The following is a 288,358-nucleotide window of genomic DNA, read 5'->3' as shown; positions in this document are numbered from 1 at the left end:
TTTTTTAAGATCCAAGCTGATTTAGGAATCCCTGGAGAAGTTAAACAAGCTGAGTAAGAAGAATAAAATCACCTTCCAATGAGTTCCTGGACTCACTGGAATGGTGGTAAAAGTGGTAGACAGATTTGATAAAGTAGAAACGGTTAAACCCTTTTGAGGAATCAGCTACAGGATAATAGAAAAAAAATTAGGTAGAAAAAAAACCAGTTACTGGAATAATAATAACAGTCATTCGTCTCAATAAACTATATAGTAGAGAATTAATAATGAATTACATAGAAGGAAGTTAGCGCCATTATAGATGAAGTTAATATCCAAAAACTGCCACCCGCATATATAGACTTCACATATTGTTTAAGATTCCAATGATTTCTTTTTACTACAAACCTACTGTCCTTCACAGTTCATTATGTTAGCGCCAACAGATGAATTTGGTTCAATTTTTTGTTCATCATTTTTTTGACAATTTTCTTCGTATTCTTCTGTGCAGATATGTTGCCTAGGTAGACTATAGGTTAAGTCTATAGTGAATGGTCTCTATTGGCAATATATTTGTATTATCGAGGTTTGGAATTCATGTGATAGGATATAAGTTTATGATATGGTGTTTTATTGCTTATAATCATTGCAGTAAAGTTGAATTGTATGATATACATTGCAATAAGGTATTATTATTGTGCGTTTCTGAAACAAGCATTAAATCAATCTTATTTAGTTATAAAAATGTTTTATGATTTGTTAGCCTGTTGGCGTTCCATAGAGCAATACGTAAAAATACTATGTTCATTTTGCAGCTATTGTGTTCATAACAGTAGAGAGCACGTACAAAATCATGCTGTTTTTGTTTATTAATTGATTAAACATTGATTTAAATTATGTTAGAAATGTATTTGAATGATCTTTGAAGTTTTTCCTGCTTCAAAATGAGATAAAATATGTTATGTTATATATAGTTCTCATTAAAGATAATTGAGCCTTTTAAAAAGTTGTCTACATAACCACTATTAGTTAGCCATCAAACGTCAACCGATACACATCTCTGTCAACAACAAACCAGAATTCTATTTGAAAATGGACACAATAAGTGTAAAGGCCAGGGTCAGCGAGAAGTAACCAGTGCGCTGGACTCAGTTGTTGTCTGTTGTTCCCAGAGTTACCGTCGTTACCATGAGACTAGTAACTTTCATCGAAGAAGCGGTTCCAGGAGAAAAAAATGCACGTTCAAGAGAGATGACCGATTAATTGTCAAAACATCGCCGAGAAATCGGGCTCTCACTGGCGTTAAGCCCAGCAATAGAAGAACGACGTCAACCCCTAAAGTGTTTCTATTATAAATTGAATAAACTTTATAGCGTTATATCAAAACAGCGCTAGAATGTAGGTTAATTAGGTTTGATGGACATAAAATCATTAATTCTATCTGCAGTTTCCGTTTACAATTAGAGTTTCTAGACACCTTGTATAATTATATTCTTTCCGATGTGGTATGATAGTTTGAAAATTTGAACTCATAAATCATCTGTCAAGTTGAGAATTATACAATATTTAGTCCTTTAAGAAAATTTCTATTAGACTTTTTTGAAACGAAAAGTTGACATTTTTCGACCACTTTAGAATTATATTTCCAAGCTATGATTCTATTTTTCGCAAAATAAAACTGTTGGGACCCTCCCGATACGCCTGTATTGGGGACGGTTGAATCAATGGTAGTGTAGGATGAGTCCGTAGGGGGTTGAGGGAGGCGGCACATCTACATTTCACGGCCTCCGCCATAAAAACCTCCCGATTCCGGGTGACTTTATCTTTGCCATAAATTTGCCAGAAGCGCTACTGATTTATAGGTTCACATAAACGCCGCTGCTGTTGCTGTTACTGTTGGTCGTCGGAAACATAGAATAGAAGTTCATTCCTGTAAAAAAAAAGGATAAATTATAAATGAAAATTGATTACGTAAAATCGTTTAATTGGATAACGCTAGTATATAAACAAACATTTAGATAAATAGTTTCCTATTGTATTCTACGGAATTCTACCTGTTCATGAGGTGAACTATATACAGGGTGTCTCATAAATAATCGAAGTATACCCCTTTTTATACTATGGTTTTAACCCAACGCTAAGTACGTTCAGGCTTTGGTAAAACCATTCTTTCGGCTTAGATGCAGAAAATTATCACTCTGTCTTCTCAACGTATTCTTTGGATTCGAGAATTTCGGCATGTATCTGTATAAATATCAATCTGACAGTACAAGATCCGGTCTAAGTACTGGAAGTAGTGGGTATTCAATACCGCCCTCTTATCAAGCGTAATTTTTTCATGATGTGGTTTAACATTATATTGTTGTGAGAGAATAGGGTTTTGGTTAACTACACCTGAATATTTATCCGATACAATCTCATACACCTCATCATCTGTCCACTAGTTACCTCAGTAAATATACGTTTCGATTTATTCGTCTGTCACTATTTGACAACTTTATAGATCTTACCTAATGGCGATGTATGGTATCTTTAAAAGGTCCAAGGAAGTGCTTGTACTACTGCTTCCATTGTAACCTCAATATCCCACGAAAGCGAACGACTTAAACACGAACGATCTTCAAGCGTCAAATCTCCACTCCTAACTGTATCTTCTCCTTCAATTTCACATATTCTCTTTATTATCCCTGCGGCTTTAAATTTTTGTCTCAACAATAAACTAGTACGTCATCAATAAACAAAGAGAGAGAATAATTGAAATCCAGTAAAGCAACTGTACTCTTCATAGAATTAGAGACTAGTTCACATTACATCGCTTATAGTGTTAGTATTTTGTGCCACGAACCTAGCTAACCGCAAGAGAACAGTGGGATAGAGAGTATTTGTTTTCACAAGAAACAAAACAGTTTTCTGGTCTTCCAACAATTACAAAGGTGTGGTTGATGCACTGGACCAACAAAATTCAAATTACTCATTTAACAAAACAATAAAAGATGGCCAATACCTACATTTTCCTACTTATTAGACATCAGTACTATAAATAGCTTTGCGACTTACAAATGTTTCAAAAATGTGTAGAAAATTTCTCGTTTCAACATTATTCGTTCGTTTTCACATATTCTCATAAAACTAAACTATACATTCTTTTTAACTTTTTTGATCTTGTATTGTTGTAAGTGGTCAGCCCACATTTCATCACAACTTAATAAGAACTCAACACATGTTTTTGAAGCATCGACTATTGTTTTCCATTTCTTTCTGTCCTGCATCTGTTTGTTCCAGTTAGGTACTCCTATACTTTGTATATCTTGAACAATATGATCTTCCCATCTATTTTTTGGTCTTTCTGACAATCTTTTCTCGTTCGCTCTCCACTCTGTAATTTTCCTTGTACCCTGCCGTTTTTTTTTTAATATATTCGTGCCATTATTATATTCTTTTTGCTCTAAATGTGTTTACTCTATCCTCATTTAATAATATATTCTTAATTTCATTATTTTCATAGTTTATAAGTCCTCTATATTCATAATTTCCAACTTTTACTGGTTCATGAATTTTCCTAATTATTCTCCTCTCATATATACTTAATTTTTCTTTGTCCATATTTGGTAGTCTCATAGTTTCAGTGGTGTGTGTAACTACTGGCTCTATCGCAGTCTTGTAGACTCTTAATTTAGTTACTCGGCTCAATCCCTTGCTTTGCTTTATAATTTTTTAATCATTATATGCCCTATACCCTGCATGTATTCTTTGTTATGTCTCATTCTTTTTGTCATTTTTGTTCCTTATCATTGTTCGCAAGTACTTAAAGGTGTCGACTACTTTGAAGATGAGGTCATTTATTTCTACTGTTTTTCACTTATTTCCAATCCTCTTTTACCTGACTCTCTTACAATTTTTTCTATTGTGTCTTCAAGACTTTTTCGGTCCATTGCTATCAGATTTAAATCATCAACATATGCTATTATTCGTTTTGATTTATTAATGATACTTTCAAAAATATTACATTCCCTTATTACTTATTAATCCTTCCACCGCAATATATCGCAACCATACCGCTGATAGTCTATCACCGTGCAGTCTCGTATATCCTTCATAATAAACCCAGGGAATTAGTTTCAATAATACAAAACCAACTTGGTGTTACTTTACTGATGTCCTAAAAACAAAGATAACATGACATATAATCAGTGATTTTCATGTAAAATTCCCATCTGTGTCAGTTTGTAGCAAATGATTGACATTTTATTCAAAAGTTCACATGACATATTCTATCATATTTGATATTTTAGCATTTTTTACCGTGGTTTTTCAACAAAATGTCAAAAAGCACCGATTATTTTTGACATTCTGTATATAAGTTAAATAAATTAGGCCAACAAACTGTTTTGTTTGGATGCTTTCAGTAAATAATAAATGAATAACAAAACAACAAAAAATTCCTTCCAAAAAATGCCTGTATAAAAATCGTATTAAACCCACCTCCCAATACATGTGTATAAAAAATAACCTCCTTAGTCAAGTGTTTTGAATTTGAAAATAAATTGTGTCTCGAGATTGCAGGTACACATATATTATGACACAACGAGCAATGTAGAAAGACTTAACTTTTCAATAAAATTAATACTTTTCATAAACCTTGTATATTTTAAAGAAAGATATATGATTGTTCAATTCCGATTTTTGTTTCAAAAAATAGTAATAATAAAGCTTACATACTGATACTGATATAATAGTAGAAACAGACACACTCTATGCATAATTTGGACTATTCAAAGTAACACACTGTTTTTTACATAAAAAATGTAAATAATTAAGTCTCCAACAATTGAAATTATATTACTGTCGTACAAGACTAAGTACAAGCTAATAAGAACGATTTTCCTTATGCATACTACAGCAGTATCATCGCTTTACAATTTGTGGATCATTCTTCGGCTCCATTGTTGCATCAAACTGATATCGAGTTACAAACAACGGAGACAGGCAACAGAAGCACGCGGCCAAACATATCCTCTACCTCATATATCCTCTTCGGATCATGTATCAGCGTTGCCGGAACTAGTGGTGCCACGTTCGCTAACAATAACAACTAATTGGGGCAATGTAGATACATTTGACGTGCGTACGGGGAGGTCTGAAAAGTCAATTGTAACATTTCAATTGTTAGAAAGTGTCTTCGGAAGTTTTCTAAAGTTTTATGTTATTCTTCGTTATAATAAACCGCGTTTTAAAATGTGAGAGAATAATATTCAATTGTTCCATAATTTTTCTAATTACTATTTAATTTTTAATTCCTGTGAATTGTCTTTAGACTATGTTGTGTTGGATTTATTGTAGTGACCAGGGGAAACACCAATGAAACCAGTGGCATAAATTGTTATGTTAATAAATAAAAAAGTTGATTTACCTATCATACTTGATAGTTTATATAGATTTATGTAAACATTGTGGATATGACGGAAGATTTTCCTGACTTAACATAAACTTTCTTAGTAATCCACTTTCTTTATTCATATGGGGTGATATCACAACTTTTTAGTTGAAAAAGAGATGTTTCTCAAGTGGATGTTTATTAAAAATTTACAAAATGAGCTCGAAATGATTATGATTAAGTATGTGGAAATGGAGAGGAAAAAAAGAGAAAATACTTTATATTCAATCAAAATGACAATAAACCTGCATCAAGATCTGCATCTACAAACATTTAGAATCCTCCGAGAAAACACTCAAAGATGTAGAACAATTGTAAATATCAAACTGTTCGATCAATCGAAGAAAACAAAAGGATCTCCACTATGAAAGTTTTTCTAAGCTTCCCAAAATTGAATATTAACTACTAGGAAACGATAACACTAATTATGAAGACGTTTTTGATATGTTTGCCAATCATATATATTGAAATCCCACTCAGATAGATGTCTCTTTGTTAGACAATAATCTGTCAAGAATATTTAATATTAATAAGACAGAAGAGATACCAGTCGATACAGTTTCTAGTTTAATATAGCTCGAGCACCATCGCGCTCACACTCTCAGAGCATTCCCTCACCAGCACTCTCCCTTGCGCAGCTATCCTTTGCCAATTAATGTTCCACTCTTTTAACTTTGTCTCCATCATATTTGGAGTTATTTTTTTGCATTCTTTCGAAAGAACTCTCTCCAAATAGTCTTTGTGTATAAACATGCTGTTGCAATATCCTAATAATACCTGTGAATATGAATGGTAGAAATGATTGATGCACTCTCTATGGAACAAGAGAGCTTCTTAAATAGACTCAAATTAAAATAGCGTTGATGTATCAGAGGACCAATGACATAAACACTGGCTCTTGTATTGAATTTTACATAAAAGTGAAAACATAATTATTCTTGGTTTCTAATAAATACATTTTTAGACGTACCGATGATTAAAAAAAGGTACAACAATCTGCTAGGAAGTAAAAATAGAAAGTATTAAAGAGACAACAGAAATTGTAGCTTCTAGTTGGTCTATTCTTCTTAAATACATTAGTTCTATTACTATCAAGCCCACAATCCCAGAGCCAGAGCTCTAGTGTTCTTACATGCTTAGCATTATTCATATTGATCGACAGCAACAAGGAGAAAAATAATACTCGCCATCGGTTTAGTTAGGTTAGGTTAGGCTTCACATGATATATATTCCTAGGATTCTAATATAACTTTTGAAGCCATGAAAGTTTTTGTTATTTGTTAACTTGAGACATAGATACAAAACTTTCTTAAACAAAATCTTATGAAACTTCTTATATTGCTATATGAAATCTACATTGAAAATGTGATTTTGTACTTGGTATAAAGAAGGAAGGTTCCTGCGCATGACGATGTTTGATTGTAATTTTCCTTCTGATTGTGTACTTTAAAGTCGTGTCAAACATATTTGGAGTTTATCTCTTTTCAATTATTAAACCTTATAGTTGTTTTGCAATTTGGGATGAAATGGCCATCCAAATACCAATTGAATTTTGAAGTTTTCGCGAAGTATAGTAACACAAGATTTTCAACAAAAAACATTCGCGTTCTTGACCTCATATAGTAAATAGAGTGCGTTGATAATAATTGCAAATGTCAGTAACAAGTCTCATTAAGCTTTACAAAAAGTTTCGGCTTGCTACCTCAACCTTTTTTTATAGTGAAACTCGAACAACTCAGTCGAGTTATTTTGAAGAATGTCTCAATTTGAGTTTCGACTAACACCATGTAACATGCCATTCGACATGTTACGTTTTTCTTCAAAAATTTTGAATATTCCTTTGTTCACGTATTATAGCATATTACTCACTTCAGATTTATTTATTCTAATATTGGAGTTTTTGACCTCCCACTTCATTCGAGAAATTCAAAGACACCTCGGAATATATTCGAATTCTTCCACTTCCTATTTCATTTCAAATCGAAGTAAATTTTAGTAAATTTGTTTAATTCTTTATATTCGCTGATATGTTTTTTTGTTTTTTTTTTTGGTGCTCACAAAAATTTTTTTTATCTTTATGGATCCCTTTTTGTTTTAAGCAAACTTTTGTATGATAGTTTTCATGTAAATTCGTATTTTCTGTTAGTTTGGAGAGCCGAACGAATAGAATAGAACATATTCCTGTAAAAAATATAAATTCAGTTTTTTTATATTTTAGAGCATAAGATCTTTTTATTTGAATCTGTTTTTTCTACTCGTTCCTTCTTCCGTAATTTTCATATGTGTTTCCTTTCCTTCCTCGCTTTATTTTTTTCCCTCAATTCTACAGCTGCCAGGTTGGGAGTTTCAAGCACAAAGGATCCAACCACCAGACTACAAATTTAACTCTGGGAATCTAATTGAGGGTTGCAACCATCCCGGATTTCCAAATCCCAAAAGAGTGGAAACTGCTCACGGTGACTTGTCTCCATTGTTCTCAACAATTGAAAATTGGTCCAGCTTGTTTCGCTTTAGAAGATAACCTACGTGCGGGAGGTCTTGTGCTAGTGATTACTCCAGAAACCATTAAATTAGTAGAAGAAATTGTTAAGAATAGTCGGCGCCTTAAGACAAATGAAATTGCAGAAAAGATCTGCATTTCCAAAACAAATGTTCTAAGAATATTACGCGAGCTTTTAAATATGACAAAAATTAGTTCAATGTGGATTACCTCGAACTCTCAACGCAGCGTTAAAGCAATGTCAAATTTAATTATTTGTAAAGCTTTGCCGAGAGAACCAAGAAAGAGTAATTCGATCAATTGTGATGGGTTATGAAACTATGGTCCTCTACTATAATCATGCCAAAAAAAGCTAAGGTAATGAAAAGCACCAAAGAAGTGATGACTGCAATATTTTGATACTGGGTATCTTTTCTATTGACTTTAACGAATCAAATACAACCATGAAAGCGGCGGGAAAAAATATGGCGAAATCAGGCGAGTTATGGGCCACTGTACACGAATATGGTTTCACAGAGATTGAACATCCACCATACGTTCCTAATCTGGTCCCGTCCAACTATTTGTTGTTTGTATCACTTTAGTGAGACGTTCTGAAAAATATGGGAAAATGAAGGGAGAATATTGAAAAATAATCACGGCTTTTTATGACCTTTTTTTCTGTTAAGCTAAGAACTCATGTATCGCACTACGTATCTGTTAATTTTCGTAACATTTGAATATCTTTCCTTTTTTATACTTAATGCTTAGCAAATGTATCTAGTTTAATATCAACCCTATGAGTAATTGTAACCAATTTTTTTTATTACTTTATGGTTTTATAGCCGTAAAGTAAAAGAAAAAATCGTACACAAATCCCTCAAACGAGATCACCAGACGAAATAATACAAATTCATTTTATTCTCGACAGATTTATCTACGTTTAACGGGTAATAAAATTAGGTAATTTGGAGTTCGAATTACATTGTCTCTGTTGTCGCTTCTACAATCGCTATTGCGGCAAAAGCAATAACCACATCTGTTGATAAAGTTAAACATAAACCCACCACGACATCGCATACGATGGATCTTCAATCTCCCCTTAACGCGTCAGTCTATGGCCCTCTTCCCTTTTTGTTTTACTTTATTGTGTCATTTTGTCAATGTAATATGTTCATGTGTCACTACTCCCATGTAATGGTGGCTAAAATAACTTTAAGTAAATATTAAAACATAAATTTTTAAAGTTTATGGAATGATAGAACTGAAATTTTGTCCAATCCGATATACAAATTTATAAAATATATGTAATTTCTTTTCAGATTGTTTCTCTTTCATTATTCATACATTTCTCATTTTAATATCAGTATATGAATAATTTAAAAAAAAATTTTCTTGTATTTGATTCAATTCCAAGTATATCCGGATTTTTATAACTAAATACTAAACTAAATAGGGTGTTTCATTTTTAATGGTAAAAAATAAAATTCTTGCTGACTTTGCTTTTGCCCTAGGTGATGTATAAGTTATCTGTGTGAAATTTGGAGATGATTGGATAATATTTGGAGGTTGCACACTTTAAACTTTTTTGGTGAGTATTTACAAAATACAAATTTTCGACTTAAATTGATTTTATTGCTGAAATTATAAATCACAAGCTTAAGATAATGATGGATATAAACAATAAGATAGTCCTTTAGTAAAAAATTACACATTGTATCAATTATTCAACTATGTACGATGCAATAGCCTTTTTAGTTCGTTTAGTGATGGCTTTTCTGTGATGTTCGACGATCCTCAATAAGAATTGTTTTTGTTGTTCGTCTCTTGCTGATTCATTGAACTGTTTTTTTAATGCAATACCTCTCTCTGCAGTATCATTAACAACATTAAGGGCATCAACATGACTTCGTAGAGGTTTCATAGAGGATTCTGTGATATCGGTAATTCCAAACATTTCAAAGAAAAGTTTTGTTTTTTTAGTAACAAAGTCACTGATCTCCTTCCCTTCAAAAACAAAGATTTTTCTTTCTAATATTTTTGTTTTTTTTTACAGATTTTTGGTCTAAATTGAAGAACATTTTTTCCTTTAAATTCCTTTTTTTTGTTACTGGAGCCAAAAACTCACTGTCTTTTTCATCTTCGGATGATGACGCAGATGAGAATTCGACTGCTACTGTCTTATTAATCTTAGCTATAGATTGGAAGTGTTTGCTTTTGTATAAGTCTTGTTTTTCTTTTTTTAAAGTTTTCGTTTTAGCTTTAGCGGCAAAAACCTTATCAACACCACTCATTGATGAACTCATGCGATCTTTGAGACATGAGAAAGTCTTTATCTTCTTGTGATACGTCAGACATATGCATTACATTTTGGTGGGAAATGTCAAATATTTCGACCAGATTACCTTTCAACATCTCGCGTTTTAACTTAGCTTTATCCGTGTTTCTTGATTTTTCTTTGCCTAGATTTTGATATTCTTTGTACCGTTTCTGTATGCTAATACGAATGTTTTCTTCAGTTTTAACAGGTATATTTGCTTTCTTCCAAACTACTTGAAATTAAGTACTGGTGGATTTAGCTGCTTCAGAAAGTGTTTCGTTCAATTCCTTATGATGGTGAATGAATACTAAGAGTACTTGTTCCTTTGAAGACAGCCGAGCTCCTAAAAACTCACTACTAGGCACTTTTTCTAACAGCCAAATTCCTCTTTTAGGTGCCATTTTATATATTAATTACCTGAAACACAAGAAAACAAAGTCCATTAGAACTTAGTGTTTCCGATATAACTCAAAATTAGAAATACGCAAACCAGGTTAAAAACTGTTCATGTTCAAAGAGTGCAACCTCTAAATATTGTCCGATCGTCCTGAAACTCCAGATAGTTAACGTTTGCATTACTTGGACGCAGAACAAGAGCAAAGTCATTTGAAATTCAAACTTTTGGGAATTTGAAACACCCTAATATATATATAATATAATTATAATATAATTAGCATAATTTTTGATATTTTCGAAATAGATTTTAATGTATTACGTCCTTTATAACTTAAAGTAACGCCACAGCTGCTTTGAACTTCTGTTTCCAACAATACCTTAACTGTACATGAATATTATATTTGTGGCACTCCATACTATTTATTATGGAAACATACTACGCCGTCAATAAACAAATACTTTTATGGAATTAGTGACTAATATAAACAAGTTACAATATGTTTAAATTGAGGCATAGGAATTTTCACTTATGAAAAGCGACATAATGTATTAGACACTCTCCGTATATTCGGTTTGGCACATATTCAAAAACAGATTAACAAAAAGATTGAATAGAGAGTCGTATTTGATCAACTCTTCTAGAATCATGTAAATGTAATGGCGATCCTGCAATCTGGAGGGATGACTAGAAGACATCGGGACGACATTATATTATATTACAGTAGAGCAAAAAATAGTAAAAGTCGTAGATGAAAAGGGTAGTAAAAAATCGCAAGATTACAAAACACACAAGTAAATACAAGATATATTTCAGCTCGAATTACAAAAATTACTATTATAAAAGATTTTAAACACGCATATAATAATGTTGATAAAAATTTCTGGAAAATGATTCTGAAAGTTTTTGAAAAAGAAGTTAAAAAATCTTTGCAACAATGTTTAGGTCTGATAAAGATCTCAAAAATATATAAAAGGAAAGCAATGAAGAGAAATAATCATAATATTTCTGAACTGAAACAGAACTGAAACACTAACAATGATCTTGATAGTTAGTGCAAATGAAAATAATAATTTAAGAGGCTAGGTTATTGACAAAAAAACAAGATTTGATGCAAAAGAAACGTTACAATTTTAGCAAATACACGTGTTCAAGATTTTAATATTGTTCAATTTTAGAAAAGATTTTAAATGATTTGGAGAAAAATACGAATACCAATATATCTTAGGTTCGGTTTCTTCATGATCTAATAAAGTGTTGAATACGACGATGGTCCTAGAAGCATCAGGTCTGACCTAGATGCGCCGGTAGTTACTTGAAAAATACCACTAGACTAGAAAGTATAGAATCTACACAGCATTGGTTTCAAATTTTAAGACGCCACTTTGTTTAGTATTTTTTTGGCAGCTATCATTATTGAACGTTTCAGTGAATTCAAAGAATAAATGTGAGCTTAAAAAGTAATCTAATACTACCCCAAACGTCTCTCAACGGTCTTGCAAGGCGGGCTCAGCAGAGATGGATAGAGTTACCTGGCACCTCGTTCTTCCCACAACAATCTTGAGAAACGAATAACTATCAACGGCGAGTATTATGCCACTTTATTGCAAGGCTTGAGCTCAGAAATCAAGCAAAAGCAGCCGCATTTGGCTAAGAAGGAAATGTTGTTTCATCAAGACAATGCACCGGCTAACACGTTTCTTATTGTAATGGTCAAAATTAATGAATGAAAGTTTGAATTGCTACTTCATGCACCCTTTTCGCCAGATTTAGCCCCTTCGAATTATTTTCTGTTCACAGACAGAAAAACATGGCTCGGTTGTTAAAGATTTTCCAATAAAGAAGAGGTGATGTCGGCAGTTAATGGCTATTTTGAGGATCTTGACGATTCTTATTATAAAAAGGGTATCGAACTTATTGACCATCGGTGGGAAAAGTGTATGAAGCTAAAAGAAGATTATGTTAAAAAATCAATATATTTTTTCCAAAATGTGTGTATTTTCGTTGTTGTGCCAAGTACTTCTAGGACCATCCTCGTAATTGTTAACTACATAACTTTCAATTGTCGAATAAATGTGCACAGCTCCTTCACCCTACTTGGTTTGAATCTGAAACTAATCTAATCAATATGTATTTGTCATTATTTTACGTAGTTAACAAATAGTCTACCATTGGTAACTCTATAAAAGATGCCTCAAGTTGAAAACTGAACGTTAAATGTCTTTCTACAAGATGTGATCTATACGAACACTTGATCAAGACTAATACGCTTTGTTATATCCTACCAGAAGTTAACCATACTTCAGGCTTCTCTTTACATTGCAAGTGATTGTTCCCTGTTTTCATACTTCCGTGGTCGAAACACTCGAACACCCGGTATAATCACTATCGGAATGGAAAGACCGCTTTGTTATTTTCACCGCAGGAAATATCAAAGATTAAACCATTAAGCGTAATGAAACAGTCCCCTAATTACACCAGCCCAGTTTTTTACGGAAAGAATTCACTTGAAACAAAACATAACAATACTTTTCAAGTACCTACTCGAAGTGAATCATTAAGGGGTAGTATATTGGCGCTCTCGCGTGCCGTATCTCTATCCCTAAACAATAATTTGAAAGATCAGGATCCCAGCTGTCGCGGTGGTCCTCGCAATCCTTCGAACTTTTCTCGAAACAAACGCCACTCGAGAAACAGTTAAAACAATGTGTCTCCATTGTGCACAACAATTCGCGGCGTGTGCTCTGGAATTGTCTCTACTCTTTTGTTTTAATTGAAGTATCGACCTACCACCGCTCTAGGCAGGTACGAGTATATTACTTCTCTCTACATTCAGGATTATTGCCACCCGGAAATGCAAATTTTCTAGGTTATATGTATTAATATACTTTCTAAATTTTCTAAAACTTGACTGATTTTGACTAAAAATCTGTTATTTCGAAGACGAGAGATGTGATCAAAGAATACGATGCGTTATTTCATTAGAAACCACATAATAAGGTTATAAAAATTTTAAATCAATCTTCTCCACGGTACCTCCCTTGATTAGCAATTTACTCATCGCAATGCACATTTGAGAACATTAAAGGAAAGCTTCTTTGGGCAGGTAGGGAGACAAAGCAAAAAATTCAACTTGAAATACAGCGTGTTGCCATAACTGATAAAAAACTATTAGTCCATTCTATGGATATATAAAAAAAATATTCAATTTTACATTAACTTCTGTGGATTTATGAATGTTTGTCCATCCTTCATCGACTAATTGCCTTGTAAACAGTCCTCAAAATTACTGCAATATCAGCAGAAATAGATTCGAACATTTTATAAGTATCTCTAACACTTGAAACAAAAAGCTTATGTTAATGTGTTGTTCAAGACACATACAAGACACATGAGCACTAACCTCATTTCGCCGGTTTGTTTCAAATTAAAGCTTGTATATTAATTAATGTAGCAAAAGACTTATTGAATTTTGCAAATCATTAACATTTGTGCTTTTATTTCTGTTTGCTTTCCCATTTTTTGCACAGTCGAAGGACGTCTGTAGCGCTTCCCATCTTTCACTGACTCATTGCCTTTTCTTAATACTTATCTCACTTTAAAAAGTCTTAAAAATTACTACAATATCATTATAGATGAGTTTAAACATTTTTTGGGCTTCAATAGTACTTGAAACAAAACTTATGATAATGTGTTCTGCATGATCTATGTTTAAAGACAAACGCTGCAAGCACGAACTCACTAACCTCACTTAGCCAGTTAGTTTTTATTTAAACCCCTTATGTTCATGGATAAAGTAAAAGATATATTCAATTTTGCAAATCATTGACTTTTGAGGATTTATTCCGTATATGAATGGTGAAGAAGTGGCCCAATTGTTCTTTAATAAGCTCTCAAATAGTCAGTTGCATTTTTAGCAAATAAGTTTGTTCATTTTTTCAATAGTTGAGAAATATCCCGATCGCTCTTCATTTTTAATTAACTCATCACCTTTCTTAGTCGCTCATTCCTTTAGTCAATACTACTGAATCGGTACCAGAGACGTATTTGAAAACTGCAGACGGAAACTGCAAGCATCTCTCTAAGTTCACTTCGCCTGTTTCTTTTATTCAAACTGAATATATATATATATATATATAGATGTATCAAAGGATAATATTTAATTTTGCAAATTATCAACTTCATTAGATTTGGTCGCAATTTGTTTGTATCCATCCAATGAAGCATAATACGCATAAGTTATTATAAACAATCTACACAAAGAAGTTGTAAACCTTTTTACTCATTCAATAAAACTTAACATTTCCAAACCTATTATTTGTATACCATTAACTACCACCAAACTAACCATTATATTACATAATAAAAATATAGGAAACATCTAACCCTCTCATAATAAAAGAAAAACACCCGTTTTAACATGAACGTTTCATTTGATTGAATCAGATAGTTCAAATGAAACGTAATCTATAATCAAGTGGTTGCTAGTCCCATCGAAAGAGAGAAAATAAATTACCCGAATAAAATTGAAGTGGTATCGCAGGAAATGTATCCCTAGGGCCTGTGGGGTTTCATCCATCCCCTAAATATCTCTCAAATAAGGGTAAATATTCTATAATATCAGCTCCAGCTTTACTTATTTGATTTTCGCAGCAGGACATCGGAATTATTAGCAAGATAAAAATTATGGTTATTAAAAAAAATTATTTTCATAGCTTACGCTCCACATACATATTCGACAATTTATTTAGTAGTTACATGTTAAAAATATGAATTTGACCACTAGAGTGGCCACTAAAAACACAAAATTACTGTCTTCGGCATCGGGTTATAATTCGTTCTATTTTGTAGCGAAATTGGTAATGCCACTAATTGAACAAACTTAACTAAACTATCTATAGCAGATAAGGAACATTATGGTGATGTTGGGTATCATTTATTACCTATTGCTTTGTCCCATATCGCTTTAAGTCCTTCCTCTTTTTTTGTTTTCGCGTACTTTTGCTTCCCACACTCTCTTCACTGGTCTTGACTCCTCCATTCTTTGTAGATGACCCCACCAACTCCACTGACTTTGTTCAATCAATTCCATAAGTGACTAAACTTCCAGATATTTTCGAAATTTGTTCATTTGCTAGCCTATCATTTTTGTTACACCTCTCACTCGGCTTAAAAATTTTATGTCTGCTGCTTGTAATACACTTTTTTTTCTACTAGTGAGAGTCCATGTTTCGCAGTCATAGGTTAATATTGGTCGGTAAATTGCTTTATAAACTTTTAGTTTTGTACTTCTTGAGACTTTTATTTTATTTATTAGGCAATTATTTACGCTGTAATATGTGTTTATGGCGTTTCTAATTCTCTTAGCAATTTCTGCGTCTTCATGACTTGTATTATCTATTTCTGTTCCAAGGTATATATTCTCATATCAAATTGCTTCAGAGTATTTGACCCGGTGTGAGTGAAAGTGGCATAAGTCAGTTTATGGCCAATTTGAGTAACATGCTGGTTTCATGCAATTGCTATGAAAAATTAAATTAAAAACATATTGCGATTGCGATACTAAAACTGCAAAAAGGTCTAACTGTAAGTGGTTAATGTAATATACAAATATTAATTCTGCATCTTTTATTATACAGAAAAAAAAATAAGTTAAATTGACTCGGCGAGTTTCACTCTAAACAAGTGTAAGACAATCAAAATTTATTGTATTGTAAATTTGAATGTTGAATATACCATATTCATTGTTGATCTTTTAAAATTGTTATGTTACTGGCTTGCTCTTCATTATTTTCCTCTTCAGCATAAGGTTCATAAATTTCTTCTTCATGATATGACAAGGGTCTAATATCTTCAACATCTAGCAAGATCTAGCATATTTTGTGTTTTAACTGCAATTTTTCTTCACACATTATTTCCCGAGAATTGTTCTTTTGTTTAGTCTCAGCCACTGAATTTTTAACCAATTTACAGGATTCTTATTAGTGTTTATCTTTCTCTTGTTCATATTTTTTTCTTAACTAGCAGTATTAAAAAATGTTTAATTTTAATATCATTTACAAAGAACTTTTTCTTATTTCTACACTTTGCCATTATGTCATGGCAACTTTCTGGAACATAAATTACCTTTGCTGCCAAAATATGCATCATTTGGCAAGAATGAATAGCTTGAAACCAAAAAATGTTCTGAATAAATCTCTCCAATGCCAAATACATATTCATGTTTCGGTTTTGCTTTACGTATGTATCTCTATAAATAATTACATATTTTTTATTAAGTTTTAAATGCTTTAGTAAGCAAGAAGAAATGTCTTATGAGCTTCTACCAGTTGTTGTTTTCATTCCATACATAAAAACATCTTTGACAAAATCATGTACTCCGAAATTGTAGCGGTAAAGGTTTTTTTGCAGTAAACATCTGAAAATCTTAATATGTACTGAAATGGGTAAAGCTTTTTACAAATCCATGCTGCAAGCGTGAATCCTTTGATTGTTGCTGAAAATTTTGGTGGCTTTTATCATGCAATTCTTAGGTAAAGTTCATGATCTCTCTCAAGAATTTCCTTATCTTATTGGCCCAAATCGGGTTTTTTTTAATTTTGTAATTATTGTATTTTTCCTAGGAATGTAGAAATGCAAGTTGAACTTTGTTTTGAATATTTATCTATAAAATATTTCCTTAACTGGACTTCTCTGAAGTGAACATTTTTCAACATTAAGGACATACATATTTCGTATGTTCAATGATTCCTATAAATATTTCCGGTTTGGGCTATGATACTGACATAATCTCAACTTTTTGTAAGATAGTTCTGATTCCACCTTTACTGTTTCCAATAATAATAATCACAGTATTCAACAGTACACAGTATTTAAATTCACTTAAAATACAACTTCCTGGAATGAATACAACAATATTAAGTTTGTAGGGATTAATACTTAAAACTGCACTTCACTGGTGTGTAAATAAAGAGTGACTTACTTTAATTTAATTGTCAACAAAACTAATTATTTATGAAGAGAGGAAACCAGTTCTACATAGTGGTTAATTTATGTACTAAATGACTGAAGCCACTTTTATTCTATGTAATAGAAATCTGAGGATTTTAGAAATGTACTTAACTCATTTATTCAAATTTTAAGACTTGTCACTTCCATTCTCACCGGCTCATTTGTTGAAGAACTAAATGAGATAAAACGTCGAAGTAAAATTTTTCGAACCACACTATTCAAAGTGCACTAAAAAAATATTTAGCCTAAATCTTGGTATAATTGGACTTATTTGAATACGGGATACTAATGATGACAAAGTCGAAAAAGTATACTGTAAACATATAGATACAGAAACATAAAGGAAAGTTTAACATATGGAGACTATAATTTTATAATAAAGTAACGTTTTTAGTATTTATTTACTCTTTTTATTTTTGGGGATAATTAATAAACACTGTGTCTTACTTCTTAATTTATTTAAGCACTATACACTATACACTATTTATTTATATATATACACTAAATAAAATTTTACAAAGTTCTAGAATAAAAAGAATCAAAAGAAATAAATAAATAGACTTTCCTTGAAATTATATATGAATGAACATCAAATGATTTCCGCCATTTATAAAAAATATGAAAGACGCCGCTCGAGAAGCGCCGCGCGAAATCACCGAATTTTTAAAATTCCATAGTAGCTGGTATTCCAGCCTAGGAAACCAATTTGCGAAGTTGTTCGTAACAATAATTAGCTGCGGATACCATGGATACTAATCTATCAATATGATATAGTTGAAATAGTTAGAGTAAATGAACATGATAATATCATAAAGCATGAACTTCTGATGTATGCAATTAGTTTTGGGAACACAGGCACAACTTTTAAACATACTCATACTTTATTGTATTATTATGTTCATATACTCTAGAATCTATATGACTAACTTTCCTTTTATATTTCTGTACCTACATGTTCGTAAAATAAATTTTTATTATTAATATTAAACTAAAGTATTATACTGTTTTTCACTAAATTCTACTTTTCATATTTGAACAAAATAAATTACACAAAATACTGTTTTCAGTACCAAAATGAAAACGTATACGTATTAGACTCTCACACAAATTTGTTTTCATTTAGACAGTGGGCGCTGTCTGCTCAACGCAACGCAGTCATAAGCAAATCACACTGAATTTGTGGACAAATCTGTCAATGTCAAATATTTAAGACTCGCCCACTGATTGCCATGCGAGTGGATGCGTACTCACCTAAGCTTTTTTCGCGTGGACCTTATTTTTGTTCTACAACAATAAAATTAAAGTAATAAGGTATAACATAAAACGACACAGTAATCCGTTGGCTATCTCTTCTATCAGCAATTGATACAATTTTACTTAATTGGACACCAATTTGTAACTACTTTGTTAGTTTGAATGTTGACTGTTCAATTGTTATACAAAAGTTATTAATGTTGGATAATAATGTAGAAAATAATAAAGTTTATAGTTACCTTCGTTATACTAGTCATTCGGATGTTAATAACATTATGGATGGTTTAAAGACTGAGCTAATTCAATGGAAAAATCATAAATATTTTGGCCATGTACCAAAAAAATGATTAAATATTAGTACAAAAAATGATTAAATATTAGTACAGAGTCTTCCCAAGTTACATGCAGAAAAATTCTTGAAGGACATTTTATAAAACGCAATTGTATTAAATATCGTGAACACTTCATCAGAATTTATTTTATTATAAATATGAATTATTGTAAACAACTTGGCAATGAATATATGTATCAATCTTGAATATATAGTTCATTCAATGTTTATAGTTAGTTCGCTCTTAAGATTAATTGTATTCATTTAATTTTGTATAAAATAAAGTCTTTAAAAATAATTTTCGAAAACCGAAAATTATAATTCCCAAGACTTGTTGAATAGTACTATTAACTCCATACTTTTTATTTATAAGAATAATTTGTATTTAGAGAAATGGTTCGATTTCAATCAGACTAACTGGTTTTCTTTAATGACCTGTTTGTCATTAAAGTATTCGGTCATATTTAATCATTTTGAAAAAATTATAGATAATCTAAATTTGTATAGACTCAATATTGGTATGGATAATTTATATTCAGAATTAACAAATTTCAAATTAATTTAAGTAAAAATATTATAAGGCAAAGACTTTCTTGAAGTGAGTATTGGCCATTTATTAGTAAACACAGAATTTAAAAACATAACTAAAATTGTCTCATATCTACTTTATTTTCCCGCCACCTCAGCATTTACTGAAATGGTTTTTTTAGTAATTAATGCTTAGTGGCGGGAGGATGGAAGAGCATCTATTAATAAAAAATTATGCCCTCATTTATTTCAATTTCAGTTATAATTATGGTGAGACCTATGAAGTTTTTAAAAAAGATTTGTATTCAAAACATTAAATAAATAAATTACTGTGAATTTTTCTAAAATACTGTTTAATATTCTTCATAGACCTGAATATACTTCATTTCTTGTAAAAAAAACTTGACAACCCTATTATCAGCATCCATTATTTAAATCGTTCTTGAAGACCAATTGTATACTAAAAATTGACTAAAAATTTTCTTTTTTTCTGGTGCATTTTAAACAAAATGTGAATATTTAAAAACATGTCAATAATTTGTTTTCAATTTTCAATGCATTCAAAATAAAGTGTGGTTTCAAAAAAATGTTTCACCCAATTTTATTCACTTCTCATTTATATTATTGATTCTTTTACTCTTTTAACTTGTTTATCATCATCCAATCTTTGAATATTTTCCCACAAATCGTCCACATAATATTTTTTTCTATGTTCATATTTCTGTTTTATCTTTTCGATTTATTTCTTTCTATGTCTTTCTAAAGATGTATACATTTTTTGTCCATGGTATAACACAGCTTTTTTATTATTTCTTTCTATCTTTTTTTTAATATTAATGTCCAATATTCATATATTTTATTTGTATTCTGTCTAATTTTGTTTCTGGCTGGGATTTATTTGTATTAATTTTCATACCTCCTTTTCCATTGCAGCATTCCATAAATTTATATTTTTTTGTGATAGCTTCTTACACCCTTCTACTAGTACTACATCTCTTCAACTATTTCGACTCTTTATGTATTTTTATTCCCAACAAATAGTTTTTTTATTTTCTGTTAACATCTCTTTATGATATATATAATTACACTATAGGGATTAGTCCTCTTCCTTCTTTTACTTCTTTAGTGGTCTTAAATGTATCTGATGTGATCTCATTTTGTATCATTCTATTTTTCTTTTTATATAAATTTTTTTGTAATTTTATTGGTTTCATTTTTTATTCCTTTTCATTCTATCTTTCTTGGTGTTGGGTTATATAAAACAAGATTCATTAATTCTAAATATCCAGTTTTAATTTCCGTGTGTCTCTTTTCTTCTAGTTCTTTTATTTTGTGGGCTTCTCACTATATAAATTAACTTTATATCTCAGATATTGATTTCCTAAAGATGTATTGATTCGATAGATTATAATTGCAAAAATTCATATATGCTGTTTACGGGTGTCTTTCCTTTTTTATGTTTTGAATTTCCAATTCTTTATGTTCTATTCAATTTTTAATCTTATTTTTATGTCTTTTTTTCTTTCGTTAATATTTTCAGTTTGTTTCTTTCATGTATTGTTCCTTTATCTAGTGAAATAATTTGATTTCCAAAATATATCTTTGAATTTTCTTTTACACCTATCTTTAAAGGTTTATTCTTATGTACAGATTTTTAGATATTTTCCCATTTCTCTTTTTCTTCATTTACTTTTTTAAGTTCCTAAAACCTAATATACAAATTTTTAATAGAAAGTTAATTTGTTTATGGGATATGTTGAGGAATTGAAAGTCAACTATTTAAAATTATTCCAAACGATAATTTAGCAATTATATGTTAATAATACATAATTAGGTGAAGTATATACCGTAAGTACGTCCTCTTCGATGTGTAATTACAGAAAACCAGACACTCATAATGAAAGTATTGAAGGAATAACATTCAATTATATCGATAGTGAAGCAAAAAATAAATTATACAAATTTACAATATAATAATAAACCTTGTGATTATTTTGTTTCTCTTTTAGCTCGAGGCAAATAAGGGGAGGTTCCGCGATTACAACAGAGCCGTACATGTATGGTGTGATTATATGAAACCCGATTAATTTGAGCTTGTCACAATTAAAGTCTGAATATTCTACAAGATCATGTCGTTTACCCTAAAAGAGTTTTTTTTTTTGGGAAAAGTCTTTGAGCACAAAAACATCGATTTGAGTACCAGAACGAAACTATGACGAATCAAGAAATTTAAAAATTTAGCCAACATTTTTCTTCTTCATGAAAACAATGCGCATTAGCAGAAGTTGCTTTTAATTCGCAAGCTTTAGCCACTAAAAGTTACTAATGTTTCACCAGATTTAGCACAATGTGACTTCCAATTTTTCCATATAGTAAAGAAAAATTAAGAAGACAAGAACAAAGCAGATAAAAACCCTTTCAAAATAAGATTTGTTCAAGAATCCTCTTAATCATGACTTCAAAGTTGGGATCAGTGCATTGCTAGCTAAGGGTGGTATTTTGAAGAAGATTAATTCAAATTTTATATCACCTGTTTAGTTTGTTTCAAATAAAGGAAGGTAGACTTTTTCCCTTTCCCAGTTTACCTTCAATATCTGAAGTCGATAACATGGTTACCGAAACTTGGTATGGTGGTAGATCATAATAGTGTGTTTGGTATATAATTGATCAATTTGTTAGAAAGCAACTGACTTAAATAGAACGAAAAACCATGGTGAACTTAAGAAGAATATAATAACGGTAATATATTTCAAATAGTATACATGACATGATAGAAAAGAGTGTAAATTGGTGACTAAAGACTTTAAAAACCTTTGTTTATTCACACCATGAACAATTTTTTCCAAATTCATTTACAATCTGTGGAATCTGTTGAGCAATACTTATCTGCCGGTATCACAACACTTGAAATATAGGTTAACAGCATAGATATATCAAAATTGTTGAAGTTAGTGAAAAGACAACTGTTAACAAAGAAGGCATTATGCAATTACCTCTCCTAGTTAATTTCAAATTAAATATGATAAAATATAATACTAAACATTTATTAACTAAAACTTCTAAACCATATAAAATATATTAAAATCTGCTAGCGATGTCATACGGGGAGAATCTTTTGAGTCTACGTCGAATAATAGGTTCTAACACTAGGTTTTTGGACAATTGATTGGGGTAAGTAACTGAAGTTTTTCATTGTACTTTTCACTGATCACCTCACTTTCTTCTCTAACCAAGAGCACTTGCAGATCCCTAGCAATGGTGTTATTGGGCCCATACCAAGGATCATTTGTTATCAACCTCAGAACTTCTCACTTAGTCTCCTATAATATTTATGTTTGATATAGGAGCTGATCCCCACAACTGGATCCCAAATAGTTTTAAATTTTATAGTATACCAATAACTTTTTATCGATAGATAGTTATTATTTTTTGCCAATTATCCAATATAGTTGTCCAAGTTTAATCGCAAGCTGTTTTCTTATAGTGAAGAAGTGCATCTTCCAACGAAGTTTCTTATCAAAATTGATTTCAAGATATTTGACTTCCTGTCTTTATGGAAGTTCATTCACGTTTCTGTAACGGTTTTCTCGTCTGTTTGTGAAGGTCACTTGGATGGATTTAGAGTCGTTAACATGAATTCGCCATATTCTTAAACATTGCTGTTGCCTATAAAGATTTGCTTGAAAAATTTGTGATGTAGTTTAACTATCTCGGTGTGAAGCTAGTAAAGCAGTATAATCGGTATATGTTGCACTAAGTGTGTTCTCTGATGTGGGGAAATCGGCTGTATATAGAAGATATAGTAGTGGACCTAAAACACCACCTTAAGGAACACCTGCGTTGATTACATAAATGGTTGAATAATGTTTCGGTACTTAACCATAAAATACCGATCTTCAAGGTAGGATTTGAGAATAAAGAAGTAAATTAGAGGAAGGAATTTTCAGATTTTATTAAGTAGTGTTCAATTAATAACCAATATTTTTATTGCACCTTGTATTGGATCTCCTAATTCAACCGCGTATATCTATTGTCACGTATATCTGTTATCCTTCCCATTCTTACTATTTCTAATACGTTGCACTTCTCTTTTAATCCTGATTAAATTAATTATCTATAATGATCACTTGTAGTGAAACGCTACTGATTTAAGACACTTCGAGAGGGAGATAATTGAACTGCTCGGTTAGTTACTGGCTCTTCTTGCATATATTAAACCACATTGGTTGGTATTCTTAGAAAAAGGAGTGTCCGATACCCGGCACATTCTTTTCTTTCAATTATATTATACTGTCTTTTTTGTCACCAGATGTGTAAGAGAAATTCGTATCATATCCCTAGGGGATAACCCATTTCAATTTGGTATGCATAAACATAAACAACATTTTCTTAAAACTCAAATTCATTCATTCGACCGTAATAAATAATTTATTATGATCTACACAGACGATTTGTTGTGAAGATGTCATTTAGACATCCTTGTACCAAAACTTTAGTATTATCCTGTTAGTTTAAGAAACAGGAAATGTAAACATTTCTAGATAAAATATATTTATGACAAAGATTGCTAGATACAGAAATATGAGTGACAAGGATATTATAATTATTGTAGGTTTGTATTAGCAAATAAAAAGAACATACTTTGAGCTAAGGAAGTCGAAAAATGTGCGATACACAACTAGATCTTATGATAATGTAGATACAATTTGAGAGCTAGCGATGGGTACATAAACTATCATATGGTAGTAAACTCTATATTGTTACTAGGTACACTATTTCGCCTGCCCTCTATGTAGAATAGGGAATCAATATCCCCGTGAAAGGTTATTTTTCATTTCAATATCCTAAAGTGTACATTTTTTATTAAAAAACGCAGAGACAGACGGTTCACAGAATTTATTTCAATGTCTAGCCTAGTTGACTTGATTAAAATATTGATCATTAATTTCCATCCAGTTAAAAAACACTTTTTCATACTGTACTGTAAAGTCGATGTTACAGTACTAATTCGAATCCGGAAAATGGCACTTTACGGTACAATACAGTACTCTACTTTATTTTTTTTTTTTTAAATAATAAGAGAATAATCAAAGGAGCTATTTTTCAGTAAAATTGTCAAATATGACATTTCATATGTTAATATTATTTTGCTTTTTATTTAAAACCGAAAACAGTATGAAAAAAAATATATCACGGACGATATACGTCCGTGATGTTTTTACGGTACTTTTGTCGCCTCGTCCATAAATCGTACCGTACTAAATCTAAGATTTCTCAAATTATAATGATTTTGGGCGTCAAATCTAAAATAAATGAGACGGTTTTCAAAGAACACAATCTCGAATCGAGGGTGAACTTAATCTGTTTCTGGTCGCTTAGATAAGGTAATCGTAACTAAATCGCATTGCCCCCTTTTATTTATACCCTCAGGACTTCATTCGCCCCTCCTATATACAGGAACCTGCAACAAACAGTGGTAAAAATCCTTCAATTTTCAATTGATGACATGATTATGATACAGAAATTGTTAATGACCGTTTGTAATTTATCAACAACAAAATGTTTCTGATTCACGATTAATAATTGAATATTGATAAAATGAAATTTTGAAAGCGATCATTGAAATTTTATATTGTGGCCTTAGCTTTCATAACTAAATAATTATTATAAATTAACTACCTAAGTTGGGATACGTTGAGATACGAGATAAGTTGATAAATAAATACAATTATTAAAGTAAAATACCATCATCATCAAAAGTTAATTGAAGTGTGTGTTAAAAGATATTGTTTCAATTAAGAAAATTATTATCTGTGAATGTGAATGATACTAATTTTGAGTCTTTTTCAAAATATTTTGAAGTAGACTCATAATGTAGCTGGCAAAGACTTCGATATACATATATTTATATATATATATATATATATATATATATATATATATTTAAGCGGTTTCTTATTGGGAACGTGGCAAGGAAACACCAAAGTGGACTAACTTTAATATATTTTCCGAGCTTTCGAATACTTATGTATTCATCGTCTGGGAAATAATTAATTAATATTGTCGATGATTTTGAATCGTATTAATTCTTGTGAAAATTTTAAATTCAATATTCAAATTGACGTTGACAGAAAGAAGTCATTTTCGTGAGCTTTATTAGTTTTATTGGTATTTTCAGGTCTCATTATTTTATAAAAATGTTTTCTTCCAAATATGCACCGGTATTCTTCCTGCGGGGTTTTTACATGATCTTTTATTTTTCGATCTAGAAACTTTGCAATTATTATGAATAGGCATATAGATATATTTTATATAGTTTGAATTTCCCAATACACATAGTTGAAATATATAATCGCAGCATTTAAGTCTATTGTGTTCATCGATTAAAGCTGTTTTCATTATCTACAAACCTTCTTCCAGTTCCAGACCTCCATTTGTTTGGAGCTTCATTTCCACAGATTTCTTGTTCAAAGTATTTGCAGACTGCACTTAATTTCTAAAAGACTCAATCTGATTAGTTGCTTTTTTTAGCGTAATAATCTGTAATTAAACCTTGAAACAATTTCACTTGTTTTTGCTGAGATTTATATACTTCTTAGATCTAGCAATATTACAAGACCATTTTTCTACAACACAGAACAATCTCTTTTCTGATGAGTATATTTGCCTGTTTATTTTCTTCTTCGATCTCTTTGTGACCAACATCTATTATTTTTCCCATTTTATCGACTGTTCTTCAGACGTTCATGTTTCCATAGGTATTGGACAAGCAGCATGAATCGCTATGTCACAATAGTGTTGGTATCATATTCAATAATCGTACAAAATATGCTTTGGTCAATTTTTGGTGCAGCTAAAGGAATTAGAATAATTAATTCGATCACAGCATATTTGGAATTTTCTATAGTCAGGTTCATCAAGAAAAAACTTGTATTTGGTTGTTAAATTTTATTCAGCAACAGTAAAAATATCTTAGTAAATGCTACTTGACAAGAAATACTATATATTCAAGAATGTGTTGTAAGTATATTGTAGATGATAAGAAGTTATTTTCGGTTAATAACATGCAATAGCTCAACAGAGATAGCTAAATACAATTATAATTTTCAAATACACTATCTATATAACCGCGTTTTCCTATAAAAGCCTACGTAAACTAGCTGTGAACGACAGCCCCATCCACCAGTGTATGCAATGTATAAACTTAATAGAGATAAAAGAAGAATATCTATATAACCATATGTCAGTAAAGAAATCTATCCAATGAAAAAACTTTAAATAAATCAGTAGTACAATAAAATATTGAGGTTGCTATTTAATTTAATTCATATAATCAAAATATTTACAATAAGTAAATGAATAATTATTATAGAGTGGTAGTAAATTCATTTGGGCATAATAATCCCGTATTTATAAAAGTAACCGAAATATTTTCAAAAGATGTGTTTCAATTTTAAATTTTAGAAAGAGGGAAAATAATCCCATTACAAACAGCTACCAGCGCCCTGTACAAGCTATGTATCGACTGAATCACACTGGTTTATCCAAGGCTGACACCATCAATTAGACCGTTATCTAAAAACTGTTATAGAATAATAACAGTCCCAAATGAGAGGGGAATGGAATTATTTAAAATGATTTACTGATTATTGAGGTATGATTTGGGGTAGAATCAACGATGACAAATTAAAATGCAAATTGGGAAAAATGTAAACTGTTGTATGAATATTTATCATAGAAATTGAATGTTTATTTCACAAATTGAAATTATTACGCAGCAAACTCAATTTATTTTTACTCAAAAAAGGCGAATCGTTGCAAATAAAAAATTCATATTTACCTAAATGTGATTTAATTTCTCAACGAAGCAAACATATATCATGGATTAATAAAGTGAATTTTTTATCTTAATTCCCCTTTACATAGAATTTTTCTTTATTCCTAAGATAGACGACATAAAAACAGAATTACGTCTGTAGCATGTCGTCTACACGTGGATCGATTGAACAGAGCCGCACTTTACAATAATATACAAAAGACGACCAGAAAGTACAAGATCAAGTTCTATGTGTACTTCATCAAACACAAAGAAGTGCCATATTGAGATGTATACTTGGCTTCGCAATACTTGATAATTTATTTCGATAGAGCCACCACCTTTAGATATTCGGATTATCATAAAATACACATTTTTCGTCTTCAATGATCAAAGAACAATTCTGTAATGTGACGTTGAAACAATACATGGCTTTGTATTCTTTGAACAAATGACTCAAACACCTGCTCTGATTATTTTTTCAATCTGCTGCAATCGTTCTTGGATGGTCGAGCAGGATTCGTGAAAAGTGTTTAAGAGTTCCAAGATGTCTCACATGGATTTGTTCCCACTTTTACTGCCCTTAACATGTTGTTGTCTAATGTTGTTGGGCATCCAGATCGATAGGAAACAGAGAGCTCGAAACTATAATTCAATAGGTAATTGTGTTTTGTTTTGGGTTAAAATAAAACGTGGCCAATAACAACAGTCCTTGTCTGTCCGATCGCCTTGACGGCTCGAGTTGAAATTTTTAACAATACAATTTTGTTGGTATCTACTGATATGATATATTTTTTCAGATTAGAATTATTACGTTTGTTGCGGTTACTTGGTAATAATACAGATTCCGCGTTTTACGGTATTCCAGAAATCTCTTTTGGCACAAAAATTGATTGTTTTTTGTAAATGTTTGATAAATCTCGCGGCCCACAAAATTTTCCAAGGTGGTCATGGGCCCGCTGTTATCCCTGCCTTATATCCTTCCTTTGATATTTCTCGGGTGCATAGCTTATAGTTTTTTGGGTAATTTTGACATTGTCATGATCTAGAAACAATATTGTTTCAGTCAATTAAAAAAAATATCGATCAGTTCATTACGTAATGACAATCAAGTATATATCATTTCGCAATCAATAAAATTAACAATGTCTCCCCTCGTATAGTTCACATCGTTAAATATAAAATTGAATATCACTACTTGTTTCCAATACACTACCGATTCGTATTTAATATCAAATACTATTTTTCAAAAAAAAATGTTACTGTTATCGTTCTCAATATCAGCTCTAATCTGCAACGCCGTTGCATTCGCTGGTTTCTCATTCGAGTCACGTGACCGCCGTTCGTCGGTCACTTAATCCACTATTTATATGACTTTGGGGTGGAGACGCACGTTCGAACGTAATGCCAGGTCCTTTTCAGGATATTCAGCCCTCCTGACTTTGCGTTCCGCAACGAAAAGGCTAATGTCAGGATTAAATTTACACTTCCGATAATCCTAACCTAAGTGTGGGACACTAGTAGGATATATAAACGGAACAAAGGAGCGTTTGATTTATAGTTATAGAGCTGGATGTAAGGATTACCTGTAAATACGCACTGCGGTTTCAGTTTGCTAGAAGTTAATGGTGCGTTATAGACTTGAAAAAACAGAACAAACATCAACTTGAGATTATTCAATTACATTTTAAAAATTTAGGTCATATGAGATTATTTCTACAACAAACAATCACAAAATTATTTGAGTTAGGAACTAGAAAGTAATAGATAAAAGAAATATAAATATTTATCATTGATTTTCAAATTATTTTATGCTTAGAGACACCGTTAAGGACGTACCCAAGAGTAAACTTAGGTTTGTTATAACCTGCTAATCTGGACCGTTCTTGGAAGCGTTTGAATGATATTTTCGTGCAATCGCCGGCAATGCACTGATCTTGTAAATGTACTTGCTATAAGCCAAGAATCGAGAGGACCGTTCCGGAAACAGTTCGCAAACGATGCCTAAGTCAGTTGGGACACAAAAAAGAATCTTTCGGATAAGTTACTGCCCTGTTGGAACACCTAATCTCTATTGCGCGGAACCGTCACCGTTCCAAAAACGGTTATCTGATAGGTCGGAATCAAAATATTAAATACGTATTTCAGTTCTAGAAACGATAACTATAATGCCAAATACTTATGCCAAATATAAACAGTACAAATGAACATATAACATAGTAATGTTCATCAAACATAAATTAATGGTTAAATTAAGAAAATTTGACTGTTATGTCTTTCAAAGAATATATACAAGGGCTAATCACTTCCTATTATCCCTAACTCACTTACGAAGGTGGTCTAAAAAGATTCCAGCACAACAGGAAAACAACACATTTTTTCTATAATCATTTTTATTTTTAAAGATAGTATATTTTTAAGTCACACTTGATCTTTTACCCATTTAACCCTTCCAAATCTAGTTGGGGTTTTCCTTATCAAAACAGGCGTTCACGTATGTGATAAAGCCTTCATCTGATAAAAATCTCTCGCCTGCAAGGGAAACCTTAGAGGTTAGGAAACAGTAACCAGTGGTTAGAGCGGGTGGATAGAGGTACAATCCGTGAATTTTAACCATCGCAATCACCGAAATAATAAGAAGTGCTTTGCCCTAATGGAGAAGCAATTTCTTCTTCTTCAAATGTAGTCATTTTTTTGCAATTTTTTCATTACCTCATAAAACAATGAGGCGGAATACTCTCCGCTTGTTTCATCTTTTTAAAGATATTGAATGAACACAATCCCTAGACTATCTCAAAAAATTGTCGCTATCACTTTTCCGGCCGATGAGCAACCGCGGCACCCAACGCGCGGATAACATACGCATACATATTTCTTCAGTCAGTATATGCAAAATGCGTTCTTGATATACCGATAGCCTCTTCTAACCTCAATCTCTCGTTCGTCTAGTATCATTTGCTGAACTCTTTCGATGATATCGCTGGTTGTCTCAATTTTAAGCCTTCCTGAAAGTTCGTCGTCACTCAAGCTCAGACTTCACGTTTGCATTCAGCTGCCCAAAATTTTATAGTCATTAGTGATGGTGCAGAGTCTTCGTATTTATTTTCTAACCCATCTTTAAACTACGTAGGCGTATTATTAAAGCTCGATACTAAATTTTTTATTTTTAGCGTCCAAAATGGTTGAAATTTTAGTGAGAATACGCAAATATATTTTCCAATTGATAATGATAAGTGCTAACACATTTAGATTGTGGCCGGAAACATTTCCAAACACTTTGGTAGATATTTTTATTTATTTTAATAATAAAGTCTCTATTAAGGTTAGCACATGAAATGCTTCTCGAAAGATTATTCAAGCTCTGTAAAATACTGACTCACATTATCAGAAGAAAATCTGGTAATCGCAAGTGTTCTTTAAGTTTTGAAAACACCAGGTAATCTCTGGGGGCCAAATCTGGAAATATAGTAGATGCCCAATTAATTCGAAGCATACCTGAGATTTTACAGCTGTTACAGATGAGTGCGTTATTTTGATGCATGAGAATACCTGTGCGCAATTTTTCCTTAATCAGCCCTCGTATATTTCGTATGTTTGCTCTTATTAAATATTAATTAATAAGCATCTATTTATTCGAAAAATCTGACTATTAACCCAGGAAAATTATTGGAAACAAACAAAAGTAACAAACTTATTAATCATCAAACGAAAAAAAATTTTTCAATGATTTCTATTTTTTTAATACAATTGTATGAAAATTGCTTCTGTTTTCTAACGAAAAGGTCACTTTAATGCTTAATAATATAATTAACCTGTTAAATATACAATATTTTCAAAATTTAGTGTCGTAAAATATGAAAAAAATAATTTTTCCATTTAGGAAACTCTTCGAATTGCATTGAAATTTTCTAAAATATTCCGTTGTAAATTAATTTCCTACGAGGTAAATTTGGACAAAACATTATATAAAAATAAATCCACTGATATATGTCATACGATGCACATTTTTTTCCAAATTTGAAACAATTTGGTTTATTTGTAGTGTATTATAATCTCTACTGTTCAACTTAACAGCGTTGCCAAAATGTAATTATAACTATTCCTTTAAAATGATTATAATCATATTTTTTCAAATTTAATCTTCTGGATCCCTTAGTAAATACCAAATTCAAATTAACCAGAATTAAACTAGAATTACGTAAAAATAAGATTGAATAAAGTAAGTTTATTAGAAGTTGTAATTTGCTACAGACTTTTTATCGTGTCAGTGTAAATTGATAATTTCACCAAGTCCAAATACTAATACTTCATAGGTATAAGAGGTATTATTAATTCTAGAATATCTTCAGGAGATAAGAATTGAGTTATGAGAAAAATTCAAAATTCTCAATAACAAACCAGTAACTCACTTCATTCTGTCAATCAAATATCAGGACCATGAACGATGTTTTCTTGAAATATAAAAGCATACTGCGATTAGAGTTCGTTTCAAGAGGAATAACTGTAAACTCCCAAAAGGATACTGATATATTGTTCTTCATTATGACAACCCGTTATGGCAAAAGCCTTTACCCCAGAGTAAGCATCAAGAGTTGTATTGCTCTTTAAGAGCGAAATAAAAAATGTACTAAAAAGAAAACGTTTCGACACCATTCCTTTCGATTAAACGTTGTTTATAAATGTTTACTAGCTACCTTAACATTGCCTGTTATTGAATAAAACGTATTTAGTGCTATTTGTACCATCATGGGACTTTCATTGCATTTTTACATCATACAGATAGTTCTAAAGTTAAGTTGAAATTTACATATTGCAAATTGCTTCTATACGCCAAAAATTTATTGGAATCTGGGAAAAATTTGAATATGCATAAGTTGGAGGATACTCACAACATCTAAAGCAGGCCGATATTTCGGTTCAATTGATTTAATATGAAGCACAAAATAAAATTAACATTACGTATATATCTACACATTAAAGCCTGTATTTCAATTTGTCTTCATAGAACGAATATGTTGAAATTATAATATCATACTATCATTGAACTCTTGATAATTCACATAAGTATTCACTACGAGTATTTTGATCTAAACAAGTAATTTATAGTAGCAATCCTAAATTAGATGAAATATTAATAAGGACAAAAAACTATCAAAAATCCCATCGTTGCGTAATGAACTGAATAAAAAACATAAACTTTGGATACTATATTGAATTGTTTACAGTTTAGAGTCCAAACACCCCAATCTCAGTCTAATGAAAGCCTTAAAAAAGTTTTGTTCAAAGTATAAACCAGAAATCACTTCATGATATCATTAAATTATCAGATTATTCTTATGCCTCTCATTATGAAGTTTTATTTAGGTTTTTACTAAAGTAAATACTCCAAAAATAGATTATAATGCCTTATATGAGGATAATCTTATCTTTACTTCGATAATATACATTCATATTTAGTTTTCAGTTAATAAAATAGCAGTAATATCTTAGGATTAGCATATATCCTGAATTGAAACTACGTCGATAAATTAAGTCAAGATGAAACAAATCCTTATCCTTGTATCATCGTGTATATCCCGAATCATGCCAACAATTCTGGCGTCTTGCGAGTCCTGTACGAGCTTTGTCTGCCTTCTTTGATCAATACTGGGAGGAGGCAGTGACGTCATATCTCGGCCATCTTGTCATATCGGCCTCCATTTCGCCGAGAGATGCGATCTCCTGAAAGCATCCTCGTTGATTTCCCTCCCGCTCCTGTTCGGGGGTTGTTGCTCCCCGACGTAGTTTTCAGAACTCGAGATTCCGAAAGTCCTGAGCGCTGGTCCGCCACAAATTGCAAATCGCTCGTCCCGTTCTGCTTTTGGAATTATCTTTGAGATAAGAATTTGGAGTTTGGAGTAATTGAAATTAAGACATTCGGGTAGATATGTTTGATCGAGAGTTAAAAATAATATTATTAAATCAAGTAAATGTCAGAAAAGCTTTTTATCGAAGGGGATCCGGTAGAAATTTTTAGTTTGCGAAAAACCCTATAGTATGTACTTGAAACACAAGTGGAATCTGTCTGGATCATTGGTGATCCAATGTGTTAAATCGGATATTTTCTTTCTAAAGAATAATTTTCCGAACTGAAATATATCCTGACAAATTTCTACAAAACTCTTCATACAGGAACTAAATTGATTAACAGATCAACCAGACAATACATAGTTAATTGTAAATGTAAAAAAGTCAACGATAAACATCCTCCTACTTCGTTTGTTATAAAGAGTCACAGAGACATCTCCCAGCATACGGCGACTGTCACTGTGATTGATCGACAACGTAGGAGCGTGGCGCTCACTTATTTTAGCTCTGTGTGAAAATGCTTGCGTCGAAACGCCCTAACTAACAGTGTAGTAGATAGTTTTTAAAGGGGTGGATAGCATTCACAAAATTATAAGAAGTATATAATAATAATAGTAAGGTCTTTGCCAGAATTCAATTTATTCCAAATTACTTATTATTTTCTATGTGAATCAAAATAAGAATTCAAATTAATTTCAGGAACATGAGATAAGTTTGAAAATGAATATTTACAAATCAGAAAACGTTGCAGTGATCGGTCCCTCTGCCAATAAAATCAATCTCTTTTGACTGGCAAATGTAGAAAGATATTTTAATTTCTAGTTTCTGATCTTCTTAAGCCTCTTCACCACATATTAAAATTATATATTCTCGTTATTAAAATGAGCACAATTCAAATTAAAATCCAAGTTTTATTGATCTTTGTCATCTATCAAAAACAAGTATAATGCTGGTTTCCAGTTTTTACTCTATTTTTTAAATAATCATACAAAAAGAAGGCAACTCGTTCAGCAAGTTACCATCAAATTCTTTTCACATAAGTCTTTCCGCTCGAATCGACCTCCCTTTGCGACGGGTTCTAATAATTATCTTTTGTCTAACCACTGATTTTTCATGTTAGAGTTGTTCATATAAATCCATTTTTTATTGCTAGTAACAATCCATCTACTACTTCACATGATTCCCGTGTTGCACTTTTCAACAATTTTTATAGATCTTATTTTTTTATTTTAAATGGCAAATAATCTTATCTTTAGAAGGTCAAAGGAAGTCCGATAATCAGCGGATGCTGGTACTAGGTTGGTTTCCTACAGCTTTGCGTATAACCTCAATATCCCATACAGGTGGACGATCTGAGTGCGAACGATCGAACAGTCAAACGCGGGATTAAACCAACGCGGTGCGGTCGCTCATTAATTGTGTTAATGCACTAATTTCATATTTATAGCACTCATACATACGACATATTTATTATGAAAACGTACTGCCTCGTCAATTGTAATGTAAAGCAATGGTACTCTTTATAGAATTAGAGAATCGTAGATTTAGAGAAATTACAACATGTTAAAACTGGGGCATAGGAAATTTCATATATGAAAACCAACATTACTTATGAAACTCCTTGAATATTGAACATGATGAATTCAAAAAAATAAGAGTCAATTTGTTCCCCAAAATATTAGCTCATATATTGTTTTCTTATTGTCTTCGCGCATAGCATTCTTGCAATAATTCATTCATTCATCAATTCATTCATTCATTCATCAATTAATTAAGAATTGCGGTATGATAAATTTAGTAATATTTAAAAAAACATCAGATTCATCAACCTCAAAATTCAATATTCAAATGAACGCTTGATTATTTCATTGGTTAGATTATGCATGATGTTGAATTTTTTTAGGTTAGATAAGGTTAGGCTCTTGTGAATGATTGGTTGGTTTATAAAACGATCATAATTTAGCTTGCAAAAACTTCATACTCCTTTATATTACTTTAAAGCAATTTTCCATTTTACAGCAACTCTTTGGTCATTGCTATATATTGGATGTACGACTGATTCAAGACATTATTTGACTTTTTAATAGTAAGTATATCTTACATATATTTCTTGGTATATACTTGTAAGAAGAGATCCAGTAGGTATTCGACAATAGTAAATATTTAAATATTCCTCCTATTTCTTTATTAGTAAATAATTCTAAGGTAATAAATAAGTAATAATTTATATATCTCTTCTTAATAGTCCTGCCGGCTTTCAGTGTATGATTTATAGTAATTTATCCGTTCGTTTCACTTGTATGAAAAATCTCTTGATTCTAGAGCAGGTTCTCATTTTTGAGTAATATTTTTTGAACTTTTGCATGGACTGGTTTGACTTTTGGTGACATTTATATCTATAAATTTTGAGCAATATTTGTATTACATCAAATTTATCAATTTCTTCTAATTCGGCTGCAGCGTTCAAACATTTCTTTAAGAATTTATTTTATGTTCACTGATTCCCGAATATCGATGTCAATAGCACAATATTTTTACACCCTTTACAAAGTCATTATTTGCAACGCCCTAGATACAAGTAACCCTTCGGACGTTAATCTGAATAGATTCGCGACTAGAGCCTACGATACTTTTGTGTTCAGGCTACTGGGAATAATGTAAAGTGGGTTCATTTAACATCTATCATCGCATTAAAGAGCGGGCATTGTAGAGTTTTTTATTCAGCAGGGTGTTTTGTTTTCGAAATGCAAATAAACTGATACATTCACACATTGATCTTGATGTAGCATTTTATCATTTAAAATGACACAATAGATTATTTTTAATTTCTTATTTATTAGACTTTTTGATATGTTTATGCTTCTAAATATTCTTTATTTTAGATCTCATCTGTTTTAAAAATAGTTTCTCTTATAATTTTTAAAAATAGATAAAAATTCGACGTTTCGACTACTTTCAGTTTTTATCAAAATATGATATTGACATTGATAAATTGCATATTTATATTAATTAATAGATCCCCTACATGATGAATATCAAAATGAAAATATAATCAAAATAGAAATTTGTTTTAACAAGAAAGATTAATTTTTCCTTAGTTTTTACACCTCAAATATATAGCACTAATCAATTAAATTATTTGTAGTTGTATTAGAATACAAAATAAAGCTATAAATTTTACATAAATTATTTAGATCTTTTTTATAATTTATAACTTTACGTTCTTTTCAATGTGAACCATTTCTAAAACTTCTCTTTTTCGTGTATTAGTTAGATTCCGTTCCAAGACTTTTTTTAATCTTTATAATTGAATTTATGTTTTTTCTGATATTTCATGGTTCGTTGATGCGTTCGTTATTTTTTTTATCGTATTGATGACCTTTTAGTCTATTAGCTAAATACTGAGATGTCTGCCCTATGTAGACAGCGCTTCACAATTAGCACAAGGTACTAATTTTAAAACAGAAGACACCTAAAATCAAGAACCTTTAGAAGCATAGATTATTCTGAAATTTTTGTGGTTTTATTTTCAGTATCGAAGTTACTTTATCAAATTGAGTATTACAATGATTTCGTTAGATTTAGTAATATTTATTCCCCACTTGCAGAATATTTGCTTAGCATACTAAGTGATATAAATGCAAGTACCAATTAGTTATCGAGATATTTCGGTGTGAAAGAAAAGCATTTGATTTCAGAAAGCGAATTGAATAATTTTATTCTCAATTTGAATTTATCTAAACAAAACGTCAAATTTCATCACGGATGCAGGAATAAAAACATCTTCATCCTTAACAAACTATCTATACAAAGAAATAAAAACCACGCGATTGTACTGTTCTTCGAAATATATATGTGATTCTGCAATGGCATCAAATCAAGTTATATAAACAAACAACAGTATCGGCAGTTAAAAAATCATGAGTTGGAGGTCAATAATATTATTCCAAAATCAACTCAAAAGTAGTAAGAAAAATTATCAACAACGAATTTAGGACATTATGGAATAGTGGAAACACATCTTACAACTTACAAGGTAAGTTATTTTCTTTCTTGTTTTTGTGTCTTTTAAATTAATATTTTTTTGGCAAAAGTAATGTCCTAGCTAACAATAATTTAGAATAAAAATTTAGACAAAAGAACACAAATTATGGTCTCCTAACCAATATAACTCTTTTATTTGGAGTGATGATGAAGCCAGTAGAGTAGAAATTGGTAGTAATTTGTCATAAGAACATTCAAACTAAAATTGAATAAATCAATCAGATATTTCTTTTTGCAAGCAAACTTTATAGTTGGGCTAACTTCACTGAGACTAGGCTCTTATATGAAATTAACCTTATCATCTCTAAAGAACCAATGAGATGCAAACTCGCCCTAGAAAATAAAACCATAGAACATGTAACGTCATTTGACTACCTAGGCACACAAATCAGCGCAGACCAGAACAGAACAAATGAAGTAAAAGGACAAACAAACAAAGACAGCCGAATATCAGGCGCACTTCGGGACATTATCTGGAATAATACCAGTATTAACAAAAGGGCAAAAGTTAAACCCGTATTGACATATACTATAGAAACAAGAGCGGACAACAAAAGAGCTGAAAACATCATTCGAACAACAGAAATGAAAATACTCAGAAACTTATGCGGATATACACTAAGAGACAGAAAGAAAACGCAGACATGTGAGGTGGAAATTTTACAATAGCTACCAGATCTCGGGTGGAATAGGAAAAAGCCTATAGTAGACTGGAAAAAGATTTGACCTCAGGTTGAAAAGCGAAAAATCTAATAGAAATGCAATGGCAGAAAACGAGGAATATCATTTTTAAAAAGTTTAGTCCTTCGACTATCTAGGTATGTTGAATACGAATACGAATGATGAGACGAATGAGCTAGAAAATCGGGTAGTAAAGGGTAGTAGAATAATGGGGTCTTTGAATAATATTCTTAAAGCAAAAGTAATCTCCGAAGCAACATAGATAAAATTTACAAAACAATAATCAGGCCGACTGTATCTACTCTATGGATGTCCTTCCTGCTAACCAAGAAGAGTGCTGAAAAATTACAAGTGTGGTAGAGGAAAGTACTCCGAAAAATATTGGGTGGTGTGAAAATGAACAATGAGTCATGGAGAAGAAGAACAAATGTTGAGCTGAAACAAATATATAACGCGTCTGCAAAAAGTCAAAGTCCAAAGAGTCAGGTAGTTGGGAGATGCGTGCAGAATTAATGATTTGCAAATTTGTCAAGAAAGCACAAATAGAGGAAGATGGAATTAGAAAAAGAATAGGCAGGCCGAAAAAGAAATGTATAGGAAAGGTAACATAGAATGAAAATTGATGGAGTAAAACAGTAAAGAAAGAAGAACAAAACACAGCTTAAAGATTTTGAAATATATATTTTGGAAATTTATAGCACTCCAAGCCCTGGAGTGCTATAATATAATGTATTTCTATTTCTTTATCGAACAAAAACAGCAGTTCTCAAAAATAAAATATTAAATTATCACAAGTAAATTTATTAGCGATCTCCGGATATAATTGACTCTCTAAATCTGGTTTAATAAATACGATTAAAAAGTTAGTTCACACGACGTAGGGGCTAAATGATAGGAGGATCAAAAGAAACAGAGGCGTAGAAACTTCAGTTACATCAATCTTAATGTACAATTTTATTTGGAAACTGTATTATAAACTTCGATATTTGCAACATAATTAAAAAAAACAGATTTTGATGAACATTTAAGATACTATCATGTTAATATGTGACAATGGTATTATTGACATGGACTGATTCACCATCTTTTCTTCTTTTCCCCTTCTACCTTTTGAAGTATCGGTGCAGACTTTTCATCTTTTCTTTTCAGTTTTTCTTTACTACATAGCCCATAACTATTATTTCGATTCTCATTTGTAATAAAAATTTTACTACTTTCTTATCATCATCAAGATTTATTACACTTTTGTTTAAAACGAGATCTACTATTTCCAATACACCTATATCTAGTAGTATTATTACTAAATATTTCTTCCTTATCGTCTCTTGTCAATTTCATTTTTTTTTGTCTTTTACTCCCAATTTCCATTTCCAAAGCTCTCTATATCTGTCTTTCCATAGCCCGTTTGTATTAGTACTCATTTTATTCGGTCTTCCTGTGCCTTTTTTCTTATAATATTCTTCATTTCTATTTTATTTTTATTAGATCATGATTGATGGTATACCCTTCGGTTCTTCATTTTTTTCACCTGCTTTTGCATCAACTTCAAACGTTCGTTATAATTTTTATCAGTTTGTGCTCTGATTTTATTTCCACTTTTGTGTTCCTTAATTAGGGTTTCTATCGTCTCTCTGATTATTTTTCCGTCATTTATTTCCATACATATACCTACTATTATATTAAATCTTCTATCTTTATCTAGCACTTCTAGTTTAATCATTACTTTAGAAAGATTTTATTCAATTTCTTTCTATTCTAATATTTCTTTCTGTTTCTGTCGCATTTTCTTTTTATTCCTTCTTGGTGTTCTAAATGATAATTATTGTAAGATTGACAATCCTCTATGCATTTCATTTTCTTGATTTTTATATTTGATTGGTATTCTGTTTATTTCTTGCCTTTATTGAGAATATCTTCACTCCTTTCTTCCTTCTCATTTTTTCTTCTTTTTCTAAACAAAATGAAGACGAAACCGATTATCATTAAAATTATCATATTAGATTTCATTCGCAATAAGACATTACTATTGTACGTCTCTGATTTTGCTATCAAGGGTAACCTATACATATAAGAGTCAACGAAGCGAAAGAACTGGAGAGGAAAAAGAGATTAGGGCAGTCACCGCTTCGCGTATTGTCGTGGTTACTGGTGTAAAAGTGAAACTGCCGATTTTCGCACCCCCGCCTTATGAAATTCAAACGCTCCCTAGCATGCAAAAGTCGTGTGTTACAGCTTAAATAGTTTGCTCTTCACTAAACTCAGCGGATTAACTATATAACTGCATTGAACGGGCGGTAGCATATGTTTTATTTCTTTTCGAATTAAATTACTTCTTTTCATGGTGAGGGAATAAAGTAACTTACTTTGTGGTTTTTAATCATATATTTTAATGTTTTTTTAAGGGAAAATATAGAAAATAACGAAGATTGGTAAACCAACAAAAAAACGAAAAAAAAAATAATAAAACAATGAATTGGCTAGATACAGGAAATATGACTAAGTAAAGGAAAAACTCTATGCAAGAAAGTACTTAACAAAAACAGAAAAACATGGAAAAATTGGTTAAAGAAGACAAGGAGCTCAAGTCGTCGAACGTCTGAAAAGGTATAAACATAATGCATTCAAAAAGGAGGTTAGCAAATTTATTGTTAAATAATTCAGATGAATTGGTGACCTCAATTCAGGAAAATTGTTCGTTTTGCAGTTTTTGATAGGTATGCTTGTTTATTCTAATCTATTATAGAAACCAAACAGTTTGAACAAATCACTCTACAAAGATCATATGAGAGAAATTTGGACGATTCTCTAGAAGATATCGCTAAATACAGTATCCAATATGAAGTTGACACTATCGTTATATCGGCAATTTAGAAGGAAACAAAAATATTGAGGTTAATTGAGTTGAAGCATATACACAGTAATAACGAAGAAGAAGACGACGATGAAGACAACTTGCCAATGTTAAAAAAGATGAGTTCATAAAAATAAAAAAAATAAAGATGGGCTCAAGAAGACGAAAGACCATTTGCTAATATGATCGACATGTCTTGTCAATGATTGTACTAATCAGAAAAAAATCTTTTTATTGAAATTTGAAAGAATAAATCAATCAAAACTAACTGATAGCAGTGATGAAGGATTTTTCGAAGTAATTAGATCAACGATGACAATATAACCATTATCACAAAAAGCTGAGTTACTCAAAATTTGCAGTGATCCTTTGTATTAAACAAAAGTGTGATTAGTTTTATTATGTTAACTGATTGTTGTTTTATATTTTCGTACTTTTCTTGGTACATCAATATTTATTTATTTTTTCTGTCACACATCTACTTTTTCACTAGTGATAGTTTTCCAATAACACACATTTCAGAATAATTATCTTTTTCATTCAGATATCTAGAATTTTAATGAGTTAAGTAAGATATTGTATTCAGGGAGTGTTAGAGTCAGAAGTACCAATGCGATATTACCTTCCCAACTCCACCCATCCCTGAAGGTCTATTTTATCTCTTCCACCCAGTATTTAGTTCGAAACAAAACTATGACGAATGAATAATCAGAGTCGGATTCAGCTAATTGCATCTGTATTTTTGCGCATTAAAGATCGGTTCAATTCTCATAATAGTCCTTTAAAATGGATCGTAACCAATAAGATAGTCACAAGTCATTATTTGATTGATTTGATTAGGAATATGGTCTGATTTACAGCAACAGTCCAGCTTTGCTTAGAAATTGGATGATTTGCATGAGTTGTTAGTTGTTTACAAAATTATTCATTTCTACTAAATTCCATCCAATCACGACAAATCAAATCAAATTAAAATATTAAATTTTAACAACCAATTGTGCAAATTTACAAACGTTGCCGATATGTTTAGACAAGATGTACTTATCTTACTACAAATTTCGGTTTGTTTCAAAAGATATCTAAAATGCTATGAAGTAAAATAATCTATATCTTTAAGGTTCGTATTTTGAAATTACCTTTCTTCTTTCAAATGGAACACTCTATTTTTCATTACACAAATGGAACCTTCGGTCTTATAATTTCAATTTTTGTAAAGCATTAGCTTTATCCAAAGATAATCAAAACATAGTTGATATATTTGAAATTTTCTGCTCAAAAAATAGTGGACATGATATGATTGGTAGATGAATGTAATTAAAATATTACGTGCTTGTATCTAAAGCAAAGATTTCCAGACTGTAAGACTTCCAACTAATGGTTGGTTTTAATTGCGTTGGTGAAGTAAAATAAAAAAAGTAACAAAAACAGCCTTAACGAAATGAAAGTACTGTTAAGTATCACAAAGAATCCGCAAAGTGTGGGAAATACTTCAAAAAGAAATTAATTGTGGTAGCGTTTCAACAATTATTAGAAAACAAAATCCTTTCCTAACATACCAACTTCATCATGATTTACTCGAAGGAAAATAACATTTTGTGAAAGTTTAAAATAAATCACCAGAGGATTTTTTTTTGGAGGTTTTTCCAGTTGAGTCCAATTTTTATAAAAATTGATGTGTGAATCGACATAATTTTCATTAATATCCAACTTCTAATCCAAATATCATCTAGATCCGTAATAGCCATTAAATGTTTAGGGCGAAATAGTAGGTGATCATGTGTTAGGACCATACTTGTTTTCGGCTGAATCATCTGACTGTTTTAAGTTTTATTAGAAGTTCCACATATTATTCACCAACAAATGTGGTATTTGAATGATGGGGCACTTGTTCATAATTCATAATACTACACCTATATGAGATCGTCTCAATACCGTATTCGAAACAGATATATCGGAAGATTGGCTAGCTCGGACTCCCAATTTATCAAAAGTGGATTTCTTTATACTTCTTCTTCTTCCTGCTGTGTATAGGCATCATTGTCTGTTTTTCTTCACGTCATTGCCTCTGCTCAGTCACCTGGAAGGTTGTCACTCCATCTTTTCCTAGGTCTTCCAAGTACCCAGTACCCAGTCATTGATATTATCTATCCCGCATGTTCGTCTTATGTTTTCACTCCTTTCTTCATCTATTAGTGTTCTTCCCGCTATTCTTCGAACTATTTTCATTTCTGTAGTCTCCAATATCCGTTTCGTTTTAGAGGTCTCAGGTGGGGTCTCTGCTGCATAGGATAATATAGGTCTGATTGCGGACTTGTATATGCGGGCTTTTGCTTCAGTTCGAATGTATTTATTTCGCCAGATTGTGTCATTTAGGTATGCTGCTGCTCTTAAGGCTCTTGTAGCTTGGTTTCTTACTTCCGTCTCCACGTCCCCGTGTCCAGATATTTCGATTCCCAGATATTTAAATTTCATTTCCTGGTCTATTATTATGTTATCCACCACAGGCTTACATCTGATCGGTGTCTTGGAAGTAACCATTGATTTTGTCTTTGCCGCTGATATTATCAAATTGAACTTTTTTGCTGTTTTGTTAAATTGGTACAGTAGCCTTTGCAGATTTCTTTATATGGGGCTTCATAAAAAATATACTTTCTCGGATACTAAAGAGAATGTGATAAAGAGAATCAGAAAGGCAATTCGATCCATGAATATGCTGAGAAATATAAGCCAATCATTTGAACTCATACTTCAGTGTATTCATTAGAATTATACTGTTGGTAGCTTTTTTGTTTAGAATAAATTGTTTGTTAACATTTATTCTTATCACTAGGAAATACTAAGACAATATTAAGATTAATTTTAATTATGGTTTACAACAGATATTACAATATTACCTTATAAACAAAAGAGAAAATAATTAAAATTAAATCGTATACGAAGATATTGCATCATGTTTCGAAGCTCTGTTAGGTAAAATAAAATTATTTCTTCAACGTAGAGTAAGCTACACATTGTTTATTTACATTCTATTTTCACATAAACGTGTCTATACCTCTTAAATGACCCTGTATAGCGTAACAAACAATTTTATGAGAAGCATCAAAAAAATATAAGCAATCGGAAACCGGATACACGGGTATTCGTTTAAAGAATCATATATAGTTTATTCTTATTTACCAGGGAGTAATAAAACTTAATTTCTATTGCAAAACTTAGTAAAGTCATTTTGTATATTAGAATGTTCATGAACGTACCTGAACTAATTGAAGTTTTCTATCTTTTATAACCATAAGCTGTACAGAACAATAGAAAAAGTTTGGAGTGGACAAAAGCCCTGTGTAGTAAAGATTAAATATCCGTATAATTCTCAATAAGTCTAATATCCAATAGAGAAATTTTGTTTTATTGCAGGACAATATTACAGACAAAATTATCAATCAATCAATAACAATCTTCTGATTTCGATTCTGATTTGGTTTTTCAATAACTAGAACTACTTATGGTGGTGAGTTTTTATATTAAAATTATCATTATGAACAGAATCAAGATCTGAAGAAATATTTATGGTTAATCACTTTGTAAGAATGGTAATAGTCATAATGAATACACTGTTTACACCACTACTACACCAACACTCAAAATTACGAGTACACTATCTGACGCGCGTTTCGATAACCAAGTTATCGTCTTCAGAGGCTGAAGGTAAATTGTTAGTGTTGGTGTAGTGATGGTGTAAAAATGGTATTCAATATGAATATCACCAATGGTTCTAGAAATTCCAACCTAACCAAATAGCCAGACAAACATTTTACGATATCTAACGGCGTGTTGAGACAAATATTTCTATTGAAATAAATTAAGGATCAGATACAAAAGCAAAAAAATGCCAAAAAAGAAGAGAGACGCTTCGATAAGAAATGTGTAAGCAACAGTCTATAGGAATTCAAATATCAAGATAATCAGCATCCAAATATTCTAAGAAACAACAAATGGAACCAAAATCAAAACTCAGTAAAAAGTCTCAGTAATAAAGAGATATCGCCCGTTAAAGGTTCGGAAATCATTAAGACGATGAGTCATATTTTACTTTTGACGGAAGTGAAACAGCGATTAATAAGACTTATTATTGTCAAAAAGGCGAGGGAGTAAATTCAGACGTATATTTCATAAGACAAAAAGTTCAGCTCGAAAAGATTGGTACGGCTACCGATATATTCTCAAGGGCGTTCTTCAGCATAGTGTTATCTTTCTGGAAATTCTGCAACCTCCAAAATATATGAAAAAGAATGTGTTAGATCCAACTTAATGCAGTTCACAAAGAAAAAGCATCCTGAAAGAAATATTGGGTTTTGGCCAGATATACCAACTGCTCATTATGCTGGAGTCATTATTTCATAATTTAATGCAATATTAAAAAGCAAAAATTAGGAAAACCAGTCAACTGGGTGCTGTTATAAAATATGTGTGTAATTTTAGGAGCTGTCTCCTAAAGAAGTGATAAACCTATGGATAACCAATGCTTCATTATTTTTATACTCTGCCATTCATAAATATGGTTTCAAATTATAGACCTTATAATAACCCAAATAGTATCGAACTTTATGGCAACCTTAAATAAAGGTTTACAGCATAAGCTCAAATAAGATTCTTTTAAGTAGTTTAAATAGTGTAATAATTAAAGCCAGCCCTGTTACCCGCGAATAGAAAAAAGAAATAAATTAAAGCTCGACTTTAATGGCTCGTGGCTGCTTTTTTTATACGCGAATGAAAGTTTAAAAATTCTAATACGTCATTGAGATACCATCTAAGCCCCGTGTGCATGTATTTAGTGGCGGTCAGAAATATCTGAGAAAATGGTGCTTGACTACACGAAAAGCTAATAATTCATTACCAACATGGAACAGCCGTCAACTCTTGAGAATATTTAATCGGTGATTCGGTAAGCGTGATGGCAAACAGCAAATTTAGCATAGAGTTTCAACGAAGAAATTACTGATTTGACTAAAATGTTTTCTCACAAATAAAATAAACGCAAATGGAACTAATGGCCTTCTGAATAAACGAAATGAAATAAATAATTATAGAAAATTAAACATGAATTTCACATGTTTGTGAACAATAGTCGATGAGCAGATTTTTTAAATTTCATTCCAGGTCAGTTGTAAATAAGAATTAAGAAATTTCGTCTTAAAAGATCATCAGGACGTCTTGAAGAAATTTTCTTGACTTCGTGGTTTGTAGACGATAGGTTATACATATTATTTGTATATATCTGTAGATTTTATGATTATTGTTATTATTAATATTATTATAAATAATTGAGGAACCAAACCATGGTTTATAACACCACGAAGGGACAACACAGAAAATACCCGAAGAATTGACAGTCGCTTTAGCTTATTGGATGATCTCTGATCAAGCTATGATGGTGATTGCGACAGTAATTCAGTTATTTTGTCGAGCCGGAACGCTCCGGAACGTCGTTCCGGTACTTCCTTTTTGGACAGGATCGCGTTCCGGAACTAAAGATGATTTCTGATAACGAGAATTGGCTGACGTATTGAAAAAAAAATTAAAAAGAATTGCTGATTTTTTTTTCAAATTTTTGACGAATTTTTATATGTATTATTATAAACAAGGGTTTGAACCGAACCCGAACCGGAACAAAAAACCGGAATGAACCGGCTTGTTTCTCCGAACCGTGAACCGGAGTCCGGAACGTTTTTTTATCTGCTGAACCGGAACTCGAATAGAGCCGAAACAACGGGAATTAAACTTTATTTATAATAAACATTAGAAAAAGAAATATATAGTTTTAAAACAGTAAAGATTTCATACATAAATTTTAATGCAGAAGGCTCACCGTACGTTACTCATCCCTTGTATAGTTTATTGCCATACCCAAATAATGCTAAGAATTTTTATTATACATTTGTTGTGAACTAGAATTTCCAGATGTTGGTTTCCAGTATTGGTAAATGTTTTGAACTTTATTAGCTTATTACAGTGATTCTAAGAAATATGCCGACAAACGTACCGATTTTCATCTGAAATGCTGGGAAATTCCCATCTTTGTAGTTTTTACATTTCCCACCCTTAGTGTAAGAAATTGAGTATTTAAAACCATTTTTTTAATCAGTGTCAAACCATCTTTGGGACAGCACATTTATAGAAAGTGGAAGTTTTAGTTAGTGAATAAGTGCCACACAAAACTATTGTAGCAAAATATTCTATGCCCGCTACCTACGCTAGTCAAAGAGTCGATTAAAAAGTGTTAGTGTTAATTTCGCATATTTCTAAGAACCTCTCGCTACAAGATTACGTGCGCGCTACATATATGTATGTAGTAGTTGCATTTTTCTATAATCTTTAATCTAATAAACTTGAAGTGTAAGTATATTTCATTTTCATTATTAATAAAAAAATGTCCGTTTATTAAATAATAGTATTTATTTATTAGGAAAATGCAACATTGAGCCAAGTATCCAACACCAACTTCAACGCTGATTAACTGGAATCTGTTGAGCTTGCAGCCATAGCATCAACGTCAATGTCAACAACTTAAAATGATAACGATTCTGACGAAGTCTCGTGGCCTAATATGGAGTGCGGAAATATGGTTAAAAAAGAAAATACAGTTTCCTTGGTTACGTTCCGAATCCGGAAAATTATAATATAAATACACATAGCAAAACTTTAGCTTCGATAATATTTTGTAACAGGACCGGCTTCTAAAACAGTGACGAGTTGTTTTTGCTACAAGTACTGCACTAATAATTAATAATGATAAATTATTCAATTGTTGGCAAAATCATTTTGAATGAAAAAATAAGCAACACTCAGTGATGGTGCGAAACAATCGCCAATACAAATTTGTGATTATCATTATTATAACACATACAATGCTATGACATGTTTCAACTTATTTTTAATCGCTTCCAATACTAGTTACATCCCCTGGTTGAACAAGTATTCTTCTCAGGCTCTCAGATTGTGTGTATTTTGCCTCCGACATCATTTGTAGTGAAATGGAAAACTAATTGTTCGATTATACGTTATAAGTTATATGTTGACATTTTTAATTTCGTGAACCAATTATGTAGCAAATGGAAACAAAACATTAGCTTTGCGTGTATACCAAGTTTTCTATTCCACGAGCATGAATAATATTAAAGTATTTTATCTTGCTACCTATAAATCTAATTCGTTATATTCAAAAATAGGTTTTTGGCCCTTTATTCTCAATTTCTCTTGAAATCCCACCATCTTGTATCCAAATTCTGTAAAAACGTATGAAATCTATCCCTTTATTTCACCGTTCACCATATGAACTCTATCATCACTGGATTTTGCTAGTGATTAAATTTGGTCGATGTGATTCAAGTCGACTATTCAAGTATACACCACGTTTAATAAAACAATATACCTTGGATTAAGAGATGATTTCAATTCTTAAAATGTAATCAAGAAAAGTAGTTTTTAGTCTTTTTAAACTTCTTAGTTAGTCCTAGTTTGTTCTAAAACTTTCCCTATACACGAGGTTACTCAGAGAAAAAAAACGTTCTATAATGATAAATGAGTATCTATATGAAAAAATATATTATCTACAACTACACTAATCATACCTATCAACAAACATTGAAACTCTTTCGTTATAGAATAGTCTCTATAGCAGTTTTAGCTACTCAGTGATTATTGGCAAAATCACAAAGTGCAAGATCGGGTCATCAACTGGGATACCGCGCACACAAAAGCCAAAATAGACGTAATCAACCCTCGTATTTCTACACAATTATATAGACACTACTGAGTGAATGAAAATGCAGAATTATATTAGCATCATCAACTATATCCAACATCCGTATCTGGTAAAAAGTCATGCATGAGCACTGATAAGAGCACCCAGTAATATGAATAGCATTTGTTTAGCGGGGCTCACTGATAAGAATTAAACGGCCGCCCGGTGACGTCATATAGGTCGTGACTCCCTCATCCCCGATAGCCTAACACATATCGTAATTGATTTAGTGCTTTGTAACCGACATTCATCCGTGCACTGATAAAAAAATTAATAGCTCTCCCGGTTTTTGGTGGATAACCTCGCAACGATGAAATTTTGAAATATTAACTCGAAGAGCAACGTTCGGACTTCAGAAGTGATATATATGAGAAAAATCCCACTCGTTATTGATATGAAGTATCCCAAAAAATAGTAATATTTAACTATAGAATTATGACAAGCTCGTTTCTTAGAATTAAATACAAAAGTATTATACGAGTAGAAGAGAAAAAATATTCGGCTAGTAATTTATTTTAATTTAGATAAAATACTTCCTTCTGTTTCAAGAATGGTTCACACTACGGTCGAATACAATAAACAAATATATGATGGATTTAAAAAAAAAACAAACAAAATTCCAAGTCAAAAACTTGGTGTCAAGTGTAAAGTGCGGAGCTGTAAGTTGTTTAAAGAAGAAGCCAAAATAAAGTGAATAGTTGATAGCGAAACTTAAAATGAATAGGAGGAGAGATTGGATGATCTAAGGTAACAATGAAGATAGGAAAATGGTTGCCGTATTGATAATAGCTGTATTCAATGTGCAGGATGTCGATATGAAATACTTATATATTGCTAATTTGCTAATTTGGCTTGATTTGAAGATGATTCGGTGTTTGTGCTTCAGTAGCAGTCCTTTATATCAAAGATGCCAAGAAAGGGCAACAGTGACGACGGTCTGAGAAAAAGTAAAGAATAAATAAGTACTGTTATAAAGGTATAAAGGAAGATACGTATGTATGAGAAGGACATTATGGACACTAAAGGCGACGATCGAGTATGGGGAAATGTACAGAAGAAAACCGCAATCAGTGACAAAATTACAGGTAATAGTAATAGGTAATAATTAGTATATAAGTCCATAGCAAAATTAAACCAGTATGCAGCATGTTTACAGAGTAGAAGGCACTTTCCAGTAAATATTCCTTCAAATTTCAATTGGGAAGTAATTGTGCATTTTTTGCGTGGTAAAATATTGAGCCTTTAACTAATTCCGAACGCGGAGTAGGTAGGTAAAGGTCGTGCTGCGCGTTACTCAGTGGATAGCCGTGCAATGATCTTTCTGAAATTGGAGAAGCGTACTTACCGTTTAGGCAAACGGATTCAAAGATGGATAAGGAAGGAAGAGTCAGAATTTTCAATTTTTGCCCTACAGTGAGCCCTGCTGTTTAGTCCGAGTAAATATCTAACAGCTCTCTTTTGTAGTTTGAAGATTCGCTCAAATTGAGTCGCACTCAATAAGGTGTGGATAAGTTCAGTTCTTTGGAAACTGAGTTCAGCGCAAAAAAGGAGGAACTTAATTTTTTAGATGAAGCGGAAATATATAACTCCCATTTCAAGGAATTGACAACAACAGATTCGACAACGTCAATGGTGGTGCTATTCAATAAAATAGGCAGCGCATCATGATTTAAATATGATTAGGTAACTACATATTTCACAACTGATGTCTAGATAGGCGATGTCGTTTATAAACAGAAGAAACAAAATAGGGTTTAATACTGAGCCTTGTGGCACTTCACATTCTATTGGCTTTCAAGATGACATCGCTGTTTCAACCCTTACAAGCTGACTTCTGTTGGTAAGGTATGACTTAAACGAGAGGTGTTCCCCAGAAATCGTAGTACTGCAATTTGTTAATTAAAATATTATGATTAATACAATCGAAAGCCTTAGAAAAATCACAAAAAGTTTTTGCAGTAGAGTGATGGCTGCTAAAGCAAGAGTAAACATTATTTAGGAGGAAGAATATAGCATCATATGTGTATTTGTTACTTAAAAACCCAAATTGATGGGTAGTAAGTATTTTATATTTAAGCAGAAAGCCTCTTTTAGACATTTTTAAAATCCACTGATGTGACAGAAAACATCGATGCTGTGACTGATATTGTAAGATATTGTAAGCATTAATTAAACTCGTATATATTCAATATTGCATGAACATTGGTGCAAAGAAATGATTAAAAAATTAAATCGTGGTACTTCAAAAGACGTCTGTTATATCGTGATAGGCGACGATCATGGATCTATACATATGAACCCGAAACTAGGCAACAATCGACTTTATGGGTCTTTTAAGACGAGTCAAATGCAACAAAAGCTGTTCGCGTACTAAGCCCTTCGAAGCAAATGGTCACCTGTTTTTTCGAAATAACTGAACATGTCTCCACCGTTCCATTAGAGCAACACTGAACGATAACTTCTGAATGGTACACCAGCATTTTTTCGGAAAAATCAGGGAAACCATTTGCAAAAGACGGATCATTCTCCACCACGACAATGCGAAATCTCACACATCAATACAAACAAAAACGTTTTTGAACAGTCAAAACATCGAATTGGTGGATCTTCCGCCGTACTGTCTTCGTTTGGCACCTAATGATTTCTTCTTATTTTCGCAGATCAAAGTTAAATTGCGAGGTCAACGTTTTTCTACACTTGAAACTATACCTAAAGAAGCGGTTGATGCGTTGAAATAATATGTTTTGGAGCTACCTCAATCATAAGTAGCAATCCTCGTACAATAAAATATAAACAATTGTTATCTTGATACGAAATTCTTGGCGTATATTTACATGTCGACCTTGCAAGATATTCTTATTGAGAAATGATTGGTAATCATAGATTAGATTATTATATTGATTGTCTCATAATCCGTATCACACTTATTTCGACTGAAACCTGGACTTCACCTATAATGTATTATTCGAAAGGAATGCACCATGGCATCGGATTGTCAATGAAAGCAAAGTACGACGAAAGTTGGCAGATGTATTTGACATGCATATAGAAAAATGTTAACAAGTGCGATTAAGAAAATAAATAATTCGATATCTATAAATCTTTGAGTTCTAAAATAGACTCACACTATGAAATTCAGAGTTTTTTCTGACCTGTCTTACTTCAAGTTCATTGTTAAATATTTCAGTTCCATTTTTCAAACGACTCCTCTAGAAAATAACATGATCAACGCTATGTCTAATTCTCACGATACCGTATATTAATTATTCAAAATACCCAAATTGACATCAATCTCAACATTATTCACATACCAAACACAATCAAGCCATTCACATACAACCCCAATGTACCTTCATTTAACCATCTACGAATAGAGAGCAGATCAAAGATGCAAATGCTTCCCATAATATGCCATCTATCGTCCAAAACGACCCGTCTAATCCAAATATGAATAGCAAATGACCGATAATCTGAAAATCAAAATGCAATTAATCAAGGAGAGATCGCAGCAGGCGCTTATTACCATACGCCATAGTATACAACCCCATAACTAGATTGCATAAGCCATAAGTCCATGCATTATTCAAAGCTACATACACATCAAATGACTGATGTATAATGAAATGACTTACTCTCTAGTCTTTCGGCTTGTTTATGGAGTACTATTACCTTATCGTATTTATCATATCCAATTTGTATTATTTGTTTGTTCCACTAATTGTTTTGGATAGGACGTCGCTTTGTATTTCACATTAACGTGACTCACTGTAATGAAATTGAAGAGATACCTTTGTGATTATTATAATCAAGTCATTACAACAATAATATGAAGTTATAGTCCGTTCATTCACTATCAATTATTTCTGATGTTTCCTTACAGAAATCGAAGTTTACGTAATTGAAATTAGACTATGTATTGAATGGAAAACCATTAAAAAGGGTAATAGAATATAAACGGGTGGTCAATAAGTTCTGTGGCTTAATGGCGCATCTAAAATTTCAAATTTCTTCAAAGAATGGATAATAATTGGAGATTTTCCATTTATTACAGAAAGTACTTGAATACACTTGCTTTTATATAAAGTACTTCAAATGTCGAGATTATCATTTGGTAACAAACAACTTTCACTTTGTTAACCTGGTGCGTTATCAATGAACAGAAGCGCGTTGAGAAACTATCCTTCTCTAGTTAATATCTTTTGACATATTATTATGAGACAAAAAAGTGGAACGAATCATTGAAGACCACAATTTTATGTTCCTCCTCCGTTAAATGAACGATAGTTTTGTTAATTACTAATTGTTTCATCATATAGTTGCTCGAAGCATTGAAATAAAAAAGAGCTGATATGTTTTTCACTCTTTTATATTCACTAGCTAATTTGTATGCTCTAGAGAAAAAGCTTTTTCCATTCATTTTTTCCAGACTTAATTAGAAGTGTACGAGTTCGAGTTTATTTCAGCAAAATGTGCGGAGTATTATTATGTTGCCTTTTCATCTTTAAATCACGTTAAATATTTCTATTCAAATCTATAAAAAAACAAACAAGACTATAGTTTTTCCAATTTTTCTTCTTATCGTTAATTTATTCATAGAAAAAATTTAGTCGTTACATCACGTTATCAGTAAAGTATTGTAATTATAATAATACAGGGTGTTTCTGTATTCAACCGACAATGCTCTATCACAGAGAGATCTCAATAGATGATTCATTTTGATATAGAAATACGAACCCTTACGGGGCCTACTTTGGAAAAATTTAACTATTGGCGCGCTGTCAGGGTTAATTGTCACTTTCCCCCCTATTTTTTACGCAACTGGAGCAAATTCTTTTTTTAATTTTGTTTTAAATTACCTAATTATTTTTAGTTAGAAAACTAATAACCTTTTATGGAGCTAAAATGAACGGTGTTGTAGAAATTTGCCTCTAAACAAAAGTCTGCAGATAATTAAATATTACTCAATATTTGTGTCATATTTTTGATAGTTCGTGATACTTTGTGTATTTGACACGATTTTCCAGAATGTGTTGTATACCGACGAGGCTAGATTTACTAGGGAAGGAATTTTCAACTCTAGATTTCAGGATAAATATTCGGTTAATGTATGGGTGGGTATAGTTGGAGATTGCTTAATCGGGCCTTACATTTTACCAAATAAATTAAATGGAGCAATTTACACGCGCTTTCTGAAAGAAATGTTGGATGAATTTCTAGAGAATGTACCATTAAATATTACACGACACATGTGGATGCAACACGGTTTTAGAGAAAAATGGATTGGTCGTGGTGCACCCAATTGTTGACATTCAAGATCCCCTGACTTAAATTCTATCGTTTTTTTTTATATGGAGCTATATGAAGTCCTTAGTGTTCGAAACAATCATAGAATCTGAACAAGTTTTAATAGCTAGAATTCAAGCTGCAGCAGAAAACATTCAATCCCATCCAGATTTATTCTCAAAGACACGTTTTTCAATGACAAAACGGTATAATAAGTGTATTGAAGTAAGGGGCCAACAGTTTGAACAACTACTTTTACTTTGTCAATTTTGTTATTGTTGTAGTACAGTGTTGTTTAAATTTAATTTTTGCTATTATTAATTTCATTGCCATTTTTGTTATTATTGTAATACATTTTTGTTTGAAATTAAACTTATAAATAATTTTTATTTGTTTCGAATTACTTACGCTTAATCATTATTCGAAATTAAATGAATAATTAATTAAATTGTAAATTCTTGCAGACTTTTGTTTAGAGGCAAATTCCTACAACACCGTTCATTTTAGCTCCATAAAAGGTTATAACTTTTTTAACTAAAGATGATCAGGCAATATAAAATAAAATCAAAAATGCGTAGTGTAGCGTAGTTTTGCTCCACTGGCGTAAAAAATAGGGGGATAAAAGTGACAACTAACCCTGACACGCGCCACTGGTTAAATTTTTCCAAAGTTTTTTTATGTCAGAATATTACTTATTTAAAGAGTATATTGGTCACCAAATTTGAAAAAAAAATTTAAATGGGATTCTTGATTTATGGCAAATTTTTCATTTTATTTTAAAATTTGGAATATCATTTATTGAAATCTTTCTGTGGTACAGCGTTGTCGGTCGAATATAGAAACGCCCGGTATATTATAATTGTCGTTTTACTCAATGTTTTGCATGAAGAGAGCTTGAAAAAGTATAAAAAAGCATAAAAATCTATTTCTATAATAAGTAATAGTGATGAAGCATGAATGTGAATCTTTTTTAATCACTTGATTGTGGACATTTTTTCTTATATAGTTATGAGGAAGAAGATATATCATTTGAACAAACCATTCTTTAAAAATATCAGCATTCATGTCCTCATGGTAGTTACCGAAAAGTGTAGATTCAACAGTCAATAAACCACCTTTAACAAAAGCTTTTGAACTGCCGATGTGTGCTATTATCAGTCTTCGTCCCTTTTCTGTTAGTGAATTTATTAAACCAGTAGAAAAATTATTTGAAAAAGCCTGTCTTCGATTTTTAATAGTTTCATCTTACCCAACTTTATTTAGTTTAGTCCCTTATTGGTTCCTTATTTCTTTTATAGTCGTTAGGTAATTTCTTCTCGATACCAAAATATGATGTTTCTTTATATCAAAATAAATTTTCAGAAATTTTTTTACCAGCGAAAAGCTATATCTCACTAAAGTTTTTACTCACTTCAGGGTAATCGTTATTATCTCCAATCGTGGCAATAACTTTGTCTACTTCTTTTCTAAAGAAGAAAGCATCTACTTTTTCTTCCAACTTATTTTCTATTCAAAATTTTGGTTTTCCTGCAGCTTTAGTTCGCAATGGTGGTGATCTAAGCACCGTCATTCCACAATTTTCTACAATTTCATATTTTTTTAATTTCTCTTTATAAAGAGAACACAAAGAATATAGTTTCTCACAGTAATGAGTAGAAATTAATATTTTTTGATTTTATCTAATTCCGTGAATCTTTATTAACCACTTGGTTGTGGCAATTTTTCCGAAAGTTTTGAGTGATAAACTATATCTTGCAAAAGTTTTCATATTGTATTTTGACTTATTTCATGGTAGTCCTCAACATTTTAACCCGTGGCAAGCACTTTGTATACTGTCGGAAATTCTTTTCTTACGAAGAACGAATAAACTTTCCTTCGAAGTCTCTCTTTCACATGATTTTCTATTTGAAATGTTGATTTTCCTGGACCTTTATGTGCTGTTTGAAACTCACCACATTTCTCTTCTTTAATAATTCGACAAAAACAAGCGTAAATCTAACTAATTCAACTGTGTCATCAACACTTTTACAATAAATGTTTTTCTGTAGATGATTGCTAGCTGCATTGAAACTGAATTGTTGAAAATGCACAGCTTGGATCTTCTTATTATGTGGAAAAACCTAAAGTCGTATTTTCGGCACAGGTACATTTATGAAAATGTCAAGAAAAATTCAGATTATTCTATAACAATATTTAAAATGACCGTTCGTAAGCTTTGGATTAGTAAGCAGGTTTTATTACCCTCCCGTACATAAAAATAGACAATAATATGTAGCGACAACAGAAAGCTATGAAAATGTGGACTTGACAGCTCTTATAGACTCGTAGTTAAAAATAAGGGTTTTCCCTAGCTTGCTTCTACATTATTTTTAAAATATTAGTTTAAAAATTGCATAAACGCGGAATCACATAAAACAGGTACTATATAAGCATTTAAATTGTAAAAGATAAACATCGAAATAAAGAGTTTTTCACCACACTGTATAAAATTTCATAACTCAATTAAAAATTATTATAATATTTGAAACTCTTAAAATATGTGAAAAATCACATTAAATTCGTCTTTTCCATTTTGTAACCACTCTTATTTTAAACTTTCAAGCGATAAAAGTGTTGATAAACCTTCCTCCGACATTATTTCTTCGATTTTCCTGTCCAGCTTTTACAAAGAATCAGAGTGGGTTGCGGCTGAAATCAGGCATTTGTTCACGAATGTAGCACGATGGTAGCGCCTCTAGCGGGTATTCCCTACGAACATTTCGAGGCGTCGACAGGAAATGACGCCGCAGTTTCATCTCCGGTCCATTTCCGGTTCAGAGGCGCTAATGTGCGCTTAGCCGCTAGCTGGTAGCTAGTATGATATAGCTCTCTGTCTTGCTTCTTTAATTTGAGAGGGTAGAACGAGGCCTTTATATTTCACCAACCTTTTTATACGTTTTGAAAAATGTTTTTAATCAGATGTTTTAAAACATAAATGAAAATCCTCATGCAGAGTTGGTAATTATTAAATTTAATAACATATAAACTTGATTTAAATACAAGTTAATATTTAAATATAATTTTCCATACTTTTATTTTTACAAGCTTCAGTACATCAAACAAGATAGTGGGAGAGGAAATCAAATAACACGTGAATGAGTTAAAAGAACACGAAAATAATAAATATGATAAAAAAACTGATCATTTTGTATTACTCGATTTTTTTCACTTTTGTTTACTGTTTTTCATATTTGCACATCAAAAAACTATAAAAGCCATTTAGAAAACTCTTAATGTCTGTTTTCGCTGTTAAAATCCAACACTAAAGCTCATTTTTACTACTTTGTTGACTAAAAACGATTTATTAGCTCCAGCTTCTTTTGTCCGATTATTTAAAATCTATTAATAAAAAAAATACAATGGCATTTCCAGCAGTTTATTTACATCATTGAAACTGAATTATATTCCCATCAACCTTTTTGAGCCACCTCAATAAAAACCACAAAGGATGAAAAAATAAAAAATAATAGATACATTTTCTCAAGACTCTGTCTTCGATTCTTACAAAGACCTTTGTTACACCATGGGTGGAGTGGTACTATATATATATATATATATATATATATATATATATATATATATATATATATATATATATATATATATATAAATTTCTCAATTATATTAATGCATCTAAATGTCTAAATGTACTTGATTTTAGGTCTCTTTTGTTTCAAAATTAGTTTTTTTTATAGTTTTTAAAAGAAAGATAAATTTTGACGTTTTGAATTTTTGACTTTTTTTTGACGGAATCTAATACACGAAAAAGAGAATTTTTAGAAATGGTTTACATTCTGATCTGGCCTGAATAATTTAAGTAAAATTTATAGCTCTATTTTGTAAATGCTAATAAAACTACAAACAATTTGATATATATATATATATATATATATATATATATATATATATATATATATATATATATATATATACATCAAATTTCAGAAAGCAACTACCAGATATCAATATTTCTAATTCTGTGTAGTTTTTTGGAAAATTACAGAGCAATTCACATTTCAAATTGTTATGAATGTTAATAAATGATTTCTAAATATTTAAAATAACTAAATAATCGTCTGGTACATTCTAGAACATCAAAGACCCTTTATAAATATTTTACGCGACTACGGCAGATTATAAAATATTATTGACACTTTTGTATTATTTTAAAACATTTAAAACGACTACAGAAGACACTCTGGAACATTACAGAACTTTCTACTGTATTTTAGGAATAGTTTATGTAACTATGAAAAATCACAGAATATTCTTGAGAATTTTAAGCTACGTTCTGGAACGTTTTAGTAATTCCTCTACTACGTTCTGACATAATACAGAACTTTATACGTGGTTAAAATGACTAGAGGTACGATCGATAACATTACCGAACTTTGTACAACCTTTGAGGAATATATGGAATTATAATGGTTTAAATAAGTAGAGAATCCTCTAAGTTGGAATTTTGGGAATCGTTGATTGTATTCATACTCTCACAATTACACTATCTGACGCGCGTTTCGATAACCAAGTTATCATCTTCAGAGACTGGAAGTAGACTCTTGTGGTGTATGGTCTTGTATCAATTGAACTATCAACCTTCTCAAAATCAGTTTACCTTCAGTCTCTGAAGACGACTGAGCCAATTTCGACATCTCTTATTGACATACGTATATTGTTTCTCAAAAGTTTTATTCTTGAGCTCAACAGTGTTGTTGAGTATTTTGAAAAGAAGCGAATGGCAAACAGGCTTATAGACTGATATATTTAATTATTAAAAAAGCATCAATGCTTAGTATTTGCGAATTATTTAATCATCTTAATACCTTCCAAATTAATGGAGAATAAAGCTTTTACAGAGTCAGACAATGAATTTAATCAAGTAGGCGTATCTAGAGGAACAAAAAAATGTGAAACAAAGCACTTAGAAATTCAATAGTCTAATGGAAGACAACTAAGTAACACAATGGTTTCTCCTATGCCCAAGAAGTAGAGGCACGCCGAGAAAAGCCTGTAAAAACGATGTACAGAAGGACATGGAAGTACAGGGAATTGTATACCGGATCATGCTATAAAAAATAAAGGAAAGTTATAACAAAAACAGCCAGAACTAACGAGAAACAAGCAAAAAAAAAGTTAAAATGAAAGAAATTGAATAATAATAAAAACCGTTCAAGATTGGTGATGAAGGATAATTGCAGCGAAATGTAACTAAAAAATTGGAAATATCACTGTTTTCTTTTCTGGGTCAATACTTCTTAACATTATTTTTATGTAACTACGCCTATGGTATAAATACCTCATAAACACCAATACGTTTTAGGCCGAATTGATACGTTTTGTACAGATACAAAGCTTAATGTGTATAAATAAATATAAATAATAGAATTTTGAGGGACTGCATCAGGTGACAGTGTGGCTCGACCCACGCAGGAGGGGGCCTTTGTGTGTTTATAGAGTTCATTTCATTGCTAGACAAAAAGTGGGTGGTTTATTCAATGTGACAACTTTTTTTATTCTGCAACTCATTTTTTCTATGAAATATGAAGTCACACGTTTTTGATAGATGTGATCTTTATAACAATGAAAACACTTATTTCAAATAAATTGACCGTTATCAGGAATATGATAAACAAAGTTTTGGAAAATGTATTGGGAGAAAGTTTCAATAATTCCTGTCAATAATTAGATTGAAAAGGCAACTTTGGAAATTGATGAACAGTACTTTAAAGATATGATTTTTTAAGTTGCTATATTTACTCTGTCAAATCAAGATCGTGGTCAAAACCAAGGACTTTCCACGAAGCATAGGAGGGTCTACTTAACCAAATCTGTAAGGCTGTCTTCTGACGATAATAATTACATGACATTACCTCACTTTATAGTAAAATGTAAACAAACAACGTAATAATAAATAATGAAGTTGATATCGTGTAAACATCGCTTTATAAGGTGAATAAAATGTGAGTAGCTCTAAATTTGAAGAAAATTATAAGCACAAAATAATAAACGGACCCAAAAAATTTAAGCGAAGCAATTGAAGTTTGAAGACATATCTATTAAAACTTAATATGACCATTGTTCAAAATTGGATTGTGTGGGGTTAATGAAAGTAGACGGGAATTTGAAATTAACTAATAATCATTTTGTTTTTAGCGTCAATTTGTTTTTTATCTGACATTTATCTAATTTATCAGATAAATATTATTTAGTTAAGGATTATCCTACGCCTATGGGTTAAGATTATGAACTATACTATTTCACTCCACAGGCTATTGAAAAAATAGCTACTAAAATAAATCACTTTCAGGAGAATCCAAGGACTAAAAAAAATCATCAGGTAGCATAATAGTATTTTGGATCCTAGGGTGAGTTGGCGTGAGACAATTTCTCGAAGTTGACAAAACAGGACCTTTATTTAAAAAAGGCATAGATACTATATCTATACAAATTCTTCAAAGTAATCTATATAAATATTTCAGGGTTGGGTAGAAGGAAATGAAAACAAGTTTTTGACGATTTTTACATCTTCAAATCTCAATTAAATCCCAAATATAAGTATAAGAGGCTATGAATTTAAAATAAGAAGCAGGAAGTAGTAAAATTAAAACAACTTATCTGAATGAATGCGAGTCCAGTAAGAAGCGTGGGGAAAATCTAGTACAAAATCTATCAATGTCGAAATTGTTGATGGATACATATGGAATCAGCGTTTGATCTCCTATTGTGAGACAAAGGTTTTCATTAAAATGAGCCCTATCAAGAGGTTTGATCACGATTGTCTTATTACGGAAAAACATATAGTGAAACTATGAATATGATACTCTGCAATTTAAAAAAAATCGAACATACTAATAACTGGTACTAAATCCTTCTAGCATATGTATAGTTATCAAGAATGGCACATGCCGCCAGGATTTTTAACTTAAAATTACAGACATTTGTGGATTTTTTCATACAGTAAGGAGGTACAATTTGTGTATTCTTAACAGTTTAGTTACTTGTAACTTGCAAGGTGCAATGTGTAATCTATTATGAATTTTAGTGTGATTATAGAAATTTTAGAAAGGCTGCGGGAACGCTAAAAAATCGGTCCTTTAGCAGTTTATTCAAAAAAACATATTCAATTGTTTTGAATCATTTACAGACGAAAATTTATATAAATATGTCGAGAACACAATGGCCTCAGTTAATTACACCCTCGGTTATTGTCGAGTTATTGAAGAAGAGCAATGTGGCGAGCTACAAACAGCACATAAAGTTCCAGGAAAATCAAAATTTCAAATAGAAAATCATATTAAAGAAAGACTTTGAATGAATTCGTTCTTCCTTATAAAAGAATTTCGGACAGTATACAATGTTCTTGCCATGGGTCGATATGTTGAGGCTTACCATGATAAGAGCACGAAGCACACTAAGAAATAGGTTAAAACTTGAATCTTTCAAAAAAAATGCTCACAAGTGGTTAATAAACATTTACGGAATTAGCTAAATTCAAAGAATATTGAGTTTCATCCCGGTTCTGTAGGAAAAGAATTGTATTCTTTTCAAAAAAAAATTATCCATATCATTGCAAACTAAACCCGTTTGAAAAAAGAACAAATAAATCCTTCAAAATGAATTATGTTGAACAATTGTTTTATGAGACTGTAAATAATTGAAAAACTGGGAAAGGTAGTAAATCATACGATTACAGAAGAAAAACTTATAGTAGCTCTACTTATATTGGTTTTTATTTTAAAATTACTATCTCTTAGCGTAAAGTTATAATGTTGTTTGTGATACTCACATGGATTACGAGTACATTATTATTTTAAAACTCTTTCAAATATAAAAATAGACTGTAATGATGCCATTTTATATGAAATGCGTTATTTTATTTTTCCATGTATATATATATATATATATATATATATATATATATATATATATATATATTTATATATATATATATATATATATTTATATATATATATATATATATATATTTATATATATATATATATATATATATATATATATATATATTAATTGTACATTACACTAGAGGCATAACATTACATTACAACGTCTAAGCTTCTTGTTCAAGGCATTTTCTATTCGCTTGTGATTACAGGGCATTATATAAATGGATGATCAACGGTTTCTTCGTCCTCCTACTGAACTTGCAAATGAAATTTTCTACTAGACCTCTAGTGAGGCGCTTCTTGAAGCAGCGGTCTCTCTAAGAAGTTGTAAAGTATAGCTTATTTTTACCAGATATTTCCAAGATGTCGCGGTAATAAAATTCCAAATGAATTTTTTTGGAGTGATTATTTTTGGTCTCGAAACTGAAAGTTCCGCACTAGTTAAAGGCATTTGGTCATTTCAATTCCCTTGATTACTAAATATTTAGGCATCCAAATCAAAAGGATCTAATAATTCATGCCTAGGTCATTAAGTTTTCTACAACTAGATCAAACCTGAGAGTTCAATCCTTTGATAGCAGCATAACTGTCAAAAGGAATCGCATTTCTTTCCAGATTCATTTCCATACAACAATAGATATTTCTGCCTTAAAGGCACTAGCGGTAGTGATTATTTGACTATAGCATGAAATATTTCAGTGTCAGATGTCATCGTAGCTTTTGAATAGTCTGTGTATCACTCAATAAGTCGTGTGACTGACACACAGAAGGCGCTGCCATTGTCAAATCCATATGACATTTATGAAGTACCAACTTTAAAAAGACTATGTGTGAAATTTCGTGATAATTCAATTAGTCAGAAAAAAGTGACGTCCATTTAAGTGAAAATATTGGATTCAAAATAATTTCTGGTGTTAATTTATTATTGCTTCTTGATGAGAAAAAAAATACTGTACAAGCTCAGCAATGGCCTCAAAAGTGTTACCCGAACTCTGCTCCAATGAAAAAAACGATTTGTTATTGGTTTGCTGAATTTAAACCTGGTCGAGCAGACACCGATGATGGGGAATGTTCTTATAGTCAAATTGAGATTTTTACTAGAGAAAACATCAAAAAAGTCCAAAAGGTATTTATATCAAATTGAAATTGCGTAAGATAGCTGAGGCCGTAAAGATATTAGAAGGCTGTGTGTTTACAATTATGCATGAACATTTGACCATAAGAAAGCTTTTTTCAAAGTGGGTGTCGCATTCAATTACAGTCGATCAAAAACAACAAGTGTTGATGATTCAAAGCAATATTTGGACATGTTCACACGTAATAAATGATTTTTTGCGTCGATATATGACAATGTATGAAACATGGATCCATCACTTCACTCCGGAATCAAAACGATCATCATCTGAGTGGACAGGAGCCGGTGAACCACGTTCGAAGCGTCCAAAGGCACAACAGTCAGCTGGGAATGTGGGTCACAAGTCAATGACAACGATGGTTGAATTGAACAAATTACACTTCGAATTGCTTTCTGATCCACCGTACAGTCTAAATCTGGTCCCCAGTGACTATTGGCTATTCGCTACTCTCAAGAAAATGTTCGTACATTGATTAATAAAATCGAATTTTGGGAAAAAAATGTTTTTTTCTTAGTTAATCACACGACTTATTGAGTGTTGTGTTAAAACCCTATATTTCTTTGTCATGTGCAAAGTAGTTAGGGCGAGTGATGGCCTGCTTAAAAATAAATCTGATTACATATTCTACATCCCCGTTATTCATTATTGCATTATACAAAATTAGCAAAAGTCATCGATCATCTTAATGTTTCTTGATCAAATCTGACATATATATTGACAATTTTTACATTAACGATAGAATATTCAAACTCCCTTGGATACGTTGTAAATATCTAATTTTTCCATGGATTGTTTGATATTAGATCTTAGAATACGGATTGACGACACCATCCATTCTCCTCCGTTATCACTGAGAGGCAGAGATTGTCGCTACTCTCGTCATATCGGCAGGGATACTTTTACAGGGGGTGGAGTGGTAACGGTTATTTAGGGATGTCGCATTCATATAAAGTGAGAGTTGGGAAACTTTCACATGAAAGGCTTGATTTAAAATATTAAAAAGTTGCGAGTTATCATGTCAAATTAGATAAATCTTTCACAATAAAAAATACTATTTGGTGTATAAATTCAGAGTGCGGGACTATGTTGGAACAATTTTTGTTTGTAATTCACTTTACGTTGTTTTTTTTTTGAATTTTTTATCCAAAATTTTGTCTGGTTCCATGTTTTATGTATTCTTGGTATTCGTCTACATCTTCCTTATCAAGATTCTTGTTTCCCAGCATTTACTTCGACTAACTCCACTTCAAGCTATTATATTTCTATATCTACAAATAAAAGCAACGTTAAATTGTTTACCATGTATGTTTATTTTCTTTGGAGTTAGTTTTTTATGTATTTCCAGTTCTTTGGTTTTCATTTATTCATTTTTAGAACACCTCGATATCAAGTAATAGTATATTTTTCATTATTTGTGATGAATATATATATATATATATGTGATAAATTTTATCACAACCTCAAGATACAAATAGAAATATTTATGTCCAGTTATCCGAAACACAACTGACTAGATAAACGTAACTAAAAAATAACTAGACAACGCCCACCTCTGAGTTAAAGGCGGGGGCGGGAGTGGTAATCGCTTATCGGATTAGCGTTATCTTAACGATATAGACGGTGTCAAGACGCGTGTCTATGCCGCCCCCTGTTTAAACGATGCCACTAATGCTGATGGGTTTGTGTACGGGGTAGTAGGTATGAACGTAAAATTTGCAATAGACGCTGAAGTATTTTTTATCGGCAAATTTATGAGTCATTTTTAATCGGATCCTATCGATCTATGCAAATGTTTTATTAATCGAAAAACGACATTCAATTTTACGGATTTGCATATATAAACTTCTTAGTGAAAATCAATAGGTTTAGGTTTCATGTAACTCTATCAAACTATCCTGTATATACAAACTGTATATATTCATTCTCGATGAACTTTAAGTCATCCAGGTTAAACAATTCGATTGTTGTGATATAGCCCATTGTCTTTCTTTTTTCCTTTGATTATTAACTTTAGTCTGCTTTCTCTTTATTATTATCTATTGTGATTCTAATACTTCTTTCTACTTTTATTTCGGTTGTCCCTTCGGTCTTATATCAAGTGGTATCCATCAAATATTCTTCTCAAGTTCCCTTTCCGTATATAAATGTCGAAACCGTTTAGTTATTAGCGTTTCATCAAATATTACTATTTTTGAGATTCGTCAACTTTTGATTAGTCAGTGATCTAATTTTGTGCTTTTGTCATATCTTAAAACCCATAATTATCCTGTCAAAGTGTTTTACAAAAACGCTCAATTGTTCCTCATCTTTTTATACTGAATTTGTAAATTCTACTGCATACGAGGGTTGTCTAAAAAGTTTCTAACCTGAACCTGAGCACTTATCAATATAAATTGAGAAATTTCTTTTATATCTTATTTTTTAGACATTTTGATATATTAATGCATTAAATTGAGAAATATAGTTGCACATGCGTTAAGTAAATCTTTTTGGACATTTTGGACACTCAATTTCTGTTTGACAATCGGATGAATGATTCAATGTGAAGATTCTTTTGAAATCGGAAAAAATGATACATTGTCATTAAATATTTATTTTTGAAAGGCAACACGCCTAATCAAACAAAACAAGAGTTAGGCACTGTGTACGCAGACCCTGCCTCATCGTTAACGACCGTAAAATTTTGGGCAGCAGAATTCAAACCGGCGGCGGCGTACGCCAACTCTTGATTTTAATACTCGCCACAAAATTTTAACTTCTGTTAAAATATGCCAACTCGTTGATCATGGTTGTCATGAAGATTAGGCAACCCGTGACGGAAGATTATACAGCTCGGGACTTTAATTATGAAATGAAAAATAAAAATAAAATATATATTTTCAGTACATTCCAGTGAAAATATTTTACATTCTAAACACATAACAAAACACATAAAAAACAAGAAAAAATATTATATTTTGCATCTATTAGAGACCTGTTTCACAAATTTATATTCTGCAGTTTTGTTTGACAAACCTAATCAGTGTGTATTATTAAGTTATATGGAATTTTAGAAATTACGGCTTCCGTAATTTTTAAAAATTAATTTCTCTATTGTATATTATTTAGTATCTACCTAATGTTAAAATGCAATTTAAAAGATTTAGAAATTCTATTTTAATTTTTGGATTTTCCAACTTTACAGTGGATAAGGTACTAAATTTCAGCTAATACTCTTAATGAATCCGTCACGAGTTGTATTATGTACACAGACCACCTTTTCGTTTACCTGAAATATTCCTGTCCCGAGTTGGCGCATTCTTTTATTAACGGATTAAAAATCGTCAAGAGTTGCAGTGCGACCATTCAAACGTATCAGCTGTATCATCTGGACTATCGGATTAAAGTTAGATATAGAAGAAGCTTGAACCTGAGCATCCCACATGTGAGCCTTGTATTTTAGCCACTACGCTACGGAGACCTTTTGATATAAAAGGCTATTAGCATATTAAAATAACGCATTTGCAATGACGAAAAAGGCAAAGACGTTTTCATTGACCTAGAAAATGATGGTGACCGTTTTTTGAGATAGTCATGGCATTATCTTCAAAAAGGTGATTATTAATATAAAGTGAAAAATTGCAAAAAGCCTACCACATTTGAAGAGCAAGAAATGCTTTTCCTAAAGGATAACGCACTTTCTGACACTTCGGTAACTGCCATTGCTAAAATTTACTAATTGAACTTCGAATTGGTTGACCATCGACCATATTGACCAGCTTTGACCATCAGCAACCTTTTTCTGTTTCCTAACCTTAAAGTTTCACTTACATAAAATAGATTTTCATTGAATGACGACGTTATTATATAGGTGAACGCTTATTTTGAGGAGAAAGTCGGCAACTATAATTGTTTTACGAGTATATACCTTAGTTGTGTTTTTTTGTAGTATTTTCTAATATTCCTTATTATATTTCGCGTTTTGTGTGTATTCTTTCTATATCTGCACATTACCAAATACCAAATAGTTGTATTTGCACCATCCTTGAATCTATAATCATAAATATTTAATCATAATTTTATGTTTTTTGTTACAATGCCCGCATTTTGTATTGGCTTCGTACATTTCTAGCCTTTTTCTTTCAATTTTGATTATTTTATATTTAAATCATCCCATCTTTCTACTATTATTGCCATATGGTCTGCGTATGCTATTCTTTTAAGTAAATAGTTGTGGTTCAATAGGAAAGTACGTACAGTCATAAATCATCATCGCACATATCGTACATATTAGGATAGACCTTTTTAAACCAATTTGAAATCCAAAAAAATATTCCAAAAACTTAGTACTGGTTAACCATAAGCGTAGACAGATATAAGGAGAATAATAATAATACTTTATACTAGTTAATATTCTTTGTAGCACCATTTTGATTGAGCAGGTAAGAAGGATTGCGCAAGTAGTTCCTAGTTTAGATTCCCTTCGGTGCTTTCTTGAAAAAATTAACAACTCATTGTGGGACTGGATATTTAACCCAAATAAAATAAGTTGTGATTTATTTTTAGGAACATTTATGTATATACATTAAAATAATTGATTCATCAGATTGTCCTTGATCTCAAATAATGCCCTTATTTGCTCTTTTTTACATGCTTATCTTGAATGAAGTATCATTTCTTACTACCTCGCCCTTAATTTGAGCCCCATTGAGTAACATTCACAATAGTAAGATGGCAAACGTCATAATTTGCGATGTGTAAGTATAGCTATTTCATGTACAAATGTGTTTCTCCAATGCCTTATTAAATTAAATGAAAATTAATAGTTCTACTAGCGACATTAAATGGAAATTTTCCAAATCAAATCTATATTATTCATAGTGAGAGCTATTCTTGAACTGCAGCCGTCACTGGACATTTATTGAATTGCCTGATAATGATTCTGGAAGATATAGGTCTTATTTCAGATCTTTTAAAAGACTGAAAAATGTAGTTGACATTATATAGATAATAAAGTGGTTCAATCCTAAATCATGAAAGATTTGGGCTGGAGTGGCGAAAACGGGAACCCACCGATTGGTTTAAAATTTTTATCAGATACTCTATCATACACTAGATGATTATACCTAAAAAGATTTTTAGCGTTTTACAAGGAGAAAGGATGAAAAAAAAATTATAATCCAACCTAACCTAATTGCCTATATTTTCATATTCTTTCCATACTTTTTGCAATATCTTTCTTTAGGTAAAAATCCGATTTCCTTTCACGGAGTTTTTTTATGCCATAAACAATCTAAATATAGACACAAAATATCAGAAAATACGTGGTTAGATTAGTTCAGGAAAAATTTTTTATCCCCTTTCCTTGACGCCAAAAATTGATAGATGACATAAGTGTAAAACCATGTTAACACTTTAAAAAAAATGTAAACAACTGATATTTTCTATTACATATAAATATTGAACTAAAAAATGTCAAGATGATTGAAATAATAAATAAGTGGTTTTTGTTTTTTGGCTACCTTCATGTCTGCCTTTGTCAAAAATCAATGATTTTTTTATCCTGGTTAAGTTGTAGCTATTACGAATAACTATTTTTTTATGCTGAAAAGGATACTAGTAGGGGTAGAACAAAGAGAGAAGTGAGAGGGAATAGATATCATCAATTTCAATATTAATCCACATATATATATATATATATATATATATATATATATATATATATATATATATATATACAGTGCTTTTCAGATAAAAGTATCCACCTTTAATAACTTTTGTAATACTGGTATTTAGAAAAAATCCAAAAACACGTCAATTTATATTTGAAGGGTATACTTACTGGAAAAGCTAAAAATCTTTTTAACTGTGCTATTTATTCTACTTAAAAAATCCAAACAACAAAAAACTCTACTTTTTATTAAAGTTTGACATTGTCAACTAGAATTTGTAGTCACTATTGATAGTGTAATTTGATACATTATTTATTTTGTTTCTCTGAAATGGTTTACTCTTTGCAAGAAAGAATTGAAATTGTAGGTTTATACTACCAAAATAATAATTGTGCAAGAGCTGCTGCTAGAATATTTAACGAATTACATGACGGAAGACATGCAACTCATAAGTATGTAATTCAACTGATGGAAAAATTTACCACAACAGGGTCTGTTTGCAATAAAGTGCATAAGCAAGAGGGACTCGTAAATAACGAAGCAATCCAAGTGGCAATTTTAGGGCAAGTCAGCTTAGAGGCTCAACAACCCCAATCGTTGTCAACAATAAGTAGAGCGATCGGTGTTTCATCTTCTACAGTTTTCCGAGTTCTACATAAATTCAAGTACCACCCATACAAAGTTAAGTTGGTGCACGAGTTGAATGAAGATGATTTTGATCGTCGTCTAGAGTTTTGCGAATCAATGACGCAAATTATCAATAACAATCCACAATTGTTAAACAATATTTGCTTTTCTGATGAATGCTCATGGTCATTAAATGGCTTAGTAAGTAGGCATAATTGTAGATAACAAACGTTTGGTGTGGTATCCTAGGTGACCACATTGTCGGACCTTTCTTCATCAACGGAAATTTAAATGGTGAATCATATCTTGAGTTACTCAGGGAAGGGGTTGACCCACGTATTACAACAATAATAGAAAATGATGATAACAACTTTTAAACGAAACATTCCCCGCTCGTTGGATAGGTAGAAGGGGGCCGATGATGGAGTGGCCACCTAGGTCACCGGATATAACACCCCTAGACTTCTTTTTATGGGGGTATTTAAAAACAAAAGTTTATGCTACCCAACCAGAATCTCTGGATGATTTACGAGAGAGTATAGAAAATGAATGTCGACAATTAAATCCAGCCGTATTAAGCAATGTCAGAGAGGCATTTCAAAATAGATTATACCATTGTATGGAAGTGAATGGTACTCATTTTGAACACTTATTGTAACTTCATAATAAATAGCACAGTTAAAAAGATTAAAGAGTTTGAACTGTTGTACAACCCATTTTAGTACAGGCAAATAAAGTAAATAATAATAAGAAAGTAAATAATAAGTAAAATTTGTGCTCTTAAAAGAAAAATTGTTTATCTCATAAACTAACCACTTTAACCTACAAGTATTATACATTTTTGAAATCAGCTCAAAGAGGAGTATCCAAATTTTACATAAAAAATATGAAAAGTAATTTAAAAAAATAAAGGGGATGCTGCTAGGGGTGAGGGGGTGGCTTTTCCAGTAAGTTTAAATGTTTAAATAAGCCATAATGCTTGCCCCTTCCAACATAAATTGACGTGTTTTTGGATTTTTTCTAAATACCAGTATTACAAAAGTTATTAAAGGTGGATACTTTTATCTAAAAAGCACTGTATATATATATATATATATATATATATATATATATATATATATATATATATATATATATATTTCATAGGGTGTAAAACTATAAAAAAAATGATTATAAATTTTTAACCTCCTTCCTTTGCGAAAATCCTATCTAGTGAAAATTTAAATCCAATCGGAGGGTTCCTGTTCTCGGAACTCTATCTAAGATTTGTTGTATAACAATTGTTTATTAATATTTCTATCAATAAATCTGCGCAAAATAGGACACAGTCTTCCCAATTCAAATTAAGAAAAGACAGATCTTGAGACACTCTGTATAGAAAACGAATGTAAACAATGTTTACAAACGGAAAGCCATGCCTAACCTTTTACTTATTGACATATTTGTGATGTTTCAAAATATTTTTCTAATGATATTCACATCTTATCTCGATAAATTAATGATTATATGTATAAATCAGTAATAATTTGCGATAACCCAATTACCTTACCCTACGATACAGCATATTTTCATTCGTAGAACATACATTTTCATTAGGACCGGATAAAGACCACCCACGCCGTTCAAATGTGCGCGGCGGCTGCGCATATTAATTATGTTATTTAGATTGCTCTTCCAGATTAAATATCATAATTATTATAATTAACAATCCACAAATAGAAATCTACGTAATATAAAGGATGTATCTATGTGCAATTCACAGTAAGCTTTTATGAAGAAATGTGTATATTGTAACTAAAATCCAAATAAAGTACTCAATATTTCTACTTATTACATTTCTAATAGGTTATTTACGCGAAATACAATTTTAACGTCAACGACCTAAGCCAACGAAGCAAAAGACAGTGAAAAAATTACCATAGACGTATAGTCAATTTATTAGATGCGGAACTAAATGTAAACTATTTGTATTTAAAACCAAAAATCACTAAATGAAGAATCAACATTGAAAAAAATTATATTAACTTATCTAAAAAAGAAATATCAACACAAATATAGGAAAACAATACACATTTATAATTTTTAAAATCTAATAATTATAAAATTAAAATCAGACCGAGAAAATGACTGTAAACAACCTTAATATCATTCATAAGATACAGTAATTGCCATTTACATATGTAACTTCAAAATACAAAAGCACATTTCTATAAAAAAGACGTTTTCATTAAATTATCTTTGAGATAACTTATTTCTTAATAAAATTCTCATTTCAAATTGCTAGTGACATCTACTAACTTCTAATTGAATCTTATTCAAAAATTACAAAAATCTTTATTATTTAAAGATTGAAGTACGTTTTGTTGAGTGTGTGATTTATATCTCAAATTCTCTATGAAACAATGATTTATAAACACTGGCACCAAAAGCACCCTCAAATACTCAATATAAATTATTTATACAAAAGTAAAACGAAAAAATTTATTTTATAAATACAAAAATCTGTTGGCCTTTCTTGCAATTGACGTTTGACTTCGCATGTCAATGTTTTGACATTGATGTTTACTGTTGCTTATGTCAAAAATGACGCAATAAATAAGAAAATATGTGTTTATGTGCCAAAAAGGTTTCTTGAAAACCGGACGAAATAGAAATTTTACTACTTACATTGACAAAATATCAGTATGAGCGACAAAACAAGAGCCCTTAGCAATGAGGCAATGGAACAAATTATTGAGAATATGACAGCAGAGAGGCAAAATATTGATGGGCAATATGTTCCTTTGGGCTTCACTCCATCGTCTTCAGCATCTGAGCCCTTGAATTGGAATCAACAAACTAACTATATTAACAGATTCACTCCGGATGTACAACAGTACCCTCAACATAGATACAATTTCTTGCCTCAAGCTCAACACATGTTTGAAGCTAATGGCTACAAGAAAGGTAATATGATGTAAATCAATTAATGTTGGTTTCAACATAAAATAATAATTCACAATATATTGTTGGTTTCTACAAAACTTTTCATTATCTATGTTATATATTGATACATTGAACTAGTTACAAAGATTACCAATATCCCTATTATGTGCTCATCTAATAGATTATATTTCTAATTGATCACATTTAGATTGGCAGAACAAAACTAAGAATTAGTGATTGTAGAATACATTATTCTTCTACAGTCTGATGTTGATTTGTTGTTTAATAAAAAAGAAATACATGTAAAAGTGTTCTTCTATTCTCAAAGAGAATATCATTTTTTCTTATAAATGTCTCATTTTTGTTCTATTTAGACAACTTTTGCTCTACACATTCAAATTCTTATGTAGGAATAGTACCAAAGAAGTCATAGAAAAGAATCTATTATATTTTTCTTTAGAGAACTGTATGACTTCATTATATTATAAAAAGATCTTAATCTTCATGATATTTTAAAATACTTATCTGTTTTAATTGAATAATTATGAAAAATGTTGAAAAATACCTAGGAAACAACAAATATTTCGGATTTAAATATTTGAAGTTTTTACTGCAGCCTATTCTCCAACCTACCCCATCTCTTATATTTTTTCATTGTTTTATATTATGTTTGAGTGTCACCAATTATGTTCCATATTCTATTTAAAGAATTAATAATTTTATTATTAATAAGTTCATGTAATGGATTTATTAATTACCTTTGAACTGTCTTATGTGCTAATTATCAAAAAAGTAAGATGGAGTGAATAAATGCTTTCAATATTGAGTGAGTTCTCAAAAAAGAAGCTAGACTCGCAGATTCTTCTGTGAGACAGATGTTCCTCATAATGCAAAAATCATGTTCTGCCTGAAGGGTTAAACAAACAATTTTTATCAACTAATGATCATTTGTTTCAGATTTTGATGTTTATAAATCCATGCAAAATGGAAATGCTGACATAGGGTTATTTGATACCGAATATCCCTATGTGCCCCAAATGATGAACAATATTCCAGAGCACCCTCTGCTCCATTCTCACATTGATAATATGCCTCATGTATCAAATCCTTCACAATTGATAGATTTAGTGGGTAACTGGATGGTACCTAATAATAGTGGTACATATTCTCCATTTGGTACATCTGAAAGTTACAAGCCAAATGTGTTTGATTTACCAACAGATCTCAGTAATAGTGTTCATTTGAAAGATGAACCAAGGTATAAGACTTTGGACCCAATGGATGATATACAGTTTCAGGTAATTACCACATTGAAAGAGAGTAAATTTATTAAAATTAAATTATTTACATTTAAAATCTCAGTTTACCAGAGATGCCAGAAAACCTAGAATGGTTGCTGAAGTTAAACCAATGAGACCAAGCTACTCAGATGTTCTAACTAAACCTGTACCTCAAACAGTGACAAAACCCTTGAAGAATGAAAGAAAAGATAGTAAACCAAAAAAAGACAGCAAGAAGAATAACAAGAATGAAAAGAACCAGAAAGTTTATACTGCAATAGGGAGAAACAATGTTAATAATGATTTCAAGGTAACATTTTCGTTCATTTATTTCATTTCAATATATGCTATCATATCTTGTTTCAGGTCAATGCAGATGTAAAAGACATTTCAGGTGAAAAAAACTCTACACAAACAAAAAGTGACAAAAAGACTGTTAAAGGAAATAGTTTCAATAGAAAATGGGCGTCCTTGGATAACATCTCAGATCCTCAGATGAAAGTTGAAGAAAATAAGAAAAAGAAAAATGATGATGATAAAAACACCATCCAAAAGTCTTCTAAAAAATTCAACAAGACATTGAATGATGTTAATATAGAATGTAATAGTTCAAAGTCTGAAAACTCAAATACAACTAAAAATGGATTAAAAAAAATTTGCAAACCTTCTGTTAGGCCAAAGCAGAACGATTCCTTTGGAAGTAATGATAGACCTCCAGGAAAACGAATTCAGAGGTCTAGAAAAAAAGAAAATCACATCATTTTTGGTAAGTTGGAATAACACTACAATTTTTTTTATACACCAGTGTACTGATTCTAATCCAATATTTTTTATTTCAATGTCACTTTTGTTCTAAAACTTTTTTCTGTCCAATTGCAATAGAACTATGATATGTTATGGGTGTTCGAAAAAAATAAGCGTTTTTTATTTTCTATGTTACCCTTATGTCTGAAATAGTGCAAAATAAGCCATTAATTTTTTTATCGTTAGGAGATTGTTGAACAAATTTTTCTTCTAATTAAAAGATAAGACTTGTATTCAGGTCTTAGCTCGTTACAAAAAATGAAACTAGCCAAAACTCCCCACGAGGAGGTGGCTGCACGTCTAGTTTCACCCACTCCTTACCCATCCAACCATCCAATTGTAGGGAGGGTTTTGTGGTATATTTACAATATACAAAACACATTTATATTTACAGTTTGAAGTAGTATCTCAGTTAGTAATTAAACAGCCTATAAATTTGAACATGAATTTTCAAGTTTACTTATGATCCTGAGACATTGGTTTAAATTCCCTTTTGAAGTTAAACTATTGCATATCTAATCTTGTAAGCAATGTTGATCTTATGAAATCATCTCTATTTTCTTCTCCGCAAACCTTTGTACAAGACTTTGTTACCAGTTTTACTATTCTTTCTACACTTTGTGTATGACAAGGAAATTTCATCAGCTCTTAGGCAAAACTTTGTTACAAATTAGTTCTCTAAGCTCTCATTTGGCACATTGTTCTTTGCTGTGAAAGTTTGCACTGAGACCTGTCAATAAGTTCAATATAATCTGAAGCAGCAAAATTGATGGTCAGTGGTTGAAAAGTATGCACTGAATCTCACTTTCTAGCTTTCAGCAATCTTGAAAAGCTAACTACCGAACATGGATCTGTCATCTAACGCTATTGCTATCGACAAATTTTAGGGATGACAAAAAAAGGATTCCTCTGAATCCCAGGAACAATGATCAAACTTGACGCATGTCTCTCTGCTTTGTTGAATGGTTTGATTCTTTTTACTTATGTACAGCAATAAAATCATTTTAAATGTCTTAAAACATACATTTGCATGTCGAACATTTAGGTTTAGTTACATTATAAACAAAAATTACAGTACAAAAAACCTTTCTAAAACACATTTAGGAATTCTGCGCATACTAAAGAAGCTTATAAAAATTAGAACAATAATATTTTGAAGAAAATATGTTATGGAATGTTATTTTATTACCATTGGACAAAAAAAAGTTTTAGAAATAAATTTTAAGCAATTTAAATTGTTTTTAATTTAATTTTTAATTTCAAACTCAGAGCTACATAAGCAAACTAAAGGTTATAATTTAGATCTTTTCTATTATTTTTACCAAATTCTACGTAAAAAAAACTGCAGCTTTTGAATGGTAATGGAATTTTGAAATCGCAAAAACGTTTTTTTCCAACCAATCTAATATTTAGTACTGGAATGATATAAAATACTCGTTGATAGGTGTATGTTTTGGTACTATCATTGTATAAAGAATAGGTTAGTAGGTTAACCTTATGAGGATATCATTTGACGAGGTGGACGCCACCAATAGATGGCAGTGGAGAGTTGGCATCCACAGCACGTCTTTTCTTATTGTACATCGTAGCTTGAATTACGTGGTTTCTTAGCTTCGGTTGCTGAATTACCCCAATAACAGATGGCGCAAAAATTATTTAAAATATTATATTCAACCGTTAAGCTATGTTGTAAAATTTCTTATTTTGGGTGCCTATAGCAAAGTTGCAATTTGAGTTCATTATTGTATTGTGTTCGTTGTGTTATTGTTGAGTTTCGTTTGGTTGTGCATTTGGATTATTTTTTTATTTGAGAATCGTTGAACTTGGATATATATTTCATTTTTAAGGTAAGTGGATATTATTACAATTAATATACATCACTACTCCCTTAGTTAATATATTCAAATTATAAGGGGCGCTAGATGTATAAATGCTACAGCTTACAATTTCAAAATAAAAATGTATGTTTATTTATATAAGAAATATTCACTTCTTCTTTTCAATTTTTTAGAGATGGCTGGAAATAAGTGTGTTTATTTCAAGTGTGGACTAAGTAAGAGATCACATCCTACAATTAAAATGTACCGATTTCCTGTGAATGATCCTACCAGATGTCAAAAATGGATCATACATTCGGGTGAGTTATTCTTAAGACAATTATTTATCATAAAGGAATTCAAAATATAATATATATAAATATAATCACTAATGATTATTACTTTAAACATTACCTCATGTTTTCTATATAAAAAAGAACTTTTTTAACCAATGTAATGTCCCTCCATAATATAATCACCATTTTTGTCCTCATATCTGTTAAGGGTAAGAATATAGTAATGCTGTATATCATCTTACCATTGTTGAATACTTTCACTAAATGTGAATTTTAGTTTCAATTTTATTATATACATCCAAAAAACACATTTAACAAGAGATAATTTTATTAGCTAATAAGTAACTGCAGATAAGTAGACCTTTTGCCTACTTTTATTATACCATTAAACAAACAGATGGTTTTGTAAGCATTTATGGCCTCATTCTAAAATATAATTTCTGAAAGTGGAAGGTAGCAACAAGCTCCTCAAGTACATTTTTCCAGTCGCAGATAGATAATAGAAACAGCCTATTTAAAACTATAGAACAAATTGATTATTTTTAAAAAATGCTATGTATAAAAAATCCTGGAGAAGAGCAATTTATATTTTCAACTTTTGTAGTTGGTGTCTTTTTTGTAACGTTATAACTATATTAAATATGACGACTTGGAAATATTTTTTAATGGTATGTAATTTTTGTATTGCACTTTAATAGGTTAAAATTTCAAAATTATATGACTCATGCTTGATAGGACAATTTTTTTTTCTTTATTAGAAAGAGTTTTTTTATTTATTGGTCTTTCCAAATTTTCGCATTGATCTGTAACTTTCAATACAAAGCAAAGAATATAATATTTATATTAAAATCAGATTATTTAAATAATTTTGGTACATATATACTTTTTTGTATATTTTTTATTTCTGGTTTTGTTACAATTCTTTTGAATGGTCTTTTTTGTTTGATTTTAAAAACCCTTATTAAAGATAAGTATAAGGGTGTTTTTACCATTGTTGTGAGCATACCAAGAAATTTCAATGATGTGTAGTTGTTTTTGAGAATGATACACAGGTATGGAATTATCTTAAGACAATTCGGGAAAATTCTGTCATCCCGACGATGATATAAGATACAATTAGGGAAATTCCAAATAAGTAGGGTTCACACCAGCAATGAAAATTTAGTGGTCCAAAAGGACCACCTAAGTTATGATTTAGTGGTCCAAAAATATAACGTGGTAGACAAAAGTAAAAAAATTAACATATGCATGCTACACACACTTTTATACATATTTTTACGGCATATGTAAATTCTTTTATGCAAAAACAGCACAGTAAATATAAAACATAGGTTTTTTTAAAAATATTTTGGGCGACAAATTTGTCGTCGATATGTATGATTTTGGTGACATTTCTTGATGATTTGGCGACAATTGTCGCTATGTCGCCATGCTGGCGTGAACTCTACAAATAAGGGTACTACTAGTCGTTATTCCATTTATGCCCGTTATTGAAATGAAATAAATTCAAGTTTTTGACATAAAAAAATACTTTACCATAACCATTATAATAAATATGTATGTTAACATTGATGTTCCTTATTTCAGGTAATGCTGTTTTGGCAAACCTAAGCCAGAAATACTGCTGTACCATTCTGCTACAAAAATGATGAAGGTTCAGAAAGTGAATGGATAGAGAAAATTTGGATGAACAAATAATCCAATTGAATGTTTCCTCATATCCACAAACATAATCTAAATAGTGATTTTATTGCCCCGATTCATTCCAGAAACATTGACATGACAGATAGTTCTATCAGTAACTATGAAGATGAAGAGTGGTTGAAAGAAGGTTGCAGAACCTTTCATCTTGTTCTATGGGAATTGGAGGTAAGAAGCAGTCATTGCAAGAAGAAAATGAACGTTTGAGAAAGGAACTAACCAATGCTAGGAAAAAAGTCAATAACCTGAATACTCAATTGAGAGCTACAAAAAAAAGGATCATGAAAACGCAACTCTCTGCGAACGTTATGTATGGAGAAGGAACTCTAACCAATTTTACAAAATCTCTTATGAATATGCAATTACGACATAAGATGAAATCCCCATGGGGATATAGTATAGGGAAGATGTGCTAATGCAGGCAGTCAACAGAATGATGATGATGATATACTGCTTTTACCAACAGATGACAATGAAGCACTCGCTTCATTGAATGTTGAAGAAGAATCATCATCCGAACAAACAGATTCATCCACCAATTCAATTTCTTCCGAGATACATTCATATGATATTGGGACATTAGAAAATTGTTCTGTAGTATATTTTGGGGGTTATTTAATTAAAAAATGCTTAGATCGCTTCAATTGCAAAGACTGTAAAGTCAGTTTAGAAGCTTCTGATGACATAAACTAGAGCTTCTTATATTCTATAAGAATTATTATTTAAATGATAAGTGTGCATTGAAAACTCCAACAACATTATTGAAAAATTTCACCACTTAATAGCTTCGACAAAAATATAGGGAAAATTTCAGATAATAAAATAATATTAAATTTGAAAAAGAAAATTGTTGGAAAAAATTCTTCCCGAGTGGTATGCAACAAATGCAATCTGTTGTCATAGGCAATACATTTTCAATTTATTATTGCGAATTTAGATTTTCAAATATTGTAAAACTTTTTCAAGTTCATTAAAACCTAGACAAACTAAAAAAAGATGATAAATTATCAATAATTCAGCATAACTGAACAACCAATATATTTTGTATGTTTCTTATGGTATATTCTTTCTATTTTTTTTTTTTTGGTAAATCAATACACAATCTATTTTATGTCAACGTTTCAGTAGCGTTGATCTAGCTACCGTTATGAAGAATAATGTTTTATGAAATTGTTGGTCCCTAGCTGACATTAATGAAAAAATTCGAAAACTAAAACATCAATAATATTATATATTATTATACATAATAGGATGGTTTAAAACTGATGCAAAAAATTGTCGTACATTTTTCAAGGTCCATTCACAGTAGATTATATTTTCGATAAAAGGTGAATATTGAAATATTTTGTGTGGATTGTGGTTTGATTTCCAATATTCAACAACAAAAAGAATAATGAATAACCAATAATAATCAACGTTTTTATTTATAGTAGGTGTTTCAATAGTAAATGTGATCACTTGACCCAAGAATATCTAGAGGTCATTGCGAGTAGATTCTACATGTACTACATTTTTGGGGTTTTACAGACTTCTTAACGGAGATTCAGGTTGTTTAGTAGATTTTGTCCATTTCTTTCTGTGGAGCTACTTAAGAGCTACTCTGTATATATTTTCTTGATAACACATAGTCCAAATGGATCGGGTACTGGTTATAAAAAAAATAATTTCCAGAAAACAAAAATATTAGAATGTGAATAATGTTTCGAAGCAACACTATCATACTTTTTAAGAAACATTTTGAGAATTTGAAAAAGTTTTAAAATTACAACAAATTTACTCAATTTGTTGGCCTTTCGAATTTTTTACTAATAATGTTGTAGCTGTAAACTGCACAAGGAATATATACAGGACCGTACTACTTGTAGTTTTTGATAATTTTTTCAAACGCTCAGTCTGTAATTATTATAATTTTATATCAACAATTTCTTAAAAAATGTAGTTATTATTGTTACTTTATTTAATATTTCTGTTCGATATTTTCTAATTAATTAATTTACTAAAACTTTGAGTGTTTTATTTAGTTATCTAATATGAAGGATGCAATTACCTCAGAGCAAAAATCCGTGATTCCTGACGTTTATGCCAAAATCTAACATTTTTATTATTTACATTCATTTATTTCAATTTATACATAATGTACTTCATAACTTCACATTGTATTGAACATACAAAATTTTAACTCATCCTACTCTATTTATATTGAAATCCGTCTGTTTACAATTTAACTGAAAGTCCAAGCATTAAGTAATGCCATTAGATGTTTATTGTCCAACCGACCTCTGACCTGTTAGAACCTTCATGCTAAAAAATTATCATCTAGGTATCTTTGAAATTATAAGCAACAAATAGATGTAGTAAGTTCCGAATATCGACGACGGCATTTCTTCAAGAAAGGACATATTGCACAATTGAAGAATTCTACAATATCATTAATTGAATTATTAGTACGATATTGTATTATGATACATTTAGTATATTTCATCTCGTTACGTTTAAAATATTAATATAGTTAAAACTTTTTACCAGTTATTGTTTTTGATTTTATCAAATACATTAATACCGCACGAAAGCGGAACAAAATCAAAAATATTTTTCCCAGGAAGAAAGGGGAAAATGGATAAACTTATTTTTACTTATTTTTTCGCCTCTTCATAATATCATCAAAATATGAATGTTTCAAAAATACATTCATGACCGAGGTTCTGAAATCGGAAATTCATATTATTTCAGTCACCAAAGGAAAGTATATATATTTTAGTTGTTTAGTTGTTGAAAATAGTGCTGTTTATTTCAGACGGCACTAAGCTATGTGTCATTTTTATGAAGAACGAGTGTAAAAGTAACTAGATGACGTGCAAAATTGCCTCAAATGGTTTTAACATTGTCACTGTTCTACTATCCTATTCTTTATACAATGGTACTATAGTTATATTCAACTAATGGAAAATCAAAATACATATCACTTTAGTATCAATATTGTTTTAACAAACCTAGAAATTAATTGCCGCAACAAAATATGATCCATCTTTCCTCTATTCACTTACATTATTTTTTTTATTTGGAAATTACTGGATGTATTCTGTTCATTATTCTAGGAGTGGTTGGTCAAAAACTGAAACAATATACCAAAGGATGGTGGAAAATTTTTACTGTGTTCATATTATGGCTGTTTCACTTGATCTCGGACATATGCCAGTTAAGTCTTCACATTAGCCGTGACATGTAAGTTTACGTGACTGTCATAACAGTCCAACTTATTAATATTTTTTAATAAAAATGTTTAGAACAAACAACAAGAAGTATATTTACAAATACCAGAGTATTTGACGGATTTTTTAAAAGTCATTTTCATTGTATTATTTTCTTGCATTGTATACAATATCTGTATTAGGATGAGCAACAAATAGTGTCACTGTATTTTGTGTTAAAAAATTGTTAATTGCAAGCAATTATAGAGGTAGTAGTTTGCTTATACAAAATACTAACAACAATAATAAATGGAAGACTGAAAAGGATAGTAGAACCAGAAATAAGGAATATGAAAAAGTTTTAGACAAAGAAAATCAACATACATATAAAACAAGTAACCAAAAAATGCTATGAGCACATTAGTATGCAAATGCTATACATCGACTTCAAATAAGCATTCAATAATCTGAAAAACTGCAAGTACCCCAAAAATTGATGCGATTAGTGAAATGGGTTTTGTTAAACATTGCAGTGAAAGGCGTAATAAGGGAATGTTATATCAATGAAGGTATCATTAATAAATTAAAACAAATAATAGCATATAAGCTGATGATTTAACTCTAATATCAAGGGACTGAAAAAGATTTGAAGACCCAATAGAAAAAATTGAAAGAGGCGCAGGTAAAAGACGATTGAAAATAAATCAGAAAAAGACAAAATATAAAGGAGTTGAAAGAAAGAAGGAAGTTTATAAACAAAAACAGTAAAGATAAATTTCCTCATCTTCGAGGTACTTGACACTTTTAAGAACTTAGAAACAATGATAAGCAACAAAAATGATACAAAGAATGAGACAAGATAAAGAATTTGTGCAGGATATAGGGCATATGATAAGTACAAAATCATAATGCTAGCAAGAGATTAAGCCGAGCAACCAAATTTTACAAGACTGCAATAAAACCAATAGTTACGTACGCTACAGAAACTACGAGACTAACAAATATGGACCAAGAACAACTGAGGATACTTGAAATGAGAATAAATTATGAACGTTGGGAATAATGAGTATCGAGGATTTATGAATTATGAAATAAAGAATATATTAGAAAGTGAGGAAAATATTGAACACAATTAGAGCAAAAAGAATACAATTGTACGGACACAATAAAAGAATGCAATGGCAGAAAAATTACAAAATGGGGACAGAATAAGAAAAGATTGCCAGGAAGACCAAAAAATAGAGTGGAATATCAAATTGTACAACATATGCAAAGACTAGGAGTACATAATAAACAAACAGATGCACACAAAAAGAAATGAAAAAACATAGTCACCCACAAAAATACAGGTTCAAAAGAGCTCAATCTGAACAGCTAAAATTCTAATTAGAATGTTAGCCTTGTATGTATAATCATCCGGACTGATATCAATTAGCATTAGCGTTACAAGCATTGAAATATATGGATACCCAAGGTAATAATGTCAATTTTTTTAAACCGTAGACAATCTCATTGAAAAATAATCATCCGCATACTTAAGTAATAAATCTCAATAAACCTTAATTAATAAATCATTACTAAGTTGTTGGAGAAATCTTAATTAAAATATGTTGAAAATGTGGTTCCAACCAGAAATTTTGACTTTCTAGTAGAGAAAATCTGTTAAATTCAATTTGAAGCTAATTAATAATTAAAATTGTGCTTTATTACTAAATAAGATAGCAACGAATTTATTCAGTTTCAATGTAAGATAATGCATGATGGAAATAGTAAGTTGTTGGCAGGATCTTGACAATGTGTTAGAAATCAAGTTTAATAGAGACATATTTGACTATAATCTCGTTGATGATTATTTTTGTTTATTAGCAATTTAAATTTTAAAAAATGGGAGATCCAAATTGATCATTTTTGAAAGAGAAATGACGAGAGATGAGAGAAAACGATTTTTTAAAACTTCTTGTGCAAAAAATTTAAGTGTTTCATTCCAGTATCTGTCAAAATGGAATCTCGTACAATTTATGCAATTTGAATGTAACATAACAGCTAAACAATGCTTTTCTACAAAAAAATTTATTCCACTGTCAAAAAATTCATTAATTACGAGTACTTCTTTAGTTGCACTTTATGAGAATATTTTTTATTTAGATAACTTGTAAACAAAACATCATTTTTGTCACTTAAAAATCAGAAATTCGGAAATCATATCGTCTGTAGATAGTTTAGGATTTGTACTAATTGTTTAAATTGTATTTTAGGGCTTACAATACTTGGACGTGGATCTGTCTTCATTGGTTCATGTTTCTAAACTCTACTAATAGTTTTCTTCAAACGATAAGATTTTTCAAATGGTTATGTGATAAATTTAAAGGAAGGAAAAAAGTCGATACATCGGATGATAGTTCTCGTTTTACACATAGTGGCCTTCAAAACAACATTAATATGCCCACAACTGGGGATGAAGCAATGAAAAGGTTATTAGCGTGTAAAGGGAAAGATCCTTATAGTATATTAGGTGTAGCACCAACATGTACTGATGACGATATTAAAAGGTAAATATCAAGTCTATGTATTTGATTCAATATTTTCTATTTAAACTTTTTCTCTACATATAATTGTAGGTATTATAAAAGACAAGCTTTTTTGGTACATCCTGACAAAAATAACCAACCAGGAGCTGAAGAAGCATTTAAAATTTTAGTTCATGCTTTCGATATGATTGGAGAGCCAGAACGAAGAGCATCTTATGACAGAGGTAAATACTTTATATCTTATCAAAAATGCATTTATACACAAATATTTTCAAAAGGCTTTTACAAATTTGTTAATAATAGTTCTTCATTAGTAACTCACTATAGTCGTCAGTGATATTTGAAATCTAGTTAAATTGGTAAATGGATAGATATTACCAGAAATGAGTGCTATGATAGTATCAATTAAAAATCAAATTTTGCTCTAGTAATGTTTTAATTAGGTATTGCTAAGGTTCATACATTTTTATCATCTGATAATAATTTTCCAAGGCTATCCAAATTATTTTAGACCAAGGTCGATAATTTTTGAAACAAAAAAAAAAATAATATCAGTATGAAACCTATTGAAAAACGAGGAAAATGAAAGAAAAAATAATTTTGGGCGTTTTAAGAGTAAAAATAGTTGCGGCAAAATTACAAGTCTTTGGAAAAAAAGTCAAATAGCAAAGTTGTAGGTAATAAAAGGATCTGCAACTTTTATATTCACACTTTTTTCACATAACCTCAAAATTTATGTAAAATTTAAAAAATCCAGTTTTTGGTTTTTTATTTTTATCTTCTACAAAAAAATTTTTCACAAATATGGTGAAAATATTTCGAAATATTTATTTTTTATTCTTATTTTGACGTAATATCGAAAAAACTTCCTAATTTTCAATCCAAAACTCTTCTGTCAAAATATATGTTTTTTTTAAAAAAATCGGTGAAATTTTTGTTCGTTGAAATCTCTACTTTCTAAATGGTGTAAAAAAATAATAAAATTACTATGGTCAATGTTTTCACAAACGACAAAAAAACTGAAAATAGTCACATCCGAATTTTTTTTTAATTAATTGTACAATTTTTAATTATTTATTAAAATGTACACTCCTATTACACGAAGATCTTGAGAATCTATGTTACATTGTAAAACATAAACAATTACATCAAATTTTAATAAATATTTAAAAATTGTCCATAATGTTTAAAGAAAATTTCTGAAAAATTTACCTAATACTTGGTTTTTTAAATTTTTCACAATGTTGAGGTTATGTGAAAAAAGTGTGAATACAAGTGTTATAGATCTTTTTATTACCTACAACTTTGCAATTTACCTTTTTTCCATACGAGTTGTAGTTTTACCGGAAATCGAGATAAACCATTCTTTACCCTTAAAAACTCATCTTCTTCCCGACTTCAGATCGCTTCAAAATTATTTGTTCTTTCAATTTTATCATATTCTCTTCCTTTTCCAATGGGTTTCATTCTACTACTATTTTTTATCATTTTTAAAGGTTTGTACCCTGGTCTATACAGATATTACTTATTGTACACATTAATTTTCAATTTCAGGTGTTGTTGAATCTGCACAGGTGGTCCAAGCTTGGAGTGAATTGACAGAATTACTCCAGCAATTACAGCAGAAAGTGGAAGCGGCAGCTAATACGATAAGATGTAGTTCGTGTGGTCTTAGACATAAGCGTGTAAAAATCGAAAGACCAAGTTATGCTGCACGAAATTGCAATACTTGCAAGGTGAGTACCAAAAATATTTATTTTGTATAGAATGCAACCTTGTTAAATATTATAGTCCCCTTTGCGTAGAAGAAGAATCAAATGCATTTTACAGTTTTGTACTAAGCTGATGATGAGTCAGTGGTTATTTGTTCAATAGACTATAAACTATTTAACAAAAAGTTTTCGAAACTCAGTAAAATCATCTGAACATGCACTGGCCAGTCAGTAACCCTCTTGTGGGATTACATTTAACAGAAACTAATATACATTCTGTAAATAGGAGAAACTTCACTTCATCTCATTATAGAATGCTTCCACAATATAAGCTTAAACAAAAATGCTTCACGTAAGAGGTCTATATCATCTCTGGAACTGGAAGGCAACACTTTATAACTAATACACATACAAACGGGCAGTTTAATTAAGTTTTTATATTATAAACTGAATTTAACTAATCCAGAAACTTTCCAATGAGCATTTTCTGACTCAAAATTCCTATTAGATTCTCTTTCTTTCTCAATTAATCAATATTCATTATTATTAAATTATAAAAATGTTCTGCAATATTTTCAATAATGAGTAAACACATTAGCAAATAGTGCCATTTGGTCGATTGACGCCACGTGGTTTCATTCGACATGTGGGACTATAATGTTATGTCCCTACACAGTGCAGTCAATATATGCACTACTGAGCCTACTCCAATCCTTGTCAATTACACCAGAAAGTTACAGAGTAGCATGCAACTCCCTCAGCTAGAATTATTCATTTCTGTTTTTATTCAATATTTTCCTGTGTTTAATTAAAGTATATTTTTCATGAAGACATTTTGAATTATGAAAATAATTATTTTCCATGCCTTAATAGCTAATAGATTTCTTGTAATTTCAGTTTTTTTATTGTTTATTTGTTTAAGATCCATCACTCAGCACGTGAAGGTGATATTTGGGCCGAAGCTAAAGTAATGGGCTTCTTGTGGCATTACTACGCTTGTATGGAAGGAGCCGTATATGACATAACTGAATGGGCAGGTTGTCAAAGAGACAATCTTAAGCATCTACGGCCCGATTCTCATCACGTGCAATATAGGCAAGTACTCAAGTAGTACAAGTAGGCAAGTAATTAATTAGAAATATTACTATATATAGAAAAATATATAAGATAATATATATCTAAGGTTGTTAGATTTTTCCATCAATTTTCAGTTACTATTTAGGATATTCAAGTGGCTGAACTTTTCAGTTTAGTTGAAAAAAAGATATAAGTGTATCCTTTGAACTCTGCAGCCGCATTCTGGACTGGATCACTCAAAACACCTCTGGCTAGCTTCCGTATTGGCCATTGCCGACTGGTTGGAGATTCCCTTATTTCAAGCTTTTGAGTGAAGAAACAGAATAACATATTCAATAATAACTCACAATTTGACCCAAAATGATACTTAAATTGTAATATTTCAAATGGATCTTCACACAGAGAAACCCTCTAATATTATATTTGTTTGTAATTTTTGAGAAACATCCAACAGCTACTTATTATAAGAAACTTATCTTGAAACTTTAATTTCAATAAATATTTATATCTCACTGAAGCCAACAAACTGAAGTTTAAATGTCAATAATAATTATTATTGCTTTTGAAGTTTCAACATTGTATCAAAATAATATAGGAAACAATTATTTTCTTGAATATGCACTTGTATCAAAATGATAACTGCAAAGTTTTGTATACTTGGTTATAGAACTTAGTCCAGCAAAAGGCATCCATTCCTGTCTTAAACCATGATCATCTGGAAATCTACAATAGACAAAACATATCTTAATGATAAAACATTATATAGATAGTACTCATTTTTATAACACTTCTTTTTTAATATTGTGAATACAATCAAAACAACGTTTTTGCTAACTACTTCTTGAATTACTTATACGGACTTACTTATGAAAACTGCAACTTTTATCTCCAGGTATTGGCTCTTTTTTGCAGAGAACTCAGTAGTAAGGCATATTCGAAAACAAATGTTTAATAATCTTTATCAAATTATTTATATTGGGCAAATATAATATTTATATACAGACGTACAGGTTACGTTCACACTTTACCGTTGCCCGTTGAATCAGAGACACGCATGTGCAGTACGCAACATAAGAAAGAGATAGAAATACATAAATAACTCTTTCTCTTTTCATTCGCAAGACGGTCTCACTTGTAGGCATGCCTACTCTATTGGTAATATCTCTATGAATTGGTCAATCCAGTTATATTTTTGACAATACTTGTTAGAAATGTCCGTCAAATGGATCAGACGCAGAAGTGCTCTATGAGTGTACCTTTTGGGGTATCTCAACGCACCGAAACTTATCCTTATCATACGTACAAGGACTTTCTCAACAGTTATCACATTATTTTAGTAAATATAAAATTAGATTAAATCTTGAAAGACATATTATCAAAATATTTTTGTTTTCTAAAATCGAAATTAGAACATGAACAAACCATAAAAAACAAATTTAAACACAAAACAAAGACAATTTTTAGAAAAAATTGGGCAGAATTTTTAATTGAATTTTACAAATTTTGAGGTGTCTATAAATAATTGCTACATATATTTGTTAATAAATTCAATTTTGACTATTAATGAAAGAATATCTTATATAATTGAAGTGTGTATGTTGTAATATACAAGTAATTTTTTAAATTTCTTTGATTTCTTATATCTTAAACCTTTTATATATGTTTATATTTCTAAATCGTCTTCATTTTAGCTCTCTTTTGTTTTAAAATTAGTTTTTTTTTATAATTTTTAAAAGTCGAAACGTTAAATTTTCATCTGTCTTTCAAAAATTATAAAAAAACTAATTTTAAAACAGAAGAGACCTAAAATCATGACGATTTAGAAACGTAATATTTTAATTTATATACTAAGAGAATTCAATACCAAATATATTCGTAAAGGGCTGCATTAGTTGTTTAAGAAGTTAAAATATAACATAAATATAGAGCTAAGTAAGAAATTGAAGATATAATTATCAAACAAGTCACAACAGTGTTAATTAAGTGACATTTCTATTTCAGGATAGCACTAGGAAAACAGAATCAACCTAGAAGGCATACTCCAACCACACATACTGATCGACCAGACTTGGAAAATCTCTTGAATACTCTCTATGGTCAAAGTGACGGAACTCAAAATACCCGACGTAGAAATAAGAAAGGAAACAAATAAAACAATTTTATCTCCAATATATTAAGATATTTTCTTTTTTTGCAAGAAAAATGCTAATTATAATCTGCGCTTTAAGAATAAAGATGTTTTAAAAATACTTCAATTGCGTTTCATTTGGTATAAAAATGAATATTTTCATTTTGGATTACTTTAAATTTTTTCCCCACTGTATTTTATCACCCAAATCTCACTTGGACATGGCATATGATACATCAAAAATGCTGATTACATTATTGATTATCTTCTAATACACAGGGTGTCTGGGAACCTTGAAAACCGGTAAAAAGACAGGAATTTCGCAGAGCCGGGAAAAACCGGAGATTCGACGGGATTCGGATTTTCTAATTCGAAAATTTTCAGTAATTTTGAATGAGCCAACCAGGCATAGCAAACGTATCTATGTTTGCCTAACTAACACCTGATATTGACATCAGTTTTGGGTTTCCTCTGAAAGTTTTTAGGATCTCATTTTGGTTTTTACAAAATATAGTCAACCAATCAGCAATACATCATGTAAATCATTCTTCTGCTAAAGAAGTATTTGAATTAAATAGTAGACAAATAAAATTGAGCATGTACTTTTATGTATGTATGTGGATATTAGGGTATCATATATAATCTATTATGACCCCCTTTCTTACTGGGATTCTGGGGGACTACGTGTTTACATCTGATCTGTTAATCCCACTTCTTTTGAAAAGGTAAGAATGTGGGATGGCTGTAACTGCCAGATCTTTGTTTTCTATTCCATATGCTCCCAGGTGTAGTGCTCTGGAGTTCTCTCTGGTTATAGTTTTCCAGAAGTCTTTGCCTGTCTCAGCCCCTGTAGGTCGTCCCAATAATTGGTTTTGCTTCTATCTACCTTTATCACAGTGCTTTTTCTATTGTTCTGTAGCTGATACACAGAAGGGTTCATGTCCTATGAAGGGCTTGTCTATCCCCGCATTAGCGAGCTTATCAGCTACTTCATTTCTTTAACTCCAGTGTGTCCCGTAATTAATTATAGGGTAACTTTATTTTTCTTGCTAGCTCATTCCATTTCTCTATGCAATCCCAAACGAGTTTGAATTTTATGATATTGGAGCTTAAAGATAATTTCTCTCTATATTTAACTGGACACATTTTTCTATTGCATAAATTTCTGCTTAAAAAATGCTTGGTGTGTTGCACAGGCTTTCAGAGTATTTTGTGCTGGTCTCGAACATTCCTATTCCAGTTTTGTCTGCTGTTTAGATCCGTCCGTACACCATTTAATGGCATTCTGTTCATTTCTTCTATGATGTTATGATCCCACCTACTTCTACAACTTAGTATTGAGGTAAATTTCTTCTCAAAGTTAAACTTTCTTGATTCATTGTTCTTAGACATGTCCAGGTTTGGTTATTATTTAAGGACGGTTCATTGCAGGCACTCTTATTTATAAAATACATTTTCAAAAAAGATACCAATGGTTTATTATGCAACCTCAAACAGTGCAAGTTTTCGATCTATGGTATGTCTTTGAAAAAATGCATTGGGTCAGATATAAGAACATGTTGATCTTTCGCAAGGATTTTAAAAACTGTTTGATGAATACGGTTTCCAAATTTCTGGAAAAATGCCCCAAAAAAGCAAACAGTAGAATAAGTAGAACAATCCGTGCAACTGATGTCTGAAGCATTTGACAAAACAGATGCAACGCCACTACAGCAAGGATTTTCTGTCAATAAGGCTATTTTGTTGACAATTTAAATGAAGAATCACTTATAGGTCAAAGATTAGTGTAGATTCTCTACAAAAAATTGGTGGATTAAAAAATGTAGATATTTCAAAATCTATGATACTCTCTGAGGACAAAAAACCACTAGATTTGGTGGAAACTGGAAAAAAACAAGAGAGAAAAACTGGAAACAAAATAGAAAAAAAATCTTAAAAACTCTCAAAAACAGCTTGCAGTAGTGGAGAAAAAAATAGTTAAATTAAAAAAATAGCTTGGTTGTTTTATTATACTTGTATTTTCTAAAATAAATATCAATCATAATATTAGTGTAGTAAATTCACGAAATTTCAAGCGGGAATATGTGAAAACCAACCTGGAAAACCGAGAGAAAAACGGGAATTTACAGGAATTTTATTTTCAATTTTTACTGAACACCCTGAATACATTATCAAAACATTTAATAGAAATAAAAGTAGCAAAATATTTGTTTTTATTGTAAGTATCTTATATTCAACTTCTAGGTTATAATAAAGAAAAATTTTACAAAATTTATACAAAATTAAACATCATTTTTTACCAATCGTTACAAAAATTACTTCCATAGAATGAAACATGATTCCTGGCATAATCACATTGAATCATTCTAATGCTCCATCTAAAAAACATAAATTGGGATTATTGTCCACAACATTATCAACATCTCTTTTTAATAAGGTTTTTCGTTTTCCAGAAATTAGTTGCTTCATTGCTTCCTTAGTCATATATTCTAAAAACACTTCCTGAAAATAAAAAAAGTATGAGATCAATTTAGTTTTGAGATGCCACAAACATTAGAAAAACAAGTATCATAAGGTTTTGATTTATACAATTTTTACTATATTAAATGTAAAATCTGACAGATCTTCAATTGGAATAGAGTTTTATATTTGAAGTAGTAATTAAAAAATTTCTGCCCAGCAAAACTAATGAATAATTCATTTTTTGGCTCAAATTATGATCAATATAAAATATAATTACTATACAGTCATCCAACTATGAAAGAATTACTATGTGTACCTAAAAATTTGTTCATGTTTACCAATGGAAAATGAAATCATTGCCAAAATAAGAAAAGCAGCACTTTCAACTAAGGTGCCTAAAAAGTTATTTTTTGACTAATAACATGTATGTTATGACATACAACTAGAAAAACTTTGGAGAAAGTTAACCAAAAAGTAACAGCTATCAACCATTTTTTATTTGCATACTTCTTTCAACATTATTTTCATCATTTGTATAAAATAGATAGAATATCATCTCCTTTACACTTGGAGATCAATAGAAAATAAAAGATGATCTGTACTTCATCTATTTCATGATACTTTATTATGGTATTAACTAATAACATCATTTATACAATAAAAACTCTATACTTTCAAATTTAGCACATATTATGACTACATAAATAAAAGTTGATGGGTTTTACTGTCTCATTTCCTACATCATACATATTTTTATTCAAATATTTGCTATTCTAGTAATATATGATTCATATTCTCTAACCAATAAATTTTGAATAATTTAATTCTTTCTATCGCAAGATTTTTGTTAATGATACACTAATACTATTTTAGAATAAAATTTTCCTACTGTTGCTTTTGTTACCAAGAAGATTGCATCTTGAGAAATAATAGAAGAGCTGGGATCTAGCTTCATGATATTTTTAATTCTTGCTAATGGTAAACGTAACATTCTTGTGCGCTGAACGGTGTTATCTGTAGTGCTTGTAACATTATCAGTTTGTAGAGTATCAGAGTCTTCAGTCTGATTTTCTGTAATTTCAACATCTAAATAAGCAGATTCTGTAGAATCTATTTCGTCCAAATCCATTACGTTTAATTTAACTATAAGTATTAAGAAATAATATTAAAGCTTTTTTATTTTTACAATTCCTTTCTGACCGCTAAAATTTTATATTCAATATTGACTTACACTTTTCTGGTAACCATATGATTTTAAATTTGTTGGTCCTTTTAGTTCACAGTCACCATAGTAAATTCTGTACTCAATTTTAAGTTACAAAGTTTGTAATTATGAAATTTTATAAATGAAAATCAATTTATTGCAAATACTAAATTTAATTCCAAACTAAATTTCAATTTTAAATACAGAAACTGCATTAGTTGGTAGATCGTTTTTTAAGTGGTTGTTTAGCTAAACCGACGAAGCCAACGAATCCAAGAAGATCTGTACATTCTAACCTTTTTATCTTTTATTGACGTTTAATGGTGTGATATTCTTTTATTGGGTTTATTAACGAATTTAAACATGGCTAAGCATCATCCAGATCTGATATTCTGCAGAAAACAACCTGGTGTAGCCATAGGAAGACTTTGTGAAAAAGATGATGGGAAGTGTGTGATTTGTGATTCATATGTAAGACCATGTACCTTAGTTCGAATTTGCGACGAGTGTAATTATGGATCTTACCAAGGAAGATGTGTTATTTGTGGTGGCCCAGGAGTATCCGATGCCTATTATTGTAGAGAATGCACTATGCAGGAAAAAGATAGAGATGGATGTCCAAAAATTGTGAATCTGGGCAGTTCAAAAACTGATCTTTTCTATGAGAGAAAGAAGTATGGATTCAAGAAGCGTTAGGCTTAATTTAACTTTTTTTTTATATCGGAAATCCTGTATGTATAATTTACTTTTTTACTGAAAATATAAATTATATTAATTAAATGTTTTTATTGAGTACATCTGATACATTTGGTTTAATTTTTTAAATATAGTTTTATTATTATTATTTTAAGTAGTTAAAATAAGTGTAGGGATACAGTTTTTGTCATCTTCAATTATCATTATGTTAGATGGAAAATATAAATGCTTATTGTGCGAGGAGACAAACTTGGAAAAATTGGAAGAATTTAAATGCACAATTTACAATTAATAAAGGTTTAGATTTAATATGCAAAAGGCTAAGGGAAAGAAGAAAATTTCTTATGATACCTAACCTCACTTTTTTGTTTATACTTTTTGACATTCTATGGTACTATAGACATGAAATAAGATCTGCAATCTATTAATAAAAACTCATTTATGATTATTCAAGTGAAATACCTAAATCACTTTATAAATTTTATAATATGGCTAAGCATCATCCAGATTTAATATTCTGTAGAAAACAACCAGGCGTAGCCATAGGCAGATTATGTGAAAAATGTGATGGTAAATGTGTTATTTGTGATTCCTATGTAAGACCTTGTACTTTAGTTAGAATTTGTGATGAATGCAACTATGGTTCATATCAAGGCAGATGTGTGATTTGTGGAGGTCCAGGGGTATCTGATGCATACTACTGCAAAGAATGTACAGTTCAAGAAAAAGATAGAGATGGTTGTCCAAAGATTGTTAATTTGGGTAGTTCAAAGACTGATTTATTCTATGAAAGAAAGAAATATGGATTTAAAAGGCGTTAACTGTTGTGTAATTAACACCATCTTGGCAAATGTTAAAATTTTGACATCTTAAACAAGTTTATATGTGTATAGTTGCATTAAGATTACAGAATTTCTGAATTTAAAAGAATTTTGTTGATTTTTGAAGGATTCATATAACAACATTTAATGGATTCAAACAGTATTTCTTTGTAATACAATTGCAAGATATTTTACCATATTCAGTTTATTTTAATGCATTGTATGTAAAGGTACTCAATCAACTTATAGGTTGTATAATATCTGCCTTCTCATTTCAGCGCAACATCTAAGTCATGACCTCATAACAACTCTTTGTTTCTTAAATCCAAAATTGATTGGAAATATACTGAATGATGCTTAGATTATGTATTAATATATTTGTGTATCTGTGTTCTCAATGTAAATGAATGAAATGATAATAAACAAATTTATAAAACCTTTATTTTGTCATGTTATATTGTTACTTTGAATAGATCATTAGTAACATAAGCATGCAACCTGTTTGGAAACAGAAGGCATGGTTTTCTAATTTAATGAAGATCTAGTGACATATCACATAAAAATACTGATAATAATCACAGACAGACTTTAAAAGTCCTCCAGAAACAGCATTGACTAACTTTGTTTATATTTCATTTTTTAAATATTATTTACAATTAGAAACCTTTTGAAGCCAAGACAAAATGCTATATAAAGCTGAAACAATATATTTATTATTAATGTATAAAAAATTGTATTTAGTCTCTTATTCTTTTCAGAAACTATATAGTGATTAAATTGTGCGTAAGTCAAAGAATTTTTCGAAAAAATACCAAGAGTAAAATTTCTTATCCATTTTACTTTAGAAAATAATCAACTACGATTTTTTCAGTTTTCATAATTTCACAAGTTTTTAGTTGATAACAAATGACTGACCATCGAGACAAAAAAGTATTATTAATGTTGTTAGTTTTTTCAGTAGTGGTCAGTCTACTCATTTTTTTGTGAATATTTTTGGGGGTGCGCCTATTTATATTTGTTCCTGAGATGTATACTGTACCATTAACTAAGTTGGAATTTCTGGAACTGTAAGCAAAACCTGATAATTTAAAAATCATAGTTTGTAAATCAGGATGCAGTTCATTGTCTAGCACACCTGCAATTTAAAAAAATCTCTAAAATTGATAAAGTAAATTCACTTTAGGTCATTGTTCCAGAATAATAACTTTATTGTTCATAACCATTATTTGCGTATAATATATAATTTACAATAATCTTCAAGTTTTGATCACATTTTCAATGGATAATTTTACTGCATACTGTTTATACAATATAAATATATTTTGTCCCTGCTCTAAAAGCTTTCTGATTTTGAAATCTTGAAAAACAAAAAATTTGATAAGAAAATGAACTAAACCGAAGTTGTTTCTAAAGAGTGTGTTTTTAAAGATTACACCATAAATCAGCATAAATTAGAAGTTGATCAAGGTTTATAATTTTGTTTTTACCACCGAAAAAAATTTACAAATCCCTATATATATAATATTGTGGACAGATTGATCCTAGTTATTCCCAATTTCGTTTTCGCTTATAGTGATGTATTTTTTATTCTCTTCTGGTTAAAGTTTGTGTTTGGTAATATTTAAGTCTAGTTGATTTTTGGAATATTCATATAATTTATAATATTGTTCTTTGCTTTTTTTTTTAGTTAAATATCGAGAATTCCACAAATTAACGTAATTTCATTTAAATTTACCACTACGAGGATGTATTGATATCTAGTTAGCCTAGGTCAGTTCCATGCATAAACAAAATATTGCGTAACAAACAATAACTTATTAGAAGTGTCAGTGTAAAATTTGACGTCAAAAAAGTAAACCAGAGCAATAAATTAAAAGGAAAAAGATGTCCACCGAAATTGTGAAAATCGAAAAATTGGAGTATCGAGCCATCATCAAGTACCTGTATTTAAAAGGGTTAAGAGGTAAGCAGATTTACGAAGATATGCTTAATACTCTTGGTGATCAATGTCCTTCGTGTGCGACCGTGAAAAATTGGACTGCAAGCTTCAAAAGAAGTAAATTTTCCATTGAAGATGATGACCGATCGGGAAGGCCAGTTTCTGTGTCAGTCTCCGAAAATATCGATGCAGTTCATGACATGATTTTAACATACCATCGAATAGGGCTAAAACGGATATCTGAGGCACTGAATATTCCATATGAACGCGTTCATCATATAGTTCACGTCAATTTGGACATGAGAAAAATTGCTGAAAAATGGATCCCCAAATGTTTGAATGTTGACCAAAAGCGTGCAAGGGTAGAAACATCACGACTTGGGTACATTTCTATGATCCAGAAGCAAAGCAACAATCGATGGAATGGCGACACTCTGGTTCTCCAATTCATAAGAAATTTCATATCCAAAAATCTGCTGGAAAAGTTCTTGCTTCAGTTTTTTGGGATTGCCGTGGAATAATTATGATTGATTTTTTGGATAAGGTAGAACAATAACTGGAGATTACTACTCGACATTACTGACCACTCTACGGGAAAAAATTAGAGAGAAAAGACGCGGAAAGATAGCCAAAGGTGTTTTGTTTTTGCAGGACTACTTTTTCCTCAACTGAAAAAGTTTAAAAGGTCGTAAATTTTCTTCCAACGAGGAGGTAATAAAAGCTTGGAGGTCTGGTTTGCAGATCAAGAAGAAACATTTTTTTTGAAAGGTCTAAAGACGTTGCAGGTTCGCTGTTATAAATGTATCCAATTAAGAAAAGAATATGTTGAGTAATAAAATCTTTTGACTTTGAAATTTTGTTTGGTTCTATCGTAGACTTGGAATCTTTCAATATATCCTCGTATAGCGCTGGAGTGTACAAACGAATGTGAAGGATTATAATCGTGCCCGTGAATAACTACTAATCAATTGTTTTTTTTTTAGAAACATCCCTTTTTTGCGGAAAAAATGGAATTGTTGAACACTGCGGCTTGCTCGATTTTATTTTTTAATTGCAATTTCTGCTTTATTGTGAAATGATTTTTAAACAAACTCTTTTTCATGCAGATATCTACAAATTTTGGCATCTATACTACACACCCAAGATCATGCTCGCCAGTAACGCTAACTAATGAGCATAAAAACAGTAGTCCCCATTAGTTGTCCCTAAGGAAAATCAATGCTTTCAAAGAATACAAGCTTTCCTATAAAAAATTCAACCTTTTCTGATTGTGAAATAATAAGTACAAATGACACTGCTTATTTTATTTTAAGAATGCATAATTATTAGAATATCAATTATAGAAAGCCTGACATTTTTTTCAATTTTCAGTAGCTAGAGGATATAGCTGGTTTTGAATCCTAATTTAACATAAAAACAAAGATCAGAAAATAGTTTCCTAAAATTAAGGTGCGATAAATTTATGAAGTAGGAAATAAAAACACATAATTAAAAAAATGCAATTTTATTATTGAAACAGAATATCAATGATAAAAATTACAACAAAAGTACAAAAAATATATTATATAATAAAAACAAACTTAAAGCACAACTTCCATAACGTAGGGAAAAATGGCGAACTTTCTCACTAAAAAACGTTTTTTTCCAATTATTTTGTTGACATAAAAACTCTACAATAAATAGGCACAAGTGTGAGTTAACAATGAAAATATATTTTGTTCAGCTAATGATGGTTCATTTGTGAGTGAATTAATAAGTGCATGGACCTGCATTTATAACCATATTCTAGAATTAATAAAATTATTGATTGTAATGTGTTTTTTAGTGCTTATATTTAACCACACAATCAATGTATAATATGAAATTCTTCAAATGATACCAACAAAAATTAGTTCATTGTTGCCACTGAATTAAAATTCGCTCAAAATAAATAACAAAAATCATCTAAAATAAATTAAACTTTTTCTTTTCTTTCTTTTCTCCACTGGTTTTTACACTTTTATCAACTTCTGAATTACTCTTATTTTTGTGCTTTGACTTCTTTTCTTTTTTGAGTTTTTTCTTGTCTTTATCTTTCTGTTTTTTCTCTTCTTCTAATTGGGATTTATTGTTCTCTCTACTTTGAGCAAATAAATTAATGTGATTGCTTATACTATCATCTTCTTCGGCTTCACGAATTCTATCCATTTCAAGGCACTCAACTATTTTGTTTCTTCTTTCCACGATATCCACTAATCTAAAAAATAAAACATCATTTTACACGATAGTAATGAAAAATGAAAATAACAAAAAATTAAGTTAGCCACAAGCCAGGCAGTCAATTCGAATTGTCACAAAGAGAATTTATCAACCAATTTATATACTTTAAGATTTAAGGAATGTTAGTTTTGCATTTCTCACACCTGTGATTACCACTTGGTTGTTTTCCAGAGTGGATGGTGCTTGATCAAATATAGTGATTTGAATATATACTGGGTAATTTAAAAAAGTCAGTCATGTGTCTGATTAGTGAATGGTAGGGGATTTCTGGGATTAAAAGTTCATTCAATTACCAGTGCAACATTTTATAACAGGTGAGTTATAGAAAGCAGTTCAGACTTTTACTTAAAAAGATACAAATCTTGCTTGACACACAGTTCAGTGTTAAAAATACATTTGTACACAAAAAAATCAATTTATCGTAATTAAAAACATCCAGCATATAGGAATTTTCTAACATTAATATGTCGTGATAAATAATTTTAATTGTCGTTGTTGTTTGGTGGATTTATAATTCGCTTCTATTTCTATGATTCCCATCCACGCCTTTAGTTAATCAACACATTGTAGATTTTAGTAATTAACTTTTTATTAAAAAACTGAATAGTTGCAAACATAGCTTAAAAAAATATTCCATATATTATTTATATATTTTTTTTAATTTCACAAAAAACTGTAGAACCCTACTAACACATCTCTCATTATAAATTATAAGCCGCATCCGTACTCGCGAATGCTCGAAGTAAGAGTGTGGATCCAATTCGCATATTCTTGATCCCCGAAAAATGTCGGTTTAGTTGCTTAGTAGCAATTGCCGCGGACGGGTGGTAATTATAAATTTCCAAAACGCAAAGTAGTAAAGCACCTGCTGTAGTATTTTCCATTCCTACTACAAATAAACTTTGATTGAGAAAACAATAAGACGTGCTTTCGCGTCAAGAGGGCGAACTATACTTTGGGTCTGGCGCGACCCTGCGAGTGTAGACTGTTGGCAATCTTTCCGTGATTCGCATGAGAGTGTGGACCGGCCAATAGAGATTCTTCAAGTAGAAATAATTTATATACAATTCCTATAAAACTTGTATGGTTCGTATCCTATTCTATACACTGATAAATATTTATGTGTCTATTGAATCTAAACTCCAGATTAAATACTAGACATGTATCACTGTTTTGATTATCTCGAAACGCCGCCGTAACTTCAGACGTTTCACAGCTATTTTCAAATTATAATCGTGTGGGTGCGTTTTGCTATGCCGTCCATTTATATCAGTTACCTTTTGCATCTTTCTGAAACATCTGTAGTATTTAATCTGGGCATAAAACACATGATTGAAATAAATATATACCTGCATATAAATAAGTCACATATAGAGACATATGAAAAAACACATTTTTATTTAAAAATAACAGAACAGTTATACAAAATTTATTTTGTGAAATATGGGTATGTAACTGTGAAATAACCCTTCTACAGACACTATTTTCTCTTAATACAACCAAATACATCTGTAGCATTTGTTAGCTGGGTTCTTAAAATTCTTATTAGTTGAAAAATTACTCATACTTCGATACATCAAGAACTTGACTCAAAAAAAGTTATTTTGAAACAAAATTATCTTACACACGTGTAACAACCATATGTTAAATAGGTATCGGGAACATTTGTTTAAAAGTAAAAGAAATTGTTTTGGTCACAAACATTACAGTTTGAGAAGTAGGCTAGACCCTTAAAGTCCATTTTGAATTACTCATCTTTTGTATATCAGGAACTTGACTAAATTTCAATAAAAGTTATTTTGAAACAACAATATCATTCACACATGTAACATTTTTCAATAAAAATGATTAAAACATGAATAATGTCCAGCTGTGTTTAATATTCTGTTCTTTTTTGTCTCTTTGTATGATAAATAAAATATATATACACATACCAAAGAATATAATTCTACAATTATACATTTTAGTGCTCACTTGTAATAGTTTTTAAAGTTTTAATTGTTTTTTTTTGGTCCATATTATAAATTGTAAACTTATTTCAACTAATTTGTTGTATTTTCATCAGTCATCTTAAAAAAAAACTAATTTGAGATATATTTCTTATTCAGCATTAATGCATGTATAGGGATGAATAAGATGTTCAAAAATACTGAAAGAGAATGAAAACTTGTATGTTTCTATAGTAGTTTCTATTAGTAGTAGTATAGTATATTGTTTCAATAATGTTGGGTGTTAGCGCTGCATTATTAATTTCATGTTCCAATATACTTAGTTGTGTGTGACATTTGTCTGCAAGTACTAACCGAAATTGTAAACATTCTCTAAAATGGCGTAGATTCAATATTTTATTAAGATAATATAATCAGAAAGGTAGATGTTAGCACTTGTGCTGAATAAATCATTTTATGTATGTTCTATAGCACAAGGATATAACAATAAAATTAAACAATCCATTTTATAATGTTTTGAATGGGTACTACGGCATCAGATCATTAAATGTGACTACAGTTTTCGATTAAATTTTACTAGTACTGCTGAATTGAAATACTTCTTACTTTTTAATTAGCTGTTCTTCTCGGGCTTTATCAGAATCAGTTTTAATAGCTTCAGGAAGCATCATAAGATATCTAATTTCATATTCTACATCTGCATGTTCTTCTTCTAATCGTTGTTGTCTTTTCCTGAAAAAATAATTAATGTAACAATGAATTTTGTCGAAGTAAGAAAGTCGATACTTACAAATACATCAATTCAGTTTGTTTTCTAAATAGTTCATTCTTTTCATTGACCAACTCGAATAATTGAAGAATTAAGTCTTCCACTTCAATGGGAATATCTTCATCTGAAATATTGAATATTTTATTCAATTCACCGAAATATGATGGTATTCAGTAATATCGAAAATAATAGATATAAAAGTACAATTTGAAAACTAAAGAGCAGTTATGTTATTTGGGAGGTGCGATACATGAGCAATAGTTTTACATCAAAAGAATATCAATGGTAAAACAAATCATTCAATATATTGAGTAAGAATCAAATAAAATTTAAAATCTGCAGAAATTCATTCAGATAGTTTTATGGAAGATACTAATATACTGAAAATATGAAAAGAAGACTTTGTAAATGTGGATATGGAGGAAAATGCTGAGAACATCTTGAATGCCAATGAAATCATCGACAAAGCAAGAATCGCGAACGAAGAGTCATCGTCAAGGACCAATGTCAGCAGAGGTATGATAAGGATCGACGAGGTAGATGGACTGTGCGCCCTCTTACCATATGTTAATGGCTGGATAGAGAGAAATCACTGGGAGGTGAAATATTATTTGAACCAACTACTCATGGTTCGTAATTTACTATAATGTATGACCAAAATAAGGAGCTCAAATTTAGATAAAAATTGGAGACGGAAGCAACTTAATCAAAACAATATTTGAAAAGGAAACCATTACTTTTATCAGCAACTTATTCAAATGGAAAATTATAGTAAAAATATCTAGAGGGTGTAGAAAAGGGACTAGTAGCTACAATAACGAGGTTCAACCTTTAGAAGAAGTTGATCACAATTTAATAAATAAATTTTCCAAAAATCTCAGTAGATCGTCATGTGGAACCAATTTGAGTTATCCAAAAATTATAGTAAAAAAGTCTAAAGGGGGAAAAAGAGACTATCATCTACAATAACAAGGCACGGTCTTTAGAAGATAATGAAACCATTATGATTAAGTCAACCATATATTTTTTCTTTGACAATAGAAATATTATGGACTTTTTAAATATATGAGTTTCTAAATTTAGAAGCATAAATATATCAAAAGGTCTAAGAAATAAGAAATTTATATCAGTTTCTATACATTGCAACTTCTTCAGATAACAAATACATGTTATACCAAATTAAATAATTTATATTTTCCTAATAATTTGGGTGCAAGTTTAGTTTGTCCAGATTTTTCAATCATAGGTTTCAATAAAACAATTTCGGAACCAAAATATCCTACACAATGTTCAAAACATTGTTCAAATATTGGCGAAACCGTGATAGTGACTATGATCAGAGCATACAAAGCATCAACAATCATTAAATCGACTAAAGAGAAATATTAGGGGTCCGACTATCACCAAAATGAGACTGTTGATGTCAGTCACAAATTCGATACTTCTGTACGGCGTAGATATATGGAGAGAGACTAAGCGGATAGAGATCCACTATAAAAGAATAACCAAATTGAAACGCAGAGCCGTTCTTAGAGTATACAATGCATACCGGTTAGTATAAGAACCTGCAGTATTACCAATTATGGGAACCATATCAGTAAAGTAAAGTAGAAAGTCATCACCATGGACCAATGACTGTAGAGGTATGACACGGATCGATAAGACTGCGCACCCTCTTACCATATGTCAATGGCTGGATAGAGAGAAATCACTGGGAAATGAAGTATTATTTGAACCAACTACTCATGGTTCGTAATTTACTATAATGTAATTTGGAGCATATTCACAACTAGCGAGGATAATCCAGATAAATATGTTAATACATTAATAATAAATCATATCTAACTATCGCCTTAAATAAAATTTCCAATTTTTTATATTATGTGAACAAAAAAATTACATCTGAAGGTATTTACTTGTATTTTCATTGCCCGTTCCTTCACATTTGTCTCTGATAATCAGTTCCAAACGTACACCTTGTTTTTCCAGACCTTGCAATTGAACTTCGATGAATTCCAGTTCCTTTTTAATTTCAGTCATAGGAAGACATTTAATAGTTCTTTTTTGAACAACTGGTTTTGTGGGTGCTTGTCCTTTTTTTCGTTTCCATTTTCCAAATGTGCTTTTGTTCGGCGCAGGCAGATTATTGGAATTTGTAATGGGAGAAATATCTGAAAGAAAAAAATTATTTGGATTATAATTGTGATGATTAAAGCAATATTTCAAAAAAAATAACCTGTTCTGTCACTAGATTTATGTACAGTTTAAAATTATTCGTTCGCGATGCTAATAAAACATGTTCAGGATTTAAATTCTAGTATTCGTGGAGCTCGATTCGTGTTCTGAATACGTCCAATGTATCCTCGGATATGGATAAGGATTTTTAATCTGGCACACGTGCAATCATCCTTTTTATGATATTTACCACGAAATAACCTTCAACTTATGTGTTTTTCTACGTAATTATATTTAAAAAGTTGACTTTAGACTTACAAAAATCAAGAATAAACCTTTGGCCAGTTAATTATATACATTTTATCTTCCTAGCTAGTTTTGATTTCAAAATATAATGCTAGATGTTAATAAATCGTTCGTGGAGGAATGTATGTTCGGAACATTTTCTGAACAAAGCATACGCATTTGACATGTCCAAAAGATATTCAGAATACATTCTGAAGGTATTCACATATTATTCAACTTTCATTACAAACCCATTGATGTCCATTTGCCCATATTCAGATTTAAGTAATACTTTACTAACGATAAGAAGTAAATAAGAATTGCTTATGCCAAATGAGAATCTCAAGTTATCCTTAACTTTAAGTAGTACTTAAAAAGTGTGGTACAGACCGGCATGAATAACCGCTACTAAATAGTTGTAAAGCCCACAGGTGTACTTTTAAAAGTTTTGTTTTTGCCCACCCCATAATCCTTTAATTAAATTTCATAATAATACACTTTGAGAAATTTCTATTTCATATTGTCAAGCGAAGGTCGAAATTGTGTCTTACAAATCGAAAATAATAGTGTACGTTATTTATTTACTTTGTACGAGCGCATGTTTATATTTTGTCGTGAGTGGAATAAGTTAAAAAAAGTACAGACTAATTTCTTTATCTTTATTCAGCTGTGAATTATTTCTTCAGTATATATGATTGTAGTTTAGTCCCAGTTAGCCCTATAAGACGCAAGAACGTGTTGTGATTTATACATTTTGGACTAAGACATTTTCTTGTGAAGTTCCTATACGAATTGTTTTGGTTCTCTCAAATTCGGACTTGTAAGTTTTAAAATGGGTAAAACCAAGAAACTAGCGGTTGAAACTCGTGCATTAATCGCAAGACTTCATAGTCTAGGCAAACGTTACCGTACTATTGGCGCCGACGTACCATGGATTACAACGTGAAAAAGTATGCATCCACCAGAAGCTTAGGCGATAGAAAGCGTTCTGGGCGGCCTCGAAAAACAATAACGTTGAAGATAAACGTATTGAATTGATCAGTAACGTGATAGACAACTTACTGGCCCAGATATAGCAGTTCAGATCAATGAATCTCAGGATATGCTTTTGAGTACTTCTCAGTGAAAAAGAGATTCTGAGAAGATTGTTTTTTCCAATTTTTGTAAATTGAAATAATTTTTTTTTTCTATTATCTGTTGATATTTAATTTAAGTTGATTTACACAAACATTATAATATATTTTTGTGGCCCTTTTAATATACAAAAGCATTAATTATATTGTCGTTTGAAATCTTGTTTATCGGGTCTGACCTATGGATAACCGAACTTTCAGACCATTGTAAATAGTTCTTATATCTTTCCAAGCAAGAAAAGCTTCTCTCACCTGAATAATTTGTAGCTGGTGTACAAGAGCAATACGAAGTGTTATTTAAAAGTTTGGATAAATATTTTCCAAAACCTTTTCTCGCAGGAACAAGGACAAACTTTTTAATGATCCAGGACTTGGTTTCCTTAAAATAATCATTTTCAGCCATTCCAATATCTTCAATAGGTTTTTTTATACAATCAGCAAACGATGATTGAAACTCATAAAAACTTGTCTTCTCCATGTGAATATTAGTTTTCCAATTTTTGTGAATTAAAAATTAAATTAAATCCTCCACTGATTATATGGCATAAGTAGGAAATATACAATTGAGTTTACTATTTGATTAAAAATGAGAATTAAACAAAATATTTTCTTGCACTAATACATATACTTACTTTCTATATTTAGACTTTGCTTATTTCTAATTAATTCATCTTCAACACTTCTTTCTTGTTCAATTTCGTTATTTTTCTTGAGGACTTCATTGGAGGGTTTAATTAGTTCTTCTTGATCTTCTCTATAAATTGGTGTGGAATTTGTTTGTGGGGGTAAAGGCGCCTTTTTATTTTTTCTGTATTTTGGTGTTGCTCGAGGAGAATGTTGCTAAAAATACATAAATCATCAAACTTTAATACAATGAAATGTAATAGTTTGAATTAATTGCTTAAAAGTTCTAGGTACAAAAGTTGAAATATATCTGCAATATTTTAGTTTAACTTTATAAGTAAGGTAATTCAAAATCTTACCACGCTTTGACTAGGTGTTGAAGTTAAAGAACTAGCGTTTGAGTAATCAAATAATCCTGAAACTGGAGGTTTGGGAGCTGGTCTCTTCTTTCTTGTACTTCCATAGTAACTTCCACTTGAAATAGACGAGTTCGAACCAAAGTGATGATTAGCATTCGACAATCCTAAAGATTCTTTCCGCTTTGTATCTCCAGAATTTCTGGTAACACGATATTTTAACATAATTTATAATTTTATTAAGAAAATGAAGAAGTAGACAAATTAGTCTCTGTTATATATCGATATTTTAAATATGTCTAATTATTTGTAAATCATTTTTTTATTATCGATTTTTTTTTAAATATATTTATTAAAAAAATTTTTTATTGTAATCCTAACTCAAATTACTTTTGTTAAAGCTCTAGACAGACAGAGAATAATTGTTCACTGAAATTTTCTTAACTCGTGTAATCTCAACACGAATTTATAAAGAGTCGCGGTGTTTTATACTTAAATGTTTTTAAAAAGAAAACAAAAAATCAATAATAAAGCAACCGTCGGTAAATATTTTTTATTGACGTAAAGCGTAATGGTAACACGCGAAATCAAATACAACCGTTATTAAAACACTCCACACATCCTCGTTGGACGTAAACTATAACTTTATCCACGGAAGTTGCCGGTACTTACTGAACCGTTAAATGACTAGAACATTAATGAAATAAAGTGATTCATTAGTTAATAACATTATACAATAGAAACGACGTTTTTTTTGTTCTTTTTTACAACAACTGTGCTCGGTAGTAAACTAACAAATCTACTTGGATGGTTAAAGTGCCCACAATATGCCTAAATATTGAAACACAGTGTTGGTTCAAGTACAATTTAACCCTGTAACTTGGTTGGGACATAATTCATCTGAGAGATCAAGTACATTTATTATCTTATCCGAAAGAGAAAGGGTATAAATTCGACTTCGAAGTCATAAAGATGTTTAATTAAACGAAACACACATTGAAAGACCGCTCAAGAAGCAGAATTATTGTGGGTGAGGGATGTTCCAAAATATAGATGTAAGCGACGATGCAAAGTTAGATATTTTGCTGTCATTAGAAGACGATCCTCACGCAAATAACAGAAATTGGGTAACAACAAAATGTTAATCAGTCGTTTTGTAGTGAAGTTTTTGAAGAAACTACAACCAAACAAAGTTCAACTTGTTCAGGAAATATCAGAAAAGAAACAGTATTTTTAGAAGAGTCGACGTTTTGTTTAAGCGGTACAGTAAATCGACTCAATTATAGCTACTGGACTTGGGAAAAGCACCACTGGATTCAATCAAAACACACTCAACACCCCGAAAAATATTATGTTTGGATAGGAATCGTTGGGGACGATTTATTGGTCGTTATTTCTTTCGTGGGAATTTAACAGCTGAGCGATATTTACATATCATCATATGGCAATGCTTCTAATTGCAAATTACAATTACAAATTATTGGACCATATCGTGGACAGTTACCAATCCGATAAATTCCTTGAATTCAGCTACCTCCGTAGGCTTTGCGTTTCTAACTCTTAAAAAGCGGCTAGAAAGATAGCTCTACTCTCTGTTGTGAAACTCTGTAGGCCAAAACATATTCTACCCATTTCGCAGATTGAACGCACCCGACGAAAGGTTAAAAAGTTTGTAGAACATATGAAGTGTATGAAAGCTAAATGGAATAAACGTTATTTTTGTATTAAGTGGGAGAAATGAGTGTTTTTGAATGGCACATGTGAGCATTAATTTTTAGTCGAAACTGCATCAAGAATTTTTTCGAATGTGCCATGAAAACACGAATTTTTTACATGAAATATGAACATCATTTATTGTACAACTGTGAATGTAAATTTATATCGCCTGAAATATATTAAAAATAAATACTTCCAATACATCTTGACCTAGTTTTTTGTCCCAGAAGTTATCGATTCTGAAAGACCCACACACGGCAAAATCACTCATTCACGTGGACGAACGTCAAGTCTAAAGTTTGAAATTTCTGAGTGCTTAATCTTTTTATTATTAGTTGGTAAGACGTTTACAGCCGGTTTCATAATCCCAACCTAACTGGCACTTTAACCAAAGGTTCCTTTAGATCAAAGGGCCCTCTAACTTAGTTGTTAAAGTGAAGTGATTCTATAATCGATTTGTAACAGTCTCTAAAGTAAGGGCAAATTTTATAATCTAAGGTAAAACTGGAGATTGAACTAGAGTTCAAACTATGACTAGGTTAGGTTTAAGTTTAAACTATACTTTAAATCAAGAATAAACAATATTGCTCTATTCTACAGGTCACAGTTAAAGACATTTTTCCTTCCGTTGTCACTAGCGTGGAAATACAACCAAAATTTTTCCTATATTTGTTTTAAAGTTAAATTGTTTATGAAAGTTGTATAAACGATAATGAACAAAGAACAATTTGCAATTGCATTTTATCTGTTAATGAAGTCGTACTTTTGTATAGCTTTGTGAAAATTACAAAGGAATGTTTTCGATAGAAGCACAACAAATTTAAAAAAGAAGTAGGAGAATCGAAATATTTGCTGTATATTTGCGCGTCGACAGTGTTGATAATTTCTGCATCATTATAGTCGAGTTCATCAAATATAAAGTGTAAATCTGAAATCTTTCTACCAAAATCCTTTATGATATTGAAAAATTTTGAACAATTTGAAAAATATAGGTAGGGGTTCTCCGTTTCATGTTAAACTAAAATTTAAAATACCCCCAGATCGCCGGTAACGTTCAAGCTGTAGTCTGTCGGTAAACGCCATATATGAAACGTGAAAAAGTCGATATCTGTATTTTAAGTACAAATTTGAGGTTTAAACTTCACTTGTAAAATTGGGCCTAAAGGCTCCTTTAAGAAACGGAGGTTGACAATATTCTGTACTTTTCCAATATGAGTGCTAGCTAACATTTCTTTGCGTTTGATGCAATGTTTCATTTCAATTATTCTATTGTATAATTATTTTTATCATTTTCAATGATAAGTGTTGAAGATTTTATATAATTGAAGAAGAATTTTTATTTCTACGACGTTTCTTGTTCTTATAATAGAATTATTGTAACAATTTTCACGTTTTCCCATTTTGTCAAGAGGTATCTCTGAATGCGATATCCACTGTCACCTACTAAAACATGTCTTTCAAGTGTTCTTCCTCAAACTGCCTTTTCAAAGCACTGTTACTGCTACAATGTTATGAATCCGAAGCCGAGCATCGGATACAGTTTGTACGTTTTTATCTATATCGATATATTTTTCGTTTTCGCATGAGCTTGAACATGAACTTAATGTTGCACGATATCTAGCCATTCTGTCATAAACTTTTTATTTTTTAAAATAACAAAAGTTTTTGCTCGAGCTGATACAGCCACGTTTGAATGGGCGCGCTGCAACTCTTGGCGATTTTTAATCCGTTAATAAAAGAATGCGCCAACTCAGGATGGGGATATTTCAGGTAAACGAAAAGGTAGTCCGAGTACATAATACAACTAGTGACGAATTCATTAGGAGTATTACCTGTAATTTAGTACCCAATCCACATTGTAAAGTTGAAAAAATCCAGAAATTAAAACCTAGATTCTTTAAATCCTTTAAGTTAGGTTAGGTTAAGTTACATAACCTAAATTTACAATTTCATAAATAATACAGATCTTTTAAAAAAGTGTATTTTTCATTGGATAATGATTTAACTAATAACATAATTACATTTGGATCTGAAATAAATTTAAATTGTGGATAACACTTTTAATTACCGCCTAAAGTACTTTTTCCAGTTGTTCACCATACATGGCGTTCACAATAAGCCTTATATGCCGTAGATCTTTTGCTTTCAAACAACATGCACAATTAAAATCCTGAGCTGCATAATCTTCTGTATCAAGTTGTCTAATCTTCATGACAACCACGATCATGAGCTGGCACATTGTAAAGAAGTAAACAAAAATTTTATGGCGGGTATTAAAATCAAGATTTCACAAAAGAGAAAACGCGAAGACCACTTGCTGACATTTATTTTTTACTCCGACTCATATTAACAATCAAGAAGATGTCGAGATTGGGTCTTTGAAAATAAGAATTTCCCGTCTTTCCGTCAAAATTTTAGAAAGAAGGGTGAAATTTTCAATAAATATTCTAGTTGGCTTGATTCAGATGATTTGAATTTTAGTATTTCAGTTATTCAACCCTACTTGTCAACGCTCAGGACGCCCTGAAAATAGTTTCGATTGTTTAGATAAATTGGACGGGGAAATCAGTAAGTAGTGCTTTACTTCCACTTCATATCTTTGGAATATCCTGAAAAACTAACGGACCCGAATAGACGATGATTATTTGTGGAAATTGTGGGTTACATCGATGAATCAAATGAATGAATGAATGAATCAAAAACTTGAACTTGAACCGGTAGTGTACAGGTCTTGAAAGGAAAATAGATTAGTTTCATGGACGCCTTGTTAACCAATCTGTGGCTGCCAGGTCGGCGTTGTGATCGAGGGATGAAAAAATTAAATATTCCACTTTAAATAAATTAGAATAAATATGAAAATAGCTTAGTTAGAGCATAGGTAACACTATATAACACACTCAAAGATTTTAGGTTGAATGGTTTATTACCAAAGTTTTTAACCCCACCCTACCCACGTCCATCCCTAGATAGCAGCGTCGTGCCACGGCTATTTCGAACACTTAAAACCCGGACAACATGAGAACCACGCACTCTACACAAATTGGTCTCGATTTCAAGACCTATATGTAAGTCTTGCACTATATGATTACGCAGTTACTGGATATTATGGAGTATTTATGACAGAATCTAGCTAGAAAAGCGATAGGAAGTTGATAAAGTTCTGTTCAATAAATAGTGTGTGTTATAGTATGACGGTATCGGTTGTTGTATTAATTTATGTTCCTAATAAACATCAAATATTATAACAAATATTTACCTTTGACTACGAGGCAGTGGAACAGGTTTCGCTGCAATATTTTCCTGTTCATCGTCATCGCTGGAAAAAGGATTCAAACTGATTTTAGGAACACTAATTTTTTTTCTTCTCTGTACAGGCACGGGCTTCTCCTCGTCATCACTTTCGAAGGGATTCACACTAATACGTTTAACACCGTTTTTCCTCAATTCTTGACAAAACGATAATATATCGGGATCTGGTACAATTTTTTTCTTCAATCTCGGACTTGGTACGGGTTTTTTAGAAATTATAACTTTCTCTTCTTCTTCGTCTTCACTTCCAAATGGATTTGAAGATTGATTAGGCAATCCTTGATCTTCGTCGAAAGGATTGAGATCAACAGGATAACTTTCTTGTTTTTCTAGTACATGATGGTCCTCAGAAACGGGTATTGGTGGAGAAGTTTCTGAAATATGGGTATTAATTGCTTCGATCACTTCAGAATTTTCCTCAAAGTCATTTTTCACATTGTAATTGATAGTTTCTACAAAATTTTCTTGTGGTTGTATTTCTGATTCATTATCCGTGTTGATGTTGTAATTGACAGTGTCTGTAACTTCTTCGGTACCAGTTGTATGTGTACCATCGATTTCAATAGATACATTATCTGAGCTATTGTCTGTTTTTACAGTTTCATCTTTAGTTGTTTCTAAGCCGTTTTCTTCTAATGATTTCATAATTTCGACGCAATCGTTTACAGCTTTCATAGAATCGTCAATGATACTGGAATTGATATCTTCTAAATTATTTTTATTGTCCTCTTCAAGAGATTGAATACTAGTATCTATAAAATTACTTTCGTCTCGAGAAGAACTTGATACGGATATAATACTTGTATTTAAGTCGTTTTCATTATTAGCAGCATGAGGTAACACATTGTCTTTCAGAGTTTCAGCAATAATTTCTTGTTGTTTATCAACATTTAAGGAGATGGAGCTAATAAACGATTTTTTAGGAGATTCCATCGCACTTGCGGGTCGTATGTTATCATTTTTTTCTGTATAGTTATGTTTGCTATGCAAAATATCTTTATTTATATCACTAATATTACGTAAATCATTTTTAATACTAACTGGAATGGATGATAAAGTTGATAAAGGCACTGTTTTTCTATTTACATCAGCCTTGATATCAGTAACGTTATTTTCAAATAATCGTCTTCGAGTCTTAACTAAAGACTCCTCAGAAGATTCTTCTTTGGTAACAACATTTTGAGATTCTTGATCAGAACTTAGATTAAGGTTAAATTCACTATGTACATTGTCTTTGTTAGGAAAACCGCTGTCGTTTTGCACAATATAACTGGTTTTTATTATTGGTTCATTAACTGCACTTATGTCCAAATCGGCTTGAGCACTTATCACTGAATATGCACTGGTTTTTGAAGGAGGTGAACTTTTAGGTAAATCAGGAGATTCTTCCTCTTTATCTTCTATCGCTGAATCACTAGACTCACTGCATGGAATTTGGCTTCGGAAGAAATCGGATCGGGCAGAATAGAATTCTTCGCTTAACGTCTGAACTTTTTCCGCATCGGCATTTTCTAAAGCAGTCTCGAACTCCGTACTGAATTTATCAGGCTCGTTCGTAAATACACTCAAACTCGCCGATTTTTCCTCATCACTCATCGACCGTTGCAGAACAGCTTTTTGAGATGATACAATTTTCTCTTCGTCTGGACAAATTTCGCAGCAATATTGAGAATTTTCTGTTTCGTAGTAATCTCCTAGGATTAATTCACTATTGCAGCGAGCGCAGCGGAAACAAGTACGATGAAACAGCGATTTTCCTACATTAAGGCGTTCGGCTATGAATACTGGTAGGCCGCATTTGGCGCAAGGCTCTCTGCGCTGTTTGCCTACTGTGAGAGCCACCTAAAAAAACATTTTCAAATTTACATTAACGGAAAATACTGAAACAGGAACTAAATAACGCCCTTCACCCATCTATTCATTTCAGGTCGTTCTGTTATACCTATTCATATGCATCAATTTTTGATTTTTAAAACTTGCCAACAAGAATTTTCATCTTTTTAGATTCTTTACTTTCGATTGTTGTATAATTTGTTTATAAAATATATAAAATAGAATCGAAGGAAAGTCATTATTAAATTATTGATCAACTATAGTCGGGATATACTTTTTTGGCCGACCCTATCGCGATTAAATTTTCATAAATCAGATGGGTGGAGGAGGTTCCTTTGAGATCAGAGTATACATCTACTGAGATACTTTGATTTAAATAAGCTTTCAACTAAAAATAACTTCATGAAACTATTATTTATAAATCAATTTCATTATGAAAATGAACATTAAAAGATTAGGCAATTGTCACACAAACAAGGGAGCAATTAAGCAAAGACATATAATTCTGTTAATAAAAATTTCTGTAATGAGAGTATTGTTCTGATGCCATTAAGACACTACTAAGAGTATTTAGATTCCATATAACTGAAAATAAAAAAATGTATGAAATATCAAAGAAACTCGCTCATCAGATTGGGATCAACATAGTACCCAGTGTGGGTCCAGATGGAGGCTGTAGGTGAATGTCCAATTATTTGATAAGCAATAACCAAATGGCGTTTACGACTGTTTATAATGAGAGCTTAAAGGCAGACATCACTGATAGAGAAGAGTGGACGGGGTCTCTAAGCCAGTAGGAAATAAGCAAATTTTATCGCTTCGGGAACATGCCATAAAGACTGAAATGATATGCTCTAGGTAAGTTCTGAGGTACAAAAAGTCCTTAAATAACTGGTGATTGATGGCTAGCAGGTTCAGCTTCTTGGGATCACTAGGCTAATTCGTTCGCCAGATTGGGATTAGCATGATACCAATGGTAATGTAACTAAAAGTATAGCTATTATATCCCTGAATTGTCTGCCCCTATGACAAGCTCTGCGAATATGAATGAAAAGTTCAAGACGAGGGAAGGCACACATAGGTGGGCCTTCTGTCTCTCTTATCAATCAACTTGCCCACCTGAACCGACATTCTATTGGTCATTAGCCTCATAATTTGCTCACTGACATTAAAAGGTTCAAGTCCAAGTATTGAAATCTTTGCAATCTTTTTCTTGGTTTAAATTATTTTGAAAGTATTTCTACATAATATTGATATTCTAATTGTTAAATCCATGTATGTAAAAAGCATTGTTTTTTCCAAAATATAGTTTGTAAGCATGGCACAGTATTGTAAAAAAATCGCACACAAAAACTTTTATTTGCTCAAATAAATGAACTTCATTCTTTGAATACCGTACTATTTAGAATAGAAATCTATTAGAAAAAATATATGTAAAAGATAATTTTAAGAAATTAATACTAAGAAAAAAATATTGTAAAACTTATCGTAATAAAGGCTCAGTTTTTTAGCTTTAACTGATCTACAAGGTTTAATTATTTTTTCTCTGAGTTTTTCAGGATTTATAACTAGTTTAGAATTTAGAGCTACGTCAATAAATATTTTGATTTGAATAGCTACAATGAAAAGAATCATTTGAAGTTAAATCTGGTGATTTGAAAGGCTACTTGGCTATATAACCATCAACAATACATTATTTTTTTTTCAAGGAATATTAATTTGAAAGTTATTATTAGTGTCAAAATGGTATATCTATAATGAATAATTATGATTTCTAAGAATGTTTCCTGGAGTTATCGATATAAAACAATTTATTCTTCCTAAAAACCCTTCACTACTCCCTTGTCGTGTTATACAGGTAGTCCCCTGTAGTCGGGACTTGCATATGCGAACTTCTCATTTCATTTCACGGCATAATGACGTTTTTACCTGTATTAATAAGTCACAATTTTTGCGAGGTATAAAAATTACTATTATCTACTAATACCATAAAAAATGCATTACTTAATTACTTAATATGAAAGCATGCTAACTAGTTTGTATATATTACCTCTAACAAAAAATTTCAGGTTTGTATTGCCCGATTATGTCCAAACTTTCTTCCTAAAGGAAAATAAACAGTGTGGGTTAAACAAAAAAGCAAAAGCACATATGGCAAGTTTTTGTGCAATGTTACCGTTAGAAAAAATAGTTATACTTCAAATTTGTTTTGATATATACGTTCTATTGTAGCAATAATTTCTATGACCATTTTTAGTACCTACAGAAAAATTTTAAAAAAAAGTAGAAGTACAAGAAAAATATTTGTTATCTACATAGGAAAGAGTAAGTAAAATTAGAATCTTCATCAACTGAATCGTGGACAAATTTTCAATCACGCGCTCGCAGTCTCTCGTTGATGTGTTGTAAGCTCTAATCCAAAACAAGTGAATCACTAGGTGCAAGAACGTTTGAATGAATTAAGAAGTTCCTAAATGTGGTTTGACGCATGTGTCAGATACTGTTGTACAAAAACAAAACTTATGGCGCTTGCCATGTTTGAGAACAGCAATCGAAAACACACCTCGTCAATCCCAAAAGATATTTACTATAATCTTCCTGCGTCTTAAAATATCAAATCCGTCCCCATTCGTTCTGAAGATCTCTAAGTTTCTTCCACAAAATTTGTAGTATTTTAGATTTTCATTGATAATTTCAAACAACCAAGTCCTTGAAACTTTTAGAGAAAAATAAGTGAATGCTGCGTTTTTGTAGATCGACGGGTTTGATGAATATTTTCATCAACTAAACGACCATTTTGTCCACTCTTCTATTCAGGCCCGTTACTTTTGAACCAATGCACAATTTTCGAACAGTAGTACTTACATTCCTTATATTCATATATCTATACAATTTATTCAAATCTTTTGGGTTTTTATCAGCAAAAAGCAACACATTGTGAGGGATTTCTGATTGGAGTGCATATTAAAAATTTGATTTTCAAACCACGGATAAAGTGGAAATGTTCCTGTTTTGAGGGTTGGACACCGACTGAGTTATTACATACGCAAAAACCAAAATATACGTGATTGTATTTACGTATATCGTCATCAGACTGAAAATTTCTTAGCTTTAGGAACAGCCATTGTAATATAGGTTTCTCTTCAGTCCTTCCCTTCTACCCTTGAACATTCTGCCGTTCAAGGATGGACCGACCGAATGTCGATGCTAAGCTTGGCAGAACACTGCGACGACTTAAGTCATAAACCTCGTAACTCCATAGCACCAAATTTTACAATAAACACAAAAAATTTGATGATGAAAAAAATTGAATGAAGACTTGACCTGTTTTTTTTAAATAAATGATAGAAATAGTGACCAGATATCAAATTCGAAGAAAATAATTGAAGAAAAACAGTACAAGTAAACTAATACGGATTGCGGTTAGCTTTAAATAAAATGGGGTTTGGAGTTTCGAGATTTTCTATTTAGACTTTTAAATTGTAACAGATTTTTTTGAGCCTTTACGAGTTTTTCTGTTAGAGGCGTTCTGAAATTATGTATCTTATGGTATCAAAATGTTGATATAAAAAAAAGGAATTATGTGGATTGCAACTTATGCCGACATGTGGGTGATTTGCCACTGTCTTCCGACTTGTGGCTAGATAGTCTGGATTAGCAAACAGAGCAACAATTTACTAGACCATGATGACCATCCCTTACTGTAATGTTTTTATAAAATTACATTATAATATTGCGTAATTGTCAAGTGTTTGAAACTGACAATTATCAAATAATATAATATAATAATAAATAATTAGCGTAGCAAAAAAACGGAACTCCAGATAGTGCAATTTTGTGAAGGTTTGATTCTGTGGTAGAAATTTGTCTACATCGTTTCGGACGGGCTCTCACTTAAAAACTATAAAAAATTTTGCAACTGATGAAGTTTAATCGGAATGTAATTTATCAAGGTGTTGTTGTTATACTGGGTAAAGAATAGCAATCAGCTAGGAACAATTTAAAACACACTGGAAATCAAAAAACCCGATGATTGGGTGTCTCGTGAGTATCGGCGATACTTTGTTGAATCTCAATGAAATGGATAAAATATGGCAACAGATAACGTGAGGAGTTATAAAAGATTGCAAAAGTTGAACAAAATAATATATTAGAAAAATCGATAGACTATTTAATTTATTTATAACGGGAAACTTTCTTTTTTGAGAATTGCGACTATGTATGCCTATTGAAAAAGCCAGAACAGTATTTATCAGTACGAGTTTGAAGATTTAAAAATGCAGTATATGATACCAAGAAAAAAAACAACAAGTCTTTTATGACCGTTAGTTCCTAGTGTTGATGTTAGAATATCAATTAAATTTAAATAAACAACATTCTCACTTGAACATAAACGCTATCATCAAGTTTTTAAATGGATGATATATTTATGTTTTTTAGGATCATGACGATTTTAAATACAAAGTGTGTGACACAATTGTTTAAGTTACAAATATCATATAAAAATTCATACTTTAACGATTTCTGTACCAATTAGTTTCTTTTAAAATTTGTAAATATAAGTTTCCAAGTTTCAGTAGTCCGTCCATGAGTTCTTATAAACAAAACAACTGTGATTATTATTCAATATCCCTTTATTTCCATACACTTTCCAGAATATCCTACTAAACTTAATTCGGCATTCAGCATTGCTAACAGAAAATAGTGGGTGCTCAATCTCTGTGAAACCACATTCGTGTATAGTAGTCAGTGCATACCTCGGCTGATTTTGCTGTGCCATTTTTCAACATTTCCGTGACGTAACTGTCTGACTAAGTCCAAGTAACATGTGACGTTCATGGTTGTATCTGATTCATTAAAATTTTCGAAGGGATAGCTTCGCAGTTCCAAAATATTGTAGCCATCACTTTTTTGGTACTTTTCTTTTTCTCATGAGCTCTCTTCTTGGTCCTAGCGGCAAAGTTCTAAAACTTACAACATTCTACTCTACGCTGTTTTTGCGTTTTCAATTTTTGAAAATGATGGACACAAGTCAACGTAAACAGCCTCTATTTTGTTTTGGATTTGTGTTGAGGTTAATCCTTCTTTGGTCAATCATTTTATAACAACGCGAAACTTAATTTGAGACATTTTTTAAAACAACTTGACTGAGTAGTCGTGCGAGCTCTACTATAATAAAATGGATTGTAGCAGCAAGTTGAAACTTTGTGTAAAGCTTGTTGAAGATTTTGGGAAAAGCACTCTTTTTGCTATATGAGGACAAGAGCTCATGGACCGCACTACTTACGTGTAAGGTAATTTTTCACTTGTATTTTCGTGTCATCGTTAGAAGTTTATTTAACATAAAAGCATCGCGAAATGATTTTCCCGTGTGAATTCAAAATTGAAAATTAATTAGAATAATAACAGAAAAAATCAAATACGTATACGAAAAAAAAATATCTATTATGAAACGGTACTTATGAGAAGAATCAATTATGAAAAAGTCAACGTATTGGACATTCATTCTGAATGAAAACATCACCTAAGCCAATATTTTATTCTAAACATTGCAAATTGTTGCATTACGTGCGTTTATTATATTCAGTTAGAATGTGGTTCTTATATAAAAGGATGTCTTACCGAGCAGTACACAGGATTTTTATTGAAAGCGACAGATACTTATTTTACTCAGGACCGGATTAAAAGGTCTTGAGATTTTAAGGCAAAAAGGAGTGGAGTCCTCCCCAAAATAATTTCTAAAATGGAAGAAATAACTATTTTCACTCGAGTATTTTAATAAATAAATGAAGTAATGCTCCAAAAATACTAAATCTTCCCCCATTCGCTTACTTTTCTGGAAATCTGCAACAATCTTCTACAAAGTTGGTAGTCTAGCTTTTAGTTGATAATTTCAAAGCGAACGCTGAGTTATTATGAAACAAAGGGTTTGATGAATATTTTTATCAACTTTCACGATCAGTTCGTCAATTACAATAATCAGAGGTTCACTCTTATTCTCTGCTTGAACGTCAAAAATCACAATATCATTTAAAAATATAATCAAAAATAAGAATGGCCTGAAATCAAATATTAGTGTTAACGAAAGGAATCTTCAAAGCGTTTTTTGCCCAAAAAATCAAAATGTTACTTTTGAAGTTTGAAGACTACAAAGGAAGAATTTTCTTATGTATTAGTTTATATCATAACAAAGATAAAGTGCTATTATATAGTCGTGAGGATAGAATACGGGCTAAATATCCTCAAGTAATTGCAGGTAACTGCAATTGCAAGTAACTTGCCTTATGAAAATCTGGATACAGGCTGATGGTGAATGTCCAATTATTTTGATACCAAAAGGCGCCAACGGTTTAGAGGTACACAGTACGTAGACTTCTGCGGTGGATAACCCAAAATAAGCAAATTATTCCCGATTGGAAAACCGTCTACCAAGCTGAAGTTTTCGCTATTATAGAATGTGGACGGGCGATACTTAATCGACGTCATAAAAGCCCAGTAATCAGTTGCCCAGTTGCTATAAAAGCCATAACATCTGAAACGGAGTGTTCTAGACTTGTACTGGAGGACAAAAAAGTTCTACAAGAACTGGTGAGTAAGAGCTGCAAAATCAAGCCCGATGGGTACTCGAACACTCAGGAAATAAGGGTAAGGAGGATGCTGATTTGCTTGCCAGATTGGAATTAGCTAAGCCACAATGGGTTGAAGAATTCATTATCATATAAGTTTAGCTATTACTTCTCTGAATAGTCTGCTCACACGACAAACTCTGCGGAGACGGATGCAAACATCTGTCATAAGACAAGCATGCCAGTGCTTTTCTACCATAATTTATTGATAACATTAAGAATGAAGTTCTTGTGTCTTCTTGTCATAATACATTTCTAAAAACAAATAGTACCCAAAGCGTGCATAAACAGCCAAATACAAGACCCACACTGTTTATTTTAATTTTAGACATATATAATAGAGTACATCAATCTATGTGATAAATGACAAAAAAGCAGTGAATGAAAATGTTAGTCAACTATTTCATAAGAATCAGAAATCATATTATATTGCATTTGTTATTTAATTACAATACAAATGTGTCGACTCGCCATTTTTTGGTCGCTTCCTATCTGTATAAATTCGCCTTTCTTACTATATTTAGCACCATGCCAATTCTGGCTTTCTCCTATAATAAAATATATGCTGAAAGGGAGATGTACTGATACCAAATCTGACAATAAGTTGGCCGCGATATAATAGAGTATTTTGAAGAGGTCTTATTCAAATCTTATGTTTGTTTGCTTCGTTCTCAATAAAATGATTCACTATATTTTTTAAACACTAAACTTATACTTAAACACTAATTTATATGATATTAGATCCGTTTTAATTGACATTGATCTCGGTAATTTTTTTAGATTTCCTTCAACTTCCAAAGTACTGATCATACTGTTTACACTACCATTACACAAACCCTCACACTGACAGGTAAACAGTTTACCTCCAGTTTCTGAAGTCGATAACTTGGTTATCGAAACGTGCGCCAAACAGAAAAATTGTGAGTGTTGGTGTGGTAGTAGTGTAAACATTGTGATCAGTATGAATATCACCAACGGTTCCAAAAATTCCAACTTAACTTCCAAAGTAACAAATCTAAAGTATTTAGATTTAAAGTTTTTTCCTCTCGTTCTCACCGTTTCCGGTTTTTACATATAAAGTCGTTAAAAAATCGACATAGTGAACTGATCAAATTTGACCATATTCAGAGATATGTCAAATTGATTGCAATACATGAATTTTGGCGAAATTACAGACGTGTAAAATGAAAACGTCTCTGTGAGATTTTTAAAAGTATTGCGATTTTCTCCTTTTTACATGTCATTAGGACTTTTTGGAAATTATGATCGGGTTAACACGATCATGATCTGAACGTTAGGAAAGTAATCGAGTCGTCGTTAATTATCATTCTGAAACTGATTGAAGTAGGTCATGTCATATGGTAATAATGTACAAGGGTTATCTGAAAAGTTTCCGACCTCAATCTGAAGATGTTCGAAATGAATTCTCAAAGAGGTTTTTACTAAAATTCAAGCCCTTTTTGAAGCTTATTGCATCGATTCATTACTGTTGGTGAAACACAACACTTCTAAAACGAAAAACTGACAAGATAGCGGATTGCAAAGAGCGAACCTGCTCGGAAAAAGGTAAAGACGGTTTCCATGGCCAAAAAAGTGATGACGACCCGTCGGGATAGTTACGGTATTATGTTCATCGACTTTCTTGAGAAACGTAAAACAGGGGGGTAATAAACATTCTTGCTTAATAAGGTAAAGAGAGAAATTGCAAAAAGCAATCGCATTTGAAGAAAGAGAAAGTGCTTTTTAATCAGAATGACGAACCTTCTCACACATCAGTGGACGTCATAGCATACGTAAACGCCTATTTTGAGAATACGGGTAGTATTGTTTGCAAGAGTTAAAAAGGTTAGGGCATCGTTGTAAAAGCGTTGACTACTATAGATCTAAGAAAAAGCGAACCTTAAGGCGTTTGTATACGTCCGTTGTTTTCATCGGACAAGGAACCGTAGATCTTTGTATACATCTGCCGGATGGAAGGTTCATTGAACTCTATTTTAATCTTGTAGTGCACGAAACTAAATACGTAAGGCAGATTTAATATATTCTTTGTCAGACACGGTTGCAAATTTATGATGCAACGAAAAAAATCATATGCATAAAATTCAAGATGTAATATGCCGTTTAGCCTCTACACTGAGTAACTGACTCAACGACTGCTCATTATAAAAATGAAATATCGTACAGAGGGAAGTGCAAGTACACGCCTTTATTATGAGCCATTTACACTGCTATTTCGACAAAAAACAGCGGATTGTTGGGTGAAAAAAACAACTGTCATATGAAATCAATCTTAATCCCTTCTTTTGATGAATTAACTGCAACAAGCTGATACCTTTTCCTATAATCCCAATCAAAACAAATCCAATTTTGCTGAATCTCACTTAATAAAACTGATTGGTTCGATTAAGAGAAACCCCATAGTAAGATCAACAAGTTGAAAGTCGTTGTTATAATGACTTTCATAGTTTATGTGTGATACATCTTTATATATAAGTTATTCACGAAAATAATATCCAGTAGACACTCCTTGTAAACTTTTCTTTGGTTTCTTGTGTTTAACATTAGCAGATAGGTGAATTTTACTTATATCCTCAGCACGTTTGCAACAAAGAGATAAGAGATCAAACCAAACTAAAAAAACAATCAGACATTACTATAAAAAAGTGAAGAACGATTTGGCAAGAAGATGGAAGAAGACAGCAAGAAAAGCTCAACATATTTAGGGCTATAAAACACAAATTATTTATAGAAAGAAGTAAAAAATGTAGATACGGAATTATAGAGCGAGTAAGAATTACGTTTTAGAGAAAAAACAATTGCGTACAATTTTTTTTCAACATTTCTAGAGTCATCACCTTATTTGGTCGACCACTGCGAATCTGGTCTTCGCAAATCGTACGGCCTCGTTTAAGCCCTGCTACCCAATATATTACTATTGACAACGAATGAGTTCTAGTTCAGCTTATATATTGGTTGCGCTGAAGCCTTTTACTTAAAAGTATTGTATCACATAACACATAACGATGACCAATTTTTTGCATGTTTACAAATTCACTGACACCGTTCACTACTGATGACTGCTAAACAAATACTAAACAACGTGGAGTCATCAATCTTGAAACATATGCTGTATGTGCGTACTTTCTAACACAGTGGTATTTTTCAAGCAACTACCGCCATCTCTAGGTCAGGCCAGGTACTTCTGAGACCATCCTCGATCAAGAAGCGTTTGATATTGTTCCTTAAAATCAAATATGGGAGAATTTACAACAAAGAGGAGTTGAAGTTGAATCTAGAAATAATATACACCAGGTAGGATAAAATAAGGACAACTTCATTACAAAAAAGGAGAAGAGGACAATCAATCTTGCTTTGATTTACAGAAAGTTTTAAGATTTTTCATCTGAACTATATAATACAGGGTGCGGCAGCATAACTTCCTTATTTAAAAAGTTCGCCATTTAGTCGGTAGATGTCGTAACGGAGTGCTAGTGGTCTCGTTCGAGAGGGGGGACTATAAAGTTTTGTCCCGGCACAGTTCAGTCGCCATCATGCGTTGGAACAGTGAGGAGCGTGCGTTTGCCGTTGAGGTTTACTTTTCGAGCGGATGTTCTGTGATCGCAACCCAGCGCGCCTTTCGGAATCGCTTTAATTTAGCCCCCTTGGCCCCTGTCCCGGACCGGAAATCAATTGTTACGTGGGTCACTACGTTCAGACAAACTGCAAGTGTGACAAGACGAAGAACTGGAGTCCCTCGGCCCATTAGATCACCGGAGAACATTGAGTTAGTTAGAACTTCAGTGTTGCGATCACCACGGCGTTCTGCGCGCAAGCATGCGTCTGCCCTTGGACTTTCCGATCGTTCTGTGAGGAGAATACTTCATGATGATCTTCATTTTCATCCATACAAGATGGCAATTGTGCAGGAACTTTCTGAACGTGACTTCAATTCTCGGAGGAACGCGTGTGAGGTTTTTCTGGAAGACAATTGCATCAACGGCCTTTGCATTCACCTAAAGTCACAGTGTGGTGTGCAATTTACTCACGTGGAATTATTGGTCCCTGGTTCTTTGAGGAAAATGAAGTCACAGTGACAGTGAATTCGCACCGGTATGTAAACATGTTACAGGAATTTTTTTTCCCACGGCTAGATGAGTTGGACTTAGGGGACACTTGGTTCCAACAAGACGGAGCAACGGCACACACTTCAAGAACATCGATGGCTGTTTTGAGGGAACACTTCACAGAGCGCCTTATCTCAATTAGGGGCGATTTGGAGTGGCCAGCCCGCTCTCCCGATTTGACCCCTTGTGATTATTTCCTATGGGGTTTTTTGAAATCCCGTGTGTATGTGAACCGTCCAAGGACCCTACAAGATTTGAAGACGAACATCCAGGAAGAAATTGCCAACATAACGCCTGCTATGCTGGCAAGAGTCATGACAAACGCCAGAAATCGGTTTACTCAGTGTATGGAGAATGGGGGACGTCACCTAACTGATTTGATCTTCAAAACTCAGTAAAACAAAACTTTATGTATGTGCCTGTATTATAAAAAACGAATAAAAATTTTCTGATTCATACAATAAGTTTTATTAACTTTTGAAAAAAGGAAGTTATGCTGCCGCACCCTGTATATATAGAGATATTGTATACCAATTGAACTTTACGAAGTTAAATACAAAGTAATTAATAATTTGGCTTTTACGTTTCTATTCTTTGTTGGAGACACATCAGTGGGAGAGGGTCACTTACACTCTACTTCCTTGTGCGTCCATTTAAGCCTTTTTCTGGGTAGGTCTATAGATCTTCTGCTATCCGCTATCTTACTACAGGACCTACTCATTTTCTGTGTCTTTGTTTTCACTGTAATTACATATCGACAATTCTCCTTTGTGACGTCTCCACGCTCATGTGGTCTCAAATATCATTCTATCTTTCGACTATTAGAAGCTTATTTATTTTCCGTCCTTCCAGGGTTCATTGAGGTTATTATATACTAAAAATTTCGTACAACTTTCATCCTACTTTCACAGCATATTTCTAATTCTCTGGATTTTAGATACTTTGTATAAGAAAATATTTTAATGTTAAAGTCATGCAATATTGTGAAACTTTAAACGTTGACATTACATGCAAAACGAGTTAACTGCGTGAGAAAGAAATTAAGAAACAGTAATAGATGATAATGTTATTAAATATAGACACAAATATTATAGGAGAATCAAGCACCACATGAAAGTAATGAGTGCTTATCTCAGAAGAACATTATAATAGTTTACTTTTATTGGCAACAAATTATAAGTAAATGTGTAAATGGCGATAAAAGTGTAAACATTCAAAGCGAATTAGTTATGTGCTATTTATATTGAAGTAATAGGCCAAGTAATATGAAGCATCTGCCATAAATCCAATTAGAAAAAACACTTTTTAATTATACTATTTAATTTTTATTATTAAATACACAAAGCGAAGAAAAAAGTTTTTTATTTATAACGAAAAATATGACTAAAGAATTTGAATGACATCAATTAATCAATTGTAGATAAGTGTGTTATGATTGAAATGAGTCCACGGTCGACCTGGTAATTAAACGAAGAGAAAATTCTCTGTACGTTACATAGATTGACAAATTTTGAATTTAAAAAGGATTTTACAAGTATGGAAAACATTTAATGAAACTTATGTTTAAGATTTTTCAATGATAAAGAAGATACGTGCAGTTAGAATGGCAATTTTATATTGCAGATCCTTGAAATCATGTAAAAAAAATTTGAACAGCTAAAAACCCATTCCAAAATTCATTTCGACAAGTTGATGAGGAAAAACTATGCCTGATACCAACTCCTGAGGAAACATCTAGACCACTACGAGTACGGAGAAAAGAAGAAAGAAAAACAACCTTCGTAAGAGCCTGATAATCCTCAAATAATGAGCAGTACCTCAGATAGAAACAGGGTCCATACTGTGAGCCCCCATCGTTGTTTGATGAAACCCGTTCCTACCTCGTCGATCGTCGGTATTCCCCACAATAGAGCTGTACCTGACCCCCCTGCCACTACATAGCAACTCACATCCAATAACTCCAAAAGCTATTTGGTACGTCCAGCCATTTTTCTATTATTTCAGTTTTTTTTATTCCTCACGTGGTAGTGGTTGGACACCCAATAAGTCGATATCACACTACAAAATGCCACTAAAAACTACCACACTCTCAGATCTGCAGAGGAAAACTTTCTTTATCAGGGCCATTCCGAAAATTAACAATATCCTAAATAAATATGTTCCTATACCTGTCACAAATAATCCGAATCCTCTCTGCGAAAGAGCACATCAACAAAAGCGTATAAATAGAAGATGAAAGGATTAAATTAATATAGAAGATTCGCAACCTCTTTAAAGGGTGCATTCTGAAAATAACGGGAATGTGTGCATGAAATATACGATCTCATTATCCTTGTAATAACCTACTGCCGGAGCTTGGTACTTAGGAATTTTTTTCATGTAGTCCATTAAAAATTCAAAATATATTTTTTCTTGCGTTTGTTTTGTTTAAAAACTGTGTTAAAAACAAAATTGGACAACACATTTATGAGATATACGAGGTGTGGCTATTAATTAACGAGACAATGTGTTGCTACATAGAAAGTAAGCATGCGCCAAAGGTTAACGACTGTTCAGGCTGCTTAGCCTGAAGCTTTTTCCCTTGAATATAATGTAAACCGTGTCTTTAGATGAACGAATATAGTTGTGGCCTTCGTTTGTATAGAATTATTGCTATAAAAATGTAGACTTAAAAATAAACTACCAGATTGTTGTAAAATTTTACATGGAACCTGGAAAAACTGCAAATTTATTGAAACAAGTGTTTGGCAATGAATGTTTGTCGCGTCCACGGGGTTTTGAGTGGTTTAAGCATTTTCAAAATAGCCGGGAAAATGTAGAAGACGATTCACGTCCGGGTAGCCCTTCCACGTCGGTAATCTTGTTCGATGTGACCAAAGCCAAGTATTCGTGCGATTTCTGAATCTATAGGAATTCACTACGAACATGTGCACAAAAAGTGTGCAAAACTGAAACTCGCAAAATGTTTGTATTGATATTTTGAATACGATTTAATACACAGTCATCAAATCTTTTAGATAAAAAAAATGTTTCCAAACTTTTTCTGTCTAGAGTTGACTCATTCATTTAAGATTCAACTGTTTTTATATTGATAATCGATATCATTGAGATTGTTGAATCATATTTGATAAAAACTGTATCAGTTGGTCCTAAATATTATACAAATGAAATATGATGCCAAAGTCAGGTTTCTAATTTGATTTATGTTATAACAAATTCCCAATTGCTTGGCCTATAATTAAATTTTGATTTGTCTGTAGCACCATAAAATTATACAGTTCTTCAATTTTATTAAAAATGTCATAAGAATTTCAAATGACCAAATATAAATTTTTCCGTGGTAAATTAAAAATATAATTGACATCATCCACGTTGTGAGAATTTCAGAACTATCAGCATAGAATTAAATTAGATGTATTTGCAATACAATTAATGTTGTTTATCATTTTCACATTTATTTTTGTGAAATCAAACCCCAATGGAAGCTTTTAACCGAATGATTTTTAAACCCATGATATACGCCACAACATGAACACAAATGTCACAGTACATTGCACAAAAATACAAAAAATAATGAAAACAGAAAATCATGTTCGTTTAATGAAAACTATTGGAATTGAATTTTAATTTCTATCGAAATAAAAATGATATGTATAAATGAATTGTTTATCGAATTTGTGCTACTTTTATGAATTTCTTTAATTTCTTATTTCGCAGACCTTTTAATATATTATTTTTGTTGCTAAGTAATCTTTATTTTAGGTTTCTTCTTATTAAAAACTAAATTATAAAACAGATAAAAAGGTCGGTCTTTATTTTGATAAAGACCGAAATAGATCGAAAGATTTTTTACCCGTTTTCAAATCTAGTTTTCAGTGAGAAAGGACCTAAAAGCAAGACAATGTAGCAACAAGAATTTGTTCACCTTTTTTAATGAATAATCTTTCAAAAAAAAAGCGTCAACATTCGAAGGATACTCCATCGTATTCTAAGGTTTAACTCAATGCTCAGCAAGAATTCTTTGGGATTAGATGCAAAAAATTGTTGAATTGCATTTTCAACATTTCTGGATTCTAATTTCTCCCACACAAGCATTTAGCCATAGATTTGAATAAATAGTAATCGAGCGGTGCAAGGCCCCAACTAAATGCTGGATGTTTTAGGAATCCAAAATCCAATACCACTTCTTCCGCGTAACTTACACAGTAGGTGGTTTAACATTGTCTCTTTGTAAAAGATCTCGCATTATCTGTCTATTATATATGTTACGTCCCAAGCCCGATCTTGTACGGAGTCGAGCTTCGTACAATGAATTTGTACGAAGTCCGATCTGTACAAGCCATTTTGTACGGAGTCGAGATTGGCGGACTTCGGACAGAGATGATTGTACGAAGTCGACTCTGTACGACGCTGGTTGTACGGAGTCGGAGCATCGATACTCACTCGGTAATGAGCGCGCTATTAAGATGTCATCATCTCTGTCCGAAGTCCGCCAATCTCGGCTTCGTACAAAATGGCGTGTACAGATCGGACTTCGTACAAATTCATTGTACGAAGCTCGACTCCGTACAAGATCGGGCTTGGGACGTAACATATACATAGGCTTTGATATCTTGACCAATCCGGAATGATTTCGAAGAACACTAAACCTTCATAATTCCACCAGACACGCAAGTCGACTTTCCGTTCGAATCGACATCTCTTTGAAACAGGTTCTGGTAATTGTCCTTTGTCTAATCACTGATTCTTCATGTTTAAATTACTTAAAACACACTCTGTAAGTTATACCTCGGTAGGTGAAATAAATTAAAGGTCGCACAATTCCGTTTTTTTTTTTCCATAATTATTGATTATATGTTGTTATCAATCGAATGTTCATTAATACTGAGGAACAAAAAGGAATCGTACCATGAAATAAGATATTGATGGTTATGCATTGGTATTCACTTTCAATTACTTTATTTGCAACCATAGAATTGACATTGAAGACAGAGATGTTAGAGACGTGTATGTAGAATTGTATTATTGGAATAGAGAGAAAGGATAACTCTCTGTTAAGGCGTTTGGTATTATCACCTTCCCCCTAAACTTCGACATATTGGCGATCCAATCAGAATAGGGTTGAGAGTGGTATACAAGCTGCTATATCGTGTTCTCTCTATATTACATAATATTCTCTCTATGTGGCGGATATAATTGTCTAAAATGACGTTCTATGATAATCTCTCGATTTTTATTGAATTTTAGCAGCTACATAGGGTCTCGTAGCGATTCATACTCCCATCAGTTTTAGAGCGTTTTCCTATGATTTTTTATGCGTAGAATCGATTTTTCCGGGTGCCGAATCCATATCGTGTCAAGTAATTTGTTATAAGCAACTTATAGTTGTTGTATAGATAGTTTATAAGCTATAAATCTTGAACAAAGAGAGATATGAGTACAAGATTTGCTTTGAAAATATCTACAAAAAAAAGTTTCCACAGTTAAAAAATTCATATTTAGAAAGTTATTATTAATACAATGCAAAATTATTGTAAAATTAACGTGTTTCTCTTTAAATATTATCTTTTAAAAGTTTGAATGTACAAATTTTTATGAAAAACAACACCATAATTTGTTTATGAGTGTTTTAAGGGTATATAAATTTAAAAAAACGAGATGCATATTATAGTAGATTGAAGTGCAAATCAATACCAACTTTTGACTACTCCCAATTATGTTTTCGACCCTTAATTGTAAAGTTATGCATGTTTTAAACTGGGCGATTACTTCTTTACAGTAACTTAATTGAAGTTAATTTTTTATGGTCTCAAGAATATATTAATATTAATATATATTTATTATTTCATTGTTTTATTGCACCTCATTTTTTTAAACCTTGTTTCGACGAAAATTACGACATACATACATATGCAGTATTTTGTATTATATTTCATATTCATGAACTTGTGGGTAAGTTAATTTTTGGAACTAAATAGTTTCAACACTCTCAAATCCAAAATCTTTTGGGTTTAATTTGTTAGGTTGTAAATTTAAAAAGTTAATTTACTCGTAAGTAGCATAGAAAGCACTTAAAATATGGTATCTGATAGAATTTGAGGTTGGTGGCAATTCCGTGTAGTTCTACTTTCAAAAAAGTATTGCAAACAAATACATATAAGTAATAATTGGAAATTGTGAAGAATATACGTAAAAATCATGTTGCAAATTAAAATATATCTTTATTATTCTAAAATAATGCTCGCAAGAATAATTCTTATACAACAAACTATTCATATTGTAAAATTTATTAGCTTGTTTTATAAATTAAAAAATAGATATTTGTTAGGTGCAATAAAACAATGAAATAAGAAATTTTTATTAATATATTTTTGAATAAGATTAACTTCAACTAAGTTACTGCAAAAAAGTAATCGTGGACGCGCCCTTTAGCCTCTGATCGCGCAGTTTAAAACATGCTATACAATACTATACAATATTAAGGTTCGAAAACATAATTGGGAGTAGTCAAAATGTTCGTATTGATTAGAACTTCAAGCTACTATATTGTGAAACTCGTTATTTTAAATTTATACACTCTTAAGACACTTATAAACAAATTACGTTGCTTTTTCTGATGAAAATTTCTACAATAAAACTTTTGTAACTTATTAACAGATAATCTTTAAAATGTCTACAACAACTCATTTTTAAGCTTAAACTTAACTTTAAACTTTAACGTTTAAAATGAGCTGCTTTAAATTATTCTACGTCATATAGGAACCAAGTAATAACCGATAAAGTGAGAAAAAACGTTAGTTTTGCAATAATTTTGCATTGAATTGACAAATCTTTTTCATTTGACACATTATTTTTTCATACCTCTGTTAAAGAGTTATAGCTTTATAAATAATTAAATTGTTTATAAAAAATTCCTCGACCAGGTTTGGGCTCGGTATTATCGAAATATCGATTCTACACATCAAAAAACATAGAAAAACGCTCAACGCTCTAAAACGGCTACGAGACCCCCTAGCTACCGTACAATAATGCATTTATAAATATCAATTTACTTCTACAAAAATTTGATTTTCGAAATATTAAAGGAACATAATTTTCTATAGAAATGAACAATGTAATCATGTCAAAATTAAGTTAAAAATTATACATACTTTGGTAGGCGGACTGGTAGAAGCGGGAGAGACAATTCCATGTTCGGACGGCACTTGGGGTCTTTTTGGAGCAATCCTAGCAGACGATGTACCTGAAATAATAGTTTTATATAAGAATAAATCTTTTATACTGCTCTTGTTAAACTACAAGAGAGTACTTAACTGATTTTGCATAATAGTGGTAGTCAGAGAGCTATTTAATTTGAATTAGCAGATCTAAATAATCTGACAATCTCATATATTATGTAAGTTAATTATACAGTTTAAATATTGACGATCAAGTTCTAATAACACCGATATATAAAGTTACAATTTTACAGATTGTTTGAAAACTATATTTTACAGTAAAAGATGGGTCTGAATGGAATAATAATACTATAATATACTAACTTCTTCAAAGGATACTAATACGCATTACGTTAAAACTTGCGTTGAAATTGTTTCGGTTTTTTACTTCTTATACTTTGTTAATAAATCGTCTTGATTTTAGGTATCTTCTGATTTTGATAAAAACCGAAAAAGTCGAAACGACACTATTTTATTTGTTTTAAAAACTAATTTTCAATCAGAAGAGATCTAAAATCAAGATTCATCAACAAAAACTTAGATATGACTTTGGATTCAAGGATTGTAAAGTTAGGTGGCATGTTCTGGGATCATATCATCAGTATCGATGAATCAGTCTCTTTTTATTCATTTATTTATATTCTTATACAAAGTACAATGAAAATACTAACATTCTAAATTACAATACTTTCACTCGCCCGTTTTTAAATCTAAAATTCTGCATAGTCTAATCAACAATCACGAGAAAACAAAAAATTGCCTTGACAAAGGGTTGTAAGGCAACTCATCAGCTTTGAGTATATATTATTTACTTAAAAAACACCCTATTCTTTGAGTTTCAGTTACACACAAATGTGGTGGTTATAAACCCCGAAGATCATAAAAAGTCAATAGGAGCCAACGCGAAGACGAGGTTGATAGAAACAAAAATTACATTCATAATATTGTTAAACATTTAAACATTAGTTTAGTAATTGATGGAAACATACAATCTGTATAATAAAACAAAGCGTGAATTATTTATATTAATCTCAGAAAATCATAAACAGAGGCCATGAAATATATATATATATATATATATATATATATATATATATATATATATTGGTATATAGAATTATATATAGAAATTGTATTTAGTGTAATTATAAGCCCAGTGAAGATGTTGTTCATTTTCCACCCTGTAATTTCGATTGGGGTAAGTCTTTATTTACAATCTCCGGAATCGGCGTTATCCTTCAACGAAACAATACATCACACATAGGAAATACCCTTAAGTTTTTATTTCAATAACAATGTCAGAATAACAATGATTTATAAAAATATTATTAATTACAAAATTTAGAAAATGTCTTCTCGTTTTTTCTCCATTTGTTTGGAATGGTGTGGACTTTATGATTTCTCCATCCCTTTGGAAGTACTACAGGTGACTTCTGGCTTTACTATATTGTTTAAAATTTTCTTATTCTTCTTCATTCATTTAGCTGTCATACAAATCAATAATTTAAATTTCTCTCAACTTTTGATAATAGGCGTCAGCTTGTTAATAAAATAACAACACTATATGATGCTATAGAAAACTGATCAAAGCGGTTCATTGCATGTATCGAATAAATTAATAAAAATCCTGAAATAAATTTTGCAGAATACATCTGATATATACTTCACTGGATGTAAGTCGTATTTACTCATATTTACTAGTGTCAAATTTCATTGCTCAGATGCAAAATCGTATTCAACACGTAAATGTTACTTACATTCTTCAGAGTAAATAACTATTCATCATCATAGAGCAAGTTATTATAAAATTAATGACAATTAACTGGTTTCGGTTCTTGTCAATATTTTAATATTTAAAACGATATGGGGAGCTTATTGGAAGGAAGCTGATTGTCGGCAACATCTTTAGGTTTATGTCTTGGAGAGATCTTTCCATTCCTCATCCAAGTTTGTTTCCAATTTAGGGTAAAACTGGAGATTAAAGTAAAGTTCAAACTCTAGTTTAAAACAAAAAAACAGAGTTGTTGAAATAAATAGAAATGTACTTAATTTATATTTTGTTTTGCAGGCCACATTTGCACCAACAATTTTTGCAATATACCTCAACTTTACCAAGTGAATAAAAATTCGTTTGCATTGAATTTAAATTTTCATGATTCAAGAAAGGTGTATAAACAAAAATGAACACAAAACAAAGAGGATTATGTTTCTCTGACGATGAGTTGCCGAGTTTAGTCGTAACTGAATTAAGACAGATACTACAATTAAGCCTGAGCTGAACAAAAACTCTATTTACCATAAGCATTGAATGAATCGACAATATTGATAATTTCTTCTTCATCATCGTCGAGTTCATCAGATACGATTAAGTCGGTATATGTGGTTTGAACTGAGGTTTGAAATTCAATTGTAAAATTGCGCTTTAATAGTAGAAAATGGACTAGGTCGCAAGTTACAACATTTGCATCATCTGTATAGTTGTTGAAGAAACTGTAAGGATTTCTCCTTTGAAGCTTGTATAGTTACTCCAATTACTTGGCAGACGTTTTTAGTTTTCGCTCGACTACACTGTGAACAGAAACACACTCTGATCTGATTATATCTATATCTGATTGATGGTAATTCAATATTTTTTGTTCATTAGAGAGAATTACGTAATTTGATACGAGCAGACATTACCATGTGTTTCTTTTGTAGTATGTACAACGACTCTTTCCAAATATGTAATTAGTAACGAATGAGATTTGCAGTTAAATCATACCGGTAAATTGGAGAAATTGGCAGCAAGAATAAAGGAAAATCAACTCAGGAGTTACTTGTACTTTTCAAAAAGAATATATTTGCATCAAATAAACCCTAATTTGGGAGATAGTTCTATTTTCATTTACGTTAAACAACATTGAAATCCTAAATCCGTTCATATGATCTATTATTTAATGGAGAAATAACTTTTTTACGGTTACGCCTGTTAGAACATAGCTTAATATTCAATATTGAAGCTAGAAACTAGATCTTGTGATAACTTTGATCTCTGAAATACTAATTTTAGACTTACGCTCACAACAGAATTTTGAAGATAACTTTGCCATTTAAATAATGCAAATATGAAAGGAAAGTGTAATTACCATTTAAGGTATGTTACAAATAGTAAATTCTATGTAATACTTTGTGAAACAAATTACTTTATTCATATGTCAGGGAGTCAATTCATATCTTATCAGTCACCTAAGTTTAATTGATTAAGGTAATTTTTGTTGTCACTTGAATGAACAGTTTTTGTGATAAAAATGTATAAAACATAATTAGATTTCTTTAACTTCAAAGGGTTCTACTACAATTATAAGTTATGCAGTTACAACTGCAAAGATTTTCTACAAAAAGGATTGAAAACATTTTTTTGAAGAGATGAAATAGCAACAATTGAAATAATTAGAAAAGAAAGGAAACTACCATAAGCGAGTAAACTGCTCTTATGTAAAGATTAAGAGACTTGTGCAAGATGAAAATGCTTAATGAAGCTAATTATCACATACAAATCATTGTGATAGAACGATTCTAGTTAGTTAAAAATTACGTTAAATACAAATGGCTCATAATAGCATTGATTATTTTAAGTCTGAGGAAGATATTTGAAGTATTCGCTAGTTTGGTAATTAGACACAAAATGGGACAAAAGCTTCAAGGTACTAATCAAATTTTTGATATAAATAGAAAAAATAAACTATTTTTCTGGATGTTTTTATTGAGAGAGGTAACTGCATTTCAGAAAATATTGGTCATGTGAATTTGATAAAAAAGAATGAATAATATCAAACAATATTTTTCTCCAATAAATGCTTGGTGATAATACCTCAAAATTTAAATATTCGTAATATTTGATTCATTTTACGTAAGTTGTTGCTGTAATTTTTTTCTATCCTGCGTTGCAGTGGTACGGTATAAGAATATCGATAAATTGATCTGAATTATGATTAATTCCCTCGAACGAATTTCAAAAACTAACTTCTACCAAATGATACTAATATCTGAAATTGGTATTAGAGTTTTGGAAATAAAAAGGTCCCAATGACCATATCAGATTTATTCCATAGGCTCTGTTGAATTTCGATGAGGAATTTGTAGTTTGCATACGAAAAATGGATTATTATAAACAGTATATGACGGATGATGACTAAAATTACGTGTGAGTATGAAGGCAATTATTCCAATGGACAACAAGAATTTCGCCAATTCTTGTCAGCGATTTGGATGAGAAATTGTTGGACTTTTTGAGAATTATCCAAAGATTAATCGATTTTTGAGAAATGTTCAAAAAAAATCATCGATTTGGTTGAGATATTGTATAAAGTAATGAAGATACATCCAAACAATTATCGATTTTTGCAGCTGTTTCCATTTGTTAGAAATATCGAAATCAATTTTTCTTAGAAAAGTTTTTAATTTTTGGATGAGCCAAAAGAGATAGACTTTTTGAGGAACAGTTTGAATTTTTTTAGAAAAATGCGAGCAATCATCTACTTTTTCAATAACTGGCTTTTAGGAAGGCTTGCCACAAGTTAAATTAAATATTTTTCCAGCTTCGTTATTCAACTATTATGACGCAGTAGTCACTTCTATTAAATAGTCACTTCCAAATCTGAAAGGATCGATTTCCCATTTCAATTCGATTTGAATTAGATAGCCAATATAGTTTTGAAATAGTTTTATACTTGATAATCATTGCAGTAATAAAATGGTGTCCTAAAAGTTTTTGCGAAAATTTTTTCTAGTCGTTTGTGATTTTTTCAATATATTTTATATATGTATATTTATGTGTAGTGCATACAATATTGTTATTTACCATAGTAAGGGTCGGCTTTTTTCCTTTTTTTTTGAAAAACCTTTCTAAATACTGAGATGTCTGCCCTATGTAGACAGCGTCACAATTAGTACAAGGTACTTGATATATAATATTATTTCTTTTGTTTTTTGGTGTTTTAGATTTTAATTTAGTGAAGTATTTGTATAATGTATTATGTCCTATATGACTTATAGTAATATCATAGTTATGGAAATAATTTGATAATTGTTGGGAAAATCCTTCTACATATGGTGAGGAAAAATGTTTTATGTTTCGTTTCTGTTTTTTAATTGATTGTAGTATCTGTTTATTCTTTTCTTGAATATGTTATTTTTTCCGGATAATTATTTTCTTTCAATGCAGTTTTTGCTTTTTGAATATCTAAGCATCTAAATTCAGGATCTGATAGTTGGATAGTTCTATCAGCCATACTTATTATTACTGATCTTTTTTTGTTACATAGGATGACACGAATTGAAGTTTAAATATCTTCAGGACCAAGATTGTTTCGTTTACCATTTTATTCTTATGATATTGTTAATTTTATAATAATAATTATATATTTGAAGTTTTTTATAATAAGAAATAAATTTTTTATTTAGATTTTCAATTTGATTCTTTGGTACGGCAGTAATTCACTCATCTACATATCACAAAAAGAATGGAATATTTATATCAAGTTTGCTTAGGACAGTTTCCTCAAGATCTTCCTTTACCAATTGTGCTATAACACTTGAAATGGAAGCTCCCATAGCACAACCATCAATTTGTTTGTATATTTCATTTTCATATTTGAAATATGTTGTTCTAAGTGTGAGATCTATAGCTTTTATATTTCTGTATATTCTTTAAAATTTTATGAAGTTATAGAATCGTCTTATTGACTAAATCGCGGATAATCCACAAAGCGGATAACACGTTTGCGAATAATCGGTGGATTACTGTATTTCTTTCCGTATACCTTCAACTACTAACACATTAGATTCTACAATTTACCATAGACTCAGAAATCTGGCATAGTTCAATTTAGTGAGAAATAAGATATTATATGTATTATGATTACTATTATTAAGTATTATTTTAGATTTTTATATTATCTAATATATAATTGTGTCGTTTAGTTCGTAAAATTGTAATATTTTTTAATGACAATAAAGCATATCTCTCTCTACTACTAGACCACAAAAATATAACCGTTAGACACAAGAGATAGCTGCAACAACCGAACCTTCATATGTTTAATTATTTCAAGATTTCAAGTTGATACATTCATATTTCTGAAATTTCTTTCTTTGCATTTCAGCACATTATTTTTAAGAATTGTCTTTGGAGATATTTGTTAATCATTTGAAATGAATGTCCAATTTAATATTTTAATTGTTAGCCCCATTTACGTATATACTTCAGTTAAGTCGAATACAGGAATATTTTTTAACCGAGGACATAAAATTGCTCAAACTTCCTAGGTATTGTCTAAATATTATTCTCTTAAAGATAAATCGTATTACCAAAAAAGAATTTTTTTCTACAATAAAAGTTTTTGATTTTAGCTTATTTTCATATATTAAATTTTTTGTAGAAATATTTTTTGATGTTTCGGATCTTTCGACACAAACATCCAAGAAACTATATATAGCAAATTTATCGAAAAATTATAAAAAACAAAATTAGGTGTGGTAGGAGCATCAAAGACAGAAGAATATACATACTTTATACTCACCTCTGTTATTTAATTTTTAAAACAATAAACACTATCTGCCTACACACAATATACATAAAACAAAACAACAGCTAGCTAGCTAATGAGTAAAAACCATAGCAAGAGATAAAAACTCTCTATGCTGTATTAGTCAATATATGTTAACAACCGGATATGGTCGAGATAATTGCCCAGCATTTCCATTGTTGATCTACAATTTTTGTTCGGTTTGTTCATTATATACATAGTAGGTCATTACATCATTGGTTTTTTAAAACCATGAGATTTTTTTGATGATTATATAAGTTGGACCAGTGTTAAGTCCATTAATTCATCATTATTATTTGATTTAAACAGTATGTGAATCGAATTTTGTTACCACACTTTATTCAAGTTTGTTTATATAGAGTTTTAGAATCAAATCTTCAGTAACTTTTAATCAAAATAAAATTTCACCTCAAATATGCTTTGAAGTAGGAGAAGGAGATGTGTTTGAGCATTTTTCATAAGCAATAACTAATAAATAATTCGTTATACAGGGTGTTTCAAAAAAGGTGATCCCGTCTCTAGGATATATAGAAAACTGAAAAATATTTGGGGTTTACTCAATAAAAAATTTTCATAACGCCATCCATATTCAAAATAAAGGATTTTGAAGAAAAATAAAATATACACACTTTCTCAATATTAGATCAAAATTTCAAGTTAACTAAAACGCGTAACAGCTGCACTAAAATTTCCTAAACACTCGCCTAATGTTAATAATACGTCAGTGTATTCAAAATTTTAGTACATTTTGATTAACAATATCTAATTTAACAAAGTATGACTCAACGTCATAACTATTGATGTATGACAGTTTTCCATGGTGAACTCTTAGAAAGTGCTATTGCCGTGTAAAATTCAAAGTTAAATAATTATGGGTATTCAACTATTGGGGGACAACAGTTTGAGTCCCAGAACTGCAATACATTATCAGCAAATTGTTGTTTGTTTCATACTAAGGCCTCCAATAGCTCAGTGGTACTGATTAGACTGGGTTTTTGTGAAACGTTACAAGAAACGAAAGCCGTCAGTCCCAATTTTATTAAATGTATCCGTTTATTGATGGGTTCTCATTTACGCGACAAAAAATGTTCAATTCACATAATGCTTACTAATTAATAATAATAATTAAAACTTTCTCAATACTTTATACCAGTATCGGTTAGTACTTCATAATTTTCACATCGAGATATTCCGAAAACGGTGCACAGTATCGAGTTTTATCAAGAGTACCTTTTTGGTGTGAAATTAAATAATATTTAAGTTCACTTGAAATTTTGCCAATAAATCTATTATTGAAAAAGTTATGTTCAATACTACTTGATACGAACCGTGTAACTAACGCCCTGTATGAGAGTCAGGCATAAAAATAAATTCGTTTGATAAAGTCCCAAAATAAATTCGTATAAAATTTCAATATAATGTTGCGGCAAAATCGTAAAAAATGTGTATAACTTATTTTTCTTCAACGCCCTTTATTTTGAATACGGATGGTGTTACGAAAATTTTTTACTGAGCAAACCCCAAATATTTTTCAGTTTTCTATTTATCCTAGAGACGGAATCACCTTTTTTTAAACACCCTGTATAGGGTTATGGATAAAGTAATGCACAAAATTCATAAAACGTAGTATGTTCGTATTGAAAAAAATAAACTTAATTTTATCGAATCAAAACTATTTTCTGCAGGAATTGTTTAAACTGTGTCCCGTTCACTATCTGACATAGGCAAAGAGGATTGTAGACATAATTTTCAGAGTTTTCTATCATCTGCGGAGTTATACAAGTCATTTGATGTCTAATTCGTTCCGGTGAGTTTAAGTCTGCTAAATTAACTTAGATCCGATTTTTCAAATATTCCCACAGAAAATAATCAGAGGTAAGATCGGGTGAGCTAGGCTATTCCGTTCCCGCAATTAGTTACGAAAGTACTTCTATATGAATATGTTCCAAATATCATTAATCTTCACCTTAATATATTTAGGAGCTCTGTGTGTATAACGAAAAGCTTTTCGTTAGTGCAATAGCTACAATTGTATCGTTTTACCATATTTACCAAATTTGGATTTTCATCATCATCATCATGTCACAAAATTTCAAACATCTGTTCAGATCAAATCCCACTTAGTGAACAAGTTGAAATTTAAAAAAAATTGCTACAAACGACTAGATAACATTTTATAAAAACGAACGAATATGAACATTTCTTTTAGGTATAGTTGATGAATTGAATCAGAGTAGATAACTTCGCATCGACAGGGTAAATAATTGAATATTTTCGTTAAACTGACTTTCTCTTCAATGATTAACCAATTTCCACTTTAACTTGCTAAAATTTTGTTTAAAACGACGTGAATTATAGTGATTTTTCATATAAATTAAATATAATGCTTTCGTTGAATAATTACTCAATATTCGATTTTTATTATGTCATTCACTCAATAACCAAACCCAAACATTGCCACCCAAAAGTTGAAATGTTTTATTCAAAGTCAAGATTATACACTTGTCGATAATATATACTGATATATACGTCGTTAATCGCTTTCTCTTTCGGATTCTTGTCCTTTGATTATTTACAGTGGCGTATCAAAAAAATATGTTACGGTATAAATTCCCTAAAAATGTAAACTACTCTTTCACATTTTTCTCCATAAATATAGAAAATATAGTAGTTTGTAATGAAGATAATCAGAAACGGTAATTATTTTCATCTTTCGAAAAAATATGATATTGAAATGCACTACAATGTATTCAAAACTGAATTCTACTTAGAATCACTTTCACAGTTGTGATTAAGTTAGTTGTGCATACCCTCTTTTCAGAGGTGGATTCACCAGCAGGCTGAGTAGACTGTAGCCTAGGGCGACAGATTTCAAGTGGCAGAAAATTTTGTCTAGCAATGTTTTATTTCGATACATAAGATTGAAAAAAATATTGCTCACAGTGGAAAGATGAGTTTTGAGGAGAAGAACGAGAGAATTTTAAGAAAAAGCGATGGAGTTGCGCGTGTAGAAAGTATATACTAGAAAAATGAAAAAAGACAACAAAAACGATTTGATTGAACAATTAATGTAGATATAGAAATGGCTGCTAGTGATTACTTCAATGTTGATATGCTTATCGTTGTCTTATATCCGAGTTAGCGAAACGACAAGAGACCTAGAAGAGATTTAGCTTGAAATTCTCATTTTTCATACAATTTATTTAAAAGAAGTTAAATGGTTCATGTGAGAAAAGCTTCTTTTGCTTAAAACGATTAAAGAACTATTTATTATCGACTTTGAGTCATGAAATGATTAACGGTTTAGCTCTTTTATGCATAGTTAAGCCTAATGAACAAGTTTTCATATAACAATATAATTAATGATTTTGTTGTAAAACTGTGAGTGTAATGAGAAATATGCATCGACGTTACTCGTTTTGTGAGCTTTATTTATAATATATAAGTGTTGAATAGTTTTAAAACACAACTCACCTTCTTTGAAAATAGTACATGATTCAAATTTACTACACACAATGTCTTTCAACAATTCTTCACAGGAAAAATATTTAAGAATCAAGATTTTCAAATTATAAAATTGAGATTGTTTTCATTGAAAATTTAATTTGAATAATTGTAAACTAATGTATTGAATTTTGAAGGTCAGTATAAGCGACAGAATATTAATAACCTACAGGTGGCCAATATTCAAATCCGCCACTGCTTCTTTTTCTCCGATATTGACACAGACTGGTATACAATGGTGGAATATTTTGTGGAGCATCACCTGATCTGCACTAGCGCAAACTCTCCTTCTTCTTCCACTTATTTTAGGACCTGCCCTGTATTCCTCATTTTTTTCAGTCTCGATCTTCGATGTCGATGAATTGGATATTTCTTTGGAGGTTTTTCTGCTAATCTTCTTGTAATTGGCTTCTCCGTGAACGCTTTTTCCACCAGCCGATCATCCCCCTTTTTGTGAACGTGTGCTTTCCACTCTCCTCTTCTTCTTGGTACCCTCCTGACAACATCTGTTATCTGGTCACAGACCTACTATAGGAACTGTGTTTTCTGTTCCAGAGGGTTACTCCGGCTATTGATCTAAAGGTTTTCATCTCTGTTGTGCGAAGAATTTGTTTTTTCCTTATATCCGCTCTGATTTCAGCTGCATATGGGACTAACAGCTTTTTTATATATACATACCTTGCTTGAAGTGGACGTTAACTCGTAGAGGATAATATGCAGCATCAGTATAATTACATTTGAAGAGGATGCAGTCAGGTTTAGTATTTTTTTTTCACGAGGCATAGCTTTAATTTTCGCCACTTTATTCACATTATCGTGCTTATTTCTCATTTCCAGAAAAACTGAAGGATTTTAAATCTAGAAAATCGACAAATTTCAATTCTCCCACATGATAAGAATTATTCTTCTTGTTGCGCAAACTTTTAGAGCTTTCTATGCTTATTTGATGTACACTTAAACTGAAATTCGCACAACGGACATCTATTGGAGTTTTACCAGGCTCAATTACTGTTAGTAAAGTAAGGCTTACATAAATATCAAGTCGAATTGGTTTTATTTTGCGAGTGATGAACGTCATCTTTATTGACATGGCAAGTTTACTATGTTTTGGAAGCTGATACATCCAATGCATTTGTTTTTCATGTCTGACTCTCATAGAGGGCGCTGGTTACTCGGTTCGTACCAAGTAGTCTTGTACATAACTTTTTCAATAATAGATTTATTAAGTGAAATTTCAAGTGATCATTTAATTTTACACCAAAAAAATACTTTTGATAAAACTCGATACTGTATACCGTTTTCGGAATATTTTGATTATTGAGTAATAACTGATGCTGGTATGAAGTTATGATAAATTTAATAATTAAACAGAAAATCACAAGATGAAAATTTAAAAAAGGCTAATAACATAAAATAGAATTCAATTAGAATAGGTGTTCAAAATGTGTTTCTTTTTTATGAATACACAGGTCTACCCTTTTTACTAAAGAATCCATTGATCTTCTAAACGATTGGGAGTCAACTATAAGGTTATTGTGACGTTGAATTCAGTCTTTGAATGCTTAAGGTGAATTACCTCTGTTGCTTAAACTTTTTTATTACCAAACGACCAAACTGTATAATCCAAGTGATTAAAATCGCATGAACGAGGAGGCCAAAGAATCGGAGCTTCTGCACCTCTACCAATTCATCGATTCGGAAAAAGGTTACTCAACTAATTACGACACCTTCTGAGCTCCATCGTGCATAAAAAATAGAGATCTTTGCTCGTTTAGCTTTACATCTTCTAATATCTCGAATAAGTGATTGCTTAAAAAATCCAAGTACATATCACCATTTAAATTTCCAGATAGAATGTGAGAACCTATTAATTTGTTACCTAAAGTTGCTATCAATTAATGACAGTTTTCCATGGGAAACTCAGACAAAATGCTATTGCCGTGTAAAATTCAGAGCTAAATACTCTCAGAACTCAGCTGTTGGGGTCTTAGTATGAAACAAACAACAGTTTGAGTCTCAGAACCGCGATACATGATCATTAAATTGTTGTTTGTTCCATACTAAGTCCTCCAATAGTTCAGTGCCCATACTTATTTAACTTAAAAAGATCCTATACTGATTAGACTGGATTTTTGTGAAACGTTACAAGAAACGTGTATATTCAACGCCCTTTGTCTTAAATACAGATAGCGTTACGAAAACTTTTTAATGAGGAGACCCCAAATATTTTTCAGTTTTCTATCTATCCAAGAGACGGGATCACCTTTTTTTGAAACTGCCTGTATTCAGTTACTTATGCTGACCCCGAGAATGGTGCTTTATATTATTTTGTTACACAATCTATAATATTATTGTTTCTATAATTTCGTTACGGAATTTCGTAAGCAATTGTATTACTTTCTCCTTTTAATATCACTTGAAAATCTAGATAATCACAGTAATTAAAACACAATTTAATATAACAAAAACAAAGAGTTCAAAGTTCTCATTTTAACAAGAAACCATTATGCAAATTATTCACGAGCACTTTCTCAAATTTTCACATCGTTATCGACTTAAAAACATTATTTTATAACGGTTTCGATTGTAACCTCGATTGGTGACTATTTTAGATATATTAATATAGTAATAATAACCAATAAAAAATTATTATGCTTCCATTTAGTTATCTAGTAGAACGAATTGTACATGTTTTAATCGCGTGTGCAAGCGGAAATATCCGCGGATTTTAAAAATGTAAAAAGACACATATCGCTCGGTGTCTCGATCCTTGTTTTTGGAAGAAAAATACCGCAGCAAAAGCGAACGAATGTTTGGATGTGACTCTTATCCTTCGATGGGGAATGTTAAAAATTGGTTTAACAAGTATCAACGTGGTACGTCGGTTTTGATAAGCCACGTCCAAGTGTCCCGGACATGGCTACCACAGAGGATAATGTGAAAAAATCGATGTCGTATTAATGTATTGTTGTATTAATGAATTACTGATTGAAGATAAAGGGAAATAGCTTTTACAGTAGATATTTCAAAACATCGTGTGAGTTATATTTGCATGCGAAAGCTGTCGGTGCTACAAACAAGCGTGACCGTAATATCACTTCAGAGCGGTTTTTAATAATGTTTAAGCATTGTTTCGCAACAGTTTATGAATCGTGGATTCACTTCTATACACCAGAGGAACAATGGAAACAGTCCACTTGACGAACGTGCTCCAAAAAAGGCGAAGACTTTCCTATTGCCTGGTAAGCTGCCGGCCACATTTTGTGGTATTCACAAGACGTCATTTTTATCGACTTCCTAGAATTGGAGAAAAAACGGACCCATTTTGCGAAAAAAAGGGCTCCCTACCACAAATTTGGAAAAATCACTCGCCGGGTAGAAATTTGTTTCGATTGTGGGGCTCATGGTTGTCACAAAACCTATTTTGCAGACCTCAAGAAAATATTGTTTCAAAATGGATTGAAGGAGTTGGTGCATCACTGGGCAAAGCGTTATAAACTAAAATAATGTTATTTATCCTAGTTTCCTTTTATTCTTTCAAATTAGTATTTTATGTGCAAAATAGAAGCCACTAAAGACTAAGTTTAAGAGAAAAATAAAGTATCGTACGAATAAAGCTAGATATGAGTCTTGTCCTAAGAAAGCCTTTTTGATTTCTATTATGATGTGGGGATTCATGTCGATCATTCTAGTGACAACTTCATACCTTGTAGAATTATGAGTTATTATAAGTCCTAGTTCTTAGAAATAAGTTGACACCTCCAATTCAAAAAAAGAATGCATTTTCCAGCAAAATGGTGCTGCTCATCATACGACTAAAAAAATTGAGGATTGAATATAAGAAAACAATATTCTTGCTTTTAAATGGACATGCAGCACTCCAATCTTTAGTTGATACTACACCAAATGAAAAAGGCAATGCAACACAGTGGTAATTTGATTTTATTTGGTTTTTTCCAGAGGCTTCGTATGTCTATTTTCTTGCATTCGATATTTCCATTATACAACATCATTTTTTCTCTTTTCTCTTCGACTGCGAGTGTAACTTACAAATCGTATATTACATTGTTCAAAATGGCTGTTTTTGAAGTATTAATGATTAAAGTGTATAAAAGTCTATATAAAGTATATACATTACTAATTGAATGCATTGTGTACGAACAGCTGTCAATTATTCAAGAACAAATAGCTAAATACGCACAGAGGAATTATTACATTAGGATCATTATATAATCCATCACATAATTAGGCCTCTTTCAAGAAAAATGTACTTGATAATCTAAAAAATTAATTTTCTAAGCAATAATGTTTCATATGGAATATTTTACTCATTCAAAGTACACCATAACATGTGTGTTTTCTTAGTGTCATTTTCTGGTGGAAATCTCTAACTGGATGAGAGAATTCTTTTATAGAGGTCGCTATTTCTTCGTCTTCAATCACCTTATCATAACACGGATTCTCTCCTCAGCTTTTCCATGATTTCGTTTATCCTTGATATAGTGCGAATTACGAATCTAGCTGATCAAAAATAAAAATGTTCTTGTATTAGGTTTGTTCCAGCAAACTATAAGGACTCGATCAAGCGCGAGATGATAATAGCTTTCCAACAGTATCAAGTTCAAGTAATGAACAAAACGTTTTACATTGCAGTAACAAATTAAACTTGTTCAGTATTGGTGGATCAAATATGTTTTGAATAAATTTTGGTACATATGGATCCTCGCATGTCAATACATAGTTTAAAACGTGTATTGTGTTTTATTAGGTTGTACTAGATTTTTAAGATGGAGAGAAGAGTATTTAGTCGATAGTGGAGGTGGAAGTGAGTGAAACTATATAAAACATATATGTTTCTCTACCTATATTAAATGTGTTCCAGCAGCAATTGTTGGATACGTGTTCGTAATAGATTATAATCAAGTTATGCATAGTGTCCCAAAATTCGAAATATGATCAGAGCACACTCCTGGACACCTATTATGAAGAAGTGGTAACATGTTCCTTATAGAGAACGAAAGGGAAAATACGGAAAGGAGGAAGTAAACGAGGTGCCTGACCGATATGTAAATAGACTTTTATTTCGGTGTTTTTTTTCACGTGCAGGTACAAATAATTATTCCCCCAATTTCTCAAAATAACTTCAGTTATTCAAGAAAAATACTATTTGAAAAGTAACCTAAAACAAATTTTTTAATCGTTTTGAATAATGAAGAAATAATGTCTAAAGTCTCCAAAATACTCTTGATTCTAGAGAATTAATGAGAACCAGAAAATAGTTAAGGCCGCTTGACATGATGCAAGACTACGTGCACGTTGCTTAACATTAAGCAAGTTTCTTGCCAATCAAAATTCCATGAAAAAGTAAATAATTTCTAACAAATGTTATGTTATATTTTGTGGGCGTCTTTGAAATGAAAATAACAAAAGTTGGTAAAGTAAACTAGAAAAAGTGATCAAGCTGCTTGTTGTCTTGCTTTTGGAGTCTGATGGGCAGAAAAGAGCACCCGGGCGATGATGAGCCAATACCTGGCTAGTAAGAACAAGGGGAACATGAGAGAAACATTTGCAAAACTCTTAAGAACAATAAAACATAAGATAATTAAGCAATTCTTGGCTAGAGAAGTAATATCAGCAGATCAGAAGCTCATTTTTTTCTGGAATTACAATTTACAGGCAATAAAAATGGCATCAAATTGATAATGCTGCAAATTTCTTGCATTAAACAATCAGATGAAATTCATCTAGGCAAGCTATTGATCAAGAAATATTGCATCTTGCATTGAATTGCACGTAGTCTTGCATCATGCCAAGTGGCATTCACAAATCCGCATTATCTAACTGATATAATTTACAATTAAATAACAATCAGCTGGGTCCACTTGCATTTATAAAAAGTACCAAATCTTTTGATTTCAGGATCAGAAATCGTCATTAACCGTTTGGATTAATTCGATTTGTTAAAGGCTAACAATTTTGATTTGGCAATGAAATAATTTTTTTACATATTTCGAACAAAGATGAAATAATTGAAAGATATGAAAAAATATAAAAAATCAGAAAGTATAGAAAGTGCCTCATAAATAATGTCGGAAAGTAAAGTCTCTCGAAGTATAGCCCATCGTATGCTATGGTTTTAACCCAATCAATTGTTGCATTCTCAACATCCCATTTAGTTTCAAATTTTTCCTTCGAATCAATTTCGCCATGGATCTGAATAAATAGTAATCTGACGTTACCCGTTCCGAACTAAATGATGGATATCGTAGGAGGTTGATACCGATACTATTTCCCGTAACTTTCGCAGTATGTATATGGTTAAGAATCGTCTTGTAGTAGAAGAACCCGCTTTGGATTGTTTAAAACTGGATATTATTCCGATAGACCATTACACATTCGCATCATCTGTCCACTATTTACCTCGGTAGTGATAACTCGACCATCTGGAATGATTTCGAAATACACTAAACATTCACAATTACACCAGACATCCACTCGAATCGACTTCTCTGCTAATTATCCTTTTTCTACCACTGATTTGCCATGTTCGGCTTGTTGAAAAAAATCCATATTTCATCGCAAGTAACAATGCGTCTAATAAAACGAACAAGAAGCTGTTCAAACACCTCTAACTGACGTTTTGTTTGAATCTCGGTTTACTTATGTGACACTATTCGATAGATTTTATACATTTTATCTAATTATTTTAAATGGAAGGTCCGATAATCCGGTGGACGACCTGAGCTCGAAAGATCTTCAAGCGTCAGTTACGACATGTTTAAATTGAGGCGTAGGAAATTTCACATATGAAACCTGACATTACTTATTAGACATCCTATGTATTTCTAAGTCAGCAACTTTTTCAAAGTTTCTAAACACTTATGACCAAAATGCCACAGGAATTCTGTGCTGAGTATAATACATGGTTAGAAAATTTTTCTCTGTCAAATTCATTTCCAGAAGAAGCGACAAAAGAGAACATATGGACAGAATGATGAATGGGTAACAAAAATTGTCATGGGATTTATACAACAGACTACCGAAGCTGGACCTTATTATCTACTACCAAAGCTGGATTTTATTAGGAATTATGTCGAGTTGCAACCCTTATATAAGACCATGTAACAGGAAGAAAAAGATTTGTATAATTATTTTCTAGTTTATTTTTATTCGATGATCTTATAATTAAGTCACATCAATATTTCAAGTAATAGTTTTTTTAAACAAAATTACTTATAGCTACTGAAACGTCTTGCATATAAAGATATGTTTAAAACTATGTAACTAGTTAATAAATTATAACTATATATGTTCTAATTGTCGATAGGTTATAATTAATTTCTATCGTAACATTTTAAAGAATTAATTGCCGCACAGTAAATATATTGTTCTTCTCGCTTACTTGTGTGAAAAGTATTGAATCGTTAATCTTCGCTTTCAAATCATTGCAGCTGATATCTTGAACCTAACCTTGAATTATGTTATTAAATCGTTTTTCAAGCGGCTTAAACGCAGATTATATCTTCGACGATATTAATCACACAATTCGACTTATAATGATTCTTTAATTTACCAATCGATTCTAGTGAAACTGTATTATCGCAAAAAATATCATGTTTATGAAAGTAATTGTCTTGCTTAAGAAAGTAGAAAATAAGTTGGGACTAATTTCGTAATCGGTCGTTAATATACGAAATGCATATACGAGGTATAGCTATATTGTAAGTTCCAACGCTGCCATAACAATTTTGATTATTTTCGGCAGTTACTCTGACTGAAGTAGAAGAAATATACACCATTTTCAGATCATTGCTGTGGACATGTTCTTTGTAGCTTGTGAAATCAGATATGTGATTCCTTTTCTAGGTCAGACAATTCAATGAAGGTCGTGATCAAGTGTACAATGGAGAACGATATAGACGCTCATCTTTGGTTACTGATGAACTGCTCACACAATGAAAGAGAATCTTAAGCATGGCCATAAGTTTACAATTTGTGCTTTTGCTATGGAATTTCCGAAAATTTCACGTTCAATTCATGAAATTGTTGCCGAAAAACTGAAATTTCGAAAACTTTGCTCACGTTAGAAACCCAAAATTCTTACTGAACTGTACAAAAAACAACGAATGGACAGTAAACTTTTTGACACGCTACAATGAAGACGGTAACGATTTTATTTCTCGGATAGTCATGGGGAATGAAACTTAACACCTCGAAAACTCATGATTGAGTCCCCACCTCGAGGCCAAACAATCGGTGCACTTGTTTAATGTGAGACCATTAAGAAATTGTGTAATACAGAACAAGTGCTGAGGATTAGTGCAAAAGATGTTTTTTCCACGATAATGCTTGATCTACCAGTGCGAGTGTGACAAAAAATTAAGAAATCATGAAAAAACTCTCCTGAAAAAAAATCTCGAGCAAATAATAGTCGGATGAACCCACATTAGGGCTATATGATGTGTGTTTATCTCTGTGAACCCACATTTGTGTAGACTCGGAAAGCGAAGCAGTGTCGATTGGAGCAGTGTCATGAAGTAAGCGCACATCTCGTCTGATTTTGCAGCGCCTTTTTCAATAATTTTTCGACGCAACTGCCTTAGTAAGTTGAAGTAATATACGGCGCTCACGGTTGTGTTTGATTCATTGAAATCAATCAAAAGGATAGCCTCGTAGTACTAAAATATTGTAGCCATCTCTTTTTTAGTGCTTTTCGTGACCTTTGCTTCTTTTTGTACGGGCTCTTCTTTCCGATGCCATTCCATGGAATCTCTTTTGGATGTTGGATCATAATAAAAGACCATAGTCTCATCAATCGTTACAATTGATCGGATTACACTTACTTAGTCCTCGCGGCAAAGCTCTAAAAATCGCATTCTACTCATCGTTGCTTTTGCAGTGCACTGATAATTCGACGCACCTACCCTGCAACAATTTTTGTCATAATTAAATGCTCATGTACGATCACAGGAAATACCGGTCTGTGGTGCAATTTCTTTTGTTTGTAGGCGCCGGGTATTTAGAACAATTTCTTCCACTAATTTAATGTTGTGTAGAAGAGTCATAGTCACAGGACCATAGCCCCCAATATCTTTTTGATTTGTGTTGGTGTGAATCCTCCTTTGGTCAAACAACTCAATTTGAGACATTATTCAACAACTTGAGAGAGACTTGTCACTGACACGTGCATAAAGATTTTTGTGAACGTATTCTATTTATCACAAGGGGCCAAGAACTCATGTACTGCACTACGTACGTCTTATACATTTGAATTGGTTTAATAAATCGCAGTTACTCTATTTTAACGAAACGGATTTTGAAAGCTTTTTAAGAATTCCTATATCTTGACCATCTTATGACTATGGTAAACTACTTGTAAAACTGTCATTGCAGACTAGTTTTAAACGACACAGTAAATTTAAATGACTTGGAAATCCATTAAGTAATAATGGATTACAACAAATAAACAAAAAGATAGATAGATAGATACTTCTAAACTCTACCAAATCTCATGAAATGGTAATTGCGAGTCTGAAAAGGAAAATTTTTTTGGTCAACGCTTGTGGAGATGAAAGGACACCCTAAAACAGCATTTCTTAACCTTGGGTCCTCATGTCACGAGTTGCATTGAAATTGATCTTGAAAATTCTTAAAAAAAGTCAATGCTGTGATTCTAATTCAATACTTACTTACCGCTTCTCTAGGACAAAGACTCATTTGAAGACAACGATTTAATGGCAGAAATAAATTTGTGAAGAAATTAGTGGATGACAAATTAAACCCAAACTGAAATACCGAAAAAAAGCTCCTAACAATCTATAAAGTATGTGGGGCAGAAGTGGCTTGTGCTATTTACTTAAGGGGACTGATATTTACTCTTACTGAGGAATTTAAATGTTACCAAACCTCAATTCTATTTATATAAATTAAGCAAATGATTTATTAAAATCGTGAACAGCCTTCTGGCAATTAATAAACACAATCATAGTATGGTGAGTGGGTTGGGGAAAAAAAGAGGAAAGAAAGGATAATATCTAATAAATTAATGCCACTTTAAGACAAAATTTTAATTAACATCATGACCGCACTGAGTATGTGTGTAGATCACGACTTCGGACGGTAATACGCACGTGACTATGTAAATGGTTTCGTTAAGTTTGAAAGTACAGTGGAGTACGAGGTGTTTTAAATAATATTTAAAATATTGCTCTGGACTAGCAATACATTAATCCTACTGAAAGAACTCTTCCAGAATGGCTTTTATCTTCTATTTCGAGACATTTTGTTTCAATGAAAAGAAAGAAAATTTTTCGAGTCGATACCTAAAAAGTTACGAAATAGCAGATGCAATCCATTTCAAAGTATTCGTCCAGATATGCTTCCATTGAGGATAAAAGTTTTTTTTGTTGGTCCATATTCTCCTTGTTCCAAATTTAGCAGCGTATGGATTTCCTCGAAAATTGAAAAAGGAAATAGAGACCTTTCATTTTCGGGAATATGCAGAAGTCGATAAATATGGTGAGTAAGGGGGATGTGGACAGACAAGAAAACTTTTATCCTGACAGGAAGTATTTCCGGAAGACTTCTTTCACCTACTATTTCGTGACTTTTCAGGAATGATGTCCAAAGAGGAAAAGGGAATGTTCTTCAATGAAGCTTTGAAAATAACGAATGGTTTCACTGAGAGAATCGAGCAATTCAAAATAAATAAAAGTATTCTGATGATGATATGAAATCCTCTTAACACTTCAATGAATGAGATGAAGAAGTTAACATATGAAGTGCTGAAAATCTTCGGGTCGACCTATTGCGTGAACAAATGTTCTCTTCCATGAATATAATGAAAAGTAAAGCCAGAAGTCAATTAACAAATGCAAATCGTGCTTAAATCTTGAAACAAGTTATTATAAGGCAGATTTAGTTAAACTACAAAGGTGTGTAAGACTCTCCATATTTGTGCTTTCATATGAATAAATATTTGAAACTAATTGGAATCAAATATATATATATATATATATATATATATATATATATATATATATATATATATATATATATATATTATATATATATATATATATATATATATATATATATATATTTATATATATATATATATATATATATATATATATATATATATAGGAAATTATTAGTCACTTCTAGTTATTTCGCTTCAATAGATTGCCGATACCTGCAAAAGTAGCATGTGTAGGAAGATACTGAACTGCTTCCTCCTTTAAAACACAATTTAAAAGACGAAATCTCCCGCATTCTTTCATTTCCTAAAAAACGTCGTATAAACTAGCGAAATTTCTATTTTGAATTTTTCATCAATTCCTCAGAGGACGACAACTGCAGATTCTGCGAGCGAATCTCTATGACAGTAGAGTATCTACTCTGCGAATGTCCTGCTTATTTCATCAAATGCCTTAAGTACCTTGAAGGACTAATATAGAATACGTCACGATCTAAGAAAGTGACTAATGAGATGCAATAGAGAGAGATAAAGATAAATTCGTTGGATAATTTTTAAGCAGAATAAGGGAAATTTTTTATAGGAGGAGGGTTTGTTGGAGTTGGGCCCGATATAGGAGTTCCTCCTCTGCAGAGCTGGGGTTGTGCTTTCTTTCCTGGCCGGAGAGGAAGAAAAGGAAGAAAAGCGAACAATCATTGACCAGAAGAAAACGAAAAGAGATCTCTTCTTGGTATGCGGATATATATATTTTTGTTTCTGTATTTTTTTGTTTTTCTATTTGTTTTTTTTATTTTTTGAAAATATATTTGTTCATTTTTAATTTAAGGGCGGGCGAGTACAGCTGCGGCTGTATTATTCCCTATCGTCGGTCATTTGGTTGGTGAACTGGCTTACCAGGTTGCAGGGAATCCGCAGTAAACCTGCAACACCGACGATCGACGAACTGAGTGAGAAAGGGTTTTATCTTATGGATATGGGAGAGTTATCTAGGAAGTCAAGGTAGATTTCAGGGAGATTGTTAGCAGCCGGAGGGGCAGATAGAGGAGTTTCTTCTTGAGCTTTGAGCCAAGTGGCTTATATTGGTGAGTTAGGGGGTTTAAAGGCAGCGGAGTTGTTTGATTCGATGATACGAATTACATAGCGGGCTTAGAGATGATTTAGGCGGTTTGGGATGGGGGTTATGTTTGCATTGGCATAAACGGTGAGACTGGGGCTGAATCTATACCTGAGAAAGTGGATGAGTTCAGTTCTTTGAAAACTAAACCTAGCCCCAAACAGGAGGAACTCAATTTTTAGATAAGGTGGTAATATGTAACTTCCATTTCAAGGAATTGTCCACAACAGGCCCTAAGTATTTTACGGTTTCAACGACGTGGTGGTGTTATTCAATAAAAAAGGCAGCAATCTATTTTTATACGATAAAACTTTAGTTTTAGAAACATTGAGACAGATGAGTTTAGAATCGCACCATGATTCCAGGGTGATTAGGTCAATAGATATGGTCCTATGAAGTGCCGTGAGATAGAGTTGCTCCAATAGAACCAAGTGTCTAGATATCTAGATAGGCGATGTCGTTGTTTGGGATCTTGGGACATTCAACATTCTATTGGCTTGGTAAGTATGACTTAACCATGCGAGAGGTGTTCTCCTGAAACTGTAGTACTGCAATTTGTTGATTAAAATATTATCATTAACACAAAAAGTTATTGCAGTGGAGTGATGGCTGTTTAGGCTAGAGTAGACAATATTTAGTAGGGAGAATATATTTGTTACTTAAAAACCCAAATTGATGGGTAGTAAGTATTTTATATTTTAACAGAAATGATAAAAGCCTCTTTTTGACCAATATTTCTACGATTTTAGATAACGTCAGAAGGGCTGCGATAATTGGGCTATAATTCGATGCTTGATCTCCTCCTTTATGCAGAGGTATAATTATAGCCGTCTTAAGGCTATTGGTAACTCAGATAAATGTATGTACACAACCCTAAGAAAACGCCTAAAAATACTCATTATTGATTTGCAAGATAGTAGTGATATCAAGTAATAAATAAAATGTAATTATGTATTGACACATTGTGTATCATTTAGTAGATTTAAGATTAAAATTGAACAGTTCTATCATGTTAAAATTTCAACCCCAGCAATGTTAACGAAATATACCCTGTATTAAAATCAAATAAATTTAATATAATTCGAATTTCTCTGATAAATTCCCGTCTGATAAACAGCTAAATTTACTAATTTTTGAACTTATCGAATTTTATATAGGTTTTGGTAGTAAATGCACTTTCTTATATTGTGGAAAATCTTGGGAAATGGAACACAACATCCGCAGAAAAATAGTCTCATTTGGGAGGAGTCTACATAATTCGGAACCAAAACAATAGAATCTTGTGAAAAATATTTTAGGTATAGGTGCAAAGTGGCTGAATAGTCAAAATCGAGTCCCCAAACAATTTACAATTCATCTAATTTCTATTAAAACTATTTTTATAATTGTTTTATTCTGGATTGTGTCTTTGGTTCTATCTTAAAAAACAGAGTTACGTTATTATTTATAATTTCTGTCCTTTTCCTACTACAAGTTCAATTAAATTCGAAATTGAACAAAAAACAAATGAATTTATATATTGCCAAACCTTAAAAATAAGTCACATATTCAAACAATTTCTTAATGGAGATAATATAATTGATATTAAAATTCTTACCCTCTCTTACAGCAAACGCTTGATAAAACTGTGACAAATAAGTTAATATAGATAGTCTATCTGGAACAGCATATTCAACCATATCTTCTGGTTCCAGAAGAGCCGGAATTCCCAAATACTCTTCTGCTACTCTGAACGCCAATTCATTATTGTGATACACGTCGTCTTTATTTAGCTTCGAGAAATCACTGCAACAAATAAATTTTTAAACTTACTAATGATAGTTTTGATTTATAGCAATGATTTGATATTACCAAAGCATATGGTATTATTGAGGATTAATATAAGATAAATGTATATCTTGAGAAGGATGTATTGATGACACTAGGATAAGGTAGAAGATATTGAGACTCGGTATTTAAAATATCCATTTCTATTTCCATTCATTACAGATATAACCTACAAGTTCCTCATACACTTTATATTTCAAATTAAAATGTTTGTACTTATATGGAACGAGGAAGTAGCTAAAGGTAAAGGTAGAAATTCTTGACTAATCATAATACTTGAACTGCATGCCTTGATCAGAAGTTTTCATATTTCCATTTATGTATAAGATATATGAAAAAAACGTATGCATAAAAGTATAATAATACAATAAACTATTGTATCTACTCGTGTTACGAGGGTTGTCTGGAAAATGTCCGATCTCATCCCGAAGATGTCAGTATTTACCTTTTTTGGAATATATTGAATGCTGACTTTGCTAATTCAGCAAGTCGAAAAACCATCAACGGAACTTTAATTACAGTGTGATGGACTAAACAAATTATATCATCTTTTGACTTTGCTCGTTCAGCAAGTCGAAGAACGATCAACAAACCATTAATTACAGTGTGTAAGACTAACAAATTTATATTGAATACTGACTTTGGTAATCTGAAGAATCATCAAAGTATAAGAATTATAAACAAAACATTCAGTGGAACATTGGATGTCGTGTCATCAATATGTTTTATATAAATTAACCAAATCAAAATTACAGAGCTCAGTCTGACTTGAGTCCAAGTTTTGTTATATTGTTAAGTAAAAATTTTTTATTTCTTGTAAAAGTTAATAAAAATAAGTGAGACGGTTCATACTTTGTTACAACTGCAAACCAAAAGCTATAAATTGAAAATAGTAAACAGTAAGAGGATCGTACTTAAAAAATAAGTTTATTTTTTCTTTCTGTTCAAAAGGAAGCGATATAACTATTTAGATGCTTACTTGAAGTTTCCAAGTATAATTTTTTTTTGAAAATTGATTATTCCAGTTAATTTCTAAATGGCTTATTATTAATATAAGTTCATATTTAATGAATCATTTTATTACTACAATTATAAAAAGGTCGTTAATAATTTAAGTTAATCGCCTTGTTAACGATCCTTGGCTACATTAGCCAATTAACAAACTCTTGATGATTCATAATTAGACCGGTTCTTTGACCATAAGATTATTGATAAAAAAAATCATTTCTGCTCATTAGAAGTAAGTATTTTCGCGAATTCATAACTGTAGCAGTGGGTTGAGTGATAATATGTGCATATTTCGAAAAATACAAATAAAATATAGTAGGTAAATTAAGTCTGAACTTGCGTTCAGGAAGTGCGGAATTATATAACACTGGGAAACAATATAATTACTAAAACAATGGTAAAAGTTAAACAGACAAATAAATAACATTAGTATTACTAATACAGTCAATGACACTTGTGAGAATCATTTAGAAACAATACCTTTATATTTAGAAAAATATAAAAAAGCACCGGGACAATCAACTTTTGGAAATAAATATCCGTTATTCAACGGCATAATAGACTACCGAAAGAGCAGTTGTGTTGACAAAGTGGAGAAGGGGTTGACATCAGTATGTGTAGTGTGGAGTGCTCTTTGAAAACAAGCGAAAATAGAGCAGCAAAGCCATTGGTTTTGATCCCTGAATTTCAATCTGTCGGTTTTTTATTAAAAAGCTTCGGTTTTGACAACTCGTTTATGATGAATTCATATAGGAGAAGGAAATTCTTTTCCTAATCTTTCATTACTATACCGCTACGTAAACGGTTATTTGGAAAAACAAACAAACAAATCCAAGCTGTATACAATTGTTTATTTTTTGATAGCCACTGAGGTACCGGTAAGCACTGTTGTATTTGTTACAAACAATTGGATTTGGTTCTTGATCCTTGATAAATTTTATAATAATAGATGGTTCCAAATTAAAATTTGACTGTTGATTACACTTAATGCAACAATAGGTAATAACACGTAAGGTTTTTTGTTAAATTAAAAAAACTACATCCCTATGAAACAGTTACATAATATTGAGGTATCTATAAAATTACTACAGATACATATGAAACTAACATATATAACAAATCAAGAATATTTATTTGTAACTAAATTTATTTTTTCCTTGTTTGGGGGGGCATATCTCAGCAGTAATTACCCATCAGGGTCTAATATCCATTTATTTGATATCTTGGTGCAAACTTTCGCCCTGCTCTTTGCTAAAATCTCCAAAATTCTCAGGCCAAATGATAAATGAGAATAGAGAAAATGATTGTTGGGAATCCAAGGCGGACCGGGCCGCCCACGATGCAACTGTTTTGAAACAAAGGTTGATCTTGCAACGGTCTGGCAATCTCGGCAACGTATAATAGTGGGGAGCCGCAGACGAGGTGACTCGAATTAAACTAGTCTGCAATCGGTTGCACATAACTATGTTGCATGTGTTGTTTCATTTGATTCAGTAATATGTGTATTACTTTCTTGTACATAGAAATCGCCTATAAATCGTTCGTCCCCTTTATATTGAAATTTTATTTTATTTGCTTTATCTTTACTTAGTTATTTTTAAGTTTATTTTTCAGTTTTTACAAACTTTTGTCTACAAATTGTAACATTTTTTTTACAATAAAGCATTTCTCTCTCTATACAAAGACTTCACAAAGTTTTTCATTAGTCCAATCCATTTAGTGAGACAAAAGGACACTTTTTGGGTACATACTTAACATTTTTTAGATACCGGTTGACCTTTTGGGTCAAATTTACTTCCTATATCTGGATGTAAGCGCACATTTTCGTACGTTTCTTTCATTGTTACTGAATAGGCAACTAGTATAGATAGTTTTAAATTGCCTTCATGTAATAACTCAGCTTTTAAACTTTATTTTGTCTCTATAGTCTATAAACTCTATAATGCTTGCAATTTTTCTTTTCACTAGAAACCAAGACGTTCTGAATGTTTCTAGTCACGTACTAAATCATTGAACTCTTTTTTGGTCAAATGTAGCTCCCCAGAATTGGAACCAGGCGTGAATGTGGTATCGGTACACTGTTCCTCGGGGCTTTATGAAGAATAATCGGTACTGATAAGAGTGTATATTGAGGGACAGGCGAATTACAAATTGGATTATCGAGATTACGCTTTTCTTCTTTGTCATACAAAAATAGCAATCACCAAAATGGGTTCTCGCCATACCATTCTTATCTTTCCTTTCATTCACTGATCGAATCACACGCTACAGTTGATACAGATCAAGATATGTGTGCCGTGTCAACTGTAGCGTGTCATTCAATCAGTGTATGAAAGGGAAGAAGTATTCCAGTTCCAATGGTATGGCAAGAACCCATTTTGATGATTGCTATTTTTGTGCAACAAAGGAAAGAAGCTCAAAATCCAATATCTAAATTTGTAATTTGTTCATCCCCCACAATACATACCCTTACCAGTACCGACACCATCTTTGGATTGTTTTAGGATATAATGGAAAAGCTCCGAGGAACAGTGTACCGATACCACATTCACGTCTGGTTCCAACTCTGGCGATCCACATTTAATGTAAAAAGAGTTCAATGATTTAGTACGTGGCTTGAGGTTATTAATACAATAGTCAGAGTTTCCAGAGGAACAAAAAAAGGAGAATTACATCTTTCGGGATAAGAAATACTGCGTTTTGCACATTTTACAGTATGGAAAATTAATTATGTGCCTGTACTGATTTCGATAGTTTAATACAGGAACACTATATCAAGCATTAAAGAGTTCATAGACGCATCGAAATATGGTTTAAAAGAGTTATTACATGAAGGCAGTATAGAACTATCTATTCCAGTTAGTCATTTAGTAACTATGGAAGAAACCTATGAAAATATGCGCCTATTTTCAGATATCTGAATAAATTTGGGCGGAAAGGTCAACCGGGATCCCAAAATGTTAAGTATGTGTCTCTTGTAAACCCAAAAAGTGTCCTTCCATCTCACTTAACTTTGACTAATGAAAAGTGATGGCTATATATAAAGAGGGCGAACGATTTATAGTCTATTTTTATGCACAAGTGAGTAATAAAACCTACTTACTTAGCTAAAACTGAAATTGGTCTTTTATAACCATAAGCTGTACAGAATAGTAGCAAAAGTTTTTCATCTGTGAAAATACTTGATCATTTTATTACTCTCAAATCCATAAAAATAGACTACAAATACTTAAGACAAATCTTTCCTCAGTTAAGTAACGACAAGTTTAAGTTGCTGGACTATATTGATTCCATTCCATAAGTTAGTTCACTTTGCAAAAGCTTAGAGCTTGGAACTCATTCGTAAGCGTCGCGAGATTTTCACAAATAGTGAAATAGAAACAAAGTGTTTTTTTTTGCTTTTCGAAATATTCGCCTTATACATTTTCGTATACGCTCAAACCAATTCTGGAAACATTTCTCCACTCTGGATGATATCGTAGAGTCATGATTTTGAAAGTCTTCAACAGCTTCTTCAGGTGATGTAAATCGCTGTTGTTTGATAGTGGGGGACAAGAAAAAGTCATTAGACTATAAATCGGGCAAATACGAGCAATAATACATTAATCCGATGTTTTTCTCCTCCAAATATTCACTTGTTTGAGATGCTTTATACGGAATTCTCCCCCTGCGATATCCTAACAGACACCTCCATCTGTCTGTAAGTCGATGTTTCTCGGAATGGCAATCGATTTTGGCTCACTAACGGACACACGACCATAACGAAATTCTGCAAACTAATTGTGAACAGTCTTCTTTGATATTGCTCCATTACCCAAAGTTGCGATTCTATGCATTGTTGGGTAAGACCTTTTTGAAAATAATAGAAAATCATCAACGTATGTCTTAACGGGTGATTTCCATTTTTACAGAAACTTGCTTCTTTTAAACATTTACTATCTACAACTTCCTCGATTAATTTTTAAATTGTCTCTGGCTTCGCAATAACAAACGTCGTGGTATGTTTACAAATAAGGTGGTGCCCCAACTCATTGAAAAGCTTTTGTATAACCAAAATTAATCTTATATCAAAAGCAAAAAATTCACTGTTGGTCAGTTAATCGTGTACATTTTGTTGATTTTTTATCAATTATCTAAATACCTAACACTGTATATATATATATGGATAAAAAATAAATCAATCGACTAAAAATATCTTTGTGGCTGGTGTTAATTGAAAACATTAGAAAACAATAGTCACGTACATTATATAAATATGTTAACTACTGATATTTATTATCTACTAAAGTACAATACATACCACGTAGGCTATAAAAATATATAACTGTAAATATTTGTCGGCTTCAACTTAAATTAATGAAAAAACAAATGGACTATTGCAATGTTCTTTTATGATGGTTAATACAATACGTACTAAAAACTTTTATCTATTATCAACTAGTAAAGTCCATAATAGGTTTATTAACGTGACAAGTACAATAACACTGGTCATCACTAGTTATGCCTCACGAACTTTGTTGATGTATAGTTCCTTCAATATCAAATGCAGAAGACAGTTATGCGAGGATCAATCAATATTTCATGAATACGCACGGCATTCCTACCATATTAAGAAATGAAAAATAATGTTTACTCCCCGTTTAAAATCGGTAAACATCTAACAAACCGTCAGTCCACTCATCATGATTTAACAATGAAAACATCAGATCGTAAACATAAATGGATTTCTATAAGCCGAAGATGTCAAAAGTTGTATGTACACGGTTTCTTCGAAATATTCCTGCCAGACAGCCTGAGATAAGCATTGGTGTGTTGTGAGATTAAAGATAGGAATGAATTTAATAATAAAGATTTAGACATACAAACAAGAATGTTTAAAAAAGGAAAATATTCAGCAATCCGATAATGCAATTATAATAAGAATTGCTGAATTAACTAGAGTAAATAAATTTTCTGTCTATAGAGTAGTCACGACAGGGGTGCGATATTAGAAGTAATACAGCAAAAGATAGTAGATTATACAGAATACAATTATATCAGTTTAGAAACATTGTGTTTTGTCAGTATATGGTTTCAAACACAAAAAACTGAATAAACGGATGGCAATACCGAATCATCAAGGATCGTTCGATGGCGACTAGATTATTTGCGTCAGATAAAAGACTACCAAAGTTTTAATAGACACATAATTTATCTAGAAGAAACATGGTTTGACATTCACTATGTAGTTAATTTCGGTTGGGTTGACAATAGTAAAAATTGATGTTTTAATGGGTCATGTTCTAAAGGGAAACATATTATATTAGTACACGCTGGAAGCAAAGTTGGTTTCGTACCTAATGCTTCATTAATATCTGCTTAAAAAATTAAAAACTGTTCAGCTGGTTATCATGAAGATATGACAGGAGAATTATTTGAAAAATGGTTTAAGGAACAACTTTTACCTAACTTCATTTTCCAAATAACCATTAAGAAAATCCGTTGGAATGTCCAACTGTCTTATTTCAAAACCTTGTTGCAATGCAATTGATAGAATCAATCTTATGATTGACATTCGAGCAACAGGTTCATCTGAAAGCCTCTAGCCAACACTCTTGCCTTCTTTGTTCCATCATCCTTTGTTCTTTATACCCATTTAGTCTCAATTGCTGTTTTTCCTGTAGGTAGATTCGCTTCAGACCACGTTTTCAAATTTTCGTACTAGTTCAACTCCTTTTCCATAGCATCTCTCCAATCTTTCCCTTTCACTGCATCTTCATATTGTACTGGATCATTATCTGATGATATTAGACAGTAGGCTGTGTAAATCTCGTTCTCATTAAAATGTTTTCACATATTCACAGTTCTCTCGCTAGAGGTTGTATCAGTTCTTGGTAAATACTCTTCAAAATAATTTAAAACATTTGAACTTTTGGACTCTTCCAAAGTTATTTCTTCTGAGTTACTCTCTTCTTCGATTTAAATTTTAATGTTATCTTCTTTATCCCTTAATTCAGTTTCTTTATTAAATCATATTCTAATTTGTTCATTAATTGTTTTTGTTTCGATATTTCTTAGAAATTCGTTTGTTTTTCATTAAATTTCTCATCTCTTGAGCAGAGAATTTCACAATTTTTATTATCCCATAATCTATATCCAGCTCCACTGTACGTACGTTACCATTATACACGGTTGTGCTCGTCTATTTAATTTACTTTGTCTTGGCAAAATAGTTGCCCATGTCTGAGACCCAAAAATTCGCAATCTTGATATATCGTTGTGACTATACCATCGTGTGGCTGGAGTTTCTCCAAAATTTGTCTCAGTAGGCGATCTGTTTAACTCATATGCAGAACATAGAATTGCTTCGCCCCATAACTCTCTTGGTAAGTTGATTTCTGAAAACTTTGTCCTTACCTTATCTAAAAGTGTCCGATTCATCCGTTCTGAAATACCATTCTGCTGCGGAGTATGTCGCATCGTATACTCCAGCTGATTTAGATTTACAAAAATTTTTAAAATAATTAGAGGTAAATTGTCCCCCATTGTCCAATCTAATATTCTTTGAATTCTATGCCCATGTTTCGTTTTAATGAGTTTAATAAAATCTATAACATTTTGCTCGCTTTCATTTTTATCTTTCAATAGCTTAACAAATAAAAAATGAGAATAATCATCAATTAAAACTTGAACATACTTGTAACCTTCTGGCGTAGGAGATTTTACAGGACCTGCTATATCTGTATGTTCCCTATTCTTATACTTTTCTTTCCACCTCTATAAAAAGGGTTTATAGTAGCTTTACTTTACTTTAAGGTAACCTAATTTTTTTAAACTATATTTGTTAATATGTCCTAACCTCCTGTGCCAAATATCATCATCATCATCGTCATTATCATCATTTTCCTTATTATAAAAACATTTATCATTTCTTAAATCTACATTCAAAACAAATAAATTGTTACAAGACTCACAATTAAATTTACGACCATTTTTACTCAAAGTTGCACCTTTTATACCTGATTTATTATCGAAAACTACTTTGAAATTATTCAACAATAATTTAGACACAGAAATTAAATTATGTGTCATACCTTGTAGTATTAGTGCATCTATCTTTATCTCTTTCCCTTGACATACCCCTTTGACCGTCCCTTTTTTCATTGCATACAGCACTTCATTGTTCTTTGCAGTTCCTATTTTTACTTCTGATGCCAAATCCATCACATTTGACATGTAATGCTATATTTCACCCATTACCATATGCTGAGTGCACCCCGAGAGAACTAACATCGATTGCCTTTTAACGAATAATTTCTCGCATAAGATATACATATGTTTAAAAGTATTTATAATAATATAAAATTTATAAAATGAGGTGTTTACGCCTATGGTAGATCAAATAAAATTGTCGGATAGGGTTTTTATAATCTGCAATTGATATTTGAAGAACTATAACATTCCTGTGATCAATTGTTGACTGCGGTAATTGTTTCTCATTCCGGCTCGACCATTCGAGTCCCACTGGAATGATGTGAACGTCAAATCTAGTGTTTGATTAAATGTTGAGCAGTGGACACTCATTTTGAGTTTGGTGGAATTCTATAGGTAATTCCTAACAATGAAGTTAACTAAAAACGTATCAAAACTCTTTGGAAATAGATTTCTGATAACATTGAGACTCGAATATTTATATTATTATTAATAAACTTAATCGTAAGAAAAGTAAGACCACCTTCCGGCGCACATTTTATATGGGCCTATTTCTTGCAACCTTTACCATGGATCCATGTTTCTCCCGGTAGACTTTCAGAATAGGTTTCGAAACAAAACAGACAGACGTAATCATCAACGTTGCTTTCCTTACTAGACTGGAGTATTTTTTTAGAAACTTTCTTCTTTGCTTTTTTTTTCAATTTTCTTGGCTTTTTATCTTTTTTTAGCAGTTTTATATTGTTCCTCTTCAAATACGTTTTATTTCGTAGGTGTCTGTTAGAACAGCAGCTTCCCTTTCTCCTCTATTAGTTTGGTTTGTTTTTCTAGGGTTGGCATTTGGGTATGGTTAAACAATTTCTGGGGAAAATGCATGCGTCAGATCGGCCAGCTTTGTTTCTTTGTCGCTTGCAGTAGGTTCGGGTTCAGCTTGACTGGTTGGAGTAGAAGGAGTGGAATTAGGTTCAGTATTGGACATTATACGTTGCTCTGGACGATGTTTTTCCAGTTCGACAGTTTATGGATCAGGACGGTCGGTAACAAATGATGAACCCCTCCCGCGGGCCATTATTTCCGCTATTTGACACATTCGTATGCAGTGAATAGTTTTCTTGATTCGATTACCCAACACGCCCCTAGGCTCAGCTAGCCTCTCCCTATCCTACTATCTAAACAATAAATAATTTGTTTTCCCTACAACTGCACGAAATTATTAGCATAAGGAAACTGTTTGGAAGCGTAACTCAAAACTTTTTTTATTGTTTTTCTCAATATCTTTGAAACAAATTCTTCTGAAGGATATTTCAATTTTTTCATAAGAAAACTTAATTGAAATAGATTTTCAAACAGAAAAGCAAATAGTTTCATTTCATATCTGGATTTAATCTGGTGTTTGTCTCGTACTTTAAGGTGAGAGACTAAAATACTTACATGAGATCTGGTCTGAAATGATGTATTATGGCACAAAAAGCAAGGCCGTCTCTCCAAGAGGTTGTCATATTATCAATTTTAACTCCAGGGTATCCTTCGGTCATTTTGCGACACCATAACTCCAAACCCTTAGTACCCCGTCTTTCATTCATGATAAAATATCTGAAACAAAGAACAATTTATTTCAATTTTACCATAATAATCAAATGAGAATATAAATATTATCAAGGAACTTCTACCAGGAAGCAGAAGATATGTGTGGCGATACTATGACTATGCATGCATCTTCTGTACGTCAAGTTAAGAAGAATCCTTAAAGTAATGGCACATGGGGCGACCAGTGTCAAAGACTGTGGAATCTAAAAGATGAAGACTGGACACTATATTTTAATATCGGATAGAGGACATCACCATAAATCAAGGTTAGGAATATAATACCCATACTTCTTCTAAAATATATAATCTACTTATTGTCAAGAGAATTGATTTGGTTCCATACTCCGTTCAAATGCCATTGAGTTATAGATAATATTTAACATTTGAATGGCTCAAACACCAGATTTATTTTACAAAAAATCTTAAATAAAAAAATGGAATATGTACAATAATGTACACTATAATATATTAACAAAAATGTAAAATGGCTCATTTTCCAGTCGGACTTGAGCCCGCGACCATTTGATTATAAGGCAACGACCACGCATTTTTGTTATAAATTGTTCAGTAACGAATTTTATATACGGAATAATACTTTATTCAATTAATGATATCCAACAGTCAATAAAATTTAAAATCGAGCCTACGTTACTAATATAAATAATTGTTTTCATCGCTTTCATTTTGTTGATAAATATTACTTACTTAGACATTAGTAACACCACCTTTTGGTGAAAATATTAATGGTAATGTTTATTTGTACTTCAAAACTAATAATGGTAACCATAATATTTTCACATATATTATTTCAATTTTTGGTTCAGGACAAAAATTTTAATTTGAAAGACGATCTAATCGTTCTAATTTTTCTTTGTACTTCTTAAAAGCTTATCTAGCGGCATATCATTATATTACTATGACAATATCAATATCGATTTGGTTTTATATTGAAGAAACTGTAAATCCTACCGTACGGAGATACAACGCGGCTTATAAATGGTATTAAAACAACCGTAAGATACATATTTTTTATTCCAGACCCAGATACATTGAGCATCACGTACAATTCAGTTAGGACCGGATTAAGGACAATAATGATAAAACAAAATCAAGAAAAACAATTTTCTGCAATACAATAAACATGGGAGAATTTTTTTTTATTTAGTGAACTTCTTTTATACTATACCAAGCTTTCGACCGACTTGCATTCAATGCCAAGGCTGTTGTACCAAAAAGGCACCAAAAGAAACTGGATCATGAAATAATAATTTTCTAAATCGTTAAAACTTACTCAAGATTATAACATGAAACTAATATCGCGAATTTTCACAGGAACACACATAATTTAAATTTCGTTGTTAACTACATTATCTTTGTGGCGATTCTGAAATTGGTTTTGGAATGAAAATTTTTTTCTTTTTGAGGAATTGCATATGATCTTACTAGTTCCTGTCAATTTGTTGTTAACTTATTTTCAGTTGCTTCTCCTATCCATTATTTTGCCTTGCATTACCAAGTGAAGATGATCGTAGCTTATAGGGTTGCGCATTACATGAACAATACTGATATTTATATATCAGAAACTCTCCCACCTAATCAGATCCGTCAAAGACAAAATATTCAATGATCACCATGGAGTGCATGAAATCCCCTGATCAGATTGCCCGTTCCTATATTGGCCAGACAAATCGACGCATTTCCGTCAGAACCAAGGAACACTTGATGTCTGTCACTAATTCCGAAATTTTCTACACCCTTGCCCAGCATCGTCTCCATACCGGCCACACAATCGATTTCAATATAACCAAAACTATCGCCCCACTCCGCTCCTTCGAGTCCAGGATTATTCGAGAAGCTATCGAAATAGAGAAACGTCCAAACTGTCTGAACACAAGGGACGATAGCCAGAGATTGTCGACAACTTGGAAACATAGTTAGCTGAAGACCAGCAGCGAGTGCGTTAGTGTCAACAGTGTTCTTGATGGTAAACATATTATTTTCATTTTCTATTTTAATCATTTCATATTTTTGTTTCAGCTCTTCTTTTCTTTGGTGAAATCAGGAGTAGGCTGATTGAGGCATTGGTATCTACCAATAATAAGGGGTGATTCATTGCATTGATTGTATTGATTCATTGTAGTAGGAAGATTGAGACCACGGAATCGGATCACTTCTTACCAATGAACTAATAACCTCCCTATGCCGACCCTTCTCGTGATAATGGCTCTAAAATAAGAGCTGAAACATCGAATATTTTCAAAATTCCAACGCGGTTCAACCCGTGAATCTAGTTCTTTTCTTCATATATATGCATAGTATATATAAAACAAAAATGTTTCATCATGAATACAAACAATGAAAGACGCATCAAATATAATATACCAAGAACACGAACCTACATACGTCAGAGTATGACGATTAAATTAACCTTAAATAATATAATTTTATAAACTGTAACAAATTGAAACCATAGATTATACCAGGGGTTGGTATTCTGTTATAGTGCCCCTTCATTAGAGTTGCTTTTGACGAAGATCATTCATATCTAGCTCTCCAGTCGCGGTTTCCTTATTTATTAACTTCTTTGTGTGCCGTGATCGTAATCGATCAGTGACTTCCATCTTGGCTATCATTGCTTTATTTACTGTGGCACGGAAACTGAGTTGTTGATTTCCCGAACCATTGACCTAGATTTTTTAACCACGATTTTGAACCACGCACATATTTATGCTTCTTTTATCCATTATTTTGCCTTGGATTTTTGCATTCATTGCTTTAGTGTTGACTATTTCTGAAGTTTTGTTTATACGCTCAAGAGCCTCGGTGTTTGTAACTCGATCTTCATAAGAAGGCGATAAACCCCACAACTCAAACGTTTCCAAATGTTTAAGCAGTTTTTCTTCTTTATACTTATGAAATGGACTGTGTTAGTTAACCTAAGAACACTAATACCTCATTACATACATTTATACATGAGGTACAGCGGATTCTTAAATAATGAAATTATTGTTTTAAATTCCATACAGAATTAAACTTAGTTCCAATTTACGACTGTATATATTAGCAGAGAGGAATTAGAAAAATAAATTGTGAAAAGACATAACCTAACCAATAAATAATTTGATTTATAAAATTTGATAATCTTTTTTTACTACTTCATTTATAATTCTACACACAAGGACGCATCAACGATCCATATATCTTTATCTGTATAAATAGTTATAAATAGTATTTTTGGCAGCTATATTTTACAAAGTACTAAACCAAAAAGATCGTTAGCTGCGTAGACAGCAGCCGGTATTAGAGTCGCCCATAGTGGCAGCCAGAGTATGTTGAAACAAGTGATTAGTTTAAAAAACGTCTTGTCATGCTATTTATGTACAGACTGAGTTCTTCATAATAATCAACGTGAGTATTCTAGGAGAAGAAATCACCTGGGCAATCAAGGCCAAATACTGAGGACTCCTCAGTGCAATCCTGCAATCAGTGAGGAGCAATCCTCCACTGACATTCAAGGACCACGTTGACTATCTATCGAACAAGACGAAGAAGTTAAGAGGACGATTAGCAGAATTCATCAGAAGACGATCCCAGCTGAAGATCAAGCTCCACTTCATCAAGGCCGCCCTTACACTGTCATAAGTCACCTAAAGAAGCTGAAAGCCCAGCAAAATAACTTTTATATTCTCCAGTGAAAGCAGATCTACCGAGAGATTGGACCAAAAGAAGATATCATGAAAGAAACCGAATAAAAAGAAGGTTTGAAGAGATGAGGAGTACACCAGAGAAAACTATACCAGGCATACAAGGCTAGATGACGACCAGCCATGAAAACAAATAGGAGATAAAGAACAATGAAAGTCCACATTAGAGATCTTTTCAATTCGAGTACCGGAAGGATCTTGAGTTAGGGCAGTTAGTGCAATCAATCTTTAAGAAGGAGCAAAGTGTGTAGCGTTACCCTCATGGAAATAAGAGGATAGCCGGACACTTCTACAAAACCCATTGACGTAGAAAAGAGAAAGAGCAGCCGAGAAAACGGTCTACCCCTGCAAAAGAGATATGGGGATGGCTTAAAGTTCTTCCTGGATGGCATCGATGTATTTTGGCAAGGACGGATTTGGATTAGGTGTGAGTGTCGATATTAAATAGATCTATCAATAAGATCTTTACAAGGCAAAACAAAATGTTTATGAATGTTTCAAAGTTCATTTAGCACAGATTTTTTGAAATATAAAATATGTGTGCATCATTTTTATTATATATAGTTAAATACTAGTGGATAATAAAATAATTTCAGTAGTCCAGGTATGAAAAATTTTAGAACATCTACGATATAAATAAAAAAATTAAAGAATTGTTACCAAATATATGGAAACATACAAAATTTTCTTTTCTGAAATATGTATATTTAAAAATGTAGGAACATAATGAAAATTTTATTTCGATTGATTTAGATACATAATTCCGATTCTGTGTTCGAGGTTGACCGTTAAGTCCTAAGTACATCGTGACCAGCTCACGTTTCAAACAAAAATAACTCTGAAAGTAAAACAGCTGAAAGCTTGAGGTCGTTCGTCCATTTGTTCTTAATCGCGACGCACACAGAACTATTACTAGGCCATGTTGGGGTATTTTAACGACGTAGTAATCTCGACATTGGTACGATTATCTTACGACAAAAAGAAAACTTTTTCATTGAAATAATGAAATTTTGTACCCATTTATATTGAACAATAATAAAGTATACAGATAGGTTAGTCTTCTTTTCCCTGTAACTTGGACTTGGCCTATTTCATAACGCAGTTATTGATTATTCAAGAGGGTATTGCGATGTCTGATTAACTTACGATAATATTTGAGAATTGAGAAAAGAGAATTGAATTGTCAGCTGATATAATCCTGCTAGGCTGGTGAACTTCTGTTCCAGTGTTTTCCTTATAATACTACAGTTCGTACAGTGCTATTGTTTACAAGTTTTTTAAACATTTCGACTATTTGTCTGTTAGAAATTGTGGTTGAAGGAATGAAACGCATATGCTATTACCAAAAGAACAGTACATTTATTTGATTAAATTAATGAACATTCCTAATCATACCTAATCGTTCAAGGAATCGAAGTGCTCACTTAATTCTAAATTTCATTTATTAGTTTTAAGGTGAAATTTGATAATGATGTCTTGTATCACTATACCTTTATTCTACATCTATCTATACGGTTCCATATTTAGAATTGAAGCAACTTTTCATACCGTTTCCAAGCTTTATTTTCTAAAGCAAACAAATAGACTTTTATTATAAATATTAAGACAGCTTAAAGACAATTCTTGCCCAAAATGGAACTGAAATAGAAGTATAACCACTTCGTTGGTCATAATATAATGTTTACGTGGATTTGCGTGTTTACAAGACATGTCCACTTTTGTCATGGGACGATTTTAATAAATAGGATACAAAACAGATGGTCGGTATTACAAGATTTTTGACGGTTTCCCTGTAACCTCGTGAATTCGTAAAGACTTTCCTACCAGGACCTGCAGAAGAAAATAATGTTATATCAAGACCATCTCAAATAAACTAAACCCCATATAAAATATTCCTTTCCAAATTAAAAATTGTACCCAATTGTACCCAATAAAAAATCATAAAAAACGTCTTCAGCAACAGAAATCACGTTTTCGCTTCCAATAATCTTTCCAAGAACGGTCGAAATTAGCAGGTTGGTACAAACCTTTTGTCTTCCGCTGTCACTAGTAGTTTTTTTTATTCATATATTTTCATGAGTTGTAGGACAATTTTTTATCGACGACCACTATAACATATGACATATTTCATACAGTTTCCTCCTATTGAAAATTTCAAATTGGAAATATTTTTTAAACGAAACGAACGAACGGCATACACTAGTGAAATGAAAAATTTTTGAAAGTTGATTAGCTGACGGCTGTGTTTTTATATTGCACCTAAGTCGATAATTACCGATGTCCACATTTCCACACAATGGCATAATCATTTTGTTCGCAGTTAAACTGTTTTGCTGAATGACTTTAAATTTGACTTTTGAACCGTTAGCAACTGACAGAACCAATTTGAGAGAATTATAGAATTAAAGTTAGAGTTAAAAATTAAATACTAACTGGGTTTTTCTGCGGTTTTCGGAAAAATATTGTGTAGAACATGTGTTGCAACTAACAAAAATACAAAAAATGGGGCCAAAAATAATTTAAACTTCAGAAAAATTGCATAATTTTGATTTTACAAATAGATAAATACTTCAAGAACAAAACAAACAACAAATATAGAAAAAAACACTACCATTAAAAAATTCAGACCTTTGATGTACGAAATGCAAGCACTGGCCAAAACTGTATAAATCATCAATAGAAATATCACAAATACAAAAAATAGGGCCATTGGAAACAATTATATCCTTTTAATTTTTCGAATTCGCAATTACTTCTAGAAATATAACAACTACAAAAATCCAAGAAATGGGGTCAATAAAACCTCAATTCAAAAAAGTTTGGTATAAAAAATAAGAATTATTGGTCCAAACTGCAGAAATGACATAATTTATTTATTTATTTATTTTTTTCCTGATAATTTGATTTTAGGTCTCTTTTCTATAAAAACTACTTTGGAATAAATTGACGTATCCACCTACTTCGGTCCTTATCAAGAGAAATTATCGCCAAAAACATCAAAAGTTCAAAGAAGTAAAAAGTTGAAGAAAATTTTATTTATTCATTCACACCACACCACAGTTCAAGGGACAATTGAAAAGTAGGAAAAAATACAGACATGAATTAACAAAAGTACATGACAATACAAGAAAAGTAAAAATAAAACAATGCAAACATTGTCTCTCAATGAGTTCAACAATGTTGCTAAAAAATGTTTTCAATGAAAAAATTTACATAAAGTGGGAATTTCTTATAGAATCCCATAACTACGAAGAATCAAAAAATACATTCGCACCAAAAAATACAGTCTTTTGATTTGTGAAATTAGAATTACTGACCATTATTGCATAAATAAAACTAGAGATACACGAATATAGAAAAAAAGTACCTCAAGTGGAAAAAATTGCTGATTTCTGCAAACTCTTTTGAAATTATTCATTTTCAACACTTGCTGTATATATACTATGCCGTCTTCAACATTACCATGTTTCATCTTTTTGTGAATTTTGTCGCTATTTATGGTCTTTCTTCTTTCTTTGTAGTCACTAGTTGTAAAATAGTGAACAATAAATGGCTTCTATCGTCTTTCTTCACCATGAGTTAATGTCTTCTTGTGTATCATCTCTTGTTTTTCTTCGTCTTTTATTGTCACAAGTTGTTTTTCATTGAAAATAAATATTTTTTGTCATCACCTATCATCACTGTGTCTCATCATAATTTTTTGTTTTTCTTGTTCGTTGATCTTTGTCATAATTAGTTAATGTCTTTTAGTGTCTCATGCCGTTGATTTTTTTTTGTCTTTTATTGACAGTAGCTGTTTTTCGTCGTTAAGTTGGGAACCAGTTGGAAAATAAATATATTTTGTCGTCATTTACTTTCAGTAGTTAATATCTTTCAGTGTTTCGTGTCGTTATTTGTTGTCTTTCTTGTTCTTTGTCGTCACCTGTTGTTCTTTGTCGTTATTAGTTGTAAAATAGCTGTGAAATAGTAAAAATTGTTGTAATCAGTTATTTTTGTCTCTCTTCTTTTTTGTCACTGGTTGTTTCCCGTTTTTATTCGTTATTAATAGGTTGGTTTCGTCCTCTCTAAATCATTTGTTATTATTATTAGTTGAATTTTACCCTGATAAGTGGTCTTTCTTCATATCTATTGTTTTTTGTTGAGAGAAACAATAACGACTATTTTTATCCCTAGAACGTATAAAAAAGATTTTGTATCACACTCTGTGGAATGTTACGTGGAATTACGTAAATTTCTAGCTCTATCGAAAGTGTACTGGACTAATATATAATATAAATCCTGTTTGACTTATCATTTTTTTTATGGTTGGGTTAAGTATCTAGAGCGAAAAGATGAAAATAGTGTACAACAAAAATTATCCATACTAAATACTGTAAATAATTATATTTATTCTATTTTTATTACAACGCAACTAAAAAAGGACAGCTTCGAAAACAAACTCCTACTACAGAAATTTCTATGCAGTCTCTCAATCTCACAAGTTCGCAGCAATTAAGTTCGTTATGGTAAGTATATACCACTAATATTACACTATGGGATTGAAACTGGATCAGGCGCCTCCATCAGGAATAGATGCTGTGAAAAAAAAAGAAACCTGGAGTGTCGCAAGTAGGATACAGCAAAATATTTAATTTTCTGAGCATTCTGCTCGAAAACTATTGCTGTTGGATTTTTTGTTTATTAATTGAATTCTAAAATGGTTTCTTTTGTGATAAAGTTCGGGTCCATCTTTCGGAACTTTTAATAACTATAGCCAAGATATCGATCGATCTACAACTAAACTAACGCAGTATATTGACATCATTTGCGTAATTTTACTTACAAAATAGAAAGAAAAAATACGCAATAATTTCCTTATAGAATATTTCTGTATGATTTCATTGTTCCTCAAAAAATTGATCAATGAACTCAAGTTTGTTCAATTTATGCTATGTTCAAATCAAAACCTACAAGGTTTAACTGATTTATTATAGTATGTCAAATGGGATACGACAGTTGTCACGAATTCAATCAATTTAGAATCAAGAAAAAGAAAGAAGTTACTAGTCTCATCAATGTGATGTTTTTATTGTTGAAAGTTTCACCATTTATGTGATAGCATTTGAAGAGCAATTAAAAAAATCTGCACATGTTGAGAAAGAGAAACTTCATTAATAACAGGTGACAGTATGGTTGTTTTTATGAAGCCACCTTTGGGATAATTACCGACAAACTGGGCACGGTTCTTAAATGCGACTCATAATGATTATTACATGTATAATAAATTATTATATTGGTTACTTAGAAATTGTAATAAAGAAAGGAAGTGCATATGTACAGTGACTACTTTCATTAGATGTCGACAAATAATAATACGGGGAATAGAGAAACTGCTCGTAAGAATAATTATGTGAGAAATCTATCTTTTGTAAACTGTACAGTTGTTCGCAAATATTTCGTTTGCTTTTATTGAACAAATATTAGCTATGAAAATAGGAAAATTAAGGAAAATAATGAAACAGCATCAAGTAATCGCAGCACCTACCTTTTTTATATATAACCTATGAAGCAAAAATTTTATAACCTTTCGGTTGAAATATTAGTAGCGGTCCTTTTGCATGGAATCTCAGATAATTTCACTCATTTCAGTTTAGCTCCCATTTGATTTGAATGAATCGGATGAATTGAGATAATAAAAAATATTTGAACTGTACTTTATTTATTATCTCAATTTCCTCAATATTTCCAATGTAAATTTTAATTCGATGTAAATTTCTCATAGATTTAATCTCTACTGAACTTTCTCACTTAGAGCTTGGTAATAGTGGCCGTTGTGTAAAAAAGTGTCTTCTAAGATCTATCCTTCGGTATCACTTCCACACAACAAGCAAAGATCCTGGTATTTATCTCACGTACTTTTATTCGACCAACCCAAGTACAAGGGCAGGGGATTCATCAAAGTAGAGTTGAAGGCGATCACGAACTTGTGTAGTCACTTTCAAAAACAAAGAACCATTTACAAATCCTTTTATTTCAGGTTAATATTTACGTAGAACGGCAACGAAAGTGTAAAGGCATTATTATTTCTCATCCATAATTTAGCAGAAAACAGGTATTTATTGTGAAAAATAATTTTGCAAAAGTGAAAACAGAAGATTTTTTTAATAAAACAGTGAAAAAAATCTTGTGGAAAGTGTTTACGAGGATGTATTGATATCTAGTTCCATGCATAAACAAAATATTGCGTTACCATAGCAACGAACAATAAATTATTAGAAGTACCAGTGTATAGTTTGACGTCAAAAAAGTAAATCAGAGTTACGTGATAAATTAAAAGAAAAAAGATGTCCACCGAAATTGTGATAATCGAAAAATTGGAGTATCGAGCCATCATCAAGTACCTGTATTTAAATGAATTAAAAGGTAAGCATATTTACGAAGATATGCTTAATACCCTTGATGATCAAAAGAAGTAAATTTTCCATTGAAGATGATGACCGATCTTGACATGATTTTATTAGACCGTTGAATTGGGCTAAAACGGATAACTAAAGCACTGAATATTTCATACGAATGCGTTCATCATATAGTTCACGTCAATTTGGACATGAGAAAAAGTGCTGCAAAATGGATGCCCAAAGGATTGAATGTAGACCAAAAGCCTGCAAGGGTAGAAGCATCGCGTTCGATATGTGCTCGATTTGAAAACGATTTCAACTTCTTAGACCAAATTGTTACTGTGGATGAGACTTGGGTACATTTCTACGATCCAGAAACAAAGCAACAGTCGATGGAATGGCGACATTCTAGTTCTCCAAGTTTCGTGTCCAGAAACCTGCTGGAAAAGTTCTTGCTTCAGTTTTTTGTGATTGCCATGGAGTTATCACGATTGATTTTTGGGATAAGGGTAGAACAATAAAAGGAGATTACTATTCGACATTACTGACCACTCTGCGGGAAAAATTAAAGAGAAAAGACGCGGAAAGCTATCCAAAGGTGTTTTGTTTTTGCAGAACAACGCCCCTGCACTCAAATCTTATGTTGCCATGCAAAAAATTCGTGATTTAGGGTTTGAATTACTAGAATACTTCCCTTATTCACCAGATTTAGATCCGTCCGACTATCATCTCTTTCCTCAACTGAAAAAAAGTTTAAAAGATCGTAAATTTTCTTCCAACGAGGAGGTAATAAAAGCTGTGGAGGTCTGGTTTGGAGAGCAAGAAGAACATTTTTTTCAAAGGTCTAGAGACGTTGCAGGTTCGCTGTAATAAATGTATCCAATTAAGAGGAGAATATGTTGAGTAATAAAATATTTTAAAATTGAAATTTTATTTGGTTCTATAGTAGGCTAAAAATTTTTCAATATATCCTCGTAGTACTGCAATTACAGGGAAATAATAAACAGGTATTATAAAGTTAAGTGATAAAATAATGCATTTAACGGAACTACAATTCAATAACTCAATTAACCAACTTGATTTTTTTAAAAACAATTTATTTAGCAAACTGAGAATTTAATAATTTAAAGTTACAAATAGTTACACCAATCTGACTAGTGTATTAAACGAATATCAGTTCTTATCTTATACATTAATAATAATTAACTGAAGATGATAATTCAATGGGGTTGAAGTGGAATCTATAAAACCTATAGACAGACTAAACATATTCAAAATTTAAAGCAAGATAATTTAAAGAGGTTAGAGTTCATAATAATAAATAAGTAATTGATGATGATTCGCCGCTGCGAAGAGGGTTGTTTTGGATAACTTAAATCTACGACAAAATATATTACAGTGTTGCCTCCTTGTGCTTAAACTCTAAAAACTTAAAATGAAATCCATAAGTTAACATAAATGGAATGTTGGAATGGGTGGATACCTTTACCTTTGTGTATAACCAAGTAGAAAAATTAAATGGAAAAAAAGAGAACAGTTTAATCGGAGAGAAAACAAATTAAAAGGTAGGAATAATAAATCAGAAAACTCAATACAAAAAGTAGAGGAGAAATAAAAAAAACCAGATTTTATAGAACAAAGTCAAGAATAAAGAAATAAGGATTGAAATGCTAGAGAGAACCAGGTGACACAGAATCATCTTATCTTCATAGGCGTGTCAAACAATAAAAATGAGAATATCATCAAAGACAAAGTAAGTAAATTTAAATAAAACTGAATTAGAAGACGTTAGGTGAATTGGAAAATATAGATAAAAAGAAGTAAATGAAATTTACAATAAAATAAAAAAGGGAACTGATATTTAGTATTGGAAGTATTGGAAGCAAAGAAGGCAATTTCTGCCAAAACATGAAGAGGCAAAAGCAAATGGAAAACGAGCGGTTATTAAATATAACAAACTGACAATCAAAAATCAAGTTTATTAACCGTCAAAAGAGAACAGCTATGGAAACAACGATGAAGATGAAAATGAAAAAATGGTAAAAGCTCAAATAAATCAGTAGTAGATCGTGCGAAGAAAAATCGTAAAGCAACAATTGAAAACTATAAAAGCCAAAACAATAACTGACTAAAAAAGAATAATAAATACAGGAAAAAGTATAATACTCTAAAAATAGCAACTGGGAACACTAGAGTATCAAAGGAAAAGAGATAGAGCTGAGTTCTGCCTATTAGGGATATTAATTTCGGCAGACAATCAATTCTGAATGGTACAACGCCAGAAGTGTTCGAAAAAATCAAGGAAACAAATTGTAGAAGACGAATAATTTTCCACCACAACAACGCGAGATCTCATACATCAGTTCTCAGAAAAACGTTTTTAAACAGTCAGAACATCGAATTGATGGATCATCTGCCGTGCAACCCTTCTTCCTATTCCTGCAGATCAAATATAAATTGCAAGATCAACGTGTTTCTAGACCTTAACACGTGGTTGATGCGTTCAAATCACGGAGGAACCTCAATCGGAATGGAAAAAAAGCTTTGCATGCAAAATTGATCTTGATAGAAACAATTTTGAAAAACGATAAAGGCATATCCAATTATAAATATTTGTTTTGGATGCAACACTCATATTATATAGATAGATTATTGATCGTGCCTCATATATCGATAATTTTTCCTTAGACTTAGACTTAAGCCGAACGTAGCACACGGATAACAAAAACAAATCTTTATAAAAGTTTCTATCTATTTTTTAATTCTAATATTTCTCTAAAAATACCTTCCATATTCTCGTACGATATTCGAGGAAGTAAGTAACCATAAGGCAGAAGACAACTTAAAGGGGAAAGATCAAATAAACAACTTATCTTGTTAGTTACAAAAGTGCAGTTTGTGGGTGCAATAAAAGATTCAAGGAAAATGAGAAGACGTTCATGATCAATAGTATTAGTGATCAATATACATCCTAGATACAACGTTGGCAATAAAAATGGCACGACAACAAGAGTTATGAATGATAACTGACCTATTTAACTTCTATTAAAACAAAAACGAAGCATGACTTTATACTACTCGTGCATAAACTAAAAGCCATCAACTGCAATATATATAATGGTTTTAAATGTAAGTTGAAACCATAACCTATATTATTGTCTATGTAAAAACAGTACAAAAACAGAAGGTAATGATTCGTAACGTTCATTCTCCGTTTTGTGATTTCTTTCAATCAAATAAATGTGACAGACCGTATCGGTCTGGTTTCAAAGTAAATGAAAATATTATAATGATGATGGACAGTTTGAAGTCTAAATAATATTGAGAAATTGATAAAATAATATTCCTTAATCGTGTTGTCAAATGTCACCTCAAAATTAAATCATAATGCAGTCATGTCAAAGGTACGGCCTGCTTCCGGTCCCTGGGCCGTATCAATTAGGCCTGTGATCGTAATGTGTCACAGACAGAAGAATCATGTTTTTAGAGCTTTTAGACTTCATTCGAGATTCCTCTAGGGATGTTTTAAATACATAAATTTCAAGGGCAGCGTGCCTGGACAAGTGAGGGAGAAAGACAGTATCGCCATCTCTTAGCAGCAAGCGGAAATATCCTATTATTTTTGTCGATAACAATAGAATCTTCCATGTGCTTCGAGGATAGACTAAAACCTTCCTCAACCATATAAAACGAGAGAGTCTGCTCGACGTGAATCAGTTGGGCCGAGTAATCAAAGAGATACAGTTGGAGAAGGATTTCAATTGCTACTACTGCGAAGTAGTGATTGTGAAGGTATTGTGCTTTTGTTTGTGTAGTACGCGTGCGATATCAAAAATTGTTGAGTCGAGTTCCATAATTGTTACGATTTTGGCATAAGGTCACAAAAACGTAAAGTTGATAGTGAGTGTAGAGTTTTTCAGTCTAAATGGGAAATTGCATATTTTTTCACAGAATGGAAAGATAAACCACTGTGTTTGATTTGTAATTGAACAGTTGCTGTTTGTATGGAGTTTAATTTTGAAGGACACTATGATACAAATCATGAGTCACAATTTGATTGTTACACTGAAAAAATAAGAATCGACACATTGTCTAAACCTAAACTTCAAGCTCAACAATCGATGTTTACTGAAGCTAATACCGAGAGCGAAGATGCCCTGAAATCTAGTTTTATTATTGCATTAGCAATCGCGAAAAGATCAAAACCTAGTGATTTTATTAAAGACTGTATGTTGAAAGTTCCCGATGTTTCATTTCCATCTCAAAAGTCAATAAGTCAAAATATTTCGCTCTCAAAAAACACTGTTGCTTCAAGAATAAATGATTTATCTCAAAATTTGGTTTTTCAACTGAAAGAGAAAATTAAGGAATTTACAAATTTTTCACTTACTGTTAATGAGAGCACTGATACGGTTGATACAGCTCAACTTTGAAATAACTGAAGAACTATTAAAGTGCGTTCCATTGACAGTTACTACAACAGCAAATGACATTTATCCTGCAATTGAGCATTTGATAGCAGAATATGAACTCAACTGGAATATACTTAGCAGCACAACTACGGATTGCAGACACATAACCTAAATTCATAAATTGAGTAACTTTTTTGGAAAAAATTGGTCTTTTTAAAATGAAAAGAGCAAATTTTCATACAATTAGACACCCATTTTCCAATTTTTAGTTGTCAAATCCATTCTTTCTCTTCTGTCACAAAGTTCTCTGCTTCTATTTCAATTTCTACAAGAGCTTTCGAATTTCCTGCTACTGGAAAACTGTGAGGATTAATGAGGAAAAGTAATAAATATTCAAATTCAAAATGATTTAAACGTAGAAATAATTCAATTCACAATCACCATTTTTCAAAATGGTTTCGCGAAATATTTAATAAAACGTGTTTTTCAAGATGGCGGTTGAAGTTAAGCCCCCCTCCCCATGACGTCCACTTGGATTTACATTCAGGGGACAACCCTGAACATATTCAAAAAAATACCTGTTCCCGTACGTGTTTTACAAAAAAAACCGGTTCTTGGCCTAAACACAGCAGAATATTTGATAACTGCGTAATCATACGGACAGAAGACAAATAACATTTGAAAGAAGAATAACCCAACCTAACAGAACAAACAATCTATCTAATCCACGGTCTTACACATTTGAATTTTATTGTGGCAATTTAAAATCAGACATGCACCACCATTATCTTTTTCCGGTTGTACTAAAAGTATGGTGTAAATATCATTTTTATTTGAACTCATATATCATCATTCTATTCAAGATTTAAATTTTACGACCGTAAAACAACAACTTGAGACACTTTTTTGTGTCCTTTTCATAAAATATGCAGAGGTATGACACGATAAAAAAGATTAAATTTACATATGTATTCACCTCGTGACTATTTTAAATTTTATAGCATGTGTCAAATGTTGTTGTCCGAGTCTGTTAATTTTGAGAACATATTTGGATTATTTACGTTTTCGGAGCGGAGTTTTTTTATATATATTCAAGGACTTGAAGAATTATACCGAAACGGTACTAAGGATTACTATACAATAGGACCTAATTAAGGTTAATTTGAATAAAACGAATTTATTATAGTTCAAAGATGTTTTAATAAAATAGAATTAAGTAACAGTAAAGTGTTTCTTCTTGGAGAATAACACTGAGAGAAATAGTGCCCAATGTTGTTCATAATTCCTGTTTCGTAAAAAATGGAAAATCCTTGCTTGAAATAATGATAAGCAATGAAAATTTGAATTGAATTATTCGTGTATGCATGAAAAAAGATAACATATACAATAACAACATATACAATATATAATAACAAATACATCATATCTTAAGTATTTTTTTGTATTTGATTCTATTTTCGTATTTTTATATTGATGACTATTCAAACTTTTTTAAATGTTTGTCCTATGAATTACAAGGTTCGTAATGGGAGGCACGTACTGAAAATGTTTTTTCCTTAAAGTAAACGTATCTGGCCGAAATGAAACTTTCTTATTTCTTCTCTCGGCTACAATAATATCTTAAGTAACCATATGGTTCGTCGTAGCCATTTTTCAAATTATTGTGTTTATCCCACATTGGTTCCAGTTACGACCGCCTTCCACTTCACGAAACGACATGTGTCTCAATTCTTGTGATGGCAATGTTGAAGAATACCTGAAATATTGCTGTAGTTGTTGATAATAGATGTGTACCTGGAAGTATGAGGTCTTTTCAAATAGGGAAATACTTTCTGGATGTCTCATATTCAAATAAAATTTCACTGAAATCGGTTGAGGTTGATCCAACTTTCTGTCCAGCAGCGTCAATGATGGGTTGACGCCCCATGATTTCTTAGATATTCTACAATGTGTGTATCTCATGTTCAAGTCAGTAAGGAAGTCTCTGTAAATTTCTTAACCTTCTAGCGATTATATGCCATACTTATTGAATTGTGGGAATATCTGGAGAACCTAGGGGCCGTAAAGGATTTGAGCCTGGAGGATGTAGATTGGTTTAATGTAACTCAGAACTATCTTGCGTTTGCTCACTTTCAACCAAAGACGCATTCGAATGAACACTTCCCATGTTTTACTGACGCGGTTTAAGCAAAATGAGTCGAACTTTTTGCATCGATACATACACGGAAAAATAGTCGAACTTGCTCTGAAAAAGGTAAAGACGGTTTCACCGGTCGGGAATATAAAGGGCGAACATTTATGTTCATCGATTATCTTCAAAAATGTAAAATAATAAAAAGAGAGTATTACACATCATTGCTGGATCATGTAAAATGATAAATTGCATTCAACCGAGTGCCAAAAGATTTTTTCCTGTTTCCTTACATCAGACTTTCACTAGCAGGGGATACCTACATTTTATAAGACGTTTTCGCAGACGTAAACACCTATTTTGAGGTTCATATACTTAAAATGAGAGAGAGAAAATTAAAAATGATCATGGAAAAAATACGCGCATGCACACGATTATCGATTGACAGCAGCTGTGGAATTAAATTTTACGACCGGATAGTGATGCAACCCCGAACATAACCAATTCAAATGTCCAAGATCACGGCGACGTTTCGGGAGAAATAAGATCAGTGATATATATGTAGTATTTAATCTGAGCTATTTTATAACAAACACATATGTAAAATAATTTATTTCCTTTCTAGATATTCAGGTTTCTATGTATATTTTCATGTTTTATCTTAGAACTGTACTAAAGAATCATAATAATCCTAAAGGAATCTTTTTTAGTTTCAGAATTCACGGCAAGTCGAGGTTGCTATTACATACAAGCTTCTAGATTTTCTACAAACACGATTGCTTCTCTTCTCGATTTTATCTCTTTGTAAAATCGCGATGTAATAGTTTGTTTGACGGAATAGCTTGTGATTAGCGTGACCGTTTTTCTTTATTTATTGCCGCGTTTCAAAATAAATCCACTACGAGTAAGTATACACTTTATGAGCGGCACTCCTTAATATCTTGAATTTATTACAAAATCGACCTCAGCACGTTTACACACGAGCTGTGCAATGATTATGTTTGGTAAAGATGTATTCATAAAAATACAATTATTCTGAGCTGATCTATCAGGAGCATGACAATAATCAATGATACATACAAAGTGGATAAAAAAAAAGTTGGGTTATTATTTATTATTAACATTTGGTTTTCGAAATACAAAATACATCAACCCCAGGTTATGCCGTTAAAACTTAAGATCCACACACACACAGATCAGAGAATTCTCAATATTTTTCAAAGCATTAAAACCTAGAAAATTAACTATTTCATAAATTTTCGAAATTCGGTCAATAAAACACAAGTTTTAACTATTCCTGGATATGTCATTGAACCTACACACCCACACATTGGGAAAGAATTCCCAATGTTTTCCAAAGCAATCAATCCCAGGATATTTGATGGAAACTTCAGACCCACATAATTAATTCATAAAATTCCCAATTGTTTCAAAGCATTCAAAATATAATTTTTTGGAAGATCCGCAAAATATATGTTTGTCTCTGCCATCAGGTCTCCATTTGTCTGAAGCTCCCAAGCTTTCATTTATTGAGTTTTAAAACAAAAACTAATTGGGGAGATTCCGATCAAGTGATTATGGCGGAAGAATAAATGAATCGTAAAGAAATTCGGCTGATTTTTCTGCAACATTAGCGGTCAAATGAGCAGGCGTACTGTTGTGGTAGTACTTAGCTCTTAATTGGATGAAAAAATATTTTGTAAAACCTGTAGTAAAATGGTAAATTTTTTGAGATTAGTTTCTTCTTTCCTGTTTGGTTAATATTTTGTTTGTTCTCGAATATTCGAGGTTTGAAAAAAATGCATGTTTCTATTGTAGATACCATCCCAACATTCCCAACGAAAATCGGGACAGAAATTTACACAAGTCAAAATGCAAGATTAAGGATTTAATAAAAATTTAATTACACGTAGACGGTAGAACGCCGTTCGTGACTTCATCTAACGAATAGGAATTTCATGTTAGCCTTGATACCTTTCAAGAAATCTGCGAAATTTTCTTTTCAAAAGTTTTCAGGAAAAATATTATAAGAAAAGTCATAAATATGAAATCACATTGAGAAAAAACTAGGTGCTTTACATTTACACTGATAATGAAATTAGTCAATAAGATTGTGAAAAATCAATAAATTTATTTTATTGTTCCTCATGCCCTTTTTATAGGCAATGTCTTTGTGATAATGCATCATAACGCACATCTTCAGGTCAATACCTTCAAAAGATCAATATTTAGCATATGTGGAATAATACTTACAGAAGGCTGTGAACCACAGATTTTATACCAGTTAACTTTCAATAACCAAAAGAGGTGTTAATAACTAATTGCACAAGAGGGTAAACCTTATTACGCTCGAGTAGTTCGAGAGGTGCCTGCCGTCTGTTCTGTATGTTGTAGTATTCGGGAAAGACGTGTCTTGGTATCTGATTCCACAGATTTGCACTTCTCCAAAGAAAGGAGTCCTTATAGATTGACGTTCTGGTCGCCTGCAGGCAAACTCGGTATTCATAAGCCACGCCTTTCGAGTAGGTCTTGCAGATACAAGAGTCAAATCAGCGATCTTTCTTCTATGCTCTAAACTGTCCAAGTTCCTGGTCAACTCTGGATCGCCTATAAGTCGATATGTTCTCTTCTGTATCGAGTCAAGCATGCTCGGGGTATGCTTGGGAGCCGAACTCCTCGAACTGGGTCTTTGCTGCATTAAAATCAGATTGTTTTCACCCCATTTTTTTTCGTTTCGTCGATCGTTGATGTACAGGAGAAAGAGTCGGTGATAAGATACACCCCTGTGGAGCACCAGTGTTGACTTCAAACCATTCTGAGAAGTGACCATCCATAGCAACTTGGGTGGATCGGTCATTGAGGAAACTACTAAGATAGTCGATAAGTGAGGATAACAAACCATACGATCTTAATTTGTTTAGAAAGTTGGTCTGCCAAACACTGACAAAAGCCTTCGGCATGCCCAGTGCGGCTGCTCGGTATTTTCCATATTTTTCTATAGCTTAAGGTTAACGACTTTCTCGATTACCATGGCAATGACTGGGACTAAAGTAATCGGACGGTAGTTGTTGGGAAACGTCTTATTCACTTTTTTTGGTATGGGTTAAACACGAGCAACTTTCCAATCTGGAGGTAAGAGACCTTTTTTATATGATATAAACAATACATCACTTTTATATCACTTTTTGTTTGTTGATTATTTATGTATGTAGAAAACATTCAAGACTATCTGAAAAGATTCATATAAATATTAATATTGCAAGACTTTTTTGGCAAAGTGTATTAATTCATGAAATTATTCCCTTACTAAATATGTATATATACTAAACAGCTTTGTCTTTCATAAAAATTCAAAAATCGTCTCACACAAAAGCAAAATTACGATGCAGCCTACTCAAAATTATAATATGTGATAAATTTCAATCAAGTTATACTAGTTTTCAAGTACACAATCTAAATCATCTTTTTATCCTAACGTATATTTAATTTATGGAATAGGAGTTTAATAGTTTAATTTTTACCGGTCAGGCGCGAGGCTTACTTAGAAGTTGGAAATCATTAATTTATTAATATGTGAAAAAATACTAAAATCTGTAATCACCAACGTACTGATGTAGCTATTTTTGCGCAAAGAGAAAAATTTTAGTTGTTCTGCAATGTTTTCAGAAAAACTCAATTTATGGAAGGTATGTTGTCCCTGTAAAATTTGATTTTATCGACTTCCGTGCCGAAGTGATTTGATGTATTTGAAAATACATAATACATATTACCGAATAACTTTCTCAATAAAATAATAATCCTTCGACCCCTGACTTATCGATATCTGGCCCATGGAATGACCATCGACAGCGACTTGGATGGATCGGTCATTGAGTAAGCTACTAAGTCAAGTGAGGATAACAAACCGAATGATCTTAATTTATTTAGAAGGTTGGCCTGCAAAACCCCGAGAAAAGCCTTCGACATGTCCAGTGCGGTTGCTCGGTATTTTCTATATTTCTCTATAGCTTCAGATTGATGACTTTCTCCATGTCCTTGGTAATGGCTGGGACTAAAGTAATCGGAGGGAATTTTGGGAATTCCAAGTCATCTTTCTTTTATAACCTTCTTAATCTCCTAATACCATGCAATTAACTTAATTCTCTCATATCTACCTGGTACTCGTTTTAGGAAAAACCAAAATACTTACACGAATCCAAGCGAAACGTTTTAAATCGAAGAGAAGTTCACTTCTCGGGACAGCGAAGCGAGTAGATCTCGAATGCTTACATCTCCTCGAAGCCACGCTGCTCCTAGAGATGCGGCACGGTTTAGTTTTTCATTTTTCAGATATTTTTGTGTATGTACATAAATTGAGTTTAAGTAGTTATTATAAAACTTTTGCTACCTCTTCATCATCCTCGACCGTAAGACTAGCGCCCATAGATAGATTGTTGTCACAATCACCAAGTACTACTTTACGTCTTTACTATAACCTACTATTATTGTTTTCAGAGAAAATTTATAATGTTTTAATTTCCAAAGTGTATTTTTTAAACTATATTGTTCTAATAACAAAATATGAATGAAACAAATTTCTCGTTATAATCCCTTCGCCGTCAATTCATGAATTTGAATGTTTTTATATACCAATAATATAGCCCATTAATTTAATTTCTAGTTTGTTAATCTTTAGCAATAAAATTTATCATTCGTCTTTAACCGATAATCCTACTTGAGAAATAATTCTATCGAATTCAGTTTGCGTATTAACCACATTATATGGCTTTAAGAAACTGCATTACTAAACCGAAGATGCAACAATGTTGCAGCAAATTTATAATAGAGTTTCATTCAGGGATAGTTACTTCATTTTATTTATTGTTGCTGTAAACCCACACGTTTCAATAAAATATAAAATTAGAGAAAAATAGAAATAACTACATGATTCGTTGATGGAAACAACAAGGAATTTGAGCATTATAAACAATTACCAATCCGATAAGCCATAAATACGAAACGTAAAGAGATAAGAAGATAATTTTAGTACCAATAAATTCACAATCATACTCATTTTTCTACAGTTACCTTGAAATTTGAGGCATTTCCTGTCTTTACAAAAAGTTCTTCCGTCACTGTGAATAGGTAGATCCTTACACGTTCATTTCTCAAAAAAGTTGATAGTCATTAGGTGTTAAATCGGGAAGATGGGGTTGACAAATACTTGAAAATTGAAATTTTAGAGGAGATTCTTTGTTATTCCCGATATATCCACGAATTGATTATTTATTTGAAAGTATTTAAATTTTAAATGAATTAATCAAAAAATAATTTTTGTACCTTACCTAACAATCGATTGGAATCAAATGTGCTTCAATAGCAATAGATGATAAATTCTTCAAACATGGCACTAGTTCCGACCAATCTAATTCATTATTATTTTTGGTTTAGAATACCATTGAAATACAATAAATTACTATAAGACCAAATATTACTATCTACAGAATGATGGAAAACTTTTTAAACCTGTCTTATTAATCCACTGTTCTACTTAAACAGCGGTGAAATTCCACTGATGACCGTTCTTTTAGTTGGGCACGGTCATCTAAAACGCCATCTTCATACTTTAGACATCAAAAAGTATTCGTATACTACAAACAGAATTCTACGTTCTAAGTTCTAAAACGAAAAGAAGCACAAAAAACAGATTAAAGGCACTGCGCGTATTCGCCGAATTTTAGAATTCCATTGTAGCCGGCCAAAGGACCCATTTTGCGAGCTTGTTTTTAACAATATAATAGGAGGACAAATTACGAATATAATTGGTGAGAAAAACGATTTATTATTTAATTGCGTAAACGTAAAACTTGAACTGATCTTCTCAAAGTACTGCCGTTTTCTCAGTATAACTCACCCTTAATAAATATTGATACATGAAAAAAATCGATATTTTGACATGTGGTTTTGTAACCGAATTTGCAATTCTATTTCATCATAATTTGAACCAAAGCCACGATTTGAAACTTGTCAATTCTTGTTCCTACATAAAATAGATACAGCCAAAGCAATTACTGTTATATAAATTATTTAATCGTATTTAACCCGTAGTTCTAAAAAAAATCGAAATGAGCTACGTTCCATTCAAAAATTTATAATTATCATAGTCATGAACGATCGTAATTTTTGTGTCGATTTCCATTGTCTGATGTCAAGCACAAATTTTGAAATATATTAACTTTAGTCGAAACAAAATCTCACGAGAAACTGAAAATCGTAAGTCACTGTTACTTAACTCGAGGTTAACGATAACTTGTAATTAATATCGGGTCAAAGATTGAAATGTGATCACGATTTAGCATCTCTCCAATACTTTTTAATATGATTTTAGAGAACGTAATGAGAAAAGCAAAATTGTATAATAAAAATTTTATAATAAATCAAATAACACCAGTAGCATACGCAGACGATGTAACGATATTGGTTAATACAAGAGAAGAACTAATGAAGGCAATAAAAATCTGGAAATAGAAGCAAGAAAAGTCGGTCTAGAAATAAACTAAGAAAATATCAAATACATGAAAATAACAAGACAAGACGAAAGAGGAATAGACCACCTAAGCACAAAAACCAGAATATAAGTAAAGAGAACAAAATAAAAATATATAACATTAATATAAGACCAGTGATTGTGTACGCCATAGAAGCAACTGTTATAAATAAAAAGTGAAGTCTGAGAGAAAGATAATCGAGAGAAAAATATGGGATATGGGGAGAGAAGATAGAAGATGAAGAAAAATAAAGAAATAGAAGAAGAATTTTAAGAAGAAAATATAATAAGGTATATAAAAGCACAAATCTAAACTGGAGAGAGACACATCATGAGTAGGAAACCAACAGAAATGAGGAGGAGAATAACACATTGAATACCTCTATGGCCGAGAGGCAGAGGCAGACCTGGAGAAATCAAATTAAACAAGAATCCTAGAAATAGTAAACTGGAAAGCAAAATGCAGAAACAGAAGAGATTGGAGGGAGCTGATAGATGAAATCAGACCAACAAAAAACTGTAACAAAAAGAAAAAGGGATTTGTAGGTTCAAAAAGCGCTATCCATAATCCAAGAGATTGAACCGCATAATGCACGAATTAATAAATAATATTTTTACAGTAAAAATAATGAATACTAAAAACACCAAAGATGTTATCGTAATGTCTTTAAAGTGAGGATAATCCACAAGATTTTCTCGAAACACTGTCCATATGAAATAACTGTTTGATGCGCTTCGTGGCTTAGCGTAGTCACAGGTCCAACCAACAATGGTGAGAATGTTTATGTCGATAGTGAATGGTATAGGAACATGATTAGAAATTAGCTGGCATTAATTTTGTGGACATGTAGTTCCAACAGGACCCAGTGACATGCCAGACATTTATTATTTTCTTTGGGGTTATGTATTGTCACTTATGTAAGCCAGAAATATATAACACCTGGATATCAACATTTATGAAATAGATCCACATATGCTGCGAAAAGTTTATGATAACTGGTGTTCCAGATTGGGCATTGTACGCACCGGCGTAATGTTATGAAAATTTCTATCGCTTAAAGTTCATTCCATCACTACAAAAATATAGTTTGCATGTTTCACTAGCAGCCAATTTTAACAGATGAACGCAATATCAGATGCATGGTACTGTATACTTTTCCGATGCTTGGAATACATCGTAATGTAAAGTGTAACTGCGTGTACTGTCTCTTACGTGATACTTATTCTAAACAAATGGTTTTTCCCAGATCTCTGATATTTTTTAAAATTAAATGAAAACAGTCCTCAACAGTTTAAAGTGAGTGCTCTTTCAAAAAATCTTAGTATGTGAACCGTAAAAAATAATGTAGGGAAAACCGCCCAAAGTAAGACCTCTTTTCCTTACATATTTCTTTTGTTTTACCATAATTTTGCTGTATATTAATTAAATTATATTTACTACTGCAAAGACTATATAATTTTTATTTGCACTGAAATTATTGAAACAACGTAAAACTAATGAATAAGAACCAATAACTTCGATTAATTTTATTCTATTCATCGTTCTTCTATTAGACAATATCCAAGTCTATTATTAAAAGTTGTACATCCTCAACTTAATTGATTATTTATTGAAAATTTTCTGAACAATACCCCATAATAGCTAGTGTAAACACGGTCTTATATCATGACTCCACGCATCTCTTTAAGTATTGGAAATGTATGCTGTGACCATGACATTAATACCGTGTTTTAACCCGATGACGTTTCTGAAAGTTATTCTATGTTATGGTGGCTCGCTAGCAATTTAAATGAGTCAGACACAGATAATATTGATATCTTTTTAATGACAGTTAATTGTAATTTGTGTTAATTGTGTATGTAATATTTTTAATTCTTTTCTAAATATTATTAGACGCTTTCCAATCACACAATTTGAGCACCCAATCGAGCACATGGGTGCACAATGCTTCAAACCCATGTTCCAAATTGTAGTTTTCAAGATCTGTGCGTCGAGCACAGTTGTTTTTCCTTGCCCCATAAACACCAGATAAATGTTTGCGTTCCATGAGATTCAAAATTGTACTGTATACTGTATAATTATACACAAACTATATAATTGACGTTCTGTGGGTGTTTATTTCAAAATCATTTCGGTTTATTTGGATTTACATTTGTGTTTGCTTAAAACAAATTTTTCTTATATTATTAGATCCAAAGACAAATCGGAAATATGCATTATTACTCAATGAAGAAGGTCTTAAGAAGGTAGTAAAAATTATAGTTTCAACGAAATGCTTCCATAGTATTCGTATTCTATATTTAATTAATTATCTTGTATTTCGGACACGGTAACAAATAAACAATTAATTTGTGACATGTTTTCAAATTTGACACTTGACACAAAACCTACCAAAGTTTGTGCAAATTGATTTTTATGCGCCAAGCTCATATGCATCGAGCGCATGGGTTTTGTACACAAACTGGTCTATAAGTTAATAAAAATATTTGTGGCATTACAAAACGTATACTGTCAAAAACGTCAAACAAAATAGTGGACACGAAACCTAATAGATTATTGAAATTGAAAAAATACTATTTAAGAAGTAATCAAACTAAAAAGTAACAAATAATTCGTGTCATAAGAATAAATTACTATTATGAAAACGCGGGGTGATTTCTATGACATTTTTAAAATAACTTTGCGTTTCGGAAGAACAGAGATGCAAAAATAGGAGAATAAAAAAACAATTAGCAGTTTCATAGAACGTATAATAGAAAAGGATGTAAGTGACAGAAAACCCCTAAATGCAGATATGTCATTGTTTCTTGGTGCATTGTTCTTTGTTCTAGATAACACTATTAATTCCTTCATCGATTTCATAAAATTTTTGCTTTGGACTAAATAAAACGAAAAGAAAAAATTGACAGCACTTTATTCGTTTAACACCTGTAGGGCACGAATGTCTGTTGGAAATAAAAATAAAAGAAGAAACTTGAAAGCAGTCTATTGGTTTAACGCCTGTAGGATGCATATCTGTTGGAATATGCAATTATATTGTTGAGTTTTTGCAGTGTTTGTTTTTTTACTAAATTGGCAATAATGTCCAGATACCTGGGCATAGACCCACGACCCAGTTAAAGACCTAAGAAGCCAGATTAACAAAGCATCCGCACTATCAGGATACCTACGAGATATAGTCTGGTCCAACCCGTAAATGCGCAAAGATAGCAAAATTAGAATGTACAAGACTTGTATCAGACCCATCATGACGTACGGCACGGAAGTCCGCGAGGACACCAACAAGACGAACCAAATGCTGAGGGTGGCCGAGATGAAAACACTGAGAACAATAGTGGGGAAAACAAGAAGAGACAGAGTAAGAAATACAAATGTCAAAGAGCAATGTGGGATTCAAGACATTGTGAGATGGGGAAGACAGCGTAAGAGGCAGTGGTTCAACCATGTAAGACGGATGGACGAGAACATACTTTCGAGAATAGTCGTAGAAAAGAACCCGCCCGACTCAAGGCCTCCCGGGAGACCACCTAAAAGGTGGAAAGATACTTGGCAATCCACCTCTCAGGAAAAGATGCAGAGGCTCCTTCAGAATCGACAGATCTCCAAGAAGTAGAAGAAGAAGCAATAATGTCGGCATACAAAATGAAAAGCTTATTGAAGAAGTGAGGAATATCCAGTACTGTATGACCAGACAAACGAGCAAAACATGATCTGGAAAAAAGTTGTAGAGGGAAATTGATTAAAATTTTATCATTATTTATTACAAACGATGTAGAGGCATAAACACGATTGATTAAAAATTGGATGAACAATTTTATTGACTAGGAAGTACATTATATATCAGTAATAAATCAGAACGAAAATAAAAAAAGCTAAAAAGTGCATTTTTCTCTGTTTTCTTTATCTTCCACTTCTAAAACGAAGTTCGACCAAGACTGGATCGCAGATGCTGAATTTTTTGAACATTTCATGCACAGAACCTTACGCTATTCAATTGAATCGATAGTGGCGAAGGTATCGAACTGGATTTGAAGATAGGAAAGAACTCGGAAGCGTATAGGACGATGTGCCCTCACCACTATCGACCCCGTACCGATCCGTTATGTAGAGCAAAATCGGACCCGAATCGAATAGGAGTGATATATGACAAGTGTGTCCCGTCCTTGAGGTGAAGGTGGAAAGTCAGAAAGATTATTAGCAAGAAAATTGTTTGCTTATTACTTAGATCTCTTTCTCTGGATCATCGCTGACAACTATGAATTATAGCAATAGACTTAACTTTCATCTCCAGTATTAACACTGGTAATAAAACACGATGTTACTTTTGGGTATCATCAAAAGTCTCAGTTTGTCCACTTTTTGTACATATTAAATTATTTTCAGTTGGAAGGACCGACAGTTCTTCATTCTTTACCAAGTCATTTCCACATTTAAATCTCTCATATCATTTGTCAAAAGTCTTCAGAGTGTCACCATGAAGAGTTTTTAATATTTCATGATGATATTTATCACATTTCTGAACTTTAAAAAAAGCTTGAAGGTTCATGTTTCAGGACAATGCAAATACGACATCGCTATAACGCATCTATAGTATTAAATTCTTAGATAGTATCCCAATTGTCCCTCAACATTGCGGGTATGAAACTAGTTGAAATAGATGTAGTAGAAATAATTGCTGCGATATATTCATTCAAGTATATTCATGAATTTACCATTCACTAGGTTTAATTATTTCCTTGAATGTCATTTCTGTAATAATTTATTATTACTAAAATTGGTAGTTCAATTATTTTTTTTTTCTATTCAATGGCTCGCCCTTTTGAAATTAATTCTTAATTAAAGAGATTTACCAATAGCATATCACGAGAATAAACATCGGATCACGATTATACAATTTAGAGTTTCTCCTTTATTTCTGTTGAAGGACCACTAAATCTTCAGTGAAACGTCGAGATATTGAACAGCGGAGTGTATTTTATCCAGTTTACAATAAAAACCAAAAGGTTATATGCATAACTCAGCAATTTATAGAAATCAATGATAGTAAATCTTGTAGAAATATAATTCAAATATACTGTTGTATATTGGCCTATCAATTGTACACAAAGATAAGTACGTAATGCAGTCAATGAGTACTTAGACTCATATAGTAAATGGAGTGCGTTAGCAAAAATATGCACGCATCAATGACATGTCTCAACAAGCGTTACACAAAGTTTAAACTGTTGTTTACTAGACTGATTCCAAAAAATCGACAATGTTTCTTCTTAAATATATCGAAAACATTGTTGGAAATAATGAAAAAAAATGTACGAAAGCCACAGCCCTCATTATTTCTCTGCGGATTGGAAACTTGCTCGGGTTGAACCCATACCAAAAATAGAAAAATATTCGGTTCCCAATAACTGCCGTCCGATTGCTTTGGTCCCAGCCATTGCCAAGGTCATGGAGAAAGTCCTTAACCATCAAATCTTGAGTCTGCTAACATCATCAGCAATCATCAAAACGATTTCCATAAACATAGATTAACCGGGGACCTCCTGGGGGATCCAAAGCAATCGCACTTGACATATCGAAGGATTTTTACCGAGTTTAGCAACCTTCTAGATCGTACGGTTTGTCGTTTTCACTTATCGGCTAGCTTAGTAGCTTTCTCAAAGACCAATCCATCCAGGTAGCTATCGATGAACACACCTCAGAAAGGTTTGAGGACAACGCTGGTATTCCCCAGGGATACATCTTGTCACCTGCTCGCTTTCTCCTGTACATTAACGATCTACTCGACGAAACTGTAAGCCCGATCTATAGCTTCGCCGACGATAGCACACTGGTGTCGTCGCTGAAATCAACCGCCCAAATAAACTCGGCTACTACCCAAATCCGTAGGCAGTAACAGATCACCATCATAAATACCGATCTTGAACAGTCTGGAAAGGGGTGAAAGTAATCTGATTCACTTGTTGGGTGTTGAAGTTGCTAGTCAAGCAGCTTGACAAAAACTTGGACCCATTTTTAAGAACAAAAAGATATATACTCCGCCTTTTAATATGTTGCGGCATCCAAAAGAGATTCCATGGAGTGGCAGCGGAAAGGAGAGCACTAGCCAAAGAAACAAAGCCACGAGGACTGGGAGGGTATCCTTATGATTGACTTATGGATTAAATACAACGGTGAATGCGTCATATTATTAAGGCAGTTGCGACAAAAAGTCATCGAAATAGGCTGCACACTAATGTGGCTTCATAGAGATTAAGCGCATACCATATACCACACACGAAAATGTTGAAAAAAATGCTAAATCGACGTGTTGATACTAGTGGAAATGGCGATAAAAAAAACAAAAGCAAAGTAAATTTAGAAGGCAGCACTACTGAAAAATTCTAGATACGGAAAGGTATAAGACAAGGAGAGAAATACCTAGAAAGATTTATAGTGACTAAATTGGAATTTCTGGAACCGTTTGCGATATTCATACCGAATATACTGTTTACATCACCACTACAACTTCACCAACACTAACAATTACACTGTCTGACGCGCGTTTCGATAACCAAGTTATCGTCTTCAGAGACTTAAGGTACCCTTAGTACTTGGTTATCGAAACGCGCGTCAGACAGTGTAATTGTTAGTGTTATTGTGAACAGTATTATTCAGTAAGATTTACGGTGGAATTAAAGAAGACGGAGTATACCGAAGAAGAACAAACAGAAAATTGTTAGAATTGTATAAGCACTCAAATATTTATCATTTAATTGAAGTACAGAGAACGATATGCTTGAAAAATATAAGTAGACTGAGTAGAACTAGTACTAAAAGTTGGAGAAGGTGGAAAAAAGAAGCGTGGGACCAAGGAAACATTGGTTTGAGAAAGTTATGAGGGAACAGTAGGAGTGGGAGACTGGCAAAATATAGAAAAATATGGAAAGAAAGAGTGGAGGATCTCGAAGCCGAGGGCCAGATGAGCATGTGAAGCTGACTTTATTCTGAAATAAAATTGTCATTTTTATTGTAAGTAGATCAGAGGGTAGAACAAAACGATCAGCCCCCTGTTTGTTATATGTGGCGCAACGATTTAGTAATATCCTTCCCTCGAACATTATTGTTCAATTCTATATGAAAATCGGTCGAATAATCAATAATAATTATGGACGATGACAATCCACATGAAGATGCAAACCTAATCATCTATTTAGATGGAAATTTGTTAGATGATTTTTATAAAATTCTATAAATATTAAGTAAGTCAGTCAAAAGAAATTTTGTATTGTCATTGAAAGTATAAATTTTCTGTTTAAACGACCAACCAATATATAATACACCATGTTATAGTCAGCTGATTTCATACGACTGTCGTTGAAATAACACATAGTTTCATATTATTGGAAACTTACGTAATTTCTTCACTTACAGAAGCAGGTTTTTTAACATTTCCTCGAATTTAAAAATTAAAAGTCGAAGTTTTATGAGTAGAAACTTATATAAAGAAGGCGTTGAACTTTTACTTAAATTAAACAAAACTAGTGAAAATGTAGACACACGAGTCGAAGTTGAGAAATGTTACGAGTGCAAATCATATTACTGATTACAATAATCAGTATAATAAAGAAACAGCGGACGTCATATTAAAATTGATTCAAGTTCTTTTATTTATTGAAGTCATATTATTTCGAGAAAATCCGATGGATCAATTTAGAAATAACTTGTTTGTAACCAAAAACGTGTGAAAACGGAAAAAGGAACGATTGGTGAGTTTTTGCTATTTTTCATTCCATGTATGATTTTGATAACTTCACCGTACTTAACTTTATAGTTTTTGTGCGGTGGCAAGGATGGGAAATGTGGCAAACAATATATTCAATTATATTATATTTGAATAGATTTTTTGAGTTACTATACTCGTGTGTCACCCCTGCAATCGCAAGTCACTGACAAAAAAACAAAACACGAAATTGTATTTTTCTTGGTAAAATCTTGAAGCTAATTGCTTAAAAATGATATAAAATATTTTAATATTTGATACTTTGACAGTCCAGAAATATTTTATGGTAACCACCCTTTTTATACTTGTTTACAATACGCTATGGTTATCTATCTGACCCATCACTATCAGTTAACCATAAAACTTCAACCAATACACATTAACAACAAACGAAAATTCTACCTGAAAATGAACACACAATTGATAAAGCAGCGGATCAAGCGGTCACACTATAGCGACAAGTCAGCTAGAAATGGCCCTGAACATGCGTGAGTCGGCTAATTCTTGAGTTTACCGTCATTACCAAGTGACTGGTAACTTCCATCAATGTCAACTCATTGCTGAGAATCGGGCCCTCACTGGTGTTCAAATCTAATAAGAGCTCAAAGAAACGCGAGGAGTGACTAGACAGTTAGAAGGAGACTTAGGGCAGCTAACCTTGAATCAAAAAGGTCAGCTATTGGCCCTCAAATTAACCCCAGCCCGCCGAGCAGTTCGTCGAAGATTTTCCAGAGAACACGTTAATTAGAATGACGAACAATGGGGCTTCGCATTTAAGGGACATCGACATTGCCGGTACGGTTTGACCTGCACGTAGCCCGGACTTAAATTATGTTGAGCATTTATGAGATGGACTTAAAAGAAAAGTTCGGGCTATAAATCCTGCACCAGCTGCAATATCGGACCTTAAAATGGGAAAAGAAATGCATCGAACAAGATAAAAAGTTATTTGATCCATGAAAAACGATTGGAAGCTCCCAAGCATACCCTGAAGAAGCTCGACGTAATAAAGAAAAGAGCAATTCCACTTATATTCGGTCCAGAGTTGACCAGAAACTTGGACAGCTTAAGACATAGCAGAAAGTTCGCCGACCTGACTCTGTTTTACCGTTACTACCACTGCAAATGCTGTTCCAAGCTGTCCAACATAATCCCGCCCTACTCGACAAGCAGACGTGGCCATGAACACCGAGTTTGCCCGCAGACCTCCAGAACTTAAATTTATTGGGAGTAATTTCTTTAGAGAAGTGCAATACTGTGGAATCAGCTACCAAGTCATTCTTGTCCGAGCACAACAACCTACGGAAGTTCAAGATCACTATCCACAGGCATCTCCACAAGGCACTAACTACTCGAAATACTCGAGTGGTTCCTGTGCTTACTTTGTACACCAAAAACACCCTTTTTCGTTTGATATTTTTTCTTTACCAAAAAAATAACTCCATAACAACAGAAACCACTTAGTATAAAGCAAAGTCTAATGGCTTCGAGATTCTAAAATCAGGAAAAGAATGAAAGCTGGAGATTTGTTGCATGAGTGGGCGGTTTGAATCGATTTTTTTTTGCTAACGTGTATATATATTCAGAGGTAATGGCTTAGGATGTAGAGTTATGTTAAATGCAACAAATCACTACAATAGTTACTATTCTTAAAGCATAACTACACATAATTGACGTTTGTTCAAAACGATTCGTGCTCAATATAAATTAGACAAGTTATCTTGACCGTTTGATAGTTACAATGAATTTATATACATGCTATTCACGTATTTCCTGTTCACCCTTCATTCAAGACTTAGTTCTGCATTCAAATTTTATACCAAGATAATAATTTCTCGTATTATTTATAATATTCGGTGGAACAAAAGTTGTCAACTGTTAATCGATCAAAATTGTGTTTTTCATTTAGTATAAAAATAAAATCGGTGTCAGAATTGATGAAAATATAATTCTTATTTAGCAAATTTTCCATCATGCTTGTCAGAACTTTTAGTAGGATGTTCACGCATTTTTCACAGGTATTATCGTTGGGGATTTGAAGACTTAATTAGACTCATGGCTTCAAAATTCCCACATAGAGAAATGACATCGAGAGATTTTCTCAGCTATTTCAAATCATCAAAAAAAGAGGTTAGGCGTCCCGGAAATGCAACCGTTAGAATTTCGATAGTACTTCGTGCAGTGCTTCATTCTGTCCGCATGTCCTCCAGTCACAATTCGTCCAGTCGAGGTAGGTAAAAGTCTGAGCAAGGTTCATTATGATAATAGTTGTTTCTGAAATATACGCCGAATTTATTTACCTTAGCAGCCATAGTACAATATTCTAAGCTGTCACTTTTTACTATGTTTTGTCGTAGTTTTTGGCACCTTATGATGTTATCAATAAGGTCTACGCCACATGTTTGGCTATTATACTAGTCATACCGCCTCACCTGTGCTTTTGACATATTCGACAAAACTGGATGCTAAATTTCTATCATTCCAGGCTACGGTTGTTGCTTCCACACCATTGACATCAGCAACATACTGAACAGAAAAGCCTTTGTCTTTTTCAAAATTTTTGTAATCTGAAATTCTATATTGTACCAAGACTCACTTTACCGTTTTTGACAAGTATTCTTGTAGTTACGAGGTATTTACGAGGTTTAGAGTTCAATTTTATAAGTAAGTCCAGATACTCCACTGAGAAAATAAATCTTATAACCCCATTTGAGAGTATTTTTCGGTTTATATCTTTTCAAGTTATTGGTTTAATTTTTGTTAAACTGTTTTGAATATTTTGCTGAAATCCGGATGATCGCTAGGCAAAAACAAGACTTTTCATATTCCATCGCAGATAGGGTATTTGTGGCTTTGCAAGTTGTACCACAGATTGAGTTTGTTACAAACCAATTAGGGCAGCCGAAGTAGATAGAGACGGATCATCTTGTTTATCTTCTAAGCTATGACTGATCTGTTCAAAATCCACTTCATTATCTTTATGTTTATCGCCAGAAAACTGCCCTTGTTTCATATTATCCTCATTTCGATAATCAGGATCTGCAACACTGTCACCTTAATTTTACATATTATCTTCACTGTCTTCGTTTTGCCAGCCTAAAGAGGTCAAAAAATTATACTCATAAGGAAAATGAATCGGGTAATGAGGAAATTTTTCATCGAAGGCACTCAATCATTTATAAATTTTATAAATCATTTATAAAGAGCATCATCAATTACTTATTTATTATTATGAACTCTAACCTCTTTAACTTATTTTGCTACAAATTTTGAATATGTTTAGTCTGTTTTTTATAGTTTCCATTTCAACCCCATTGAAGTATCGTCTTCAGTTAATTATTATTAATGTGACGATAATGAACCATAAATATATTTATCTAATTTCATAATTATTATGGTATAAGATAAGAACTAATATATAAAGAAGCCTGTGAAACTAATATTTTGTTCATTCAACTGATATTCGTCTAGTACGTTAGTCAGATTGATGTAACCATTTATAACTTTATTTATTTATAACTATATTTTAACTATATAACTTTATAAATTTTTAGTTCATTTAATTTGATATTCGTCTAGTACGTTAGTCAGATTAGTGTAACTGTGGTAACTATTTGTAACTTTAAATTATTAAATTCTCAGTTTGCTAAATAAATTGTTTTTAAAAAAGCAAGTTTGTGAATTGAGTTATTTAATTCTAGCTTTCAAGTGGGTACATGAACTAGATATTTAGGGGGAAACCACTGGATTCTGCTCCAAGAGTCATTTTTCTACATCTAGCATTTACTTATTGTTTCACTAAGAAAAAGGATCTAGCTTAATTTGTATAATAAAAAAAATCAAGGATATGATATTTAATGTCTTTATACATAACTGGTCGCTGCAGAAATGTAATAAATGCAATTCACTGCAATAGCAAAGATTCCTAAATCGCCAATACAAAAATAGGCTTGATATTTTTCAACAAACCTGGTATATCTATAAATAATTTCAAGTCAACATCATTATTATCACTGATACATTATTATAATATGAAGTACATAATTTTGACGTCAAAAATGTGATACTATCGAATAAAAATAGTAAGTGAATTTCCGTTTCCATTTCAACTCAGTAGACGAAAAAAGTTTTTTAGAAAAGTTCTTAATGTTTATGAAAAGTAATCAGATAATTAAAAACACGTCCATATGTGTATACAAACTATTATAATAAATCTTGTAATCGATCTTGTGGCTATTTTGTTCTCTCAATGTTTCGAGTGGTACTTACGTAAGTGTCTTTGTGTGATTGTAGTACGCAATTCTAAACACATCAATAACAATCTTTTGTAGATATACTTGAGGAATATTTTTTTATTTATAAACATGTAATTGCGTCTCTTCTAACTATTTGCGTGAGTAGTACTTACCGTTATAAGGAATAATAGGCGCTGAGAAATCTGAAAATAAAATATGAGATTAGTCACAGTAACTGTAACAAGTTAATTAGGTTAAAATAATGAAATGGAAGTCAACTATAGTTACTTAAGATATGTTAGTAGGAGTTTCGTGTTCACTTTACTTAAATTTTTTTAATCAATCTCCAAATTTTCAAATAAAGTCAACAACTACTCTTCAAGCTTCGAGAACAGTTTGCAGGAAGAGCAACTTTTCACTACAAATAATCGGCGGGAGTCAGATCAAATGAATATGGCAGATGAGGTGATAAATCGTAACACATTTTGCAAAAATAGGATATGATTGGAACAGAGGACTTTCGGAATAATATTTATGTAACTTTTCGCCAGTTGTTAAAATTGTTTTTTGGCGTAAAAAATAATATTTGATTAATCCCTGAACGCTGCCTCCAACCATTTTTGTAAAAATAATGCATTATCACATAAGTATTGAATAATATTATTCTATTGAATTGTCTACTCGAACTTGCACATTTATATAGATTGATTATAGATTATGGAAGCATAAGTTTGGAGGTATTTATTTGTATTTTTTGTGACTTTCTACTTTAGTTTTTGAAACAAGAAGATCTATTGTTTGTTTACGGCAAACCAGAGACTTCCAGAATTCGAAGGATCTAGAATTTTCTTTTGAATATATAAAGGGAGTGTCTTTCAGCCGTAGTTAGTCAACAATTGTGACATAGTGAATACGGGGCAGTGACAAGTGAGTACAAAAGTGTATACAAATTGAAAATCAGTAAATAGTTGAGCGTGTATATGTTAGTGAGTGGTTAGTGCATAAATTCATCCTACCCGTTTGTGATTAAAAACTATCATTTATCATGTATATAGCGAACTCAAGTTTTTGTATTTAATTCCTGTATGGCTGTAGATGTGCCGAAACGAAAAATTTCGGGCTTTTGTGGTCTTTAACAAAATATTACTTGACATTGATAATAGATCAGTTACACCATGAATATCAAATTAGAGATGTTTCCCCACAATTTTTTTTCGGTTGTTATAAAAGCTGAACTAGATTCTACTCTGGGTGAGACTGCTCCTTCTTTATTAACGAGGCCTGCAATGACTAACATCGCAGAAGTCGATCAAATAAGGTGACGACTCTAGAAATGTTGAAGAAGATCCACAAAGAGATACTGGATGATCGTCGAATGAAAGTTAGCGAACTAGCAAACATAGTAGGCATTTCAAATAGTGTGGTACATCGCATATGAACTGAAAATTTGGACATGAGAAAGTTGTGCGTAAGATGGGTGCCGCATTTACAATAACAATAGAACAAAAACAGCGTCGTGAAGATGTTTCCATCCATGGATAAAACGTACGCCTATCACTCCACACCCGAAACAAAAAAACAACCAAAGCAATGGACTGAAAAGGGAGAACCAACTACAAAGAAGACAAAGACCGTTCCATCTGCAGGCAAAGTTATGGCGTCAGTTTTTGGAATACGAGAGGGATATTAATTATCTTGAAAAAGGAAAAACTATCGGCATTATGCAATGTTTGAGAGAAGAAATCAAGCAAAAACAGCCACATTTGGTTAAGAAGAAAGTCTTGTTTCACCAAGACAATGCACCAGCCCACACGTCAGTTATTGCAATGACTAAAATTAATGAATTAAAGTTTGAATTGCTACCTCATGTTACCTGATCCAGGATTTGTAAAATAGCTCGGTGGTCAAAAATTTTCCAACAATGAAGAGGTAACTGAATGCCGTTCAATTATACCATAATTGTATCGAAAAGTTAGAACCGTGTGAGAAAAAGCTTTACCATCACATGGAAGTTGCTATAGGCACATAGTACATTCGTTAAAAATAGTTTTCTTTTTCAGAATTACTGTTGTTTTCTTTTATTTTTTCCGCAAAAATAATCGTTGATAATAAGAAGGTTGCATAGATAATGGAAATATTTTCAAAATGATTTATTACTTAAAACCTTTTGCTGATCAAGTTTCATACAAGGGTTGTCCTTGTCGCTAGAGGGTTGGAAATAGAAGATTAAAATCACTGTAAAATTGGTGTCCTCTAGGTTAAAACCATTAGAATGACTCACTATATATTTTGTAATATGAAATGATAAATGACAAAATAGAATAATGGGACATCCCTTGAATCATTTAGTTGAAGAAAACTATAGATGCACAAGATGATTATTACCATGTAATTCACCTTGTGAATATGAAAATGAGCTAGAGAACAAAATGGTAATGAGGGAAATATACAAAAGGATTTGTTGATATTAATAGCAACATGACTAAAAAATGATTGTGAAAACGCATAATAATAACCAGCTGGTAAACATTAACGACTAATAATTATGTTGACTACTTCAAAACGGATTTAGAATTCGTTTTGTCATACACTTATTGTGTCTCATGTATTATACGGTGACATAAGACTTTCAAATACAGAGTTACACGAAAGGTAGAAATAAAATTATTACAGTTTGATTTTTTATTTTTTTTTTATTTGTAATATTTGTTTTCAGCGATTAAATTTTTTTCCTCAATTCCTTTGCAGAAGTAGGTCGCGTATAGAGTCATTAAAAGCTCGCCACAATACCCTTTTTGTTCGTTTACTTTGTAACATGCCATTCGGCTTGTTACGTTTCTCTTTAACATTTTTAATAGTCCTTTGTTCACATATTGTAGTGCAGTAGTCACTTCTTATTTATTTATTCAAAGAATTTTTGAAGAAATTAATTTGTTATCGACCTCTTACTCTATTCGAGATATTTAATAAAACCTTGGAATGTATTCGAAATCGTCCTCTACCTGTCTATGCTCCATTATTTAGATCAAAGTAAATTTTAGTAAATTTATGGTGATATTTTTCTTTATATTTGCTGGTAAGTTTTTCAAATATCTTTGTAAATTTGCTTTTTTTATTATGGTGCTCACAAAAATACGTATTTTCTATTTATTTGGTGAACAGAGCGAATAGAATAGTAAAGATTCCTGTTGGGTTATTTTAAAAAAATATAAATTTAATTTTTTCATATATTAGAACATAAACTCCTTTTTATTCAAATCTAGCTTGTTCCTTTTACAGTAATTTCAATCGGTGTTCCCGTCTCCTTCTTCATTTAATTTTTTTTTCCGCAGTTCTATAGCTGCCAAATTGGGAGATTCAACCACACCTAAGGATTCAACAGGTGCATCACCAGCAACAAATTCAACAACTCCAACATCTGGAATGCAGTTGAGGACTGTAACCATCCCGGATTTCCATAGATAAGTCCCGCTCTTATAAAATTGTTTTTAATTTAACTGCCATTTTAAGTTAAAGCGAATTTATTATTATTTTCAATAGATTTATTTGTTGCTAAAACTTTTTTATTGTTCCCAGCAATAATTTGTATAACCGCGTCCGGGATAGTTTTAATTTGTTTAATTGTTGTTATTAATTTAATTCATAAGGTGTTTCCAGCTTTTCCACCTTTTTTAATTTTTAACGTGGATCGTTAAAAAGCTGTTGGAGTCCAATTTAACATTAATTGTTCACCTGATCTGAGTACTAGTTATTTATATACTTTAACTGAGGCCGAACATCACTTTCTGAGGAACAGTATCCTGGCGGGGAACTAAGGTTATAACTTGTATGGTTATTCGGGACGAGGAAATATTCTTTTCACAAACATTTCTTGGGTTGCCGAAGGATAAACTAACGTAACAGAAAAATACTACTACCTACTACTTCGTAGGCTCCTAGCCAATGATAAAATTTGTATCTGGATTCTAATATATTATACGATTCCATTCTAAATCTGTTTTTTATAGATCTTCCGATTCTTTCAAATTTTCCCAAAGAAAATAATATAATGTCTGGTTATTCAATTGTACCTGAAAATATTTTATTGAGATACTCTATGATAATACAATCAGTTCCATCTTGTTGAAACCATTTTGTTTCACTAGGGATCCTTGAATCTACTTCGTTGAGAAACAACAGCTAAAGCAGCATATCAACCCTTCAAAATGCATGCAGCTGTAAGATTTTCCTTGAAAAAGTATGGATTTAATATTCTGCTGCTTATGAGGTATCCTGATACGATAATTGTGCCTTTAACTACTTAATTTAAATGAAAGTAGCTTTACAGCCGTCATATGAGATCAAAATTTTGTTATAATTATCTCTCAAAATTTCTTTTGAAGATAAACACCGACTACAAATATAATGAAATGTTAAACATTTCATCTTAGTAACAGTATCTTGTTAAATATTCTGGATATTTTGCATGCAATAAGATATATACTTTGTCTTCGCGTTCCATCACCACATATAATATAAAGACTTTGGTCCACAGCTTTTTGACAATACTACTTTTTTCTAGATAAATTCAAAGAAAACTCTTTTCCCACAAATTAGTAAACTAGGAGTTTCAGTTCTATTGTATACGAAAAAGCTAGTCTACATGAATGCTTATGTTTTTAAAGAATGGTTCGAACAAATATTAGATCTTCCCCAGAACTGATTTTGATATTAACGTAAGGTTGTTTAAAAATAAAAGTCTAAATCCTTATACCTGTATAACCAGTATGACACAGCTCACAGGTACCTTATGGAAAAATGAAGCGTTTACTAGATGAAGGCTGGAGTTGTACGCAGGGCAAGTGATTGGAGACTACCAATGTGGTGTCAGAAGAGGAAGAGCATCGACAGATCACATGTTTACCTTCCGCTGTATCCTTGAGAAGTGCTACGAATACAAAATAAAAGTGCATCAACTCTTCATAGAATGCCTTACTACAGCGTAAAAAGAAGTTTGGTGGTCATGACCCCACGCAACTGTAACCTAAAAGGTCACATTTTGGGCTCCGACTAAGCTCATCATATTAATGTGTGTTGTCGGGGTTCGTTGCAAGATTTTGTTGTGTTCAAGAGACATAAAAATTTTGTATGCTTTCAATTTCCCAATAGGGCTCCACTCAATTTTTTAACCTAATCTGAGAAAGGTATACAAATAGGTTGAGGAATCTTTAGGAATAAAGCTGCTTGTTGAAAATAAAATACAATGATCAATATTTGAAGTTTGAAATTACAAAAACCCAGGTTAAAAAAAAATTACCCGCAAAACTCATGAGTTTGTTGGTTTACAGAAAATAATAAAGTGAATTTTACAACAAAAAGAACTAATATGAGTGGATCTGACCTTTAGCAACACATAAGGCTCCCTACTTGTCAGGAAATTACAAATAGAACCATATCCGTGGAATGAGGTTAGGAATTAAAGAAGTTCATTCAGTTAATTGTCCCGGACTAGGTAGTTCCACGAGTAAAAGTTTGACGTTAAATCCAAATTAAGGTCGTCTAAGTTTTAAACCCCAATAAAGGTCCTATGTCCAAAACTAGGTCCCTAAATTAAAAGAAAAATGTGAAATCTGTGAAAAATTTCGCTAATTTATAGACTACTAAAAAAATAATTTATAACTCAATTTTTTAACATTTCCTGAATGCAATAAAAAAGATAGTCTATAATATTTCGAGCCTAACCTAATTCATAAGACAGTAATTAGAACTTTTCCAAAAAAGATTTTACTTTCTTTTTTAACGAAGGGAACTTATATATACTTCTTATTAGAAGTCAATTAATAATTTTATATTCCAGTATTTTTTGAAATCGGCAGAAGGCTCCTTTAGGCTGGCTAAGTCCCGCTTTTCAAAAATCTCTGGAGAAATTAATCTTCACGCTACCACGGACGCTGACCAAAAGAACAAGGTAACTCTCCAATTGTCAAATTCTCAGTCAGATATATCTCGACTTCTGCAAATATAAATTTGGAGCCAAATTTAAAAATTTATAATCAAATCCATAATGAAAGTTGACAGTCAAAAGGAAAATATGAATGAAGTTAGCAGCAGACTTCTTGAGAAAAATCGGGTCACACGTCATGACGACAATCTAGCCAAGTGCAACAATAGCTCAATTTCAAAACACCAGCTAACAAATCACTCATTAAAACAACCTTTCAATTGACTGAACAACCAAAAATCAATATCCGCAAAATTTACAAAATACTGCACGAATAAGTTAATTCGAGAACAGTTAACTAGATGTTGCTCGAACCTTCCAAGAGAAAGCAAATTGGCTTGGCTTGGACAAACAACATAATTCTGCAACCAGTTATACCACGTATAGCAAATTTCGAATAATGCTTGCGTCCTGTAGACCAAGACTTAACTTTGTTCAGCAAAAGGACAAATTAAACTGTGCTAAATAACTTAAATTCCAGAAACCCAGTATGTCACCAACAAGTATGTACAAAACTACAAAAGAGGTATGAAATATAATACGTAAATATTTCTACTCAAAGATAAAATGACAAAATATCTTCTAAAGAAAATTATTTCCAAAAAGAAGTTGGTAGGTTTATTTCGTATAATGTTTATAACAACAAAAGTAACGCCAGCTGTGAGCAGTGAAAACGTTACACAACAACAACTGTAAGGCGAAGGTAGCCAGCTCAACATCACGCCGATTCAACTTCAGAAGAGGTTTGAAACAAGGGAATACTCTTTCTTGTATTCTGTTCAACCTGAACTTGGCAATAATATTTAGGGGGCTGCAGACCAACTCGGGAGAAACCCTACTCAGCTGATTAAGACAGAAGGTGGGCTGCGCAGAAGGGAAATAGAACTTTAGAGAACACCCGAACATTCAATCAGAATCCAATCGAGCAATGTGAATGAAGCTCAAGTCGCGCTGCCGAGACCACGCAGACACGGCAGCGTTTACGGTAGGTAACTACACCTTCGAGCGTGTTGACAACATCAAATATCTTGGCTTTCTCAAAACTGAAAACAACAAGACTGCATTGGAGATACAGGAAAGAGGGAAATCTAGAAACAAGGCGTATTACAGTGCCCAGAAGATGCTGAAATTCCGCCTATTCTAAACATTTTCTGCTTCGTCTACGAAGATCGTTTGTGGCTCTCCCAATTGAATCATTTCTTTTTTCTTTAATATGTGCTGCAGTATTCTAAATTCATCTAATTAGTTCATCCCGTGTGTTCACTTTTATTTTGTAGACTTCATTTCTCATCCATCCCCATAAACAAACATCTAGCGGTGTGAGGTCTGGAGATCTTGCAGGCCAAATAATGCGACCTCCACGACTAACCCAACGCCCTGGAAAACGTTCGTCCAAATGTTGCTTGACCTGACGAGTGACATGTGCAGGAGCTCCATCGTGCTGATAGTACATTTGCATTCTAATATTTGCAGGAACATCCTCTAGTAGGCCTTGTAATTCATTTTGTAAAAAATTTAGGAAGTTGTCTCCTGTGAGACGATTCTCCAAAATGAAAGGGCCGATTAAATAACTGTCAACCATACCACACCACAAATTGATTTCGGCTGTTGCGTGGGAATTTTCGTCCGACCATACATGATAGTTACGAGTATTATTAATGTCATCACGGGTAAATGTAGCTTCATCCGTCATCCATACAACACGACAATATAAATAATAATGGGAAATAATTAATTAAGATTTTCGGTGGTTTTGAATTGTATTAATTCTTGTGAAAATACTGGAGGTTAAGAATATTTCAATTGTCTACTAAATGAAGTGATACGCCTATGGATTATGAATGCTTCATCATTTTATTACTCTCTCATTAATAAAAATAGACTATGAAGCTGGGCCAGAAAATGTTTCAAGATAAAAACAACATAACGTGATCTGAATTGAAAGAGATGAAAAAATTTTACAAGCACACTGTATAATAAGTATATAATATAACACAAAGCTGAATTGATTGAAAATATAGAAAATGTAAAATACAATTGTCCTGTATCTTGAGAACTTGGGCGAATGACAAATTTTTTTTTAACAAAAATGGTTGGAAATTACAAACTCTATAATCTTTATAATAGCTGTTAATAATAATAGGAACCGAGATAATCGCAAAAAATATTATTCATAACACAGATACGATTTGATCAGACTTTTGACACATTGACATTGATTATTCTTATTCGAGCTTAAACCATTTTAATAGTAAAATAAATGGAGAATGTAGTATGAAACAACAAAATTGGCTATAGAGAATCGTCCTGTGATGTCATCTCTTACTATAACGTAGAGAAGATAAAATGAGGAGAGAGTAGATTTGGCACAGCATATTACACAACTAATTACTTTCTCTGTTTTTTTTTAGGCGATAATTATCGACGTTCCTATAAGACAAGCTTTCTCCGATTTAGATTGATTCTTGACGGTCATTGTTGATTTTATTATACAATGAAATTTATTACCTAAGATTCGTGACAAACCCATTAGAGGCACTAGTTTGAATTAAATAACCATGTCTCTTCCCACAGCCGAAACAAATTAGGGTGTGGTGTCTAAATGGCTAGACTATCGTCTTCCATTAAATGCTAATTGACAGATAAACAATAAGATTGCATAATTTGGCTAATCACTGTGTGTTTTTAGAACATTTGCACTGATACACTGAGGTATAATTACTATCCCAGTATACGAAATCCCTTTTTTGCACAATCCCCGTTTCCATAACGTCCAGAAGAATGAATAGAATGGGCAGAATTTTTTTTCTAACCCTATGTAACATACAATCTGTCTTAATAGGACAATAAGTACTGGCTATATTAATTAAAGATGGCAATGGGAAAGTAACTTCCAATAAAGATTTTCCTTTTACACTATCTTAAATAACGTTTTGTGACATGGACAATAATTTATAACTGACAGTTTTTATATTTTAACTAAATCTATTTACAAGCTCGTTGGGTTTGAATCATTTAAGGCGACGTACCTCAATGTTTTCTCTCACAGGGTGTTCACAATAGTTCTAAGGGCTTCGTTCTGAAACTATTGGAGGATTTCAAAGATGGAGTTACTTGCAGTACCGCAGAGTTGAATCCCATAAGCCAATATGAGTGTTTCTTTTTGAGTAAAGTGAATGTTACCTGAGTTAACTTATTTACGTTAGACTTGAATTTCCAATTATTCATCCAGATTTGAATTTTATTTAAGCTCTCTTGTAAATCCTTCGATGCGGTTTGAAAACTACATTCGTGATACAATTCACACCAAGATTGTAACCACCTTTTCGTTGTTCTAGAAACCGGTGCGTAAATATATAAGAGACAAAGATTTAGCCAAAAATACAAGGTTTTTAAATAAAGCAATAGCGAATTTTCGCCTTTAAGAAGCGTTCTGTCTTTTTCCCTTTTACTCAACGTGTTTGTTTTTCCTTTCTTCCGCTGGACGGCGTGCGCACAATCCATCGCCGCAAAGAATAGTTAGGAGTTGATTGGGTCTAATCCCGTATGTCTATCCTCCAAATATAAATTTAATATTAAGTAAAAGTGACATGGAAGTTTATTCATGATTTTGTATAACAACAATTTTTGTCAAACCTTAATAAAGGTTTGGCCGAACGGCTAGAACGGCTGATGATACAAAGGTTTTTTATTCAAAAACTTATATTTTCTACCACTCTATGGATTAGCTTTATCGTGCTATGTTGCTTACGGAAAACCGAATTGATGGTTATGGATTATTTGTTGATCTTCTCTAATAGGTTTTAAACTACTTAATAACAGAAAAATAAAAAGACTAGACAGGCAATTGTAGAAAACAGTGGAATTTTCATATTTGTACACATAATATTATCATTTTGTGAAACTTTGATTTGCGTTTATGCTGATTATTTGCATTGTTTTGAATATAATAAATATTTGCCTGTTTAATTAACACAGATAGAGAAATATTTTTCTAGATTTGGTTGACCTGGATTCAGATATGCATCGCTAGATTGCTACGTAAATATTTTATTGCTTGGTTGTATAATAAATTATTACAACACGTTTATGAACATATTTCATATAATTTTTATTCGGATTGATTTTGATCTAGTTTGCAATCTTTCGTAAATACTAGCACACCGAACAACTTAAATAACATGTAGTGAAATATATAAAAAAAATATTTCATATTGATAAATTGAGTGAAAAAAAACTGTAAAATGACTGATTTGTAATTCTTGTTGGTTAATATGAATATTGGGGTATCATATACACTGCGACCCAAAAGATCAATTGTGTTCCCCTTCTTGCTACCATACCGGGGAACCCAGTGTTTACATCCTGATCTGTTAGTCCCACTACATTTAAAATGTCTATAATATGGGATAGCTGTAGTTAACAGAGACCTTCGTCTTTTAAAGTAAAGGAGTAAAGTCAATAAATATGCATGCAGCATTATCTGCTTAGTCTAGCGTCTTCAGGTGTTCGTTGAGACGACAGTGCTCTGATAGGACTCCTATTAGTATTCGTGGATTGTTCTTACTTAGGTTGATAAATTCAGCTGATCTTCTCTGGTTATAGTTTCCCAGAAGGATCTTTGCCTGTATCAGGTTGTCCCAATAATTGGTTTTGCTCCTATCTACCTTCTTTTCCAGTTCTTTTTTCATTGTTCTGTAGGTGATACCATAGAAGGGTTCAGGTCCAATGAAGGGCTTGTCTGCCCCCGCTTATCGAACTTATCAGCTATTTTATTTCCCTCCCCTCCGGTGGTCCCAGAATCCATTGTGAGGTAGTTTACGTATTACAGTATGCTACGTTTAATATTCGATAAATTATGTTTATGTTTCATGGAAACTGTCACTATAGTATTTCTTTTTTCGAACGTGATTATTCCATGTTAACGAGGCAACTTCATTTATTACAGAACATATCAAACGCTCCATTTATGCAGGTTTTAATCGGACATTGTGATGCACCACTGTTCTACTTACTATAGTAAAAAAGTGTACAATAAACCATTTTGAAAATTGGGATTTCAATAATGACAGATTTATTGTAATGGAACAGGTATGACTAATTTCACCTTCAATAAAAATATTTCATTTCAAAAACTAAAAACAACAAAGTATAGATGAAAACAAACGAGCATGTTCACGATTAACAACTTTTAAACCCCCAATGATTGCGGAAAAATTTCAAAAGTAAATTGTTCAAATAAAACAATAACATGGTTGCATACCCAACGACAGCAACTTTAAAATGATGTATTAATCTCCACTTGCCATTCGAGATTTCTTTAAAGATGGTTCTGGACTTTAAAGGGTTGTAGAATTCAGCTTCTTGTAATTGTTCTGAACATTTTATGAGAGCTCGAAATTAGCAAGGTAAAAAAGGAGAGAAAGATCTACCAAAAAATAGACAAATATACATTTGAAGAAATTCTAATGTTATTATCCTATATATTTCGATGTTCCTCTCATTTATGTAAGCGGTTTTCTTACTTATGTCATTCATGTATACACTAACTATTCACTAACATTAACATACTAATCTATACACTAATATATAATTATTTGAATAAACAGTTTAGTCTACTTGTCACTGTGACATCAAATTGTTTACTAACTCTCCGGCTGCTAAAGACTGTTTTTATATACTATCATCACATTCTAGAATATTAGTTTCCTAGAAATTTCTAATTTGCCGCAAACAAACAAAAATGCTTTCTTAGTCGTTGTCTTCATAGCAACAGGTCACAAAAACCTAAACGTATAAATAGATCAAAAAACACCACGAGAAACAATCTCCTGAAACCACAAAAACTGGTTTACATATGTGCAACAAGGACCATGAGATCGTGACCAACAGCTGCTCTAAAAGTGATTCTAAGTCTCCCACTTTTCCATATATTATTGAAAAGCGTGGCGGAAGAAACATCACTTGGAATGTTCAGAGAAAGAATTAACACGAAAAAACCGTCCTTAAACATGACAAAAACTGGGTCATCCTCAGGACGAAAAACCAAGAAGGTTTAGCAAGTGGGAGAAATGAGCAGAAATTCCATGGATACCAAGACACACCAGTATGGAAGGGAAAGAATAGCTGTCAGATTCGCTAAAGTAGAACCTTAGCCCTTTTTTGGTATAAACTACAGAAAAATAGATGGATAGGGATAGAAGAAGAAAGAGTAACAGTATACGAGTTCATAACAACATAAATAAGTTGAATCCATGCAAATTCTATAAAAAACTTGTAATTTATCTCTATTTGTTACAAAGTTTAACAAGGGTTCAATTGATAGTGAAACTCCCGGTACAAAACATTTTATTAAATCAAGGTAACGTAATATATGCGATTGTATTTATATTTATCATTATTATAGCAATAAACATTCTAAACTCGTTTATTTTTCCATTAATAGTTTTATATTGGCAAGAGCATTAAGTACTATTAGTCATGGCTCTAGATAATTCACTAAGCATATTAACTTTGTCAAATATGTAGATGGTAGAGGGCTATATAACCAGCCTTTTGTGAAAGCGGGCAATACCTATAGATATACCGAGAAACCGCAATTTGAAATCACTTGATGACAGTCGAGGTCTCTTAGTATCCAGGTCAGGTTAAAAAAAATTTCTTAGACGTTCCAGTGAGAGAGTAACATCGTAAATCCTTTTAAACTTCATCATCATACTCATGTAGCTCCCAGCGACTTTTTTCCATTTCCTAACCTCAGGATAATGATTTTTCATAAGACGAAACATACGTAAACGCCAATTTTGAATAGGGATAAGACAACTATTGTTTGGAAGTTTGCAAGCTAAATTCGAAAGAAGACAATCCTTGTAAATGAGCTTTTAATGTCTAACTGTCACAATTGTCAGTTTTTGCTATTGCTTCAAATATTCTTGGACCACAAATGAATTTAAATTTACTGTCTAGTAAACAACAATCGCAACATCCCAGATTTTTTCTGATCCGTCAATGTTGTTCGGCGGATATCAATAACGAAGCAAACTGAATTTTTGTAATATGTAGTGACATACTCTGATATTTCAGTTTAGATGGAGATTAATTCCTGTTTAGACTATGAAAAAAAAGAAAAATTCATATTCGTGTGTTAATCATAATACATTCTCAATCTACAATTTATCCCTGCCATAGCAACGAATTGTCTCAACATTATCATGATAACCAAATGAGAAATGCATTGAATAAAAACAGCTGGATACATATACATATATGGACCCGTACTGTATTAAGTAACGCTCATCTATGTCAATATTAACGATACCTAACAGGACGAATGTTCAATATTAGTCAACCATTAGCAGGGGAACTTTCAATCCAAGGTTATCTTTAGCTCACAGATACAAGCCGTTATCAGTATGTAATACCTGCCAGATAAATTGTAAATCAACAGTATTTTAGTTAATTAATAATATGTTAAACAGATTATATAATATACGGTACTTATATAGGGTGTTCCAATAATGCCATGACTCTCTCCCCCAAAAACTCAGAAACAAAGATTTGCTACAAAAAGCAAAAACTGTATTAATAGAAAATAATCCAGAAAAAGTTATAAATAACATATTAAACAAAAAGGATAGTAGACTCTACAATCAATTAAAAACCAAAACAGAAACTAAACATCAAAACATAAAACATTTTGCATTACCATATGTACAAGGACTCTCCCAACAACCATCGAATTATTTCAATAAAAAATATGATTTTAGTATAAATCATAAAGGACACAATACATTATCCACTAAACTAAAATATAAAAAAACCCAAAACCAAAAGAAATAATATTACATATCAAGTATCTGGCAATAATTGCGACACTGGGACACATAGGACAGACATCTCAGTTTTAAGAAAATAGATTAAAAGGTCATCAATACGGTAAAATAAATAAAACTGCATTAACAAACCATGTAATATAAAAAAAAATATTGAATTAAAAAGATTAAAAAATTCTTAAAATGGAATCGAATACACGAAACGGTATTTTTAGAAATAGTTCACACACATAAGAACGAGAAAAGTATAGCTCTATTAATAAATTTTAATGCAACTACGAATAATTTAATTAATGGCTATTACATATTTTTGAAATGTAACAACAAAGAAAACATTAATTTTTCTTTTAAAATAGATATGTATTTTGATTTTGATATTCAAGTAGTAGGTGATGTATTGATTAATATAATTATACAAATTGTCAATGTCCAATCATATTTTGATAAAGAGCGAAACAGGTCGAAACCGGTTAATTTGAAAAAAATTTCTTTCACAAATGATATAAAATCAGGATAAATCATCACGAAAACATATAAGAGTCTAAGAAGTCAAAACGTTATTAAGTAAAGAATTAAATTGTTCTTAGTCTTGCATAAAAAGGAAGACCAAAACCAGTTTCAGACTTACGCAAGGTCAAGACCGAGCATGCAAGACTGTGGTCTTGCGATTTTTTCACAAGGATAGTGATTTCATTGGTCTGAATAGTGCTCTAGAATATGGAGAGATAGAGCTGGGTGTACATATGCAAGCCAGTATCTTTGATAGATTGACTTTTGTGGTATTCAAACCAAATCTAGGCAAGATGTTTGAGTAACATCCCTAATTCTTCCCTGCAAAGCTTCTACACACCATCAGGGCATTTGTGGCTTCAATGGTTATCTCCTGTTCATGTTTGTTCCAGAAGAGTTTATTTCTAGGTTAAGTTTTGGATATTTTTCACTCAATGGATCCCCTGTTTAGTTTGATGGATTTGAGATTCAGATTTTTCGTTCTAATGAAGGTAATTAGGTAAGTCTTGTTCGACGACTTCAGTAAAAACTTTCATAGCCCAAAACGGTGATAGACCTTATCTATAGGGTTTTCGATCATCAGCAGAGTTATACGAATCATTTCATGCCAAATTTAACTTTGTAAGAGTGCAGTTTTTCTTTCTTTAAAAACTTTACTACAAACAACCTAAAATATATGTAGTAACCCCATCCCATTTCAAAGAATTGTCCACAACAAGCCATAAGAATTTTACAAATTCAACGACGTCAGTGATATTGTTTTTTAATACAAAAAGCTGCAATGTATTTTTATATCATAAAACTAGTTTTAGAAACGTTGAGAGACAGAAAATAGAATCGCAACATGATTTAACGGTGATTAGGTCACTAGATATGGTCCTATGAGGTGTCGTAAGATCAGGGTTGCTCCAAGATAAACGAGTGTCGTCTCCAAATAGACATATTTTACAACTGAATTATAGATGAGAGTAAAAACAAAATAGGGCTTGCTTAGTACTGAGCCTTGAGGCACTCCACAGAAAATAAATGTTCTCACTAGTTAACTCTAAGTTTTAATGATGTTTTCTTTTGTCATAAATTGAAAATCAAATTTATTTGCTTTTTTATTAATTCTTTCAGTTTGTTCTTATGTAATATGTTTTGAATTTTATTTCAAAAATGTACGATGTATATTTTATGAATTTTCTGGATTACTTCAGCATTACTCTGTATTTCCAAAACAATAAAAATTAGTAGAAAGTGGATTTTATTGAAATTAGATATAAAAACTTGATCAAAACGATAAACAATTAGTTTTCACTTCATTGCTATTGAGTATTTCTAAGTATATTACGTTTCTCTTTTTATTCGAAAAGGAAAATATAGTTAACTACCGACTTTCCCTTTACATCTATATTCCAACCAAAATACACACCTTTAAATCTTGCTTCATAATTATAAAAATAACAGGTTAATGATTGTGGCTTTGTTATGCAAATATAATTTTGTACATAAAAAAATATTTAACTAATAATAATCATTGTAAAATTCACAATTCGAATATTGCGGTATTGTTCCGTAAGTAATAATTATTTCATATTCAACCGCAATAAGTCATAGTTAATACGAGTAACCTGTAACTCAATACTCTGTTCTGAACGGTATACTGGATCCAAAACTTTTTTTTCTTTGCAGAAACTTACCTATTAAGAATAAAATCCTCTCTCTGAGAAATGAATAATAAGAAATATTTCTATTGTTTAGTTTTATTTTCGTGGGAATCATATCACAATTTAATTTTTAAACTTTATAGCTGCCGTAATCAAGAAATATTTGGTTTGAATTTTCGATCTCTTTGGCCCACATTGTATTAAATGGATCACAATTATTGATTATATTAATCAATTACATAAAATTAAGTAAGAGCACACTCCCTTTTAATTAATCGCTTTAACCAAATACAAATACCTACATATTGATAATTAGGTATATAACATTTAAACTTATTTAGTTAACTAGGTACAAAAATTATTCTTGAAAAGCTCTTTACAAATGGCATTTACCTTAAAAAAAATAGAAAATATCATTATTTTCTTTGATGTTAGTGTCCAGCGGCCCGCGTCTTTGTAAGTTTTTTATTTTATTTAATATAGGTGTCGGCGAAAGATGAAATCTTTGCAGCCTAGTGCCGCTTAGATAGTTTTGCTGCTGCATTTTTTTTGGATCACAGGACAAAAAATATTAGATCATTTGCTTTATTAGAACCGTTGTAATATGACGCTTTGGCACTTTTGGCAGTGTACATCTTAAAAGAGTTTTGATATTTCACATAACGTCTATTTTTTTCATTCGACCTATCCTATCACTGTGCTTTCCGGGTGATTGTTTAAAGTGTGCAAAGAAAAAATAAAGGTAAGTTTCTAAACATAACCAAATTACTAATTTGTTATTATGACTATGATTATTACTAATTCCATTGAAGAGGATCCAGGTTTGTGTACCAATTAAATTATAGTTTTTGTTACAGATGATCATTTATAAAAACAGTTTGATTTAAAATTGTTGTAAGTCACCTATTTTTTTAACAAGTTAATTACAATTACTATAATCTTGGATTATACAGAGTTCGGCAAAAGTCCGGGATTAAGTCATGTGGTAACACTACAAATTTAAGGAGTCACTTGAAGGCAAAGCCATCCGTTTCTTTACGCTGAGATGCAAAATATTCATCGAACAGATAAATCTGCGAGTACTGAAATAAGCGATGATGAATCAAGGTAAATATTATTTCATAGTACAAACTACTCATCTTATTATTGTATTAATGGTACAAGGATATACTGCGTTTTTTGGAACTCATCGTTCGTTACGCTCTAGGCATTTACCGAATGTGAGCTAGACCAAAAAAGTGTCGGCCGACACCCGAAACCGACACTTTTGCAGTTAGGAGGAAATCTCATCACAGATACCTCCATTAATACAAACAAGTCCCTTCAACTTCCAAACAAGCGTCCATAAAAAGCTTTACAATGACAAAAAGTTACAAACCAAAACCGACATGGCTTTGGCTTTTTTCGTAGGTACAGAAGTGATGCCTTATAATAACGTAGAAAAAGACGGTTTCAAAAATGTGTAAAGTTTTAAATGGAAGCTATAAATTACCCAGCAAAAACACATTGTCACAAAAGTTAATTCCTAATTTGTACATTGAAACGCGCTGAGTTATTGAAGCCATTTTAAAACAAACCAAATTTATATCTTGTAGCACCGATTGCTGGACTTCCATTGCAAACAGGTCCTAAATCGCCCTTACGTGCCATTTTGTAGACGAAAATTATCAGTTAGTAAACATTTGTTTGGGCTGTTAGGAAATGGATGAAGATCATTCATACTGCGGAAAACTTATGTAATAATATAAATCTTATTTTAAACGATGGAGTATTCAAGAAAGAGCAAATACATCGTTTACCACAGATTACGGAAATAATGTATTAAAAGCTATTAAGGATATGGGAATAGCCCATATATGTTGTTTTGGACATGCAATTAATATTGCAGTAAATAAATGTTTTGAAAATGCAAAAGTAAGCGAAACTATAGGTAAGATTAAAAAAATTCAGAATATTTTTGCACATAGTTTAAAAATAATTCAGAAAAAATGCAATACTAAGGAAAGAAAAATTCCTTCCTTTTCGAAAACGCGATGGTGGTCTCTTTTAAATTTAATTAAGATAATTGTTCAACAAGAAGTAAATCTCTCACAAATTTTTTATAAACCTATAATAATGGACATTACAAAAAGCTGATACTAAAGCTGACGATTTGAAACTCCTGAATGTTATCCTGGAATTACTAACTTCAATTCAAAACATTTCAGAAACTCTGTCTGGAGAAAATTATGTAACGGGATTTACCATTCTACCTATTTCTTTGGAATTAGGTAAAACATTGGTAGATGAATAGGATAAAACTGAAATTGATGAAGACATCGTAGAACTAAAAAGGGAAATAGCTTCATTAATTTTAAACACAATTAAAAACAGATATGAAAGCAACGAGAAAACTAATAAACTATTGCAGACTGCCACCTTCATGGACCCGCGTTTTAAAGGATCCTTTTTTAGTTCTGCAGAATACCTGATAATTGAAGATATAATAATACAACTTAGTAGTGTATTAGAAATAATTCCCGTTTGTTTGAATAAGAAGGTTGAGAATAGAGCTGCGTCATCAGGAAAAAAGAAAAGTGGACTTTTCACTTCAATTTTTAAATCTATGAAAACTGTTAAAGGTAGTAATGCTGTGAGTTTAAATGTAAAAATTAAATATAAAATCGAATTATTGTGATGAATGAATATACCAATCATTGATGTTGAAAAAGATTCACTGATATGGTGAAAATATAACGCACATGTATTTCCTTTTCTTTTCCAATGTGCAAAAAAGTTTCTCTGCATTCAAGCTTCCAGTGTTCCGTCTGAGCGAGTATTTAGCAAAGGAGACCAAATAGTAACTGACCTAAGAGCATCACTAACTGGAGATCATATTGACCAGCTTTTTTTTTTAATTATGATTAAGACGTTTTTTAAACATTCCTAAAATTTATAATAAACATCTTTCAAGATAATAATTTTTTGTTTTGCTTTTAGTTGCAAGACTAAATCTAAGACTAAAGAGTTTATTTTGAAACAAGCCCATTAAGAGCTAGTGACAAATTATCACTTTTAATTAATAATATACAAAAGAGATTGTTGTGTAAGGTGGAGCTTGTGGACAATACCCTATGAGAATTTGGTTTTATAAAATACAATATTTCTTGCCTTTTTTCATTCTCAAAAATGCATAATGGTTTTGGTACAGTTTAATTGAATTTAAAAAAGAGTTTTTAAGTGGCTTTATTACAAAGTAAAAGACTGAAATAGTTATTTGTATGTTTAGGCCGCGAAATACCTTTTTAACGTACCGAAAGAACAGTTATTGCCGAGACCACTTGCGGCTGAGGCAAGATAATCTTGAGGTCGTTAAAAAGTTTCGCGGCTATGGCATACACACTATTTTTCATAGTTAATACAGTTAATAATACAGTACAGACTGTATTATTAAATAATCAAAAATTAAAATAATCAAATAATATAATAATCAATTTAACAATTAAAAAATTTATTTTCTGAATAATTATTTCAACATAATTCAATATCAGAATCTTACTACCAAATATCTTCTGTAGGTTCATTATTAATCGAAAACAATCGATTATTTTATATAATCGATCATCGAGTATATAAAATACTACAAGGACTGGAGGTTGAATTTTGGTATAATATACTAATTGTTATAAAATTAAATCAATCCAATAATATATTCAAAATGTTTATCCGATGGAAGCAAATAATTATTTATTGTGGAAGGCAACAAGAAAACTAAACAAGCCACAACAACCTACTCCACCTATGAAAGACCAAGATGGTAAATGAGTCAGAAATAATAAAGAAAAAGCTGATGCATTTGCTAAGCATTTAACAATTACATTAAAGGCAATTAATAGAGAAATCAAAAAATAGGCCATGGAGGAAATAAATAATTAGCTAGAAGCTTCTTTGCAAATGGATAAACCTATGAAAGACTTTAGTTACCAAGAAATCGAAGAAACATTTCTTAAGGAGTTTAACCAATGATGTCTTGAAAAGCAGAAGCTAATAAGAAAAGGAATAAAAACAATTTAAAAATCAAAAAATCCAAAATTTTTGAAAACTTATTCTATAACAAATGAAACCAATATTAATCCTCAAAAAAATTATTCCACTCCATCAATTAAGCAAAAAGCATGACATGGAACAATTTTATCGAGTTCTCAAGCAGGTAAGCGATGATCAAGAAAATTAAAGATATTGCTCTGCCTTATTCATGGATAACAGTCAAGCCTTTGATGAAGTACGTTACAAAGGTTTGCTCTATAAATTAGAAAAAGTATTACCTATCACTTTCATGAAGTATGACAATCCTACTGGCATAAATTACTCATAATATACTGATTTATAACAAATTGAATTTTGAATACCCCAAGGAAACGGCTTGCGATCGTTACTATATCTTCTGTTCACCTCAGATTTACCAACCTCAAAGCAACCTGCAGCCTCAACCTTCGCAGACAACATAGTACAGTAATATAAGCATATCAATACAACCCAGAAACAGCAACAAGACATTTATGAAATAATTTAAACAAAACAAAGCCAACGGATGAAATTATCACTTTTATGCTGAGAAGAGATCATTGCCCACCAGTCACTGGTTGTGAATAACTGCCAGCTCGCACAAGTAGCCTTGAATGGAATAATATTGTCTTTATGAATCGAGATTCTGTTTAGGTATGTGTGCGAGAAGGTGGTGCTTATGGAAGTAAATCACCTTTTATATACATTAGAGACAACATGACCGCTGTGCGTTACATCCAGGAGACGTCGACTGTCCAATTCATTTTTCCAACACATGTAACTAGCATTCTAAGAACAAGCGAGTCGATGTGTTGCCTTGGTCCCTTAGATCCCCAACCTTTCGTTGGGGTAGAAAAATTAATTACTTCCTTCTTGTCATCAACAATAGATTTTAGTGAGATGAGATACATCAAGAGGGATGCTCGATTCTGAGTGCATGAGACATCGCGACCTCATCATCAATTTTCACAAAGTTGGATTTCTTTTAAATTTTCATACTTACACATACACTGAGACAAATATAAATAAAAAATTTTGATAAATTCATTGATACTGGGTGTCCTATTTTTATCAGTATTTTCGATTCCGTTGTTAGTTATAACGACTATTTTTATATACGAGGTATACCCACAAAGTAAGTTTCATTTGGTTATACAAAACACGTGTACAGATACAAAAAAATCTACAATTGTTATACTAGTTGTCTACATAGATTCCGAAATTTTGTAAGCACTTGTCATTGCGTTACAGTGTTCAATGTTAGCCCCATAACAATTTTTCCAATATTAAAGAAAAATAAAATGCATCTCTATAAATGGTATCGGCTCAGAGACTTAAGGAAGACCATTTAGAACGTATTTTTGTAAATAAATGATAATGTTATGTAACAATGTGATCCAATTGAAAGTTTTCTTTAATTTTCTTATGAGAGAACATTTATACTTTTTACATTACACAACAGAACTCAAAAGATGAATGAGAAAAATTAATTTTCGAGGAATCGGGTTTGAAAAAAATGTAGTACAACGTATCATCGACCATTAAGTTTCTTTTTTTATTTTATTAAATATTATTAATATTTAATAGATATATTTAATGTGAGTTAACCTGACAAACTCCATAAAAAGAGAAATCATTGAGCGATACAACATTTTCTACTTCATTAAAAAAGTATTAATTGATCGTGAACATCGTAAATTTCGATATTTAAGTGCTTTGTGAAAAACGTGTTCATTATAAGTTGGTAGATACAAAACTCGAGGTCATCTGTATCAAACAAGTCAAAAATAAAAATAACAATGTAATGTTGCAGTTTGAAGGTAACACTAATTTAATAATGAATTACGTTGTTCATTTTATCACAAATTATTACTAAAAGTGTTATTTTTGAATATGTGAGTTCAATAAACAAGATCAAATACATTAAAAGAGAATTATGAAATGATTCACATACATAATAACGAGAAAACTGTCAATGATAGAAAAAACTTGACAATTTGAGTGAAATTATCATTATATTTTATGTATTTATGTAACTACAAATTAATGATGGCTGCTACATATTTTTTAAATGTAATAACTAAGGAAAAATTATTTTTTTTTGGGTTAAAACATTATTGTGATATTCAGGTTGAAGGTTTCGTATCGATTGACGTAATTATGTGAAGTCATATTTTGATAAAGATTGAAATAGGTCAAAACGCCAATTGACTGTTTTATAAACCAATTTCGAATCAGATGAGAACTAAAATCAAGATTTTATGAATTTTTAGCATAAATATAGTAAAAAATTGAAAACAATGAAAAAACAGTTCAAGATTAAAAAAAAAATGTTCTCGGTTTTTCTCAATTTTAAGATACTAGATAACAAAAAATCTTTAAAATCGATATACCGTTTGAAAGTAGACATTTTGACGAAAGAAATAAGCACTAGTACAACATCCAAATCCAAGAAAAATCAATAAAGTAGTTAGCTAGTAGTTAACCGTAGATAAGAGTATTTTTTTTCGGAAAAACGGTAAAATCTCGAAAAATATTCATTGTTCATAATTGGAAAAATTCATGCTTATTATGCGCAAATAATTACGTACTTTCACAAAGTTTCAATTAAATTAAGTAATTTTCACGCGAGAAATAAATAAAAAGCAGAAAAATCGGTTTTTGTTATTTTCTCGTAAAATTTGAGGTTATGTCGAAAAAAATGGAAGTTTTATATTTTTTTATTATCTACAACTTTTGTATAGAGCACTTTTCTTTAGGCAGTTTCGTTTCGCCGTAAATAACGAAAACCTCATTCTGCCTCCATCTCAAGTTCCAAAGTTTTTTACCATTATTTATGACCTCAACTATATATTCCAGCCGGCAGTTGCCTAATTTTTTTTTAATTCAACTATAAAAATCCATAACGGTCCCTGCATAATATTTCCGTGGCTACTTTTGAAGCCTCCAAAAGAATTGAATTGAACCATTTCAATGGTTTTATGATTTGAGTTCTTCTACAAAATTGAGAACAATTTTAATATTTCCAGAACAATCAGAAACGATTTCTTTTTTTTTTTTCAAACCATCAAGATCGATTTTATATTCTCTTTTGATAATTTAAATGCAAATATGTAAATGAAATAAAGTGATTTTTGAAAAATTTAAATCGGAAAACGAATCGAGAAACCTCACTAGTTAACCTTAGTACAAATATACGTTAAACCGCTTCCTTTTCTGAAAATTTTTGACAAATCATAGAAATTATTGTAAACAATATAGAAAAATTATAAAAAAGGTGAATGTGAATTATAAAAACTATAGAAATTATATGAGAATGGGAAACATTGAAAAATTATAGAAATTTTAGAAAATATGAACCCAAAGAATAATTATAGAAATTTTAGAAAATATGAACCCAAAGAATGATTATTGAAATTGTACAAATGTTATGGAAATTTTGATAACAGAGTGTTTAAAAAAATTTGACTTGCTCTAGGATAGATAGAAGTTTGAAAAATAATTGGGGTTTGCTCAGTAAAAAATTTTAGTATTCGAGATAAACGGCATTGTATAAAAAAAACTACTGTCAACATTTTAATTAAATTATATCTGAATATGTTTGGAAGCTGAATTCTGAAACATCCCATGAATTTATTTTATGTGACTCTCATAGTCGGCGCTAGTTACACGGTTCGTACCAAGTAGGTAGTATAGAACATAAATTTTTCAAAGTTAGATTTATTGATCAAAATTTTAAGTGAACTTATGATAGAAAACACCATTTAACTTTACTTCAAAAAGATACTCGATATTTTGATTTAAAAGTAATAAACTATGCTGGTGCTATGTAATTTAAATAATTCAAATCAATTCTCAGGACCTTATCAATTTTTATACACCAACATATGAATTGATCGGACTAAATACTCGCCCACTTTTTCGTTGGAAAGGTTAAAAAGATCCTGTTGAATACACATAAACCTTGTCAAAATCGCCGATTGTCTAATTTTACTAAAGTCATAAATAATTTAGACACATTAATTTTTAGAATTTCCTTCAATGCCAGCATTTTGCTGGCATATTATGCATCTGCTGGATCAGCACTATAAATAGATAATAATATTTTGAGTTAGATACCAACATCCTATAAAAAATTTAAATTTTAACCATACAAAGAATTCCTATTCTCAAATTTCATTATACAAAATAGAAGCGAATGTCAATTATAAATATTAATACTTACATCTAAATTAAAATAAAACTTGAAAATAAATAATTTTTTTTTCAAATTTTGAGGTTTTTTTCAACACGTGTGAGTTGTTCAATTCAGCAATCTAGCGAATGATCAAAATCGGCTGCGTGGGGGTAAACAAACCCTTTTGCCTTACGTTTTTGTATAGTTTGTGAACTTATTTAATCGCTTTTAGATGTCATTATTTCCAGTTTTATTGCGAAAATGATTCCTGTTGCTATTGCAAAATTTCCTCCCGAAAACGTATCTTTGTTATTTTTCTCCCTTATGTAATCTTTTGCTCAGTGTAATCAAGCGGTAAATATAATCTAAAACGCAGAAATATTGGAAGCTTGTGGAAAACGATCAGGGTTCTAACGCTCTTTTTATCTAGGTAATGAGAAGGGGTTAAATCTACCTACAGTTATAAGTTTGTTCTAGTACCTTTTAGCTACCACTGGGTTATCACTTTGCAACCTACTCTTGTTTGATAACCGTGAACGCAACAGTGAAAAGTTATATCTAGAAAACTTATGTATTTGAAACACCAAATTAATACAAGTGCCCTAAATTTTGTAAATTACTTAGTTTGACTGAAATAGATCTAAAAAGTATCTACGCATTCCTCTTATCACCATGAAACCAAAATACAATACAAAACAACTCTCACTACCGGAAAAACTAAGAAAAGTTAATACGAGTACATAAGAGAAAATCAATTGTTTACCCCACGACCATCAGTTTGACGTATGTCATCTGTTGTCTTAAATTGTCTAATTGGAGGTTATTCTTCTTTTCTATATAATTTGGCTTTTACCTATATAAATGAGCAATTATATAACTGTTGTTGAATAACGTACAACTTTCCTAGCTTCGTTACAATATTTTGAGAGAACAATTGTGTTAGTTGCACTAAAAGTATAAAAATACGTAGTTCGGTCCATGAGTTCTTGGCCGTGTAGTAAATAGGGAGCGTTTGCAAAAATCCCGACATACGCGTCAGTGACAAGTCTCAACAAACTATACAAATAGTTTCAACTCGCTGCTCCGATCCATTTTATTATAGTAGAGCTCGAGCTACCACTCAGTCAAGTTGTTTTAAAAAATGTCTAAACTTGAGTTTTGCGGTATTATAAAATTTTTGACAAAAGAATGGAGGCTGTTTACAAAGACAATAAAAAATTGTTTTCGCTGGGGACGAGAATCATTAGAACACAACCCACGTAAGGCAGACTACTCCAGAAAACATTAAATTAGTATAAGATGTTCTGACAGGAGCTAAAAACAAAAGAAATTGCACCATAGACCGGCATTTCCTTAATAAGTGTTCTAAGTATCCTACACTGCACAAAAATTAGTGCAAGATGCCTCGAATTCTCAGAGCAATGCAAAAACAGAGACCACCCCCTTTTTTACAATAACTAAAATTATTTACATAGGTAATTGCAGCTTGGTTTGCTGTTCAAGAAAAACCGTTTCTAGAAGAAGTTGGCTTATCTGAAAGCGCGATACAACTCAGACTTACTAATGCAGTTACGTCAAAAAAGGCAACTTTTTTTCCAATAATGTCGTGGCAATACACGAATTTCATATTTATCGCACTCTATACTATTTATTATAAAAACTTACTGCGACGCCAATAAACGAAGAGATTCATAAAATTGGAGTCTTAACAAGTTACGACATGATCAAATTGAGGCGTGGGGCTTTTCACATATGAAAACCGACATTACTTATGAGACAACCTCTAACAATCTTTATATTTTTACAAAATCTGCCATACAAAAAATTGAATTTTCAGAAATGATTCATACTGGTACATAAAATGAGAAACCCATCGATAATAGAAAATATATAAGCAATCTTAGCAAAATTATATTTTATACTAGAAAATACAATAATTTTGTATGATTAAAACAGATTATAATTTGATGTGGTATTTGGTAGATGATCTATCAATTCATATATTTAAATGTCCAGATTATATTTTGATAAAGACGAAATTATATCCGAATGTCATAAAACTTTTCTATACGTGAGAACGTAAAATACGATGAAATTAAAGAAAAAGGAGTATACAGAAGATGAACAAATACATAGAGAGCTGCCAGAATTGTATAAGCACCCAAGTGTAACCCATATAATTAAAGCTCAGAGCGCGAGATTGTTGGGGCATATAGGTGGAATGACATAAGAGAAAGACCAAAGAAAAGATGGTTGCAGGAAGTAGAAAGAGATTTGAAAACAGTGAGACAATGACCAAATGAAGCAAAAACAAAAAAAAATGGAAAGAAAGAGGGAAAGATATCGAGCCGAGAGCAAGATAGGTATGTACGGCTAATAAATGATTTTAGAACTCAGATTCCCTGAATTTAAAAACTCTTTAGCTCAAATAAATATTAGCGAGTACTATTATGATTGTTGAATTTAGTAAATCTGCGGTCAGGAAAATATGAATTAATAGATACATAGAATTAATAAAATCATAAGAATTGGAAAACCAATAAATTTAAATAAAAAAAAAGAAGTGCAAAACTGAGGTTTGATAAGATGAGAAGCTTTTCAGAATTGATAAAAACGTTGAAAAAGAGCATAACGAGCTAAAGGCAACCGATAACGAATTCAATGATTATAGTAAACAGAATTGGGACAGTTTATTATGAAATACACGACTATCTAACATTATTAAGACTTGTTTGCAACATATAGATAGGATTCATTAAATTTAAATCAAAGATATCTTCCTATTTTGAGAAAGCAAAAATACCCGTCCTTAGCAGATATATTTATGAATGAAATAATAAGTATATCTAATGAGACGTTAATTCAAACATAACAATAAAAGCTATAAAATTTATAAGATTATATTTACCAAATGATTCTAGTTATATATATTGAGTAAATACATGCATGTATATCATAACCTCATTACGTTAAAATAACAAACAGAAAAAATCTATAAAAAAAATATTTCATTAGCAAAAAAATGTACGATCATCCTAAACGTTATCTTTATTATTTAACCTAGAATTAGTGAACTGGATGTTGTGCATTATCAAAATCGATTCTAACCTCACACAAAATTAATGTGAAACATCACTTACCAATTTAACTCGTGATGATTAAGTGAAAAAGTTGTTAGATTCCCAAAAATTATTCCATAAACCAGAAATTAACACACACCGACACTATTATTAATTTCAGAGTTCGAATTTTTTCTCGAATGTAGATATATACGAAAACTGATACTCACGCTATGACCACATTCAAAAATATAACTAAACTAGTCTGAGCGAGTAGTGAAACATCCTCTAGTTTAATGCTGTCGATCGTGGAAAAGCAGTGTTGTCTAATGTAACTCCAAATTTAACATGAGTATTTCTTTTAGAAATTTTATTAAAAAATTTGTTCATTTACATTTAATTATTGTGCAGTCGTTAAAATAATCGCGACAACTCTTATTATGAGATATTTTATTAAATAAATTGTTATTTTAGATGAATCAGTAAGAGATGCGATTTTCTTAACAGAAATTTAGATATGAAAATAATCGTATAAATTAAAAATGATAGTTCTAACAGTTTAACTTTTAATAAAAAATGATAATTTATCAATAAGGGAAGAATCTTATATTATTTGTTTCCATCCTGTAAGTAATCTTATATGATGCTAGTATAATAGGCCTTATATCAGTATATTACTATTATGTTATCGGAACAGGGTCGGATTAACCCATGATAACGTGCATTTTTATTATAATTTATTGATATCATAAAGGCATAGGTTTAGAAATTCAATTTTTAACTTTTTGATAAATATTGATGGTTGAAATAATTAGAGTCCACTGAAATTTAGTGACTTCTGCATATAACAAAAATTATTTAAGATATTTGCTAATGACTCAACCACAAAATTCATGATTTAAATCAGAAAACTAATGTCATTATTTAATCTTGCTATTTACAGGAGATGAGGCAACACTGTTCAACTTCTCGTTATATACATACACAGACAGACATACGAAGTGAGCCAAGCACGAATGTGAATATGAATATTTCACTGTATTTATTATTGGCTGGATATATAATCCCAGATTTGATTGTGTAAAAAATACGTGAAGTACTTTTTTGTTTATAAAACACTACGCTTGGTGAATAATTGAATAAACAAGTTTTTCACCAAAACCTACATATCTAACGTCATTAATACGTAGAATCACATTTAATAACGACACTAAGAAACGAGAAAACATTTGGTCAGGAAAATTATATTTTAATTGGTAAATATACGAGAGGTTTTACGGGAGAACTACTTTCGCTACGGTGATTATAAGTGCACCTTGTTTCGGAAATGTCATCTCCCAAATTTTTTTATAAATTAGTTTTAATACTCTTATAAATAAGAATATTGATTACAACAAAAGTAAATGATAAATCATTCAAAATTTCCAAGCAGTCCATTCTTAAAACTAATTTATCTTTCTTATTTTAACAATAGACAAAAATTTAATCAAGCTCAAAATTAATCCAGAATCTATTTTTCATAGCTGGTATCTTCTATACAAAGCTCTGGAGCTCTTTCATCCAAAGTTTGAATCGTTTAGTTTCTAGCCTATTAACCTTGTTTTCTTCTATATCGATTTTTCATGTTTTATAATCTTAATTAAACAAATAATTAGAAAGAACAAAATATTTTACTATGAAAGAGAATTATGACAATCTTAGCTTATAAAAATAAAGAAGTAGGAAATTTTTATCAAAGAAATAAAAATAGGTAAAAGCCAAAGCCAGAAAGCAGCTTATTTTCTGAACGCAAAGTGGTTAAAGGAAGGGAGAGGAATAGATTCGTAGAGTATTTGGAAGAATCACTAAATGACAGTGAGGAATAAGAAATGAAAAGGAATTGGAGGAAGAAATTAGTGAAGACGAAGATCTAGCCATAACGGTTACAATATAATCCTTAGAACCTATTAAGAATAATAAAAGTGCAAGACACAACAATAAAAATTTTAGATTACGGAGGCAAACATTAACTGAAAGAATGTGGATCTTGTTGACAGAAGAAAAAGAAGAGAAAATCTCTGAACATTGGAGCAAATCCTTAATCATACCAATCCACAAAAGCCTGCAAAGTTCTGGTAAAAATACTTGAAAACAAATTAGACAAATATCACAAAGAAAATGTAGAAGAGTATCTTTAAAAGATTAAAAATTCTGACTCTTCCTTATACATCTTTGAATCCGTTTGCCTAATTGGTAAGTACGCTTCTCTAATTTCAGAAAGATCGTTGGACGGCTATCCACTGAGTAACGCGGAGCACGACCTTTACCTACCTACTCCAGGTTCAGAATTAGTCAATATTTTACAATGCAAAAAAATGCACAATCACTTGCTAGTTGAAATTAAATCGATATCATCCTTTCCCGCATTCCGCAATAATTTGAGGGCATATTTACTGGAATGAGCCTTTTAGTTTGTAAAAGACTTCTATTCTAATAATAATATTTACTTCCGGGAATGCTGCATACTGGTTTAATTTTTGCTATGGACTTATTTACTAATTATTATTAGCTATTACTATTACCTATGAATTAGTTACATATTATGATTTTATTCTGTATATTGAAATTTTATTTTATTTGTTTTATCTTTAGTTGTTTTTATGTTTTTTTTTCTAGTTTTTACAAACACTTGTCTACAAATTGTAATAATTTTTTGACAATAAAGCATTTCTCTCTCTCTCTCTCTCTCTCTCTCTCTCTCTCTATCAAGCAGGTTTTAAAGCAGGAAGATTGATAATAGACCAAATTGGCATTATGAATCAACTTCAAGAGAATGCTTATGAACAAAATCTAAGTCTTTATATTCTTTTCATTGATTAAAAACGGGCCTGATACCATAAAGAGAGAAAAAATGTTTGAGGCAACGGAAAAGTTAAATATACCAGATAAATTGAGAAGAAATGGCGATACAAAAAACCGAGAGCAAAGTAATTTGGGAAGGCAGCACTACTGAAATATTCTAGATAGGGAAAGGTCTGAGACGAAGAGATTCAATATCCACAACCCTCTTCAACTTGGAGCAAGAAATTTTACTAAGAGAAAGTTGTATAAAAACCCAAGGTTCTATTTCTAGAAATAAGCATCAGGAAAGAACTTGAAACAGTATTCAAGCTACTGGAAGAGAACTCAAGAGAATATGGCTTCGTGATTAACGAGAAGAAAACAAAATACATGGTAATGAAAGTCAATTAGAAAACCGATGTTATTATAAATTGTATTAAAAATAATAGTCATAGAATAGAAAAAAGTGGAACCAATCGAATATTTTACTATCACAAATAAAAGAGATGGATAAAGAATAGCAAAAAGCAGTAGAACAACAGTAAAGGTATTAAATATGTTAAAAACAATATGTATCAAACAATGATAAGACCAAAAAGTTACAAGGAACAGAAAAAAAAACAAAATAAACTAGAAATTTGAGAACTTACCATATTTTACGATGAAATTAGAGACAAAGAGTATACAGAAGATGAACAAATTCATAGAGAGCTGCCAGAATTATATAAGCACTCAAGGGTAACCCATGTAATTAAAGCTCAGAGCGCGAAATTGTTGGGACATATTGGTAGAATGAAATAAGATAGATGGCATAAGAAGAGAAAGACCAAAGGAAAGATAGTTGCAGGAAGTAGGAAAAGATTTGAAAACAGTGCGAGTGAGACACTGGCAAAATAAAGCAAAAACAAAAAATAATGGGAAGAAAGAGTGAAAGATCTCGAAGCCGTGGGCGAGATATGTCTGTACCGCTGATATTATCTTAAGCTTAGATCTGAATATAAGAGATCTGTATAGTTTAGTTTAAAACATTCGTAAGGTGTAGCATGTCCTGGCTCTTTCAAATATTCGTTTGTGGTCATCATGATAAATATCTCATGATTTTTCATTTCTTTAGTGAAATGCATGGAATCACAGACAAGAAAGACTACTGTTGTAATTGTAAAAATTTATGTTCAATTATTTAGACATGGCTTGATTTCAGGTATAAAGATTAACAGCGACGACTTGCTGGTTGCTACTTTATCTTGAACAGATGGCGACACAAGAAGAACGTCAAAATAAAATACAATAATTATAGAAGTATCTTGTTCTTAAACACAATCTATGAAGTTCTAACCTGTATATTAAATTATGATGATGATGAAATATATATTTGAAGGTAATCTGAAAGTAAAATCGGGTTCAGACAAGACTTCAGATAATGGAGTTATGTAATGAACATGAAATCGACCTACACATACTGTTCATTTACTTTGAACAAACTTTTGATAAAATCAACAGATCCAAAGTGACAGCGTCACTTGAAGACCTGGAATTGATTAGAAAGCTTAGAAACTAGATATTCTTTGGTAAATTCAAAAGTTCAAGTTAAAATAGACGACCATTTAAGTGACCCATTTGAGATCAATAAAGGGCAACACTGTTTATAATTACTTTTTACTCTGTCATTAAGCATTTTGACCAATGGTGTATAAAATTCAACAAATCGAGACAAATGTAGTTATACTGATAACACTGATAGCAGAACGTAAAACTAAACTGGTGCAGTTGCTAAACTAAACACTAGGGAGGTCAAAAATGACCCATTACTTGGAATCTCTGGAACCGTTGGGGATATTCATACTGATTAAATACTCCACACCACCACTACACCAACACTCACGATTACAAAATCTGACGCGTGTTTCGATAACCAAGTGAACTGTTCCAGTTTACCTGCACTCTCCTCTGAAGACGATAACTTGGTTATCGAAATGCACGTCAGATATTGTAATCCTAAGTGTTGGTGTATTGGTGGTGTAAACAGTGTATTGAGTAAAAATGTCCGATGATATCCGAACTAAGCGAACTAAAGGATAGTGTTCCAATTCTAAGGTAAGAATGCTATGAAGGTCCATTGTTGAGGAGGCTAAGACCCACACAGGGCTGTAGAACCGCGTGGTAAGGTAAGGTGTCGGAAAATAACGAGACTTCTATTATTCCAGGGGTAGCATGGATATAAATTTCATTATTATCGACGCTCTTATATATCTTAAATAGTTAAATAGTGAATTTTCACATTCTGTGATGTACGAGTACATTATAACAGTTATATCCACTTATTGACTTTATACTTATGGAAAATAATAATATGAACAAATGATGACTTTTTTTGAGTTTGGAATAAATCCTACTTAGTAATAGTGATAAGGTTAGAAAGTTATGAACTTCCAAATAATTATTTTATAGAATTATTTGCCCACGTATAATAATTTCTAGAACTATTCAATGTGTTGTGTATGTTTTAAACTCTTCATTTATGTTATTATTTACAATGAATGCGTGACTTAGCAACCGACTATCAGTTTCCTACGTGAAAATCGTATCTTAATAGAATATAAAACTGATATCTCTTTCAACATGCCTTGTTTCACTCTATTCCGAAGTAGCTCACATGTCGGAATAAAATCGTGTGTAACGTTATAGCGTATGATCAATACCAAGAATAGTTATTTATTTTCTTTGATAATTTCGTGTAAAAATATTCTAGACGCATACTCACTCGCACAGCATTTGCATTCACTTTTAAATTAAATATGACAAAGACAGAATTTTGATATGGGTAATAGTTGACAGTGAAGTTATTTTCTGTAGAGTACCTATATAATTTACACTTGATCATTCTAGAAAAAACTTTCAAATAAATGCTAGCAACAAAAATTACAAATCAACAAAAAGGTTAGATTTCCCATAGACAGTGTAATTGGGAGTGTTAATGTACTTAGCGTTAACAGTGTGTTCAGTATTGTCCAGTTGTGTTTTAGGATTCCAAAAGTGATCTTCATTGATAATTTGAAAGAATAAAAACGTTCAATTGCTGAAATTACAGCTATTTACTGATTGTTTTGTTCCATCATGACAATGCCCCTTCGTTCGTTGTTGTTTCAGAAAAATTAACGTGCATTCTGATTCATTGCTTCATCCGATATATTCTCCTGATTTGGCTCTCTCTGATTATTTTGAGTTACTAATTTTTTACTTTCAAATATCGTGTAATCTTACTTCCCGGCAGGACAATCGATATTAAATTAAACGCCACAAACTCTAAACTAATGACGTGTAAAGTGATCTATCCCCAGAAACGATTATCGAACGAAATTAATATTTATTGTTCACGGCAACAAATAAATGCAACTATTATACAAAATATGCTTAAAACAAAAGGATATTAGTAAACATAACTGGAAGATATTTGAGAAACCAGCGTATATAAAGAATAATATCAATACAAAATTATTAAAATTTACATTGATTTGAACACTTAAGTGTAGATACGTAGAGGACGATTTCGAATACATCCCGAGGTTTTATTGAATTTCTCGAGTGGAAAGTCGATAACAAATTAGTTTCTTCAAAAACTGGAAAATTAGAATTAAAAAATATACTATATACTATACTGACCTAAAATACATAATAGGAATATTTAAAATATTTGAAGAAAAACGAAACAAGCCGAATGGTATGTGTGATACTCATACTCATACTAGGTTAAGTACACAGGTTGCGCCATCTTTGATATTGTACATGCCGGTAAAAGTTTGACTTGAAACGATAGTCTCTAAAAAATGTTGGTTTGTTTTTGGAAACGACGGCCTTTAAAGACGAATTGATTTTGAAAAGTTAGTCACAGTTTATTTTTGTTAAAAAAAATCTCTAAAAATATATGTCGTTTTTTTTAGAAAAGTCTCCTATGCCAAATATCGCTTTGTTTTTAGTTAAGACAGTGTCTAAATAGAAATGACGGTTTGTTTTTGAAAACGACAGTCTCTAAAGCCGCATGACGGTTTGATTTCGAAAAAGTCGATCTTGTAATGACTCTTACTTTTTGAAAAGACTTGGAAGCACACTGGACTTATTGTGTAAAGCTAAAGAAACATTATGTGGAAATAAAAAAAAATAACAGCAAAAACAGTCTCTAAAGACACATGACGCTTTGAATTTAGAAAAGACAGTCTTTAGAAACAAATTACAGTTTGTTTTCTTATAAAACAGTCTCTAAAAACAAATGTTTGTTTGTTTTTAGAAACGAATACTTTAAAGACCAACGACGATTTGCTCTTATTGAGAAAGTTTCTGAAGACATATGACTCTTTGATTTTGAGAAATACATTCTCTAAATACAAATGATGGTTTATTCTTGGAAAAAACAGCCTCTAGAGACCAATTACATTTGTTTCTCAAAAAGTCAGTCTCTAAAGCTTAATAATAGTTTATTTTTAGAAACGACACTTTCTGAGGCCATGTCATTGAAAGATGGCTTTGCGGAAAGCACTTTCAGACAAATGAAGAAAGGATTGCATAGAAATATACAAAAAGGTCTGAATAAAGATACTTTTTTATATGATATAAAAATACGAAGTACGTAGAGTTAAGAGAAGGTAATGTGTTACTTTTTTAATGGAGTCACTATATCGTCAAACCACCTTGGTAATTAGTTTGCGAAATTATTAAAATTTCTTGTAATCAGTACATCTTACGATGAATCTATGTGAACATAGGAAATCTAATACATATCTTGCAACAATCTAGGAATATGTGATTAATAAAAGATAAATTTTATAGAAACATCTTTGTACATAAATACTAGTAATTGATAGTTAAACGAAAGAATGGAGTGGATGGAATTAACCCAGAATTCAGCAGTCACGTTGTACAATTTGTACAATTACGGACTTTAATCATATTTCCGACACACAAACAACTTTTTATGTAAACACAGATATCGAAATAACCGTTAGGTATTGTGATAATATTTGAACTATTATTGTCCTAATACACATTGTACTAGGTCAATGAAATATAAACGAGCCATCTGTATAAATAAAATTTATTTTACAAGAAAGAGCTACATTTCTACCAATTATTTTGAAATTCATTTGTTCTCTTGAACTATTTTGGGTACATATTTTTTTTAGCGAAACTTGAGTTCGTAGGTTGATTTTTTATTTAAATTTTATTTAGTTTATTCTCTCAAGGCTTCGCTCCTCACTAGGAACATCAAGTAGGTAAAAGACTTCTTAAACCGAATTGTTACTATGGACATTGTATAAAGAATAGGATAGTAGGTTAACCTCATGAGGATATTATTTGATGAGGTGGACGCCACCAATAGATGGCAGTGGAGAGTTGGCGTCCACAACACGTCTTTTCTTACTGTACGTCGCAGCTTTATTTACGTGGTTTCTTAGCTTTGGTTGCCGAATTACCCCAATAACATATGGCGCCAAAATTATTTAAACTATTATATTCAACCCTTAAGCTGTGTTGTAAAGTTTCTCATTTTGGGTGTCTATAGCAAAGTTGCAATTTTAGTTCATTATTGTATTGTGTTCGTTGTGTTATTGTTGAGTTTCGTTTGGTTGTGCATTTGGATTATTTTTTTATTTGAGAATCGTTGAACTTGGATATATATTTCATTTTTAAGGTAAGTGGATATTATTACAATTAATATACATCACTACTCCCTTAGTTAATATATTCAAATTATAAGGGGCGCTAGATGTATAAATGCTACAGCTTACAATTTCAAAAAAAAATGTATGTTTAGCGAACTACTTACTAAAATGTATTTATATAAGAAATATTCACTTCTTCTTTTGAAGAACCAATTTTTTAGAGATGGCTGGAAATAAGTGTGTCTATTTCAAGTGTGGACTAAGTAAGAGATCAAATCCTGCAATTAAAATGTACCGATTTCCTCTGAATTACCCTACCAGTTGTCAAAAATGGATCATACACTCGAGTGAGTTATTCTTAAGACAATTATTTTTCATAAAGGAATAAAAAATAGTGAATGTGAATAAATGACTGTTTACAAGTGTTCAATACTAAACATAAGTAGGTATTTAATTATCGTCAAATAAAAGTTTTTTCTGATAATGAGTTTATTTGTATTTTGGTCGCATTGCATATTATACGAGTACAATGATTTACTACAAATTCCAAATCCATTCAATCTTATAAACAGAATAGAATAAAACATTTTTGAAAATATTTCAAACTCATACATAAACACAACTAACCGAGTACAAAGGATTGAACTTATAGTTTCATATTTAATGAGCAGTTCATTGTTTTTCTGAGATTCGGAAAGTAAATGATCTTGATAAAAGGGGCAAAACAGGAAAGGCCTTATTGAAACTGACTTATAAGCACATCAACCGAATTATTCCGAAAAAATGAAGGTTAAATTAGCTGCCCAATTGTTGAGTCACAGTGTTTATTCTGCCAAAATGACATCTTTGGAAACTGGTGAACTTATTTCAAGTACAGCTAAAAACATGGCTAACTTTGTTCTAACCATGAACAATTTATTTGATGCTCTGAATAGTACACATTTACATTCAACAAAACCCTGTAATGTGCTTGCACCTTTAAGGTCAGGATATGATTTATTTAACTCCGTTAAACAATTTGCAAGTGATCAAAAAAATCAAGGTTTCAATTATTTATTCACAGACAGACTAATTCAAGATCTCCTTGAAAATCAATTTTCTGTTTTTCGTCAAAGAGGAGGGTATAACAGAAACAGTGAAAGCATTTCGAACTGCATTTAAAATAAATATTGTCGCCAATTTAATGAGGCCACCTAGAAGTGCTAAGCAGTCAGTCAACCAACCGGATGATGATGATAATATACTGCTTTTACCAACAGATGACAATGAAGCACTCGCTTCATTAAATGTTGAAGAAGAATCATCATCCGAACAAACTGATTCATCCACCAAGTTTAGATCGCTTCACTTGCAAAGACTGTAAAGTCAGTTTAAAAGCTTCTGATGACATAAACATTGGACAAGAGCTTCTTATATTTTATAATAATTATTATTTAAATGATAAGTGTGCATTGAAAACTCCAACAACATTATTGAAAAATTTCACCATGATAGTACTTAATAGCTTCGACAAAAATATAGGGAAAATTTCAGATAATAAAATTTGAAAAAGAAAATTGTTGGAAAAATAGAAAAAATTCTTTCCGAGTCGTTATGCAACAAATGCAATCTGTTGTAGTCATAAGCAATACATTTTCAATTTATCATTGCCAACTCAGATTTTCTAATATTGTAAAACTTTTTCAAGTTCATTAAAAACTAGACAAACTAAAAATAATGATAAATTATCAATAATTCAGCATAACTGAACAACCAATATATTTTGTATGTTTCTTATGGTATTCTTTCTGTTTTTTTTTTTGGTAAATCAATACACAATCTTTGTTATGTCAACGTTTCGGTAGCGTTGATCCAGCTACCGTTATGAATAATAATGTTTTATAAAATCGTTGGTCCCTAGCTGACATTAATGAAAAAATTTGAAAACTAGAATATCAATTATATTATATATTAATATATATAATAAGATGGTTTCCGACTGATGCAAAAAATTGTACATTTTTCAAGGTCCATTCACAGTAGATTATATTTTCGATAAAAGGTGAATATTAAAATATTTTGTGTGGATTGTGGTTTGATTTCCAATATTTAACAACAAAAAGAATAATGAAGAACCAATAATAATCAACGTTTTTATTTATAGTAGGTGTTTCAATAGTAAATGTGATTACTTGACCCAAGAATCGCGAGTAGATTCTACATGTACTACATTTTTGGGGTTTTACAGTCTTCTTAACGGAGATTCAGGTTGTTTAGTAGATTTTGTCCATTTCTTTCTGTGGTCAAAATTAAGAGCTACTTTGTATATATTTTCTTGATAACACATAGTCCAAATGGGTCGGGTACTGGTTATAAAAAAAATTATTTCCAGAAAACAAAAATATTAGAATGTGAATAATGTTCCGAAGCAATACTATCATACTTTTTAACAAACATTTTGAGAATTTGAAAAAGTTTTAAAATTACAATAAATTTACTCAATTTAATGGCCATTCGAATTTCCCACTAACAATGTAGCTGTAAAATGTACAAGGAATATATACAGGACCGTACTACTTGTAGTTTCTGATAATTTTTTCAAACTCTTAGTCTATAATTATTATAATTTTATAAAATTTCATAAAAAGTGTAGTTTCTTTATTTAATATTTCTGTTCGATATTTTCTAATAAATTCATTTACTAAAACTTTGAGTGTTTTATTTAGTTATCTAATATGAAGGATGCAATTACCTCAGAGCAAAAATCCGTGATTCCTGACGTTTATGCCAAAATCTAATATTTTTATTATTTACATTCATTTATTTCAATTTATACATAATGTACTTCATAACTTCACATTGTATTGAACATACAAAATTTTAACTCATCCTACTCTATTTATATTGAAATCCGTCTGTTTACAATTTAACTGAAAGTCCAAGCATTAGGTAATGCCATAAGATGTTTATTGCCCGACCGACCTCTGACCTGTTAGAACCTTCATGCTAAAAAATCATCTAGGTATCTTTAGAATTATAAGCAACAAATAGATTTAGTGAGTTCCGAATATCGACGACGGCATTTCTTCAAGAAAGGACATATTGCACAATTGAAGAATTCTACAATGTAATTAATTGAATTATTAGTACTATATTGTATTATGATACATTTAGCATATTTTATCTCGTTACGTTTAAAATATTAGAACTGTTTACAAGTTATTGTTTTTGATTTTATCAAATATATTTATACCGTACGAAAGCGGAACAAAATCAAAAATAATTTTCCCAGGAAGAAAGGGGAAAATGGATAAACTTATTTTTACTTATTTTTTCGCCTCTTCAAAATATCATCAAAATATGAATGTTTCAAAAATACATTCATGACCGATGTTCTGAAATCACAAATTCATATTACCACCAAAGGAAAGTATATATATTTTATATACCTTTGTGCAAGGATCCTTCTTTCTATCCCAAATTTAAGTGATTAACAGATTAATGAAAAATTATTTGTTTCATTTGCTAGTGCTACACAAACTCATTACAAAAATCTTTTTTTTTTTCATACATTGAAATTGGTGACAAATAATTAGTACTGAGATTAAGTTTATTTTCGGTTCGAGATCAATACATGCTATAACATTATTAGAAACATGATATTTCAAAATACGACCTATGTATCTATTGTAAAGATTCCTATCGAATAGGTAATTTATGTCACTTTCGTAATAAAAAGTAAAATCGGAACAATGTACTGTAGGTTCGAATTTCGAAGATAAAGAAAACTTCACATTTAGTTAGGATCTTTCCAAAAAAATTGTTGAAAATAGTCCTGTTTATTTCAAATGGCACTAATCTACGGGTCATTTTTATGAAGAACGAGCGTAAAAGTAACTAGATGGCGTGCAAAATGGCCTCAAATGGTTTTAACATTGTCACTGGTTCTACTATCCAATTCTTTATACAATGCTACGGATGAGTCTTGGGTACATTCTTGCTATCAGTTTTTTGGGATTGCCATGGAGTAATCACGATTGATTTTTTGGATAAGGGTAGGACAATAACTGGAGATTACTATTCGACATTACTGACCACTCTACGGGAACAAATTAAAGAGAAAAGACGCAGAAAGCTATCCAAAGGTGTTTTGTTTTTGCAGGACAACGCCCCTGCACACAAATCTTATATTGCCATGAAAAAAATTCATGACTGATTTAGGGTTTGAATTACTAGAACACCTCCCTTATTCACCAGATTTGGTTCCGTCCGACTATCATGTCTCTCCTCAACTGGAAAAAAGTTTGAAAGGTCGTAAATTTTCTTCCAACGAGGAGGTAATATAAGCTGTGGAGGTCTGGTTTGCAGAGCAAGAAGAAACATTTTTGTTGAAAGGTCTAGAGACGTTGCAGACTGGCTCTAATAAATGTATCCAATTAAGAGGAGAATATGTTGAGTAATAAAATATTTTGACATTGAAATTTTCTTTGGTTGTATAGTAGGCTAAGAATTTTTCAATATATCCTCGTATATACTTACATAAGCAAATGAAAAGGTATTAATCTTTATAAAACAAAATCAGTTAATGATAAACAAGTAATTTTTATGATAGTTTAGTTTATTAATTTTTTAGCCATAACTTATATATCGATAATAATATAACGAAGTAAGGGAACAAATACTGAAAGCGGGCTGAATTTCGGGATGCCTGAAAGATATAGTTAGGAAGAACAAATACCTGAATAGCGAAAGTAAAATCACGACTGTAACACTTATCATTACATACGCAGCAGTAACAAGATCAAATATGAGTAGGACAGACACTACAGACGATGAGAACAGTCGAAGTGAAAATAGTAAGAAGTATACAAGGCAACACTAGACAACAGAATACGGAATGAAGGTATAAAACAACACAAAGTAGAATACAAGATATAGGAAGGTTGATGAAACAGACACAAAAATTCTGTATAGTAGACTTGTTAAGAACGAAAAAATAAACAAACTAATAGGAAGAAGACCACAGGGAAGATCACCTAAAACCTAAACGATGGCAAGAATGCTGAACTTGGTCTTCCGCTGAAGACTTGCTGTCAATGAACAGGCAGTAGCCTACTAATATGGTCATTTGTGCTAGAAAGTAAAATAAGAAGAAGACTTTTTCACATTTAAAACATAATGATTTCAGCATAAATTCTTAATTCATGTTTACACAATCTATATAGCATATTTTTGAAGTTTGAAGACACCACGTGGTTTATTATTTGCTATGAAGCCATCAATAGTGAACTTTTGTGAAAAAATTGCTCAACGTTATGTGATACAATACTTCTATTTGAAACCCATCAACCCAAGCAATACAAAAGCTAAACTATATACTAGAAATGAGGCCGTACGACCTGCGAAGATCAGCATCGCAGCGGTCGACCAAATGAGGTAACGCCCACAGAAAGAAAATTTACAAAGTGCGTGATCTAGCAGACATATGAGAGTTTCAAACAAGTGCAGTACATCGCATATTAATTGAAAATTTGGATATGAGAAAGCCGAATTTTTGCGCCGTTTCATAACCTTGGATGTAACGTGGGTCCATCACTCGACACTCGAAACAAAAGAACAATCAAAACCATGGACTGAAAAGGAGAAACTGGCCGCAAAAAAGGCAAAGACCGTTCCATCTACAGGCAAGGTCTTAACGTCGGTTTTTGTGGGATGCACGTGTGATAATTTTCCTTGACTATCTTGAAGAAAGAAAAACTATCAACGGCTAGTATTATATGAACTTTTGAGCGAAGAAATCAAGCAAAAACGTCCACAATTGGTGAAGAAGATCGTGTTATTTTGAGGTGCTTGACGATTCTAATTATAAAAAGGATACCGCTGGGAAAAGTATATAGAGCTAAAAGGGGACTACGTTGAAAGATAAATATATTTTTTCCTAAAATTTTAGTCTTTTCTTTGTTTGGTCAGGAACTTCTGGGACAATCCTTGTATACCATCAAGTGAAAAAATTAGTCGCAACTGGTTAGATACTCGTCTGATTTCATGCTATGAGAAAATTAATTAACCATTGGGACATATATATGTATATATATCATTTTTTTCATTGAAACTTCTTAAGTTCGTAGGTTGATTTTTTATTTGAATTTCATTTCATTCTTTCAACGTTTCGTTCCTTACTAGGCGCATCATTGAAAAATTATAATTAAAATTATTTAAAAATATGGTTCAAAATGCAGAGTATAGAACATAGAAACGTTAAGAGAATAAAATTAAATTTAAATCAAAAACAAATTATTCCTATATACATATTTCCCAACGATCAATTAATTTTTTCGTAGCATAAAGTCAGACGGGTAGCTAACCAATTACGCCGAATGTTTTCACTTAACGGTTATTTTCAACTTGCTTACCTCCAAGTTCTTCTTTGAGAGATCCAAACGTATGAAAATCACAAAGGTTATACTCCTGGAGTGTATGGTGGATGATCAAGTAGTTACCAGTTCATTTTTACCTGTTTCTGTTGCGGTGCAGGTACTGTTTAGGTTTAGACAATTATCATTTGCATCTATAACTTAACTTAGCAATAGCCTCTCATACCATAATTTCAACAATGTAGCACACAAGCATTATTTTAAATTTAGATTCGAGTTAAATTTCCGATTAATTTCACTTTAAGGCGAATTAATACGGTGTATTTGTAAGTGAACAAACAAATTTATATATGCAGTCTTCAATTACAACATGATATTGTCTATGAATTATTCTCTATCTACATTAATACGTCCTACGAAAAAGAAATCTTAACAATAGTAGTTGAGATGATGACTACCCTTAGGGTTTTTATTTATATTCCCTGACACCAGACCTAACCAGACAAGGACACATCCAAAATAAAACTCGTATAAAGTAAGTGGTTACTGGTCATACACTGTTGCCATAACTTAACAAAATATTTCTTCAATATATCTCATTTTATGTGAAAGTATTCTGATGTATTTGAAGAAAATATTATCTTTTTTCCGACGAAATTGTACTATAATAGTAAAATGACGATTTTTCTGGAAATGGATATCCTGGAGTAATGTTAATATTATTTTTGTTTTCTTCAACTTTTTACTTCTTAGAGTTTTTTATGTTTTTCCTGCTGATTTCTTTTGTTTATGTCACTTTTGATAGTAAATCAGTTTAAAATAACAGGTTGAAAATTGACGTTCCGACCTTATCAAAATAGACCTCCATTATTTGGAGTGATTAAATCAGATATAAAGTATGGGTTTCTCTTCTATTATGATTTAAGGTATCCATGTCAACTAAAACTAATAGAGATGGAAATTTTAACTTCTTTAAGAAGACAATAATGGACTTCCAACCGACTGAAATCGTGTGGCATTGTACGAAGAAAAATCTTAATCGCAAACCAGACTCCAGAAAACTTGGTTTCACACCACGTGACTACCAAATGTTAGTTGGAAAGATGCCAAGACGAATAAAAGCAGTAATCAGTCGACAAGGCGATGTAACACAGTGGTGATTTGATTTAATTTGCTTTGCTTTGGTTGATTTTTAAAAACCAGTTTTTTTATTCACAAGATGTTACAAAAAGTAGCAACGAAAATGATAGACAATTAATTTGCAGCAGAAAACCAAATTAAAATTGCAAACACAACACAACACAAAGATATTCATATAGATAATAACATGGATATCTCCAGAAAAAAGGACAAAAAATCAAATAAAATTAGTTTTTAATTAAGACTAAAGGAGGGAGCTAACAGGCACAATAAAATCCCAGCGAACTCCATGACTTTGAGAAACTGAAAAAGAAAGCACATGAGTTTGACATATAAATAGAAAAACGGCAGATGAGAAAAGAAGATACAAACTTATCAATTGAAGAGATTCAAAAGACGATAATAGAAACAGCGAACCTTTGTCTAGAAAGAGCAGGAAAGAAAAAAAGAATGGTTTCATTGTGAATACAAGGCAGCTCTTAATTACAGAAATAAAACAAAAATAATGAGTCACAAGCATAGAACCACAAACGAGGGAGTACGAAAAGAAGAAAAAAATTGCAAAACGCATCTGCGGGAAAAAACGAAGGAACAGTTTGAAATATACTTCAAACAAATTAATGATAATTATAATTATACAGAGAATGAGAATTTCTACAGAGAAGTAAAGAAATCGAGACATTATTTGACGACAAGAACGAATTATTACGGTGACGAAGAAGGACAGCTTTTAAAAAACATAAAAGACGAACTAGACAAATGGGCAAGGTATTTCAAACAACCAGTAAATGATGAGGAAGCAGATACACAGAAAGAGCGAAGGAATAACGAGGATCAAAATAATGGAGATGAACGTCCATCTGAAAAAGAAGAAGAACAATTATAAATGATCTAAAAAATAATAAAAGTGTTGGAGAAAAAGGAATCACCGCTGAATTTATAAAATATGGAAAATATTACAAAAGAAAATAAATTTCTTACAGAGGTTGTGGCAAGAGGAGAAAAATATAGATACATGGAAGAAGGCGCAATAATATGACCAATATATAAGAAAGGGGAGAAGAACATGTGCAAACATTTTAGCACTATCGCATTACTAGATACAGGATATTAAGTAATCCCTAAAGTAATGAAATAGGTTGAGAAAGTCTGAAGACTACAATGAGGTTTTAGAGCAGGGCGATCATAGTTGACCAAATATTTACACTTAAACTGATACAATATAAAATTTTAATGGGACACTCTTTATCGAATTAATTTATAGTGGAAAAAATTAATACGATGCGATCCTCTCTCCAAGAATTTAATGTTATATAAGAAATGATATTGGAACAAAATAGCATACAAACAGTAGCATAAAGCATATACCGACGACAAAGTGTTACTAACAAGGCTGAAGAGGGAAATGGTAAGGGATTTCAGTAAGTTTTTAGATGAAGAAAAAAATTTGCCTACAAATACATAAAGACAAGACAAAATACATAGAGATGTGTTCTGAACTCCCAGCAAGCAAGCAAAATACAAAATGGATTAGAACAGGTGAAGAATAGAATTGAGAAAGTAAATCAATGTGATCATATAAAAGCAACCAAAACATTTACAAACCTTAAAAAAAATGAGAATACGTTTATTCTGAAAGGTTACAGAGCGGTAAGATCGCTATCAAAAATACTAAAAGCAAAAAACTTTTCAGCAGCACTCAAAAATTAGACTAGCAGTTCTATATGCATCAAAAACATCAACTATAACAAAAAAAGATCAGAATAAACTTGAAATATACGAAGGAAAAACCCCTAGGAAAAAATGATGAGTATTTTTAGATAGGTATTTCCAATTCTGTCAGGTTTTTTGTGAATTTTTAGTGGGTGTAATACTAGTAGCAGATATGATAAAAGGAACATTAATGACTGAGTTTTGCTTCTAACTTCTTTACAGTTCTATTGCTAATAACAAGTATTCTTTGATATATTGAAGGAGACCGAAACTTTTATGACGTTTTTTTAGCAAAAACTGTGATATCAAGCCTGTTACATTTTAACGTTTTATTATTATAATTTGACCCAGTATTCGTATTATTCATACGAATACTAGCAGAATGGTTTAAATCCAAGTTCATTGCCCTTAATAAGTAACCACGCGTCCAGAGATGCAACGAATACCGTGCGATTAGTTTTATGTAGCATCTTTTAAAGCTCTTTTTAAAAGTAATTCTGAAGAGAATTTACAAATTATGTAAAAGCAAAATATCCCTCAACCAGTTCGAGTTTATAAATGCTGTTTGCACGAGGGAAGCATTGTTCTCACTACAGGTCTTGATAGAAAGATGCAGAGATGTAAATTGCGATTTTTTGGATTTTTGATGGTGTGTATGAAAATCATGAATAATGAAAGTTGTCTTTTAAGTTATTTATGTAGTACTAAGTACTTGTAGGTGTTGGTAAAGTGTTTCACTCTTTCTTTCTTAGAATGGGAGCATGGGAGGCAGGCTTTAGCTTCCGGAAATATTCCATTGTTACCATAACTACCCGATTCGCCAGATATATGGCTTTGAGAGTTATATTTCTTCTCCAGAATAAAAATCGTCGGAAAAGGAACGCATTATGAATCAATCGAGGACATTTACGCAAAACGCATGAATAAATAATTTTATGAAAAATAAATTTTACAGCATTCGTCTCATTACATGTCAGGCGGCGTATTTTGTGTTTGTATACGTTTGTTAGTATTTCTAATGACTGATTATAAACGTCCATCATCATTAGCAGTACGCGCGATGACCATAAATCACAAAGCATAACGTTCACAGTGGATTATATTTTACTAGGTAATTGTTAGTGACGACGCGCCTATTTCCGCCGGAATTACGTCATAAATAGTCCGGATTAATCCAAATACAGAATTTTTATGCATGTCAGACATTATTAAAAGTATACTTATATTTGTTCCTAATATAGTAAGTAAATTATGTTTAACAGTCATGTAAACATATAAACAAACAATAATTTAAAGGAGAAATTTTGTTACAGAGAAATTATAATAATTGAATATGAAAATTTCATGATTTCCTATGCATTCTTTTGTGAATAAGATCATCCATTATTTATAAATGTATACATAGTACGATTATCAATTGAAAATAAAGTAAAATGTACTTTTATACAGGTCTAGAAACAACCAGAAATCGTTCAACGAGAAGTCCAAGCAGCAATAATGCAACTAAAAGATGGCGTACAAGCAAAATGACTCCAACTGTTTGATACCAGAACGATAGCACTGATTACGTAGATGTTCAACATCTTATTATTCATACGAATACTTTCAGAATGGTTTAAATCCAAGTTCATTTCACTTCATAAGAAACCACGCGTCCAGAGATGCAACGAATACCGTGCGATTAGTTTTATGTAGCATCTTTTAAAGCTCTTTCTAAAAGTAATCCTGAAGAGAATTTACAAATCATGTAAGAGCAAAATATCCCTCAACCAGTTCGGGTTTATAAATGCTGTTGGCACGAGGGAAGCATTGTTCTCACTACAGGTCTTGATAGAAAGATGCAGGGATGTAAATTGCGATGTCTATGCATGTTTAATAGGCTATAAAAATAATAGATCGATGATGGAGACATTTAAAGAAAGAAAAACTAACACTAAGGACCTGAGAATAATTGGGAATCTCTGCTGGTACCAATCACCGAACCTTAGAATCTAAGAAAAACACTCAGAGAAAGTGGAAATAATGATGGAAATTCGTCAGGGCTGCATATTATCTCCCGTTATCTTAAACTTGTACTTAGAGCGAATATTCAGTGAAGCCTCGTATAAGACAGAGAAAGCTAAATGGATAGAGGCTAAACAACATCAGATATGCAAATGACACCATCATATTTGCTAACAATATAGAGATTTGTGAAGCCTTATAGATAGTATCACACGTCCCAGCCAGCAATATGGTCTGAATATCATTGTCAAAAACACAAACTTCATGATTATAAGTAAACATAAGATCACAGAAAGACATCTCTATATCCATTAAGTTCCAATGGAAAGAGTCAAACCATATAAATATCTTGGTATTATTATAAACAAAGAGTGGACCAACTATTAGGAAATAAGGGATGAGTGCTTCCTTCAAGAGTCACAATCTCTCTCTTGCAATAAAATAATGCTGAGATGCTACGTTTTCTTTGTCCTGTTTTATGGCGTTGAGTCCTGGCCGTTGAAAGAAGATTTGAATCAAAAATTAGATGCATTCGTCCTCAGAAGAATGAAAAAAGAACTACAGTACTTCGGCTACATAATGAGGAATGAATCCAGATATAAATTGCTCCAAGTCATCCTGTATGGCAAAACATTTAGAAAAAGAGATCCAGAAAGAAGACGAACATCCTGTAGTAACGACCTGGTTCAATAAAGCCTGTCCTCAACTCTTTCGCATTGCGGCTGACATAATAAAGATTGCGATGATGATCACCAACATTCATCGGGGATTGGCATCACAAAGAGAAGAAGCTAAGTTCATTTAACTCCATTTCTCATTTCGTTCTCATTTCCCTATAGTTGAATACATTTCGACTATATTGTGAATATCTTTTGATTTATGAACGTTTAGTTTGACATTCTTATGCTTTGTGGACTACCTAAACTTTCGATGATATTTGGTATCGCAAGATAGTTCACTTCGATATTGGGATTGATTGTTGTTTGGTTTCAGGTTCATATGCATAGATATACTATCTTGTAGACGTCTTTTGAAGCACTGTAATTGAATTTCCTCAGCATATTTTTGCACCAATAGACACTTTTTTTTTGATCGATTATCAAATTATGCGGTATCCAACACGAACAAATATTTTTGACAGCCAAGTTTTCATGCAATAGCCGCCAATTTTGAACGACCTTCACGAAATTCATTCTGTAGCGAAGTACGACCTCCAGATGGTGCTTCATCACCAAAAGTCAAACGGAGTTGATTGACTGCGGCGTCTTCATTGTATTTAGGAAATCGCCAGGAAAGGATTCAACATAAAGTGGTTTCGATGATTTTTGAGAAATTCGTTTGAGTGCAATAAATACATTTCCAATTGCATAGTTACTAACAAATTTAGAAAACGATTGGAAACCCGGAAAAAGATGTAATACTGCTATTGAATTTCCCTGGAGGTGCTCGGGGGTCTCTCTAAGAGGGTGGTCGAGGATTGATTGGAGGAGAAATTTTAGAGCCCGTAGAAATTAGCTGAAAATCGATACTTAGAAGTTTTCGGGGATGCTGGATTGTATGGTACTTTGACGTTCCTTGGGGGTGTTCGGGAAAAATGGCAAACTATTATATAGTATATATATATTTATATATATCTATATAAATCTATATAAATAAAATGTGTCATTGGTTTAGACATCTTCCAGCTCTGCTGCTTCCACCTGTTACTACAGTCAGTTTTCTTGGAACAAAAAATTCTTTTCAACATTTTCCTCTGACCAGTTCCCTAGCTCTTTGCGACAGGACTTAGCTCTCCATTGTTGATTTTTGAGCGATTTTTCCAATCGTTTTAATAATCTTAATTACTTGGCGAACCCACCATAAGTAGAATACTTTTCCAGCGGCATCCTGAACACAATGTAGAAAACCTCATTTCGATATATGGTGTCTACCAGTTTTTCTTTTCCTGTCGGTTTTGACCTAAATACCTTGGACTATTGCTAGCACCGCGAATCTACAATGTGAAATTGCGCATGAATTTAATGGCTGGCTTTGCTTAAAACCACTACCACGAGCAGAGCCATTGTCTACATCTCACATTTGTTGTTCGTGAGATATCTGATGTTCTGTCTCTTTTTGATTTTTGATAAATGAAACAAGCATATACTCATCATATGTTCATTTCGAAAATCGTTATAATAATAGTTATTATTTCTTCATGCAAGAAAGACTTAAAATTGCAAGGAAAGTGCATTTTTGCATTTACAATGGTAGGAGTGGCACAGTAAAATCGAAGTGTTCCCCTTGTGGGAACATACACACAGATTTCAAGTTGTATTAGGAGCCTCGTCAACAAAAACAAAATTTGCAGTACGTTATTTTTTATAAAGTATGACATTTCATCGGCGCTAAAATAATTATAACTCTAGTTTAGGATGAGTTTGTCGAAGCAATTACGAGCCTGTAGGCGCCAGACTTGTATCAATCAGAGCTAAATTATTTAGAAACTATAGTGTCTGTTGAGGCTGCGATCCTTCTTAACTTCTAGATTATAACATGTGGTCACAATGGGTTTCAGTGTAGTACCGGCTACCTCCTCCATTTCTGTCCTTACCTCCGATTCGAATAAGGGGGATAGTTTTTTGGAAACAAAGTTTTATAGCGCTGTGGCGATAGCGTTAACTGCAATGTCAAGATCTCTTTTATCGGCGTTTGCACCTTCTACGAATTTAGTTAATAAAAGATCGACGTGGGCTCTGTTACAAGGAACTCGATAAATTCCTTCAGAGTCCAACCGTTCAGTTTCAATAAATTTAACCTATTTTTCCATAAAACTTGGAACAATTTTTATAAGGTAGTATAAAGTCTGATAATTTGGATGGAGTTCCACTGACAGGTAATGTTTTCTCTTTGGATTTTTGTTTCTTTTTATCTCTCTCTTCTACCACGTTTTCTTCCTTTAATTTACGTTTTTCCAATTTCAAATCATCTATCGCTTTTCTTTTTGTTTTTCTCGTTTGCGGAGCATTTTTTCTATTTCGGATTCTTTCATCTTGGGAATTGTTATCTTTTGGGAATGACACATCTAAACTGGATTTGTCATCATGCTTCAACCCCTGAACCTGATACATTTCCATAGAATTTAATTGGATATTAAAGTGATGCGGATTCGTAGAATCTGGTAACCTTTTTTTCAGACTCACTAAACGTTTTTGAGAAAATCTCATTCGTAAATTAGAAAAACTTTGTGAAGGGAACTGCTCTGGTTCGCTCACGTACGATGAATCTGAATTTGAATCATTTGGAACGGTTATCTACATCAGAAACGGGTGTATGAATTGACGACAATGTGAATGAACCGAGCTATGGTACTCGAGGAGGTTCTATTGGAGTGGCGGTTCTTTTCTTTCTTTGTCTCTTATGGGTATCGCCTTTTCGACTCACTTTCGAATATATGTCACTTTTGTCTCTTTCCAAACAACTCCATTCGCTGTCAGTATCCGAATAAGAAGGTTGACATTTCTCTCTTCTTTGTCTCAATTTTGATTCTGTATTGATGTCATTTTTTAGAATCGTATAGATACATATACTCTGGGCTCTGACCGGGATGATATTGAGCATATTCACAACCTAAGTCAACTGCTTCGACAGTAGTCAGTGGGGCGTTACCGAAATTAGATGAAGATATATCTGTAAAGTTCATCTCAGCTATAGCTTTAGTTACGGCTGAATAATTGTTGTTTGTTAGTTGTTACGTAGTTTAGTTGAATGAATGAGGGTACCAGCCTTCAATTTCTATTAGATAGTCACCTCCTATTGAAGGTGAAGAAGTGCTTAAAGTAGGCTATAAAATTATTTGTAAGCAATCCCAATTATTTAGATATGTATTCTGTATAGTATATCTTTTGCCATTCAAGGTGGTGGTTGTTGTTACACAGCAGAAGCAGGTGGGAAGTAGTTTTATTAGTAGTATTATACAGTGCTTTTCAGATAAAAGTATCCACCTTTAATAACTTTTGTAATACTGGTATTTAGAAAAAATCCAAAAACACGTCAATTTATGTTGGAAGGGGTAAGCATTGTGGCTTATTTAAACTTACTGGAAAAGCCACCCCCTCACCCCTAGCAGCATCCCCTTTATTTTTTTAAATTACTTTTCATATTTTTTATGTAAAATTTGGATACTCCTCTTTGAGCTGATTTCAAAAATGTATAATACTTGTAGGTTAAAGTGGTTAGTTTATGAGATAAACAATTTTTCTTTTGAGTGCACAAATTTTACTTTTTATTTACTTTCACCTTATTTGCCTGTACTAAAATGGGTTGTACAACAGTTCAAACTCTTCAATCTTTTTAACTGTGCTATTTATTATGAGGTTACAATAAGTGTTCAAAATGAGTACCATTCACTTCCATACAATGGTATAATCTATTTTGAAATGCCTCTCTGACATTGCTTAATACGGCTGGATTTAATTGTCGACATTCATTTTCTATCCTCTCTCGTAAATCATCCAGAGATTCTGGTTGGGTAGCATAAACTTTTGTTTTTAAATACCCCCATAAAAAGAAGTCTAGGGGTGTTAAATCCGGTGACCTAGGTGGCCACTCCATCATCTGCCCCCTTCTACCTATCCAACGAGCGGGGAATGTTTCGTTTAAAAATTGTCGGACAGGCATAGCATAGTGTGGGGGAGCTCCGTCTTGTTGAAATACCAGTAAATCTTCGGAAAGGTTATCATCATTTTCTATTATTGTTGTAATACGTGGGTCAACCCCTTCCCTGAGTAACTCAAGATATGATTCACCATTTAAATTTCAGTTGATGAAGAAAGGTCCGACAATGTGGTCACCTAGGATACTACACTAAACGTTTAACTTTTGGGGATGTTGTGTATGGAATTCACGCATAATATGTGGATCACTTTCAGCCCAATATCTACAATTATGCCTACTTACTAAGCCATTTAATGACCATGAGCATTCATCAGAAAAGCAAATATTGTTTAACAATTGTGGATTGTTATTGATAATTTGCGTTATTGATTCGCAAAACTCTAGATGACGATCAAAATCATCTTCATTCAACTCGTGCACCAACTTAACTTTGTATGGGTGGTACTTGAATTTATGTAGAACTCGGAAAACTGTAGAAGATGAAACACCGATCGCTCTACTTATTGTTGACAACGATTGGGGTTGTCTAAGCTGACTTGCCCTAAAATTGCCACTTGGATTGCTTCGTTATTTACGAGTCCCTCTCGCTTATGCACTTTATTGCAAACAGACCCTGTTGTGATAAATTTCTCCATCAGTTGAATTACATACTTATGAGTTGCATGTCTTCCGTCGTGTAATTCGTTAAATATTCTAGCAGCAGCTCTTGCACAATTATTATTTTGGTAGTATAAACCTACAATTTCAATTCTTTCTTGCAAAGAGTAAACCATTTCAGAGAAACAAAATAAATAATGTATCAAATTACACTATCAATAGTGACTACAAATTCTAGTTGACAATGTCAAACTTTAATAAAAAGTAGAGTTTTTTTTGTTTGGATTTTTTAAGTAGAATAAATAGCACAATTAAAAAGATTAAAGAGTTTGAACTGTTGTACAACCCATTTTAGTACAGGCAAATAAGGTGAAAGTAAATAATAAGTAAAATTTGTGCTCTTAAAAGAAAAATTGTTTATCTCATAAACTAACGACTTTAACCTACAAGTATTATACATTTTTGAAATCAGCTCAAAGAGGAGTATCCAAATTTTACATAAAAAATATGAAAAGTAATTTAAAAAAATAAAGGGGATGCTGCTAGGGGTGAGGGGGTGAGGGGGACATAAATTGAAGAGTTTTTGGATTTTTTCTAAATACCAGTATTACAAAGGTTATTAAAGGTGGATACTTCTATTTGAAAAGCACTGTATATTATAGTATTAGTAGTATTATATAGTTTTAACAAAGCTATTTACGTGTATACTGAATTGAACTGAATATACTCAGCAAAACTCATAGACACTTCCTTTCTATTGCTTCACCCTTTATTTAATTCTTTAATTAGTTTGCTAAATATAACAACTATTTTTGATAATTTCAACTTTATCACCATGTTCGTTAGTATCAATGACAATGATCTTCAAGTACTTAATAGTAGATTGTTCAGCTAGTTACTAGAAAGCAATAGTTCCTATAGTCTATTTCAGAAAGGTATAGAGTAATAAAATGGGGAATTCCGTCCAGTTCGGCTCAATTTCGGTGTCGGCCATAGGTGTAGGTCTTGAAATAGTATTGTTTGTAATATTAAAATCTCAAGTAATTGCGTGTCAATATCGAAATATTGTGTAGGGATTACTTAGGTAGTAGATTATACAGTTACGTTTTGCGTTTAACAGGCACCGTTTAACCTTAATTCCAACCCTATTTCAGATTCGGCTCGGTTTTCATTTTTACGAATTTGGTACACTATTTTCAGTGTTTGTGGATGGATAACAATAGGCTAAACCCATAAATTGACACTAACCTGGATGGTACCGACTGAGGTTTTATTACTCTACACCTTTCTGAAATAAACTATAGTATATTATTTGTATTATTCTTTTCCATAAGATCTATTGTTTCATTCGTGTAAGCGTATTGCCCGTATAACTTAAAGTTACTATTGTATTCGTTAAGATTTATTGTAAACTGATCGTCCCCTGACGGGAACCAACATCGTAGTCAAGCGACTCCATATGTCCCTTAGACACTTGATGTTCCATTAACTAATAAATTACTTACCCTTATTTTTGTATTGATGTGACTCTAACGACCATAAATATAATTAATTATATCTTTTGTATACAATAGGATTAGTATTTAAGAAAGCATATACACGCATAACGTGTTCTTAATAGTCTTGATATCCAACGAGTACAGTAGTCATGTTATTGAAACCACTTCATTTATTTATATTTTATGGTAACAAATAGTTTTTACAAAGTTGTGATTTAAGTTAGTTATAGCATAAGAGTGTTGTTTTTCAGTAAAATCGAGTATCTTATCCTTCGAAACAAATTTAATCTAATTTAAAAGGGGTGGAAGGTGTAAATACAAACAAAAATGCAACCAAACTAAAGGGAATCGAATAATGAATATCACAATAACTTTCAACTGAGTTTAAATTTTCTATAATAAGGAGAATATAGATATGAATGTAATGTACGATTTCTTATAGATAGTTGTCCTTTATGAATCTGCTCGAAAATAAAAAAGAATGTATGAGTTAGGTACCTAATAAAATCGATGTTTCACTTACGTTTTTCAGATCCAAAATTATCTCCTCTCAAGATATGTCTCAGTTTTAGAAAAATGAATAAGTCACAAGGAATCATGTCAGGACTGTGGATCCTATCAAAAAGATCAACGTACACGTTTTCGTATACCATTTTGGCACCAATTTTTCACACGTCCAAATCGTCTGTCAATATTTGATATACAGGGAAAATGTTCAAATTTCACTCATCATTCTAATTGTTAAACGAATATAAACTTTAACTTGAGCCTTTCAATCTATCAAGCACAAAATTTTAATTAAACAAGTTTTCTCTATATGCCGATGCTCTGTGACTTTTTCTAAATGAAACTGTTAGTTCGATAGTAGTTTTTTACAGAAAATTATTCACTTTATAATTTTTGTTCCACAGAACGTATTTCGTGAAAAAATCTTTTCAGGCTTGCGTATGCGACAACAAAATATGATTGCAACTGTGCCATTTTCTAAATGCTGTGCTCATTTTAGTACAAAAAAGTAAATATATCTGTAGAAAGCTTAGAAATTAAAAGTATTTACTAAAGAGAAACTCTGTTTTTATTCAGATATTAAATCAATTCGCATTAATAAAACTAAAGCATCAAGTGAAATGAGATTGACTGCAACGGAACTAGGTGACTATCGTAGTTGATTTTACTTTCGACTTGTTATTTTATAATGCGCGTTGACACTTTTTTAGAATAATAGATCGATGATTGTAGGTTATGGAAATTTCTTATTAACTTAAAAGTAAGCTTTTGCGTATATTATTATAGTTCCCTCGACACCTTTTCACAATAATCCAATCTTCTTAACAGAGACGTTAAAACTATCGAATAATTGGTATAGAAGTTCCATAAATAAATACCGTAAATTAGAAGTACCTACATAATATTTTTAATAGCCTCATCAATTTATGAAATACATGTCAATAAAGAGGGTAGAAGAATACATGGACTGATCAAATTTGACCCGTTCAAACTGCACACGGGATTGAATCGGCATTTTTTTTAATTGGTACAACCTTTTGTGAATTCGTGTGAAGTTTGGTTGCAATATGTCAATTAGTATATGTTTATTTTGAAACAAAAAGTTAATCTGGTTGGATATTGACTGTGAAAACAACGACGAACAACGAGTTTGCTTAAAATTTTGTTTCTCATAGAATTATGGCTACGGAGTCGTTGAAAATGTTACAGAAGTATTTTGAAGAGTCAACTTTGTCGATGATGTCATCAAAAAAGTGAGATGGTGCTAAAAAATTGTCATGCAGGAATATATATCTCTTATGGATCGACCCAACGTATTTTGGTTAATGTTTTGGGTATAAAGCGTGTTAGTACTAGATGCTTACCAAAAAGGCCCTTTTACAATGAAACTACGTAGCTGAGGACTCTACATTCAAAGTTTCAAGAAGGAGCCGAAACCGAAAAAACCAACGTCAAGCTTTTGATTACCATGGATCCGATTCAGAGGGTAATTAACGCCCACCTTTACACTTCATATTTGATGAAGACGACGATTATGATAAAAAAATTATCAACATGGTCGACACTTTGAAAAAATTATTCGTTCTAGAGCGTATATGTAAATTCTCACTTATTGTTAAAATTTTAAGTTTCAAAACGGAGCTGAAACCGAAAAAACCTAGTCAATGTTTCCCCAATTTTTCAAATGAAGTTTTAATCTTAAACGGCAGTTTAACCTATAGATATCAAGTTTTATAGATGGCGTTTACCGACAAACTACGATTTAAATGTTACCGTTGCAGCGGTTTTGAAGTTGTTTAAACTCAAGTTTAACATGAAACGGATTATCCAAACCTAACTTTTTCAAATAGTTTTCTTGTGACAACTAGTAGAAACTAGCAGAAAAATGTCGGTATAACTGGAACATGTAAAATAGAGCAACCTTGTTTATTTTTGATTTAAACTAGAGTATGATTTTAGTTCAATCTCCTGTTTTACCTTAAGTTGAAAAATTGGTAGTATTTCTTTTTTAAGGCATCTATGTAAAACAATTGACCACGGTAATGTGCCGTCCCATTTCAGTATACATGTGAGTGGATTTTTGGCCAAACACGAAAAGAGAGTCATTTCTCAGCTACGGTGTTTGCCAGATTTGGCTCCTCTTTTTAATACTCAAATATCCACTTTGGAAATTGTAAACACTGTGCATACACATTGGTTCAAATCAAATTATTTTTTACATCTACTAATCAAAATAAGGAGCAAGAAAGGCGTTAAACAGATACTAGTGATTCAAAATGATGTGTTACTTAACATCTGTTGCCATTTGATGTTTTTCAATAAGTGCTTCTGGGCATTAGAGTAATAAAAAAAGTTTTATTATATTTAGGGCCTCATTTGAAAAACATTATACTGAAGCTTATATATTGGAGAAAAAATATTCCCACTCCATCATTTCAGCACGAAAGCCGTTAAAATTAATTGAAATTTGACAACACTTCTACAAAGTAAGAAGTTTTTGCATTGCAGGATATCCAAAATCACGAATGAAATTTCAGTTACAATACTACTTATTTTGTGGTGGATTCTATTCAAAATGATTAGATTAATAGAGACTAGATGGATTTCAATTAAAGTTTTATTATGCTTGTCGAGATGAACTAGAAGGCGTACTTATATCAAAAATAATAATATTTACTAGATATTAGAACCATAATGAATAAATATATGATTCAAAAATTAAAGAATGCAGAAGAAAGCTTTGCTAATGATAATAATAATAATAATGAAGGAGTACTTGTATGAGTAGCCTTCTGGCAGATTGTAATGCATCGAAAAAACATGAATATAAAAGTATCCAACAATTATTTTGAGATAAATTATCGATTTAACCTCGGTGGTTTCTTAAATGCAAGGCAACGCTGTGTCATTTGCCTTGTACTGAAGATAATTGATAATTTACTGGAAAATTTCAAGTTCCGCATATTAAAATAACTTTATTTACCATGAAACGCAATACGGCTTTTAAATGTGTCACATGTCCGGTCTTGGTATATTTAGTTGACTTTTTTTTAAAATAAATGCCTATTGAATCTAATTATATAGAGAAAGTTTAATAAAACTCACAGTTAAATAAAATTCTACTAATTTCTTCAAAGATTATATGAAAAACGTGGATATCATCAGGACTAAATTTTATGAATCTGCCATATTTATTTTGTGTTTAAAAGCCATTGATAACAGACTACGTTTTTATAGGAGGGGACAATTGAAAAAGTAGATTCCCAACAAACATTCTTGGTACGGCAATACACGAGTAGAATTTATAAATTGTGGCATGGGTTTTTTCTTTATAGTTATACTGTGGTAATGACAACCACATAGAGGTTGATTTCATTCTAAAGTCGTGGCTCAGAAACGCAACAAATCGACAAGTTGGACGAGAGAATAGAAGGAAGAACTACTTTTATTGAAGATTGACAAGATTAACAAATAACACTGTGTATTTTTTTTACATCATTTCAAGGTAAGGGTACCTATGGTAGGAAAAATGTGGGTGGTCCGTTAATTCACCAACTTGGAATAATAGAGGGCCTTCACTGACCTGCCAGAATATTCAAGTGTCAAGAAAAACGAATACCCAGTATACAGTAAATCTTAAGAATCAATTAAAGGCTAATGTAGGTCTGGTTCGGCAGACTGCTGACCTACAGGTTCGGGAAATACAGTAGTAAACCCAACCAGAAGGGGCCGGCCCGGGGAACAATTAGTGGGTCATTCTTAAAGATGGAAGCTTATCAGTGGACCATAATTTACCCAACCTATTTTATTTGTTGGGTTGGGAATACTTATGAATAAACTATGAATTTCAGTTTTACTGAATTCTATAGTGGACGTACAAGTATGAAAGATGCTGAACGTTCGGACTTCCAGTTGATGTATTTATACCCAATAAAATGGCATAACATCATAATGTGGTGGCCTATCTAAAATTGAGAGTACGAGAGATTTTGATAGCCATAGGTAGCTCACTGGATTACATCTTAGTAATTGTAAACGCAGCGAGTGACAGCGTAGGACTGTTCGTAGTTGTTCATTTACAATATTAAAAACGCGCGTTTCTAAAACCAAGTTACCTTCAGACTCTGAAAACGATAACTTTGTTATCGAAACGCACGTCAAACAGTGTAATTGTGAGTGTTGGTGTACAGTATGAATATCGTCAACGGTTCCAGAAATTCCAGCTTAAGATAAACTAAATAATATTTATAGATTATAATGTTTATTTTCAATTGAATCATTAAAATATTAACTATGTTGCCTTGTATCAACAATTTAACTTCGGGATCAATTAATATATAGTAGACTGACAAAACATATTTATTAAGAAAATAACATTACATTGCATACTGTTCGATTTTCCATTAGAATTAATTATTTAGTCCTTGAACAAATATATCTTTATTGGCGTATCCACTGACCAAAAAAAGTTTGATTGACAAGGTACTGAAAGTTCTTGTATATGGTGAAAAGTTTTACCTGAAACAATAATTACTTTCTAACTTTTCCGTGATGTTTATAGTTTTGTTACAAAATACAAAACATTGACCTACACGTTTAAACAATGCTAATCATCATTATAATCATTCAGCACAAATGAGTTCATTGCTGTGTGCAGCATTCATCTAGTTTGTTTTCATTATTTTAATATCTTCGGACCATCTCGTTGGTAGACGTCTTCTACTACAGTATACGTCTTAACGATATTCCCATTCAAAAATCTTCTTTCCACAGCATCCATCTGCAAACCTAGCTACGTGACCAACCCAGCTCCATTTTAACTTTGTAATGCTCAATTGCATCAGTAAACCTGCTATTTGCAACAGTTGCTTTATTTCTAAGAGGAAGGCCCAGCATCGATCTTTTCATTTTTCTCTGTTCAATGCGTATTTTATTTATAGTAAGTTTCACAAGCGTGAAAGTTTCTGCTCCGTAAGTGAATACTGGCAATACGCGTTGACTCATAACCTTTTTCTTAAGGCATATTGTGATATCTAAGTGGAAGATATGCTTTAGTTTCCCAAATTCACCCCATGTCAATACAATTCTACATTTTATTTCACAGGTCTAGTGGACACTCCCAATGCGGATTACAGTCCCTAAATATTTATACCAGCCGATTTGCTTTATAAAGGTACTATTTAGCTATTTGCTTTCGCTTATAATGAGATTGGTCATAAATTTGGTATTGTTGCTGTTTCCGATTCCGATTCCTATATTCTTCGCAGCTTTTTGTCGGCGAATCGCTGGTCATATAACTTTTCGTCGATTATCTTCAACCCATTTCTTCAAAATTTACTATTTTTAACATATATCCCAAGAGCGCCATGAATAACTTTGGCAACAGAATATCTCCCTTTCGAACACCCCTTTCGATGCCAAAATCTTGCTTGTTTTCGTGTATTCTTACACGTGCTGTTGCCTTGCCATATATATCTTAAATTATAGGCCACGTACTGTTAATACTTTCTAAAAAATAAAGATTCATGAAGCCTTCATACATCCCACTTTTCTATAAATTTATTAGATCTTATTAAATAGGCCTGAATTTGAAAGTTGAAAGTTTTTATATATGGTTTATTTATTTTCTGATTTAGTTTTCAATGATGCTGAAATTATTTTAATTCTTATAATCCCATTACCTGTTCGAATTTCCACTACAATGAGCAAGTCACTAATTCTATCAGGGCACAGCTAAATCCTCGTGGAGCCCCAAAGTATAATCTTATATCAGCTAGGATATTGGAATAATTGAATTTCAAAACTTTAAAACACCTAACGGCACACTTCCCATTACAGTGGAAACTGGTACAAATCATACTTCTTACTAAACACCACAAAGGAACTGGAGGGAGGGCAGAGATAAGACATTGCAATTTTCTATCAATTTCTAAAGATTCGGCAATCGCTTACTTAACCAACAATTATAGCAATTACCGATTTTGTTCGATATTATCGTTGATGTTAAACGGTAATTCGGAAAAAAATCGTTTTCTATGTCATTTTTGAAACGTTTAAGCCATTCAAAAAAAGGAGCACCCGATAAACATTCACCGTTTACATAATTCTTTCAGAAATCATGATTTTTAGTTTAAGTTGTCCACGACGTTACTCTACGGTTAAGAAAATCAAAATAACTATGATGCGAATTAACGCTTCGACTAAACTGATTTGTTCACAGTGCAATGTTTCACGGTATAGTTCTTTCTATATCAATTGCAGAAGACATTTATGCGATGAAAAATAATGTTTACTCCCCGTATAAAATTCGATAAACATCTAACAAACCGTCAATCCACGTGGACTAATAATCTCCACTGTTTACCAATGAAAACATCGAATCATAAACATAAATGCATTTCTATTGGCCGAAGCTGTGTGTACACAATTTCTTCGAAATATTCCTGCAAGACAGCTTACGATAAGCATTGGCGTGTAGTGAGAATAAAGACAGGTATGGATTTAATAATAAAGATTTAGACATACAAACACAGCAAATTATTTTAAATATATTCGAATGTTTAAGAAAGAAAAACATGTAGAGAAAAAATGAAATCAATTGACAAAGCTACTCAAGATTTTATACGTAGGATGATTTATAGTTTATATAAGGAGAACAGGGTTGCCATATTAGAAGTAATACAGCAAAAGTTAGCAGATTATCCAGAATAAAATTATACCAGTTTAGAAACATTGCGTCAAGTTCTGTCAGCATGTGGTCATAAAAAACTGAATAAACGGATGGCAATAACCGAATTATTTGCGTCAGATAAAAGACTACCGAAGTTCTAATAGACACATAATTTATCTAGATAAAACATGGTTCGCATTTACGATATAGTGAATTTCGGTTGTGTTGAGAATATTATAAATTGCTGTTTGAATGGGCGATGTTTTCAAGGGATACACATTATAATAATACAGGCTGGAAGCAAAGACGGTTTCTTACCTTTAATAATATCTGCTAAAAAATTAAAATCGGTACAACTGAAGAAACAACAGCAGAATTATTTGAAAAGTGGTTTAATGAACAGCTTCTACTTAATATTCTACCACAATCAGTAATCGTTATGGACTACATATCCTACCACTCTACCACTCGTGTCAGCTCCTTATGTTACTAAATAGTAGTAGTAACAAAGCCCAAATTTCAGCATTTATGTCTGAAAAAAATATTCTTATTCCTGTCAGCGTCGTAAAAAGGCTCAACAAACAAAGAATTGCTTACTGTTATTAAAGGTCTAGAGTTAGAGAAAATTCATTATATTGTCAAGCTGTGTTAAGAACAGGGTCATACTATTCTCAGACTACCTCCTGACTATTCCATATTTAACCGAACTATCGCAAAGAAAGTTCTAGCAGAAGACCGCCAAGAGCTTTGGAAAAACTGTGTTGAACATATTATAATATATTATTATATATATATTAAAGAAGAAGATGAGTATGTGGTATCACTCTCTTTACAACCCTTCGTTATTGAATCAAATGATGACTCTAGCTCAGACGATTCTGACTACCATTATTATTTATATTATAAAGATACTTTGTGATTGAAAAGTTTTTTTATTTTGTTTTATTTATAAAGAATTCATTTTCCTTTATGGTTTTTGCTTTGAAATTTCTTTTTCGAGAAAAAAACACGAATGGGGTTTAAAAAGGGCTCAGTTCACGTCTGGTTCCCTGTTTAAACTAAACTCCCTTACAAGCAGGTACATTTTACTCGTCTATTTACGTTTTATAATTTAATATTCAGTTTATAATGATTCGATTGCCTTTTAACGAATACTTTCTAGCATAAGATATACATATTTTAAAAAATATTTATAAAAATAATAAATTTATAAAATGAGGTATCTACGCCTATGGTAGATAAAAAAAAATGTCGGCAGTGATTTTTACAAACTGCAATTGATATTGGAAGAACTTTAACTGCTGTCTCTTACTGTTGTATTCAAACCATAATTCACTTTAATAAATAAGATAAAGAGATCGGTATCCAACTGGATAACGACAAAGGAAAATGGAAGATTGAAAGAAGACGTTTCAGAATTTCTACAAAATTAGTCGTATACACTTTCTTCAGCTTGCTGCTCATTTTGAGTTAGTATACCGCTACCCTTTTCTGGACGAATTTATAAATTCGGTTGAAAAGCTATGTATGTACATTGCTTTAGCATATATATATATATACATATATATATTTATAGATAGCAACTGCACTCTTATTCGGTTAATTATCTGGAAATTTCACGACATTTGTCAATTCTATACAATAAGAAGCAAATTAAATTTGAAATATCTTTGAATGGGCAAATTACACTGGTAATATTGGTCAAAGCTAAAAAGTGTTAAACGAACGTACAATGAGCATTTTATAGCGAAAAACATAAAAAAATATATAAGACTTCACCGGCCGATGCCAGAATTACTAAAACATAGTATCTAATACAAAATTCTACTTACTTATCAATTCTAAAAATTTCTCTAGAGTTACTGGATTTCTCTCTGTACAAGCAAATATAAATTCTTCGACGGAACAATTTTCTTTTAAACATTTTAATGTAGTTACTAGTGGTTCGAATAGAAAATCATCGTAAATAATGTCAGCCGCTATAACTTTGTGTATTGTTCCTAGTTCTTCACAAATATCTGAAGAAACTTTCTCCCATGGTAAATTCAAAACTTGTATGGTAGTATTATTGTCAGTATGTACAAATCTGAAATTTATTAAAACAAAAACACGATTACAATATACATAATACTAATATAGGCGTAGAGTGTGTTTCTTTTGTTGAAAGCGCAAACCTCAGAACTACCGAGAAAGCTTATTCATTTTGAGAATTTACATTGAGAATCTTAGAAAACTATAACCCGATCAGTTGATTGAGGATCCTAACCCAGAACGAGATATCAATCACAGTTTCCGAATGTCATGATCTACAAGAATTATTGATTGTGTATCCTTTTTTATGGGTTAATTCTTCCACGATCTTTATTTAGTTGTATAATACATTCTAGATGTTTAATAATCCTAAATAGCTGAATTTTAAAGTTCAAAAAACCATAGACAAATAAAACAACCCGTTAGCTGTTGGATTTATCCATCGGTCTACCAGATTAGAAAGAATCATAACATATGCGATTCAAAGATTATATACACGGATGTGATTCAGGTCAGTTTCTAAACATTCAGATCCTGATGGACTTAGCCCGATCACAGTTTCCGAAGAGTCCTATTGCGTAAACAGCGTTAAACTGTTAAAATATCCACCGGTTAACGTTAGTCTTAATAGATGTTTTGTCAGTTCTTTTATGCTAGGGAGAACAAGAGATTATTAGTCTATGTAACTGTATGATCTGAGGGTTGACTCAATATAACTTATTTCCTGGTAAAAAACTTGGTTTAGGCTAGCGTCAATATAGTCTTCTCTCAAGGTTATACACTTTTTCAAACGATGCTAAAGGTTAAAACTTTTTTAACCTTTACAAATAAGAGTTGTTGTATTTCTAATAATATTCTCGTATGATAAAAATCTTTCTCTTTAACGAAGAGGTTATTTTGCAATTTCTCCCTTTCCCTTATCAAGCAATGAGGCGTGCTATCGTTCTACTTTTTGACGATAGTCGATGAACACAATCCCATGACTATCCCAAAAAACAGTCGCCATCAGTTTTTCAGCCGATGAAACCGTCTATGTCTTTTTCGGAGAAGCTCAGTCTTTTGCAATCTAATGCCTTGACTATTTTTTAGTACCAAGAGTATAGTGGTTAATCCAGTTTTATATTTACAGTTATGATGTAAACAAAAAATCTGATTTATTTTGCTGCTAGCATCGATTGTTCATTCGAATGTGCTTTTGGTCCCAAGTAAGTGAATAGTGAATAAATGAGTAGCCTTTTCTATCTTTCGAACCAAATACGACGATTCTCCAATACAATTAGGTGAATTTTTTGATAATATGCCCGAATGCCCGTTATTATTCAATCAAATACGGTCATATTTGATTCTAGCTACGGTCGTAAATGATACCCCCGTATAGCAACAGTTACTTCCATGTGTCCCAACTAGTATACTCAGCCTCATGAGTTGAGACAAATATCAGCAAGATTTAATCCGTTTCGTCTTGTCTGTCTGCTACTCAACGCGTATTGGTAATAACGTGTTTGCAGGGTCTGTCGTAAAACAGTTTTGTTTAAATTTGTATTTGAACAAAAAATGCTCATTGTTCAAGTATGCCTATAGTCATAATAAAGTAACATTTTACTATTTGCAAGTGAAATGCGCGAGTTATGGACCTGGAAACTGTTGACCTTTTATAAAATGATCAATTGTAAACATTTATTTTATTATATATACGAGGATGTATTGATATTTAATTAGCCTAGACCAGTTCCATGCATAAATAAAATATTGCGTTACCATAGCAACGAACAATAACTTATTAGAAGTGTCACTATAAAGTTTGATGTCAAAAAAGTAAACCAGAGTTACGCAATAAATTAAAAGAAAAAAGATGTCCACCGAAATTGTGAAAATCGAAAAATTGGAGTATCGAGCCATCATCAAGTACCTGTATTTAAAAGGGTTAAGAGGTAATCAGATTCACGAAGATATGCTTAATACCCTTGGTGATCAATGTCCTTCGTATGCGACCGTGAAAAATTGGACTGCAAGCTTCAAAAGAGGTAAATTCTCCATTGAAGATGATGACCGATCGGGAAGGCCAGTTTCTGTGTCAGTCTTCGAAAATATCGATGCAGTTCATGACATGATTTTATCAGACCATCGAATAGGACTAAAACGGATATCTGAGGCAGTGAATATTTCATACGAAAGCATTCATCATATAGTTCACGTCAATTTGGACATGAGAAAAATTGCTGAAAAATGGTGCAAGGGTAGAAACATCACGTTCAATCTGTGCTCGTTATGAAAACGATGTAGACTTCTTAAACCGAATTATTACTATGGATGAGACTTGAGTACATTTCTACGATCCAGAAACAAAGCAACAATCGATGAAATGGCGACACTCTGGTTCTCCAAGATCTAAGAAATTTCGTGTCCAAAAATCTGCTGGAAAAGTTCTTGTTGTTCTTCAGTTTTTTGGTGTTGCCTTGGAGTAATCATGATTGATTTTTTAGATAAGGGTAGTACAATAACTGGAGATTACTACTCGACATTACTGACCACTCTCCGGGAAAAAATTAAAGAGAAAAGACGCGGAAAGCTATCCAAAGGTGTTTCGTGTTTGAATTACTAGAACACCTCCATTATTCACCAAATTTGGATCCGTCCGACTATCATCTCTTTCCTCAACTGAAAAAGGTTTAAAAGGTCGTAAATTTTCTTCCAACGAGGTCTGGTTTGCAGAGCAAGAAGAAACATTTTTTTTTGAAAGGTCTATAGACATTGCAGGTTCGCTGTAATAAATGTATCCAATTAAGAGGAGAATATGTTGAGTAATAAAATATTTGAACATTGAAATTTTGTTTGGTTCTATAGTAGGCTAAGAATTTTTCAATATATCCTCTGACTTGTATCTTAGATTTAGACTACGATTTTGGTGAAGATTTTTGGTGTAGATTTTGATACTTTTGTTCAGTTAATATTCTATTAATAAAGTTATTTGTTTTTTTTTTTAAAAAAGTTTGATCGTGAAAAACTGTAATTCGCGGTTTGAAAGTATGGAATGAGTCAGTTAAAAACGTGAATTTGTTTGATAAAACCGGTCAGGGTGATATCGAAACGTTATCGGAACGGTATGCGAACAAATAGACCTAAAAATTGTTCAAACGCATATCTTCTTATCAAGAAAAAGCGCTGCTTCACATGTTGCGTACAAATCGCCGCAACAAAGTAGATAGAAGCCATTCCAAAAGAAGCCTTCCAGAAAAGACTCCAAACAGAAGATAAACTGTTCCCTTTGGTTATGGAAATGCACGTCACATGATAATATAACTGTGTAATTGTGAGCGTTGGTATAGTGATTGTCAGTTAGTATTGTGAGAACTAAATTCCTTCAAATTTTGCTCAAGTGATTCGTGGATAAAACAATAAAAGCTGTAATTCTTTAAAAATTGTATTACAGTCGTATACGACACCAATTTTTGTCATAAAATGATTAAGAAAACCGATTGCGGTTTAGATAAAAAAATACTAATTTTTTATTAGGATTTTGATATAGAAATTCTCATGTTTACGAATTAAATGCCTAAATAGCTATTTAAAAAACACTAGATGGTATAGTTAAGTTATCCAAAACAACCCTCTTCACAGTGGCGCATCATCATCAATTACTTATTTATTATTATGAACTCTTTAACTTCTTTAACTTATCTTGCTATAAATTTTGAATATGTTTACTCTGTCTGTAAGTTTTGTAGATTCCACCTCAACCCCATTGAAGTATCATCTTCAGTTAATTATTATTAATGTGACAATAATGAAACATAAATATATTTATCTAATTTTATAATTATCATGGTATAAGACAAGAACTAATATATAAAGAAGCCTGTAAAATTAATATTTTGTTTATTCAACTGATATTCGTCTAGTACGCTAGTCAGATTAGTGTAACTATTTGTAACTTTAAATTATTAAATTGAGTTGGTGAATTGAGTTATTAATTGTATCACACAGCTTTCAAAGTCGATATGTCAGGAATGAATGAGCAACAAAAAATTATGCTTCAAGTTTTTCATTATCTTGAAAGGGTTCATCTTAAGTAGAGTAGTATACTTTATCTATTCTCACTTAAGGGTAAATGGGTAAAATTCTATTATAATTATTAAAAGGGTTGCTACTCAAGTTGTGAGATAGACAAATAAAACCGTTTATAATTATATTCCGATTGAGGTACCTCCATAACATGTGATTTGAACGCGTCAACCACGTCTTAAGATGTAGAAAATCAATGTAGATTGATCTACATCTACAACTGTAGATGTAGATCAATTTATTTTTGATCTGTCAAACAAAGACTGTATGGTGAATGACTCATCAATTCGATTTATTCACTGTTCAAAAACGTTTTTGTTTGAACTGATGAGGGAGAGCTCGCATTGTCGTGGAGGAGAATGATTCATCTTCTGCGATTGGTTTCTCCATTGACCGGTCTACGTTGCTCTAATAGAACGTTGGTGTCATGTCCGGTTATTCCGTACAAACAGGCGACCTTTTGCTTCGAAGTGCTTTGTGCGCAAACAACTTTTGTTAGATTTGGTTTGTTTTGAAAGACCCATACAGACGATTGTTGTTTAATTACGGGTTCATATGCATAGACCCATGATTCGTGGCCTGTAACGATCTTATCGACGTCTTTTGAAGCACCGCGATTGAATATTTTCAGAATTCTTTTGCACCAATCGATACGAGCTTTTTTGAGATTATCAAATTATGCGATATGAATGTATGCGTGTGAAACTAATGCCCAAGTATGCTTCAATCTCACGGTATGTCACATGACTATCTTGTAGTATCAGTTTACGCATTGCATTGATATACCGAAAGTCATAGAAAATCATCACACGAATATGTTTGCGATTTATTTCCATTTTATTTATATTTTTACCAAGATCAGTGTTGTCATATCTCTAAACTTTAGCAGCAGCCCTCGTAATAGAACAAGTGAAAATAGATTTACTATCAAAGAGTATAAGTATGTGTGGGTTCTTTACAGACATACGTTCAAAAAAGTTTGCCAAATTGGGAGTTTAAAAAAATAAACAACGAACCTTGTCGGCTAGATTGAGTAACTAGCCTGGAAACTAGATTTTTACACATATTGGGATTACCGTATCTAATTATTGACAACTTGCCTGCTTTGTGATCGTTTATATGGTTTTTGGTAATAGACGTTATCTTCGTTGCCATTATTGAGTAAGTTTAACTTCACGTTCTCAACCAACGTACTCAGCACTGCTTCGTGACAATCTGTGAGATAAATATTATTCACCGAACAAACTTTTTTTAAAACTAATCCTGTTAAACCTACACCTGAACCCAGCTCCAAAACATTTTTATCGTCAAAGACATTTTTGTTTAGTATTATCCATTCTGATAAAGCCAAAGATGCCTAAAATTGAGAACACCAATAATTATAATTATTAAATACCTATTATTAATTTCTTCTTGGTGTACGTTATGTTTTCATAGGTCAAAGGAATAAATTTTATTTTACTATATTTTTGGGACATCAGGTATTATTCTACAACATTATATGAGTCATGTAATCTTTACCTGCCAGGTTCTTAGACCGGTTGTACCATCTGATATCAAACTATTACTTTCCTTCAAGGTAATAACCTTGTTCTCATTACACAGTAAATAATGTTTGTAATTTTCTCGAAATGTATCCTGTGTCGCCACCAAACGACCGTACGCTGAATATATATCATCATGTATTACAGGTTCCTCTAAGTTTGTTTCACTTTCTAATACAGTTAAAATGTGCTTTAAAAACGATTTTTGATAACTTATTTGCAGAGGAAATTTTAATACTATTTCAGAGTTCACTGTCTTATTTAAAAGGTATTCTTGTATATTTTCTGTTAAAAACGAATCGAAAATGTTCTATAAAAAGAAATAAAATTTTAATTTTGAGGTTAGAAATTTGTTGTGGCAAAAACTTACCTGCCAGTCGAAATGTGTTAAGGGAACTTTACAAATAAACTGTTTGGAAATTTTATCGATTTTCTCTAGAAGAAAATCTTGACTCATTTCTAAAAAAAGTATTAAAACAATAAAAATAAGGTGATAAAAATAAAATTTTAGTATAAAGAAAAGTATAAAATAGTGGTATCATGAATGTACTAAAGATGGCAGGCGAATATTGAGAGCCATTTTTAATCCTCAGTAAACTGTATTTGAAAATTTATTAGTAATGAATTCCTACATAGAGATTCTAAAGGCGACAAAATTCAATAGAAATTTAAATAACATTATGTTGACTTATTTTCTTAGATAATCTGTTTATTGAGAAAAATGAAAAAATAAATATGTAAAATAAATACAACACACTTAAGCTAAAAAAAAATCATATGATCCTAGTTCTGGAGATCGAAAAGACCAGTGATTCGCTCCTCTACAACCAATTCAACGAAAAAGATAATTTGGATCTAAGTGAAATATCATTTTCAAAAAAAAAAACATTTTGAAAACGATTCATAATATCGTATCCATAACCTAGATTATTATGAAAATTAATTATGGATACTTTAATAAAATGTATCTAATACGTAAACAATATGTTAGTTAGTAATTTGAAAACTGCATGCATTAAAGTTAATAAGTTGTTTTAGAAATTTTAGAAAAGTACGCTAGGCATTTGGCAGTTTCTATGATAATTGTCTATTTCCACACATAAATAAACTATTCTTGAATGTTTGAAATATTATTTAGAAACGAATTATTGTTGTTTTTGTTGTGAATACTATGAATAATTTAGAAACAAACTAGACTTTACCATCAACATAAAATGCGAATGATTCAAATTTCGTTAAATATTTGTTTTATCACTTGTCTGATGAAATAATTCTCCGTATTTTATGCTATATGTGCAGTTTTCGTCCTCGTTAATGTGTATATAGTACTGGAGTATCATCAAAACGTTATTTTTGCCATAAAAGTATATGTAGAGAAGGCTAACATACCAGTTATACTTACGGCTTAGAACAAACGTTTAATATTTCTAACATTACTATTCTAATACTACACCCTAGTTCCGCTCGATGCAGGTTCCTATAATTGAAATATTCTCCGGCTTTGAAACAAGTATTTTCCACTAGGGAAAATTCTATGGTGTTTAGACGAGAACTTGTCAGTTGCGGTTTCTTCCTTTATTTCACAGAATAGGTCTATGTTGTATCTCTAATAACCGGTCTTCGAGAGTATTTGCCTCTTGTCTTCTTAACTGCAATATTTTCGCCTCTCAGTCTGAAGACTGCTTTCCTCACCTAAGAAGGTGTCTAAAGATTTTTCTCTAAGCTCAAAGTTCTCAACTACAGATTCGGGTCAGTTGTTGCGTGACTCCAAGCTTGCCAAGGTCGTCATTGAGCTCATTGAGTGCACTGTAAAATTGAAGGAATAGATATGATTTATTGGTCATAGTTTGTAAATCATTCAGTGTCGCTACACTGTTTGTTTGACGTATTATTCTATAAACAGTGAACAATGAGATACATGTCATACATACAAAAATATTTCTAATGTTCACTACTTTACATGATGGGACCTTGACAGATGCGGAAGAGGTTTATGGAAGTTTCCTCCTCAATTACACAGAATAGGAGACCCTATTTGTGACCACAAACTTCCGTGTGCCTTGTGATATTGGATATACCGGAGTTTTTGTTTCTTGTCTTCTTAACTACAGTAAGTATGAAGGGTTTTCCTTATCTATAAAAGAGTCAAGTTCAAAGCTCAATAATCCACAAGTAAGGAATCCCAAATGCAGGTTTGGGTCCTGTCAGTGTTGAGACGCTCCAAGTTTGTCCACGTTGACAGCAAAGGAACATATTTGATTTACTATTCATGCTTTGTAGAGCCTTCAGTATCATAAATGTGTCTGACATACCTGAGTTTTGCTAAAACATTATTTGTAACATATTCTTATATAAATAGTGGACGCATGGAGTTTGTTTTACTTGAAAATTCAGTTGTTTGCTACCACATTTTCATGTATAAAATAATCCAGAAACTGCGTTTGTAGCAAAAGTACCAGTTTCTTCTTTTTGACGACACCAATTTCCTTAAAGATGTTTACTTATGAAATAATCAACTGCTACTTGTAACAATTAGCATAAATTTTCATTACTCATTCTTTCAACTATTCCCCACGTTCATATAAGGGGTATATCAACAATGTAAGCTCCGTTTCTATTTCTATTAGCTTTATTTTTCATCATCCTTCGTACAGCTCTGACCTCGCACTTAGCGACTTAAATATCTTAAAATATTTTCTTACTTATAAACACTTCAACGATGATGACGAACTGAGAGAATATGTTACCACATAGTGCAAAGCAAAGGCGGCAATCTTCTAAGAAGGTTCGCTATGAGAAGAGTCTACAAAATTACGAAAATTATGTGTAAAATTAACTTGTGCGCCATTAACGAACTCAGAATAAACAACACTTTCTACAACCATAAAGAACTTCACAAAACCACATTTCTAAATACCAAGTGCTATAAATCAACAATCGACTAGACTAGAACCAAACAAAATTACAATGTCAAAATATTTTAATACTCGACATATTCTCCTCTTAATTGGATACATTTATTACAGCGATTCTGCTACGTCTAGACCTTTCAAAAAAAATGTTTCTTCTTGCTCTGCAAACCAGACCTCCACAGCTTTTATTACCTCCTTGTTGGAAGAAAATTTACGACCTCTTAAACTTTTTATCAGTTGAGGAAAGAGATGATAGTCAGACGGAGCCAAATCTGGTGAATAAGGGGGGAGTTGTAATAATTCAAACCCCAAATCACGAATTTTTTGCATGGCAACATCATATTTGTGTGTAGGGGCGTTGTCCTGCAAAAACAAAACACCTTTGGATAGCTTTTCGCGTCTTTTCCGTAAAGTGGTCAGTAATATCGAATAGTAATCGCGAGTTATTGTTCTACCTTTATCCAAAAAATTAATAAAAATTACTTCATAGCAATCCCAAAAATCTGAAGCAAGAACTTTTCCAGCAGGCTTTTGGACACGAAACTTCTTAGGTCTTGAAGAACCTAACCACCGATTGTTACTTTGTGTCTATAAATCGAGCACAGATCGAACGCGATGCTTCTACACTTGCACGTTTTTGGTCAACATTCAAACATCTGGTGATCCATTTTTCACGGTCGCATACGAAGGACATTGATTAACAAGGATATTAAGCATATATTCGTGAATCTGCTTACCTCTTAACCCTTTTAAATACAGGTACTTGATGGCTCGATACTCCAATTTTTCGATTTCCACAATTTCGGTGGACATCTTTTTTCTTTTAATTTATTGCGTAACTCTGGTTTACTTTTTTGTCATCAAACTTTACACTGACACTTCTAATAAGTTATTGTTCGTTGCTATGGTAACGCAATATTTTGTTTATGCATGGAACTGGTCTAGGCTAACTAGATATGAATAAATCCTCGTAGTAACAAATATAAATATACACCCGATGCAAATACTGGACATAAAAACTTTGCATTCGGCTAACGTGGGCAGTGAACATAGTCTGCTACTGGGAAAAATAAGAATGAAAGTAAATAAACTTAAAGAAAGGAAATTAAAACAGAGAGTATGAAAAACCAATATTGAACCTTCCACCAGAAGGCTCTACCAAAAAAGATAAAAACAACATTAACTCAATCGAGGCAGAGAAAAGCGTGAACACCAGTTGGAAAAACATAGAAACAAATATCAAACAAGCGGCATCGGAGGCACTTGAATCCAGGACAGTATATTATACAAATAAGAAAAGAACTAAAACACCATGATTCTATAAGGAAGTGCGAGCTAAATGTCAAGAAAAGAAAGAAGTCTACCTGAAATACAGAACGTCAAAAATCCTGATTTCTTACGAAGATTACAAAAGAGTACGTAATGAAACAATAACATTAGTAAGAGAAATCAAGAACAAATATTGGGAACAATTTTTCAAACAGATGGAGAACGATTATTTTACGTCCTCCAGAAACAGATATGGCGAATGATAAAGAGACAAAGAAAATAAGTCAATGAGCTCTTCGAGACAAACTAAATACAAAAGGAAACATGGGTCGAGTACCTCCAAAAACTGTACGGGAATGAAGACGAAAATAGAAACGAACTAAGCACTTCTGAAATAACTACAGACGAAGATCTACAGTTTGAATTGATAGAGGCTATCAAACATCTCAAAAACAGAAAATGCCCAGGTCAAGATGGCATAACTAACGAACTACTCAAATACGGGTGAGAAAGACTTGCCAAGCAACTAACAAATCTCATTAATAAATTCGTCACATCAAAAAATCCCAGACGATTGGACAACGAGTACTACGATTCTCGTGTTCAAAAAAAAATACCATCTAATTATGGAGGAATCAATTTACTGGGTACCACTCTGAAATTTACAACAAAAGTCATCACAAACAAAATGAACAGTCTTATCATGTTAACAGATGAGCAACAGGGATTTAGATCGGGAAGGTCGTGCACAGATGCGATATTCGTCATCGGGCAGATCACTGAAAAATCGATTGAGTAGAGGGGACCAGCATTTATGTACTTTATAGATCTACAGAAAGCCTTCGATCGAGTACATCTAAAAGAAGTAGTACATCCTCTATACGATAAACAAATCCCTTATGACTTGATGAAAAACATGGGGGATCGAAATATTACAATATTATGTTATGCTGATGATGCTGTTCTAGTTGCAAAAAATGAGGATGATCTTCTAAGGCTTTTACATATGTTTAACTGGACTGCTAAATCTTTCAATATGATAATATCTGCGTCCAAAACAAAGTGTATGACCACATCCAAAACTCCGATAAGATTTGAGCTAGTCGTAGACGACCAGATAATTCACCAAATAATGAAATTTAAATACCTAGGAATCGAGATTTCTGGATTTGGAGACGTAGAGATTGAAGTAAGAAAGCAAATAACTAAAGCCTTAAGAATAGCAGCTTGTTTGAACGAAACCATTTGGCGAAATAAACATATCGGAAAAGAAACCAAATCGAGAATATACAAAACCACGGTAAGACCCATAATGATCTACACCGCAGAGACACGGCCAGAATCGGCAAAAACCAATAACATACTGGTCAAGATAGTGCGCGATAAATCCTCATTGGGTCGAAGGAGTACCGGCCGACCCAGAAAAAGGTGTACCGACAACTTTGAAACAGGATAGGAGGCAAGAATGTCGAAGATAAAGCAGGCGACTACGCCTAATCCACGGAAGAAGAAGAAGTATTTTTAAAGGTATTGCAGCAAAAGTAATCATTTGAAACAATAGTGCTGCAAGTTTCCGATGCCACTTTCATTCGACTTGAAACCAACCAAAGTTATCCAATGCTGCCATGCCACTTAAAGAAACTATTCACGTATAACAACAATAATAATGAAGTTATGTTTAAATTTTTACCTGTTGTATTTTTGAACTAGGTTATTAAAAATTTATACAGTTTTTTGATGTCGAATATGCTATTATTATTGTTAGATAATCTACTATTATAAAAAATAAATAAACTGATTAAAAATAATTGAAGAAATACTATTACACAATAGTGATTGTTAACCTCAATCGATCAAAAGTGAATAGTAATATATCGTCAAAAAATATAAGGGGACACAAAAATTATGTTTTTCTTCAACTAAGTATATCTGTTATACTAGATAGACGAAGAAACAATCTCATTAGAACTACTATCAACTGCCACGAGTTTTCATTAAATAAAATTTACTAATATTTTCAATACCATACATAATTCATTATAATTATTTAAAAGTTGTTTAAAAGTAATATAATTAATGATATTCAGGTCAAAAATTTTTTCGCAAAACTACATTTCAAGGAGAAAGAAAAGATTTAGTAATTCAAAATATTGATAAAAAATTGTATTATTCATTCACATATATTTATGCAAATTTTTTTTAATTAAATTTTATGATAAACGAATATGATAATATACATTGAAAATAATGAATACAATACTTATGAACCTAAGCTCAAATGATTGCCCACCAAACTTTATATAGGAATGTGAGAGCCAGGGGCGTTTTGAAAAGAAAACATATGATATATCTTATCTACAACTACATACTCTATAAATTACTAAGAAAATATTGACAATTCGATGGAATAAAATTATTCAATCGTAAGCCAAAATTTCATATTACATTATTTTGGCGTGAGTAGAGCGTGTGAGGGTGCTATAGCGATAACCTTTATCTTTTGCAAACAATATTGGTGCCATTTTGTTCAGTTTATGAATTTCTAGCTTGAGTTTTGTTCGTTTTATCTCTGTCACTACTGCTGCGCTATATTATAAATAAATTCGAGTTCAAAATGTCCTACGACGTTGTCTGATGCATAATTGCCTCTTTTTTCCTCTAGAGCAATTTTTATCGTTTATATTTCGTAAACTCATTGATTTTTTCATTCCATGCATCCATGATAATATTGGTTTTCCTATCTTTCTGTTCTTCTGTGGGATTAATTCCATTATTTTGTTTTGGCAATCTCTCCTCCCCCATCCTCTGCACGTGGCCGTACCAAATCAACTGCTTTTCGTCAATAATTGTATGTTTCAAGTTCATTTGCTTTTCTATTGTGTTCCATTTAGTGATTTAGTTATTGTTCTTGCTCTGTTTATTCTGTATTTATTCTATTTCTGTATCATCTGTTCCATCTGCGCTAGATTACATTAGAAAAAAATGTTTCTTTCTCTAAATAAAATATTATTTGATGTTATTTGATGAATTTTATGCTGTGGTAAAAATAATTATACTTGATTCCAAGTTTGCTATAGAAACGTTTAGTAATTTTCAAAACTCAAATTTCTGATCTAGCCCCCTACTCAAAAATAATAATACTCCGAAAATGCCTGGATCCACGTAATAATTCCATGAAAAAATTCCTTTTTGGAAAAAAGATTTTTATATCATAATTTTTTACATTTTAATACTCCTCGACATTTGTATCAAAAAATGTACTTTCATCTTTTTGCCTATAGTTCCCGTATCCACGAAGTTTGCGCTGTAATTGTGTATAAAATTTATTTTAGAATCTCGGTATATCTCTCGGAATCTCCCACATATCAGACATTATAGTAGTTTTGGATTGATTCTATGCAGTGACAATGTTTCTTTTTTCCATTTGGGTACGGCATACTAAAAACATTCCTCTCTAGACAAACTAAGACGCGTTGTGACGATTGTTGAACCATAAATGCGACGCTAAAATATAACAAACCTTGTTTTAACTACCTTCTGGTTAAACAGCTGTCATAACGCGTCTTAGTTCGTACTTTCTTCATTGTATTTTCAATATTTCCGAATTTTGGATTCTTGCAACAATATCTGATCAAAAATTTCCCTCAAATAATTTTTCCAGTCGATTACATCATTACTCAACCTCAATTCTTAGGTAAATTTCGTACCCAAATACTCATGGTGAAATTTTCTTGGTTCAATAAAGTACATCCATAAACATTTAGAATGTTGCGATGTTGATACAAATAGCAATACTATAGACTTTATTGATAATAACTAGACTTACATGGAGGGGATTTTCGTCCAGATCTGTCTTTCCATCTTACACATCTGACACGTCACGAACCAAAACCGTCATTACCCCACCAACATAAACATCAAGTCGTACTTCGGACTGCCAAATCTGATATGTGGGATACGTTAGTTAATGGTGAAATCTGTCGGATTTCTAAAGATTTGGATCGGATCAGATATCTTATACTTGGTTATAATCCTGACCGACCGAAGAACATATCGAACGACAGTGGTATTGAAAGTGGAGAAACAAAAGTGACACTACTCGTTTTGTGCATGGTAGACATACTAGAAATGAATGAAAATAAACGTAGAACAAAATGGGTGAAAAAATGGGCACAAGGAAGGAATCAATATGGACACATGTTCTTACTTCAAAAACTTCGCGAGGATAAAAATGAGTATTACATCGGTTATTACTTCTTTTATCCACTTTATACTGATCTGATACTCTACGAATCTAGACTGTCGTTGCGTTATAACGGGCAGAAAATTTGAAAGAACTAATCGGCGGAAAACTAGTTCGTTCGAAAATCTTTTTCGTCTATGCCTAGTTTATGACTGATATTCCCTCTCTTATCGAAGATGGACTCTACCCATAAATATAGAAATTAGTAACAATAGCGTTAGATTTATTGAAAATAAAAATAATATTGATTTGTTTAATTTTTATCGATAGATCAAAACATGATTCACATTATATTATAGATTAAATAAATTTGAAATAATTAACTTATCGCATATCAGTCTCTATGATTCTTTAAAATTAGTTCGTTTTACAATAGAATGCAGTTTACGAGGATGTATTGATATTTAGTTAGCCTAGACCAACTCCATGCATAAACAAAATATTGTGTTATCATAGCAACGAACAATAACTTATTTAAATTAAAAGAAAAAAGATGTGCACCGAAATTGTGAAAATCGAAAAATTGGAGTATCGAGCCATCATCAAGTAACTGTATTTAAAAAGGTATATTTCATACGAACGCTTTTATCATATAGTTAACGTCAATCAAGACATGAGAAAAATTGCTGCAAAATGGATTTTCAAATGTTTAAAGGTTGACCAAAAGCGTGCAAGGTTATAAGCATCGCGTTCGATTTGTACTCGATTTGAAAACGATGTAGACTTCTTAAACCGAATTATTACTTTGGATGAGACTTGGGTGCAATTCTACGATCCAGAAACAAAGCAAAAATCATGATTGATTTTTTGGATAATGGTAGAACAATAACTGGAGATTACTATTCGGCATTACTGACCACTCTACGGGAAAAAATTAAAGAGAAAAGACGCGTGAAAGCTATCCAAAGGTGTTTTGTTTTTGCAGGACAACGCCCCTGCACACGAATCTCATGTCGCCATGCAAAAAATTCGTGATTTAGGGTTTGAATTACTAGAACACACACACTAGAACGAGGAGGTAATAAGAGCTGTGGAGGTCTGGTTTGCAAAGCAAGAAGAAACATTATTTTTTGATATGTCTAGAGACGTTGCAGGTTCGCTGTAATAAATGTATCCAATTAAGAGGAGAATATTTTGGGTAATAAAATATTTTGACATTGAAATTTTGTTTGGTTCTATAGTAGGTTAAGAATTTTTCTTATCTATCTATCTATATTTTTTTCTTCAGAAATAGTTCTTTATATCATGAATTTATTAACTTTCTAACTAAATAAAAAAAATCAACAACTAAAAAATTTTGTAGTGTCTGATATAGAATTTTTGTTTATTTCCTCTACTTAAATTTGAGTGATATTTTGATAATTTAGAGAAATTAATAAAAATTTTCAAATGATAAAGATAAAAAAAATACTTTGTATTTATTAAATCAGAAAATAAGCTATTAGTGCACTAGTGACAATATAATAGTTATTTTACTACACCTGAATTATTTTCATGGTATGAACCTAGAAGTATTAAAGAAAACAATACTCAACAAAGTGAACAGAGTACATAACATCTCCTCCAGGTGGAGCCCAGTCAACTTTTTCTGTAGCCACATTACACATAGAAATCGATTTCTTTGGGGGAAAAATATAAAAAATCAAGATACTTTCACGAATATTCATACATATTCTGAATTAGTCGGAAGATATTTTATCATTTCAGCAAAATAGTCTTAAAAAACATCCGAATCCATGTCCTCGTGGTAATCTCCCGTATGGCACGACTGAAAGGTTAGCAAACCTTCTTTTAAAAATCTCTCTTCGCTTCCAATATGGAAGATTATTAGTCTTTTCCCTTTACCTGAAGGCACCGTTGACAGGCCTTCCATGAAAGCTTTGCGAGCACTGGTTATATTTTTGTCTTGCCACATTTTTGGTACTGTATAACCTTCATTAATCCACGTCTCATCAATATAAAAGATTTTCTTCTGTTCTGTTCTGTACTGCTTCATACTTCTTAAGTATTTTCGTCGCCAGCAAACAATTTCATCGCTCTCCAGTAAAAGTGCTTTACGGTTATGCTTTACCCAGGCAAAATGCATAGTTCTGAAAATGGTCCATAAAAGTTTTTTAGTTATCAACGGAATACTGTTATCCTGGTCATCCTATATTAAAATCTTATCTAGGGTGGGTATTGATTTTTTAAAATAAATTAGTGAACTTTTCTTCGAATTACACTTTTGGTGTCTTCATCAAGGACTTTTACTGGTCTGCCTGTACTTTTCTTGGGAGGTCCCACTTGGCCTGTTATCTTTCTCCCCCGCAATAATTTAAAAATGGTGGACTTTCCAACTCCAGTCATTCGGGAACATCGTTTCTTGTACAGTAAATTTCGGGTAATCGTATTTTATGCAATCGTATACATTTAAAATAATAAGTTTCTCATTCATTGATAGTGGAGAATTATTGGAACATCTTTTCGTTGGTGTAAATGTCGCCATTTTATTATTAATTTTATAATACTGTGAACACTATTTACGGCTTAACAGCAAATACTGAAGCGTTAAACTAAACAAATATACTTATAAAAGTCTAAAAATTTTGGATAAGGCACCATTGCCCTTACGGCGCATGGTTAAGCCGAATCTGAAATAGGGTTGGAATTAGGCAGAGGTACTGGGAGAAGGTTAAACGGTACCTGTTAAACGCACAACTGTATAATCTACTACCTAAGTAATCCCTATAGCCGAACTGGACGGAATTCCCCATTTTATTGCTTTATACCTTTCTGAAATAGACTATAATACTGGTGGATGTTGATGGTTGACTCCCCCTGTTGGTAACCTATAATTTTGTATGAAAATTATATTTTGTGCTAACGAATTTTGAAAGAATGGAAAATAAATGAATTTTCACAAACATTCTGTACTTATTTTCAAAACGAATCATCGCGACAAAATTAGTTTAAAAATATGCCCATTTTTTATCTAATTAGAAAACACCCTGTACAACATTTCATTTATTCATAAATCTAGCTAAGAGCTTTGGTACTTACTACAGTTCTGATTTAAACGATACTCAACAGCAACACCTTGTCACTAATTTCCAATATTAACTTACACTTGCTTGTATTTATGTCCAGTCTTATTGTATGTTGATTCGAAATTAAATGAACATTTTGAAATGAAAATGTTCTATATATAGTGGTGGTGAAGTAGCAAAAAAAATTCCGATGCCGCATCCCTTTAAATTTGTCGAAACAATATATTTCTTATCTATAAAGAAAACCACTAAAATAAAGTTTCTTTTATTCTTTTGACCATTACCTGCGAGCCGTGTGCTGACTGTGATATATGTAATATAGTCTATAGTCAGCACGTTTTTTAAAAAGGTTTCGCCGCTGGTACCTCCTTTCCTTTTTGTCGCCGTTCCAACTGACATCCTAAAGACTATATAGATAAGCCGCCGCGCCGCACACAAGAACCAAACATACTTGTGTCAAAAATATGGCCCTTAGTTTTTTTTATATAGAAATTTCAATTTTTTATGCTGCATTGCCGGCTCTGCCATGAACAACACAACTGAGCACTAACGTTTCATTTTTCTTCTTTCAAAAAATAGCTGATTGTTATAATTAAATGTGACCGACCCTTAGTTTGGCCACCCATGTGCTGTGCACGCGCTTCATACCTGCTAGGATTTGCTTCATTAATTATTACACTATTACTGAAACTCATTAAGACTTAACTATTTTTAACTTGAAAACTCGTTAAATGTGTTATTATAATATGTCATCTATACATACACTTGATCAAGACTACTCGTAATACGCCCTGTTATATTCTACCATAAGTTAATCATACTTCAGGCTTCTCTCTACGTTTCAAGTGCTAACACTCTCCTTTCATACTTCCATGTTACGTTATGCTAAAACTTTTCCGAAAACTTACTATGTATATATACTACATTAATACTACATATTAACAACTTTAAAATGCATCAAGCAACTATTTCAATATAAAATATAAATTCAAAAAAACAAAAAAAAATCAGAAATGTCTCACGTAAATGAAAACTACTTTGGATATTTCGAACAACGTCTGTTTTTTAAGTAATGGTTCGATCAGGGCCGGATGAAGCTATAGCCCCGGGTCCCAGGTCCAAGAGGGCTCCATCATTTGGAAATCATTCTGTATTTTTTGATATGTTGATACCACAAATCTAACGTATTGATATTATTTTGTGAATTTTTCCGGGTTTTCAAATTCCTTCCTCATTGTTTTAGCCCCGGGCCTTATAAATCTTAATCCGGCCCTGGGTTCGATAATGCGTTATCAAAATTTCCTGAATAAATATTAATAGTACACAGTCTTAGCTATTTGCACAGCAAAAAACTCGAAATGTTTTTTTAGCGACTGGGAGCAGGTTGACGGGATGTGAACTTCTATCAATGTATATTATTAATCATGAATCTCCCATGGCATCAGGCGAATATGGAATTGACATTTTTTGAACAATTGTAGTGTCTTTACCTTATCATGGTGACTTAAAATATTTTTTTAGTTCACATTTTCTCTTTTCTGATTTAAATGTTAATTATAAAATTATGAAATGAAATATGTTCAGATGCCTTACGATAAAATAATTATTCCTTAAAAGTTTTTTTTAATAATGTATGAGGACCCACATATCACTCTTTATAATGCAATTTTCATATATCCTTGACTATATACATATATATATATATATATATATATATATATATATATATATATATATATATATATATATATATAAATATTTATATATATAAATATTTGACGATGATGGAAATCACAAGATATAGAGCCAGCATGGAATACTTGAAGCTATTTTTATTGTTTTCGTCATATCTTTTTGTTGCAACGACAAAAATTTATGAAGACGAAACAGGCACTTTGAATTATTACATTAATTTGATCAACAATAGTGTTCGAGAAGCCACTAACTACGTATTACCCACAGATGCACGCATGTACCAACCTACTGATAATGTTATATACAGTAAGAATAATTAATTTAATTTAATTTTTGGAAACTTATTTATAGGTTTTTGCACATAAATCTATGACACGCAAATGGTTTTGTAAGATTCCAAATAAATGAATAAAACAGCTTTGATTTTGATGTATTTTGGTTTTGTGGTGTGTTCTAATAATGAATATAAATAATTATATAAATAATTGGGAAACAATGTGAGAATTGTTATTATAAAAATTGACGAATTATTTGTTAACGAAAATAAAAATGATCGTACTTCAAAGGTCAGCAAGTACAAAGTTTGTATTGAAATTTCTACATGTAAATAATCTTGCCATGTTTTATGTTAAACTTTATGGAGCGGAAGTCACTCCTGTCATATATGAGTAGTCTTACTTACAAAACCATTCGAGTCTATTTATGCAACGAAACCTTCTTCTTCTTTTCTTTCCTTAATACTTAGTATTGTTTCATCCACTATTTAGCTTCTTGAGAAGTAGATGTCCAGCTTTCGTGCAATCTCTTTGGAGGTTAGCCCTGAGGTCTCCTTGAAAGTGGTTTTTCATCCTTCGCCCATTTAATCCTATCGATGCCGTCATTCTCTCTACGTAGTCTCTCTAATAACTTCGTCTCGATCTCGTGAATCGTATAAACTATATCCCGAATTTTCGGAACTTCTCTTATAGCTTTGCTTCTTATTTGACCTCCTTTAATATTTTTCAATGTTTTCATTTTTCCTACCCTCATCTTCGTTCTTTTTGTGTCCGCTCGAGTTTCCTCTGCAAATTTGAGTAAATGTCGATTGTTTTGTGTATGCAGACTTTACTATCGGTGGACATATATTTGTTTTTCCATGTGAGGTCTCACAGATAGCCGGAGATTCTTGACGCCTTATTGGGTACGTACTTCTTCTTCTACTTCTGATTGTAAGTTTTTAGCGTTTGTGACCTCGACTCCTAAGTATGTACATTCAATACACTGGTGTATTGTTGTTGTCGTTCACAGCTAGTTTACATCTTGTAGGCTCTTTTGCTATTACCAATGATTCTGTTTTTTCTACAGATATTTGCAGGTTTTCGGCTGTTGTTTGCAACTTATATTGCAAACACTGTAGGTCATCTTCGTTCTTAGCTATCAAGATTGCATCGTCTGCGTAGCATAATAACTTCATTGATTTTCGTCTCATCTTGTATCCACCAGAAACTTATTTTACGCTATTTATTATTTTATCCATAATTAAATTGAACAAGAATAGACTGTCACCTTGTCGAATTTTTGTTAGTATTGCAGTTTGTTCGGTAATGAAACCTTATACTCAAATAATTTCTGAATTTGTCTGCTTTTGATAGTAGCCGAATTAACATATTACGTTGGATTTGCATGCTTGACCGTTTCTTACAGATTCCTGTCCCTGGGGGATACCTAAATACCCGCTGATATCTTCACCTCTGTGATTTTTTCCAGGTAATTCGCTTAGAAATTTTGAGCAGAATTAACGTGGATGACGAGCTAATATCAAATGAAAAGTTTTCTGCCTAACCGAGAAACAAAACATATTTCAAATGAAATCATTTTTGCCTTTTTTTCCGAGCAGGTACGCATTTTGCAATCCGCTATATTGGTTATTTTTTCGTTTCAGTGGTGTTAGATGTAACTTTCACCTATTATGTTTGAATAGAGGCAAAAAGCCGCATCAATAAGGCCCATCAATAACTATCTTCTGTTTCTTTTCAGTTCAATGGGAACGTTCCCTGTTTAATTCCGAATATTTTACCTCCCCTTGAGTTTTCGTTGAGACGCTTTCTTGGTCTGCCTAGTGGTCTCCATATGTTTGATTTCTAGTTTTCTGTCCATCTGTTTTCTGATCTTCTATCTAGATGATTTCTCGTACCTGGTTTACGTTCTTTAGCCCATCTCACCATATCCTTGTGACGGTTCTTGAATCAAAAAAAAAATCGTTATAGACTAATAAGGTTAATTGGAAGCCATGATAAATCAAAAACGTGTAATTCGAGTAGATTAATAGATAAGAATTAAGTATTACTTGTTATTGAATGCGTAAGTTAAAAATATACCAGTGATTTTGAAGATATAGTTTTATTAAATTTCCACTGATTGGAGGACCCTCATCTTCAATCATTACAACCTGAATTCCTAGTTCTTTTTTAATATCTTGATTTCTTATACTATCTCCGAAACTGACTCCCTTAATTGTTCTTAACGTTTTAACCTCAATCGTCTTCATTATTCTGTAGTTAAGTTTCAGCTCTCGTTTCTCCCTCTTTTTCTCTCTCTCAAATATCCGCTGACCCTTGATGCGTTTATCGATCGAGTTCGTGTTTCTTCTATTAAATACAGCTCTTAAAGTTGCTACTTTGAGGTGATTGAATTTCATTTTTTGCTGTATAGATATTATGTTGTTGTCGAAAGCCACTTTACATCTAATAGGAACTTTGGCTATGACCATTGATTTGATCTTTTTAGTTAAGATTCTTATATTATTATATTCATCTATTGTCTTCATTCTATATAGTAGGCCCAGTAGGTCAACTTCAATCTCTGCGAGTGCTTCATCAGCAGCATATTAAATAATTTATAATGATCGATTCTTTAGTCTGTAGCTTGCGTTGACTTAAGCGACAAAGTATCCCAACTTGTCGTATCCCGGTCATAATTTGTACTTTTATCCCCGTCCCGATCTGATTTTAATTCTTGTTACTAGATATTCATTATTTATATTGTTATCTAGAATTTTTAATGCGTTCCTCAATCGTATTCTATCAGAGTCTTTGTTGAGGTCAACAAAACATACAAATGTGGGCTTGACGTATTATATATCGCATCGACCGTCGATATGTTCTTTCTGTACTCCCGTTCTTCCATCATTGGAATTTGATTTTTATATAACTGATATGAAAAGTTCTTTTTAATACTCGTTGTGAGATTTTGTGATGAAATACCAAAGTGTACTGTTTTTTTTAGAAATATTAAATGTATCAGATTTAAAAAAAAACTTCAAAATAACATTGCTATTTTGAGGGTTGTTTTTTGAGCTTGGAATGCATATTTAGAAGAGTACATTTTGATGTTTTATTGCCACAAGCCTACAGAAATTATATACATAAAAATTATTCTCTTTTTGACCAATAATTTCTCAGAAAAATGTTTCTTTTCAAATTACTAGCATGGAAAATTTCCTAAACATGTTGTTGATATTAGCAAATTCGGTGGTACGACACAGACAATTATACTTTTTTCAAAATTAGACATCCGTCATTAATATACAGGTCACTGCTTAAACGTTCTTAGGTGAAAATTTTAGTAAACAATTTTACCAACCATAAAAATAAATATTAAGTTACTTTACTTACAGTAAGTAAGTTACATTTGGGGTCAGCATTTGATATGGTAAGTTGTAATTCTTCTAGAGTTTTTTTTTCAGATTATGGTACTTACGATTTTGTAATCATTGGCGCGGGATCAAGTGGCACAGTACTAGCAAATAGGTTATCAGAAATAACATCATGGAAAATTCTTTTAATAGAAGCTGGTGATTTCTCTGATGGAGGCTTGATAAACATTCCTGCTTATTACAACTACCATGCCAAATCTAAATATAATTGGGCCTATACATCTGTTCCTCAAAAAAACTCTTGTCTTGGTGAGAAACAATTGTTTTATATTTATCTAATCACAGTTTATCGTGATGATATAAATTTAAACTCACTTTTTACCTCTAATATATTTAAATAACCAAATCATATTTTAAATACTAATTTATATATACCGCTCTCGATTCGTATTTTCGTTTCTCGTACCTATTAACACATCTCGTGCTTATATTGTGAAGTTAAATCGTGAGAATTTGATTTCAAATATAATGTTCTAAGAAGGTTGCTACATGAGTTTTGTGATATACTAATAGAAACAAATACTTATAATTGGATATGACTTTATTGTTCTTTAAAACCAATTGTCGAGGCATTTTTTCCATTATGATTGAAGTGCCTCCAAATCATGTGATTTGAACACATTAACCGCTTCTTCAGGTGTAGAAAAACGTTTACCTTGTAATTTATTTTTGATCTGCGGGAAAAAGAAGAAATCAGTGGGTGCCCAATAAAGAATGTACGGCAGATGATCCGTCTTCTAGGATTGGTTTCCCTGAATATTTGAGCACTTCTGGCAAAAAAATCCTGTTGTATCATTCAGAATTGACCGCTCTACAGTGCTCTGATGGAACGATGGAGACATGTTCCGTTATTCCGTAACGTAACCATTTGCTTCGAAGTACTTTGTGCGCAAACAACTTTTGATGGATTTGGTTCATCTTAAAAGACTCATAAAGTCGATTATTGTATAGTTTCGGCCTCATATGCATAGAGCGATGAATTGTCGCCTGTCACAACCTTATAGACGTCGATGAACCGCCATTGAATTTTGTCAGCATTTATTTGCATCAATCGACACGAGCTTTTTTTGAGAGATTGTCAAACTTTGAGGTATCCAACATGAATAAATCTTTTTGACACCAAAAGTCAAAGCGAGTTGATCGGTACAATGTTGTTGCTTTAATTTACGTCGAAAGTCATAGGAAATTTTCACGATTTAATCCCATTTTTCAAATATCTGTGAATAACTCAATTAGTACTCGTATGACGTTATTAGTACGGTCACCTTTAAAAATTTATGCTGGAAATGTCATATTTACATCCAATGTTGCAATATCTCAAAACTTAAGTAGTAACCCTTGTATTAAACAGGTTGCACTAATTTATTGCACTATTATTAAATCCTTATCTTTAACGGCTATATAATAAATAATTATAACATAATAAAAAATTAGTTTGGGAATGTTATGAAGTAAACATTTTTATTTCATAAACAGGAAAATAATAATTTACAAACAGTTCAAGGCGCGATTGCAACAAGAGTTTGAATTGACTTTGCTTGTTAATATTTATTCTTGAAAAAAATGAATTTAATGAATGATAATACTTTTCGCGTGAATCTTGGTACAAGAATGAATTGAATAAAATAGATACTGATAACAAACTTGGAGAAGTATATTGTGAGCATATAGCTACGGAAGTGAAAAGGAAAATTATTCTTATAGGAACTATTACTTTCTAATAACTAGCTGGAAAATTCAACTCTATTGAGGAAAGTTGAAATTCAATGTCATGGATAATAACACACAATGCGATAAAGCTGAAATTATTAAAAAATGGTTGTCATATGTGAAAAAATAGTAAATAAATTTAGTAATGTCATAAAGTGTGGACGTTTGATGTATATAGTGAGTTTTAAAACAATGGAATAAGTTTAAAACGTCCACACTTTAAGGTATTTCTATGTTAATTCACTTTTTAACTAATTTTTCACTCATTAGACCAACATTTGATAAAATCATCATATCTACCTTCTTTTTGTTCCTACATGTTTACAATATACTTTTTTAACTGTGTTACTATCAGCAATTACTTATTAATTTATTATTCAAATCAAATTTGAATCAATCTTAAAAACCAAGATTGACGCCAAAAATAAATTAAATTAAATCCTTAGGATTTAAGCCGCATTCCCGAGTCATTGAACTATCAAAGCTATTTTACATTTAAAAACTCATTTGGGAAAAATAATGTACAATTTTTTCACTGAATATCTTGCCATCAAATGCTTAGTTTAGTAATAATGGTCGTTTCTATTTATTGCAGGCAATCCAAACAAATCCTGTTCCATAGATTGTGGTAAAGGAGTAGGAGGTGGAACTTTAATAAATGGATACGTCTATTGTCGTGGTCCACGCGAACAATACAATAATTTAGCTAAAGTGATTGATGATCCATCTTGGAACTATGATAATTTACTGCAATACTTCAAAAAAACTGAATATTTTCATTGGAACGAACCAGAACTACCAATAAATATTTCGTATCACGGGCAAGTTGGTTTATTGAGTGTTCAAAATGCGATGTACAATGAAAAATTTGCTAAACCATTTTTTGAAGCAAACAAGGAACTAGGTTATTCCACAGTTGATTACAACGGACCTAGTATGATCGGCTCTTCTATCATTCAACAATTCATCAAATTTGGTAATAGAGAAGATTTTGGAAACGTGTTTATAAGTCCTTTTCTTGGAAGGTCTAGTTTGGAAGTTACTACAAAGAGTTATGTCATAAAAATTGAGATTAATAACGTGACCAAAATAGCAGAAAGTGTTTTATTTACTAAAAATGGGAGAATTTATCGAGCGAAAGCCTCAAAGGAGGTCCTATTATCAGGCGGAACTGTAGCCAGTCCTCAAATTCTCATGCTTTCGGGAATAGGACCAAAAAATCATTTAGAGTCTTTAGGCATTGATGTAATTCAAAATTTAGAAGTAGGAAGTCGATATAAAGATCATGCTATTGTAACAATACCATTTTCTACTGATGTTAAATTGCGAGAGACGCCTTTTCCTGTAAAATTAGTACAATACTTACAAGGTTACGGTGATCTAACAGCTGCTACTCGTTCTCAAATTCTGGGCTTTTTTCAAATAAATAGGAATATCAGTAACATACCAGATTTTGAAATATTTTCCTATATTGGTCAAAACCTATCGGCGACAATGCAGTCGGAAGTTCAAACTGTTAAAAACACGAATATTTCATTTGTATTATCGTATTTTGGCTCGAAATCAACAGGTTCACTCCGATTAAAAAGCAATAATCCCTACGAGTACCCATTAATAGACCCTAATTTACTTTCCGACACCAATAACGAGGATATAGACGGATTATACTTCAGTTTACAATACATATTTAAGCTCGTGGAAACTAAACCGTATAAGCGGTACAAGTTCAAGTTTTCGGATGAGCGTCCTCCGGCATGTGCAGCTTACCAATACCATTCGAAAGATTACTGGCAATGCTATTTAAAACAAGGTAGTAGAAATGGACTGCACATGACAGGTACATGTGCTATGGGTACCGATCCAACGAAAGGGGCAGTCATAGATTCAAATTTGAAAGTTTACGGAATACAAAATCTGAGGGTTGTCGATTCCAGTATTTTCCCTGAACCTATAGTAGGACATTCGACTATTCCATGTGCAATGGTAGCCGAAAAAATAAGTGATGT

At 31.8% G+C, this 288,358-nt stretch overlaps 7 protein-coding genes across 9 annotated transcripts in view; 4 read left to right on the top strand and 3 right to left on the bottom strand.

Annotated features, from left to right (window-relative positions):
- Positions 1–71,947: 71,947 nt before the first annotated feature.
- On the top strand, positions 71,948–88,984 carry LOC130444185 (dnaJ homolog dnj-5). Of its 2 annotated transcripts, none has more exons than XM_056779232.1 (10): positions 71,948–72,353; positions 73,290–73,630; positions 73,695–73,922; positions 73,979–74,378; positions 81,326–81,452; positions 83,674–83,967; positions 84,037–84,170; positions 85,501–85,682; positions 86,581–86,753; positions 88,737–88,984. In XM_056779232.1, exons 1-10 carry the CDS (start codon positions 72,092–72,094, stop codon positions 88,885–88,887), a joined length of 2,292 nt encoding a protein of 763 aa, XP_056635210.1. In that variant the 5' UTR covers positions 71,948–72,091; the 3' UTR covers positions 88,888–88,984. The 2 variants fall into 2 exon arrangements, with proteins under 2 accessions (XP_056635210.1, XP_056635211.1); XM_056779233.1 differs by having other exon boundaries at positions 71,994–72,353; positions 86,581–86,778; positions 88,737–88,872.
- Positions 88,985–91,069: 2,085 nt separating this feature from the next.
- LOC130444066 (DNA polymerase epsilon subunit 4) lies at positions 91,070–92,748 on the bottom strand. Of its 2 annotated transcripts, XM_056779041.1 has the most exons (3): positions 92,558–92,748; positions 92,216–92,469; positions 91,070–91,365 (listed from the first exon to the last, which is right to left on the bottom strand). In XM_056779041.1, the coding sequence occupies exons 2-3, from the start codon at positions 92,453–92,455 to the stop codon at positions 91,225–91,227; spliced, it is 381 nt and encodes a 126-aa protein (XP_056635019.1). In that variant the 5' UTR covers positions 92,456–92,469; positions 92,558–92,748; the 3' UTR covers positions 91,070–91,224. The 2 variants fall into 2 exon arrangements, with proteins under 2 accessions (XP_056635019.1, XP_056635020.1); XM_056779042.1 differs by having other exon boundaries at positions 92,231–92,737.
- A 65-nt stretch (positions 92,749–92,813) lies between these two features.
- On the top strand, positions 92,814–93,368 carry LOC130443861 (PHD finger-like domain-containing protein 5A). The gene has a single exon (XM_056778734.1). The coding sequence runs from the start codon at positions 92,894–92,896 to the stop codon at positions 93,224–93,226; it is 333 nt and encodes a 110-aa protein (XP_056634712.1). The 5' UTR covers positions 92,814–92,893; the 3' UTR covers positions 93,227–93,368.
- Positions 93,369–93,577: 209 nt separating this feature from the next.
- On the top strand, positions 93,578–94,192 carry LOC130443862 (PHD finger-like domain-containing protein 5A). Its single transcript, XM_056778735.1, has one exon. The coding sequence runs from the start codon at positions 93,715–93,717 to the stop codon at positions 94,045–94,047; it is 333 nt and encodes a 110-aa protein (XP_056634713.1). The 5' UTR covers positions 93,578–93,714; the 3' UTR covers positions 94,048–94,192.
- Positions 94,193–97,474: 3,282 nt separating this feature from the next.
- Positions 97,475–226,854, bottom strand: LOC130443940 (putative autophagy-related protein 11). Its single transcript, XM_056778845.1, has 12 exons — positions 226,635–226,854; positions 199,476–199,505; positions 164,002–164,163; positions 154,142–154,329; positions 130,296–130,387; positions 110,509–112,403; positions 105,540–105,738; positions 105,189–105,396; positions 102,880–103,134; positions 100,985–101,087; positions 100,801–100,926; positions 97,475–98,222 (listed from the first exon to the last, which is right to left on the bottom strand). Exons 3-12 carry the CDS (start codon positions 164,151–164,153, stop codon positions 97,931–97,933), a joined length of 3,510 nt encoding a protein of 1,169 aa, XP_056634823.1. The 5' UTR covers positions 164,154–164,163; positions 199,476–199,505; positions 226,635–226,854; the 3' UTR covers positions 97,475–97,930.
- A 30,985-nt stretch (positions 226,855–257,839) lies between these two features.
- Positions 257,840–268,354, bottom strand: LOC130444059 (protein-lysine N-methyltransferase EEF2KMT). Its single transcript, XM_056779033.1, has 5 exons — positions 268,174–268,354; positions 267,781–268,113; positions 267,360–267,616; positions 261,999–262,252; positions 257,840–258,014 (listed from the first exon to the last, which is right to left on the bottom strand). Exons 1-5 carry the CDS (start codon positions 268,258–268,260, stop codon positions 257,914–257,916), a joined length of 1,032 nt encoding a protein of 343 aa, XP_056635011.1. The 5' UTR covers positions 268,261–268,354; the 3' UTR covers positions 257,840–257,913.
- Positions 268,355–281,034: 12,680 nt separating this feature from the next.
- The window catches only part of LOC130444450 (glucose dehydrogenase [FAD, quinone]-like), a 7,364-nt gene continuing 40 nt past the window's right edge, over positions 281,035–288,358 (top strand). Inside the window, exons 1-3 of the mRNA XM_056779574.1 lie at positions 281,035–281,254; positions 284,673–284,891; positions 286,948–288,358. The exon at positions 286,948–288,358 is cut by the window's right edge and continues 40 nt beyond it. Coding sequence (XP_056635552.1) covers positions 281,035–281,254; positions 284,673–284,891; positions 286,948–288,358 — 1,850 coding nt within the window. The remainder of the gene's footprint in view (positions 281,255–284,672; positions 284,892–286,947) is intronic.

Source organism: Diorhabda sublineata, chromosome 5, assembly GCF_026230105.1.
Source record: "Diorhabda sublineata isolate icDioSubl1.1 chromosome 5, icDioSubl1.1, whole genome shotgun sequence".
Classification (NCBI taxonomy): Eukaryota; Metazoa; Arthropoda; class Insecta; order Coleoptera; family Chrysomelidae; genus Diorhabda; species Diorhabda sublineata.
This window is presented reverse-complemented; position numbering and strand designations above follow the sequence as displayed.

Coding starts and splice junctions, on each gene's coding strand:
- LOC130444185 (XM_056779232.1), top strand. CDS start 72,092: ATGAGCGACAAAACAAGAGCCCTTAGCAATGAGGCAATGGAACAAATT. Junction 81,453..83,673: donor CTTCACATTAGCCGTGACAT/GTAAGTTTACGT, acceptor ATTGTATTTTAG/GGCTTACAATACTTGGACGT. Junction 85,683..86,580: donor GAAATTGCAATACTTGCAAG/GTGAGTACCAAA, acceptor TATTTGTTTAAG/ATCCATCACTCAGCACGTGA.
- LOC130444066 (XM_056779041.1), bottom strand. CDS start 92,455: ATGGATTTGGACGAAATAGATTCTACAGAATCTGCTTATTTAGATGTT. Junction 91,366..92,215: donor TCTTGGTAACAAAAGCAACA/GTAGGAAAATTT, acceptor TTTTATTTTCAG/GAAGTGTTTTTAGAATATAT.
- LOC130443861 (XM_056778734.1), top strand. CDS start 92,894: ATGGCTAAGCATCATCCAGATCTGATATTCTGCAGAAAACAACCTGGT.
- LOC130443862 (XM_056778735.1), top strand. CDS start 93,715: ATGGCTAAGCATCATCCAGATTTAATATTCTGTAGAAAACAACCAGGC.
- LOC130443940 (XM_056778845.1), bottom strand. CDS start 164,153: ATGAATGAAAGACGGGGTACTAAGGGTTTGGAGTTATGGTGTCGCAAA. Junction 154,330..164,001: donor CATTTCAGACCAGATCTCAT/GTAAGTATTTTA, acceptor TATTTGTTGCAG/TGATTTCTCGAAGCTAAATA. Junction 130,388..154,141: donor AGCGTTTGCTGTAAGAGAGG/GTAAGAATTTTA, acceptor CTATTATTTCAG/GTACATCGTCTGCTAGGATT.
- LOC130444059 (XM_056779033.1), bottom strand. CDS start 268,260: ATGAGTCAAGATTTTCTTCTAGAGAAAATCGATAAAATTTCCAAACAG. Junction 262,253..267,359: donor TATAAACGATCACAAAGCAG/GCAAGTTGTCAA, acceptor AATAAATTTCAG/ATTTGTACATACTGACAATA. Junction 258,015..261,998: donor GAAATTTTTAGAATTGATAA/GTAAGTAGAATT, acceptor TTATTGTTTCAG/GTAAAACTTTTCACCATATA.